The sequence below is a fragment of the Sceloporus occidentalis genome, unplaced genomic scaffold (genome assembly GCF_023333645.1).
Source record: "Sceloporus occidentalis isolate IW3139 unplaced genomic scaffold, rSceOcc1.0.p SCAF_17, whole genome shotgun sequence".
In the NCBI taxonomy this organism is placed as follows: Eukaryota; Metazoa; Chordata; class Lepidosauria; order Squamata; family Phrynosomatidae; genus Sceloporus; species Sceloporus occidentalis.
In genome coordinates this window covers 12,481,282-12,769,639 of record NW_028316997.1, presented here as the reverse complement: position 1 = coordinate 12,769,639, position 288,358 = coordinate 12,481,282, and the positions used below count along the sequence as shown (strand labels likewise).

At 36.5% G+C, this 288,358-nt stretch overlaps 1 protein-coding gene and 1 pseudogene across 1 annotated transcript; both read left to right on the top strand.

The window, feature by feature from the left end:
- Nucleotides 1-29,849: 29,849 nt before the first annotated feature.
- Nucleotides 29,850-29,907, top strand: LOC149302861 (U6 spliceosomal RNA; annotated as a pseudogene).
- Nucleotides 29,908-63,549: 33,642 nt separating this feature from the next.
- Nucleotides 63,550-253,210, top strand: LOC149302860 (chemokine-like protein TAFA-5). Its single transcript, XM_089482075.1, has 4 exons — nucleotides 63,550-63,640; nucleotides 164,736-164,885; nucleotides 251,799-251,926; nucleotides 253,202-253,210. Exons 1-4 carry the CDS (start codon nucleotides 63,550-63,552, stop codon nucleotides 253,208-253,210), a joined length of 378 nt encoding a protein of 125 aa, XP_089338201.1.
- The last annotated feature ends 35,148 nt before the right edge of the window (nucleotides 253,211-288,358 follow it).

Below are 288,358 nucleotides of genomic sequence, written 5' to 3'. Positions count from 1 at the left end.
GCTTGTTCTATTAGTCTTGCTAGTACTCATCCTGACATTTTAATTTGTGATCTTCACCTTGAGTTAGGTTAGCCTTTAGGTTTTGTTTGCTCTGAGAGTCCTGACTGCCTTGATACCTGGGGGCTCAACTAAGAGGGGAAATTACTTTTTCTACCAGATGTTCTTTAATCATCTCACCCCAATGAGTCTTTTTTGTCAGACTGTGTGTTTCATGCACCACATTGTATGGAAAAGTTGTTTCATATTGATGTCACTGTATCATTTTTTTTAAGTGGTCCCAGTCTAGAGTCAGTGACCACAGTTAAGTTTAGAGAAATGAATTGCTAACCCACCATAATTAACCCCTTAATGACAAAGCCCGTATTGTTTTCAATGGCTTTAGGGACCGCCCATTGTCCTTAAGGGGTTAATATCATTTAATGTTTAGAGGGGTCATGGAATCAAGACAGTTATGTCTTGCATTTGTACATTTTTTATGGGTGTCTGATATATGTAACTTACATAATATATACTGTATATGTAAGTTTTCTGTAATACCATTACATAGCTTTAGGTAGTGTACCAAATATAATGTGCGGGATGTGTATATTTATATTTATATATATATATATATATATATATATATATATATATATATATATATACGATGTCAAAAAATAGAGTATTGCAGAGTATGCGGTGATACCTTTTTTATTGGACTAACATAATATTAAAAAGACAAGCTTTCGAGAGTTATCCTCCCTTCATCAGGTCCGAAGCAATACTAATCAACATGATAGAGGTTACAACTTAAAACAAGTGATGGTATAAGAGAAGGGGGGGGTTGAGTGGGGTGGGGTGTCGTAAATAATAGGTCTGGAGGTGAGAAATGCAGAGAGGTAGAGAGATAACCAAGGGACAGAACAAATAAAATTAGGGAAACCAATAAACACAATAAAACATCAAAGATAATAACAGCAATTAGACACACATTGGATGTTTAGATGAAGTTCATATGAAGTTCTGGTAGTGTGTAAGGAAACCAGAATCCACATTAAGTCCCTCTTTTATGGTGTTAAAATGTGTAATCATTTTCATCTCAAATGTTTTTCTTTCCTGAGAGTCTCTGAAATTTCCTTTGAGTACTTTAATTTTTAGGTTTTGGATGGAGTGATTGTTCTGTGTGAAATGATGTCCTACCGGGGTGCAATATTTTTCTTCCTCATGGTTTTTGATGGAGCTTCTGTGCAGGTTCATTCTAAGGTGCAGTTAAACTGTCTACTGGACTAATATGGCTTCACCCTTTTACATTATGTAAATGTGTATTATGTATACACAAATACACATTGTGTATTATATATACACAAATTCCCTTCTCATCCCTATGGGTGGTACGTGTCTTCTTCAGCCTCAGATCCTATGACCACTGAGATCACTTTGGCGTTTTCTCTCCACATCTTCTCTAGTTCTCCAGTTCAGGCCCTGGTACTTCTCCAACTTTTCATACTACTTCTTTCTGATGTTGCTTGGCACTGCTACATCTATCACCACTGCAGTCTTCTAGTCCTTGTCTACTACCACAATGTTGCGTTGAATGGCCAGTACCTGCTTGTCCTTCTGGATCCTGAAGTCCTTCTGGATCTGGAAGTCCCATAGGATCTTGCTATTCTCCACACAATCTCTCATTTTGACTTGGGAGGGTTTAGCCCATACTAAGTACAGATATTCCTATACATAACGGCAGCTACTTGGTTCTTTCATTCAGTGTACACTGTTCCTGAGAGCATCTTACGCCCCACCATTATGTGTTGGACTGTCTCAGAAGCCTCCCTGCAAGGTCTCCACCTTTGGTCCTGTCTGGTGCGGTAGATGCTTGCCTCTATGGATCTGGTGCTTAGTGCCTGCTCTTGTGCTGCCATTATAAGTGCCTCAGTGCTGTCTTTGATATATACACATATACACAGTTATGTGTCAAAGTTTACGTGTTGTTAATGATTTAATTATTTTTATAATTTAACAAAATGCAAAGAGAGTGAGCAGAAGAAAAATCTAAGTCAATATTTGACGTGACCACCTTTGCCTTCAAAACAGCATTGATTCTTCTAGGTACATTTGCACACATTTATTTAAGGAATTCCACAGGTAGATTGTTCCAAACATCTTGGAGAATCTAACCACAGTTCTTCTGTGGATTTAGGCAGCCTCAGTTCCTTCTCCCTTCTCATGTAATCCAAGAAATACACGATAATGTTGAGATCTAGGCATCACTTCCACAACTTCTTGTTACTTTTTATGCTGAAGATAGTTCTTAATAACTTTGGCTGTCTGGTGTCTTTGTCATGCTGCAGAATAAATGTGGAGACAATCGGATGCCTTCTTAATGGCATTAGATGATGGATAAGTATCTGCCTGCAACACTCATTTTTGTACAGCTCTCTAACCCTTTGGCGAACAAACTGCCATCTGTTACAACCAAATACTTCAATTTTTCACTCATCTGTCCTGAGCACCTGCTGCCATTTTTCTGCGCCTCAGTTCCTGCGTTTTCGTGAATAGTTGAGTCGCTTGGCCTTGTTTGCATATCGGATGTATGGCTTTTTGGACACAAGTCTTTCATGAACACCACTTCTGACCAGACTTTTGACTTGATAAAGGAAAGACCTCCGAAAGCTTTTCATTACAAAGTGCTGTTAGTCCAATAAAAAAGATAGGAAAAAATTCTGTAAATGCACCAAAAATGATTTAGACGAGTTTTTGGGGTTTGTGAACGTGAGTTAGAGTTAAACCAAAATTCCCTAAATTTGCAATTGGTATTGGTACGGTTTCGATGAGCACCTTTATTTGTGAAAGTTTGAAAACTATTGTTTAACATCAGATAATACATGTTAATAATTGGGTTCTCTTATGATGTTCTTTTGGAATATTATTAATAAATTAATTAACCAAGAATGCGCAGATGGGTTCCTGACATGTTTGTCAAATTTTGTAACGTCATCGGAAATAATATTACCAAAGTTCTGCCATCCAAAAAAGTGTTTGTCCTAAATTGTTTTCAAGTTTGCAGCTATAGTTGTTTCAAGTGAAGTATAAAGTCTGCAATTATTCCCTACTTTAGTTGGAGCGTAAATAACTATGTTATCCATTGAAATGTTGACATCATTAGTATGTTCGAAAATGATATGTATAGTTTTGAGCTATAGAGCTGATGCTGAATCGGTATCAAGCAAATGAGCTATTGAAAACACATCATTATAAACATTCTTCTACGAGATCCTACTGCCAAAATCCATAAGAGGATAAAGTATGAAATTAAGAACTAAGCCATAATCTTATATCTGTTTAGAATTTTGATGTGCGTTATAGAGCTATATTAGGATTGTTGAAATGTGCATTGGGCCGTAGTATTACTAACCATTTTGTTTGCGCTATGAATAACGTTGAATGGCGTGTATACATTTTTGTATAGCGTTGTCTGCTAACTGCACTTCTGACTTTTGCTCTAAGGAAAGACAAACTATATTGCCCTATGCGAGATGTAAACTTGGTATTATTTGCCTCCTCAAATAGTTGGCATTCACCAGATGAATTTTATGATGTGTTGTGCTATGAATGATAGCAAATATAGAGGACCAGCATGTATGATTTACTTAGTGCTGTTCTATTTTTTTATTTTCCTTCAGCAATGAGGAAATAATCCATGGAATTAGAAAAGCATGTGTATTTAACCCCTTCATGATGGTGGATATTTTACAATGCTTGCACTTCAGGACCACAGCAGTTTTTGCTATGTGATTTCCCACTAACTCATTAAGTGCCACCCACAAGTAAATAATTTGTTTTTTTGCAGGACAAGTATATATATTTATTGAAAGAAATGTATTTAAGTATGTGACCTGATTTTGGAAACAACTGAAAACATAAAAAAATAATTTCACACTCAGCACAAGGATACCATATGTGCGGTATGTCAGCATTACATGATCACAAGAGACCCCCAAATCATAAGATTGCAAAGAGGTATCAAAATAACCCAACAAACTATATATTACCTTAAAATAACTACACCTGAGAACTTCAAAGAGAGGCTAAATGGGTGGGTTTATAGGATCCAACAGTGCCCAAAAATTATTTTATTTATATAGAATATGTGATAAGATAGGTCAAGATTAACATACTTACATTTGAAAGGCAATTTAGCAATGTACCTTCAGATCTCAAGAGGAGAATTACAAATGGATTTACAGACAAACACCATTTATTAGTTTTGGGGTTGTAGTCAAAAACAATTAGTGCTTTAAGATAAATGCCATATCTAATTTTGTCTTTAAACATACTTTATATTTTATTTGTACCCGTCTTGCATAAAACTGAGGTTAAAGAAACCACAACCAAGGTAACCAAAACCAAAAATAAATAATTTAAAAACGTGCTATATGTTTTTAAAATATAGTTGCTTGATAGGTATCTTAATTGTGTTTGATTGAGGGAGATGAACGATCTGTGATTGACACAGCAGCATGAGTCTTAAAAAGTAGGACTCAAATATATTTCTTCTTTAAAAAAAACTACTACAAGCTGACTTCACATATATTATGTGAAAAGTGAAAAAAAGTGAAAAAAGTTGAAGTAAGGATAAAAAATATATAAAATAACTATAGGAACATCCTCAGGGGTACTCTCTAGGTAAAAGGTCTATAAAGCACCTAAGGCAATCACTAGTTGAAAACAGTGCAATAAAATAAAACTTAATGAATGATAAAGTGGGGGGGAAAGTTTGAAAAAAAATCCCATATCTCAAAAAAACCCTTCACCATCCTTAAATATTATAGTGTAGCATGTAAGGCAGCATTTTGCCCCCTAAAACATAAAAAAATAGGTATGTTATAGATGCGGGATGTTACTTAACACAAGTTGCATGCAGAGGTTACATATTGTCATTTTTATCTTGGTGCCAATGTATTTTGTGTGTATGGGAAAATATTGTTTAAAAATCACCAAGATACGCTTTTGATAATCATACTAAACACAAAATGGAATTATGATTGAATAAGCATATAGGAAGTATAGCAAAAAATCTTGTGGGTATGAAAAAGCCATGTCATAGTCATGACAGGGGTTAACCAGTGCTTACTCTAATACTTTTACATTTTTAATCTTCTTTTCCTTTATGCTTCAGCCATTAATTAATCATTGGAATTCACTTGTCCTATGCCCATGCATGTAAGCTCCTTAAAATATGTTTCACTGCCAGTAAAACAACAACACCTATGGATACATCTATGCACACTCGCCCAAAAGAACATTTGTACGGTCAAGTACTGATATCTGATGAGGCTTGGCTCATAATTAGTATTCCAATTCATCCTAAAGGACTTCAGTGAAGTTAAGGTAAGGGCTCTATGCAGAGCCGGCCTTAGGTGTTCTGGCGCCCTATGCGGACTACACCTCTGGCGCCCCCCCATCCCAAAAGAAGAAAGGAATAAAAACGTGTAACAAAACTCCCCTTTCTCACTATCTATCCCCCTGTATCACTATCTACCACCTCTGCCCCTTCTCACTGACCCCCCCTCTTCTCACTGACCCCCCCCTCTGCCCCTTCCCCTTACTTACCTTGTTGAGTCCAGCGGTGGGAGCGGGAGGCGTCTGTCTTCCCGTGGTGCGCGCTTCACAGCTGAGCGCCGGAATATTCTGGTGCTCAGCATAAAACGCGGCACCGCGATGGTGAGAGAGAGGGGCGCCGAGTGGTTGCTGAAAACTTCACAAGCGTCCGCTCGGCGCCCCTGCCCGGGACATAAATGAAAACATTGGGGTTTTTTTGTTTGTTTTAACGTTATTTAACAACCTCCATGTTAAATAAAGTTAAAAAAAACTTTATTTAACATTGAGGATGTTAAATAAAGTAAAAAAAAAACCAAAACAAAACAAAAAAAACCCAAAATGTTTTAATTTAGGTGCAGAGGGGGCGGCAGTGGACCCAGCGGCGGCGCCCGCGGCGGCGCCCCCTGAAGTGTGGCGCCCTGTGCTGTCGCACAGGTCGCACATCCCAAAGGCCGGCCCTGGCTCTATGTAAGCCACTCGAGTTACTCCACATCAAACCTGTCAAACCATGTCTTTATGAAACTTGCTTTGTGCACAGGGGCACAGTCATACTGAACCTGAACAAGGACTTCTCCACGCTGGTGCCAAGTGGGAAGCATACAATTATTAACAATACCTGTCAATGGAACTAAGGGGCCTACTTCAAACCCTGAAAAACAGCCCCAGACTATTATACTTCACACAGTTGACACTATGCATTCCAGTAGCTAGAGTTCTCCTGGCATCCACCACACCCAGATTCGTCTATCAGACTTCCAGATGATTTGAAACATGATTTATCACTCCAGAGACTGTTTCCACTATAGTGAAAACAACAACAATCCCACGTGAGCAAGTAAATAGAAATAAATAAAAAATGGTTACATTCCCAAAGTACTGCTGCAGCCCAAAAAACACTTCTCTAGTGGTAAAACAGCATGGGGCGCATATACACACAAAAAAAGTATAATAGTGCAATATTGTATAGACCAAAAAAACAAAAAAATATATAGATTAATACCATGAAGTTTGAAGCAGGCTCATCAAGATATATACAGAAAATAATTCTTTAATATCTTTACTTGGCGAAACGCGTTGTGAGATCATCGAGACCATTGTGAAGATCGACTTACATTAATTCCTATGATGAGAAGTGGTACTCTACCTATGTTAATAAGTGTTTATGCATAACATATGTGTTGTGCCACTACGTCTTGTAAGTGTATTCTTATATATTCCACAGGCAGTTTGTATCTCTGTAGTGAGTGATGCTACAGATGACAGGTGATTTTTATGAGCTACGCCTATCAGCACTTGATGGCCCCTCAATGTGAGTTTGCATGGTCTACTGCTTCCTGAGCTCCTAGGTGCTTCCATTTACGGTTGATCGGGGCAGATCTAGCAAAGCAGAAATTTCACAAACTGACTTGTGGCAGAGGTGGCATCCTATGAGTTCTTTTACTGCCAATGTTTGTCTATGGAGATGGCTAAAACATGGTTTTTAACAGGGAAAAGAGTTTTTAAAAATAACCATTGTAAAGCTGACAATTGTATTTCTCACTTAACCCCCCTCCTTTTTTTAATAAGGGGGAGTCGTTTTTTGGTATTAATTATTATTACTACTACAATAAATTCGAGTACCTTGAGTCAGGCCACATTTTTTTGCTGTGGGAAGCCAGACCTATTTTCATGCTTTTGTTATTTTTATGGTTAATAAATATGGGAATGATCTTCACGATTATTTTCTCATATTTCCTCATAAACTTCAAACCTGCATGTAAAAGTAACAGAAACTAAACCATTTTCTTATTAGCCCCCCCCCAGTAAATTCACATAATAGATGTGGCTGTACATACATGTACATTGCACATGCAGACCATGTAGACAATAAGAAAGGTTTAAATTGCTTTAAACAATACTAAAGAAACACAAGTGTACCAAACTTTTTGGACCTCTGATGGACTCACCTTTTAGGGCTATAACTTCATTTACCCTCTAGACTAGGGTGATAGGAGCTATAGTCCACAAAAGTGCCTAGTATTATTATTTATTGTCTTATATAGCTGACAAATGTCAATAATATATATATATATATATGTATAATGTGATAGCAAAATAAATTATCTGAAAAACTGTGTGTTGTCTTTGATGGCTACTACTGCTAATTGAGACTTTTTCATGCATTTCCTGAAATAAAGTCAGTAGAATCCAACTTTCCTTGTTAAGTCTATTATATAATGATTATGTTCACATAGGAAACAAAGCAACATTTACTGTAAATCTGTTCCCCATGACATTCCGTACCTTACTGATTTTTGGGTTCTTTTATCTATGATCATTACTTGGTATCATGATTTAATCTAAGTAGACACTTTGGATGGTTCATGCTACACAAATAAGACAGTACTGTGGAGACCAATAACATTGTCCCAGGTCACATGATCACTATGATCTCTGTTTTCTTATCACAGCAATCACATCTGTCAATTTTCCTTTCCTTCTTTATTATGTAGTAAAAAACAAAATCCCCTCATAACTTGTGTTTTACCCCTAAAGGAAATCCAATCTGACTACAGTATATTCAGCAACTTATTCTGTCAGGCTTTCCCCTGGTGCAAGAGGTCCAATGGGTGGCAGTTCCTGCTGTAAATATGGGGGGCAGATATCCCTCTTGGGTGATCATGCCCCCTGGTGTACTGCTAAATGGGGCAGTTACAAGGGAGACCTCTAATTTCACCAACAGGCTAAGCCAGCACAAACCTCAATGAGACTTTAAGTCACAAAGCACAGTGATATGATGTCATATCCCAGTACACTGCAGTGAAGACAGTGGCTATGGAGTAAGAGGCTGTCAATGAAACAACACATTTCCTTGCCTAGGTCATTTATACCATGTGTTGGTTTCATCAAGATTTCCCTTTCCCCTTTTGATCCACCCACACAAGTTATATTTCGTATGACGCCATAGAAACAAGCAAAATAATAATAATAATGAGTGCTTGTATGTAAAACATCTATATTGCAAACGGACATTCCTTATGTAACAGTGTAAAGGTGTCCTTACACACAATCACCAATGCTAGACAGTCTGATCTCCAATATAGCATGACGTACAGATACGTCTTAAAGGTAATCTTGCAACATCTTATATGGACGTACCTGTACATCCAAAGGGTAATGAAGGGGTTAAAAAAAGAAAGTGCAGTTCCTGCCCTATAATATAATATAATAACATTATGATGAATTTTTACTTTGGGCAATATGTCCAATCCCTTTGATATGAAGTGGGGTTTAACAACTTTACGATGTAAAACAAATTGAAATATTTAGTTTAAATGCATTTTCTGAGCCAGCCTCATTAAAAAGAAAATAGCTGGTTAAAAAAAATATATATTTATATTAATATAGTTCCTATAGAACTGGTTACTTCTATTATATAAATGAGTTTGATCATATTGTGAAGTAATCATGATAGTTACTCATGTGTAATTTCAGTCAAGCTGTAATAACTAATTTATTCTAGTAAATTGTCTTTAACAAGAAGGGAACTTTGCATAGTAACAAAAGTGTTGTTTCTATGACAATCCACTATCATTCTGAAGACAGATTTTTTGTAGAACTATTGCCAAATCTAACCATAATACGAATTATTGAGCGTGTATCTTGTGTGATAGCAAGTCAGAGGTAAGGAGAGAAATGACTCCTCTTCACCTTATATAATCAGCTATCATCAAAGCTTCCATTCATGTGCAAAAATACATCCTTGCTCTAAAGTGGTGTATCAAATTCAATAATGAGAGTTGGGGTGTGAGAAAGTCAGTCTGCAGCAGACATGTTTTTTTGTGAATAAATCATTTTATTTTCTTAATTTAAAATAATTTAGGCAACATCTCCAGTTTATGGACAACAATAAATATTGGTGGCAAAATTAGGCAACTTAACTGTGCTTCTGCACGATGTGTTTTAGTTCTTGAAATACTGTTTCTGAGGAGAGTTTAAGTTGTATATTGGTGCATAAATGGTGAGATACAAGATGAAGATTTATTTTAATCTATTCTATGGTGAAGCATGGACTAAAACCACTACCAGTGCCACCACAACCACCACTAGTGCCACCACTACTCTAAGCATTGCCTGAACTCCCTAGTGCAAAGATGGGCAGGCACTCTCAGAAAAGAGGAACAGAATTATTTTTGGTCGAGAAGAAAAGGGAAAAAAATGGCACTTTGGTGGTGTGTGGGAAAACTTTATTTCATTTTGAGTACAATACAGTTGGTGTTAAAAAATTATTGATTATTTTTCTGTTTTCTCCCTCTTGTCTGTTTTTTTCATAATCTGCCTGAAAATGTGGATTTAAAATTTAACATCAGATAATGTTCTCTTTGTAAAGTTGTAAACAACAGAGGAATAAGGTCCAAATTGTCACACACTGGGCAAGCAGGTTAGCGAAGAGCCTCGGTGCAGGGTCTATTTGTACACTGTGATTAATGGTACAAGGTAGACAGGCACACAGCAGACAGAAAAGCAGGACTGGGAAGGCTGATGCCAGGCAGAGACCAAAGTCCTCTAGCAAGGCACACGACTGGAAGCCCTCTGGCAGGGCACATGGCTGGAACACAGCTGGAAGGCCTGGAAGGCCACAGACAGGACACACGGCTTGGAAGCCCTGAGACGGGGCACACGGCTTGGAAGTCCTCAGACAGTAAAAGAGTGAAAGGTTGTGAAAACCAGTCTCAGACCGTATATAAAGTGAGTGAATAAAATAGAAAAGGGGGATACTACCCTTCTTGGACTGGCTACACAGCTGCAACCCTGTAACACACTCTCCAGGTGTAGAAACTTCACAAAACAATCCAACGGATATAAATAAAACGGTACAAAAAAAAGAAAAAGAAAAAATGATAGAGGTATGTAGAGGTATAAACAATAGTACTGACTGATAGGTTTACTTTATGCACTCACAAAGTGTACATGTGCAAAGTGGGGTTCTCTTGAGGTCCGTGTATCCACTTGAACATGTAGACCAGGGGTTCTCAGACTGCGGCCCTCCAGCTGCTGCAGGACTACATCTCCCATACTCCTCAGCCAGCCCCTTAGCTGAAGGAGCATTATGGGAGATGTAGTCCTGCAGCAGCTGGAGGGCCGCAGTTTGAGAACCCCTGATGTAGACAAAACACAAAACCAAAGAACCATGGGATGGTATCGCTTAGGAAGGGAACACCGTGAGGTGATGGATGCACTTACTCTTATGTACAAAGTGTTCAGCGTGTAATGTTCCAAGGTATCTCCAGGTCAGTTCCTCTCTCGTGTGTGTCCGCAGTCCCATGATGGTCTCAGTGGATATTCTCCAATTGCTATCAGTGTTAGGAACCACTAAAAAAAATAAAAAAGAAAATTTATTTGAGGGCAGAGCCCTGTATATATTCCAGGTGAACTACAGGTACATGATTCCAAATAAATAAATAAATGTTGCATCAATAAATAGATAAATATTAAAAAATCCGTCCGTATAGTACAAATTCCTTAAAAATATGTATATAAAAAATGAATGAATAAAAACCAGTCTTATTATGACAATAAAGATACTGGAAAAAAGAAAAAGTCCTCTCTCTACGCGTTTTGCCTGCTAGGCTTCCTCAGGAGTAGTCTACACGTAGAGAGAGGACCTATCAGTCAGTACTATTGTTTATACCTCTACGCTATCATTTTTCTTTTTTTGTACCATTTTATTTCATCGGTTAACACGAGCGCACCTGGTTGGATTGTTTTGCGAAGTCCTCAGACAGGGCTGGACAGGTAGGTGAGTCTAGGACACCCTGGAGTACACAAAGCTGGAATGTGAGCATAGACAAGGCCATACACAGGAGATCAGAAAGAAGTATACAGAATATTAGCTGCAAACAGACTATCAGGAACCAAAGCCAAACACTGCAAAGGTCCCATTTGCCGGAAGCTACAGGCCTTTATACTGCAAGGCTGCAGGTAACAAGGCCAGGTGACAACAATTGGAGGAGAGCAGAAACAGAGCCAGGGCAGCCACTAAAGGCTGAACTAGGAATAGCCCAAAAACCTGAATGCACAATACAGGTGCCAGGAAACCAGGGTAGATTGTCACACAAATAATTAAATTTACCAGTGTAACTGCACATGATGTTGTTAATAACACAAGGTGATACATTCTCTCATAGAGGATAATAGTGGAGTTTGTGTTCAAAGACATATTTCTCACAGCCCGACTTCCTAGCTTTCTTGGAGGTCCATAAGATTAAAAGGCTGGGACATGACTACCAGTGGCGTCGGCAGGGGGGGCCAGAGGGGGCCATGGCCCCCCCTAAATCATGCTGTGCCCCCCGGTGTGCCCCCCCAATTGAAACGCCGTCTTTTTTTTTTTTTATATAGATCCGGAGGAGAGAGAGAGAGGCGCCGAGCGGTCGCTGAGGAATAAGTTCTCAGCGACCGTTCGGCGCCTCTCACTCTTCTCCGCGACCGCGAGGCCTCTGCCTTGGTCGCAGTGCCGGCATTTCAAGCCAAGCGCCAGTATATGATGTCATATCCGGCACTCAGCAATGAAGCCGCTCACACTGCGGCAGAACCAGGAAGACAGAGACCTCGCGATCCCGCCGCTGGACTTCTACAAGCCCAAGGTAAGTGAACTTCAAAGGAGGGGGGGGAGGGTAGAAAGTTAGGAGGGGGTTAGAGAGTGAAAAGAGGTAGATAGGAAGTGAGAAGAGGTAGATAGGGATAGATTGGGAGGGAGAGAGGGGTAGATAGGATAGATTGGGAGGGAGAGGGGGTAGTTAGGATAGATTGGGAGGGAGAGGGGATAGTTAGGATAGATTGGGAGGGAGAGGGGATAGATAGGATAGATTGGGAGGGAGAGGGGGTAGATAGGATAGATTGGGAGGGAGAGGGGATAGATAGGATAGATTGGGAGGGAGAGGGGATAGATAGGATAGATAGGGAGGGAGATGGAGATATTAACATATATTGGCAGCAGGGGCTAATATTAATATTTATTGGCAGCAGGGTCTAGTATTTATATTCATATTGGCAGCAGGGTCTAGTATTTATATATATATATCGGCAGCAGGGGCTAATATTAATATATATTGGCTGCAGGGGCTAATTTTATATATATTGGCTGCAGGGACTAATAATATATATTGGCAGTAGGGGCTAATATTAATATATACTGGTAGCAGGGTCAAATATTAATATATATCGGCAGCAGGGTATAATTTTTATGTATATCGGCAGCAGGGTATAATATAAGTATATATCCGCAGCAGGGGCTAATATCAATATATATCCGCAGCAGTGGTTAATATTAATATATATCAGAAGCAGGGTGTAATATTTCTATATATTGTCATCAGCAGGGGCTAATATTAAAGAATGAGAAATAACTGCCTAACGTGTGTGTATATATATATATATATATATATATAGTGTATATGTACCGTTTTATAATTGGCCCCCCTACTTTGGTCCCTGGCCCCCCATGTGCCCCCCCTAAATATGAAAGCTGGAGACGCCACTGATGACTACGATTAGTAGCAGAAGTAAATTGGCCAAAATAGGTGCAGTATTGACAAAAAAGTGAGGTTATTAAGAAGTAACTTTTGCTTTGTCTCTCACAGCAGCAGCAACAATATTGCACTCTTAGACAAATGTTAGAACTGCCAAGTAGAGGACTGCATTGGGATGCGGGTCAAAAGACTTGCGGGCATGGGCGGACTTGCGGGCGTGGTCGGACTTGCGGGCGGTCTTGCTGGTGTAGTGGGCAGGAGCGGGCACCCAGACACTGTACTTGCGGGTACCGGTAATCCTGCGCAGTCCTGCAAGGCTGCCTTCGCGCGGCTCCCTCACAGCATCTCTTCTCTTGCTCCACTGACTTCCCGTGACTCCGCTGTGTTCCTGGGCGGAACAAGAGAAGAGACGCTGTGAGGGAGCAACATGAAGGCAGCCTTGCGGGAAAATCTGCAGTTCAGGTAAGGAGGCGGGCCTGATTGACCACATGTTTGGCGGGAGCGGGCGGGATTGGACACACATGTTGCGGGAGCAGGCGGGAGTGGAACACACACACATTGCAGGAGCGGGCGAGATTGGGCAAGAAATCAGCGGGAGCGCGCTCTAACGCTCTAGAGAGGCTGAGTAATACACAATTCAGTGCTCTTTCTGTAACTGAAGCTCTAGTGGGTTGGAGCTTCATATTAAACAAAACAGTTTAAAACTAACAATTCCCCCTTTAGTGGATAAACCAAAAAAGTCACTGAACAGGCCTATGCAGAAAATTTGATCAAACGTTATGGGTAGAGGGAATATACTTCTTATGCTTTCTTTTTTTGTTCCTAAGTGATTATTTATGTGTACAACTAAAAAGAAGGAAGACATTATTACATGGACAAATTTATACAAATCCTATTCTAGCAAATTTAAGGGTATAAATCCAGCTATGAAGTGAAATTGAACTTTACTTAAAACACACATATCTATACATCTATATACATAAACTAGTGGAGAAAAAAAAAGAATAGCAATGTTACACATGAAAATATATTTCTTCAGTTTAAAGTAAAGCAGATGTTGTGCTCAGATAAAAACTTCCCTTGAATGGTTAGCCATTAAAAGGTACTAACCATGACACAGCAAGCTATATCCAGAGCAAGTTTCATTTCCATTAATTCTCATGCATTCTAAAGTATTTATTCTCAGTACATTACAAAGTCAAAAGCATTTTCATTTTAAAGTTTTCAGTTTCTGGGGTGCAAGCATACAATTGCAAATGGTTTTTAGGACCCTGACTGAGACAAATGTATTTCAATGCATTTTAATTCATACTTGGCTCCTATAAGTTATCACAAAGAGTGTTGTTAAAAATCGAATAGACATTAGCAGAACACCAAAGGTTCTCCATTAGAATGAATATTGTTTTAAAACTATGATTTATTATGTGTTATTATTGTACAACCATAAAGGGTGTTTTGTAGGTTGTAATTACTTTGATGAGCAAAACAACAATTCATGTTCGTGCATATTTGTGCATAACAATAACGAAATGTAGCTATGAGCTTGTGAATTAATTATTTTTTTCTAAATAATCCACAGCATTTATCCAGCATAATGAGTAGTAGAATGATTCTCCATTTTAAATGTGCTCCCTGTGAACACAGCAATTTCTCATTTATTCACTTGGAATCATTAGAATATGACGGATGCAGTTAATACTGAATAACATTAGTAAGTCTATAGATGCTTATGTTTCTCTAATCTTTATAATAAAATGTAATACTAAATACTCATAAAACTAAATACTATGATAGAAAGGTTTTTTAACCCTCTGTGACAATTGTAAGACTAACATACATAAGTAATTAATTGAACTAAACATATGCTATTTATTATATTATTATTGTTATTATATTCTTAACTTTACACTTTTATTTCTATATTATTGTGTGCATTTCTTGTCTTGTCTCAGGCTATGCAGAATATACTCTTCAAAATTCACAAAGCTTATTTAAAATGTGTAAAATAGCTTTCTGAAATATTTTTATGAATGTAATGTATCAAACACAAGGCAATCCTTAAGTAATCATTGCAATATACATGTTTTCTAAAGAAATAGGAAAATATTTTATGTAGAATCATGTGTATGATGCTTCTTAATATTAAACAACAAAAGCCAAAATTATGGAGAAACATTTGCTGCATTAATTACATTTAAACAAGTATGTTTGGCAACTCTTTTTTCCACTAAAATGGTGTAATATGCATTTACCCCTTTCATGATGCAGAGGGGCCTATAAAGATTATAGTATACATTATGTACTTTGGTGATTACACAGAGTCATAGTGAATACTGTATTTTCTTTGTTATAATATTATTATTTTATAGATATTTTAACCATAGTTTATATCATAGTTATTTATTTTTTTCAATAGAACAGCACTCCAATATTTCTGGTGCTCGAAGTGGGCTCCACCGGCGCCCAAAAATATCACAAATAAAGTCGCTCAGCACTCCAGTAGTTAGGTGAGGTGTGTTTAATACAACAACAAGGTCAATGGTCTTTGTCATGCCATGTTAATTTTTTTCTATATAGTTATTTTTCTAGGTGGATTGAGTAAACAGATTTGTTTTGTTGTTCTAGCTTACTGCATATTGTGTGCATTGGATTTTACATGAAAATGTATAAATCTATATTATATATATCAATTAGTAATAATTAACATTAACAGACACCAATTATTTAATGTATGTTAGTTTTTTTTCTTTTTGTCTCCCTTTTTTTCCTCTCCTTATAACCTTTCTTTAATTACAAAGTCAGTAACATGCTTAACTCAGGTATCCTATTAATACTGGGTACTAATAGGTACTGGGTATCCTATTACATGCATTCATTTTTAGTAAAAACATAATTCTATACTGCTGGATGGCTAAATCTATCCCAGAATTCATTTTAAAATGTGCCCCTTTCATAAAATGTAGTTGGCACAGTTGATAATCATGTGACACAAAAACAGGTATTAATAGGTTGCTGCGGTAAAAACTGAAAAGCTTCTTAAATGTGTCCATGTTTTATATGATCAACCCTTTGATTTCTAGGGGTAATGAATTTAGTAAGAACAACAAAAAGGAAACAAAGCTACAGTCCTGAGGGGTCAATCCAATGCTTGTAAGCATTTACTAATATTCACATGGAGCAAAGCACACCACAGCAGAAGAAGAAAAAGAAGATTGGCGCGTTTTGCACTTGTGTGCTTAATCATAAGCTAATCACCACATTGTACACATTGTAAGACATACTTTATATAATAAAACTATAATTATTAATCATTACTCCTCCCACATCTAGCAGGGAAACCAACTCTCTAAAACTTAGATAATTGGTATATATGATCTACTTACTAACTGGAAGGAAAACAATATAATAAATGAAATAAATAGGTAGTGATCAAAATGAGTATGTAATGTGTGAATAATGAATAAGAGTATTGTCCCAAACATAAATAAATTGAAAAAAATATATAAATTGTATTTATATTATGTGAAGTTCTGCTCTGTGATGTGTTTATATGTGTTTATATGAGTATATAATGAGTATATAATAAATACATATACCTAACGATATTGTATAGACATTAAGTTTAATATTATATAATAGTAAGTGAAAATAAATCAATGTTGGAGAGATCCCGGCAGTCTTGACGTACATGCAAGTGGTAGCAACTGGCACTAGGTCCGTCAGTCTCCTGCAGGAGGACCATGCTTACACCAATCAGCAAGAACAACAACAAAAAACTACGGAGTCCTGAAGTGTCAATCCAATGCTTGTAAGCATTTAATAATATTCACATGGAGCAAAACACACCACAGCAGAATAAAATGCGTTTTGCACTTAAGTAGAAGATGATGAAGATGCTAGAGAAGAAGCATAGCAGCGAGACATGGAAGCTGAGAAGGTCTGTGGAGAAGGTAGGGAGACATTTAGAAAGTGTGAGACAGAAAGTGAATGAGATTGGGAATGTGGGTATCAGACAACGAATTTGACAAAAACTAATTGAATTTTTTTTCTGAATCTTTTTTTGGCCCATTTGCACATGTCTATTGGGCAGCTTTCATAGCTGGCTTAGAGCTAGTTAGCATTTCCACATGGAAAAAACCTAGACTAGAAAACTAGAAAGGAATTCTTTGCAAGGAAGCAAGGCGCCAGGAATGAATTCTTTGTCTCCATTGTGACCTGGAATCTGAGGTTTCTCAGGCCCTGGCTTAAATGTTAATTACTTTGGGTTTCTGAAATCCCTCATGTTATTACCAACGTATAGAAAACCAAACATGCCCTGTCTATCAACCTCAGAAATAACACATTCCCTTTTCATGATGTCATGGTGTAACCTAATTCTGTCATGTTTACCATAACTGTGTAGAGCACATTGTCAACCCTTAGAACATATTCATCCTATATGTTTAGCATGAACCTCTATACATATTTTTGAAATTTTTTAACTATGAACATTGATTTGAATGGGAGGACTTTCCTTCAAACAGCCAATCAATAGCAAGAAATGTCAGATCACAAAGGAAGATTCCTTTATTTTTGAATAATGCATATTAACCCTTTGAGTCCCTTTAGCATATACTTGCATACCCCTAAAACTTGTGGCAAGAAGCACATTAGGACGTACAGGTACATCCTGACCTTGTTGCAGCAGCATGGGTCTCTTGCTGCTGCTATATGGGAAATCAGGCTGTCGATTGTTGGTGTCTAAAGGCACTCGTGGTACACTATCATTCAAGTAATGCTTAATCACATGATCGGGCATTCCCGTCCTGTATGTGTCACTGCTGGCACCCACCGCAAGAGCTCTTTAGGGTAGGAGGGCTTCAACTGGCTCTTTCTAGACCCTGCTGGGGTCTCCCATTGCTCCCTCTACTGGCTGATTGCAATTTTTGTAATCTTCAATACATGGCTATGGAGCCCTTCTTGCTGATCACATTGTAATCAGCACAAACAGATCAAGAGGAGGATAGAAAAAAATATATATAGTTTCTCTCTAAAATGAAAGGGAAAAATGAAATATATATACAGTATATACAATGTGTTTTTATATATATTAAGTTGTTTTCCTCCCTCTCATCTGATATGAAGGGATTAAAACCTATATATACTCTTTACACTAAATCTGATAAATGTAATAAAACAATGGGAAAATGATATAGGAATAAATGTAGCCCTTCAAGATTGGCGGTTAGCTTTTAAATGTTCACATAAAGCTCTTCAATGCTCCTCACATGCAGAATCCGCCTTTAAGACAGTATCCCGTTGGTACTATACTCCAGATAGGATAGCTAAAGCTTTCCCTAACTTCAAATAAATGTTGGAGAAAGTGTGGCCAGAAGGGAACCTTATACCATATCTTATGGAATTGCCCTCTTATACAAACATATTGGGTAGAATGTAAAAGCCTTCTTTCTACGTTATTAAACTGCCCTATAAATTGGTCGCCTCAATTGATTTTACTTTTTCTAGGGATACAAACTGTTTCCCCACAATATCGGGAATTATTCTGTATCATTTGCATTATTGCAAAAAACACTATTGCAAGCAAATGGAAAACTGTGGAGATTCCCTCTATTGATATAGTCATTTCCAAACTAAATACTACATATTCCTACAAAAAAATTCTAGCTAGAGGTTCAGGCAACACAAAAAAATTCTCTATCAGATGGAAACCATGGTATTCTTCATCCTATTGTATAGATATTTGAGGTTCTTTAGTATATTTAAGGATTCCAGACCTACTCTCTACAATTTAACAAATGCTATCTGTAACTACAGTCATCCTCACTGGTATGGTATGTCAACCATTAAAACTATTCACTATAAATTACTTGAGCAGATATACACTTTTTTTTAAAAAATTCACTCATGCATACTGTTCTGTTCCTCTTCCTTTACAGGGAAGTTTTCTTGTTTACGTTTTTTATTACCTTATAACGTTACAATGTAACTGAGATACGTGCTTATCAAGATGGTTTGAATTTTCAATGTAATGACAGCTGCGACTGTCTTGGTTTGATCATAACTGACAGCTGTGACTGTCTCCCATGTATTACTATTGGTGTTATTTGTACTTCTTATTTCTTTGAAAATTAATAAAAAACTATTGAAAGTAATTTGTTTTCCTCAGCACTATCCTTTTTAATTTGTTAATTTCAATGGCAATTTTTTAATCCAAACCACCATCTAAAGAGAGGCCCTTGCAAAAATCAAAAAGCTTTCCTGAAGAGCCCCAAGCGCTCTACAAACCATCATCTGAAGAGAGGCCCTTGTAAGAATCAAAAAGGTATTCAACTTCATTTGGACTTTGCCAGATCTGCAAGCAAGTATGTATTTTGGGGACCGTGTTTCTTTTTTGGCCAAATGTTGTTTATCTTTGGAAAGTAAATTCCTTTGTCTTGATCCCTTCCCCCTCTGGCCTCCTACAGACATAACACCACCCCTTTTCTAACCTAAGAAATATGCAAACCACCATCTGAAACCAACCAGTACCCCTCTGTTCATTTTATTTACACATCCCATTTTGCATCCTGAAAGCACTAAGTCCTATTTACTGCTACAAGACAGCTAATATTCCCTCATTAAATCCCCTCCTTTTGTTTGGTCCCCTCTATGACATCTAGGGCAGGATATCTGGTCCCCTTTCCTGCTTCGGAAATTGGTTTCACAATGGGGTCTGGCCAAGTTCCCATGACTCTTTATGAACTGTCATTTCTAAGATATTAAAATATCTAGGTAGACTGGCAAGATATGTTTTTAGCTTAACTATCAACATGACAACTGTGGATAATGATGCAGAAGATGAGGAATAGGGAACTGCAGGCAGCTAGGTTAAGAAAGAGTGACAGTATGAGAAATCTTGTTGTAGGTCAGACTCTGATATTTATTACTTCTTGTGTGGCTTGCCCTGCCCTTCTATATGTTTCTCTCTGCTATGTCATCCACTCTACTTGTACGAATATCAATTTGAATTGTAATAAAATTTGACAATTTCGTAAATTTGTATGAATCTCTGAAAACAAAGATGGACCTTCAAAGAAACAAACGAAAACGCAGCAAAGAACTCTGATGTATCCACAACAATCTCGGCAAAAAATGTGCTTCCTGTGGTGAATGCAAACCTCATCATTGTATCCTTCAGGACTAAACCAATATACAAAAAGAGGAAAAGTTGTCCCAATGCAAAGCTTCCAAAAAAAAATGAGTAAAAGCCACACTCAAACTTATGAAGAATATGAAAATCTTCTTTATTATTACATGTGAAAAGATGAAAGAATATTAAATGGAATGGAGGCAAATGTGATTCATGCTGGTATGTCACCTGACGCATCCAACCAGTGGACTTAGTCAATAAGTCAATAGGACAACAAGACATGGCCTCCTGGTAAAAAAAAGGGTAAAATGGCGAGAGTCTGTCCCCAGGCTCCTCCCTTTGGCAGAAGTCCACAGAGAGACCAGAATAAAGCAGAGAGATCCACTGAGAAAGAAAGGTGCAGAAATGCTTCTTTTTCCAAGCTAATCTCTCCATTATTCTGGGCTATCAGTTGACATTGGCAAAATGGCGTAGCCTCCAGGCACATCCTCTCCAGTTTTCTTACAAACAGGGAGCTCCATCCTTTTCCAAATTCTGTTTTCCTTCTGTTTGTTTGTAGCCTTGCCTAGAGAGAGAGTATGAAGCAATACATTTTTTTTAATCATTTCAGTGCGGAGTGTTACATTGCCAATTCTGGGGAGGGGCAGACCTGTGTGAACAACTAAGTTTTCTAGAAGACAGCTTATTTTTAAGAATGTATATATTTTGCTGTTAGCACCTGTAGTGATTTTCTAAGTGAAAAAAAGTCATCTAATCTCTGGACAGTCAGTCACTGCTGGTGTCTCATGGCTTTGCTATGTTTTACATATAGGTATTTATTTTAACAAGTACTTAATCATAGTGTTTTCATTTTTCTTGCTTAAGGTATTGGAGTGTGTTAGTACAATACATATTCTAATACAGGGAAATGATCTGTAGTAAGTGTCTTAATGGAGTTTGTATACTTCTGAATGTAATACTTCTGAATGAAAATTATTCCTAAACTGGATAGAGGTAGCGTATTAAAGTCCCTCTTTGGCTTTCAAGCGATGATCAGCAAAAGTTTCTGACTGTAGTATAGCATAGTATAGTATAGTATAGTATAGTAGGTCTGGCATCAATTGGCTGATGCCAGAGGAGGCCCCTGAAGGCGACCAATAGACTCGCGTGCATGGCCCTTTAACTCCTGATGGCGCTACTTGGCCTGGGGAGACCATGGTCTCCCCGCTCCGAGAGTTAAAGGTCCGTACGAGAGACTCTATTGGTCGTTGGACTGTATTGGTCGCCAGCAGGGGGCTCGTCTACCATCAACCAATGGCAGAGGAGCTCCCTGCCGCCGAACCAATAGAGTCGCTCGTACAGATCTTTAACTCTTGGAGTGGGGAGACGATGGTCTAGCCAGACTGTATTGGTCGCCAGCAGGGGGCTCGTCTACCATCAACCAATGGCAGAGGAGCTCCCTGCCGCCGAACCAATAGAGTCGCTCGTACAGATCTTTAACTCTTGGAGTGGGGAGACGATGGTCTAGCCAGACCAAGTTGCGCCATTAGGAGTTAAAGGGCCGTGCAAGCTACTCTATTGGTCGCCTGCAGGGGCCTCCTTTGGCATCAACCAATTGGCAAAACGGCAAAAAACACGAATATTCGCCCGAACCGAACACAGGAACGGACAAATATTCATGGAAGACAAACACGAAGACGAACACGAAGAGTTGGCCGGCGCCCAAGTCTAGTTAATATACTCCATACAGTAAACCATTTTATTTTATTTAACAGTAATTTTTGAATAGCATGCAGGCTGGGGAACTGATTGGGCTTGTATGATATAACTTGTGTAATTATTACAAGTTTAGTTACATCAGAATATTTAGGTTGAGAATGAGCAAGAGAGTACAACCAGTTGTGTGAAAAAGAAAGTACACCCGCTTTAAATTCTATGGTTTTACATATCCGGACATAATAATCATCTGCTTCTTTAGCAGGTCTAAAAATTATGTAAATACGAGAGACGTTCAAAAAGTTTTCACATGTTTTGTTTTTACTCTATTTTAAAACAAATTGCATTGAAATAAATGTTACATACATTTCTACATAGTCACCTTCCTTTGTGGTGCAATTTTTCCAACGTTGTACCAACTTTTTAATGCCATCAGCAAAAAAATCTTCTGTAGAAAATCATCACCTTCTTCACGATAACGGGCCATGTGTCTGGAACAAATGTATAAGCGCTTGCGCTTATGCTCCTCTATCAGCTGCCTAGGCACAGGGGCCGGGGGGCAGGGGGGCAATTGCCCCCTAGGCCGCCAGAATTCTAATCTAAACGGCCGCTGGGTGCTGATGCCGCCGGCCGGCGCTACTTTAATACTTTTTTTTAAAATGTAATATGGCAAGCCGGATCGGCTAAAAAAAGATGCGATGGCCACCAAGTGATGGGAGCAGCGTGAGGGGTGAAAGCTCCGCCCCCTCACACTCACCTTTCACCCCTCACACTGCTCACATCACTATGCGGCCATCAGATTGTTGGAAATCGAATCTAAACGGCCGCTGGGTGCTGATGCTGCCGGCCGGCGCTACTTTAATACTTTATTTTTAATATGGCAAGCAGATCCGGCATATTAAATAAATAAAAAAAAGAATTAAAGTAGCTCCGGCCGGTGGCATCAGCACCCAGCGGCCGTTTAGATAAGTTTTCCAGCAGTCTGATGGCCGCATAGTGATGGGAGCAGCGTGAGGGGTGAGTGCGAGGCGGCGGAGCCACTTCACTTGACTTGCCCCCAAGGCCTTAGGCTGCCAGCCCTCCCCTGCCTAGGCACCCACCTGGCACACACTTTACTGAACTGGCTGTCATCAATCAGGGCATACAAACAAAGAAAAGGAATCCCAGCACTCCAAACAGCTTTCAATCTTTAGGATACTTTATTTAGGAGAAATAAAAAAAAAGCAACATTTCGGCCAAACAGGGCCTTTTTTTTTTCTTTCTTTTTTATCAATCAACTTCTTCAACTGAGCACACATGCGAAGAAGAATATCTGCTCCCGGCACACCTTCTGCCTACAAAAAGGCAGAATGTATGACAGAATGCTGCTTCTCTTTGGTGCAATGTATACATTTCACAGCCATCTTCACCCCAGGGTGAAAACTCTTACTAAACTGCAAGGTCAGCTGGCTTGCCAGACAGAACTAGAAACATGACACTCTAAGAAATAACCAACTACTACTCCCACCTTCACTATTTCCAAGGAAAATATAAAAGTGCGGAAACTTCAGATGAACAATAACACTTTACAAGGTGTCATGATCTATTCAGCAAAAGTAAAGCCAAAATGGAGTAGACACCGTGTAATATGTCTTGTGGTGTTCATCTACAGTTGTATGTGCCTCATTTTTAGGACGGCTAAAGAATAGATGATTGTTATTATGTTCCATATATGTAAAACCATAGAATTCAGAGAGGGTGTACTTTCTTTTAAATATGACTGTAACACTGGATATTGGCACTGAAAAAGTAAAAGATGCCGATTCAGTGATCTCACTCAAAATTATCACAGCCCTATAAAACAAAAAATCCAAATATGAATTGTCTAGAGGCGTGTATTAAATAAGCCAGCGGTTTGTGGCTAACATAACTAACAATTATATGCAAGTTAGTTTTCTGCCTTTGGGGTTCTCAAAAAAGATTGTTGGTATTTTTTCAGCCTAGGAAGCAATCTTGCATCCATAACAATATATGATAAACCCAGGAAACACTAGCAGAAGGCAGAAGTGAAAGTTACTTATTAAAAATGTTGTTAAAGCATCACATCATAGGGTAAATTTCAAGATAAGCCATGATGCTTTTTTTACAGAAAAAACATATGATAGAAAAAAACATTAAAATTATATCCTGTTAGCTCAGTGAGCTGGAGATTGTTGGTTCAATTCCCAAGTTCGCTGGTTTAAAATGAAAGCCTGAGGCAGTGTGGAGTGCTCAGCTGCTGCAGAATCCTCTCAAGTCTTCTAATCCCAATGCATATAAATACTGTCAGAGTGACTCTCACAATGATCTATTATTCTGATGTCAGATTGATGGGAATAGAAATGTCAGTTTACCTTCCACGATAGAGAAACAGTAGTATTTCAGTAGTTTGGTCAGTGTCGGTGGAAGGAAAGAGATAATTACTGATACAGTGTAAAGAAGCAGTAGTGTAGCGGAATAAAATAAAACCTATATCTGTTTTTCTCCCTTCATTGCAATAAATGTCAGGGATATCTAACCAATACTAGTTTATGTTATATCTGGTCTTATTGTATACCATTGGGTATTTCAGATCAATACTCATCAAAAAGCACTTCCATATAAAGATAATAATTTTCTTTACTCTAGGAAAAACGTACTGTGTCACGTGTTAAATTTGTTCTTTTCCAGTTGCAATGGTATGTTTAGAATTATATACATATTTTTTACATATCTTTCAAGTAACAATAAAAGTGCACCTATATAGTTATTTTAATAAATTCTCCTTGGCCTCTCCTATAAATTACACACACTTACTCATGCACACTCCATCTCATCCCATCTCATCCATGCTCACACACAATTACTCATCCATGCCCACACACACACACAATTAAACATCCATGCTCACATACACAAGTACACACCCATGCTCACACATACAAGTACACATCCATGCTCACATACACAAGTACACACCCATGCTCACACATACAAGTACACATCCATGCTCACACACACATACATACATATATAGAAACACGTATAAATATGTCCCACCTCCCGCCCCCGCTTACCTCTCGCCACTCCTGCAGCTTTCTCTCTGGGTGCACACGCACCGTGTGCAAGCAACCTCGTTTTCACTGCGGGGTCATGTGACGTTTCCCCATGAGATGTGCAGTCCAGAATGAAAGTACCCTTTCTAAACTATTTGGAACTGACACAGGGAGACAGGAAGAAGGGGTCGCACCCGGCGCCCTAGATGCACAGGCCCTGTCACAGCTGTGACCGCTGAGAACCCTGCAGTTACGGGTGTATACTTATCTGGATGTTTGCATTACTTGACGTATGCGCACAACCTAAAATATGAAAAGTAAGTACACACATTTCAAGGCTGCAAACAATATAGTATATAATAAACTGCAAAGCTGAGTGCTTCTTGGCATCTGTTGAAAAGCTCTGCAGAAAATCTGTAAAATACTAAAAAAACAATAATAAATACAGTTTATTTAATCAGCTAACAATTTTGTTCAACAAAGAAGATCACTTTTACATGCACAAACATGGCATTTTCATAACATATTTTTAAATATTTGACTTGTTTTAACAACCATTTGTTTGCTATCTTGTTCTTAATCATCATCCATTGGAATATTCTTTTAAACACATTTTAACACTTTATGTTCCTTGATTGGTCTGCCAGTAATGGAAACATATGTGATGCTTTGTTGCACTGAAAGTTTTAAGGTTAGTTAGGAAACTAATTAAATTCCATCTTCAATGCTACTTTTAAAAAAGAATTGGTCTACTTTACAAGGCTCCTTATGAAATAACCTGATCCCTATAATAAAAAAATATTTTACTTCATCCAAAAATAGTAAAACCCCAAATCATTAAATCATTAGCTCCCAAAACAAATGCAATAATATATAAAAAACATATAAAAAAGGTCTGGTGTTAAAAACACTAGTTAGATTATACAATAAGTATTCGGAACAATTGAATGAACAATGTAAAAGAATGTGGATTTTTTGGTCAACCGTTAAACTGGACAATATTCTTCATGAATTAAATTTCCCATCCAAATGCCAAACTTTAATAAATAGTCAATCACACAGAAAAAAAACAGAAGGTACAATATAAACAAGAAAAAAATGATACACTCCTTATCTGAACTTTCTCATTTGATTCCTCCAATCCAACATACAAATACAAGAGAGAAGAAAACACCTTCAGATGTATTTTATACCAAAACAAACAATTTTTGGACTGGACATCTCCCAAGAGACACAGATTTATGTGTGGAGGAAAGGAGAAGAATACATCACATAACTTTGCAATAAAAGTTAAAAAGGTACCCCTTTATTAATATAAACTCAGTAATATACACAAAGTGCAGCTCTAATGCAAATAAAATATGGAAGCAGCTTACTGGCCATGTGCCCTCTGTGATGAAATCAATCTGGTTATTTCTCATCGAACAAAATATGAAATTGTGTAAAAAAAAAAAAAAGGGCTCTGGAAATAATTGTATGGATTTTGGCTTATAGACTGATAGTAGGGATCAAAATGTTATATAGATTCATCAAAATGTTGTAAACAAACTGCAGACAGCTATGATGCATTGCTCAAAGGAATTGTATGCGTCAAAACAACCAACTGTCAATCAGGCAAAGAAAAAAAATCCTTGTGATTCTAGTGATCCTTAGTTAAATATTTTTTGGTGCACATAATAGGTAGGCAAAAGTAGCTGCTTATGGTGGAAACCTGCTAGGTAACACCACCACAAAGTTATTTTTCCTATGACCAATCATACAGGCGGTGAATGGGAGCTGTCTGGGAGCAGAGTTCTAGAATAAACTAATCAGTCCTGCTAGGTTAGCATAAATGTGTCCAAAATGGGAGCTTTTTATTCTTTATTTCCATGTTCTGAATAAAAAGCCAGCAACACTCCATGGACATACACAGACTTTTTCTCCTGAGGAAGCCAATTGGCGAAACGCGTAGAGAATAAGTTTATTCAAACATTTTAATCTTTTTTAAATCTTTGTACCGGACCAGCAGTGGACTCTGTGAGGACCAATAGACATTTTGGAACTGTTCTACAGGGTTATTGCCTTTGCGCTTAACCCAAATTGTAAGTGCATTTCTTTATTGTGTCTCCTATTGCAGAGGTACTTTTACCGTTGCGCTCTGTTTCACCATTTTAGATTCCTGTGAAGAATAAAAGAACCTTTTAAAGAATCACTAGATGGGCCTGATATTTCTATTCAAAGTGTGAGTGTAACTTACACATTTTACACGTATAGTCACACATCTGACAATATCACACTATTTTGATTTTTCCTTTTTTCCTTTATATCGTTGCGCTCCCATTTTGGACACATTTACACCATTGCACTCTGAGGAAGAGTGAAATTCGGGAAGCAGCAGACTGTGGGAAGTACTATTATTATATTTTGCACTTTTTTATACGAGTCGGTGGGGATCACACCTTTTCTACCCTGCTAGGTTAGCACTCTGTGTATATTATTGTATTGATGTTAAAGATGAATATTACTTGTTAGTTCTACATTGGCAGTTCTCTTTTTTCTATGTAATGTGAAAAAAAGTATTTTTCTGACTTCTTTCAGATTTGATGTCATGTATAAAACGTTCAATACAACAACAACGAAAAATTGCAGTTGGTTTATGTTAATACAGCCATGGTATATTCTGAACTGGTTTACCTTTACATTATGGCTGTTTTATAGCTGTAGTTTGTTCTCTAATTGAATTCAATGTTTTCTAAAGTTCTTCGAGTATTGATCTTTATTTACTCTTCAGCTATATAAATTCTACTATAAAAAGATTGCAGTGAGCCACAAATTGTTGGATCACATTTTTTTTTTATTCTGTGCCCCTGGGAGTTAGCGTAGCTAAATGGACAGGGAGGATGTATGTGTGTGGATGAGTGCGTGCTTTTGATAAGGGTATTTTTGATTGAGGGATGTTAATGTGAGGAGCAGGAGTCCCTAGGGGATATAGGGTGCCCTCTGGGTGGCCCCCGGTCAGTGTCACTTTTGACAGAACGGCTGACAGACTTACCTACTTCTCACCCTCCCTCCCTAATTTTATGTTCTAACCTTTTCTTTTGTCACAGCAGGCGGGTAGTATGTCCTTGCTGGTCTAGTTTTGGTAATTTATGGAGTTCTGGATGCTGGTGAAAGAAGGCTCAATCCTCCCCTGACCTCTGGTGTTTTTATTGGACGTGCTTATGGTCGGCTGGTGGTTAATATTGGTTTTGGGACAGCGAAAGTTAGCTGTGGTGTTTTTTTGGACGTGAGGGGAGGTGAGTACCTGTGGTTTGGATTATATGGTGGTGAGCAGCCGGCAAGTACGGGGTTATTTTCAGTTGCTGTGTTGGATTTGTTTGATGTTTATCATGTTGTTGATATGTATATTTGTATATTGGTATTTATACTTTTGTTGATTGGTTGTTTATTGTGTGTTTAAGTTAATTTATGCTTGTGTTTTAAGGCCAACACAGTGTTGTTCTTGATGTTTTGTTAATACAAATGTGCTGTGGCCTGTTTTATCCAATTCAGTCTCTGTGTCCTTATTTGGTGGGTCTAGGTGGTGGTTGGGTGTTAGAGCACGGTAAACTACCTACATACATGTTTTACACATTCAGTTACATTGGTAAGGCTAGTTTTGTACAAGTTAACACCTCTGTACAATCTACTAGACCACATGGTTTCAACTACTAGGTCCTTCCTTCTACAGTATGAATTAATGTTGAAGCAATTTGTTCAAAGCAAAGGAGTACGTAGGCAAAGCAAATCTATTTTACTTTGAGATAAGCCTACTCCGTACATTCTACAATTCTTTTTTTATAAAGCAGAAAGTCAATTGTTTTCGATGATGTTAGGTCCTCTAAATATACAGTACCGTGAAAAATTATTTGTCCCTTGTCTGATATATACCGTATTTGCTCGATTATAAGACAAGGTTTTTCTGAAAAATATCGGGGTTGTCTTATAATCAGACCTCAAATAGGTCTGACTATGAGACTAAGATCCAGATCCCTCGCAGCGCTGCAGGGCACCTGGATCCTCCTGTTTATGCCCCCCATTTAACCCCCCCAAACTTACCGGTGCTTCTGACTCCCCGGTTATGTAGCCAGGGCAGCGTGTAGACGTCTACAACTTCCGCTGCAGCCGGAAGGAGGTGCGGTTAGCAGCGGGGGTTGTCTGCATCCATTCCCCGGTGCAGGGAATTCTCTCTGACAGTCGGAGGGTGTATACGCGATGGACGCAGACATCCCCCGCTGCTAACCGCACCTCCTTCCGACAGCAGCGGAAGTTGTCTACGCGAATTGCGTAGAGGGCTATACGCTGCCCGGACAACACACCGGGTCCGGGGAGTCAGAAGCAGCGAGAAGTTGGGGGGGGCGGGGGAGTGTTAAATGGGGGGCATAAGGCATTTCTGTAGGCAGAGTGCTCTATGAAATGCCTTTTAACCCCCTTAATGCCACGCTGCCTCCAGAAATGCCTTTTAACCCTCTATATGCCACTCTGCCTCCTGAAATGCCTTATATCTCCCTATATGCCACTCTGCCCCATAATATGCCTTTTAACCCCCTAAATGCCAGAGTGGCATATAGGGGTATAAGGCATTTCTGGAGGCAGAGTGGCACATAGGGGATCAAAAGGCATATCATGGGGCACAGTGGCATTTAGAGGGTTAAAAGGCATATCATGGGGCACAGTGGCATTTAGAGGGTTAAAAGGCATATCATGGGGCACAGTGGCATATAAGGGGTATAAGGCATTTCTGGGGCAGATGTGCATAACTGGGTGGGCAGTTTGGAAAATAAAAGGAAATAAAAACAAAACATTTTTCTCAATCATAGCTTTTATTACAAAAAAAATAGTTTGCATAGTTTACATGAATTAACATTTGTGCTCGCTTCAGCAGCACATATACTAAAATTGGAACGATACAGAGAAGATTAGCATGAATTAACATTTACTGGTAAAACTTTTTTCCTATAGGGTCATCTTATATACAGGTTTTTTCTTTTTTTCCTAAATTAATATTCAGATTTGGGGGGGTCGTCTTATAATCGAGCAAATAAGGTATATATCTTTCACATCGGGGTGGGATTGATAATAACGGGAGGACTACGTTTTTACTTTCATGTACTGTGTTGCAGGCATATTAGAAACATAGAAAGTGACGGCAGATAAGAACCAGTAGGCCCATCCAGTCTGCCCAACCTCCGAGTACTTTCCTTTAGTACTTGCCCTTATCCTATATCTAGCTTGGCCTTATGCCTATCCCATGCTTGCTTAAATGACCTTACTGTATTAACATCTACCACTTCTGCTGGGAGGCTATTCCATGCGTCCACTACCCTTTCCGTAAAGTAATATTTTCTGATGTTACCTTTGCCCCTCTAGTTTATGGTTGTGTCCTCTTGTTGTGGTAGTATTTCTCCTTTTAAATAAACTCTCTTCCTTTACCTTGTTGATTCCCTTTAAGTATTTAAATGTTTCTATCATATCCCCCGTCACGTCTTTTTTCCAGGCTATATAGGTTAAGATCCTTTAACCTGTCCTGGTAAGGTTTATCTTGTAATCCATAAACCATTTTAGTAGCCCTTCTCTGCACTTTCTCCAACATTTCTATATCCTTCTGGAGATACGGTCTCCAGTACGGTACACAATACTCCAAGTGAGGTCTCACCAGTGATCTGTACAACGGCATGAGCACTTCCCTCTTTCTACTGCTAATACCTCTTGCTATACAACCAAGCATTCTGCTAGTATTACCTGCTGCTCTACTGCATTGTCTGCCTACCTTTAAATCCTCAGAAATAATTACCCCTAAATCCCTTTCCTCACACGTTGAGGTTAAGACAGTATCAAATATTCTATACTCTGCCCTTGGGTTTTTATGCCCCAGGTGCATTACTTTGCATTTATCTACATTAAATGCCAATTGCCACACCTCTGACCATTTTTCCAGTTTACCTAGATCGTTTGCCATTTGGCTTCTTCCTCCAGGAACATCAACCCTGTTGCAAATTTTTGTATGGTCAGCAAATAAACATACCTTTCCATCAAGACCATCTGCAATATCACTAATAAAAATATTTAAGAGAATGGGTCCAAGTACAGATCCCTGAGATATCCCACTGGTAACAAGACCTTGTTCTGAATATACGCCATTGACTACAACCCTCTGTTGTCTGTCACTCAGCCACTCCTTAATCCATTCAACAACATTGGGATCTAAACCCAGAGATTGCAGTTTATTTATAAGTCTTCTATGTGGGACAGTGTCAAAGGCCTTACTGAAATCAAAATACGCATTGTCTACTGCACCAGCGCGATCAATTACTTTAGTCACCCAATCAAAGAAATCAATAAGATTTGTTTGGCATGATCTTCCTGAAGAAAACCCATGTTGTTTTTGATCTTGCAACCCATGTGACTTCAGATCTTCCACAATCCTTTCCTTTAACATTGTTTCCATTAATTTCCCCACTACAGATGTAAGACTAACTGGCCTGTAGTTGCCCTACTCCTCCCTACTGCCTTTTTTGTGAACAGACACAACATTCGCTACTTTCCAATCCCCAGGGACAACTCCCGTTACCAATGATTCGTTAAATATATCAGTTAACGGTTTTGCTAGTACAACCCCAAGCTCTTTTAATAACTTGGGGTGTATCCCATCAGGCCCTATCAACTTATTTGTCTTTACCTTAGACAGCTGAAGTAGAACCTCGGCCTCAATAAACTCACCTATTTCAAATGATTCAGTCTTTTTTCCTAACTGAGGTCCCATTCCCTCATTTTCATCTGTAAAAACTGAACAGAAATATTCATTGAGGCAGTCATCTAAACCTTTATCATCTTCTACATATATTCCTTTTGTTTTTAGTCTAACTAATCCTTGTTTAACTTTCCTTTTCTCATTTATATATCTAAAAAATGTTTTATCTCCATTTTTTACTGAGAGGGCAATTCGCTCTTCTGCATTTGATTTGGCAGCTCTTATAACTTTCTTTGCCTCTTTCTGCCTAATTTTATAGATCTGCCTATCTTCCTCACTTTGGGTATTTTTGGATCTACTAAAGGCTAACTTCTTGTCTTTTACGATTTTGGCCACTTCTGCGGAGTACCACAGCGGTTTCTTTAATTTTTTACTCTTACTGACCAGCCTAATACAATTTTCTGTTATCTTCAATAATACAGCTTTTACAAAATCCCATTTCTCCTGAACGCCATTTAAATTGTGCCAGTCTGATAATGACTCCTCTATACATATTCTCATTTTAGAAAAGTCAGCTTTTCTAAAATCTAAACCTTTTGTTTTTGTGTGGTGTGACTCAATCACTGTTCGTATATTAAACCACACAGACTGATGATCACTAGATCCCAAACTTTCACCTACAGAAATATCTGTTAACAAATCTCCATTTGTGAACACTAAATCCAAAATGGCCTCCTTACGAGTTGGTTCCTCAACTACCTGTTTTAAAGATAATCCCAGTAAGGAGTTTAGAATATTCGCACTCCGGGTACAACCAGCTACTTTCGTTTTCCAGTTCACATCAGGAAGATTAAAGTCACCCATTATTATAACATCCCCCTTCACTGTCATTTTAGCTATTTCCTCAACTAGTAGATTATCTAGTTCTTCTACTTGTCCTGGGGGTCTATAAATCACACCTATGCGACTTACTTTACTTTTGCCAAATTGTACTGTAACCCAAACCGACTCTAAGTTCTCCTCACCAACTTGTATTAAGTTATATTTTATGTTATTTTTCACATATAGGGCCACCCCTCCCCCTTTCTTGCCCTTTGTCTTTTCTATATAAAGAGTATCCCGGTATTGATATGTCCCAGTTATTTTTCTCATTATACCATGTCTCAGTAACAGCCACTATAGCAACATTCTCAGTTGCCACAACTGTTACAAGTTCATGGATCTTATTCCCTAAACTGCGAGCATTTGTAGACATGACCTTTAGCTTGTCATTTAACACCGATGCTGCAATCGCTTTCTGTCCTTGCTTTAGGTGGCAAAATATATGCTTCTCCCTATTATCTGTATAGACCAAGCCCCTAGATCCACCCACCTGGTTACTAAGTAAATCTCCTTCCATTTCTATACTGTCTAGCCCGGTATTTATTCCCCCCCCATTCCTAGTTTAAAATCTCCTCCAACGGTCTAGCCATTCTCTCCCCAAGCACATTGGACCCTCTTGCATTTAGGTGCAATCCATCACGACTATAGAGATTGTACCCCAAAGCAAAATCAGCCCAGTGCTCTAAAAACCCAAAGCCCTCCTTCTTACACCAAGACTTCAGCCATGCATTTAGCTGCCTAATCTCCCGCTGCCTTTCTGGTGTAGCGCATGGCACAGGTAGTATCTCTGAGAATACTACCTTGGAGGTCCTTTTCTTAATCTTACTACCTAAGTCCCTAAAATTACCTTTTAGGACACTCCATCTTCCTCTTACTATGTCATTGGTGCCAATGTGCACCAAGACAGCTGGATCCTCGCCAGCCCCTCCCAATAATCTATCTACTCTGTCCGCAACATGCCGAACCTGGGCACCCGGGAGACAGCAAACCATTCGGTTGCTGCGATCAGATCTACAGATTACCCTGTCTGTTTTCCTGATTATTGAATCCCCTACCACCACAACCTGCCTGGGCTTTCCTGCAGGATCCCCTGCACATTGGATGAGCTGCTCTCCCGGCTGTTAGAGAGAACAGCTTTTTCCGGAAAGCCTACCTCTGAGTCAGCCTCCCCAACATGCTCACTTAAAAGGGCAAATTTGTTGGGAGGGAGAGAGTCTGGGCTGGCTTGCCTCTTCCTCTTCCCTTCCCCACTGCAACTACGTCTTACTGTTACCCAGCTATGTGCCTGACTCCCTTCTGACTGATCTCCTCCCTCATTGCTAGGGGCTCCATCTAAACTTTGCTCAGTGAGCAAGAGACTCCTCTCAAGATTGTCAATCTCTCTCAGTGTTTCAATGTGCCTCTTCAGAGCACCAACCTCAGCTTCCAGAGAGACCAATTGATCACACTTATCACAGCGATATGGACCCAGGAACTGCTGTACCAAGCATGCATACATATGGCATAATATGCACTGAGTGAAATCTTCAAGCTTGCTCATACTTTATGAAGGGACATGAGCACTTACAGAATTGAAACAATTGCTTTATGTCACTTACCCTCCTTTCTCTTACACTCTTGTGTTGCACGAACTGCTTTGTATAGGGCAAAATGGCGCCATCTGGGTAACGTAATGTTACATGAGCCCACAGTAGTAGCACGGCTGCTCACATAGAGAATGGGAGTTGCGCTGACAGCAGGTTTCTGTGCAAGGTGAGAGGGAGGGAGACTAAACTCTTCTTCCTCCTCACCAATTTTCTTTTGGCACTCAACAGGAAGTTCATGCTCTCTAACGGCAACAACAGTGATTCTTATCAGCAAACCTAGGAAACATCAGACAGAGGTCTAATCATATCAACCAATCTCCCTTATGAACCAGGAAATTACCAAAATCATAGCAGGTTACAAAGTTTCTTTGTCTCACTGGTATTTGATTTTGTAAGGGGCTGGCACTCAGTGGTGAGCGTTTGCACAGTTCTTTCAGCAGTAGTAGCCTTTCAAACGTCACAGCCTGCTGACTCCAGAATCCTTCTTAGTTTAGACACTGAGAAGGCTTTTGATATCGTAAGGTGGACCAACTTAATACGTAAACTCTAATTCTGACATTTCAAACCTTGATTTCTAACACTCATCTGAAATTAATAGCAATTAATCAAACCAAACAAAGTAGAGAACACTTTCACAACAGTTTCCAATCGAGGGAGAGGACTTCACCAAATGCGCCAAAATATTGCCCTTAGTTCAAGTTAGGGCAAAATGATGACACTTTTGGTGACTGCAAGCGTCAACTATGCCAGAAAACATATAAAAATGTCTGTTCAGTACTGGAAATTTTTCTTTGGACAGATGAAATCTATAGATTAACCAATACCAAAAGATGAAAGAAAAAAGTATGAAGAAGGCAAGGAAATGGCTTCCTTGCCTTCACATCATCTGTGAAACATGGTAGAGGCAGTCTTAAAGCATGGGCACATATGGGTGCCAATGGAACTAGGTCATTAGTGTTTGTTGATAATATGACTACTGACTGAAGCAGCAGAATTATATCTGAAGTGTATAGGGCAAAGCTATCAGTTCAGATTCACCCAAATGCTACAAAACTAATAGCACATGGCTTCACGGTAAAGATAGACAATAACCCAAACATCACTTGACCTCAACACAATTGAACTTGTTTACAACAAAACTGAAGGCAGAAAGACTCACAAACAAGCAGCATCTTAAGACGGCTGCATTAAAGGCTCGGCAAAACATCACTAGGGAAGAACCCCATAATTGTTTATGGGTTCTGCCTTTAGGCAGTCATTCACTGCAAATGATTTTTTTAAACCAATTATTAAGAATAATTTTTTCATGATTATGTTAGTTTGTTCAATTACTTTTGAGCCCTTGGGAGGACTATATATATATAAAAATTGATCTAATTGATTCATACAATATTTTGTAAAACCCCTTGAATTAAAGCTGAAAGTCTACACTTCAATTACATCGTGATTGCTTCATTTAAAATCCATTGTGGTGGCGTACACAGCCAAAATTATTAAAATTGTATCACTGTTCAAATATTCAAGGACCTGACTGAATGTAACTTTGATTGCCAACACAACCCAGGAACAATACAAAAGTGACTTTGACCACAGAGACATACAGACGAAGGACCACTTGGACACACAGCACATGCACAGTACCTTGCTTTGGCCTGCTTATTAACTCACACAAATTCATTTTATGCTCTACTTAAATATGAGGCTTTGCTGGTAGTGTAAGTGTATTATTGAAACACAACTCATTAACAGTATTTGAAACAGCTGCTAATTTTAGAATTAAAGTCCTTAAATAATCAGTTATTAAATAAAAAAAAGCCTTCTGCTGCAGTCCCAGTAGGAAAATAAAATGAAAAAAAAATAGTAGTCTCAGCTGAGTCTAACACTAACAATATCACTGACTGTCTGACACTTCTAACACTGGCTGCTACTTCAGTGGCAAAAAAAGTAAGTGAACTCTTTGGAATTACCGGCATTTTTGTATAAATTTGTCTAAAAAATATATGATAATATATAGGTTACAATAACAAACAAATAAAATATTTTATTGCCTTGTCTATATTGAATACACCATTCAAACATTAACAGTGTGGGTATGTGAACCACCAAAGGCTAATCACTTCAATAAAAACTAATTGGAGTCAGAAGTTAGCAAACCTGGGGTTTAATCAGCGTGTATTAGAGCTACTTTGACAAACAATCAAACATTTTTGAGTTTTGAGTTTACCATCAAAACAAACATTTACCGTATTGGCTCAAATATAGGCCGCACTTTTTTCCCCCACTTTAAGTTTTTAAAGTGGGGGTGCGGCCTATATTCGGGGTCTATCGCCCGACGCCCGGGACATGCAGTCCCGGGCGCCGGGCAGGCAGCGGGGTTTGGATACAGATCCCCCGCAGCGGTGCAGGGGACCTGCATCCTACTCCCCGATACGCTCAGACAGCCTCCCCTGCCAGCACTTCCCACGGGGGGGTGCCGGCACGGGAGGTTGTTAAGTGCATTGTGCGGACCGTCCGCATGATGCGTTTTACCTCTGCACCCCCCCCGACTTACTGGAGCAGACTCCCGGGTGTCTTGCGGGGCCGGCACCGGAAGTTGTATACGCGTATTGCGTAGATGTCCCCTGCCGGCCCCGCAAGACACCCAGGAGTCTGATCCGGTAAGTGAGGAGGACAGTGGTAGCATATCTCGGGGAGGGAGGACAGTGGCAGCGTATCTCGGGGGGAGGGAGGACAGTGGTAGCATATCTCGGGCAGGGAGGAGGACAGTGGTAGCGTATCTCGGGGGGGCAGTGGTAGCATATCTCGGGCAGGGAGGAGGACAGTGGTAGCATATCTCGGGGAGGGAGGACAGTGGCAGCATATCTCGGGGGGGGGACAGAGTGGCAGCATGTTTTTTTGGTGCTTTTTTTAAAGAAAAAAACTTTTTCTTTAAAAAAGCACCAAACTTTTAGCGTGCGGCCTATATACGGGGGCGGCCTATATCCGAGCCAATACGGTACAATCAAGAATTGTTGATATGCATAAAGCTGGAAAGGGTTACAAGAGCTTGTTTTAGCTTATTGCTGCCAAAGGAGGTTCGACCAGTTTATTAGTCTAATGCCTCTCTCCACTAACCCTCTTACCTCGTTCTCGGCTTTATTACTAGGTGCTTGCACACTGGGCAACTTCGTTCTTACCGTGGGGTCATGTAACATCATGTGCACACATTCAAATAAAGGTTTGTATTATTTCCATATATGGTTATTTTGAATTATTCTATAAAAATACTACAGAAATATTTATAAATATTAAGCAATGTTCCAATACTTTAAATCAAAATATATTTACATACTTAGATATTTTTACAAAATAGATGAGTATTATAAAATATCAAATGCTGTGACCTGTTTCCAAAAAAATCCTGTGATTTTTTTTTTTTGATAATCAGTGGAGAAAAAATGTCAAGATTTTGATTGTAATTTGGCAAAAATATTCTACTACACTCAGATTACAGTACATTGTGAACCAACATAACATAACATTTGATTAAAAAATCTTTGAATTAAAATAATATCGTCAAGTAGAAAAATGAAAAAGAAAAGAGTCTGAAAAATGAAAGTAACATTCTAGTACCCATAAAAAATAAACACAAGGTTCAGTCTGAGATTCAAGTCCATTCAAGTGGCCATGGATAAAAAGTCAAAGATACATTAGGCTTGCGAAATACGTATAAATCACTATCCGGCCATTTCCCAAAAGAGCTTGCATAGAAAACCTGAGGTTACATGACCTGGCAGTGAAAGCAAGGCTGCTCACACAGTATGCAAGTAGCCAGAGGGAAAACCACCGGTGAGGTAAGTGGGATGTGAAAGGGTGCAAGTGAGTGGGTAAGAGAGGGAGTATGCATGAATCTATGTTTGTATGTACAGTGAAGTCCTCTCCAAGTCATTAAAGTTTCGAGGCTGATGTTTAGGAACTCGAACCTTCAGTTCCCTCCACAGATTTTCTATGTGATTTAGGTCTGGAGACTGGCTAGGCCACTCCAGGATCTTAATGTACATCTCATTGAACCACTCCTTTATTGCCTTGGCTGTGTGTTTTGCGTCATTGTCATGCTGGATTACCCATCCACGACCCATTTTCAATGCCCTGGCTAAGGGAAGGAGGTTCTCATCCAAGATTTGATGGTACATGGCCCCATCCATCATCCCTTTGATGCAATGAAGTTGTTCTGTCCCCTTAGCAGAAAAACACCCCCAAAGCATAATGTTTCCACCTCCATGTTTGACGGTAGTGATGGTGTTCTTGGGGCATAGGCAGGATTTCTCCTCCTCCAAACACGGCAAATTGAGTTGATGCCAAATAGCTCGATTTTGGTCTCATCTGACCACAACACTTTCACCCAATTGTCCTCTGAACCATTTAGATGTTCATTGTTCATTGGCGCGCCTGTACATGTGCTTTCTTGAGCAGAGGTGCTGCAGGATTTCAGTCCTTCATAGCATAGTGTGTTACCATTTGTTTTCTTGGTAACTATGGCCCCAGCTGCCTTGAGTGTAGTTCTGGACTGATTCCTCACTGTTCTCATGATCATTGAAACTCCATGAGGCGAGATCTCGCATGGAGCCCCAGACCGATGGAGATTGACAGTTATTTTGTGTTTCTTCCATTTGCTTGATTGCTTCTGTGGACAGGTGTCTTTTATACAGGTAACAAACTGAGATTAGGAGCACTCCCATTAAGAGAGTGCTCCTAATCTCAGCCTGTTACCTGTATAAAAGACATCTGGGAGCCAGACACCTTGCTGATTGATAGGGGATCAAATACTTATTTCACTTAGTAAAATTTATAATTTATTTGAAATGCATTATTCTGGATTTTTTTTTGTTATTCTGTAAACCTACCATTAAAATTATAGACTGATCATGTCTTTCTCAGTGGGCAAACGTACAAAATCAGCAGGGGATCAATTTTTTTTTTCCTTCACTGTATGTATGATAGAATAAGAATGTGTGTATAAGTTTGTGTGTGTTAACATGAATTAATAATTGTATGTAAGCATGAATGTGTATATGTAAGTGTTTGTGCATTAGCATAGATATGTATGTGTAAGTTGGATGTGAAAGGGTGCAAGTGAGAGGGAATACATGCGTTAGTAAGTAAGTGTATGTTAGTGTAAGAATCTGTATGTGTCTTAGTGTGGGTGTGCGTATATTGATGGGTCATTTAGCTTTACTTGTCTGCCCGGGCCAGAAGGTGCCAACCCTCCCTTGCGCAGGGGGCTGTTGTCAGACCTCCCCTGCCTAATCAGCTGCATAGTATATACTAAATGTGAGTACAGAGTATGTGAAGACTATTTGCAAGATTATATATATAGTTTGGTTAGGTTGAAGGATTTCATCCTGATTTTATATTTATATAACCAGTGTATAGATGTGAGTTTCCTACCAAGAAAAATGGTATTCTTAATCCATAATTGTAGACTTCAGTCTACTAATAAGCAAATTATCATAACTGCAGATTTCAGCACTGGCATGAAAAACCTCTTTGATTCTAAATATCAATAGTAGACTGTAATGCCATATATAATTAGACATATTTCTAATTCATAGCCTTTTCCAGCTTCTATTGCTTGGTTCCAAATTTTACCTATATATGTTACTTATTATTATGCACTGTCATATAACCTGGTGTTGAACTGAATGTATTCCTATAGCATCTAATAAATCTAACAAATATTAATATATTTTTTAATTTTTTTTTTTATTGAATATTATAAAAAAAAAATTATTGGCAGTTTTAACTTAGTCTTGGTTTAGTGATCCCTATGCCATTTAGTGCCTGGATGTCAATATTTCATTAAATAATTTGAAATCATTCTACCAAAAAATAATTAAATAGAAAATATATTTATTTATAAATATGCACCAATAAAAACTGATATTCTAGTCCAGTGGAAAGTGTTAGGTTATACTTTAAGACATATTTAGAAAGTCACACCTTGTCAGTGTGGTCCAAAGTGGTTCCTAAAAGTGTGGTCCTAAGTGGTTCCTAAGAAACCATGTCTCCAGAACTAAACAGTATTGAACATCTGTGGGGCATCCTCAAATGCAAGGTGGGGTAGCACAAGGTCTCTAACATCCACCAGCTCCCGGGATATTGTCATGGAGGAGTGGAAGAGGACTCCAGTGGCAACCTGTGAAACTCCATGCCCAAGAGTGTTAAGGCAGTGCTGGAAAATAATGGTGACCACACAAAATATTGACACTTTGGGCCCAATTTGGACATTTCCACTCAGGGGCGTACTCACTTTTGTTGCCAAGGTGTTAGACATTAATGGTTGTGTCTTGCGTTATTTTGAGGGGACAGCAAATTGACACTTTTATACAGGCTGTACACTCACTACTTTACATTGTAGCAGAGTATAATTTCTTCAGTGTATATAATAAAATATTTTAAAAAATGTGAGGGGTGTAAGAATACACTTACATCCATACCTCACCACCCTGACTATATGTCAGTAAATATTAGTAAGTAAATCATTTTTTAGGAACTAGAAACCTCTAGCATTGTGTTCTGTCATTATTGACCCACAAACTGAGCATTTGCCTTAATATTGCATTGTACATGCTGTCACGTCTATAGTATACATATGGACATCTGCATCTCTAAAGCATCTGTACAACGTGTATTTAAATTGCATTAGTTGCATACAGTAACATTTTTTATTTTACCATCCATTTTTAGGGTTAATACAGTACTAACCTTAGATAATTGGACAAAAAACAATTGGACAAACTTTTAGTTTAGTTTTTGGTCAATGCGTTTTCGGAGAACAGATTTTTTTCTTTTTTGGAGGGCTTTTTATACTCAAAAACTTCTTATCCTCATTCAATCTCTCATGCTCTTTCATGCTCTCTCTCACACTCTCATTCATCTTTTCTCACACTCTCATTCACTATCCCTCCCGATCTCTCTGAATATCTCCCTACCTGCTTCTCTGACTGCTTCCCTGTCCCTGCCTCCTCCTTGCAGCTCCACTTCTTCTCTTGCCTCTTCCTGTCCTTCTGTCTACTGTTTTCTTTTTACGTCCACTTGTTCGTATGTTTGAACCTGGCCTCCTGGTAAACTTTGGATTTGTGGAATGGGGCAGAGGCTGTCCCTGTGGCTCTGCCCTTTTGCGAAAGTGCACTGAGAGACCAGAATAACAGATCCACTGAGAAAGAGAGGTGCAGAAACACTTTTCTTTCCCCACGAATCTGTCTTCATAATTCTAGCCTTCTGGTGAAGTTCTGTAAAAGAGCACAGCCTCTGGGAATACCCTCTCCCCCATTCCTCCATTCTGGGTGTACCTGGTTTTTAGGGCAAATATAGCGGTTGTTTGAAAGACATGCAATAGGGTCAATGAAGTTTTCATTATTCATGTGTATGTTGCAGATGTAAAATGTACATTTCTTGATGTAAATAATAATTAAGATTAGTGTTTACACCTCTCTTTCTCCACAAATCTACCTGAATCACCATGTACAATACTAGTTAATACTCTCTTCACATAATTCCCAGTTACTTTAGAAACTTTTATAAAACATAACAAGGTTTTTCGTAAAACTAGTTAAAAAAAAGAATTTACCCCTAGATAGATGTTGTTTTTAATTACCTCCTAATCTATGAAAGACCTTTGAACAGTTCTTGTCTTCTTAGCATTAACATTATAAGAACAGATTTTTTTCCCAAAGACATTTCTGATTTGGTGTTTTCATTCCACTGAACAAATTAAGACACTGGGAAATGTTCATTCCATCAGGCACATTGCCAATTAATGGCTTGGCAGGTCACTGTCACTCAGTTTGTCTTCCAAATCCCACGTTGAGGACCATCCATCAAAATGATCCTATTCATGTATGACACACGTAATGATGAAAAGTCCTAGGGAGCTAAATTTTAGACAAAATAAGTGATTCTACAATGCAGAACAAATGTTTTAATCTTTTCTTTAAGTAGCAGTATAGGACTTAAATTGGCACAGGGCTGCTATATGTTTTCTGAGATGTTTTCCGAAAATTATGTATAGTTTTAACACTCACATAAGCATTTATTAGGGTGCTGTTATTTTCATTCTATAATGTTTTATTATTGGCTAATGCCTTACTTTTGCATTATTTATAGAACAACATAGATTTAGTCAAAGTTGGTCCATATTCATACCCACTCATTATACTGTTTTCTAATTCAAGTAAACACATCTCTTTATCAAGGATTCTGAGCAAGTTCTTTATCACACGTACAAAGATATAAGCTTGTTGGGTATATGCCCTGTTCCCCATATTTAGCAGCAGGAGATTTTACAGAAAAAGTTTAAGGGTTGTGGTAGTGTTCTGTGATTTTCCATCTATTGTTGGAGACCGAATGGCCAAGCTGATCTTACTGGACAGTTCTGTCCCAATTATTTGAGAATCAGAGGAAAACACTGAGAACACTTTTTTCTTTAACCCCTTAACGACAATTGCCGGTCCTGGCACGACACGGAAAAGCATGTGCTTTACGACAATTGACGTGCCAGGACCGGCACGTCTTTAAACGATCTGTTTTCGCTTTCTGCACCCAAAAAATGTTGCTGAATGCCTCGACCTCGAGGCATTCAGCAACGCCACGATCGGAACGAAGGGGCCATCTCTGGCCCCTCCACGGGGCGTCAACATCCGCCATACTTTGTATGGCGGCGGACGCCCGTTTTAAAAGCGTTTAGGAGACGATCGACGATCGCCTCCTAAACTTAAATGGTGTCGCTGGAATGCCTCGATCAGGAGGCATCCAGCGACACCAAACACTTACCTTTCGATGGGCTGTGACCGCTCCGGAGAGCGGTCACAGCCGCAGCTGCCGATGATCTTCGCCATCAAGCAAGATGGCCGCTGCCCTGTAACAGGAACCAACAAATTTTAAAAGTTCGCTAGATGGTCCAGACCATCTAGAGAACTTTGGCTCCACTTGCAAGTCAATGGAGCCCAGCTTTCTAATCACAGTGTGATTAGTAAAAATAAATTAAAAAATAAAATAAAATTAATAATAATTAGAAAAAAAATAGTAAAAAACTAGTAAAATGTAAAAATCATTTCCCACTGATGTCACTATCAGGGGAACCTCCAAGTTGAAAAAAAATGTTAAAATTTTTTTTTAAAAAAGACAAAAAATATATATATATATATAAAAAATATATTTTTGTGAGCAAGTCCTAAAATTAGCATATTAGCTTAAAACAATTCTCGCATGGAAAGAGTTAAAATACTGGCATATTAAATGCCCGTGGGTTGTCTACTTTTAAAAAAGGTATGATTTGATGGGGTAAATTGAATTGGCCAGGTTCAACAACGTCCCAATTAACACCGGGGGAAGGATGGCCACACACCTAATTTCCAATTAGAAAAATGCACACGTACCAAATGTGGCCTTTTAGTTCCCACAAAAATGACACACCCATGCATGTGGGATATCACTGCACTCCGGAGATGTTGCTGAACACATTATGGGGTGTCGTGTGACAGCGGCATATACCAGGAGCTGTAAATTCATACATAAAGTAGGTGTGTGTGGGAAAAATACACACACAAAAATACTACTGCAAACTTTGAAAACATGCTGGTGGTAAAATGTGTGCATGCAAAGAGTTAAAATACCAGCATTTAAAATACCCTGTGGTGTCTAGTTTTGAAAAATATATGGTTTTGTTGGGCACACTGAAATGGCCCGGCTCAAAGATGTACCAAATAGGGCATGGGCAGTGGATCCCCAAATGCCAAAGTTCAACATTGAAAAATGCGCATGCCCCAAATGTGGCCCTTTTGCCCCCAAACGGCCAGGCAAAATCATTCATGTGAGGTATCACTGTACTCAGGAGATGTTGCTGAACACATATTGGGGTGTTTTGTGATAGTGACATATACGAGAACTTTTTAATTCATACCTGAAGTAAAATGTGTGTGGAAAACCAAATGCAAAAAAATGACTACCACAAAGTTTGACAAAGACTGGTGGTAGATATGGTGCATGGAAAGAGTTAAAATACTAGCATTTGAAATACCCTGCGGTGTCTAGTTTTCAAAAATATATGGGTTTATTGGGCACACTGAAATGGCCCGGCTCAAAGATGTACCAAATAGGGCATAGGCAGTGGATCCCCAAATGCCAAAGTTCAACATTGAAAAATGCGCATGCCCCAAATGTGGCCCTTTTGCCCCCAAACAGCCAGGCAAAATCATTCATGTGAGGTATCGCTGTACTCAGGAGATGTTGCTGAACACATATTGGGGTGTTTTGTGATAGTGACATAAACGAGAACCTTTTAATTCATACCTGAAGTAAAATGTGTGTGACAAAACAAATGCAAAAAAATGACTACCACAAAGTTTGACAAAAACTGGTGGTAGATATGGTGCATGGAAATAGTTAAAATACTAGCATTTGGAATACCCTGGGCTGTCTAGTTTTCAAAATTATATGACTTGATGGGGTAAATTGCATTGGCCAGGTTCAAAGATACCCGAAATGGCACATGGGGGGAAGAATTACCAGATTTGGAAAAAATGGCTTTGAAATAGCAAAACGCTACCTGTACTTATTGCCCCATAATGGGTAGAAAAAAAGCAAAAAAACATAAAAACATTGGGTATTTCTAAACTCAGGACAAATAGTAGAATCCATTTAGCAGGTTTTTTCATTACCTTTTATAGATGAGTAAAAGATTTTTCAACTAAAAGTTAGAAACAGTCATTTTTTTCTAAATTTTTCACCATATTTTATACTTTTTTTAGTAGTAAATAATATGATACAATCAAAACAATGTCATCTAAAGAAAGCCCTTCTTGACCTGAAAAAAACAATATCTAATGTGTGTGGGTTCAGTAAACGGGAAAGAAGAAAATTACAGCTAAACACAAGCAGCACAGAAATGTTAAAAAGGCCATTGTCACGAAGGGTACAAAAAGTAAAATCAGCCTTTGTCACGAAGGGGTTAAATCAGCAACAAGATGTTTCTGGACCTCATCTGGTATTCTTAAAAGTAGCTTTTCCTAAGCCACAGTGTCATTAATCATTAATATGTTATTCAGGAATGCAATTGTAACTAGTGATAATTAATAGGGACACTAAAAATGTATGTAAAAACCACTGTGCCCTGATTATCCTGATTGTATAGTCAGTGTTCTTGACAGGCAATAATTTAACTGTATAACAGCAAGAGGTATGCTTTTCTGTCTAATATATTAATTGTTGTGGTTAAATATTAAAAAATGCTAACAGGGAAAAGAAAAACTGTCAGTGCGCTAAGCTAGTCTCAGGCTCAAAAAATACAAATGTATAATATGAGGCCTACCAAAGAGGTGTAAGCTGTATTGGCTGTACAATTTATACAAAACACAAACTGTCTCCACTTCTCACTTTAATGAAGTTGGCAAGAAATATATAAACATAATATAAATGAGATGTTTTTGGTTATATGAATTGGCTAAAGTATAATTAAGCTCACCCGCCACGTCAAGGCACACTATCAATAGGGTGAGAACCTACTCCCACCTCCTACATAGTGGGCACACAAAGCAGTTTATACTACTACCAAAACTTATTAATGTGTTGGGGGAGGTGCAATTAACCTCCTCACAATTAACCCCTGGACACATTTTGTTTCTGCCATTCAGGGACACACTATGAAGTGCATGAGATCACACACACACAGAGCCGGCCTTAGGTGTTCTGGCGCCCTGTGCGGACTACTCCTCTGGCCCTTCTCACTGCCTTCCTCCACTCTGCCCCTTCTCACTATCTACCACCTCTGCCCCTTCTCACTATCTACCACCTCTGCCCCTTCTCACTGCCCCCCTCTGCCCCATCTCACTGCTCCCCCTCTGCCCCATCTCACTGCCCCCCCTGCCCCATCTCACTGCCCCTTCTCACGCCCCCCCTCTGCTCCTTTTCACTGCCTCCCCCCCTCCCTACTTCTCATTATCCTCGCTTACCTTGTTGAGTCCTGCGGTGGGAGCGAGAGGCGGCCTGCCGCGGTGCGTGCTTCATAGCTGAGCGCCGGAATGTGACTTCATAATTCGGTGCTCAGCATGAAACGTCGGCACCGCATTGGTGTCACGGAGAGTGAGGGGCGCCGAGAGGTTGCTGAAAACTTCACGAGCGACCGCTCGGCGCCCCTGCCCGGGACTTAAATTAAAACATTGATTTTTTTTTTGTTTTAACTTTATTTAACATCCTCCATGGAGGATGTTAAATAAAGTTTTAAAAAAACAAAACAAAAAAAACCCGATGTTTTTATTTAAGTCCTGGGCAGGAGCCCCTGTTGCCATGGAGCCCTGTGCAGCCGCACAGGTCGCACACCCCTAAGGCCCGCCCTGCACACACACACAGGTATATAACACCTCCCAACATTTCAAAATGTGAAAGAGGGACACTTTTTTTTAAAGAAAAATCTCTCGGAACTCACCAATACAAGCAATTGCACTTTAAAATTCCTATGATTCTCAGCCAGCCAGGTGTCCACCATAATGTTCGCTGAGCATCATTTAAAAAAGGCTAATGTTAGCCTCCCTCCTTTGATTTTGGAATCAAAACATTTGCTACTGCAAACATCTTTAGATGAAAAAGTTCCATTTTATTAAGTGGAACAAAACAGCGATCACATAATTCTTCACGATATTCTTGTAAGAAACTTTTATTTCTTTATTAATTCATGTAAACTATTTTTTCATATTTAATAAAAGCTATGATTGAGAAATGTTTGTTTTTTATTTTCTTTTATTTGCCAACCCGCCCCCCCAGTTATGCACATCTGCCCCCAGGCTTGCCACTCTGCCCCCAGAAATGCCTTATACCCCCCATATGCCACTCTGCCTCCCTGATATGCTTTATACCCTCCTATATGCCCAACACATATTGGGTTGTTTGACAGTGGCATGTATCAGAAGCTGTAAATTCACACCTGAAGTACACTTTGTGTGATAAATAATACAAAAAAAATACTACCACAAACTTTGGCAAAGGCTGGTGGTAGAATCTCATGCATGGAAAGGGTTAAAATACTTGCATTTGAAATACCTTGGGGTGTCTAGTTTTCAAAAATATATGGTTTGATGGGGTAAATTGAATTAGCCGGCTTCAAAGATTGCCCTATTAGGACATGAGGGCAGTAGGACGAGATGTAAAAGTTCCAAGTTAAAAAATGTACACTTCCTAAATGTGGCATTTTACCTCCCATCAACCCAACAAACCCATGAATGGTTTGATGGAGTAAATTAGAGTTAGGGCATAGGCACAAACTGACCAATGCATGGTGCTCGGGAGATGACCAGATTTGGAAATAAATTGATTTTGAAATAGCAAAACGCTACTTGTACTTATTGCCCAATAACTTGCAGAAAAAAGGTATTTCTAAACTCAGGACAAATAGTAGCATCTATTGAGCAGATTTTTTCATTAGCTTAGAAAGATTTTTCAAATAAAAGTGAGAAAAATATATTTTTTTAAATTTTCATCATACTTTTTTTTTTATATAGGAAGTTACATAATATGATCAAAAAAATCTTGTCTTGAAAAAAAAAACAATATATAACTTGTGTGGGTACAGTAAATGGGTGAGGAGAAAATTACATATAAACACGAGCACCGCAAAAGTGTTAAAACAGCCTCGGTCCCAAAGGGTACAAAAAGTAAAAACCAGCCTGGCCCTTAAGGGGTTAAATTTGAAGTACATCACGCATTAACCCTGAGTACAATGAGAGCGCTAGAATAACTCCATATGACAAGCAGCAAGATGTTTTGTTTGGTTATCCACATATTTTTTTTAATACATAGTATCTTTTCTTTAAAAAACAAAGTGTGCGTATGTTATGACAAGTGAAGCACTAATACAAACTGATGTAAGTGCAAATTGAATGCAAATTATATGTAAATTAGGCAATTTCATAAGCATAAACAATACAAAATGCATTTTTGAGATTAGCACAGCTCAAGGATAAATTGTTAGATACTGTAAGTCTTATGTTAACTTGGCATTAGGAGTTACAGTCATGTGAAAAAAAGTACACCCTCTTTGAGTTCTATTGTTTAACATATCAGCACATAATAACAATCATCTATTCCTTAGCAGGTCCAAAAATTAGGTAAATACAACTTCAGATGAACAACAACACATGACATATTACACTGTGTCATGATTTATTCAACAAAAATATACCCAAAATGGAGAAGCCGTGTGCCTAAAAACTAAGTACACCCTCTGATTCAATAAGTTGTAGAACTACCTTTAGCAGCAACGACTTGAAGTAATCTTTTTCTATATGAATTGTCAGTCTTTCACATAATTGTGGGGGAATTTGGGCCCACTCAGCTTTACAATGTTGCTTCAGTTCATTGAGGTTGACGCTGTGCATTGTGGCCAAACATCTCCACTTTCGTCTGGTCTGGACATTGTTCTGGGAGTCTTGTGGTTTGTTCAGATACAACTTTGCAAACCTAAGCTGTGTGGACATGTTTTGTTTTGAGAGAAGAGACTCCTGGCAAGCCTTCCAAACAAACCAATATTTGTGCAGTCTTTTTCTAATTGTACTGTCATGAAATTTAACATTTAACATGCTAACTGAGGCCTGTAGAGTCTGAGATGTAACTCTTGTTTTTTTTGCAATTCAACTGAGCATTACACGGTCTGACCTTAGGGTGAATTTGCTGAGACATTAACTCTTGGGAAGATTGGCAACTGTCTTGAATGTTTTCCACTTTTGAAACTTTTCAAAAAGCAGCAACAGTTGCTCCTCTAACTTCTTTGCTGATGTCTTACCTCCTTGGCATTGTATTAACATTTTAATGCTCCAGACCAGCAAACTGCTTTTATAGAGGCTTTTATAGAGGTGGTCACAGTTGCTGATAACTAATTAATCAAGGCCATTTGATTAGCAGCATCTATGGAAGTAAGGCTGTACTTATTTTTTCACACTTGGTTTCTCCATTTTGGCTTTATTTTTGTTGAATAAATCATGACACAATGTAATATTGTGTTGTTCATCTGAGATTGTATTTACCTATTTTCTAGGCCTGCTAAGGAACAGATGATTGTTATTATGTCTTGATATGTAAAACCATAGAATTAGGGTGTACTTGCTTTTTCACATGACTGTATAGTTCACTTTTTTAAAGACACAGAGATTTTTAAACTCAGTGTGACCAACAAAATCCCATGGCAGAAAAACATATATAATATAATAGTTATTTAGATACAAATTAATGTCTCACACAGAAGGAGTATGAGGGCCCAATATTCAGATTTCTGGCAGCCCTTTTTTGTCACAACTATCATTTTTGGCTGACAGGATACGGTCAACAAGTATAGCTTTCTTACAGTTTGAGACTATTATATGTTTTATTAAGGTTTTCTATTTTTTGCAATGTATTTTGCCATACCATACATACAATGCTACCTCAGATTATCCCTTTAGTTTTAATGCATACATTAAAAGTAAGGTTTTACTTACTTACCTTTGTTTAAAAGCATTTTTATGAACTGCTTAAATAAGATAAATAAATAAAACATTGCGGTTCAGAGAATGCACAAAAACACAATGTTTATGTTTTGATTCTTTCATGTGCCTGATTTTATATTCACAAGGAGTGAGTTTGTTAACAAGAACATTTAAGGAATTCTATATTTGTGAAAGTTTCTATTTTTTTACTATTTAGTCCCTTTTCTATGCGATTCTGCCTTTCATAGAAAGGAAACCTTACTTTTTTATGTTATACACTTTTATGTTCTGTCTACTCATACCAACTTCATTAATATATGGATGAGATCTTGAAAAGAGAATTGCATCTTAAAATGTATGAATAATGTAAACTCAAAGGAGATGATGTTTAGAGACATTTTGTTTACATATAAATAATAAAAATGATTGCTATTTTAGGGAAAGTCACTGATGTGTTAATGTTGAAACAAATAAAGAAATCAGATTCCTTATGTAATGTGACCATCAAATGGCTACAGTAGGTGGGCAGTCAGTTCAAGGTGGGCACAGGTGGCATTTCAATGTTATGTGGTACATGGTATTATAACATTGTTATTACGTCCTCAAGAGATGATTTGATAGGTCTACAAGATGAAAATGAATGGGAAATGTAAGTTATGTGGTTAGCACTCAATTCCTAATAATCTTGAATGCAATTTTATAATCTGTTACTTTAGTTGTAGATATATAATATGCATTATATTATCAGACTTTATTATGCCTTAATACCAGATCACAGTTATGACAAAACCTTTTTGAATTGTGATGACTGTAACAACTGAAAAATACAAAATTGATATGGTTTTGGAATGGTATGCGCTGAATTCTGGCTTTGTTTTGTGTACTTACTGATCATTATTATCCTAGCAGAAATCCAGGAATCTAAATGTGTATGCCTTTTCTGCTTGTTAGTTTGTGCTCTCCCCTTTCTGCATATTTTTTTGCTGTGCATACTTGCAGGATGTGTCCAAACATTAACTATGTGAGCATACAAACGCAATGTGCAGCCTTTCATATCTAGCCATCGGCCTTGCTATGGTCATTAGGTGGCTACTCGCTCTAAAGTGCCAGGCCTCCTTGTTATCCCCAGTCTGACCCTGAAACATATATTGACTTTGTGTTCACAAGCTATTGGTGACTACTGCTTCCGACCCACTTCAGTGGTACCTGTTTTGTTTTTTTCAGGATGAGGTGAAGAGAAATAAAAATAAGATCAAGACTGGAAATTAATTTATATGCTAAATCTGACAACTTTTGACACAGATGTTTGCTTCCATAAGGTGAAATACAATTTCTTTTAAACCGAGTATCTCGAAAACAAAAAGCACAAGCTATATTTTGGTACATTAATTTAGGTATGCTGACGGTGACAGTTCCTCTTCACTACAAGAAGACATTTGCATGATTTCTCACTGAAAATCACAGCGAGTTTTAATACTATTAAAAGTTATCCAATTGCTGTCATTCTTAACTCTTGTCTTTAGTTTTTGTTTTTTGTATTAGGGAAGTTATCTGTACAGGTTTTTTATTTTAACATTTGGAATATAAAATGTCATACTCCAATGATTATCTTCAATATAACAAAACAGCTTTATCTACAGCTACAGTGCGTGAAAGCAAGCTCATCAGATAGAAAATAAACTGATTACATATTCCCATACTGTTCCGTGGTTTGTTTTTCTTTAATAAATGACCATGTCAGTGGTGTTTACTTTCGTGCAGATATTAATTTAAATGCTAATCATAAAAATAATAGCCTTTTTATTTCTAGGAAAGTCAAGACAATAATTGAATCAATAGAAAGGTAACATGTATGTTTTATATAGCAAGTTATCCACAGGAACTAATAAATATATCATATTTTCCTGTTATCAAAATCTATTATAATAAGAAAAATAAACTCAAGTATGAAACAATAGAATAACTTTTCCATGATTATGTGTTGCAGTCCGAGTAATTTGGCTAATATGACTGAATATTTCAAAGGAAAGCAGAGAAAAGCAAATTAGAATCCGTTAGTGGAGGATACACAAGAGTTTATTCTATTATAGAGGTTTACCAATCCTCAAAGAAGAAAGTTTAGTTTAAAGTTTATTTCCCTCACATAAATAATTTGACTCTCTAATGGCATTACAAGGTCCAATTACACTACAATACTCTACAATGCAACTCTGGCAAACCTTAATGTACTTAATATGCTTGTTACACAAGGTCTCTGAACTTTAGGACTGAACAATGATTCCAGACATACTTGTAGTTATGTTGTCAATTATTTCCATGCATAGTTTCTAATATGGTATTATTACTATAGTAAACAATATAATATTAACATAGAATGTGTCAGCAGATAAGAATCATCCGACCCATCTAGTCTGCGCAATATTCCTGATTCCCTTTGACTGGTAGGTATGACAATCAGTTTTTATACTTAACCTGCATGATATGATAGTAGTATAACACAGAGATTCTTGCAGGGACTGTCTATGAACACAGTCTAGAGTGGTTTGGACCTCACAGGCATCTTGTAAATGTGCTACCTATTCTATATGATTACATTGCATTACATTACATGTCATTTATATAGAGACAGCTGATTCTATAGTAGTATCGCAAATGGGAGACAGAAAATTAACAATAACATTAAAACTGGAGAATATACAATGTGGCAATAAGATGCTAAGGCATACTGGTACCAAAGAGTAGGACCCTGATCTTGCAATATTATCATCTGGGATATTATATTTAGGGTAAAATAGAGATTTAATAGGAAGCAGTTGAACCATGGTTGCTTGCTTGTGCCTATCTGAGTAAAAAATTACCAGTGTTTAAATCCCAGTACATATATACCACATGGCAGCAGGCATAAAACAAAAATTGTACTCTGGATGTATTCACTATAGAGTAAACTCTAATCCATGTGGTAAAACATTTCATATAATCAAATTAACTAAGCATTAAAAGGCAAAATCCCTGTGAGTTTGTCTAGCAGGGAAGTGTGAAATGGATTGGTGCAATGTATAGTTAATCTTGTTAGATTAAAGATGTCAGTACACTGCACACAAACCAACACCAAAATGAGTCTATGCTATAGAATACATAATTCCCTTTCCTAATTCCCTTTAATTGTAACTTTTATACTTCAAAAAATAATAAATACTGTTAAAGCATGAACTTTAAGGGTCTTTTTATATAATTGAATAACTAAGCAAATTATGATTTTAAAGTTAACATGCTGGTGTCTGCTGTGTTCAGTTCCAACTACTAGTTCTATGTAACAAGCTTAATTCACTGGCCTTCCCGCGTAAGTACATACTACAAAATCTAATAGAAATACTCTACACAACCCATGGTTATCTAACACCTTCAGCATATGATGACTCCAAGTAAAATTATTTTCTAATTTTAAGTGAAGCACAATTTAGGTGTACTGTGCTGCCTTTCATTAGTTTTCTTAATGGGCATGTATTAAATATTCAATTACTCACTAGTAGTGTTAAAATATTTGACACACCCCAGTTTTAAATCTGTAAAAGTAATACAATTTATATATTTAATTTTATATTTAAAACCATGTTTTGCATAATACCTTTGCACAACCAAAAGGTATTTGAATATAAGTATACATAAACACTGCTAAATATTATATACTGACTTAAACTGTATATTCCACAAATGTTTGATGAAAACTGATTTTTAACATGACAGTTTGCATGTGTTGCTTTCTGACACAGCTTTCTAAACTAGAAAAAGGTTATTATTACTAATAAAATAATGAAAACTGGACACCAGATGAAAAAAAATTAAGGAAATCTTTTCACAAGTTCTGGTCACCGGGCAAAAATACCAATTGTCAATTATTAATCTAATGATTCGAAAACAAAATAATACTTTGAGGCCCTACCTCGAAAAGGTTTATACCAAGCTGCACTCAACTTGAGCTCTATTGCCAATTAAATAAATGTATGAGATTGTTTTCTTAAATTACATAATATTAAGAAAGCTTTTGATGTGCAACAACATTAGCATTCTTTTTTTTTTATCTTAATACAAACAACTGGGGCAGTCTCAACGTTATGCTTTCTATGAAACATTCTGCAGCACAGAAAACTTGAATAATAACTGTTCCCTAGGTATTTGCACTGATCTTTTATGTGATTTATGTTAGGCTCATTTTATGATGTCACTTCTTTATAAACACATAATATGTTATCAACTGTACAGTTGGGTAAATGTAATTTCTTCATTTTATTCAGTTTTCTTTTGATTACAGACTGTTACAAAATAAGCACACTTTCATCAATCAAAACGAATCTATTAATTTAAAGATACAATTATTACATACAGTGGCGTGAAAAAGAAAGTACACCCTCTTTGAATTCTATGGTTTTACATATGAGGACATAATAACAATCATCTGTTCCTTAGTACATCTAAAAATTAGGTACAAACAACCTCATATAAACAGCTACACATGACATATTACACTGTCATAATTTAAACAACAAAAAAAAGCCAAAATGGAGAAGCCTTGTGAGAAAAACTAAGTACATCCTTTCTGCTTCCTTAGGAATTAAGATCTTAAATAGCAGACATGTGCTGGTAATTAAATGCCCTTGATTAATTGATCATCAGCATGTGGCCAACTCTATAAAAGCCTAAGTTTTAGCAGTTGCTTGTCTGGTGCATTCAGGTGTGTTGACACAATGCCAAGGAGTAAAGACATCAACAACAATCTTATCCAGAGTTAGATATTTTGTCATTATTACAAAAACTCAGGCCTTATTTTATAAACATTCACTGAGATTATGGTAATTCTACCACCCCTTCTGTCAACAATACCTGACATCTCTGTCAATGTTGACAACTCTCCAATCCACCTAACAGGCCAAGTTCACTGGCTTGGTGTTATATTCAACTCTCTGATTCATTCCTCAAATCCAGTTGCTTTAACCTGAGAAACATCTCCAGAATTTGTACTTTACTCACACAAGAAGCAACCAAAATACAAATCCTCTCCCTTGTGATGTCCTGTCTGGATTATTGCAACTCCCAACCAACTGATCTCCCATTTTCAAACCCTTTACCACTACAATCCATTTTGAACCCTGCATCCAGATTAATTTTCTTTCCCCACTGCTCTTAATCTGCTGCCCCAGAATGCCAATAGCCTCCAAACTGGCAGAGGTTAATACAGTGAGGGAATATACACACCTATGGGATAGGCATTAAGCTATTTTGAACCTAAAGGCACATCCAAGGAATGATTAAGGTCTGAGTCTTTACACCAGCAATCTCCTGTCAACGCAAAGTTCTCCATATTACCCTTGTTTCAATCAAATTATCCTCACCCTGGCAGTCCTCTCTTATGGTCTCACTTCATTCTTAACTACCAAGAGCAGTGCCCTCTTCTACAGTATGTTTTAATGTATGTAAAAAATTGTCAATTATTTTCACTGTCCCATATTGTAACGGCATTAGAGAATCTGCTGGCGCTATATAAATATATGTAATAGAACCGTGGAAGTGGCATAACATTTATTATTTCATTATGCAGAATGTAGCTCTTTTATTTATTTAATATACTTCACCAATGATTTATTGAACCACCATTTAAACTACATACTAGGATAGTTAAAATCCTTAATGTGGAACTACATTCCACATTATATACTACATAGATATGAATTTCAATATGCTTATAAGATTTAAAAGCATCAATGTCATTAGTTTTAAAAACATACAATAGAAAGTATTTAATGGGATCGAACCTATTCTACTAACACCCTCTGTTGCAACTACAGTATACACCTATATCTGCACTGAAAAAAATCACGAATGCGACCCGTTTGTACAATACTTTTTGTACTGGTGCAGTAAATCCAATGTTAGCACAGATGTTCTCATTGTTATATTGTGTTGTCAATTGCCTTAACCGCATAGTTGAAATTATTTCAACATGATCTCTGGTTTCTGGCAAGTGAATGTTTGCATGAAGACTGACAATATACAAGGTTTCTTGCCAGTTTTGCCAAACTGTTACATTGAAATACCATTATGTGCTCAATGTGCAACAATGTAAATTGTTAGCTAGTAAATGACTCAATGTTTATATAATCCTTATACCTGTTTCTCCCCACTTGACCCTTGACCAGGTTGATACCTACATTTTATTGAAGAGACACAATTTAGGCAACAGATTTGGCTACAGATTAAATTGTGTGATAGCAAAATATTTTATTGGTTGCCTGAAAAATGTCCACATATATTTAAAGTGCTGTAAACACTGTTAAAATGTGGCTTGGAAAGTGGTGTGATGCTTGGGTATTTACAAGAACAAGGGATTGATAAACTTAATACTAAACATGTCTTTACGTATAAGCATAAACAACTCATAGAACCTTTTAATCTTCCGTTTCCTAAGATTTTTAATAGTTTTCTGCATCAGATCCCTAGTAGTACTAGTAGTAGTTTGTGAATTACTGCAAAATCTAAACATTTTAGACTGAAAAACAAACACAATTTAACTTTGTTGACCAACCAGACTATTTCAACTGAAGGTATGACTAGCATTTGGAAATATGTGTGGTTATCTCAATGTGATAATGGGTTTTATGTATATGTGTTTAAAAAAGGAACTATATAATAGCCAGGTTTAAGCATATTTTAAAGAGCTCACCTATGTCCCTTTGCCAAATAAATTGAATTAAAGAGAGGTTACCGGTTATGTTATCTATGGTCTTCCTTCATAGTAAATTTTTATTTTTTTGTAGGCATATGCTGCTTCTTAGGTGTTAACTATATTGTACACGAATACATAATTAATCTTACTTTTACTTGATAGATGTATGACTACGATGGGCACATTAGTATATAACTGGATTGGGATTATACCCTAAAAGGCTATAGGTGTGTATTCACTTAAATCTTTACAGGTGAGTATTTTTAAAGCTGTGCTTTCACAATGTACTATTGAAGACCAACTCACCCTTCCTACAGCAAACAGAGTTGCACTAGACAACATGTAATCAATGTGAGAAGAGTTTTTAAAAGCCATCTCACAAATGTAACTATAAATTATTCAAGGCTAGCCCTCCTAGCATGATAAGCTCCTCGGAGTTGGGCATTCATAATACAGAATGCTATCAGGAAATATTAATAATCAATTTCCCTGAAAACTTTAGGTTTAGTGAAACACTCTAAAGTTGGTATTAATGGTAATATATAATCAAATCATATATGATTTATGTATGTATATTTACTAATTACACATGAGCTATTATTAAAACTGCAATACTCTGTTGCATTCATGTGCCACACACACATCAAATGAAACATAACATTCTGCAGGTAATCCATCGGACAGACTGCAAACATAATAGATTCTGTTTAGAAAGAACCTATTTAATCCTAATATGGCAATTGGTTTTCCCAAATACTGGTATCATTTACCATATGGATGGGCTGCTTCTTTCAAGCTACCTGTCTGAGCAAACAAAAAACAACACACTTTGATATTTAGTGAATATATAAATGCATTTTTCCTTAAATAAATTTTTAATATGAGGCTAATAATGTTATCCATTTCTGCGGCCTTTTAAATAAAATATGTACATAATTTATGATGTTTCTTCATACAAGGTATTTTATGTTATATTGCTCTAGTAATTATTAGTTTTTTGTCTAAAGTTTCACACAAACCCCATCAGTAGCTATGCATAACAAATTAGAAACTTTATACAGTCTTTTTCACACACCATGCATTTGCTAATACTCTTAGAATCTTGGAAATATAAACAAATAAAATTATAATTTGGGCTAATTACATTTTGGTAGAATGAGAGTGCTGATTTCATCCAATACCCATAAGCACCATTGTTTTCCATGGCATCTCTGCAGGACTGATGCCAGCCGTACATGCCTGCATCAGCAGAACAGGTTGTCCATGACTAATTTCATCACTAACCTTAACTGTCAGGCAATATCTGTAACAGCTAATTAATCATGGCATGTCAATGCTATCTAATGCTTCAGAGTACTACCTAATGTGACTGTGAATACACAAATAATTGCTTCTAGTCGTCAGTGTGATGATCATAAGACTATTCCAAATACTTTCTTTTTTTATTAGTAATCTTATTCACAGGGTTAACCTTACAATTTCCAGATTTAGAGCAAAGCATATTAATTCCAACTGGAATACAGATAATGTTAATGAGTCTGTTGGACTTATAACTAGCCCACTTGAAGAATTTCCTTATCGAAGAAGGCTTTCTAATATCATCTTTGCAGCCAGGTGTCAGTTATGCAGTTAAAATAAATTAAAAAGAATTATTCACCAAAGTCTTTTTGGTGTAAAGGAGCAAAAAAATGCAAATTCAGCAAGAAAAATGAATGTATGTCGTCTGTTATGATGAATCAGCCAATGCCTTGAGCAAGTTTCTGATCTGCCCCAGTGAGGCTTTAATACACTGCCTTCATTCCTGCTGTGCCGTTTGCAGTGAGATGTCCACGTCTGCTGTTTTCTCAGTACATCCACTCGCTGTTCATGAATCCGACCTTTGGTGGCACTAGAGATTTAGGATTTCCTGAGCAGCGATGGATACTACAGAGGCATTCTTGCACATGTCTAAGAAGCTACATCGTAGACACAAATGTTAACACTAGAGAAACATAGTTTCTAAACGTTGTGTCTTTCCATATGGATATCTGTATTAAGCCGTATGCAAATTATATAGATAACTATTTGGAGACCATGATCACTTATTCTTCTCCAAGAAGGTATTGCAAATTGCCTCATTATTGTTGAGCGCCACAAAGAGGAAAATATTGGCATTTTTTATATATAATTTGATTTGAGTTAAATCAGTAACATTTCTCCAAAATGTTCTCACCCATTGAATTACGGGTTATACAGGGTCAGTCCTTCCTACTAAAGAAGCTTGCTAGCATGGGCTCTTCACAATGAATAGTGAGAGAGTTAAAACCACAACTCCATGTAACTCTCTTGACAACTGCCCCTTTAGTAAATAAACCCCATTTGATTTATTTTCTGGCAATTAACCAGTTAAATATTGTAAGTGGAATTGCAGAGCTTATACAGTATTCCAACATTGTATTTCAAGCGTTACTAACATCTGAAGCTTCAGCTATTGTAGGGTAGGATCAACAGGCTTGCTGGGAGTTATGGGAGTTGCAGTCCAGCCACTGATCTGTAAGAGGGATTGGTTAGACAACTATGTAGCCCCCGGCTCTGTCCTGGACAAGCATGTGCCCTTTTGTATTGTAGGGCATATTAGATTAAGTTGCTGTTGCCTAAAATGCCCAAGAGAGCCCAAGCCTTTTAAAATGCAACCTTAAAGAAGTTGTTTTCACTCACATTACCTCCGCCCCGATGGCATGATATTTTTCCACTTATTTGTATATCTTGTGTATTCCCTTGTTGCGTGATCGCTATACATTTTTAAACGAATGTTATATCCAGAGCAAATGTTCAAAAGTGACAGGAAATGTATTACAGGCCTTTTATGTAGCAAAATCCCTTGTATGTGCTGTCATAGGGGACTGTGCCATTTATAGCAGCCATGGTAGCTTGTAGTCGCGTCTTAAGAAACTGTAAATAATGACGAGAAGCATTGCATTTTAATACATTATCCTACATACAGAGGCCCTGTAAGTGTCACCGATTTCATCCGATAACTGGACAGACAGCGGAGAAATTTTGTAAAAAAAAAAAATAAGAATAATAAAATATATATATATATATATATATATGTTTTAATTCAGATCCCCACATAGAAATAATATTGTCTGTTGTTTGTAACCATCGATTGTTACTTGGAGATAACAGATAAAGTAACACTGTTCAGTCGTAACATTCTAAGAATGGATACATTAAAAGAACGTGACTTAGTAGGGAACCAAATTGTACAGATGTATTTTTTCATTGCTTTGAACTTATTGCAGTTTTAACTATAGTTTAACTAATGATATTAAGCTGGAAACCAGATAGATGTCGGGAAAGAACAGATTACTTTTACTCTTCATTTAAACCTTTAACTATCAGACAGGACGGTACCTAACGCAAAGCAAAATAATTTAGTTGGGAAAACTCCAGCTAATCAAGCGTTTAAATACTAAACTGTAGGAATTGAACATGTTGATTAAATTATGGGTATATAAATATATATAACATAATTTAATGTATATATATATATATATATATATATATATATATATATATATATATATATTAGTAAAAAGCTTTTTTGCGCAGATTCCTGCGTTCTAACCCACTAACAGGGCAGCAACTGAAGCAATACAATGCACGCATGCAAAATAACCATTTTACAGTCATAGGTTTAACCAGCATTGAGAGTTGCTAATTTAACCCTTTCAGTAGCAGTGTACTATCCACGATGCTATAAGAGGGTTAAGTCTGAAACACACAGCTGGCGCTGCAACAGTTAACCATTGTCACCAACCTTAACCCTGTTACTAATGGAAAATGAACAACCAGTTTTGTGCCCATTCCTCTTCAAATACATATATTGTCCATTAAGGGTTAACGTGTGATGACTGTACCAACCAAATCTGTTATGCAGGCGCAGGCAATCGGGTAATTATTGTTGGAATCAAACTGGAAAAAAACATCCCAGTCTTCAATTAAAAACCATTAAAACCATGCGCACACTGGCAACCCTGACCTCTGTAAAATGCAATATTGCTCACATTGAACCCCTCTGACAGAGGATTGGTTAAAGTACAAATAAATTCATGTTTGCTAAGGCTTTACCCTTTGCATGTAAATGTGCTGATGTGTTAAGACAAAGAGAATGCGATGAACGGAAAGCAATTCATTGTTGAATCTGCCCACAGCAGGGCATTTCACAGTTACAGTGCACTCCATTTAAATTCTTCTTCTGCCTGCTGCTTCATTGAAACCTCCAGTTTTCCCGATGCAATGTGTTTGTTTCTGCTATTAGTGTTGCTTTTTTAACATCTTCACAGTTATTGTAGTTAGGGGTGTAAATGATTACACGCAAATGTGCTCATTGATTCTCTGTTGTAGCTGTAAGGGCCAACATGCAGTTGTAAGACTGGCACGTTTAAGTCAGTGCTTCACAATAAATGAACGATTGCAGTAAAACATCAGTGTTTAGGGATGATGGGACTTGGAGTCAGCACTGGTAGTTGCCGGAGCTGCGTGGGGGAGAATGGTGCGCTTCACTTGCTTAGAGTGAATGAGTTCATAGGGCATTGTAGTCTGCTGTCTATACTTGGACAATAAAGTCCCTGGACAGGACAAGTGCATGCTTGTAGCACCAGCTTGAATGGTCAGCTCCTCCTCCAAAAGTAAAGGTCTGCAATGGCTACTCCCTCAATTCACAAAGCAGCCAGTGCCAAGCGTGGGAAGAGTTTCATTGAAATTCAGCGTTTTCCTTCTGTGGACATCCCAACCAACCACATAAGTGACAAGATTTAGTGTGTGTGTGTGTGTGTATGTGCAATCGCAATATGGTTTACTTCCATGACCCCAAGGCTCAATAAACAAGAAAGTGTTAACTTCCAATACTTGAATGTTTTGAACTAATGTACTTGAACCTGACATTAAAGAGTTTATGGAGCAGATGCCGGGGTAAAGTGAGGGCTCCTATACCCCCAGCAAATATTAACATTACTATATGAAGTTAGGTATAATAGTCATTAAATAGAGTCAGGAGAGGCTCATTGATTTTCATTATGAAGATCCAAACCCCACTGAGCTTCTGTTGTAAAATGTATTTACTTGAGAAACTTGCCAGTGCTGTGCCTTAATGATGAAAGGGGGCGTTGAATCCACTAACATTTAGCGAATAAACCCCAATAATAATAGTGGTGGCAGCAGACCCAACATGTGTAGACACTGACTTAGAGTTCTAGAGCATCTGGTTCTGAAAATATACATGATTTCCCAGGACAGACCCATCCTGATGATGTGGCCAGAAGTGAGAAGGGCCACAAGCAGCTGTGAGGAGCTACAGGTTGGATAACAGACAATCGGTACTGTCGGGTGTCTCGGGCTTCACTTGGAGTGTGAAGAATGGAAGAGCGCACTCCTCCTGCCAAGAGGAACTTAAGTGTTTGTTAAACAAAGACTTCCTACTACTTGTGTCCGAGACAACCAGAGAATATGTGTATATAATACATTCTAAGGGCTCCTCTGGATAAAAATAAATGCAAAGCAACAAAACAAGGATAGGCTGCCCTATGAATAAAGGGGGCGGGGGGGGTGATACAGGATGGTGGGTTTTGCTCATTAAGGGATCTGAGTGGATCTTAGAAAGAACATTCATTTGGAAAGAAGACGAAACCAGGATCCGACCTCTTCTGCAACCGATTGCTTTCCTGCAAAGAGTTTCGATGCATCCAGAGATATTGCACGTGATCATTTCGCATCGGATTGGGTTTCCATAGCATCACTTGTCTGATCTATGTATATGTTTATATGGCACACTAGGACCGATAAAGTCCTCTGTAGCGGTACATCATCACCTTCCTGCTGGGAACCATCGCAACGATTTTATTGAGACGCTCCTTCCCTCCCTCTCCTCCTTAGCGATATTATCTTTGATCTGGAAAACACAGCAGAAGTGGGGAACAATCCCGACTACCCAGAGTGGGAGAGAGACTGCCGGGTTTCGAGATTGGGGTGGAAAGAAGGAAGGGGGGTATATATATATATATATATATATATATATATATATATGTGGCGTGACGTCACGAGTGGAGCGGAGGGAAAGTTGCGCCGAGCTCTGGCAGTGTTTAAATAAGGAAGGGAGCGGGCAGTGGCACTGAGCCTCCGGCGCTGTACGAAGCCTGACATCCATACACCTCTGTTAGCATCCAGCTCGGAGTACCCGCGCATTGAGGCCAGCACGATCAACGTTTTTTCCTCCCCGAAAATAGAAGGGAAAGGAAGGAGAGCATCCTCCGCAATCAGCACCAGAGCAGGGATCCTGCACAGCTGCGGCTGCAGCATCACGGACCGTGGATGTCTATCTGCTGCCAGGGAGCCAGCCCTTCCCTGGATCATTGCATCGGAATGAGCCCCGGGGCTGGCGTGTCCCTCGGCTAAGCCAATCAATCCCAGGGAATAGGACAATCCTTGGCAAAGCGCAGGAGGCGGACGTGGGAGAGAGAAACCAAGTCCCGTTGTTTTGGTGGAGTAACATTCCATTCTACCGCGGAAGGACAGACACTTGGAGAAGGATTTGAAAACGGGCAGGGAGCCTCCTTCACTCCCGGCTGAGCACCATAGCGCTGCAGCTATTGCCCAGCAACACGTAAAAGAGGGGAGAAAAAAAAGCCCCCCTCCTAGACGTGCACAGACACATAGCAGCCTGCTGCATGAGAAGGGGTCTTACCGCCAGCCTTCGAGAAGTTGCAGCAAAGAGGGGGGGAGGACGTGCTGGGAGAAGAGGAAGGAGGGGAGAGCCCAAAGCGACTGGAAGTATAAGAGACAGAACACCGTGCAGCCCCCCAAGAAAGATTACAACAAAAAAAAGGGGGGAGGGGGGCTTGAGAAAAGCCTGGACTGGGTGATCACTGAGCAACAAGAAGGCGATCATTGATGGCTTCAGTGTATTGCGCAATCCGTCGGAGTCCCTCGGCCAACTCAGAGGAACAGATAGCTGATTCATGGATCGTTTCGAGCTTCCTGTTTCCATCACTCGAGCAGAGAATGGTGCCTGAGACTTTAGTGTGAGCCAGCGGCCGCTACTGCGAGTGGGAGCTCTTTCTGCTTTGCACAGCCAGCCTGGCTGATCGGGAGCCCTTGATGCATTGCTGTGGCGTAGGGGATCCACTGTGTTACTTTCTGGCTATTTGTTGAGTTGGAAAGCGACATGCAGCTCTTGAAAGCTTTATGGGCATTAGCAGGAGCCGCTATCTGCTGTTTTCTTATATTTGTTATACACTCCCAGTTCCTTAAAGAAGGTAAATATAATTCCCCTTTCTTTGATTTGTTTTTTTTTTTTATGTCACTATGCATTGGGATGCTTTAATGTCTGTGTAGAACTGCCTGGTCCATTTGGGTAGCAGAGCTGTCATTGCTTGTTAGGCACTGTAATTGTGGATGCGGTAAGATGAAAGCGATTTTATGTACAAAGGCATGGTGGTAATAGAAGGCTTTCCGCAGTTTTTACATTTAGGAGCAATTAACACTAGAGAGAGCCTTGGAGATGCACATCGTGTACAGAAAAAGAGATGCTCTTATGCAGGTGGAAGGACTCTCAGCCTAGCCTAGGATGAGAGAAAGAGAAAAAAAATCACGTTGAGTAATTGGCTTGTTTGGAATCCAGATCAATAGGTGCCCTGATCCCCTTTTATTCAGCAAGTTTTCAATAGATGGCACTAAAGTTCTATGGAAAGGGCAGAGGAGTGCAAACACAACGCTCCAAACCCGAAGCTCTACCCTCTGCAGCTCAGCTTCAGGCTATAGTCTTCCCTTTAATGCTCCAAACAACCTCATTGACTGCATTTTGGGTGGCAATTTCCTATTAACCACCCCGGTGGAAATACTGTGTGCGAAAGGTTAATGGAAAGAGACATTCCCCTATTTGCAGACACAGTTGTATTTTTACCCTTCTCTATGCAAACATTTGCAAATGCATGTACTGCACTATGGCTTTGTGATCAGTACTCACTATATATATATAGTCTGCTTGGAACATACCTATTATATTATACATATAAGGCTCCATCAAACTAATCTTTTTCAGCTGTTAATCCTTCTTCCATTACCCGAGTAAACTTTGTGGGGTTTATTAAATACAACAGAGACCAAACTTAAGTGTATTTAAGTCTAAAAGTGCATAATACTTAAAAAATAATATAATTATTTCCTGCCGAGCTTCTGATACAGTATACCAGTTATTTAATTTTCAGATGACAACACTGGGTTATTCTGTTGCAAATCTAGAAAGCAAAGCAACATTGTTACAAGATCTACAGCAGCTATAATTTGCCTGTCAATATAACCCAGGCGTTGGGGGGTATTGATTATGCCTTTGAGCCCAATGTGGCAAGGTGAGATCCCTTTAGGGTTTACTTAAGCCCATTCTGCCATCAAGGGGTTAAATCAGATTTCTCAGAAGATAGTTTCCGCCACAGAAATAACAAAGATCTCATCTGTTGCTATAGAATTTATTATTGCCATGTACATAGACATATAACTGGGCTTTCTGCTATGTTCTAAGCAAACATCACATGAATGTATGTATTCTTATCATTCTCATGATCATCATCCTTATAACTGATTGCTACCAAAGTGAAGCTTTACTAAAATGTATTGGGAATTTATTTTTCCTTAAATGAAGAGGCAAAATAAATGTTGTTTGCGTAGCTATTTTTATTATTTAAGAAGGATAGAGTCATTTGTCAATATGTGACAGTTAATGTGTATGTGGCCAGTTATCTATCTATCTATCTATCTATCTATCTATCTATCTATCTATCTATCTATCTATCTATCTATCTATCTACCTATCTATCTATCTATCTATCTATCTATCTATCTCTTTCTTTCTCTTTCTTTCTTTCTTTCTTTCTTTCTTTCTTTCTGTCTGTAGTAAGTTAGAATTACTATAGAAGCATCAAGCACCCTAAAGAAGCATCAATTTTTTAAATGTCAAGATGAACCTGCCAGGTAGAGGTCTCCTGTAGTGTAGAAATTTGCTCTCTAAAGACAAGTACCTTAGAAGTTAACAAGGAGTGTTAATGAATTGATCTCATGCCCAGATTTTTTTTCTGTTTGAAGGGGTCATTTTCTGTTTTCATTTTGAATGTTGTGAAACTTAATGTTAAATGGAATTTATTATATGAAAATATTTATTTTTTTTGCCAGAGAATGGAATTTTGAGACACTTTTAGCTTTGTTTCCACTCTTTTAAGAAGCCATCAAATTGTTTTCATACTGTAAGCATTACAAACCATCAGAGTTTATATGATTACTGGAATCAAATGTTGCCATGTGACTCCCTTGTGTAATGTGGGTGTCTTTGTTCATTACTATTATGCTTGTGTAGTTACAGTAGTAACAGGAACAATTATTTCATGAAGGTATAAATAGCTTTTAACTTACTATGCTGCCAATAAATATAAAGTAATGCCATGCTTGATCACCGGCTTATAACATAGCATACAATGGCTATGCTTATGTTTCATATATGGAATCCATGGCATCATAAAATTCATCTTCTAAGAACTTCAATACACAAAACAAAAAATGTATAAATAAAGCCACTACAGTTAGCTCTTTTTGAGTCCTGTGAGAAATATGTTTGTTTTCTAATATATTTTAGTCTAATAAGCATTGCATACAATAATTCTAGATAGTTCAACAATGCCTTTCTCGTTTTAATGCTTTTATTGTGATATATTTACTGTATAAAATCAGGCCCGATTCCCATAGGTGTATCACATTATGTTATGTTTTGTACCCAATTGTCATTTTCACAGGCTATAAATGTACACCTAAATAGTATTAAATGTTATATAAACCCTAATTGTATGGCTATGCTGTATGATAAAAAGATGCTCAAGCTAGGGAAAAATATATGATCATCAGGACAGGGACCAATGCTTTACAAGCCTCATCCTTTGAGGTTGGAGGGGGTTAAATTCATAGTCTAACATTTAAAACTACAGTTGGTATATACCTTTTATACCATGGTGATATACTCATTTTTGTATCTTTATCGTACTGTATCTTGCATAAAATCTAGCAAAGGGTCACCTGAAAATCTGATATATTATACTATATATAAGGTGGTGATGTTTCTCTAATGAAGTTGACTTGATAGCAACACTTACTTGATGTGAGCATTGGGAACAATCTGTGCTTGTTCTGAAGTGAGTGGGAAAAAGCTGTTTAAATGTCCATTTTCATGAAAATGTTTTTTCCAGAAAGTATAGAATGGGTGACATGGGGCGCTATTTTCCACACTTAGGCTTTTGTTCAGAAATACAGGTCGTCCTGTGGCTAATCCGTTCCCTAATGTCCAATCTGTCTCTCAATGTTTCAAGAAGATGAATGGAACTGTGAACTAAGGAAAGGGCATTGTAATTTATAATTGCAGTCCCATGCCTGTCTAATCTTTGCAGAAAGAACTGTAACCACATTTTAGACTTTTACAGACTTCAAGAAAGCAAAGTAAATAAAGGACATTAAATAAGACACACACACATATATATCTATATCTATATACCGTATAGCTATATATATATCTATATATAGATATATATAGATATAAAAAAGTGGTATCTTTACAATAGCATTATGTTTTATTATTTGGAGTCATCCTACATTGGTCAATCCGGTTGTGGACCCTTGCTAGTGTATATGTGGATTTATGATGGGCTTGTATATGATGATTATGAAAATATCAAATAAAATATGAAAAGATTATGACTTTTGAATGCCAGAGAGTAGATTAATATTAATAGGAAATCAAGATAAATGTGATGGGCTGAGTATTGAGCACCAGATGGGTTTTAAAAATGTTGCCATGCAAAGTTCCTAAAAACCATTACTAGAAAGAATCTCTATCTCTTAACTAGTTTGCACTACAGACCCTATAATTTGATGCTAGAAAATATTTAATTATTTTATGCTGGTTGAAGAGAGCTTTATTAATATAAAAAGGGAATGAAAGTGTGAAACATTATGTGTACCGCTTTCCCTATGCTTGACATGTAACACTTGAATGCTTGTCGGTCAGTATATGATGTCTGGTTAATTACTTGCAGAATACAGAATGCATGAATTCTATCAGAGTGCAACCTCTTAAAAACTGTGTATCCATAAACTATCAATGTATATAGAAGCAAAGTACTATCCCAACATCACTACACACCTTGGTTTACAGATGTAATCCTGTTTTTCTTTGTTGTTTGGTTAACCTAGTGTCAAGCTAGGAGCTTTGCATTGCAGCCTCATCTACACCTAGGGACTGCATGTATTAGAAGCTTCTTGAACATCAAACACCAACAGTAGCAAAAAAGTACAAAATAGTGATGTCACATCACAAGGGATAACATCATTTGCAGTATGCTGATGTACAGTTTAATGTAAAGTCCAAAGGAATTAACAGAAGGGATAAAGAACTACATATATACATTTAGAAATACACTTGATAAGTGAGGATTCAGAATAATTTGGTAATATTATTGCCTTTTAATCTAAAGCACACAATAAACCTTTCCAGAAGATTGTTAATTATGTTTGAATCCCAGTTTTTGATGCCATGACATGAAGATAGTGGAAATGAAACCTCAACTATGATGGTCAATGGAAATTCAGATCAAAAAGTATAAATAAATAAAAAATGATCTAAAGCTGCATTAAGACATAGTAAAAGACAATTCATGGGATTTTGGTCACATATTTTACCCCACTTTGTGGTAAATCTACAATATACTGCCACAACCATATGAGAAAGTAATTTATAAAGGTAGCAAAGCTCTATGGTATCTCAGAACCATAGTTAACAATAGATGATATTCTAGCTGTAAATCACACATGCCAGAGCATGAGGAAGCTTTCTGAAAATTACAATGACTATTTACTAAAGCAATAGTTGACAGAATAGTTGCAGTTCCATCTTCCTGACTTCCCTTGACATTACCAAGGCCAAGCCCAGTACCATTTTGCTCCAAGAATAGCTTGATTGCTGCATATAAGGCGTATTTAAAATAGTGAAATTTTTCACTAATTGAACTATGAATTATGCAATGCCAGACTAGCCAATAATATAGAGAAATTTACTGGGAGTGAGTCTTTATAATGTATCAATTCATGGATTTGAATCTACAACTCTCAATTCTGTAAAACTTACCTACCAACTCCATTTTAGTTGGTTTCATGAACCGTAACTGATTTTACACACACAGCTGTGTTGCTATATATATAAATATCTATCTATCTAAATATCTATCTATCTATCTATATATCTATATATATATATATATATATATATATATATATATATATATATATCGCTGGGCTATAATCTTTTAATTTAATATTCCTTTTAAAGCAAATGCAATTGAGGGATGGCTGGTGAGTTAGCCAAGATTTATGACAAGCATAAATAAATCTGTAAGTAGGTCTGAATATTTTACCTTAGATTACTGTTTTATTTCTGTGGTGTAATTTATTAATGAAAAGAACACGTGTTATTAAGTGCATTATCATGTGTTGGTTCAAATCATTATAGACTTTCTACCATTAATATGGAAGAAAGATTTGAGGTTATATTGCTTTGTGCATATGCTAGGATGATACAAACATCTTTTGAACATAATGAGTAGAACTCTAGAATATCTCCAACAGAAAATTTGGAAATTATTACATTTTCAATCCAATATATCCAGCAGTATTACAAGATTTAAGTATTAATTTAAGTATTGATTAAATATGGCTAAAAGTGTCCTGCAAAAGATAACATGAATAAATTAACCTTATACATCATAGTGATGTGCCTATTTATTGAGGGCATCTTATGTGACAGGACTGTGCGTTATTTTCTGAAAGATGTGCAGCCGTTTCTAAACATAACGATCATATTGGTTTATACACAGCAGTTTTTGGTTTGTCTGTGAAGTATATCAATAACCATCAACATTTAAAGTTCTTGAGGAGTGGTGTAAAATTCCAGTCCCGTGGCATAGAAGTTTATATATTTTTTTCATTACATATATATTAGTTTTTCATTACATTTTTGTTGTCCTTTGCAGTATACTCTTTTTTTTTTGCAGATTAGGTCACTTCTGAAACTTTACATATTTGTATTTGTTCTATTTGGAACTTGTAGCATTTATATTAATAAAAAAATAAAAAATATTGATGCAGCATTTATATTACTAAAATAAAAAATTCATAGGAATGCAGCATCTGTATGAAACCAAAAAACACTGTGAATATGTGATTACCCCACTTTTTACTAGACTTGGGCACCAGGGAGATCTTCGTGTTCGTCTTTGTGCTCGTCTTCGGGGGAAAAAAATCTTCGTATTCCGCGAATATTCACCTGTTCCTGTCTTCTCTTCGGGCGAATATTTATGGACATTTTCTGTGTTCGTTTTTTCTTCGTTTTTCCGGTTAAGGGGTTAATACGGGGTTAACGCATACCGCAGCAGCTCTGGCGCCAGGAGTTTAAATGTCCGTATGAGCAACTCTATTGGTCGTCAGCAGGGGGCTCGTCTGCGAATGGTTGATGGCAGACGAGCCCCCTGCTGGCCACCAATAGGGTCGCTCATACAGACTTTTAAACTCCTGGTGCCATAACTTGTCCGGTAGATACCATTGGTCTCCCTGTTCTATCATTTAACTGATAGAACAGGGAGACCAGTGGGATCTGCCGGACAAGTTGCTGCATTAGGGTTTTAAAAGTCTGTACGAGCGACTCTGTAGGTCGCTCGTACAGACTTTTAGGCTCCTGGTGTTGTAATTTCTCCGACATTTGCCACTGGTCTCCCTGTTCTATCAGTTAAATGTCCGTACGAACGACCAATAAAGTCGCTTGTACGGACATTTAAAGGATAGAACAGGGAGACCAGTGGGATCTGCCGGACAAGTTGCTTCATTAGGGGTTAACTTTTTAAAGTCTGTACACGCGACTCTGTTGGTCGCTCGTACAGACTTTTAGGCTCCTGGTGCCGTAACTTGCTGCACCTTAAGGGGTTAAGGGGCCGTGCGAGTGAGCCTATTGGTCACCTGCAGGGTCTTCCTCTGGCATCAGCCAATTGGTTGATGCCAGAGGAGGTCCCTGTAGGCGACCAATAGGCTCATTCGCACTGCCCTGTTACCCCTGACGGCGAACCTACGGATTTCCGCTTCCGTGAACTGCCGCGATGCCACGAAGATAAGGTAAGTTAGATGGGGAAGGGACCGGGGAGATTAGTAGGCGAAGACGATCACGAAGATCTTCGTGGTGTGTGTCTTCGTCTTCGCCTACGTTTTACCGCCGCTGTCTTCTCTTGGGTGTGTCTTCGGAACAAACACGAAAACACACTGTTCGTGTTCGTTTTCATGTTCGCCCGAAGACGAATGCACAAGTCTACTTTTTACATGCTTCTAATGCTGCAGAGTTGTGTGATTTTGTTTATATATATATATGTATATATATATATACATATCATTAGGGGGATAGAGTGTTAAATGGATGTAGCTTGGTAACGCATCAAATATGCTGTGGAAATTAACTGGAAAATGGCTAATGCTAATGATATTTCCCTTTTGTGCCATAATGGTTGCAACCCATGTCTTTGATAAATACTGAGCAGTATCTAAATAGACTCATGGGGACCACTCTGCATGACAGTTGCAAAAATAATTTTTGTAGGAAATTTTTTAAGGAATTTATGGTTGTCTTAAAGATTTCTCTAATTGACAGAAATATCATAGCACCAAGAGATCAAACAACTCTCTAACTTGGTTCAGTTCTAAATTTTGTGTTGGACCAGGTTCTCTTTCATCCATGTTCGTCCAGGGGAATTTCAAACATGTACTCAAGCTCCCATGACGCTCAGTCAATCTGGCATGTTAAGTATCATGGGAAATGAGTACAATTGTTGTGTCAAAGCTTAGTTTTTCTATCATTATGGATTTGCACTACAGCTGCTGTGGAATGAACATCTCATGATTCTCAGCCATCCATTTGGTTGGCTAAACATCATGACAAAACAGTACTTTGAGTGTCAAATGTTACTACAACTTCTGGAAAGCTACGGGGTGTCCTATTTTGGTTACAAGTCTTTATGTTGTTGTTTTCTTTTACTCAGAAGGAATAGTAGCTAGTAACTGTAGATTGGTCGCAAACTCATGTTGACTGCATCTAGTTGTGGCTAACCTTTACCACCCTAGCTATTGTAAACACAAGTTCTTATGTTGTGCAGGTTCATGATGGTCTGTTAGCTACTACTACCATAGTTAATCGGTAACTGACATTTGTCCCCCACCAGGAAACCATTCTCTTGAGCCAACAAAGTTAGGCAATAGGAATGAGGTAAGAAAGTACTGTGGAGGAAGAGGGAAAGATGCAGAGATATCCTCCCCCTGGAAAAAATCCCATGCTTTCAAGTAATTGTTTTGAATTAAGTTGATTATAGATACAGTTGATATGAAAAGTCTACTCACCCCTGTTCTGCCAGGTTCTTGTGATGTTAAAGAATGAGACAAAGATAAATCATGTCAGAACTTTTTCTACCTTTAATGTGACCTATAACGTGAACAATTAAATTGCAAAACAAACTGCAATATTTGAGGGGGACTCACCATAACCTGGTTGCATAAGTGTGCACGCCCTCTGGGGCAGTGGCTGTGTTCAGAAATAACCAATCACATTCAAACTCATGTTAAATAGAAGTCATTACACACCTGCCATTATTTAAAATGACTGATTAATCACAAATAAAGTTCAGTTGTTCTAGTAGGATTTACCTGACATTTGCTTAGTTGCATCTCAGAGCTAAAGCCATGGTCCGCAGAGAGCTTCCAAAGCATCAGAGGGATCTCATTGTTGAAAGATATCAGTCAGGAGAAGGGTACAAAAGAATTTCCAAAGCATTAGAAATACCATGGAACACAGTGAAGACAGTCATCATCAAGTGGAGACAATATGGCACAACAGAGACATTACCAAGGACTGGACGTCCCTCCAAAATTGATGAAAAGACGAGAAGAAAACTGGTCAGGGAGGCTTACAAGAGGCCTACTGCAACATTAAATAAAATGCAGGAATTTCTGGCAAGTACTGGCTTTGGGCTACATGTGACAACAATCACCCTTATTCTTGATATGAATGGGCTATGGGGTAGGATGGCAAGACAGAAGCCTTTTCTTATAAAGAAAAACATCCAAGCCCGGCTGAAGTTTGCAAACACAAACATCAAGTCCCCCAAAAGCACGTGGAAAAATCTGTTATGGTCTGATGAAACCAAGGTTGAACTTTTTGGCCATCATTCCAAAAGGTATGTTTAGTGCAAAAACAACACTGCAAATCACACAAAGAACACCATACCCACAGTGAAGCATGGTGGTGGCAGCATCATGCTTTTGGGCTGTTGTTCTTCAGCTGGAACCGGGGCCTTAGTCAGGGTGGAGGGAATTATGAACAGTTCCAAATTCCAGGCAATTTTGGCACAAAACTTTCAGGCGTCCGTTAGGAAGCTGAAGATGAAGAGGAAGTTCACCTTTCAGCATGACAATGACCCAAAGCACAAATTCAAATCCACAAAGGCATGGCTTCACCAGAAGAAGATTAAAGTTTTGGAATGGCCCAGCCAGAACCCAACCTGAATCCAATTGACCATCTGTGGGGTGATCTGAAGAGGGCTGTGCACAGGAGATGTCCTCGCAATTTGACAGATTTGGAGCGCTTTTGCAAAGAAGAGTGGGCAAATATTGCCATGTCAAGATGTGCCATGCTAATAGACTCCTACCCAAAAAGACTGATTGCTGTAATACAATCAAAATGTGCTTCAACAAAGTATTAGTTTAAGGGTGTCCACACTTATGCAACTGGGTTATTGTGAGTTTAGTTTTTCCCCTCAAAGATTTCAGTTTGTTTTGCAATTGAATTGTTCACGTTATAGGTCACATTAAAGGTGGAAAAAGTTCTGACATGATTTATCTTTGTCTCATTCTTTAAAATCACAAGAACCTGGCATTTTAACAGGAGTGTGTGTAGACTTTTTATATCCACTGTATTTTAGCATACAAGATTTTTATATTTTCTTTAGAGACTAATCAAAACTGTTTGAAACAACTACCATGTTGGATGTTAAAACCCCATTCACATGCCAGAAGTCTCTCTACTTATTGTAGAGACATATGGTCTCATGCTTTGTATGTCTATAAAGCAGTTGTTTATGATAAAAAATATGTTTTACTTCTAGCACCCAGATTTGGATAGTGTTATCTTTCAGTGGCATTATATATAATGACAACTGATATCGGCAAATCCCATATCCTGTAAGAAACTGGAGAAAGAGATTCCAGTCACTGCTAAACCCATTTATACTTTCAGGATTAGGATTTTGATGTACATAGTCTATTTGTGGAAGAAAAGAAGCATAAGGATTACTTACGTTGTATTTTTCTTTCCCCTATTTCAGTGCCAAAGAGGTAAATAATATGATTGGCCAAGATGACTGAGGCTGAGGCTGAGGCTAAGACCAGACTTGAGCCAGATGCCTGGCTTGACTCACTGTTCTGAGAATTAAACACAATAGGACTGGAAAATTGGGAAATTTGACTTCTACCTCTAGCAAACTGTGCCTATTGTGTCATCCAAGATCCATGCAGAGAGACCTATTTGGGCAAAGGTTGTTTAGTTATTGTAAACCTCTTTTTACTGGCTTAAGCAGCTCTAGCAAACACCCACTAATTCTGTCCACCCAAATATCAAGGGGCCCAAGCTTTATTGGTTTTATAATCCATAGCTGCCATAATATCACATATTCTTCTGTAGCAGATATGATGATTTGCTGGTATTCAAAAGGTAATGGTGTATTTTGGACTCGGTTTGATTAACTGTTGTCTTAAACCTATTGGATACTATTAAAAACATGTCGTTACAGCAGTGTTAAAGTGCAGAGTACATAATGAAGTGTGATCCAAGAGAATCTGTTAACAAGAAATCACTATCCTCTATTAGTTCAGCAAATGGGGTGTAGAAAAAGAACTTGGCACTAACTTTCCACCTTACAAATGTTCCATTACATTCAAATGAATGGAAAAAAAGCATCATATGGATCATATTACTGAAAGACTTTCTATAACAAAACCAGTCTGTCATGTTTAAGCAATTCTTTTTCCAAGCAGCACACTTACCTATTTTATAAGATATAGGTATTAAAATAAATGTGAAATGTCAAACATACATTTTAAGCTTCTATTGTTATATTTCCACTTTTTTAGTGTTAGTTTGACAATTACATGGTTTTACCAGCTTGTAATTACTATTAATCACACCTGACAATTTGAAAAATAAAATACCTAAAATATATTGCAAACAGGGCTTTGTTTTATATTACTCTGCAGATAAAAATAGAATGTCTATATAAGTCTATAGATATGTATGTTAAAATTATTTATTATAATTTTATAATTTATTTATAATTGAATATACTGTATTTAAATGTATATACAATCAAAATGTTTTGTGGCAGCAAAAAATATTTTATGCCTCCAAATTAATAATTAAGTCAACTTTTTCATCATGTACCCAGATTGCTTTACATGACCTTTAATTAGCTATGTATACTACTGTTTTGTTTACATAGTACATATAGGATACTGTTCATTTTATCATACTGATTTGGATTGGTTGTCTCTCTCCAAAGTATTTGTACTTTGTATATTGGCAATATTCAATAAACTGAATATTAGATAATACCATACAACGGGTGGAAGCAGGGCCGACCCGACAATGGAGCCGAGTGGGGCAACCGTTCCAGGCGGCACTTTTGAAGGCGCGGCATTTTGCCGCCCCAAGCCCTTTTTTTTTTAAAGCTCTGCGGCGAGTCTCCCTGTTCGGTCTCGGTGCCGGCTTGTAATGCTGAGTGCCGGAAGATTACCTCATTTCTAATGAGGTAATTGTATCTCATTTTATTACTACATGTTTCCTTGTTGTGGATAGATTTACAATAAAGTATTCATATTCTAACCAGTTGGAATATTTCTATATTGTTTTTGCCAAAGCACTGGTTAATGAATCAGTGATTTACAATATGCTTCTATTTGTGAAAATATATCTAGAAAAGTTTGTAATGGTATGTTTAGTGTGCTTTGTGTTTTAAATTTACTAATTATGTTCTTCTAAGATGAGCTATTTAACACATTTTGTGGGTCACTTCATGTTTCATTGACAAACTGGGGTCATAGGGGTTAGTTACTATTCTTATTACTTTGAAACTACTTTATGGTTCTTTAAACTATTTGCCCTGCACCTGCATTATTGCGTTACTCCAGAAATAAGATAAATTAATACAAGATTGATGACCAAAGAAATTGAAGCTGTCAGCAGGGAAGGTAGAGAGATATTGAGAGAGAGTGTGAGAGACTAAGTGAGAATGTGAGTAAGAGTGAGTGAGTATGTGATTGAAAGTGTGAGAGAGCATGAGCGAGAGTGTGAGATAGTCAGTGGGAGTATAACATAGCTTAAGAGTGAGTGAGAACATGAGAGAGTATAAGAGTGAGTGAGTGTGAGAGGCCATAACTAAGAGTTTATAAACTACATACGCATAAATAATATTGCATACATGTATTTCCTAATATTTATATATAATTTTTGTAACAAAATGTGCATGTCGTGCGGCTCTCAGACATGTAAAGTTTATCGTATGTGGTTCTTATGTTAAGCAAGTTTGGCCAACCCTGTAATTAGACCAAGCTCCCATTGTGGTCTTTTGCACTCATACATTTTAAGGGTTAGGAACAAAAACATGCATTGGCTTTCTACATATACAAGATTTAGAATATTTTGTTTCTGAGTGATATAATTGTGAGAGGCCATAACTAATTTATTTTTAATAAATAATAGACCTATAAGTGAAGGCTAATCCTTTATAAAACACTTCCCTAGAAGCAGTATCTGCACATTCTCTACTATCCAGAATATAGACCCTGTCATTATAATAAAAATCATATGCAAGTGGTTTGCATATGATATGCAAGTACTGCAAAGTAGCCTCAGTGCTGAAAGACTGAATTTGATATAGGATTTTCTGCAGCAATTAACCTTGTGCAGAATCAATATCTCATGCCTGTGTTATTGATACCATTCCATAATACCATTCAGTAAAGTAAAACACATTTTAACCCACAACTTTCAACACCTTCCTCTTCTACAAACACAATAGTTTAGCATGCAATATTTTAATTGATGATTGTATCAACCACGATGATTAATGGGAAGCATTTACTTTTGACCTAAAGCATACAAAATCTTGTTTCCTAGTTTAAAAAAATGTCAGAAAGACATACAGAGCTGAAAAGAAAACAGCAACTGGGCCATTTTCAGCTGCAGCTTGATGGTAACATTGAATAAACTGCTTGCCAACTAGGTCAGCCAAATGTCGGACTGCAAGTTTCTATTTTGTGACATTTTACAAAGAAGGACGTATGTTTTTTGTGTTTTCTTTAAAGAAAATGTACACTTTTAGGGAAATATTTTATATAATATTTTTATATGTTCATACCTTCGACTAGAAAAATATCTCTCTTGTGGTTGGGAATTATAAAATAAATTCCAATCTTGTCTATAATTGAGAGACTAGTGGCTAAGCTGTAAATTGCAGTGAGATGACAATCTCTATTCATTAACTATGTATTATTAAGTTTGGGAAGTTTCTGCTGAATGGAGGCTGGGTTGGCATGGTTCATAGTTAAGTTGGCAACCTACAATCCCTGTTCAGATAATGATTACAGTATCCAATTTCCAACTGTAAAGTTGTGCATTGGACAAAACATTGAAAGGAAAACCATTACTTTTACAGATAAGCATGATTAAAGATATTTTTTTTGTACTTGTACTTTTTTTAAACAGTGAGACTGCATTGGAAGTGTTTAGGTTAAGGGAGTATTTTACCCCAAGGAAGCTGAGAGAATTGGCAAAATTGTGGCACAGAAAGCATATTAATGTTAAGATTGCAAAAGGGATCAATAACTTAACAAATGGGAGAGGAAAAAAGAAGAAATCATCCAAATTTGAGAACAAGAACTTGGCTGCTCTCATGATATATCACTTATTGAGTAACAAAAGTATTATTTAGAAAGACACAGATATACCGAAACATATTTTGAAAAGTAGCAAATGTGCTTTGATATTTGGACAATGTCAATGCTGTTTTAGAATCTTTTACTCTGAATTTGTAGCTAAATACTTCATGTATATTCTGTAATGATTTGCCTTTTCTAGCACTCTGATTAAGTTTGATTGCTGCTATTAAGATTTGTGATTATCTGGGGTATTTAGCATATATTGGCACCTGTTCCTTCACATGTAAATTGATTTGTTGCATTGATGCTGAAAATCTTAAAATTTTAGTCTACATTTTTTTTAGGTTTTAAAAATAAGATAATTATACAATTGTTTTGAACAAATAATATAAATCAGAAAATTATTTTAAAAAAATACAATATGTGACCATTACAACATATTTGCATATGTATTTATGCCAGCAATCACATGATCATGGACATCATTATTGGTTCCCATGAGTCTCAGTTGGAATATGTTCCCTGCACCAGTAAATTGCTGGTAGCTGCCCACAGGGAAGTATGATTTTCCACATTGTCATGATGGGATCAGTATGGTGGTCTGAAAATCGGTATAGCAAGGAGGGTCATGATAAACTGTAAAGGGGTTAAGCATTGTTGGTCATTAAGCATAATCTGTCTGCAATCCATATGCACCATTGCCCAGCAATGTTTGAGTGGCAGGTTTATTTTACGTTACCTCTGTATGGAAATACCCCCAAAATATATAATTTTTCCACTACAAGTAGCATGTACGTAATATCTGATGGTATTAATAAAAGTAAGGTCAGCTTGTGGTAAGTGATAAATTCAACTAACATTACAAGTTTAGTAGTGATTTTCAAGACCTTGGTTATCTGAAACAGAACAACAGATTCATTAAAACAACAATTACGAAGCAAAATGCTTCTCATTTATACAAAAACAGGCTCTATATTTGTTTTACTATCCCTGAACAATCCAACGTGTTGAATACTAGTGTGGCTGGTCCATTCCTAACAACAGCACACCCTTATTCCCTCTAGATTGTAAACTCGTTTGAACAGGAGCCTTCTCACATGTTATTTCTGTATGTCATCTTGTTATGTTATATACTTGTTATGTCCTGTCTACCATTTGTATAGCACTGCAGAATCTGATGGTGCTATATAAGATAATAAATAATAATAATAAAAAAATATATAAATTATATAACACATCATCTTCAAAATCTTAATGGCCCACAACGCTCTAGTCTTCCAAGAGGCCATTCAGCCATCTGCTTTCATTGCTCCTAGAATATCAAATTTTGATATATATATTTAGTAGGGATAATTTCTGAAATTATATATTTTAAATATGCTACTCAAGATGATGGATTTAGGAAGGTTTTTGTACAAGAAAGCCAATTTCCGTGACTAAGATCTTTGGTGCCTAAATGGTATTTACTCAAATCTCCTCCTGCCAACCAGCGTTTGGACAATATGACTACAATAGTATGGGCTTCTGCTAAATATTTTACTAGAGCTGACTTTTACCATTGGTATGTCTTCTACACAATTGTTTTTTATAACACTGCATTTCAGGTCCTCTTGTTTTCTCTTTTCCCTTTGATCTTGTTAAAAATGAATAAAAATGTAAGGTGGGAAACAAATGATAAAATGTGTAATTCCTGCAGGTGTTTTTATTGTACTTTTTTGTTCCAGCGATTTGGAAATCATCCATCCAAAACGCTGCCTTTGTAGTCTCATCTACTTATAAATTATCCGTAGTAGCATGCGTCTCATATTTACCTGTGTAACACCTGATAATTATACATATCTTATTGCAAGCCCCATAATTAATCACATTCTGCAGAGAACAGGATCGTTAATCATCTAGTGGATTAAGTCAGTTCAAACTATTGAGATCATTGACTCTTGTTACAAAAATAAAATGCATGTTTTGCATCTTAATACATGCATTATATGTTCCCTTACCGATATTAAAAATATATTTTTTGTAAGGCAGATGGAAGCGTAATTCTTCCTAAAATCTATTCTGTTTTTTTCATTTGAGTAGCGTCCTTATTTAGATGTGCATGGTTATTGTAATATGCTTAAAAGCAAGACGACTTTTGTGTTTTAGATATTACAAAACCAATTGTCATGATCTGTGTTTAGTCCCATACTGGCCCTCAGTAAACAGAGCAATTTGAAGTGGTTGCTCAGGCGATCGATCGAACTAAAATACATATTTAGCTTAAGGATGGCCCAGTCTTCACATCCGTTTTGTTGTTTAAAGAGCGCAGTCCAATAATCCTACATGAATGAGGTGGACTTACTGTATTCTTTTTTTTATGTTCAAAACAGCTGTAGGGGCCTTTGAGGTTAATACAGAAGATTCAGAATGCTAGAAAATATTCTGATGAAATACTATAGAGTTCCACATATCTGCTTTTAGGATAGCCCAATCACAGCATCAATTTTATTGCTTAAAGTAGGTAGTCATGGCTTTTTCTAACTAATGGATCATGGTGAACATATTCAACATTGGTTTAATGTTTCTGATTATTTATCTGGCCCCAAATGTAGAAAATATTATGCAAGGTAAGGAGCCCCTTGGCTTCCCTGTGCTGGGAAGCTAGGACTTGCATATTACTTGCTCTTTGAATAAACATAATTCTTCGAAGTGAAGTGAGAATCTTTCTTTAAAATAGGCAATGCTAAAATGCAAAATTATCAGACACACACACATTAAGTCCCAACCCCAAATTATTTTACATTTTTATATGAAATGTATATTTTTTAGAGTGAATTTCATTGAACCACGCCTCAGACTACAGTTAATTAATTTAGTACAAATTAAAATGTATGGTGAATTATATCTTTGTTTAAACTTTAATAAAATGTCAAAATTATTATTGCTAATCAGGTTTTTTTGTACAATTTGTTATAGGACAGCTGTTATCTGAGGAAAAGTATATGAGGAAAGTCATGCTTTGTGGCATTAGTGTAAAAATCAATTTTACCTATGCTTGCATGCATTTGGAAATTATACTTGTACAATTAGTTTTTTTTGCACTTATTTAACATCTGTATACATTATTATTAATAATATTATTACTATTATTATTATTATTCATGCATAAATGCATAAAATATTAGCAGTAATGTTATATACCAGCTAAACTGCAAATTTATACATGCAGTTTTATGTTTTACATATGACGGTATTCTTGTGAGTAGTATGAGTACCACTGGAATAGAGATGCTAGAGAAAATCAAACTCATATGATGTTAATATACTTTTCATGTGACTGTTGGTGTAGTAATGTTCCAACAGGCACCAATACGGTTTAAAGAATAACCTATAAGCTCTCCCTTGACCGTTGTTTAATGTTTCTTCATGTACACATCACCTGCTAGTAACGGACCTAATTTTATGTTGAAAAAACATTGAGTCTGACCTTTTAAAATAGGTAAGTTAGTTACAGCTGTTTGTATTGTTCATGGGTTCTTGAGTACATTATTAATAAGAGACTCAGATATTCAGACACGTGTTACATTTTTTATAGGAATATAATTATAGTGTGTGCTGAAATTGATGACCATTAACTTCAAGGCATTTTTATACTCTAACAATAACTGTAAGTGAAACAGCATGTAATTTGTCTCAGGTTATTTAATTAATTTCTGCAATAATATGGACTTTGAATTCTCATTTGGCTTTTTAAATATTAGCATAAACCTTTCTATCTTCATTCGTAGCTACATTTCTAAAAATATATGTGAAAAGTATTATGGGAATACCAAATACCGCTTGAAACCTAATTTTTAAATGTATGGATTTATATGGGTGTTCACTGTGCATCAATGTAGTAAAGAAAAAGCACTATTAATATCCGATGAAACCGCTGAATGGTCATTACGGTTATTTGCAAAGTTGTGATATATCACTGGGTAATGTAGATATTTGTAAATACATTCATGAATCTTCTGTAGTAGAAGGAATTTTTTACTTTTTACCCAACTGTATTAACTATTTCTATACTATAATAATTATTATATTTATTTACATTTATGTCTTTGTAGTCCACATAAATGTAACATTTTATGGGACAGTTTATTGGGGTGAAATAGGTCTCAAGCTTTTCATAGGAAAATGCCCATAAAGGGAACAATTCTTTTTAGCTGCATCTTTTGAAAATACTAAGAGGTTATTATTATTTTATATGAGTTTTTGTTACCCACAAATATACAAAATAAATTATCTTTGACAGGATAAATACTGATAATAATGATGAGAGACAGGCACATCCTTTAAATTATTCTGTCAGTCAAATGTAATTTGATTGTGACCTTTTGTGGTAGTTTAATATTGGTTGCTGAAGCTGTGATTTTCTACCAAGAATAACACTATTTGGCAATTTTGATTCTATTACAGTTCATCTTCAGTAATATTCAGTTGCTTCCAACTTATTTGTTAAGTGACACTCTAATGAGGCATAGTCTAGTCTACCAATAACCATATTAGATATAATAGAAACTATACTTTTTAAGACTAGGTACACTTGCACAAAGTCAGGGAATTTGTAGGCATATAGTTAGACATAGGATTACACAGTTATACCAACAGGTGCTGATGTAATGTCCCAGTAAGTAGATCCTAGTTAATTGCAGGCCAAAATACAGAGTAGCACAGACCTGAGAATAGAGGCATAAAACAGAGTGGATAGAGGTACTCACAGGAGGCAGGCAGCTGATAAAAAGAACAGCAGGTAAAAAGATGACCTCCTGTGAACTTCCGCAAAAATGGCAGCGCTTTCCATGATGTCCTCTCCCCCTGATTGGTGGATTACGGAGAGGACATCACCAGAAACTCTGCAATTTTTCTGTAAGATCACCTAGAGTGAACAAAAATGGTGGAGCTTCTGGTGGTGTCCTCTTTTCCAATTGGAGAATAAGGGAGATGGCGTCTCCAGAAACGCCACCATTTTGCAATACGATAACCTTGTGTGAACTTCCACTAAAACGGCAGAGCTTCTGGTGACATCCTCTCCCCAGATTGGAAGAGGTGACAGGAGATGAAGTCCCGGAAAGCTCCGCCATTTTCGTGAAAGGTCACCAGGAGGTTATGTCCACAAAGATGCAGAGAAAGAGAGAAGAAAGAAGAGAGCAAGGAGAAGAAAAGCTACAGGATATATTGTTTCAATAGTATTAACCTTAACATTAATATATTCCATTTATTTGTACCCCAACTCAATTTGTACCCTGTACTTGATAGAACAAGGGATTTATTGGTTTTAGCACGCAAGTCTAGAGAAACAAAGTGTTAGTATTGGGACAAACATCAGTGAGTAGAACATTAGAAGATGTAATTTTGTTGTTGTAAAGTATTAAAGATACTTGTTTAGGTAGGGTCAAATTCCAATAGGACTTTCTTTTAAGAATCTCCTCACAAGAGTTATTTTGACTGTTGCATTTTTTTTTTTTTAGAAATAGTTACTCTAAGGGGTAAAAAATCCTCCTTGATAAGCTTAATGAAACTAACTTTGGTTTATGACTTTTAATCTGGTTAGAGTTTTTAATGTATCTTAATTTGCTTAATATAATCTTGGCTTGCTTCCATTTCATAAAAAGCCTTTGGAGCTTTCAATTATCTTACTTATCAAAACAGAATAATCAATGTCTGCCTCAAGTTCAATGAGTAGCAAAAGTGAAAAATACAACCAGCTTCTTTTTTGTTACTTTGAGAAAAGTAAGCTATCCCTTAAGCTATCCCTTACAAAATAGAATTTATACATATGTTTTGGAAATGGCGAGATTTTGGAATTATGTATCCCATATGTTTTTTCTTGCTAAGATTTAAGAGTATAGGTTCTCTTTTTATGTGCTAATAATACATTGTTGAAAACTATTTAATCCCTATGAGTATAACATGGTCTATGGTTCAACAGTAATGCAATCAATGCATATTATATGGTGAATTCTACACAGCAGAAATGTAAACGGTTTATGTTGTATTAAAACAATTTACTAAATCAGCTCAAGGAGGCTGCACAATTTACCCCAGTGTTATTATATCCCAATATATTTAGAACACTGGTTTATTCACGCTAGCCTAGAAACACGACCACCACATCCAGTAATATTTATTTTTATTTTTCAAAGAGCAGGCACACATATAGAAGTAGCTAAGAGTGTAGTAGATCTAGATTCCAGTCTTCTATGTATAATGATGTTTGTTTGACCTAAGTGGACACTAGGTAGAGAAGTAGAGAAGGTAGTATAAAAGGTTCTACTTTAAACTAACATCCTATTTTTTCTGTTCATTCATCCTTTTAACTCTGCCCTTTCTCATTCAGAATTAGCCATCTAAACTTAATGTTTCAGCATTTAAACCTCTTCACTAAGAGTGGACTCTTAGAAATATTGTTTTAAGGAAACATAGGTATATAAAGGTAAAAACCTGAACCTATATGAAAAAGATTGTTTAAGATTATTTTTTTAAGAATTTACAGTTTTTTTTTCTTTTCTATTGTACTCCAGAGACAGTGCTGGAAAGGAAGTTAATACCATTAAAAAATAGAAATCCTTTTCTTGGGCAAAAAGTTGATCGTACAATCTATCAAATGCTTCTAATGGGTCATAAGTGCCTTTTTAATTCCTAGATAATCTCTAGTATATTAAGGGTAGGGAGTTTGGACATATATTACCACTTGGACACATGTTATTAGAACATGACCTCTAATAAAGATTGATAGGGAATAATGGTGGCAGGGAACACTAGAAGACGGGGTTGGGAACAAGCAGGAGCAGGATGTGAATGGAAGCTAAAGAGAGACCATCAAAAATGTTTGAGAAATGGTAACATATATAATTTAATATAGAATTAAAAACAACACAACCATTTGATCTACATTTTTTGCTTAGGTCTTTTAATATCGGATTTCTTTTTATTCCATAGTGTGAGTTTTTGTATTTATTTTATGGAGCTATTAAGGTTCCCTTTTACAGCTAACACATTATAGTGCATTTAGTACATTTAAATAATCAAAAATTGTATATTTAAGTCTTTGGTACACAAAACAGAGCTAGTAAATATGCAATGAGGTGTTATTAGAGCTTTTGTTAACGTTCTTTTTGTATAGTTTCTTAATGCTTATTTCATATTCAGTTCACTGAAATACTTTTTTTTCTTGGTCCCTGCAAAAACTACTGATTATGACTAACGTTGACTCTTAGCTCTAATGCCTCCTACATGAGATACTTCACTGAAGTTGCCTGCAGGATATGTTGAGAACATTCTCAAGAGCTGCATTGTTGGTAAATCACTGGAGATTTTTTTTTCTTTAGAGTGTAACCTTATTAAATTTCAAATCAGAACACCACAGTAAAACTCTGAATAATCCTGTTGATTGTCTTGTTATGCAGAAGTGCCTATTTTTTAATAAGTTAAAATATTTTAGCTCCGGCACTCTTCAACTTTATTTTAGGTAGATTTCTTTTTTTAAACTAATAATTTTTACACAGACAGTTTTACCATTTTACAGTCGAGTTAAAATATTGTGCTTTTCCCATCTCATTACATACACTGCTTGCAGGGGAAACCATTCGAGAGTAGTGGACAATAGTTTATTTCTTAGTGTGTCTGCATACATGTATAAATAAAAGCAAGCTCTGATGATTATACACAAATGCCTTTGAATGTTAATGGGTCATTGTATTTTGCTTACAGCATCTAGATAGTTGTATGCCCAAAGGACAGTATTTTTTCCACTTATGTATAATTAACTTACTTGTTACCTATTTTAAGCTGACTTAAATACACAAATCATTTTTCTTATGGTGTCCAGCCGACCCACAAGAGCTATTAGTCTACTTGCACAACTTGTAATAAACCTTTTAGGATACGGTATTTTATTTCTTGAGATTATAAACTACAAAAGAAAGAAGTAGCGCATATCTTAATTATGCACCTTCTCAGATTCACTGTTATCCTGTTAGTATGAAACATTTCCATATACACCAGATCTATGGTTGTGCATGTTATAGAGAAGTCAATTAATTAAACATATCTATAGCTTATGCTTGCCAACCTGTGTAATCGTTTTGGAGATATTTAGTTTAAATGTGTCTCGAACTAGTAGAACCAGTGTTATCTGAGCATTTTTTTCGCCCTAAAGTTCTCACTTATCTTCACCCTGACTTAGAAACTTAACAATAGGAAATGTATAATATAAAGGGGATGAATGTGGATTCTCAGAAAAGGAAGCTAACATAGCTTTCCATATAATAACCAAAAATAGTAAGTTATAATATATATATGGCATTTTTAATATGTAAACACAGTCTCATCTGCTTGTTACACATTGCAGATGATTGTGTTTTTGTAGCTATACAGGTATTGTGTTTTATTTCACACTTAAGACATAGATCTTAGATGTAGATCAATGCCATACTTAAAATGAAACAGGTAATACCACAAGCAAATATTGAGGATCAGGTCACCTTATCCCTTCATGCAAGAGAAGCTCAGCTGGGTTGTAACTTCATACTGTATAGTTAATGATCAATATACCCTAACAATATATTAATGTTGGTATTATTGACCCTTTTTAAATTTTACATATGTGAAATGCTTTATGCAAATAATGCATTTTTGTTATTGTATGCACCTATAGTTAGTTTTAAAATGAAGCATCTAATGTGTCATTATCAACCCCCAAAAATGGGCATCAGGAGTGACATTTACATTTAAAACGAGTATAGAACTCACATCAAACTCATTTTCAGATGCACAGTTTGTCAAAACAATGGCGTGTGTATGCCAATCCCTTTAAATCATCTGTAGAATTGTATGGATACTTACAGTTACAGATGTTTTAGGTAAGTTTGTCATTAAAATATCTGCTGGCTGCAACCTATTTTTATGAAATAATATGGAAGTTCTTTAGAATTTAAGGTAAGTTGTTTAGCATTTTAAATGTTCAAATCCTAGTGCTAGTTTTTGGAAACATAAAGCAGAAGATTCTGAAATCAACGGGAGTGCCAGAAAGAAGGCTTACAAAATAATTTTATTTTTGATAATAGCTATTGTATCTTAAAATTAGTAGCGTATTTCCTGAAGGATTTGAAGCTTTTACCTGCTGCAGTCTTTGCCAGTTAACCAGCATTTATATAGCATATTTCTTTCATGCGTTTCTTTCCCACCTACAGTTTCTAGCAATCAGTTTGCATTAAGCAGTAGTAACATCAAACAGAACTAGAACTATAATCGAGGCAAAGTAGTACCTGCTCAGTGAATCACATATGCACATTATTATACCTATCCCCTAAAGCTCAATTGTAAGAGAGAGGAAAGGAGGATTAAATAGAGCATGTATAACAATCAAGGCAAACCTAACTAGCTATACATTATCAATCTTGATATAAAATACACACAAGAGGATTTTATACAGCATTCTAAAGCTTTATATTTAAATAGTTACATTTGTAATTTTGTGATATCAAGCAATTTTAACCCAGTATCACTTGCAATGGTCCTTCAACGTAAGAACAAATCAAAATGCAACATTCTAATGACAATTATAATTAATATTATCCAACAGATAAAAAAGTTAAAATTTGCATAAATTGCCAAATGTCCTATTTATAAGATATTTAAACTCTCGGTGGGCTGCAATGTTTAGCACTGAAACTCACTGCAAAGTATGAGGTGCATGATAGCATCACAACACTGCTTCATAATGAATATGGGGTACGATGCAATATCACAACCCACTAACAAAGTAGAATATTGTCAGCTGTGTAATAATTTATCAACCATAACATTAAAAAAGAAAAAGTCAGAATTGTATTGCAAATTAAGTGCATCAGATATGAACTCCCTGAAAATAGAGAGTCATTGGGTAGGCCCTGTTACAAAGTACTTCAATATGCATTCTTCATTAATGGGCCTGCAGAGGAATCTGATTGACTATTTAACCCCTTAAGGACAATGGGTGGTCCCTAAACCCATTGAAAACAATGCATTTTGAGTCAGTACATGTACAGGCTTTGTCAAGGGGTTAAATATTTTTTTATTCTAGAGTGTTTTTAGAATGTTATAAACTGACTATGAATGATAAACTCTCAGCATGATGCATTCTAATCTTCAATAAACTTCCTAATACACATGTATTTAAATACAAATGAATCTTAACCTTTATCATGATTCTCTAGGATCTGTTGGATGCCCGTATTTGTATTACATGATGTTTTTATTATACTAGGAACTAGTTTATTTTCAGCGGTTCATGCTGTGTGCGGTAACTTGCTGTTGTAAATCAAACCAGAACTTAAAATATGTAATGATAATGCAGGCAGAGAAGGTGATTTATGAAACATGCTATGGCACTTTATCAACATCCCATGTAAAGCAAGAAATGTTCCTTTTGAAAAGAAAACGTAACAATCATTAAGTAGTAGCCAACAAGGCATTCAGTTACTTTATGGTTTGTTAAGGAGTATGCACTGTATTGTGCAGTCGGTTTAATTGTAATGTATATACTGTTACCTGAATTTAGTCTGACCTTGATTACTGTATGTTTAAATATGAAGCATTTGGACCAAAAATAGAGTTAACATTGAAAGCGATGACTTACCTCCTCTGATGGCTTTAACACTTTTGTAACTAAATGCAGCATTAGAAATATTATCCCTAATACAGTTGAATGCTTAAAAAGGCCTTTTTTGGACATAGAAAAAAGATGTAAACTCGACCCCTGAGGTTGATTTATATGAAAAACCTTTGTATATGGAGGGTAAGATGAGATCCCCCCAAGGGAAGACATACACGCAAGTCTTCTGTAAAGCTTTTTTTTAAGTGTTTAAGGACAAATTAACATTAAACATTAAACCGTTTATTTATCAAATAACAACTGTGTAGCATTTTCTTTTTCTTTTAACATGTCAATCCAGTCCATTCTAAAAGCACGTAACTTCAAGAATGAGTTATATTCATGGTGGAAGCAGGGGTTACATCCATTGTGAAAGGTGGGTATTTTTGCATGAGATTGGGTGTGACCTTGATGGTATTTATATGACATGCAAGGAACAGTAGTAAAACATGGGTTCCTTATTTCTCCCTTTAAAAAGAACTGATATTCTGCAGTATCCTGTTTTAAAAAGGTATTGTTGTTAACGCTAAAACACAAACATGAGACATTAGGATGCTAAAACTGTTTATTTTTATACAATCCACACTTTTTCCTATCTCTAACGCTTTCAAGAGTTTAATTGTTATTGATTGTATGACAGTCGGATGTAATATTTCAGTGATGCAAATAGAAACACAGTTAATGAATTTTTCTAGGGAAAATGTAAATGAGATTCTATTTTTCATCCGTTGGCTAATGCGCTGCAAACAATATCTGTATTACCTTTTGCAGAAAATAACCCTTTCAAGAAAAAAGCTTTTTATAGAGAAGGTTCCAGAGGTTCATTTTGGAGGGAAATAGAGTGATGGAGGAGATTTCTCATAGATGCAAGACACCCCTCAGTACACAGTATATACTCAGTATATACAGTACACCCCTCACATTTTTGTAAATATTTTATGATATCTTCTCATGTGACAACACTGAAGAAATTACACTCTGCTACAATGTAAAATAGTGAGTGTACAGCCTGTATAACAGTGTAAATTTTCTATTCCCTTAAAAATAACTCAACACACAGCCATTACTCTCTAAACCTTGGCAACAAAAGTGAGTACACCCCTAAGTGGAAATGCCTAAATTGGGCCAAATTAGCCATTTCCCCTCCCCGGTGTCATGTGACTTGTTAGTGTTACAAGTTCTCAGGCAGGGGAGGGCTGGCAGCCTAAGGCCTGGGGGGCAAGTCAAGTGAAGTGGCTCCGCCCCCTCGCACTCACCTTTCACCCCTCACGCTGCTCCCATCACTATGCGGCCATCAGACTGCTGGAAAACTTATCTAAACGGTCGCTGGGTGCTGATGCCACCGGCTGGAGCTACTTTAATCCTTTTTTTTATTTATTTAATATGCCGGATCTGCTTGCCATATTAAAAATAAATAAATAAAGTATTAAAGTAGCGCCAGCTGGCAGCATCAGCACCCAGCGGCCATTTAGATTCGATTTCCAACAATCTGATGGCCGCATAGTGATGGGAGCAGCGTGAGGGGTGAAAGGTGAGTGTGAGGAGCTTTCACCCCTCACGCTGCTCCCATCACTTGGCGGCCATCGCATACGGCCGCTGGGTGCTGATGCCGCCGGCCGGCGCTGCTTTAATACTATTTTTTTTCATTTAATAGCCGATCCGGCTTGCCATATTACATTTTAAAAAAAAGTATTATAGTAGCGCCGGCCGGCGGCATCAGCACCCAGCAGCCGTTTAGATTAGATGGTCTCAGGTGTGAATGGGGAGCAGGTGTGTTAAATTTGGTGTTATCGCTCTCACACTCTCTCATACTGGTCAATGGAAGTTCAACATGGAAACTCATGGCAAAGAACTCTCTGAGGGTCTGAAAAAAAGAATTGTTGCTCTACATAAAGATGGCCTAGGTTATAAGAAGATTGCCAAGACCCTGAAACTGAGCTGCAGCACGGTGGGCAAGACCATACAGCGGTTTCACAGGATAGTTTCCACTCCGAACAGGTCTCGCCATGGTCGACCAAAGAAGTTGAGTGCAGGTGCTCAGCATCATATCCAGAGGTTGTCTTTGGGAATTAGACATATGAGTGCTGCCAGCATTGCTGCAGAGGTTGAAGGGGTGGGGGGTCAGCCTGTCAGTGCTCAGACCATATGCCAAGGATTAGACATTAATGGCTGTGTGTTGAGTTAGTTTGAGGGGACAGCAAATTTACACTATTATACAGGCTGTATACTCACTACTTTACATTGTAGCAGAGCGCCATTTCTTCAGTGTTGTCACATGAAAATATAAAATATTTACAAAAATGTGAGGGGTGTACTCACTTTTGTGAGATACTGCATATATATATATATATATATATATATATATATATATATAAAATATTTAAATATGGTCTCTGTGGTTGTTACAGGGGGAGGGAGGAATGTAACAAGCATTTTATAAACAAAATGTAATACAAACTTGTACTGTAAAATTTTTTGTGGACATATTGTTTTTCTACCTTTATAGAACTTTGTTTTTGAACACGAGAAATTAATAAAAATAAAATTTAAAAAAGTAAAACAAATTTTACAGGTCTATTTATGCTATGGAGACTTTGCCATCTCAGCACTGCCTCCATGGGCTTCATCAAAAGGCGCATCACGCAGAGATATATCATACTGTGGTGCTCCATTTTAAAGGTGCACAATGCCTTTTATTGTACTGGTGACTGGAAGGGACAGGGGGCACCACCACCCTATGTAGGGTCTGGAGTGGCCTCAAAGTTAAATACACACTGATTTTAATGTAGTTCATAAAAGGTTGGCTGCTGGTTGTATAGAATCATCAATGATTTTGAAACGGGTGAAGACTAAGAAACATTGGTCTAGGCTAAACCTAAATATATTTTCTTGTTGGGTAAGTTTCATGTATGTTTATCATGCAATATGAGTATTGATGCTACACATAATAGCAATTCCAAATGCCTTTCCCACATGAAAATATTGATTAATATTAATAAAGCACCATTACCTAAACTGTGTTAAAAATGCATTAAAAAGAATATACATTGGTTTAGCATCAATGCAAGTGAAAATGGATAAGTCAAGTGAGGGTTTGGCACATGATCTTCTTCTCTAACAAAAGTGCAAATTATGTGATAAAAACTGTGGCATTTTTAATTGATTTTATAGATTTGCTTAAATTGTTGCTAGCACAATAAATGCATTGAGTTTTAAGATCTACACTTTAATTCTTAACCTTATGCGCGAGCCCGTTTTTATTATTCTGCTCCATACACATACATACATGTATACTGTATTAACCTCATCAGATGAATAGCTGACTTAAATGCACTTCACAGCTTGTGTGTGTCGATGTTCCATGACCACATTAGAAGATTTTATGGAGATTACATACTGGCATCTTCCCAGTTTAATACTGCTCTCGGCTGCAACATAACAGCGAAGGCAAATAGTCGCAGACACACAATACGGCTCATTTGATTAACTGCAGGAATGGAAGGCATTTGGCAGGTTGCAGTCTATTTTTTTCTTTATCACTGTGATTAAATGTGCTACTTAAAGATTGGGATTAAAAAATGAACGTTTTATTATTGATCCCTCAAACCAAACAATGCCTTTTAATTAAAATAAAAAGTGCTATCCTGTTCACTTTGAAAGTCTTACAGATCTAGCGGTTTCAGAAGAAAAATCACCCTAAAACGCAAGTGCAGACATAACATGGTACAGCAAATCCTGCAATAATAAGACTCTGAAGCTGCCTACGAGATAGCATAAGCCATTTTCTTATGATTGCAGAACAAACCAGCTTTGAAATAAAGAAATTCAAAGCATTTGCTCATACTATTAAACCTGAAGAGTCCCCATCATGTTTTAGTTTTCAGTGTTTATTTTTCAGAAAAGGAAGACACCATTTTGTATTGAATGGTAATTAGTTATCAGTACCCCAAATAATGCAATTAATATGCATATTTTTAACTGTAAGAATAAGGGTACAGCAGACCTTGGTTTTCTTTCTTGGAGAATGGAATACATTTGCATGCCCTCTAGTGGACGAAGGGTTTTAGATAGAAGAACCTAATATCTCGCATCCCTTGAATATCATACTGATACATTTGTTTTTCTGCTTGTTGCAATGGATCAGTCACAGACTGAATGTAAATGTTTTACTTACATAATAAAATGTTGCGTGAGATGTCATGTGGCAATATAAACCATAAATGGAATTTTCCCAGATATGCAGACATCAGGTAAATGAGCAAGTCAAATGCTAGAAATGTCTTTGCTTAGATTCTATACTGTATGGATAATACATCCCTTTTCATAATGCCTGTACAGGTATAATTACTCAACTAAGTACATGTCGCCTTTATTGTACTATAAAGCGTAAAGTACCCTAGTTGAAACGAAATACTAAAATATACATACAAATTTTTTTTTTTTTCTTGAGAAGACACTCTAACATAGAGTTTGTTTGCAAAATGTATTACTGACCATTAGATTTTATATCATAGTCTTGCTGTAGGAACATGTGTCAAAACATTTGGATATCAGAAATTGGTGTTTTTTGCCTAGATTACGCATAGCAAACTATACCCAGAAGAAATATTGGTACTGCAAAATAGCTATTTTTAAATGTGCTTCTTATAAAAGCACAAGTTGGCCACTGGTTGGATACGCACAGCCACATGCAGTCCCATGTATCCAACCGGTTCCCGTAAACTGCATCATCCACCACTGTTGCATCAGTATTGGTAAGTGTGTGTCCCTATATGAGAAAAAGATAATTACGCAATAAAAAAGTATAGCTTCCTTTGTATTCTCCAACTATTACTCAAAATGACTCAATTTTATTTATATATACTTGTATATATATATATATATATATATATATATATATATATATATATATATATATATATATATATATATATATATATATATATATATATATATATATATATATATATATATATATATACTTGTATATATGCATATGATCTGGTGTCTCCTGTCCTTAAAGGGAAATTCTAGCCATCTAATGCATATGTCCTTTACATTTTTGTGTGGTCTGTTTTGCAGATGCATGGGGGAATTTTGCATAATCCCCCTAAATGCATTTGCCCCTTTCCTTACCCCTCGGCTAAATGCCCTGCAGGAGATACATCCGCATCTCCCTCCATGTGTTGTTTCCGTCTCCAGTCAGTTCCAGCACTGTCTCTGCCAAACTCTGCATGGAGGGATCTGTGTAGACCCCAGTGCACATGTGTAACACCTTCCCCCTTTATTTCAATGGGAGCACTTTCCTGCCACTGATAGGCTGCTTAAGCTGTCAATCAATGAAATAACTACATTGTACATTAATGGAAGTACTTTACTGCTACTGATTGACAGCCAATAAGTGGCAAGAAATTTTGGATCATGGACGAAGGAAGAAGATTTTGCAGCACAGCTATAACTTTTATGTCAGGTATGTGTTTTGTTTTATTTGATTTTTTGTTTTGGAAGAATGTGTATTAAAGTTTTCTCTTTTATAGACATTAGTGCCCTGTAGCCATCACAAATGAAAAATACATGCTAAAGTTATAACAAAGTTAGCTTATCACAAAGTTTGTATTCAAACAGTCTTCTTTTTTTAGCTTGAATCAGTGTGATGTTTCTAGGGAATAAAAAAGTATGAATCACTGCAGATGACAGGCGTGTGAGGGACATGACTGAATTGTTGATTAGGAGCTGATTACTTGTGATAATTAATACAAATCTGTCAACCATGGAATTAAATGCCAATATTGTTGCCATAATGCACTCTATTATTTGGTTTCAAAAGAAGTTGCAGATAAAAAGGTCACATGGCAGAATACAAGGGCAACAACCCTTTGAGATACCCTTATTGATAAGTTGGCATATTTAGCAAACAATGTTTTAGGTAGCAACAAAAAGCATCCGGTGATCGAGACAAATGGTAAACACATCCCTAGAATTTTAATGAATTACTACAAAATTAAAGCAAAAAGAATAAGAATAGCTTTTGTAAAGGTGGTGTTCCACTCAGGGCCGTACTGGCGATCAGGACATGTCTTTGAGACTTTAGGTCCAGCGGCCACCTGATTACTTAGGTGCGGCCAACAGATGGATATGTGTGGCTGCACCCAACGTTTTTTTGCTCATATAGCGGGCAAATCTAGCTGCTGATGGCCAGTAGTCTACCAGGCATTTTCCCAGTGTACCAGATTGCCAGTCCGGCCTGGTTCCACTAATGCAAAACATCAATTGCACTCTCTAGTATATTAAGCAAATAAACTTTAGCACTTTTTTCTTCTTTCATGTGAAGATGAAGTAGCAAAAGATGTTTAAGAGACATTTCTACGGCAACAGTACCTGCTTTTGTATTGCAGGACAATTAAGTTGCCCAGACAAAAATTATGAATTATGTAAAATTTGTTGTAAACAGTATTTCTGAAACAGATTTGGGCATTCAATGTTACTAGGATTTTTTTCTAATGCATTCGGTCAAACAACTGCTACATCAAACAGATCAGGTGGAACAACATTATTAATTGGAATAAGCAGCGTGCCTTATCTTCAGAGATTGTAAGGGGCAGTGCATGATTTAGCATTTTAAAAAAGCTTACTTTTTCAAGTTGGATCCACCAACGGCATGTTTCAGGAAGATGAATGAGAGCTTGCATCTGTATATGCTCTTTTTGATGAAATGACTAATAACAGAATTTTTCACACCAAATACTGAACCTGAACTTGTTATAAAATTTCATTAAGGACAAGCCATGGAAGGTGTAGTTGTAATATGGAAATGAGGGCTGTACTTGACTTGGAGAATAATTAATCTCTTTTACTTTGAAGCAATCTGTCTACACTATACCTCTAGATACTCATCTAAATGATATCATGAAATTAAATATGATGATAGTAAATGGGCAGTAAGACAAAATTTCTAGCAAAAATTTTAACTAACAACGCATCTTAATAATTGATGTGAACAATTCAAAATGGTGGCATCATGGCTCATGTTTGTCTAATCATGCAATGAAGTACCTTTCTGGCAACTATCAAGAGCATGGATCGAGAGTTACATTATTTTACCCCACCAGCATTACTTTAGTCTCAAACCATTGACCGTGTTACATGAATCATGTAGAGTATTGATCTCAACATGATATAACAGTAACAATTTAGGGAGGCTGCAGTTTTCAAAATTACAATAAAATACTTTTGTTATTTGGAATATTGGAGATGTTACTGTGTGTAAACCTAATCCTGTTTTTCGGGCTTCCGGGTCTCTCTGTATGATGATTTACATTTTCACACTAAAACTGATTGTTTTCTGAAAATGTGTTTAGATCTACTGAGATATTTCACTAATACTTTATGTCACGCTTTAGGCTAGATTCAGCTTCTGTCACTGCTTGTGACAACACTTGTCAAATGCATCTTCTGTAGTGTGATTGTATGCAAACCTATAACATTATTTGCTATTAATGTTTTTATATTTTAAGCAACATTTGAGATGTTTTTACGTCTTAAAGTCTTAAGGAATTTTATCAACTTATAATTTTCATTTACATTTTGTAAACAAAGGAGAGCTCCAATTCCTGAGTAAGCTTCATATCCTACATCACATAAGAGGGCTTTGTTAAGTTTATTATGGTATGTTCTTCATCTTACTAGAAGTAAACCAGAGATTTCCAACAGATTAGGCTGGTCTCTCTAGAGTGGTAGTAGGGATTTTTTTTTTCTGTCATGCAAATGTCATAGTGTCCCACCATGGAAAGGTTGACAGTGTCTTGCTTTGGACCTCTGTGGAGCATATACTGTATAATGTATTAATATTCATGTAGTACTGTGACATGGGTCTTTAATGGGTGTCCACAAATCAGCCCTCAGTTGTGGGAGATACTTCAATAATTTTATTAATGTTTCAATCAATATTTTTTCTTACTTTTAAAGTATTATCTTTATGCAGGCCAAAGCTGCAGTGGGAAAAGCAGCTACACTGCTGTGTTACAGGTTCACTCTAGCTATCATATGATAGCTGAGATGTTCCTTTTAATTTACCATTTGTGTAGAAAGCTCAATCAGTCAATCAGTGGCAAGAATCAGACTACAAAGAAGAGCGGGAGCTGCAGTTCTGTAGCTGAAGCATCTAACGCAAATAAATACCTATATTGGTGAGATTGTCAAGGACATTATACTGTTCCATTAATTGCATGTTCCACTTCAAAAACAATTCATAAACATAGCGTGTATAAATGCCTTTTTTATATTAGAATGCTTTCAACTTTGTTAATTTGACCTCTTGTGCAAATATTGTGGATATGGTTAAACACAAAACAAGCAAAATGGGCGATTGTCTGGTACTGTATCCCTCCACCTTGTCATTTCATTATTTAACACATGTGCTGCTTTTCTAACGCCTGCAACCTAAATGTTTAGTGTTGTTGGTTTTTTTTTGTGCTTCTGCAGTTTATACCCATAGTTTTCCTTAATTATAAAAAGTGCATAGTACTGATTATTTTGAGATGGAAACTTTTCAATCTGAGTGGTATATTTATAGTAAAGTCAATAAAAATAAATAGTAAATGGAAAGGTCAGGTATTAAAGGCTGAATGATTTAGCATGGATAAGTATTTCTTTCCAGATACACAATATATATATATATATATATATATATATATATATATATATATATATATATATATTTTATTATTATTATTATTTTTTTTTATTATTATAATTTTTTTTGGGGGGGATTATATATATATTTTGGATTCACAATGGTTTAAGATGGTTTTTATGGTTTAAAGCACTTTTGATCAGGTGCAAAGTAAATTTAAAAAAAGATAAAAATATGTAACTGAAACAATAAATAGTAAATAAATACATACATACATCAGAGCTGTTAGGCCTAAACTCAGACAAAACATAATTTTAGAAAATACATTTGTATATAAGTCCACAAACAGATCTTCCCTGTTCCGCACAGGCTAAGTTGAAGAAAAGGCTGAATGATTTAGCATGGATAAGTATTTCTTTCCAGATACACAATATATATATATATATATATATATATATTTTATTTTTTTTTATTTTTTTTTATTTTTTTTTATTATTATAATTTTTTTTGGGGGGGGGATTATATATATATTTTGGATTCACAATGGTTTAAGATGGTTTTTATGGTTTAAAGCACTTTTGATCAGGTGCAAAGTAAATTTAAAAAAAGATAAAAATATGTAACTGAAACAATAAATAGTAAATAAATACATACATACATCAGAGCTGTTAGGCCTAAACTCAGACAAAACATAATTTTAGAAAATACATTTGTATATAAGTCCACAAACAGATCTTCCCTGTTCCGCACAGGCTAAGTTGAAGAAAAGGTTTTCCTTAAATGCACGTGGGATTCATGTTGTCAATTGATGAATGGTGCCACAGAATTTTGCAGATCATCTAATTGTACAACATCACAGCCTATATCTGGATTAGTTTTTAAAGCTGTGATTTGCTTAGGAATTTGTCATTTCTTGAGCTATTTATGTGCTAATGTTTCTAGTCTCATTTGGGAAATCAGTACAGCTAACATGTAAGCTTCAGTCCCTTGGCCAAATTGAAACTGCAGCGGAGGTGATTTATCAAACTCAGTTAAAGGTTAGCATGACCACATTGGCCTTAACACCCATTGACTTGAATAAGATTTGTGACCAGTATGACCTAAGTGACCCTATTGTCAAAGCTCTCTTTTTTTTCTAGCTCTTCAGTAAGTAAACATTTTGCTTTTGACTCACCCCCCAGTTAGAAAATGAATGCTGCAGATTGCATTATATCTGATACACATCATTGTTTTCATACATGTCTCTCAATGATCACAAAATATTAATGTGCTTATCAAGTATGTACCGTCAATGCATGGCATGGAAGAAAGCTAGCTAAATCAGAGCACCTTGTAGGATTATTAATAGATACGCAGATACGCTGAAAAACAAGCACATCAACAAATAAGCAATTACAAAATAAATACATGATTTTCATTAAATAATATTTAATAATTGATATTTATATTGCAATAAATACAATTTTGAATTTGAAGTAAGAAAGAAGAAAATGAGTCGTGGAAGCAAGGCTTTACCCCTTAAGTTCACAGGTATAATTAGGGATTAATCTAGCCTCGGTGCAGCATTAATCTAAATTTTATTAAAGACAGGAGGCGAGTATTTTGCATAACCTTCTTTACTGAATAACCTCCAGCAGCAAAGGAGTTAACAACCATCATAAAAAGAACCAATCAACACAGACAGGACCCTATATCAGTCCCAACATCCAGCAACTCCTCCTCTTTCTTTGCGGTGACGCCGAACAGGAAAGGCAAGCCACCAAACAACCGGAGACAGGAACAGAACCTTCAGAATCGACAGGAAACCCGCCGGTAAACAGGACCATGGATCCAGAAACACTCAAAGAGTCGCAGAAAGGCCTGGAAAAGAGAAGCAAAATGACAATACCAGGCACACAAAATAGACATCCCTAAACAAGACCTTAAATCACAACGGAACAGGGACAACTCAAGACATTCCCCCCATAACTTTAAAATAGGGAGGGCATAGAAAAGGGGGGGGAAATACTCGCCTCCTGTCTTTAATAAAATTTAGATTAATGCTGCACCGAGGCTAGATTAATCCCTAATTTTACAGCAAGACAGGAGGCTTCATATTTTGCAATTTTAACGCCGCAACAGAGCGCAGGAAAGTAGACTCCCGGGACCAATCTGCAGCCGAAAGGACATCGGACAGGGAACTCCCGAGAGACAAAGCCGCCGAGGCAGCAGCACCCCGAATCGAATGAGCCCCAAACGAAGGCTCAACCCCAGCCAGGCCAAGGATCCATCTAATCCACCTGGCCAAAGTCGGAGCAGAGACAGGACGGAACGGACGGACATAGGAAATAAAGAGAGGACCCGAGGAAGAGCTACGGAAGGGCCGAGACGCGCAGACTTAACAGACTGAGCTACGCAAAGCCTAGGTCTATCAGGGAAGTAAGGGTACGACACAGAAACCGAATTAGACTTAGTCCGATGCGAAACCCCAACCGGCGAAAAGGAAAAAGAATCGACGTCAAACGCACGAACATCCGATACCCGACGAAAGGAAACTAGACATAAACAGCAGAGTGGTCTTAGTCGAAAGCTGACGGAAAGACAGGCGGATATTATCCGGCCATGCCTCGAGAAAGTCCAGTACTCGCGAGACATCCCAAAAAGCAGAATAACGCGCCGAAGGGGGACGAGAAATACGGATCCCCCGGAGCAGGCGACACAACGAGGGATCCTTACCGACGCCTAGACCAGCAACAAGAACGTGGGCGGCAGAGATAGCCGACCGGAACAAATTAATGGACCGGTAAGACTTACCCTGGGAATAAAGGTGCGCAAAAAAGTTAAGCACAGCTACAACAGGAGCCGTAACTGGATCGAAATCGTGTTCCAAACACCAGCGACACCACACACCCCAGGCCAGGAGATAGGACTTCCGAGTTCCAGGGGCCCAGGAGCCCCAAAGCAATTCCCTAGCCGCTGCCGATAGGCCCGGCACATTCCAGGATCCCCTGAAACCAGCCAAGCCACTAGCGCCAGGTGGTCCTGAAGAATCAGGGGATGAGGGTTCCCCTCTGGGTCCAGGAGCAGGTCCGGAGAGGAGGGGAGGAGAAGAGGGTCCTCGCAGGACAACTCCAGCAGCAACGGGAACCATGGCTGAGTCCTCCAAAACGGAGTGATCACGAGAACCGTAACTCTCTGCCTGGAGAGGTAGTAGAGCGTGCGCAGAATCATGGAGAATGGAGGGAAGGCATAGGCGCCCAGAGGGGGCCAGGTCTGGAGGAAGGCATCCGCCACCAGGGAGAGAGGGTCCGGAAGCCAGCTGAAGAAGTCTTCCGTCTGGCGGTTCATCCTGGAGGCAAAGAGGTCCAGGTGAAAAGGCCCCCGGGAGTGATCCAGAGACAGAAACACCCCCCGAAGAAGACGCCAGTCGCTGGTATCCCTCCAGTGGCGAGAGAACCAATCCGCCACTAAATTGTCTTTGCCGGGCAGGTACTCCGCCCGAACGGACAGGTGATTGTCCAGACAATACTGATAGAGCTCTTTGGTGAGCTCCGTCAGGAGTCGCGACCTCGTGCCTCCAAGCCGGTTGATGTACCGAACCGCGGACACATTGTCCATGCGGAGGACAAGGGAACAATGAGTGACCGCCTTGGTAAAACTGCGGACGGCAAAAGAAAACGAAAGACACGCGGCGGGTTTTCCAAGAAGGAAAAACCGCAGCGTGAACCAGCAAAGGTAAGAGCGGCGAGGTGAGCGGCAGGGAAGAAAAGCACGCGAACTGCCGCGGCCCTCTGCAGCCGCTGCAGAGAACTACGCAGCAGAGAACGGAACCGCGGCAGCCAAACGAAAACGCCGTAAGTAAAACACAATAGGTGAAAAACGAATAAATAAATAAAGAGAATAAAATACGGGTAACAGGCCTAGTCCTTAAAGAAAAACAGCACTAGAATGACAAAACAAGAGGATAAACAGAAAGTTAAATAAATGGAAGGTATAGAAAAGATCCAAAGGAAAAAAGCCAACCCAGAGAAATAATATATACACGAGTAATATATAATAAATATCTTGAAGATAAGATAAAGACTGTAATTGGAAATTGCTCACCTGGAGGTCAAGCAGCAAAGAAAGAGGAGGAGTTGCTGGATGTTGGGACTGATATAGGGTCCTGTCTGTGTTGATTGGTTCTTTTTATGATGATTGTTAACTCCTTTGCTGCTGGAGGTTATTCAGTAAAGAAGGTTATGCAAAATATGAAGCCTCCTGTCTTGCTGTAAAATTATAGTAATTGCACCACTTTGCTATCTTGCACCATAATAGTTCTTAATACACAACTCTCATAGCGTCTTTATTTTTTTATAAATACGCTAAAACTGTTGCATTTAATTATTTTAAATGAAAACGGATGTGGGAAACTGTACCTTAAAACACTGATAGTACATATTCTCAATATAATTTAAAAATTGAGTTGTAATAATACTGAAGTAATTGTTTGCCAGATAATACAGTATTTTGGTGGAATGACATTCCATCCACTTCTTTCAAAATTTAGAGCTGACTTTGGGAACAATATCCATAATGCTAACCAAAATGTAAAACAAAATATACAGTTAGAGACACATGGGGTTTTATATGTATTAATCAATGGTCGGGTGCAATGTGAGTTAAATTTAACAGAGCAACATGTTAGAAAAGCAAAACAGAATATACATACAATCTATTTGGACAATTTCAGCATTGTCTCTTGCTGAACGAATTATTTAACCTCAGGTGAGACTTTGGCAAAAATGTATAGTTACAAAAGAAACTGTGCTCTACAAGAATAAAAATATTCTCTGGAAGAGAATGATGTATTAGTTCAGATACCTAGACATATTACACAATCATGTGATCAGTAGGCCATAGAAGCAATGACCTGTTTGCTCATGTATGTCTATGTGTCTCTCCAATGAACACATACCCAAATCTTAAAGGATTTAACAAAGTACAGGAGGAAAGTTTATTTCAAATGAGTAACACATGAGTAACACAAGAACAAGAGGTTATAGTCTTAAACCAGATGGTCAGAGGTATTCAATTTTTTTTTTTACCAAGAGGGTGGTAGATAAATAAAACAGCCTCCTATGAGAAGGTTTAGAGCTAATTCAGGGAATTTAAACGTGCATTGGGTAGACATAAACGCATCCTGAGTCTTTACATCAGGAAATAATTGGCAGACCAGATGGGTCAAATGGTTCTTATCTGCCATCATGTTTTTACGTAAGCATAGCAGATTTTCCGATGAGTGGTAGTCTGCTATTTACCACTGACAAACGAAAAAATAAATAGTTGTCAAGCAAATTGGCTCCTAATTAATCTGAAGAAAAAAACAAGAATCTAATAGTTCTGAAAAATGTGTTATGATTTCACTCTTTCATTGATGGAGGGGCAATATTACTGTTTTTGTGTTAAATTAGTAAATATTTGCTTTATGACATTGTGCTATGAATTATTATGATTGCACAACATATTTGCATATATACTTTTTCAAATTTTCACATTCTAAAATAATTGTATTTAAACTATTGTGTGAGTGTGTGTATATATATATATATAATGAATCATATATCAGACGTTACATTACAGTTCTGGAAGAGGGGTCCCTAGAGAAATGCCATAGCTAGTATAAAACATATCTATGAGAGACTGTGAATTGCTTTGACATATTATGTGACATTAGACTGAAATGTCATTAATTTCCATTACGCTTCATTAACCACTTATGAGCTTTAATCTTCAATATTATATTTCAGAAAGTTTTGCATTTAACCTTATTTTTTACATTAAGGTATCAATACAGCCAACATTATTTTAGCACATTAAACCTATAGATTAAGTATGAATTGAAAAGAGTCTTTGGTCTGCAGATTTAGAAGTTGACAGCAGAATTAGAAATTTGCTTATATACACAATACATGTTACTCGTTTAAATGTTGTTGGTTTGAACGCTATATCCAATTGGCAACATTATACTCACATTGGTGATATCTTGCAGCAAAGGAGAAAGAGATGCCATTAAGGCATGATCAGTGCCTTCATTGTACAGTGATAATCTTTTCCATTAAATAAGCTTGTCTTGTCTTGTCATGGGCTCTCCTCATGCACTTCGAATGGGCTCTCCTCATGTACTTTTTCTAATTTAAAAGGGAATTTACACACCATTGGCTAGATACGGGTACGACATATTTCCTGCTATAACAATAGAGACATATGGGCACTTTGAGTTGAGAAGCTCCAGACTGCAAGCAGCCATACTTTTATTTTTCTAACAAATTCTTCCAATTTTGAAGCGTTTAAGTAAGCCACAGTGCAAAATTACCAGCTCTTTACTGTATTACATAATGGAACAAAAAAATTAAATTTACATCTTTCAACAAAGCCATGAGCATAAGCGCACAGCAGTAGTTACACCCAGTTGTTCCTGTGCATATAGAATAATGTAGTTTATGCTTAGCTATGTTGTTTTTTTTTTTATCACACAATGCAGTATTCCATTAATGCTGAACACAGCACCTAAGTCAAAATGTAGGTCCATAGCCACTCTTTTCATAAATTGATATCCTAGGGTAGAACTGGGAGACAATCCTTTTGGACTTCTCACTATATGAAACCTAAGCTATAGTTAACATTATTGAGATTTCTGGAGGACCTGAAATCAACCAATGATTAATACAACCCTGGATGTAATCAGATCTATTATGATTCTGTGAATAATAAAAAGATAAGAAAAGATAAAAGTACATATGTGGGTGTCTAATAATAACAAGACAAATGTTGCTGCTGCTGCTGCTGCTTCTGGTAATTCTAGTGCAACCTTTTTTTCTCAATTATCTGGAATCACAGATTTAAAGGCTAGAAACCACACATACAAAGTTCCTCATTGTTTAATAAGACTGCCCAGTTTGTGTGATTACTGCATTTGTATATGTGGGTAATGGTGACATCACAAATGTGACCCCAGGCATTCAAACTGTAAGAAACCGTTTGAGATATGAAATTCCAACAAGGAAAATATTTAAATAATGCAGCTAAATTCATAAATTGCAAACAGCCATCCATCTGCATTAATGTTTTTGCACAGCTTGATAGCCCTATTACAAATGCAGTTAAAATAATAAAAACCTCTTACTGTAGAATGTTCAACTTTTCTTTCCCACTGGACAAGCTGAGATTGAAATGTAATTTGTGGAAAAATGATGCAGCCTTGCCCTTGGATTGAATGGTTTCTATTGTTGCTAAAACACATCAATGAAATTGCCCTTTCTTACATGTAGAGAAACATTCAATATGTTTTTAATTATGTAACTAAGTCTATCCTGGTTTGATAGAGCTACCATACCAACCATACAATGAACAAGCATATTTTATTTTCAAAGAAGTATTTGTATGAAACTGTCAGAGTATGTTGCTCTAAATTACTGATGGTTCAGTTGGCTGCCTAATCAGTCTTAACCGACAGCCTACAAGATAAAAAAAATCACTTCTCTGTTAGCATAGTAGCATTTGGTTGCCATATTGTTCCTTTAGGCCAGATTGTATATAAGAAGCAACAAGATAACATATTATTCTAGGAGGGCACATATGAAAGCATGCCTCGATACTATGTTTTTTCTTGTTTTTAAAGACTGTAATTCTTTTTCAGTGTACCATTTAAGGTATGCATGTGTACATCCATGCTTGTTATCTCTGTTCTGCGTGACTGTGTAATTTAATTATTTCAATTTAAAGTCCAGAAGTTAAACACACATTTTTTTATTATTATTATTTTTATAGCCTATGCATATATGTATTTTCCTGTGAAGGTATATCCTAAATGGCTTATTGTACATAAATGAACATGTTTAATATAATTTGTATATTCATTTTCAGACAATGGTGATAAATAGCATAACTTAGTAAATGGCTCCTTGTGTTTTGATATGATCAACAAATCCTACATATTCAGAGTTAATTTGTGTTTTTACATGATGCCAGTTGCTTAGCAACATTGTATTAGAAGAAAAATATCACAAGTAGCAACTTATACGTTCCCTTCTCTATGGATAGAAGAGAAATGTTTCATTTGGGAACACTGCCAATCTGGAATATTACAGGAGCAATTTGAGGAATCCTTTAATTAATGTTGATAACTGAAATTACATGAGATCCCATAATAATATCCAGTTAAGATCTGTGTAGGTTAATCCTCCAGGTAAAATTACCTTTTTTATGGTTGGCTTGGGTGCATATATTTTATTTATAAATCGGTGGTTCTTATATGTGCATGTGTACAATTCTTTATGTTGACTGAATGAGTTTATTAATACATTCAAATTTTAAAAATATGTTTTGGATCAGTGTCTTTCCAAGAGGTTTATTCTCTAAACAGTAAAGCATATGAGACAAAAATGAAATCTCACCGTTTATGCTAGCTTTACCTGTAATAAGCTTCATCTGCAAGAAGAGAAGACACAGTGCCTCATTTTGCATAGAAAATGATTTGATGGTACAAGTCATCACAACTCTTAAAGGGACAGTTTAATGTATCTGGGAGCATTATGAAAGAGTAATGCATATCAAAGTACTTTCTGTATACTTTCACATGCATTATTGAAAAAATTATATGCATGCACTCTAGGGGGTACACTGGCCGTTAGTAAATCACGTGTTTGGCGTTACACATCTCTTTTGCATGGATAATCGCTAGGGGCTAAGCAATTCTGCAGAAAGCCCCCTGAATTTACATGGGGTCACCATGTATGTTTAAAGGAACCTGTCAGGTACTGTATGCATTAAAATTAATATGATGGCTGGAGTGTCCCTTGAAATTACAATATGGGTATGGTTAGAAAAACAAAGGACCCATAGAGTGGTCAAGAAGAAAAAAAATAGAGATTGGGTTTAAATGCATAAAGAAGAGATAACAAAGCAATGCTTTTCAGATCACTAAACGCCCATTTGCCCAGGGTTCTCTCCTATAAATTGGGTGTATATAGCAAAAAGGTAAAGTATCAGAAAATGTAAACATCAACCAGTAATATTAGCATATTTAAGCGTTATTTATATAGTAGTGTAAGGTTATGTAAAGCCTTTTAGAACAAGAACTACATTTTCCAAGTTTAGATATAGACAAAAAATGTAATTCCACTATCTTCCTATATGAGTGCCTAAATTAATGTGTGAAATGTATTTGTACTGCACTTGAAGTGTATTTAACCACTAATAAGCATTTCCTAAAAACAGGCATATGTTTACACTTTCTATTGATAATAAAAGATATTTCTTGAATACTAAAACAATCATCTAATACTGTACGGGTTGGTTTGTTATAAAATCTTAACTGTCCTATTTTTTATATATCTGATATAGTGTTAAACTAGCAGAAGAATTCTAAACTTGTAAAACCTGTGACCAGTTGTTTTATGATATCACACAGAGAGTTACAGCACATTTAGATTACATTTTCCAAGGATGTAGCAATTGTCCTTTTTGTGTTTGACAGTTGTTGTTTTGTGATGTAATGGGATGTAGTATAGTATAGCTGTTAATAATTTAACAGTAAAACGAAAAACTAAAAACACCCAAAAAACACGTGTAAGGTGATGGTAAAAGAATAGGAACCAAAAATTACTTCTCTAATGTATCACTGCCGCAGCCCAACCAGAACGCTCCTCTCGGCGTTCAAACACGTAACCAGCAAAATTCGGGGCGCATGTGTACATAGAAAAAAGAAATAATCTTATAGTGTAATATTGTCAAGAACAAGAAGCTATGTAAAAGGTGTGAAATGCACTCACAAACAGTGCCAGCACAACAGGCTCGTCTGAGGTATGAAGACTGTTCTTTATTCTTTAAAATCTCTAAGAGCATAAAATAAAGAAAACAACCATATGGTGCAGTATCTTCCTTAATAGTATATGCGCAAGTTTAAAAAAAGCACTTACAGGATGGTTGAATTCAAGTCGCTATTCAAACTAAATGTCCATTGTAGTGGATCAGGAACATGCAGATTAAAAAACTTCTCAACGCGTTTCGCCGCTCACTGGGCTTCCTCAGGAGAAATAAATATCAATTGATGTCATCCGCTATGATAATCCGCAATCGTGGTGAGTAAACACACCTTTTACATAGCTTCTTGTTCTTGACAATATTACACTATAAGATTATTTCTTTTTTCTATGTACACATGCGCCCCGAATTTTGCTGGTTAATAATTTAACAGTGAATGTTCCTCATATGTGCCTCCTTTTAAAATGAAAACCACTGACATTTAGTTTGTTTCAATTAATTTGATTAGTCAATTATGTTATTTAAGGGATTGTTCCGGTCTCTGCCATGGCGGCTTATTTAGAATATTTATCTCTTAATTTTCCTTTAGCTATTTGACTGTAAAGACCCATAAGATTTGTTATGTGAGGTATGGTTGAAGTTATCCCATACTCACAAAACACTAATTGTACTCTATAGTATTTAAAAAAATATAGGTAACTCAATAAACCTTAACAGATATGTAATTTTATTATTTCTTTTGAAAGTTTAAAGCTCTTTTCAGAAGTGTTTTCTTTTTTTGTGGCAACCTACCTGCTTTTGTGTCACATGACAAGAGAGTAACAAGGCAAAACTTTATATGAATAAAACATATTTCTATTAAGGTTTCGGGCATTTGGCAGTAGGAATGATGTTTTAATACTGCATTTAATTAGAAATGTATTCTATGTTGTACACTCGGCATAACAGCTTCTTTAAGAATAGATTTATGAGAACAATATCCACCTTTTCCTGACCTAGGAACAAGGTGCACCGGAACAAGGGCACTTTCAGGAGTCTTGTTACACATTTTCATGTCCAACTGTTCACCATAGCTTGAATACTACATGTTGAATATAGTTGGTCATTACTAATGCAAATGTGCAAATTTGACTAGGAAACGGACGCCACAGAATCTGCTGGCACTATATAAATAATAGTAATGTTATGTCTTGCATATTTCCTCAGTTGTAGGTTTTTTGTCACATACTCTCATACACGCATTCATAGTTCATGAACATAGATTAGGACAGCAGCAAAGTTCTGTTTTATTCATGAGCGAAACAACTTCTAAAGTGTGCAGTGGTAGTTAAAGTACTCAGTAATCACAAATTCTTTGGTTATGTGTGTCACGGGCAGGGCTATCGGCCGAGCCGCGACGTGGGAGTATGGGTGTACCAAGGGTTAAACGCCAACCAGACTTCCGGCGCGTTTGGTCACTTTCCCCGCAGGGCACCAAGCAACCACCACCAACCCCAACCAGTCACCCCAAAACTCCCAGTGTAAACCACGCTTCCACCACCAAGAACTTTAAAACCGGGCGTCTTAGGTTACCCAAAAACAATCAGACCGCGATAACTACACAATCCCCAAACTGATATCTATATAGTTAACCGCTTAGTAACGTGACGTATTTATATGTATACAAAAGGCTATCTCCAGGCTGAATTCGATTAGAGAACAAAGACAGAACTGATTAAAAATGTTTAATCTGAGTATAAAATGGGTCACAGTGCTGTTACATAAAAATGCATATAAAAAGAGACATAGACTTAGATAGTACAAAACAGTGTAAAATAAAAGGGATAAAACAGAGTATCATACCATACTTCCTTGGAGCCTTGATGTTGTCTCTGTGATGGTAAAAACAGGCTCTCTCCTCATTACCAATTGCCCACCTTTTTATCCCCCCCCCAAGAACGCCCTTTTCCTGTTACCTGAGCAAGGGGATGGGAGTAGGGGGTTCAGAACTATGACCTTCTGAAGGCGGGGTTATATCTTCTCATCTTTGGTCTGGGATCACAAAATATGTAATATGACGCTGGCTGAGCTTGGCATAATTATGACACCAGGATCATCATAATTCTCTGGTCCTAGTGATCATTTTCATACCAAACTCCACACCTGTATCAGTTGGCACACGGACACGTTCGCATAACACTTGTTATGGTCATGCCTGCATGGCGTGTTTGGTCTCAATGAAACCAGCACGTCGCAGGCATAAGGATGCAATGTACGATGGGGCCCAAAAGTTATGTACCCATCATATTTTGGACATTATACATTTAATAATTTTACCCTGTGTCTATTGATACCCTGTCTCCACACCCCAGGGAGATGCTGCCAGGATGTCTGGCCTTTTACTCTTCCACAGGAATCCCTCCCTGTCCAAGGTGACAATACCCAGCATGGGGTAATCAAGTTTTATTTTGGGTTCTGGCTCCAAAAGGAAAGGTGTGAACAAATGTTACTGGACTTAGCATCAGTCAAATGCCTTAACCCATTCAGTGCCAAGCTCCAGTTACTCATGCCGTGGCATGACAATGTGTGGTTACTATGGATACCTACCAGGGGACTAGAAATATCTAATTGTGAGTTGAAATAAAAAAGCAGCTTCCATTTACAGTTCAGGTTTGAAAAAAATGAATCATTTTCTATAAATGTTGCCCCACTTTCTCTTAGTGGTTTGATTTGGAAAGTATCGGCATAAAGGATTGGGATAAATATAGCATCTGGAGAGTACATTTTACTAGCTCTATAATGTCAATGGAAAATGTGATGGTTTTTTTTTTAACGTAGAAGAACATTTAAACTTCTACTTACGACACATAGATAACGGCTAATATAGCTACAAATAATTGTTAAATAATATATATAATTTTAAGTCATTAAGTTTAATAAAATATATAACCACAATATTTATGACTACTGCTTTCAAATTATTGTTTAGATATGTGCAATGCTGTTAATAAAATCGCTGACGTATTATGAAATCCACAGACATTGTATTTAACATATACTTATTCAAAGTATTATTATTTAAAAAACAAAAAGAAATATAGCATGGTCATGGCCCAGTGTAGTGTCAACTATAGATGGATTGTTAATAGTATTTAGTTGAGAAGAAATATAAATGTGTAAATAATAAGGCTCGGAGAACTTTTGTGGTCAGTTCTGATACATATTGTTTATTTAGGGCAGTAAGAATGGTTCCGAGAATGGAAGGAACCACTGAATATACCAAACTGTTATGTTGATAGATGTCTATGAAACAATGTTACCCTGAGTGAGATTCGTTGGGTAAGAAAGAAAGTAAGGAAGCCCCATAGCAAGATGTTTAAGAAGATTGCAAGATTGATATAGAAGGCAGAATGATAACTAAAAGATGGAAAGAGTCACAGAGAAGCGTAGCACATTGTATGGATTGGAAAGGAAATAGTTGCTGTAAATGACATTGCACAGGTTAAACATAACCCATTTATCAGATATTTCATAAAGGAGATTGTTATAGTACAGCATAGCTTGGCATGTTGAATTTGAGGGCATATGTTTGATAATATTTAGTTAGGAGAATGAATGTGTGCTTAACAGGCAAGAAACCATAATGGGGCAATAAGAGATTGAATGTGTATTTCATTGCGAACTGGAAATTAAAAAAGGAAAGCGTCAACATCAGAGGTGACATTTCAAAGATTAGCCATAGGTGTGTGAAAATAAGATTCTGCGTGTCAGAGCAGTGTATAAGTAGGCATTGCTGTAGAACTTGGTAGGCATAATAAAGTTAGTATAAAAGTAAACAAAAATAGTAATATGGCAATTGAGGTTATTTATAAGAGTATGCCCATCACATACAGATTATCACACATACCAATCTGCAAAAGTTGAAAAAGGAATGGAACAGAGAAAATATAGGAGCTCCTATAACGCAGCATACAATTAGAAATATAAATGCAAATACATTCTGATTAAATTGGAAAGAAAATATTAATAATATTAATTAAGAAAAAATTGAATATAAAATATATTGTATGTATATCTTAAATTTTCATAGGAACAATCTAGTCAAAACTGTATTTTTTATTTCTTAATACATCTTGGACTCCATTTTAAATGGACTCCAATGCATTTTCGATATGCAAACAGGAAAATTCAATTCTTTAGTTACTGGAGTTAGAAAATTAGAATTTTGTCTTATTTACGTTCCCCTTGACTGCCTCCACTAAAAGCAGGAACCGCTAGTATATAAACTATGTGCACATGCTCAATAGCACCGCTACTGAGGTCACTTAAGGAGCAGCCACTCGCATTATGTTAGCCAAATACTGACTACAGTGGGAGTACTACTAAGCATGTACATGAAGCATGCCGCAATGTGCTCCTTGCTTTCAGTAGAGACAGCAGGGGCAGAAGTTAAATGGGACAAAATAAAATCAATAACTAATCACTGTACCTGTTTGTATTTAGCAATGGAGTCCAATGCATTTAACCTGAAAAAAATCTACATACTGTACTTTAATATTGCATAGTGCCTTACATATTACATTCATTGAATAATCTTACTGATTTCTTTTTGTAATTAACTTAGTGTATCTGTTTGTGTGTGACATAACAATTCTAAACATTAATTGCACATTCTTTTTGTGAATAGTTACCAGGCTGCTGTGCAGCCTGTGACTCCACACCACCTTCTGAAGAATTGTTCTACATTCTCTATCCTGTAGGTACCTGAGGGTATGATCTTTGCGCTGCATAGATTTTACTCCACTAGACTGGGTTAATCATTGCTTGGTGCTGGCTGTCTCACACAGTATACGAGAGCTCTGGCAGAGATACGTTTCTGCTGTGCATATCTCCCTTGATGACGCACATTAGGATCTCTATAAAGGCAGCCAAAATAATAGCCATCAGTTTACTGATAAAATATACAGTTTGGTTATAAATTATAAACAATACTTAAAATATATCCTGAAGCGCTTTTAGTTACACATTTAATACACAATTGAGAATTTTCGTTATTTGAGTTTAAACAGATTTGTTTATAAGAGTTTATCAAATGCAATAGAGAATATTATATGTGTAATGCATGGTGCATCTTTAGACTTATTTATATGTTACCCAATAATTGACTTAGATATTGACTACTAGACAAAAAAATGTACTACAGCTTTTTTATTGACTCTTCATTGCATTGAAATATATGGATTAGATTGTTGATAATGATACTTATAAATATTTACAAGTAGCAACAACAAACAGCATCTAGGTAGTCTAGATGGTAGTAATGATATATTTTCCTGAAATTCTAGGATGACATGTTACCCCCAACCTTGCCTTTATTGACTATAAAGGATATCAACAACTTCTGGGGGGAAATGCATTATTGACTATAGAGTAACTCAAACTCTTTTGAGAGATTTCATGTTTATGATTTCATATGATACAGTCTCTATCCATTTAGAGTTTCATGCAAACTAATCTATTTTTTGAGTCAATAATAACTTATAATGGCTTGAATTTTAGGGACAATTTATCCAAAATAGTAATAGAGCTGAAATAGAGTGAGATGTAGCATTACTATTGATAACCTGGTTCTATTAGGGACACTCCATGAAAGTCTGCAGTTCAGAGACATTACTGTCTTTCCCTAAAGCCCAGTTTAGGATTCACATGTTGGTATACATGAGACCTCAGCAGACAAGCAGGAAAACCATAGCCTTGGCCGTGCTAAGTGATGGTCCCAAATCAGATGGTGCCAATTTTTCCTGATGCCTTTTTGTTTAAAAAAATCATAAGGTATGGAAGAGGACTATCATTTATTAGCAGCAGTTGTAGCCTCCCTTCTTATTTTGCTCTTCTGGGTTTAACTGGACAATAGGACCATTAAAACGAAGTTCTTAGGAAATGGCATATAAAATGACATGGGTGCCAGAAAAGTATTCATTAAATCTAATACCCATATTGGGAAACATTTGAAACAATATAGTAAAAATATTTAATAAGCAGTGGTATTTATCTCCTGCAAACGTATACCTGTGTTTCTAAGTATGGAGAAAGAACATCATCTTATGTGGTACATTATTACTGATAGGAATGAGGTCTGTAAAAATAAGAGCTGAATAGAAATGCCAATATAGAGCTTTTCCAAAATGATTGTTAAATAGAATACATAAATAGACTAGGATTATGTATACTAAAGATCAAAAGGAAGAAAGGCCATCTTCAGGAAGCGTCATGGAAAGTTTGATTGCCCACATTACAATTTTTTCTGTTATCAAAATAATATGGCAAGGGCACACATAAAATGGGCATTATATTTAATATTGGTTTTTGGTGAAATTAATATAGGTATATTACATTACTGGATTTTATGCTGATCAGCAATTTCACTTAAATAAACCAACTTTTCCTACAGGACATTTCATGTAATTTTTTCAGTATTCCTATTAACATTTTTACATGTTTCTTTACTTCCCAGGTTTTTGTTTTTTTAATTATTTTGTCCATTTGGATAAGCCATCGGTGATCTTAAAATATATTTGAATGCCTTGATTTGAGTGCCAGATATATATTCAGTACATAAAATAAATTTGCAACAATGCAATACATTTAAAAAATATATGTATTTCAAAAGGCTTTATATATGCATTTAAATATGAATGACTAATAAATAGGATGACATTGGTAATACTGACATTTACCCATTTATTAAGCATTCTGTCATCCAGCTGCATCACCTAGTATATTTTTAGTTCAGTTATTTTTATGTTACATGCTTTTATATTAAATAGCTTAGAGTATCAGGTATAAAAATTCATTTTATGATAACACTTTTTTCTAGCAGCAGGTATACTTTGTAGCTTTTATAGAACAAAGGACCAAAGCAGTTAGACATGGGAGGTGTTATCTTAAAGACATTTCTTTCATGTCCTTTATTGTCTGTACAGAGAGCTTTTTTGCCTGAAAACACTCATTGCAGAGTTATAATGAGCTATTTTGCTGCTACATCTACATAATCTTATATTCTTGTAATTAAATATTGCAAGGGTCATTTCAGAGTCATAGCACTTGCCAGTTTGTTTCTCATGAATAATAAAAAAAATAATAATAATACAAAAGACAATAACATAAAACAAGAATTAATTTCAAACTATACTATGCAATAGACAAAGATTTAAACTAAAGCCAACATATACACATTGGGCTGGATGCAATGCTGCAGGTAACCCCATCAGCAGTCACTGAATACCAAAAGCTTAGGTGACAATACAAAAAACCATCAAAGCAGAGATAAATTGGCCCCGATTCATTAATTGATGTAAAATGTATCATGGTTTCATTTTTCTTTTTCAATCGATGCAAGAGTCCTTATTCATTTAATTTTAATATATTTATCGCTGATATTTCATGTATCCCCTTGTATAAATAAGTTGTAGGTAAATAACTCTTGTATATTAATAGGAATGTAGAAACTTCATTACTTTTACATAACACTATCATAAAGCATCTGCACCTTCTATTAATGTGATGGTCATTACTTGATATTTGTACACCTTTGCACAAACCTAAATTAACAATAGCCTTTCTCATTTAGACATAGAAATTGAATATATGTTTGCAACGTATTATGAACAAATGAACGTGTGTTTTTTAAAATAAGGGCTAATTACATTTTGCTTTTTCATTTTCCCCAGTTCCCAAAAGCACCATTACTTTGAATTCCATTGAACTGTAGAATTATAATTGTAGAAATATCATTCTTCTGTTATCAATGCCATTTGTCAGATGTACCCCTATTTTCTTCCCTTAAAGTGATAAACTCTTTGTGTAGCCATTTAGTAATACAGTTCCCTTTAATTTTCTTTTTTTCCTGACAATTTATGTATTATTATTTGTTTTATAGAACCATCAGGTTTTGCAGCACTGTACAATGATGGATTATACATTTTAATGACAGAATAGCCAAATTCCCCAAGTTTTTACCCTATCTTTCCTTTATCTCCACAACGCCCCCTCATGCTGACATGCACATTCATTTTATTTTCTCTAATTTAAGGTAGGTAGACAGAAATTCCTGAATGGAGGTATCCCTCTATATTTTTAGAACCAGCTCTTTCCCTTTTTTGTGAGCAACTCTAAGAGGAACACATTGTTATGCTGCTATATTGTTTTACAACATTATAACACACTATAGGAGCTTCAGACCACAACCTGGCAGGATTGAATGTAAAAGGTTTTATTTTAAAGAAAGAATAAAAGTTATATTTTATGTATATTAAACCCTTTCCTGTTTAGTTAAGTGTTTCATTTTAATGTTAGGGACATGTCATAGGAAGAAACCTGCTCACCAGAATGTATAATCTATAGGTTATAAAGTAAAACTGTAAGCATGTTAATCGGGATACTAATAAGATTTATCACCAATTCTATTCTCTATTCTCTATATTTTGATAGCATTTGCCCCTTCAATTCATGTCATATTTCCCTTCTATTTGCATGTTAGAGCAATTATTTTTTAAATAGATGTTGACATTATTCTCCAGCCATCAACATTCCACTAAAGAACAGTACACACACTATCACATAGTCCTAGAACTACCAATAACTAAAGTTATGGTAGCTAAAGGTGATGGAAAACCATAGTCCTTGAACAACAGACTAGTCATGTCAGCTAATCCACCCACACATCATATTGCTTATGTGCAGCTTTTGCAAGATGTTCTTGAAGTGCACTGTTAATGTGCTCTGTAGTAATGTTTTAAATGGACAGCCAGCCACAAAAATAGAAATGCTTGTTTGATAATGGTATTTGAAACAAAAACCAAAAAAAAATTAATTTGTCATATGTTTATGTTAGGAACATACAAAGTGCTATTTTACCCAGATTCTGTCTCTGTGTCATTTGTATTGGCAGGATATATCGCTGCAATGCCCTATATGTGAGTTACGGCCAGATATACACTATATGGACAAAAGTATTGGGACACCTGACCATTACACCAACAGGGACTTTTATGACATTTCATTCTAAATACATAGACATTCATTTGTGGTCGCTCCCACCTTTGAAGCTATACAGCTTCTAAGTTGGAAACATTGCATTATCCAAAATATCCAAAATTGGTATGTCCCCTTCAGTATACCAAGCTATTTTGGACAGTGCTATGGTTTGAATCTTGTGGGAACAGTTTTGGGAAGCTGCAAAGGGGGGACCAGCTGCATATTAATCTATTTAGTCAACAAATTTCCTGTTGGTGTAATGGTCAGGTGTCCCAATACTTTTGTCCATATAGTGTATACACATTATTGGATATATAATTGGATATGGTATGTAAAGCCTACCACCAGTTCCTAAGAGGCTGCGCTATCCAGAAAGTCCATCACATGTTTATTGAATTACTCACTGTGAAGAAAAGTAAAGTATCCATGAGAAAGCTACAGTGCAGGTAGAATGGACAAGCAATGCTAATCTCCACATGGAATCGAATAAGGATCCATTAAGCCTGCCCCCATCTTATCACAGATATTCACTTGGTCTGGAAGTCAACAATTATTATACAACAGCAAACAAATACTGTTATTCTTACATCCTGTGTTTTGATATAGCAAGTGAGATTGGCAGGGCCTGCCCAAGACTTAGTGCCGCCTGGGGCAAAGTTTGAAATGCCTCCCGCCCCCCCCTGCCGACGCCACTGCTCATTATCTACCCTTCCTATCCCTACCTTCTCATTATCTACCCTTCCTCTCCCTCCCTATTATCTACTCCATCTCTCCCTACCTTTGTACTTCACTTACCTTCCAACAGTCCTGCGGCGAGAGTCTCCCTGCTCTGCCGCGGTGCACGCTACTTCACTGCTGAGAGCTGGAAATTACGTCATATTCCGGCGCTCAGCATTACAAGCCGAGACCGAGACCAACCTAGAGGGCTCGCAGAGGAGAGAGGGGCGCCAAGCGGGTACTGAAAACTTGATAAGCGAAAACCACTTGGCGCCCATCTCACTCCTCCGCTTCAACAAAAAAAAAGGCGCTTGGAGCAGCAAAGTACTACCTCTTCAAAAGTGCCACTCTGCTCCATGGCAGGGCCAGCCCTGTATATATGTAACATTACTACATTTGGAAATATCCAAGTTTTGTAATAAACGTGTATCACTTTATTTTATGTGTAGCTGTATCTAGTGATAAGTAAAAGCTAAGATTAAGGTTTAGAATTTTTAATATCTAACAATTTGGAACATTTAGTTTTAGGCAGTGTTCTAAAACAGATATATCCTTATGAAAAAAATAAAAGATTAAGAGATGTAGTTCTTAGTGGGTGATTTATTAGTTGTAAAAGTATGTCAGGTTTTTCACTTAGATATGATATTATTATCTGCCATTGAAAGGCTTAGGTATGACTGGGGAACAAAAGAAGTACAATTTCCTTTATTTAACAACAATACAGATACATTTGTAGTTATGTGGGATATATCCCATAATCAGTCCTATAATCTTTAAAATATCCAACCACTAGCACCAAGTGTTGGTGCTATAAGAGTACATAATTAAAAGTATTACTGTATTTGCTCGATTATAAGACGAGGTTTTTTCCAGAGCAAATGCTCTGAAAACTACCCCTCGTCTTATAATCGAGGTCGTCTTCTAATCAGACCTCATTCTGCTGGGGCCAGGCTGCTTACCGGGCTTTGATCGCGAGCAGCGTCTCTGCTATTAGCAGAAGGAGAACAGGAAAGTACAAGAGTCCTCACATAACTCTACCTCCCCCCTCCTTCCTCTGGGGGCGGGGCCAGAGAAGTTGCTCGCACAGCTGGCCTTGGCTTGATAGGAGTGTGATTGCTGTTAGCAGTATATATATATATATATATATATCTCCAGAAATGCATTTTAACCCCCTATATGCCACTCAGCCCCATGATATGCCTTTTAACCCCCTATATGCCACTCTGGCATATAGGGGGTTAAAAGGCATATCATGGGGCTGAGTGGCATATAGGGGGTTAAAATGCATATCATGGGGCACAGTGGCATATAGGAGGGTATAAGACATTTCTGGAGGCAGAGTGGCATATAGAGGGTTAAAAGGCACATCATGGGGCAGAGTGGCAAATAGGGGGGTATAAGGCATTTCTGGGGGCAGAGTGGCAAGCCTGGGGGCAGATGTGCATAACTGGGGGGGGCAGGTTGGCAAATAAAAGGAAATAAAAAATATATTTTTCTCAATCATAGCTTTTATTAAATATGAAAATTAGTTTACATGAATTAATATTTACTAGTAAAACTTTTTTCCTATAGGGTAGTCTTATATTCAGGCTTTTTGTTTTTTTCCTAAATTAATATTTTGATTTGGGGGGGTCGTCTTATAATCAGGGTCGTCTTATAATCGAGCGGTATATAAAAGGGAAAGGTTTACCTATCTAATACCTTTTAAGCCACCATGAGTCTTTTAGAATAAGCCAAATAACCCATAACTGTACTTCCTTTTATGTTATTCTTCTATTTTCTCTTTAGATTCACTTACCTGCAATAGCACTTAATCAAAAGAATCTTCTTCCTTTTACTATAGGACGGTTATTGATCTACAATTACATTTTCATGTCACAGTCTAGCTATAGAACATAATTTGCATACCATAGACAGACTGCTACATGAATCATATTTGGCAACATCATTACAAAAGACCCCTGAGATCATACCCCATAATTTGCTGATTCCAGAAACATATCACTATTTAATTGTGGAGCTGAGGCATTTTTACGACATTTGTTGACAAAGCTCAGAATCAATTGATTATATTTTATAATTTATAATGCTATTTTTCAGTGTACTTCATCCCAAACAGTATGCTTGTGTTCACCACATGGGGATGTATGAAAAGTTAATAGTATCCCAAAGGTATCTTTTTGTGGTGTAAAATAATTCAGAGTATGTCAAACATGCCACAATCCAAACACAAATAATCCCAAATCTGCTTTTCTATGTGAAATGGAAATATTCCATAAATTTATGTTACTTACAAGGCAATACATAGTGTGCACATTGTGGAAAAGTAGAACCATACTGAATTCATAATAACTGCAGAATTCACATCGAAATATAATATAAAAATACAGAAACTGTGTCGGTTTAGTAAATTATTTTAATTACCCTGCATTAGTGCAATCATTGATTGCAGTTTCTAGATGGACTGTCCAGAGAGACAGATAATAACATAAATTAAAATACTACCAGGTTCATATTAGTGGCTGAGGAAGTCAAATTGTCTACTATGAATAAAATGGGAAAAAATGGTCAGGGAAATAGCAGCTGTTACTAAGCAACTACAGCACACATTTGTTTCACAGAATCCGGAAATAGGTGTCATGATGGGTGTTAGATAAGATGAAGTGTGAAGATGTTAGACAGCTATTGCTTACCTTAAGAATAATTTTAAGACAGAAGTTTAACTCTATTGTGGCTGGAGGCGAATGTCTTACTTTATGGTTTGAAGGAAAAGTGTCACCTTCAAAGCTTTTCTGAATGATTAAAAGGACTTACCTACCTACCTTCCTACCTCTTCTCATCATCACAAAACAATCTGTTACCAACAAAGGATAGTCTCATCTCACAAAAAGGTGCAATAAACTCATCTAGCGGTATGCACACAAAGTGGGTTTCTAATATGTGCAAGTGTTTTTTTAGGATCTGTTAACACTAAAATATAGGACTATTTAGTAAACTGCACAATAAAGCAGTGAAAAAAGGATAGATCCACTTAAAGCTTACACATGCCTTCATCTTTGCATATGGTCACAACCAACTCATTGGCTACTTTCATTCCATGCTGAGAAAAGCCAACTGTCCAATATGGTTTTATATTAACAGAGGAATTCATTCAACTCTGTTAAAACAGTTATCAATTTTTTTTTATTTGTACACAACATTATATTTTCAATATATGGTAATATGTTGTATTTTTGTCATACATTAGTGTCACAAGGTTTTTGCTTACATCCTTTATAAGGTTATTTGTTCACACTTATTTTGGAAGTCCATTCATTTCAGATATTGACTAGAAAAAACACATACTGGTCAAAGCCACAGTGGGATTACGTTGCCAAAAAGATGCCTATTATCATGCCTGGGAACTTTCCAGGACATGGCTACCTGGAGATTTTTCTGTTCGGGGAGGGAGGCTTCTATAAGAGACTTGGTAGACCCACTTAGCCTTTAGTGAGTAGAAAATGGGTTTAAAATATGCAGAAATTGATTTGTATATTGTGGGCATGTTTTGCAGTTATACAATGAGCAAGAATTACATAGTCTTTCCTTCAAAACTGTTCTTAAAGGATTTTTTGAAGGACTGGAGACAAGGATTTCTAGTATACAAGGAAGTACTTATAACCTAGCATGAAATTCAAAATGAACAATTGAATATTATCAGTATGTCATATTTTAACAATTTAGTACAGGTTGTTTTGTTAGTACTTATAAGTTATCTGAAGATTCTCTTTAATTAACAGCTTTACGTCTATCACCTTGGTTCTGTGGAAAAAAGTTAATTTCCTATTCATTTTATAAAGTGTAATTTGCAGGGGAGGGCTGTAAACATACAGTCCCAGGGGCAAGTTCAGCCATGTAGGAATCTTTCCAAATGCCTACTCTATATTTCTTTGTATATACAACATATTTTATTTATTTTTCTGCAGTTTTTGCCGTATGGTTATGTCTACCTTGGATGTTTATTTTTCCATAACAGCTTTTGTTTTCGTTATTATTGTCTCCTTATTTGCATGTATTTACACATATTTCCAACTCAGGGGTTTGTTTGTTATAGTATCACTTACATATTGTTTTGTCTACTCCTTTGCATCAATTATATTTCCCTGACATACTTTATCCACTTCTTTTTTTTAACTTGTTATTGTTAATTCCTAGAACTCTTGGTTATACCCTGGTCCAGCTTGTCAAGCCACATAAGCCAAGTCAAATGCTATCACTTAATGCCTTGTAAAATTTGGTCAAACCGCTAAAAGCGGCTGACTATAAATATGTGCATATAGCATTTTCTGGTCTTATATAAAGCAACATATATGAGTGCAATATTCATTTTAATGCCAGGAGATGGTTTTAAATAGTCTTAATGGTAAAGTGTTTTTGGGATCAATTTTATAAGTATTGAATTTAAGAACAGGGCTTCAAGTGTTAATGGCACTCCCTTGGTTACGATGTATCAATACCTCTTCATTCAACTTTTCCTTATATGTTTTCCATATAATATAGCCACAAAATTCCTATGATTAGTGAAGTATTGGATAATGCAGATTTACAGTACATTCTGTGCAGAATAATTGCTTTCTTTTCATTAACAGAATTATCTTTCTATGTTATGTAGCTTCAGCATTAAAGCTGAAAAATCAGTGGAGAAAAATGCCTACTGGCAGTTCTGATAATAGCGCACTATAAAGTTTGTTGTTTCCACTCATTGAACTGTTCATTGGAGAAAAGGGGAAAACACTGGAACTCAACTGATTAAATTCTACACTCTAAAGCACAAAATATTGCGAAACATAAGGGATACCAGAAATATTCATCTTGCCTACAAAGGGCACTTTCAAGTGACTTACTTTATTGGCAACAAACCACTCAAATAAACCATAAAAATGCTTGAAAGATGATCATTTTTAAATTCAAAATAGCTGGTTTTTTTGCTAGACCTTTTTTGTGCCCAAAAAGGTAAAATATATTTGCATTTTTTATAAATCTTATTCCTTTTCTATTGAAAAAAAATAATAATTTAGTAACTGAAACAGGTACAGCAATAAAGAAACCAAATAAAAAACAAGACATCAAGAGATACAAAAATAAGACAATATTTCAAAACGGTATATTTATGTGGATTAGATGGATTTTCTTAAAATTACATTGTAGAATATAGCTTAAAGAATATAGATTGGAAGGTAGAATTGATGATAATTTATGTAAGGTTAGGACACCTATTTTTGGATTTATGTGGAAAGCAGTGGTATAGCTAGGATTCTAGGACAGTAGTGAAATCTGTAGTTGTTTTACTTTAAAAAGTATTATGTACTCGGCACAGCTATGCAGTTAAAATACAGGCATTGCTTTATTAAGAAAATTCATAAAAACTACACAGTAGGTAACATTCCACTTCTCCCATATGGCCAAATGATATAAAGTAGCGAGGTAGCTATAGGTTGTAAGTTGAAATGGGGATGTATACAAACTATAAGCACAGAATTATAAGTTAGATAAAATAGAGCTATAAAGAGATACAATGGAAGTGATGCTCTCAATATTGATTATTGTCCATGGTGAGCTCATCCCACAGCTGCAATGTCTGAAAATCTATTGCCTGAAATACCTAGGTTTTTACTGTCCTAAATGTATATACATTCAGTTACTGTGGCTATAGTACAGTAAGCAGCAAGAATGTCTTTCTTGAGTCAAATCATGCAACTGAATCGATTAAAAAAAAAAATACAAACCAATTTTAAATTTGTATTTCACTTTGCTTTATTGTTTGCCAAAATAAGCTTTCTTTACAATAGTCATCGAACTCATAAAACATATCAGCTTTTTATAATTTACAGAATATTTTTGCTCTTATTGATGTTATCCTTTCCCCAAGTCTTCTGCTGATTCTGATACATTGGTATTCTTTTCTCAGAATGTCACCAGTTCAGCAAACTGCATTGTTTTACAATGTTTAAGAATAGTCAATTGTCCCAATTGTGTCTGAACAGTCATGCCTCATGAATGATGTCCCAATGACCTTCTTAGTGTATGTGCCTATCCAATTTAGTTGCCAACTTTGCACATGCACAATGTGGATGCAGGATGTGTATCTTGTATGACACCCCAACTATTTTTTTGTCTCTTTACCAAATATAAATACATACGATAAGATGTGCATGTATCTATGCACTGTCAAAGCTGTATTTCTTTTAGTACATGACCTAAACGAGAAGGATTTGGTAAATCATATCAGCCCACTGGTTATGTTATTAAATTATGCTGACAAATGTACCCAGGTCCATCGGATGTTTGCCCACTATGCCCAATGACCAGGACTGGTTTGATCATGTTGACGCAATACTAGTATGAAAAAAATAAAACAATGTGACATTTTTTATCTGTAATTTAGGGCAAACATAAAATATACTAAATCAGGTTACAGACTCACGACAACTTGACAATTAAAGATGTACAATATGTATTTAATCCTGTAGTGCTGAAGGGACAAGCCACATATTGCAAAGCAATAAACTGTAGCCCTTGCAGCCTTGAAACTTTTAATAAAGCAATGTAGATCCTTTGCTACGAACCATTCTGCTGTGTCTTAGCGAGGCACATTGAGGTATGGGTTCATTAGAGAATCAGGCCTCGAGGTTTCAAGATCTATATCCTTTAAAGCCAAGAACTTTTAAGAATAGCTACATTAAAAGTTCAGCTTTTGACTTTTACTTTGCTCCAAATGTAAATCTTTTGCTTCTAAGACTTTGTCCATTGCCAGCTATGCTTAGAAATATGAAAGGCTTCTTACTATATGTTTTAGTCTTGCCCTTCAAACACTCCTTTGGGAACAGTGACCCAACTGCAACGCTACACTTGTCTCAATTCAAACACATAGGGTCAAGCGGAGTGTTTAGACAGCAAAGGAGAGTTTAAGACTTTAATCCGTATCAGTCTTTAATTCAACATGAAATCCAGTAACCTTAATATGTGTCAGTACCTTTCGGATGGCATACATTTTATATGCCTTTCTTACTGTATTTTGAGGAAAACTGGGGCTATTAAACCAGCGGGCATCTTCTAATTTACACATCCTATTCATTTCCTAAAGATATTTTGTATGGAAAAAATGTTCAGTTGTACTATAGAAGACATAAATAAAACATTAATGGGATGTGCAGCTTCTGCTGTTTCAGTTTGCTTTTCTGGATTGGACCATGGAAGTCTGCAGAATTTTTTCTAGGGGTAGCAAAATATCCTCCTCACCCCAATACCTCATCCACATTGCCTACCTTTGTTGGATCAGGAGAATGAACATTTTAGTTACCCATTAATAGGAAAAACATTATATGACCAGGGTAGTAGTAGCTAACAGACCAGCATGTACCTGTGCAACATGAGAACTTTTGTTTGATATAGCTGGGGTGGTACAGATTAGCCACAACTACCTCAGTCTTCATTCTCAGTCTTAAACTCACAAGTGCAGGACCATTTTCCCATTTTGTACTAGGTTGTAATTGTGTGTGATTTTCAATTATTTTTCTGACTTTGTTGTAACAGCTCTACTGAATCTGATGGCACTATATAAATATATGTAATGCAATAGTTCCAATAAAGTTCTGCCAGCAATACAGCTGCTAGATATTATTGTAGATTCAGTCAACAAAAGTCAGTGTTTGTACTGTAAACTTATTGTAGCCCCCTCCCTAAACACCAATCTACAGCTACTATGTCTACTATTACTGGCTCAACATAATTGGAGCTGCAGTCAAGAAAATTTAATGTTGTATTGTATAGTGTAGCATTCTAAGGTACTACAAAAAAGAGGGTAGTTAGAGGGGAGTAAAAGAGGGAGATAAATGCTTGGAACCAACATAGCACACTTGGTAGTTTTCTAGCAGTCGTAGTAACATTTGGCACTCAAAGTGCTGTTATTACACATGTCATGATGTTCAGCCAACTAAATGGATGGCTAAGAATCATGAGATGTGTATTTTACAATGATATAATGATATCAAAACTAGCGTTTGATACTCCAGTTTTACTCATTTCCCATGATGCTTAACATACCAGACTGGCTGAGGGTCATGGGATCTACAGCTTTAAATAATCCTAGCTGCAATACATGTTTGAAAGAAAACTACCTTCTGTCTGCAGGTTTTGGGGAGGTAATTTAAATAATCCTAGCTGCAATACATGTTTGAAAGAAAACTACCTTCTGTCTGCAGCCAGCAAACTGTGTCTCTGTCTAGGTGGGGACTTCCTGTCTATGAGAAGCAGTTACTAGTGTAAAGGAGGATACTAGCTAGAAGAACAGAGAGAGCAGACCAAACCACTCTGGCAGCAGAGAGGTATACAGAATTAAATAAAAGCTTTTTTTGCTAAAGGAAATTGTGACCTTAGACTCAAGTGCAGTTGGTTTATGCAGTAGGACAATGATCCGACGAAAACAAGTAAGTCCACCTCAAAATAAACAAAGTGACAGATTTGGAGTGACTGACTTGAATCCAATTTTAGATTATGGCATGACCTTAAACAGGCAAAATTCCTCCACAGTGATGTAAAAGACTCATTGCCAGTGATCGAAATTGTTTGAAGGGTGGTACAACCAGCTATTAGGTTTTGGGGAGGTAATTTAAATAATCCTAGCTGCAATACATGTTTGAAAGAAAACTACCTTCTGTCTGCAGCCAGCAAACTGTGTCTCTGTCTAGGTGGGGACTTCCTGTCTATGAGAAGCAGTTACTAGTGTAAAGGAGGATACTAGCTAGAAGAACAGAGAGAGCAGACCAAACCACTCTGGCAGCAGAGAGGTATACAGAATTAAATAAAAGCTTTTTTTGCTGACGACAGGTGTTTTTTTCTGCCACTATGTCTAATTTTAGCCTAGCCATTATCTACAATTGGAGAAAACTTGGAACAGTAGTGAACCTTCCCAGGACCAAAATTCCAAGAGCGCATAGACGACTTATCCAGAGTTCACAAGAATAACTCAGACGTGCATGTAAAGAACTTCAGGCTTCACTTGCATCACTTTACGGAAATGGCATCCATGGGAGAGTTGCAAGGTGACCACTGCTGGCTACAAAGAACACAAAGGCTCAGCTCAAAATTACATAGCATTCCATAATAAGAACATCATACCAACAGTCAAACATGGTGCTGGTAGTGTGGTGGTCTGGGACTGCTTTGCTGGAACCATGAATTCTCCTCTCTACCAAAAAATCCTAAAGGAAATTGTGACCTTAGACTCAAGTGCAGTTGGTTTATGCAGTAGGACAATGATCCGACGAAAACAAGTAAGTCCACCTCAAAATAAACAAAGTGACAGATTTGGAGTGACTGACTTGAATCCAATTTTAGATTATGGCATGACCTTAAACAGGCAAAATTCCTCCACAGTGATGTAAAAGACTCATTGCCAGTGATCGAAATTGTTTGAAGGGTGGTACAACCAGCTATTAGGTTTTGGGGAGGTAATTACCTTTTCACATAATTGGTATAGATTTTGACTAACTCTTTACCTTTGATAAATGATCATTTAAAATCTGCATTTTGTGTTTATTCACATTGTCTTATATTAAAATTAGTTAGACGATCTGAAACATTTAAATGTGACAAATGAGCAAAAATAGTAGAAATCATGAAGAGCAAATACTTTTTCCCAATGCTGTATTTTGTGATGATCTGCTTATTAATGAAATTGCTCAAGTATTTGCTCGTATGCCAAGTGTTTATGAAATAAAAACTGATCATCTATAAAGGATAAATTGGCATGTCAAGGTTGATTTGTCCACTCGGATGTTTTAATAAGTCTCAGATGTAACTGTATTTTGTGTGCCACTTTCTGAATTCAGTGGCAGACACTAGCAAATTGCAATGATCTAATGAATCTTCTGTGCAACTTAAAGTACTTTATCACATTATTGAGTTTCTCAGATGAAGATTTGAAAAGACATCTGCAGTGTTGTGCTATTTGAAAATAAATTGGTAATCTTAATGCATTGTATCTTTCTGACAGCTCTGATTATCAGAGTTAGAGTTTATGGATGGCTAGTCTTGCCGTGTCAATTAGTGAGGTGATATTTAACACAGCAATAGTTGCTTAAACAGCCAATTATCACAAAAATAAACCACATCAGGAAAGTGCTTGCCTCATACTATTTTCCTTGTGGTGCTTATTATTTTTAATCATTTTAAATTTATAATAATTTTGTATATTAATATGTATACTTCTTATAGTAATGTATTAATTGTTTATGCTGTGTTATATTATCTGCTGTTCTTATAATAATGTTCACTATATAACTCTGATGACATGGGAACTCTTCGAGTGAAGCCCTGCTTCTTCGAGTAGCCTGCTCAGTTTCAAAACATCTACTTCCTATCTAGTCTCTTTCTACTTCCATCTTGCTCCCTACTCATGAAAGGCTTTGTGGAGCTGTCTCCACCTCAGCACAAAGTTTCCAGGTATGCCAATTATACACAGTGTCTGATTAGATCTCGGAAATCATTACATTGACAGCCAGACAGTGAGACATTGGTAATGCTTGCAGGACCATCCCTTCCAAAATAGACCAATTTGTGCCTATACATTGTGATTGTGGTTTTAAATCTTAAATGTATTATTTAGGGAGTAGTTTTCAAAAACTTTTGCCTTTATATTGAAATACTGCATACTTTTTCTGTCATGAGACCTCTCTCTCTCTCTCTCTTCTTTCTATAATCCCTTATGATAGTTTGGACCTTCTATGTACTATTCTTTACACTTGGAGCTAAGAGTTAGAGATGTTTCTTGTGGCATAGAAGTAAATATTTGAAGTGCCTGTGAACCCTTTGGAAGTGATACTATTATCTGTAGAGACAGCACTGCTGCATGGATTACAATATAACTGTACAGCTATGTGCTCTTCATCTGCAAAGTATGATTCAATAGAATATAGTAGATTTATCTGCCACCTTTCTGGCTGCAAAATTTCTTCCATTCAGAGTCATTATGTACAAAACACTTTTAGCTATTTGGACTCAGGGCCGGCCTTAGGGGTGTGCGACCTGTGCGACCGCACAGGGCGCCATGGTTGCAGGGGCGCCTGACCGGGACTTAGATTAAAGCATCAGTTTTTTTTTTGTGTTTTTTTTTTTAAACTTTATTTAACATCATTCATGTTAAATAAAGTTTAAAAAAAAAACGATGCTTAAATCTAAGTCCCGGTCAGGGGCGCCGAGCGGTTGCTCGTGAAGTTCTCGGCAACCGCTCGGCGCCCCTTACTCTCCGTGACTCCGTCGCTGTGCCGGCATCTCATGTTGAGCGCCGGACTATTCCGGCTCTCAACATGAAATGCCGGCACCGCAGCAGAGCGAGAAGACGGATGCCTCCCGCTCTCACCGCAGGACTCCGGCAACAAGGTAAGTGGGGGGGGTGTAGTTTGAAGGGGCAGAGGGGGGGTGTAGTTTGAAGGGGCAGAGGGGGGGTGTAGTTTGAAGGGGCAGAGGGGGGGTGTAGTTTGAAGGGGCAGAGGGAGGGGGGTGTAGTTTGAAGGGGCAGAGGGAGGGGGTGTAGTTTGAAGGGGCAGAGGGAGGGGGGTGTAGTTTGAAGGGGCAGAGGGAGGGGGGTGTAGTTTGAAGGGGCAGAGGGGGGTGTAGTTTGAAGGGGCAGAGGGGGGGTGTAGTTTGAATGGGCAGGGGGGGTAGTTTGAGGGGCGGTAGTTTGAAGGGGCATGGGGGGGTAGTTTGAAGGGGCAGAGAGGGCGGGTAGTTTGAAGGGGGGGCGCCAGAGGAGTAGTCCGCACAGGGCGCCACAACGCCTAAGGCCGGCTCTGTTTGGACTCACTGGCCTATATCTTTATACCAGTCTTTGTACAATGTATCATTGAGTCCCTGGATTGCTCATTCTACACTGTAAGCAGTCTTGCATTTGTCTTAACTATGTGAACATCTTCATAAAGCTTCCTTTATAAATTCACATAAATTGTATTCTTTCTGGGAAGCTTTATTTTTTATACATACATGTGCTACGGGGAAGGTTTTTTTTCTAGGAAGGGAACACACATTTAGCAGATCAATAAACCTTGACTTTATTAATTATATTTGTGTCATATATCAATTTTTCCACTTATCTTTAAATGTAAATATTCACCATACAGCTTCTAAAAGATATGCTTTTCTTATCCGAAGGCTATTCATCCAACATAGCATTAATATTCAAATTTTGGGGAGTAGACTTATAAGCAGGGTCATCCTCTAATCGACCAAATACGGTACAATTTGTTTGAATGCACAACTCTACTAATAATACTTAAATATATCCCTTTATAATTGTGTATTCTGAATTCCTTAGATTATAGCACAAAGAATTATAATGGAAATCCAAGATACAGATCAGAATTTTATTGTGAAATATTCAATTAAACAATAAAGGAGACGGTTTTATCTCAGAGCAGCTAGGATCTGTCTGGACACAACCTATGGACAAATTATTGGGAGACCTGACCATGAGACCAACAGGGATGTTGGTATATATATAACTTTGTATTCTAAATACATAGATATTAAAATGTAGGTGGTCCCCCTTTGTCAGCTATAACAGCTTCCACTCTTCTGGGAAGGCTTTCCACAAGATTGTGGAGTGTTTCTGTGGGAATTTTTGCCCATTCATCCAGTAAAGCATTTGTGAGGCCAGGCAATGATGTTGGACGAGGCTCAAAATCTTGGTTCCAATTCATCCCAAAGGTGTTCCATGGGGTTGTAATCAGGGCTCTGTGTGGACCAGTCAAGTTCTTCCACACCAAACCCATCCAACCATGTCTTTATGGACCTTGTTTTGTGCACTGTGGCACAGTCATGCTTGAATAGAAAAGGGCCTTTTTCAAACTGCTCCCACAAAGTTGGAAGCATAGCATTGTCCAAAATGTCTTGGTATGTCCCCTTCAGTTAATAGTGAACAGAAGAGAAATCTACATTAAAGCAATATTTGGTGTCACTATCCTCTGCCTTTAGAACAGTATACATTCTTCTAGGTACTATTGCACATACTTTTTAAGGAACTCAACAGGTAGGTTGTTCCCAACATCAGTTGCTCCTCTCTTTTCATGTAATCCCAGGAAGACCTCATGATGCTGAGATCAGGGCTCTTTGTGGCCATATTATCACTTCCAGCACTTTTTATACTGAAGGTTCTTCTTTACACTGAAGATCGTTCTTAATGACTTTGGCTGCATGTTTAGCGTCGTTGTCACAAATTTAAGGCAAATTAGACACCTCCCTGATGGTATTGCATTATATATACTTTTTATTTTTCCTGCTGATCTACTCATCAGTAAATGGTCTTTAAGCAATGCTTAAAAAAATAAAGGACTGGATATCATAAAGGAAGGAATATTGTCCTGACAATAATGAAAGGTTAACGCACCAAAATGTACACTAAACACATGGGCATGCCATTATAATGATTTTTAGTTGATGTATTGTGCCTCCCAGAACAGCAGTGCTTTGCTCTTTTCTGTATCAATCAATGTTTCTGGTAAACACTCTCATGTAGACAAACTGATTCATTTAGGGGGTCTCACATAACCTCTGTGGTTTTCAAGTGTGCACATGGAATTTATGAGATTATCCTTGAGTATGAGTAACTATAGTTAGGTGCTATAATTGACTATATATTTCATGTGTTCCTATCTGTTCCTGAAAACTACATGAGTATTATACAATATGGACTCAAAGGTTTGTAAATTTCTTTCATTTTCAAAAGAACAATTTAATGTCCCTGACACATTGTGAGTACTTTCATCTGTATGCTTCAAAACCAAAAAAATAAATGGTTACCTGACCTAGGTTACCTGTGTGTGTGAGCATTGATGTGTAATTGATGTGTAATTGTGTAAGCGGTGGATTGTGTGTTTGTATGAGTAAGTGTGTATCATTTGTGTGTGTTTACATATGTTGTTTGTTGGAAGGGGGGGCAAAGAAAGTACAGACCAGTTGTGGGGGGGGCAATGATGGCGCAGACCAGTTGATAAAGGTTTCAATGTGTGATTATGTGTATATATATATATATATATGTGTGTGTGTGTGTGTGTGTGTTAACATACCACATGTTTTCAATTCAGAGGGTACAAAAAGCAAGAGGTACATAGATCTTGTTTTCATAGAATCATAATTGGATAGTAGTAAGATATACATTTCTCCCCCTCATTTCAGATATTTTATGTTCAGTGTAAAAATACGTTTATTGAGGCTTCGTTACATTTCATTGGGTTTAGATTTTAAATTAGCTGCTTAAGTTTCATATTTCCTCAAGGTCTATAATTACAAGCTGAATCCACTCATATAAGGTGCCTTTTACAACAGTTGAAACAGGTTTTGTGTTTATTAAACCTTAAATCTGTTTTCTTTTGTTACTGAGCCAACCTATTATTAAATGGATACAAACTCACATCTGTAAAATAGACTGCTTTAGCCTACGGCCAGTACAAAGAGCAAGGATGGATATATGATCAATTTACAAAATAATTTGTTTTTTATAAAACAATTTTAAATACTAGGTACCATTTTATAAAAGGTTACCTAGTATTTAAAGTTGTTTTATTAAAAACAAATTCTTTATTTCAGTTTGGGATATCATTTTAAAAAAGAATACCTCAATGTTTTTGAGCAAATGCTGAATTTTCCATTTGTAATGTATCTTACACTAATTATTTCTGGGTGATATAAACAAAAAATAAAGGTAATTGAGAAATATCATCTGTTATTTATTTGACATTGTTAACTTTTTTTATTTATATGTAAGATCAGAACTTGAAAGAATTTGCAGGTTCACCTAATCAAAGATTGGTCTCCAAAGAAATCATTAATGAAAATGACCTTTGTTCAAATGCCTTGTAGTGGAATATGAAAGTGTATAAAGCTGTAATGAGCTTTTGAAAATTGAAATAGCTTTTCTTAAAGATGTATACTATTTTAAGACACATTTTAGACTACTAGCTACTTTCAGCACCAGTGTGAACTGCCTAGAGTACTTTCCACATGCTCCCAGCAGATTGTAATTATTATTATTATTTTAATGACTTGGTGTTTATTTCCCATTCACTCCCCTCATTCCTAACTAAATTGAAACATAATCTAATGCTATTTCTGTAAAATAAAATGCATTATTATATACCTATCTGTGGGTAAGAAGCTACACAAGTTTTGGCAGAGGTCTCTTCCAGACATATCTCTAATTATATCCCAAAAACAAGTGTCCCTGTTTGGTCATTCCAAATTGTGAGTGCTATGCAAATAGTTCTAATATCATTAATAACATAATATAATATAAAATAGCATTATTTACCTAGAAATCTAAAAGAAGACATCCAAGTATGTTAGTTGTTAGCACATAGAAAATGAAAATTAGAATATTACACTTACAAAGAATGCATACAAAATGGGCTGCACAAATCAGCTTATTGTAATGGAAATAAGTCATCATTGCCTTTATTATTCACTATGAAGAATACATTTCCATCCTTCACTTATTAACAAATTATATACATACAACAAACTATGTTTAACTTAGGTATTGCATTTCATAAACCCTACCATGACCTACCAATCTTTTTCTTAATGACAGTAAGAAAAGGGGCACAGACCAAAATTACCTATCACATTACATGTATTTCCAAGGTTAATGGGTTCATAAATTGATAACTTGGTGAAAACATATCATAGCCAGTGGATGGCATTGTTTACCTAGAAAAATCTGTTCTTACAACACTACCTTACAACAAGTATTTTCCTTTTAGGTGATATTCACATACTGTTTTGGTTAGTCACTTGTATGATTTAATTAATAAGAACCAGTGAAACTCTAGAGACAAGAAGTGCTGTAATAAGATAGATATACAATTTTGGTGAGTCCTATATAATTTTACATTCCTCTATTGCTTACCAAGGCACTGAATCTGTGGAACTGCACTGCCTTTTAACCCACTGAGATTCTTATGCAATTTAAAGCCTTCTCTTGACACTATTAATAAGGCACCTGTGTGACAGGTTGGGTGCTTAAACCTAACCTTAACCTTGGTTAAAACCTGCTAATATGCACAAAGAATACAGGAAAATGCCTCAAATGCTTGTAAGTAGTATTGCTCGTTGCGTACTGATCTGTTGCTTTGTTGTGCATGTGCTTTTTTGTAATCAATTATAGGTCACATAATGTATAGTTAAAATAATGATTTTTCAAACAAATATGTTTAATGCTAGTTGTAACTAGACTTGTGCATTCGTCTTCGGAAGAGTGCGTTTTCGTGTTCGTTCCGAAGACACCCCCCGAAGAGAAGACAGCGGCAGTAAAACGTAGACGAAGACACACACCACGAAGATCTTCATGATCATCTTCGTCTTCGTCTACCACTCTACCTGGTCCCTTCCCCTTCTAACTTACCTTGGCATCGCGGCAGTTCACGGAAGTGGAAATCCGCAGGTTCGCCGTCACGGGTTACAGGGCAGTGCGAATGAGCCTATTGGTTGCCTACAGGGACCTCCTCTGGCATCAACCAATTGGTTGATGCCAGAGGAAGACCCTGCAGGTGACCAATAGGCTCACTCGCACGGCATTTGTAACCCCTGACAGCGAACCTATGGATTTCCGCTCCCGTTAACCCCTTCGATGCTGCGTTAGATAATGGGAGCGGAAATCCATAGGTTAAAGGGCCGTGCAAGCAACCAATAGGCTCACTCGCACGGCCCCTTAACCCCTTTAGGTGCAACAAGTGCACCAGGAGCCTAAAAGTCTGTACGAGCGACCAACAGAGTATACGGTGCTATTGCATACAGTTAATAATCATAACAGGAATCTGAAAAAGATGACTAAATATCACAAACATATACCATGTAAGTAATTCCACTAGAATCTGATATCATAGCATACATCTTATACCAGTTATGAGACAACTGTAGCATCAGAACACTATAGTAATTATATGATAACACAGCATACATCTTATAATTGTTTAGCTGTGACTAAATTAAGCAAATTACTTTTAATACAGCTAATTGTCCTAGGAGACACTTTAATGGAATATTCTACATATAGAAATTAAACATTTCATTTAGTATAAATTCAAAATATGGTGCACATGTATACCCCATTTTAATACATTCAACATTCAGTGTAATTTGTTTAGCTGTATTTTCTAATTAGAAAACTTTCATTATTATCGCAATACACAAGAAGCAACTGCTCACTTCATGCAACTTACCAGGGTAAATACAACCAGTTTAATTTAACTTTATGGTATGTGCTCCATTTCCAGTATATAAATATAATAATTTAATTGGAGTATTTATCTACAGAAGCACCAGCATAATCTAGTTATAATTTAATACAATAGGTGACAATTTTCTTCAGTTTTTATTATAGCGAGAATCATACATAAGGTTTAATAAGTACAGCTGACATCGATGTAAATAATTGTTGTCAATTAGACTTGGGCATTCTGATTCATATAAACTTGTTTTTTGGGGGGGGTTTTTACGAAAAGTTTCGTACATTTGTATGAATCTCGTAAAACAATGGCGGACCCGAAGAAACTAACAAATGTGAATTTCAAAACCAACAAAGTTTCATTAAATCTGTTCATTTGTTTGCCCGTTATAGAATAGTTTGTCAACAATTACAAAATGTTGCCTTATCAGGGGTCATACAGGCTTAAACAAGCACCACTCCCAGAAAATGTGGTTATGGTTCAAAGTGGGTACATGTGTTAAGCATTTAAGGCCCAATCAATCAAACAGGTGCTTATTAAGTATTAGCAAATGCAAACAACACAGGAAACAATCAAGGGCAGGGGGAAAAAGGTTACCTTCGGCAAAAGAAAAAAAGGTTATAGTTAACCGTCGCAGTGCCAAAGACTGGAAAAAATCCTTTCGCAGATCACTCTAAAATTAAACTTTTAATAATATCTTTCAAAATCTCAATCAAAGCACCAACTTATATTAGAGGGGTGCAGAGATCAAGAAAAGAAAAATAAAGATCTCAGAGGTTCTGTGTTGAGACATTTAAAAGAGAGAATATTGAAGCACTGTGGTGTCCCAACATTTTGTGGAGAGCCATCATGGAGAAGGAAGGGACTTAAAAGCTTGGTGGGTCAAAAAACCCAAGGTGGAATAAGTGAGGAAGAGAAAGAATCACTGGACCTCTACAATTAAAGAACCGCTAGATACTTGGCTTGTAGAGGCTCTCTCCTCTTGGAATGAGTTAGGAAATCAAATTAGGCTGCTTCCTTTAAATATGTGAACATTTGGAAAGGCTGAAATTTGGAAAATAACCCTTGTGATACTGTTTATAAAAGTAGATTCTGCACCCTTGGTTTCTTGATTTGTTTTAAAACGTATTTTGTTTCTTTTTAACAATATATTGATGTGTTGATATGTCTTCTCCTCAGCAAATTGTATTGCAGTAACTGTTGCTGGACCTTTATTTGATCATGTTCACCAATGCTTTAGGAGAGGAGTGCTATTAAAGTAGTCTATTTGCAGACTAACTTTAACCCATATTAAGTAGTTTGTGATGTAAACTTACAAAATCTTCTGTGTCTAAATGCTGTGTTAAGGGAATGGAGATATTGCAACATTGTAGCAGCTATGTATTGAGAGATGCATTGAGGAATAAACTGACTATATTTTGGAGGTCCTGAATTAGCTCCGAGAGGATTATGCAACAATGCCTACTCAACATAACCCGTGGCTAAGAACAGCATGGATGGTGCACTTATTGAACAGAGCAACATATATCTATACAAATTAGCTCCTACGATATTTAAGTGAGTGTTACCGTTTATTAACCCTCGTGTGAAAGGATTCTCTATGTGGATGCCTTTGGGGAATTTTGGTAACCTCTAGTAGGACAGGACTCAGCATTGGATTTATCAGTGGCTATTATTTATGATCATTTGAATGGAAGCTACAGGACAGTTAGTACGCCACAACCATATTTGCTTTAGCAATATAATAACACCATGAATACACAGTGCTTGCTTTTAATGATTTTGCTGTACCTTTCATTTCATATTGTCATTTAATAAATATTTGGGTCTGTTTAATGAGGATTCTCTTCACATGGAGAGGGTATATGTTTATATACGTGAGGGTGGCTTGGGGATACCCTTGGATCACCTGGGAGACCTTTATATATTTGTATATTTCAATTACGACAAAATGTGTATTTTTAGCTTTGTACATTGCTTAAGTGTAGTTTGCTGGAGTTCACCATTTTTTCGTCTTTTTTTATGTTATGCAGATTTCAGAGCACCCCTTTTAATAAGGACAGGAAAACTTTGAGATATGCTACTATTGTTTGTTTTATTCCAATTTACTGCCTAGAGCAGCCTTTACTGCCTAGAGCAGCTAAGTATTCATCATTATTGACCTAAGCTTCAGATTTACCCAATTCATTTATTGACAAGTGGGCAATATGGATGTATTTTATGAAACAACATGCTTTTTATATGAATATATGAAAAAGGGAAGTTGTCTTTTACATTTGAAGACTGAGTGTCTCATTTTACATAAAAGATAAAACAACTTCAGTTATAAATAAAGCAATCAGGTCTGAACAAAGGATTTTTCTGCAAAGTCAGCCATTATATTATGAAACCTGTAGCTCATAGAAAGGATAATACCATGTCATTATCGTATCATTATGTGATACACACATAAAAATGTGTATGCTTTTAATGTATACATTTTAAATTAAATAACGACATAGAATTTCAGCAGATCCATGCAATAGCAGCATTGATGTACCCCTATATGGTCCTTTTGGTAGATCATGGGTAATAACAATCATTTATCAACTTTATGCATTGACATTTGTTTTAATTACATTACATTTGTGTGCATTTGGGGCCTCAGATTAATCACTTAAACACTGTAACACTATACATTACAGCTTTCAATCCTAGATGTTCTGCATCTGTGCTGAAAATCAGGTTAAACTTTCATTGTGTGGAAGTTGAAATGTATAATGTACGCTGGGATATTAAGTTAATATTTCTTATGCTCAGATTATAATGACAATACACATTTTAATAAACACATCATTTCTTTGTTTTATTAAAGAAGGAATTATGTTTTTAAGAATAATTGGGTTGGAAAAAAATGTATAAGCAGCAGTTTTTACTGAATAGATGGGACTCATGGAAAAAACTTCCCGTGACTCCGCCTTGTTCCTAGGCAGAGCAAGAGAAGAAACGCTGTGAGGGAGCAGCGAGAAGGCAGCCTTGCGGGACTGGGCCTGCTCCAGGAGTTAAAGGTCTATACGAGTGACCAATAGAGTCGCTCGTACGGACCTTTAACTCCTGATGGCGGAACTCCGCCAATAGAGTTGCTCATACCGACCTATAACTCCTGATGCGGAAACTTGGCCTGGGGAGGGAACAGGAGTTAAACGTCCATAAGGGCGACTCTATTGGTCGCCGCCAGGGGCCTCCTCTAGCATCAACCAATTGGTTGATGCCAGGGGAGGCCCCTGCTGGCCACCAATAGAGTCGCTCGCACGGACCTTTAACTCCTTGCACGAACCTAATGATTTCTGCTCCCGTTAACCCCTGTGATGCTGCGTATAATAAGGTAGGCTAGATGGGGAAGGTGTCACGGTCAGGACTACTTGCCAAGCCGTGAAGGTGTGGAGGGCACGGACATGAAGGGGTTAATAGCACCAGGCCTCTGTATTTACTAACTTCACCCCTTAACAAGGCATACATTACACCAAATTAAACACCAAATCCTGCCTGTATCCCCCCAGGTAGTCTGCCACCACTCACGATTTTCATACCAGATGCGTGAGATATCCAAATTAAAATATCTCTCTATATAAATATCAACCCACCCCGGGCAAAACAACATATATATATATATATCCTCTAGAAATAAGTAACATGTTATCCTCTCTTAGGGTTTGTGGATATCAATACTAGAGTCCAAAGACAGATTTGGAATATGAATATTTTAATTAAAAAAAGACAAATGTTACACAGTGCGGCAATTACAAAAATAGCAAACAGTTCTTAAAAACAATGGGACTTAAACACAGGACCCTCACTCACAAGTCTGCATGCTGCCCTGACCACCACCCACCGCTTACATTCACAAAGTCCTCCATAGTGGTTTTTTTTGGATGCAAGGGAAATCAAGCTTGAGAAAGACCTGTGTGTCGATACGTTGCCTGCGTGAAATAAACTCACCTTATCATTTGAGTGCTGAGCCTCTGCTTCTTTATATTGGATTTATTGAAGGACTTGGTGGTACCCTGGCTCGTGCACCATCTCACTGCTGAGTGCCGCATTCCAACCTTTTTTTCTGTGAATGATTCACCGTAGGCTGTAGAATAAATATACTTGCTTTTGATATTCTATCAATTTGTGCTTTTTCCTCTTGAAAATAGAATTTAGTTTTATAGTATATTTTTGTAACAAATGTAACAAATGTAACATTTTAAAAAATCCTTACTAGTTCACCTTTATTATTATGGTTAATTTAATGTGTCTTTTTTATGCAGTGTACATCTCATGAATAAGTATATACCATTACAGGAAAATCAAGTTGTTTTGGTAAAATGTGGACAATTTAATCATGTTCAGCTGCTGGTAATAAACATATTATAATTATCTATAATTTTAGGGCAAATAAAAGTAGTTTCAACAGTTTAAATTAGCTGAAGTGAGCCAGATCTGACAACTTTGATTACAGGTCAAGGACTTCACTTCAACAAGAAATATAATATTTTCTGGCAGCTCACAGGTCCCATTGTTATAGTCCATGGACACTGAGACTTGAGCAATTCTACTCTATAAACAATTTGAGAAGTTATTTTTAAACTATTCTACTATCAAAAATGTGCAACATACAAAAAAGTGTGGCTAAATTAGTAGCCTGGTACAAGAAAGAATAAAAGAGGGGTGGGAAAATAGTATTCTGCCAGCTGTTCTTATATAGTTAAATTAAAGTGACTGCTTTGGATAAATATGAAATTTAATGACCCATGAAATCAATTGTTCTGTCAGTATATGGAAGAGATAAATATAGATGAATATTGAACCTATAATCTCCGAGAATATTAGCACAGAGAAGCATATTTCTCTATCACTAACTTCTATTGGCTGGATTCAATCATCCATCTTAAATCTAGACTTTGCCAGACAATGAAGAATGCAAGTTAAAAACAATCTCACAAATTTGTGATTCAACTCCAGCAACACAAATCAAAGAAAGATCACTAATTGCTGAAATAGTCCTTCACATTTAAGGAGCAAATTTCACACTCACGACGGATTATGTGCTTATTCTGAACTACTGTGTGTGAGGCAACATTAAAGAAAACTTCTAATTGATGTTAGCAGAGGTTGTCGCCACAGCTGAAGCACATTGCAGACAATAGGCCATTACTTTCAGCAGTTATAGTTTTGACGCCTCTGCTAAATAAATATATTCATTCAAAAAAGTGATTCCAACCAATATAGTTAATCTAACCCTGATCCAATCATATGTTTTACTTTCATCATGCTATTTTACACATAATGGTAATTATGTTATCACTAGACTTGGGCACCAGGGGGCTCTTCGTGTTCGTCTTCGTGCTCGTCTTCGTGAAAAAAAAAATCTTCGTATTCTGCGAATATTCGCCTGTTCCTGTCTTCTCTTCGGGCGAATATTCGTGGACATTCTTCGTGTTCGGTTTTTCTTCGTTTTTTCCGGTTAAGGGGTTAATACGGGGTTAACGCGTACCGCAGGAGCTCTGGCGCCAGGAGTTTAAATGTCCATATGAGCAACTCTATTGGTCGTCAGCAGGGGGCTGCTCGTACAGACTTTTAGGCTCCTGGTGCTGCAACTTACCCTGCAGATCCCACTGGTCTCCCTGTTCTATCAGTTAATAAATGATAGAACAGGGAGACCAGTGGGATCTGCCGGACAAGTTGCTTCATTAGGGGTTAACTCTGTTGGTCGCTCGTACAGACTTTTAGGCTCCTGGTGCACTTGTTGCACCTTAAGGGGTTAAGAGGCCGTGCGAGTGAGCCTATTGGTTGCTTGCATGGCCCTTTAACCTATGGATTTCCGCTCCCGTTATCTAACGCAGCATCGAAGGGGTTAACGGGAGCGGAAATCCATAGGTTCGCTGTCAGGGGTTACAAAGGCCGTGCGAGTGAGCCTATTGGTCAACTGCAGGGTCTTCCTCTGGCATCAACCAGAGGCGACCAATAGGCTCATTCGCACTGCCCTGTAACCCGTGATGGCGAACCTGCGGATTTCCACTTCTGTGAACTTCCGCGATGCCGCGATGCCAAGGTAAGTTAGAAGGGGGGGAGAGTGGTAGACGAAGATGATCACGAAGATCTTCGTGGTGTGTGTCTTCGTCTTCGCCTACGTTTTACTGCCGCTGTCTTCTCTTCGGCGTGTCTTCGGAACGAACACGAAAACGCACTCTTCGTGTTCATTTTCATGTTCGCCCGAAGACGAATGCACAAGTCTAGTTATCACTGATATACTTTGTTTTTGCTTGTGTATGTGTAAAGTGTTCATTTAAGTTTTTTTGTGGTGTGTTAAAGGAACACTCCAGCCATAGTATGTAAATTAATGCATGTTATAGCTGAATGTCACCTTTAAATTGCACTCCTTTTGGAGTACTTCTGCAAAATGGCGGAGTCACAGTGCTCCCCGTGGGACAGCCTCTCCAAAATTCCTCCAATAGGGAAAGGGGTGTTTTATCACATCGTGCCTTTACTCAGCACAAGATGTAAAATGAGACTTGTTATTAGGGTTAATGAGCCTCATGTATAGATGTATAGATAAATATAGTTTAAATGTATATGTCATATACTGAAAAAAAGCAAATCACTTAGGCATTTTATCTTGATTACATATTAATTGTTAAATTTATAGTAAATGGAATCAGAGTCTATTTGCTGGTAGTATATTTTTAATTGAATAAGTGCTGATTAGATTTCATAACTATCACAGGCAAAAATGTTAGTTTTATGGCCAGCAAACATGAAATTATGAGAAATAAATTGGAAAGGGAATATTAGATTTGTATTATTCTTGCACATGTGCTGTTTGAGTTTTGCTTCACTGTTCATTGCTACAGGCAATAATAATAACAACTAAACAATAAATTCAAATGTAACAAAAATGTTTGTTTCTATGACTAAAGCCCATCAGGGTTCTACTGAAGCTCAATTATAAATATATTAACATAACAATTGTGTTTATGGTACCCCCAATTCATGCTCTATTTAAATACCTTATGTGTCTTAAGATAAGAAGAAATGTTACTCTTGCTAAAGTTTTCATACACTTACATAAACTATGTTGAGTGTATGCCGTATTTTCATGCTTCTGTACAAAATTACTAACAAGACTATAGCCAGTTTTTTTCAGCAGCATCTACAACTAGATGTTTACTAATACCATTAATATCATTATTTCACAAAATGTTACATGTTGTGTTAACAATACTACTAAATACCAAAATCTCTTTATAATATTTTCTGAAGATTTATTTTCAGGTAAATTTAGTCCAGCAATATTTTGAAATACTTTATCTCTCCAATGTTACTATGCATCATGAAGGGTAAACTAGAGACAGCTGCTGGATAGATCATAATGTGCCGAACACATTTGCATTTGTTCCTCAATATCCACCAAAGGGAAACATTTTATTTTTCTATGTTGTTTGATATTAATACCTCCCACAGCTAATGGTTTGACAATTGTTGTTAATACATTTTCAAAATTTTTAAACATGAAGACTATAAAAATCTATATATAGTTATAAAATTGCTAATGAGATGTTTGATGTGACTAGTTCCACTTACATGTTTATTAGCTAAATATCAAATGAAGTTGATTCTTTAAGACAGAAATAGTTTCACTATTGAATAATAGGTCAATTAAATGTGATTCCTATGATATGAAATTGACAGGAATATAGGTGCCAACTTATACCTACTAAGTTGGACTTAACTGGTGATATGTCTCAGTTTTGCCAAGCTCCACATTCATTAAAGAGTAATTTTACATGCTTCTTCTGACCCAATTAAATCAATTTTAATTGACACTGTTTAGCTAGTAAACAGGAAAATATTTAAATAAACAACCAAACTGATAAGCAAGGTTTTTAGACTATGGTAAACATACCTGACTATCTTAACTTATTTAGCTTGTTCTTATTATAGGTTTACTACAGATATAATAAACGATTAGTAAAGAATGATTGTTATATACTCTATCTCTTTTCCAACATAAGAGAACACTCAATGGTTCAAGAAGAGATACAAATAATAATTTCAGTCTTTTCAAGATTGTTGAAACACCAGAACCTTTGATACACACTCTACCAATGAGAGGTTTTAAGAACATTTTCATAGCTGATTAAATCATAAGGACGGGATACACACAAGCGTATGGGCTGAAGGACTTAAAGTAGATCTGTCATTTTTTCAAAATTCTACATTTTATAATCATGTACAAACATTCCAGGTAACCATGTCTACAGATTACAAAACATGATCTGCAGTACCCACAGAATGTGTATTTATAGAATAGTTATTTTAAGTTCCAGGATCTGTATGATTCCTGCTCATTAATTTATCTATCTGATCTTGTTGATGATTGGTTCAGATGCTCTTTGTAAGTGGACTAAACAAGAAGGGAGAACATTTTGGGACAAGAAATGATACGGTTGAGGTTAACTGTACCATTCAGATTTGAGCTTCCAGTTAACATTTCTCCAAAGCAAGTACTCCAATTGGTAATAGAAAAATACATTATAAAGGCAATGTAATTAATTGAATAATGCTTAATGCTATAATTACATATTAAAGGCTGTTTCATTATGTCCAGGTCACCATATCATACTTAAAGGTGTGTAAAGCCTCTCAGCCATTTTGAGGTAGCAAGAAATGAGGAAAAGTGTTTTCATTGATAATTAAATACTCTGGGTTAAATTTGTTCATCTGTGTGAGTTTTTTTTCTGTCTGTGGTTAAAATTTACATATACACCTATTGGCTTTGTTCTATATTCATACATGCACTCTATGCAATAAGTTAACAACAGGCATGGAACAGTCATGAGATTCCATACTAGGGTGGAAAAGATAGAAGGTTGGATTGTTTATTATACAGCTGTGCCAAAAGTAAAAGCTGAATGAATGAGATGGAGATTAAAGCCAGTAGTCTGAGCCTGTATTCAATCATTGCAGTCACTATGTTTGTCTGCTGCATGCTGATGAGGTGTCATGAATGGTCCCATGTACTTTTATTCCAGTGTATTTCGGGCTGTAGTGATTATTGCTTGTACTCGGCTAACACTTGAGACAAATTGTAAAGGCTTGCTTAGTAACAAAATGCCTACTTGAAGATCTCCAGAGGATACTACAATGTAAATGTAGCAAATTATATCAGACAAATAAATACATTTTACTGATTGTGTGTTACCTGTATGTATAACAGATGTATAATGTGAAGACAGAATCAACAAGAATACATTTTTAATATACATTATTTAGTTATTCATTGTGCATTACAAAATCAAATATATCATTTACATCAGGTGAAAACATAAAATGTATTTGTCCTTTTCAGTGAGTTGGATCAGTAAGCATGTGGATGACAAAGTTTGCTGCAAGCAAAGTTCAATATTTTACATATATATTATGCTAGCAGCATTGCTTTCAAATGTATGTACAAGTTAAAAATAATGTATATTTTCTTTCAGTTAAAGAAACAAAGAATACACATAAAAGTGCTTTGAAAGTACTTAAGTATGCGTTCTTTTCTTGTAAGAAAAAAAGATGCAGCATACTACCCATTCATAGTCCTAATTTGGCTTCACTTTTGAATCCATGGAGGGTCTCGGTAGACTGCTGGTGGAGCTTGCTGGTGGAGAGTGTACAGAAGCACTGTGACTTCATTTTCTACATATTAGTGGTGTTTAAATGTGTTATCTATTTCAATAGAATAGAATAGCAGTTCTTCATTTTTAGAAAATGAATGGGCTGATTTGGTGAGCATTACTGCCATGCTCTTTGTTTGTATGTATTTTTAAGATATTTGTTTTGAAAATATTGTTTTTTACAACTATGGTGTTTCCTTGGCAAAGATATAACTGAATGGCAATGATACCTGTAACTATATAATTCTAGAATTATATTACCAATTAATTCAATTATTGTTGCTGTGAAGTATAGCTCCATCATACAACTGGAGTTAAAAAAAACAAATTATTTTTATCATATTTATTATTATTTATTGTTTTATATAGCGCCATCAAATTCCATAGGGCTGTACAGTGTGTGGACAGGACACAACAAGTAGTATGTAACATAACAATTTGACTTACAGAGACAACAGGTGAGGAGGGCCCTGCTCAACGAGCTTACAGTCTAGAGGGATTTAGGGTGTGTTACACAATATATAATTCTTACTTATGATAGATGTCCTTTTGATATTTACAAAAATTCAGCATTCTGTATAACCCATGTTGATCTTTCCACATGAAGTGACTGGTATATGTAGATGAAATCAGTGTGGGTTGAAAGAAAACTAACCAATGGTGCTGTAATATAACCATGAATCACTGTTGGCTCAACAGATTGTCCATCTTACCTGTGTTGGTAATGCCTGATCTCATCAATAGAAATCCTGTGCTTTCATAGCTTTGTTTTTTATCATGCCTAATGGTCATCACTTTGGTACAAGATGAATGATTGTGAGGTTTCTAATTATTGATTACCTTAGAAATGAAATCTCCTGCTTATCCAAAGTAAATAGTTAACATAAAGACAAGAGAGGTGTAAAAATCATAGTAAACATTTTAGGCATCTACTGAGAAACACTACTGAGGAATACAAGATTGTGTTTTCTCGATCAGTGCCCATCTTTTTAAAATTTTAATATACAAGCATCTGCATTTAAAATTTTGGTCTTGTAATAAGGAATTATATTTTTGTATTTTTCTAAAACTATTTTACTAATTAATCTGTTTATCAAACACATTCCACAATCAGGTTTGCTACTAAAGGTCTTCGTCTACATACATACATAATAATGAACACATTTATTGAAAGCAAAGTGTTTTTATTATTTTTATTTTGCGTCTCTGATTTTGCATTGCAAGACAATTACAATAGATCAACCTTGCAAAACGTTTTTGAGTTGCCACTTTATGAACATTATATGGTATCTAAATATAGTAGGAGAGACAATAAGTTCCATTGAGTCCAGCAATACATACATATAGATATCTGTACTAATTATATAGTGCAATATTCCAATGTTTAGAGACAAAATATTTGTTCAGAACATGCTGGCCCTTTTGCTGTTCTTCTTCTGTCTTGCTAGATTATGGTAAATGAAGAAGTAATGCATTCCACTATAATTATGCATCATAGTGATTGAGATAGCTGTAGAGGAGATACCAGGAAGGTGTGAAGAGCACATGATTACATGGAAAGTCAATCTATGCAAATGTAGTCCTCACAATGCTATCTACAGCTGTCTATCAAGAATCCCAGGGGGCTGTTTGAATGTAAACATAATGAATTTTTTTTTCATTATTTTCATGACCCTGATACATCGTTTGAAAGAGACTAATACATCTAGAGGGACATTGGTGAACTTTCACCTTTTTGTCATGCTAATTAAATATCAGCGTTACACCTGTCATCATAAGGTAAATGTCTGGTCATGCAATTTCATTTTAAACTGTAAGTTTTTCCATATGTTTGCCTGAATATACCATACAGAGGTGTACTTGCTTACATTAGATCTCTTTTTATTGTTTAAATACATAGTATGCAACAAATACACATTCTTTTTGTCAACCTTAGTGTTCATGGTCTGTAGGTCTGTAGCTGTGCTAGATTTTTAGGATTTCTCTAATGACCAGTTAGTGTTGCATATAATATTAGTTAGTACTATTGCCTGTTTTAATCAGAAAACCTTAGTATGTCGCAAAACATGTATGGAATAGTTTTAAATTGTTTATTTGCATCATATAACATAGTAAACATTAGACTTGGGCACCAGCGTTTGTCTTCGTGATAGTCTTAGGGGGGCAAAATCTACGTATTCTAGGAGTATATTCGCTCATTACTGTGTTAGTTTCGGGTGAATAGTTATATATCTTCTTCGTATTCGTTTTTCTCTTCATTTTATGTCAGTTTTCTAGCAGTGGTTAATACAAGGTTAACACTGTAACAGTTAACAGCAGCTTTGGTGCCAGGATTTTAAAGTTCCGTAAAAGGGGCTCTATTGGTCGTCAGTAGGGGGATCCTCTGGCATCAACCAATAAAGGCCAGCTGCTCTTCATTGGTTGATGCCAGACGAGCCTTCTGCTAGCGACAAATAGAGTTGCTCTTGCGGACCCTTAAAATAGCCTAGGCCTAGTTAAGGGCAGCACCACGATCAAATCCTCTCAGTTCACTGAGTACATTAACCCCTTAATGACCTTTGCCGGTTCAGGGCCGTCACGGAAAAACGGTCACTTAACAACCTTTGACGGTCCTGAACCGTCAAAAAATTAAGATGATATGATCAAAACATATGGTATCTGAAGAAAGCCAATCTTGCCCTGAAAAATACAATATATAACATCTGTGGGTACACTAAATGGGTGAGGAGAGAATTACAGCTGAACACAAGCACCGCAAAAGTGTTAAAACAGCCTCGGTCCCACAGGGTACAAAAAGAAAAAATTAGCCCGGTCCTTAAGAGGTTAAAATGTGTATCTATATTTATATATTGTCACAAAACAAGGCCCCAGGAAACCAAGTGTAAAGGTGCCACAAGTTCAAGACCTTGGTATAAGCATCCCAATGTAAATCTTGTAGAGTGATAGCAATTGAGAAGAGTCAGCCTTTGTTGGACAGACCTTTGGGATAGCCCTGAGATGTGAGGTGATAGCATTATGCTTATCGTTCCCCAATAAAGCAGACAAGCTTAATTAAACAATACTATCCTCTTTTAAATAACGAGAAAATCTATGACTCTTTATTTTGTTTGGACATTTGAAATCCGAGATTGTTAAAGTGTCTAAAACACAGCTTATTGCCAAATATCTTTTTCTTGAGAGCTTTTTGTTATGTGATATGGGAATCAACACTTCAATCAGTATGCATCTGTGAATTTTAATGGACATAAAATTTTGAAATCAGCTGCATGTTTGAAGAATACTACAATCCTCCCACAGTGTGGTTCTCAATAGAAAGACCAATTATTATCCATTAAATAAGGTACAGCGACTGCTTTCATTTAAAATGGTCAAAACAAGCAGTAGTAAACAAATCTCAAAATTCACTGCTTGTCATTCATGAGTCATGGTCATAAAATGTAAGCTTTGGAGACTTGTCAATTGAATATAAGGTCTTATCAATGCAGTTAATTGAAAGTGAATGTCATTTAGGCAATGTAAACTGTAATCAATTTAGGACCAATAAATAGGTCAACGCAATGTTTTGTTGAACTACTGAACCTGAGACCCTTCCTAAATTAATCACAGAATGATTAACAGTCTACAAAGAAACAAAGAGGGAAAAAATGTGTGCTTTCCTTCAGTAAATGCAGGTAAACATGATATCTAGGTGACAAAAATGAGTGTATGTTCATTATAAAGACCATTAGTATGACTTGGCTGAGTTATAAAGAATCAGATCAAAATGCATCTAGTTAAATATATTGTTTTTTAAATATATATTTGCCTAATGGTATTTTAAATACAAAGTACTTGATTTATCAAGAATTGTATATGATGCATAAATGAAGTCATTGCTTGCCGACAATATAAAATTAGATAAGATATGTGTTCCACAAATCTGGATTTTAAGATGATCATCCAAACCATTAAAATCACTAGACTGACAACTTAATAAACTGGAACATCAACAAAATGCAAAATAATATATAATACCCACACCTTGTTAACATGTTTCTGCCTTCTTCCAGACACATCTCAATAGAAACTGGTAATTTTTTCCCACTTTAATTGATATTTTTTATTTAGTAAAATTCATACAGTTTCCTCATACCCCAAATTGTGTAGCACAGCTGTACCAAAGGTATAATAATAACTATACAGTATTTTTTTTTATTTTTGCCATATGGTGTCTATGACAGTCTAATACAGACCTGGGCAAAGCACGGCCCGCGGGCCACATCCGGCCCGCTGAATAGCTCGGACCGGCCCGCAAAGAGTGTCCTGGTGACTCACCAATGAGTCCGGTGTCCCCCCCCGCCCCCGCCCCCGCCCCGGTCACTTACCTTAAACTCCTGTGTTGGAAGCGTTTGTCTCGGGTGCCGGCGCTTTACGCTGGGCGCCGGCATATGACGTCAGACGCCGGCGATCAGCAGTGAAGCGCCGGCACCCGAGACAAACGCCTCACGCTTCCAACACAGGAGTTTAAGGTAAGTGACCGGGGCGGGGGGGGAGATCCTGAGAAGGGGGGGTTAGGGAGTTAGAGGGGAGATCCTGAGAAGGGGGGGTTAGGGAGTTAGAGGGGAGATACTGAGAAGGGGGGTTAGGGAGGGAGGTCTTACTGTGTGTGTGTGTGTCTTACTGTGTTTGTGTGTGTGTGTCTTACTGTGTGTGTGTGTATCTTACTGTGTCTGTGTGTGTCTCACTGTGTCTGTGTGTGTCTTACTGTGTCTGTGTGTGTCTTACTGTGTCTGTGTGTGTCTCACTGTGTCTGTGTGTGTCTTACTGTGTCTGTGTGTGTCTTACTGTGTCTGTGTGTGTCTCACTGTGTCTGTGTGTGTCTTACTGTGTCTGTGTGTGTCTTACTGTGTCTGTGTGTGTCTCACTGTGTCTGTGTGTGTCTCACTGTGTCTGTGTGTGTCTTACTGTGTCTGTGTGTGTCTTACTGTGTCTGTGTGTGTCTCACTGTGTCTGTGTGTGTCTTACTGTGTCTGTGTGTGTCTTACTGTGTCTGTGTGTGTCTCACTGTGTCTGTGTGTATCTTACTGTGTCTGTGTGTGTCTCACTGTGTCTGTGTGTGTCTTACTGTGTCTGTGTGTGTCTTACTGTGTCTGTGTGTGTCTCACTGTGTCTGTGTGTGTCTTACTGTGTCTGTGTGTGTCTTACTGTGTCTGTGTGTGTCTTACTGCGTGTGTCTTACTGTGTTCATAGCTTATTCAGTTATTGTAATAAATATTTTAGCCCATTTTTTAGCTCAAAATATTTTTTCCTTTTTTTTCTCCTCTAAAATCTAGGTGCGTCTTATCAGCAGGTGCGTCTTATAGAGCGAAAAATACGGTATGCACTCCGAAGCCTTGTTCATTTTGTTCACTTCTGTGCTGTGCTAATAGTTATTCAGGCCTTACTTATTCAAGCACCTCTACCAATGACGTAGGCTTGAATAACTTTATTAAACAGCACATAAGTTAACAAAATGGACAAGGCTTCGGAGTTTGTAGTTTGTAGAGGTCTGGCCCTCTAAAACCATTCCAATTTCTCATGTGGCCCCATGGGAAAATTAATTGCCCACCCCTGGTCTAATAGGTAGGTTTGTGCAGGTCTTGGATGATGTGAGAACATGACAGCACTGCCTTCGTATTTCTTGAAATGTAGAGTTTATTAGAAATATATCATATACATTCATTGTAAAAATATAAAACGACAATGCTATGGAAGATGTTTTAATTGACATAAGATTAGGAGACTTTGGTGGATAATACACTGGCAACTGTCTACTAAATATAAAGAAAATAAGTTTATTTCTGATGGGTGTATTTGTTCCTTCTCAAATGAATAGTCCTGTTTTTTGTGCAGTGGAATGTTTTACAGATACACATTTTTTTTAATTATATTTCATCTGCAATGAGGAATTTAATTATTTCAGCATTACGTCTTTAAAGATAAAATATGTAAAATGTTATTTCATTCACCACTGTAATGCAAGGTGGGGTGTGAGACCTCAAAGCTCCTCTCTTAAGGCATCCTGGCCGCTGAAGGTAAACCAGTAATGAAACACTGAAGAGGGAGGGGTCTGTTGATACTGCCATTTGGGACCCCCACTGGACAGTTACCCCCCCCATGCTGGAGCTACAGAGGCCCCCATTAAACTAGTGGATTTTCTATTCTACCAGGGTACTAGGGTACATTTATTGACAGTCTAAGTGACATTCTTAGTTGGAGGGTTTTGTTTTTTAACATATATCTTAAATGCGAATTCAAATTTCTACACAAAGAAAGGACAACCTGATAATTCTAATATGGCATTAACTTTTTTTCTAGTAAGAATATAATTAAAAAAAAAAAATTGCTCCTGAGCACTGACATTTCTGTTCAGGAGCTTTCACAAAATAAAACATTGCATGATTACCTTAGTTTTTAGCATTCAGTGCATGTACTCCTAAATCCAGCACTGCTGGTGAATATGTTTTATCTATTTACTTTTGTGAGATAGCTAAAAAGAAAGAAAAAAAAGAAGCAGAAAAGCTAAATCATGCCAATCAGTGCAGTTTCCCTGTTAATTAAACTGATCTAAAATGCAGTCTTCAAGTTTTAAAACATGCTTAACATTTAAAAAAAACAAAATTAAATTCAATTGTTTAGTGTGCCTGTGTAAGGAGAAAAAGGTTTGTGTGTGATGAAAAGCATCATTGATTGAAGGAATATGAACCTATGTTGCATTTAATGACTGTGGTTTCATAAACAAGACCACATCTGAACAATGAGTACTTTGGTATGTCAAACAAAAAGGCAGTAACAACAACAATTTAATAGAATCTCCATGAAAAAGGCCTGCAAATAATAAGCCGCCACCGCCAAGGGCCTCCACTGGTTATTGAAATAAATAAGCAATACTTGTGTTTTCTTAAAATTGTTACTCTTACGCAGCATGCTCATTTATAGAAACAATATCTGTTTCAAAGTGAATGACAACAAAGCAAAAAGCAAAAAAATGTCTGAAATGTTGCAGGCCCTTTCACTAACATTTAGAGGGTGTGAGAGAGTGAACGAGTATGAGAGTGAATGAGCGTAAATATGGGCACCAGCAACAAATTTTGTTCATGAATTAAAAATACCCCACCCTAGTTTTGCCTGAAAACGAATGGGCCAAAAATGAACCATACAATTTTGAATAGTTTTTGGATCATTTGCACATATCTAATAGTTCTGAACATCCCAGGGTAGGCTACCCAGAGAATTCTTTCTCCTGAGCAAGTAGCAGGTGAAGAGGTAGGGCTAGACATGTGTGGTGGTAGGCTAATGGAACTAGGCATGGAGCAGAGAAAGAGTGGGCTTTAAGTAAGTGGAATGTGGGTATGGAGTCATGTGATAAAACACTGCTCCTCTACGTATATAAATAAGAAACTGACCTGGAGATACAGGGAAGCAGGCTTTCACTCAGAGGTTGTGGGTCAAACCCAGAGAGTTCACAGGTATGTGCATCCGTCGATTACATCATGTGAGTTCTGACAGGAACACAGTAAGTGACAATGCAAATGTCAATTTCAATTCTTTAGATTAAACAAGCATGGCCATATTTAAAATATAAACAAATCAAATATTATATTAACCATATCTGTGGTGTGGGTTATAGGACATAGAAAAAGAGAATCTGCCTTGAGGAGTACTGGCGTAGAATCAGTGTTGTGTGTAACATCTACCAGATGGAATTGATTTCCTGCCTGTTATTTATTGGTGCAAACACTGATCATTTTAGAAAGCTGGCATGTAAACATAGGGCCTTCCATTTTATTGTTAAGCAAAAATACTAATTCTGGCATTTGCATTGTTGATTCATAGCTGTGGAATAATAAATGTAAAATGCTGAACATTATAGATACCTGTTAAAATAAGTGAAATTAAAATAATGCCAAAGTAAGATACTATACAAGATAATTTTATGATTAATCTTTTTTTAGTTTTCTATTTTTTTATTTTATATTAGTCGGGTGCAAATTTTTTTTATCTGATTTCTATCCATCATTCTCTTAATAGTATGTAATATTTTGTTATTATGAATAAGACACAAGTTGTTTTCGAAATGGAAAATTGATTTTATTTCTATAAAATGTTACATCTGAGGCAACAATGTAGATCATTCTATTTTTTTATTTCATTTTTTTTTTATTTCCGGGCATGAAAAAAACATTTTGTGCCAAGAGTTCATATTGCAATTTTGTCCTCATAACTGAGGCCAAGTGAATGCTAGCAGAATTGTCCTTTCATAGCTTTGATTATGGTTAGTTTTCAATGCAGTGCTACCATGAGCACTCTCATGAGAGAGACTACCAATAGTAGCATGTGTTTTATTATTTGTGCACAATTAAATAATAAACAACTGTCTTGGCCTGCCATTTTTCAAAGGCAAAGTCACTTACTGTCAGCAGTAAAAGACCATTTAGGGTTCATTATTTCATCCGAGGACCATTATTGTAATGCTAATATAATATTTACTTTTTAATATTATGAGACAGAATGGAAGGGCAAACCTATTTCATAAACCTCTAATGATAAATTAAAAACTCCACTGTGGCTAAGTCACACAACAAAGTCTTTCCAGTAATTCTCAATTGTTAAAAAGCAAACAAGACAAAAGCAAAAAATGGCTCATTGTAAAAATGTGGAAGTTTGTATCAGCCAGTATGTGAGAAGAAGAAGAATATGAACTGATATATAAAATGGGGCTTTGAGAAATCTAGGTGCCACTTTAAAATCAGCGATTGGGGCCAGCAGCCACCTAATAAAATAACTACAGCCGACAGCTGGATATGACAGGCTACATGTTACGTTTTTATGCTCATGTAGCATGTGGCAACAGAAGCATGTGACAAGGATTTAATTAAATACTGTTACACTGTTACTCTGGTTGTGTGTTTAAAAATGCATGTAGCCTTGCTCTAAATCATCTGGACCTCTCTCTCTCTCTCTCTCTCTCTCTCTCTCTCTCTCTCTCTATGTATATATATATATATATATATATAACATAGGTTCCAGCTTAGCATGTAACTTACCTGAGCTCATCAGAAGCAACTTCAGAACCCTGAACCTTTTTATGCTCTCTTAAGGCAACTAAAGCCAAGCTGTCTAAAGGCTGTTAGAAACACTTAACACCTGTCAGGACTTAGAGAACACCCAAGATGTAAACTATTTAAAGTTATTATTCAGTGGATCTAAACATTATTTATATATTGACTTATAAAGAGTCATTGTTCTGAAACTTGTTTCATTTGAGTTGCATACTCTTACGTATTGAATATCAATATCAAGTCTGCTGAAAACACTTTATAATTATTCTTACCTAGTGCCCATTTTATATGTTGTGATGCAGTACAAAAGACATCTATTTTGGCTCTTTGTTAACAGACACAGGGAATATTTTTCTATTGCATTTGACACTTAATTAATATACATTGAAGTAGTGAATCTAATTAAAAGATTCATTTTTAGTGCTATAAAATATTTGCTACTTCTAGGGAGGTTCTGTTAAGTTGTGAATATTTTCACATGTATTTGTGAATGTTGCAAAATAATTTTTTTTTAAATGAAATATTTGAATGTAAAGCACATGTAAATCCCCAATTTTAGCAACACTCTATGAGTCTGAAACTGTATGAGTCTCCGAGGAAAATTATAATTTATTCAATATTTTCCAAATGGCTGCATATTGAGGCAATAACCATCTGCACATAAATATATTGAGCCAAATAAGGGTTATGCATGAAAAATATTTGTGTTATCTAGATAAATCTATGAATACATGTTTTTATAGACTAAATATGATGTTGGGATTAGTATGTAATACGCATAGGTGTGATAACAGTAGGTATTTGTGTATAGTAAATCAAAATGTTCCATGTTCTTCAGAACACGCTTTCATGCAATAGTTTTAGGGTTTTGCTTACTAATTTGTTCTTCTAGTAGCTTACTTTTTGAAAGCTTCGGGTTTCATTTAAATCCTTCTGTGTGAATGCATTCTTATTTTTTGCATCCAATATCTGACTTTCCCGAAAGTTTTTTTGCTAACCTACGTTCATGATTATGGGTTCTTTTTTAATCTAAAATGGTATTCATTAAAAAGTGTTATCAAAGGGTAACACAGAGCCTCTGCAATTAATGCGGTATAATGCCTAGGTAATGGTACCCAAAACTATAAACTCATACTCTGCCCATTTTTCTCCTCTATGCCGCCAACAGTGTGGGGATGTTAAAAATATTTTTGCACTTTTGGATGAATGATCTGAAGATGCCATCTCTAAAGCTTCAAAAATGTTCCAATCTTCTTTTATGTTGGCCAAATAAAAGTTATCAACTAAATTCACAAAGAGTGGCAGCGTCTAGTAATATTAACACGTTTAACCTTAAGCATAAGTCCTTTTTCTTGTGTTTCTTGTGTTATCTTCAGCTTTAAAGTATAAAAGTCAAATGGAATTTAAGGATGTTTAGGAAAAATATTAACATACACATTGTTGCAATTAAAAAATATTTCCATTTTTAATAAGACTTGCTTGTAGTCAATAATCTCAAATGTAGCAGAAACAAACCAGAATTTGAATCACACTAATTTTTTTTCCTTTTATCTCTTGCATACATCTTTTAGCACAAAGAACAATTTCTTTCCTTACCTACATACCAATTATTATAACAAGCTCTGCTTTTGTCTCCCTCCCGTGCTCCCTCTAGAGAAGTATAATAGATAGAATAACTCTCTGTGGCTTTTTGTACCATATTAAATCTAGTAAAAAATACAGGTTTTTGAATTTTTAATTTGCAGTAGAACATAAGTGCAAGACCTTAATGTAAAGAAACCATTATATAAGAATATTAGTTTAGAATATTCTTCTATATAACACTGAAAAGAAAAAATGTCGGTGCACTAAGCTAGTCTCAGGCTCAAATAATACAAATGTATAATATGAGGCCTACCAAACAGTGTGAGCATGCTGCAAATACAGTGTGTTGGCTGTACAATGTATACAAAAAACATAATATAAATGTTATTATGTTTATATATTTGTTGCCAACTTTATTAGGTTGAGAAGCGCAGACAGTATTTTGTTTTTTGTTCTATATAACACTGTTTAAGGAAACTTTTGTACATATATCATTGCATGATTAATGTATATTTATTTATTTTGCATATATTAGCATATAAAAACATATCTTTGTAGTAGATCGCAGTTTTGTAGACTGCAATTATGTGTTATTATTTTGATCCCATAAATAGAAGGTACAGAAAATGAGGTGGAGAAAGTGTTTATTAAAAAAGGTTCTTTTTAAATGTATCAACCAACAAGTTACAAAGTGTATTCTACATGGTAAGCACTAAGACAAGAGTATGTCACAAAAGATAAACTGGCCAAGGCATTTACAGCAAGCACCTGAAATGTTAGGTGTTTCCTAGACATGTGCACGGCAAGCAAAATCACTTCAGACAACATTTTTGTTTTTGCCGCATTCGGCTTTGGGCAACAAATTTAGTTTCCTGGCCATTAGGCTCAGATTTGGAGGGCTTTTTTGATTCAGAATGACATTCAGGAGGGCATCCCCAAAGGGGGAGGTCCCTGACACCTTCAAGACTCGCCTTTCTTTATAGAATTTATTTTTTAAATGTTCCCCCAGAGTTAGGATGGTCAAATAGGTGCAGCAGCAGCAGCAGTAGTAAAAGAGCACTTGGCTGGGCCAGGCAGACACTGGCAGATAATAGGAACATGCACTCCTGTGGAGCAGGACAGAATTTCCCCAATATTATATATTATACATATTATATTGTCATACATATTTATTGTCACCAATATTCATCAATGAAGAACAATAGATCATATGATAGAAAGATAGCATAAATGGGCAACAGTCTTAATTAACTAGACTCTACGCAGGAACAGGGGAAAAATGTCTGCTGCAGTCCCTGTAATACACTACAGTAGTCACTACACTTCCCCAATCCACCCTACAACAGTATATTTTTTGAACCAGAATAAACTAATTAATTAACTTGCAGTATGGTAGGTGAGCAATGAGCATTAATCTCAGCTTCTACTAAACTGTTACTGTCTCGCATTCCAACACTCATCAGTCTGCAACTGCTGCTACTGACAAGTTAAAATGGCGTCAGCACACTTATATACCTATTGCTTGTCCTCTCCCCTTGTAAATGCTGATTGGCCAGAGTGAAAATCGTAAGGAAAAACTCCCACAGGTTGTTGGACCCATCAATCACAACCATTACCATCAATAAGACTGCTCTGCTTTTTATTTGGCTTCTTCAGTTATTAATATGTAGCCTCATGAACACAGTCTCTTCCCACTTTACCTCATCGGCGACGGCATGGCATACACATTCGTCGCCATGTGTACCGGCTACACATGGCGACGAATGGACAAATCATGAAGAATATTCTACACGTTGAAGGCACTCGTTTTCACTGATTCGTACAAATGGACGAAACAGGCAGTTTTGGTTAAAAGTTTGTACAAAAATGAATGCACAGGTCTAATGTTTATATGCTTGGACACCCTGGACCAGTGATCCATTAGGCATTTGCCCTAATTGCCCTATGGCCAGTCCAGGACTGGATCATGAGATTTTGTGGTTACTGAAGTTATTGAAATATACTTTACTTGGCATTACAGCTAGAAGAGGATGTTTAAATTTCAGCACCTGTGTGAGAATACATATATGTATGAATGCTGATTTATTTCCGATGCAATCCCAAAATATTTTGAATGCAAATGTTTGCAAGTACGTTCCCAAGTTCCCAGCTACTGAAATCAAAATAATTTTTAAAATCCACAAGCAAGATACTAACGTTGATGGAAACTTTTATGCAAATGTATTTAAGTGGTTGAACAAAAGCATACTCATTAAAAAAAAAATTCAACACTTTTAATGTGCTGTTTTTCTTCGGCTCACAAAAAAATGACATTGTTGTACATGTTATACGCATACATCATAAAAGACTCATTAATTGAATATCAGTTAGGAATTAATCTGTTTAATAGTGTTTTGTGAAACTGTTATAACAAGTTGGACAGAAAAAAACCACAGTATATCATCTTTTTACTAACACTATGAAGCATCTTTGATTTTCATGAACTCCAACAGAGACAGCTGCACTTTACATAGCAGATCCTGTTCAATTCAATAGACTTACCAAACTTTGTACAGTAAAGATATATTTTCTGGAATATGCTTTTTGTAGATATATCACAAATTAATTTCATTGCTGCTGCTGGAATATCTTGAACTTCCAGACTTCATTCTAAAATGTAACTGTGGGTACCTGGTTGGTATTATTCTGGAGTGCAGTCGACAATCTTTATACTGAACTAGCACCAGAGTGAAACTCTTTTGTCTGGGTGTTAGTTCTGACCAGTATAATAAAATAGAATGTGAAATTGAAGTTTGTTTAGAAATAAAAGAACAGTTTATCTACTTAATAGAGCGGTGCCATTTGGACAACGTACATCATCAGCTGCATCTCACATGGATCATAGTCTAACCAAATAGACGATAGCACAAGATACACTGAGCTTCATAGAACGATACAGATTGAAGCCCAGATTGGAGTAATGACATATATGTACACTGATGCATACAATAGCATTGCAGACATAGCATTTATGCTTGATAGTTTGGGCCATGCAGTAATCATGTGATGATCCGTTCACACATCAAGTAAGTTAGGGCTAGCATTGTATGTTCGTAGACTATAGAATAGCGAAGCTCACAAAAGAATATTTCTGAAACTTGCTGTTCACTTACCATGCAAGTGGAAAGCTAAACCCTCTCAACAATATTAGAATTTAGTGAGAGCCAAATTAGGGAATTGCAGATTATGTTTAGCAGCATAAATAATATAATATACATCAGAGCAAAAATGATATTTAGTAAATGATGGGTGCCACCCAGAAAGTAACAGTGTTACCAATTCACTGACTTATGAACAGCTGGATCAGTGTGAGTGTCAAAGAGTGTCAAAATCATCTGATCCTCCTCGAACATCTCTGTAAAAATGTAATGCAATCCAGTACATCACAGATGCCATGCATTTTTGCTTCAAGTAGAAAACCTGATAGTTTCTCATGTACCATAGGGCTTATGGGTAGTGACATGCAAGCAAGACACTAAATTATGTAACAATATTCAAGGAAACAGAAAGTGACATACTATGTGTCCTTATTGGTATAGTTCACCTTATTAGAATTCTCTACACTTCCCTTTTTTCGAGGATCTTTCTGTCGTATTCTGGTGTGGTGTAGTACCTCCACAATAGGACAGAGAACAGGCTGTCCCTGTGGTATACCCCGAAGCTCTGCATTGTTGCGAAAGTACAACACAAGTCTCCACCAGACAAGGCAGAAAGAAGAAATAGAGAACGAGACGCAGTAGAGTTTTCAGGAGAGTTGTGGCTTTACTGCTACAGAAGCTCACTCGGTTGGACAGTCATAATATATAGTGAAGTCAAGAGTGTAAAACCACAACTCTCCAGACAACTCTCCTTTTAGTGAATAAACCCCAGATGTATAACTTACAAAGGGAATGAAAACTACAGTATATCCATTTAAACATATCTATATTACTGAATTCCGCTTCCCCCTTGAAGTAGTGTTACATATATGGACCTTGTAGACTACAGGCAACACCTGGGCTCTTCAGCGTCTTTTAACACCACCCAATGATGTTGTATAGGGCATAAAGTACTGGATTGGGACACAATTCTGATCTAGAGTCCCACATTTCATTAAAGATTTCATTATCTTTATTTTATAAGAAAACCAAAACAAACGTATACCAATCTACACGTCTAAAGATCTTGTTTGAGTATAAACATGCAAAGTTCCTAAGAGTTGTCTGGAGAGTTGTGGTTTTACACTCTTGACTTCACTATATATTATGACTGTCCAACTGAGTGAGCTTCTGTAGCAGTAAAACCACAACTCTCCTGAAAACTCTACTGACAACACTCTCTTTAGTGTATACATCCATGCAAAGTAAGAAAAATTTATATTTAATGTATATTTAATCTCACCTACGTAGGACCCTCCCACTTAAAGTTGCTAGAACTTTCTCCTTCATAGTACATCCCCAGTGTCTTTACCTTTCAGATATACAATATATGGGCACCCTCGCCTCAGACCCATATCTAGCTCTTGTTAGATACTTGAGGCCAATATTTCTATATTACTATATTCACAGAGATCTTTATATTCCTTACATTCAGCAGATCTTTTACAGATTTTATTTTTCTTCCTGCTTCTTTCCACACTTTGTTTCCTTACTGGCTAAGGTATGTGTTAACACTTAACACATGGCAGACTCTGGTAAAAACAAACAAAAAAAAACATGATTTTATAGTATAGACAATCTAGAAATTCTTACTATTAAAAAAATAGAACACAATTTCCTTCTGCTTTATATACGCATTGTATTTTTAAATTGTTCTAGTATCCCTCTCTACATGAATGTAGTAGCGTCCAGTTTCGGTACCTCTTTACAAAATAAAACAAGAGACACTTCTTTATTTTACAAGCTTTATTAAACGTCAGATATGGAATTATTTGTCCGCGGTGCAGACTTGAAATAACTTCAGCACCGCGACACTCAACCTTTATTAACATGTTACAAAGTGTCAAATATTATTACCATAACCAATTTGACACAATATATATAAATAACATAACCAATTGTAAACATTTTAATAACCACTTAATAACCAACTTAATAACCAAATAAGTAACCTGCTGGTATGGGCGTGTCCACCTGTATCCCTGCTGAAACTGCCGGCGTCCCCTAGCGCGGCAGTCACATGACCTTACGATTCACAGAGGCGCATGCCCCTGGAGTGTCCTGCACTTACACCTCTGTGCACCACAAGTAACCATACCTAGATGGTTAACTCCTGCACCGTACCAGCTTAAAACCAGAGTACCCGGCAAAATTGCCAAAATCAGGGGAGGGACGGGCGGGAAAATTTTCTTTAAAATGGTTGCCCCTATAGGCCACGACCCTTCCTTATATACCCCTAAGGGAGGGTAATTACCCCCTCCCTTCTGCCCCTGCACGTGCCACTAACTTAACACTTTCAGTGCCAAAATTTTCCTTAGTCATGCCTTAACCCCTTCAACAGGCCTGACCATGGGTACCTTGTCCGCACTAAATTCATGTGGCCCCTCTGTCCAATTTCTTTCCCTCCGGGGCTGTTCTTATTCTTGGTAAACCAGAAACTAAATCTTGTAGTGCTTGGAAAAACCTATTAGCAAAAGATTGTGTGAAAATGTCATGCAAATGATTTGCTGTATTTGAATACTTTTATTGGAACAAGCATGACAAATTCTTTTATTTTTATCACCATAGTACTGTAGTTATCTATTAGCCTTTGTTTGACAATCTACTATAGCAAAATTATTAGGCAGCAACTGCTTTTCGCTCTGCAATTTGGCCTTCTGATTTCTCTATTTTTCAAAGATGTGCATCAGGCACTGAGTGATTATCCCTTTCTTGTTGTGAAGATTATAATTTTCTGCATGTCTAGTATAGCTAGTCGGCATAAAAGGATGTGTTCAAATCCATTTAAACGGAGAAAAAATTCACAGGAAAGTCGATTGTATGGAAATAAACAATGAGGAGATACATCTTAGCTTTTTTCTCACAACTGTGAATAGATGACTAAAAATCTTCTTTGTGCCAGTGTGAATTAGCAAGTGGGGATTTTTAAATGGGGATTTCTTCTTCATTAAATAGTCTTATAGCCGGGAAAGTAGATGCATTTTAGCAGCCATTTAAAGAATGTACATTCAGTAAATGTGATTTTTTACGGGGCATGTGAAGACTTCTTTAACATTTCATTTTTATTTACCTCTTTAATGAGATGTTACCTGTTTAAAGCATTTATTTAAAGAAGGATGTTAATTGTATTGCCATCCTTACACAAAGTTAGAAAGGCCTCTAGACTACACAGAAAGAAAACAATTATCAGTGACAATAAAAGGCCTTCCCAACATCCTAAAGGCAACTTTAGACTTCATGCTCTAGAACTCTTTAGCATAACAGGTCCTGGAGGTAGAAAATTAAGGCTTCTGTTCAATTAGCAGTTAAGAGGCCTTCACCTAGCTTAGTGAGTCTTATCTCTTCAGGGACCGTGCTTTAGGGGTTTGCATAACCACTACATAATAGATATTTGTGATCAATTTAAGTGCCCCACATGAAATGATAATTATATGTTCTGTTATATATACAAAATTATATATATATATATATATATATATATATATATATATATAAACTTTAACTGCATTAGGCATGGAGGCCACTTAATAGGATGAATTGGTAGCATGTACTGGCTACTCTTAGTGATGGCACCACGGCCAGAACAGGGACTAAGACTTCATAAGGCCTGGGTGTTCTCTGGGGTTATAGTAATCTTTTTTGACAGTACTGTTTTACCGTTGATGAGCCTTGAGTTGAACAGGTGTACCTAATGGTGAGCCTTGAATCGAACAGGTGTACCTAATGATGAGCCTTTAATTGAACAGGTATACCTTATGGCCAGTGAGTGTATATTCCTTATAAATGTTAGTGCATACCTAATAATGTAAAAGTGATTAATAGAATTATTGAGTACATTGTCCCTTTTATATTCAGTAAACTATTGTATTTTAATTATTATTAGTAATCCGAAAATGTATGTAAGACAAAATAATCAAGCCAAAAAGGTGCTAGATTTAAATAGGTAATTAAACACTTGTGAATATTAACGATACCTTACTTTTACAAGCTTTTTTTTTTTAGAACTTGAGGAGTTCAAGCACTTATCTTGTAACACTTTCATTTTTAATTTGTAATTTATCAGCTTTGCAAATGTAAGCGCAAATCCGTAAATGAGAAGCACAACAAGAAAGCTAATGAAATGTAAACTATATGCAGGTTTACTTATATGACCTACTTAAAGTTGTAGCCAGATATTCTATAATCAGTGAGTTAACAGTTTGTATAATGTAGTGACACCAAAAAAGCTAATACATATTGGTAGCAAAACAATGTGTTATATGCCAGTGCTTCACAAACAGAACCCGTAAGAATAAGTCATGAATATTATATGAATTTGTGCTTTGTACTTTAAACTGGATATTTTTCTTATCAAGGCTAAGCAACAACATGCTTAGTGGTGGCCGTTTCCAAATGTCCCATAGGCATCAGTGATTTGTACAAGCCTTGTCACAGACACTTTGCCTCACTACCTCAGTAATTTAACATTTCAAATTATTTCACTTTGTTCCTTAACTCTGTAACCTCCATTAGAACTAACTCAGCATTTGCCAGCTTAATTTTAGACATTTTTTTTTTTAACTATCTGATCAGACCAGGTCACTTCTTCCATTGCTCCGTGGTCCAGTTCTTATGCTCACGTGCTCATTGTAGATGCTTTCGGCAGTGAGCTGAGGTCAGCATGGGTACACTGACTGGTCTGTGGCTACCCAGCCTCATATACAACAAACTGCAATGCACTGTGCATTCTGACACCTTTCTATTAGAACCAGCATTAACTTTTTCAGCAATTTGAGCTACAGTATCTCGTCTGTTGGATTTGACCACACGTGCCAGCCTTCGCCCCCATGTGCATCAATGAGCCTTGGCCGCCACTGATCCTGTGGCCGGTTCATCGCTTTTCCTTCCTTGGACCACTTTTGCAGGTACTGACCACTGTAGACCTAGAACACCACACAAGAGCTGCAGTTTTGGAGATGCTCTGACCTAGTCGTCTAGCCATCACACTTTGGCCCTTGTCAAAGTCGCCCAGATCCTTACATTTTTTCTGCTTTTAACACATCAACTTTGAGGATGAAATGCTCATTTGCTGCCTAATATATCCCACCCACTGACAGGTGCCATGATAACGAGGTTATCAGTTTTTTTCACTTCACCATAATGTTATGGCTGATCGGTGTATATATATGTACAGCTCCAGGCAGATGTTTTCTGCAGATTCTATGTACAAATGATGTTTTATTTGTGTGTATGAGTCCCTAATGTCCTCTACCCGAACATTTGGAGAGCAGGACAGGCCAATGCTCCAACTCAAGTGTTGCAACAGACTTTATGTCTATGTGCAGGAACTGGATATTTGAACTCCCTGAATGCTCACAATCAGAAAGTCTGTTGGGGTGAGAGTAAGTTCCTCAGTGCTCCCAGGGCAAGGAGAGGCCCAGAAGAGAGTCAAGTGCGTCACTACCTGCCTGGACCTGTGCATTTTGACTTGGAGAGATTTTTCAGAACTTGGTTAACTGGGTCTAGTGAGGTGCTTATGCAAATATGAAAAAAGAAAACAACAACAGTAGTCTGGCATGCCAAACACAGCAGTATTTTTATTATGTGTGTTTATTACATTTTATTCTTTGTTGAATGCAATGGATATTTATATAGAAAATCAGTAAAATCAGAAAAAATATAGATAACATTCCAGATAATAAGCTTCTGATTTAAAACACATCGTTTATCATAAAGTTCTGAATAGATAATCATACCAAAATGTTTTAAAGTCTCACAGAGAAAGACTAAGGCACCCCCCTCTAAAGACACCTAACATGTGTTTTGCCTCAGACAGCCTTGTTCTGATCTAAAGCATGTATACTAGGCTTGAAGCACAGTTGTTGTACATCTTCCGTAAAATAATAGCAGTTGCTTCATTAACAACCGTTTTTCACCTTCATTAGATACTGCATAATTTATAAATTTCACACCTGGGAAGATAATAATTCACAATTACAATGGTGTTTGAAGATATAGTCAGTAGATGTTAAGGCAAGATCCATGCAGAAGAAAAAAAGGCCAAGGTTCTAGAACAGAAGTCTTTCTGTGCTTTGTTGTATTATTTCTGTATCTTATACTCAATTATATTTCAACAAATATCAATAAACAGACTGTAGGGAAAGAAAAGCATACTAGCTAAAAGATAATTAATTTCTCCACCCATGTGCACCTTATTATCATGTTTTGTTTTCTTGTTCAGTTATGTAATATAAAAGTACTTATAAAAAATAACCTTTTATTTTCTGTTGTACTATATGTGGGTGTGGTGGTTGTGATGCTGCTTGTTTTACACTGATATGTGATTTACAGAGGGACTATAAACTAATCAGTGTTTACAAACACATGTGGCAGGTGAGCTTCCACTTTAACCCCTTCGTGACAAAGGCTGATTTAACTTTTTGTACCCTTCGTGACAATGGCCGTTTTAACATTTCTGCGCTGCTCGTGTTTAGCTGTAATTTTCTTCTTTCCCATTTACTGAACCCACACAAGTTATATATTGTTTTTTTCAGGACAAGAAGGGCTTTCTTTAGATGAACGTAGATCGCTTTCTGCACCCGTTTTAAGACATGATGGTCCTGTCACGTCAATTGCCGTAAACGACTTGTTTTTCCGTGATGTGCCAGAACGGTCAATTGTCATCAAGGGGTTAAATGGGCTTTGGGGTGAAACTAACACCCTCCAATTGTCTTAATAAGCATAGGGATTTGGGATAGTGCGCAGGTAAAAAAAAAATTGGTGTTTATTCTAATGAGAATTTACTACTACTACTAGTCCAGGAATCATGTTTCAACTTCATGCTTGGGATTACAGAACAATATCAATGCTGAAGGGGGGCCATGGGAAAATGGGCAACAAATACCTTGGCTACATTGGGCCCCCTGACCCACATAGCCTCTAACATCTGCTCTGATATGCTGTTGCACAAAGACCCACAAACATTCAATCCTAGCAGCATGCTGATGTTGTGTATGCACATAATGGCAGATGGGTGTAGAAATGTCAGTTTCTGTAGGCAATTAAGGTAATTTGGGCCTAGGGCAGCTGTCATATTCCCCTGTGTAAAGATGATCCTGCCTTTGGTAATACAACACATTAAATATCATAATAGTAAAATATTATAGTACAAATTATTAATGATTTTCATTTCGGAATTCAGTTATGATTTCATCTCGGTTGTGACAGTTCCCTTTTAAGGTGTTGTATCGCACATCTCTCTGGTGCTCACATGGTTAAAAAAAATAAAAAATAATATATTCAAGAGGAATACACAAAGTGCAAAAGAAGCCGAGTTTGCTTATACACATCTCTCTGGTGCTCACATGGTTAAATAAAAATATAAAATATATATATATATATTTTTTATATCAAGAGGAATACACAAAGTGCAAAAGAAGCCGAGTTTGCTTATACACGTCTACTAAACTACATCAAAGCAACTTTGACCTTATTGACCGATTTCTCCTTCTCTAAGCCAATAACAATTTACTTGACAGCGTCGGTTTGTTGGGTTTTGATATGTCCAGCTCAAAGAAAAATTATATGTCATCCCTGTTCTATTACATCCTCCAGCTCATTTCCCATTAGTGGCAAAGTGCCTTTTACAGCCTAGGCCCTCACTCCCTCGCCCCATTTGCCTGTAATTGATTGCTTGTAGTGCACACAGTGACATTGGTACCTGTTGCTGACTCTTTTTCCAGGTCAACTGGCTGCAGGTACCTGTGAGGTTGTTACATACGACAGAGACAGCAGTCAGCCACGAAGGACCATAGCCCGACAAACAGCTCGCTGTGCATGTAAAAAAGGACAGATTGCTGGCACGACAAGAGCAAGGCCAGCCTGCGTAGACGGTAAGATTTTTGCACCATTTTTAAATATTCAGTGTTCTTGTGAATGTGTGTGTGGTTACAAATTTATACAGCTCCGAATATAACAATTACATTTACGAAGCTAGATGATCCTTTAATAAATGCATGCAAAAAATCTAGTTTTTCATTTATTAATTGAATAATAAATATTTACTTTTCTATTTATTTACTCTATAATTTGGCTTTCCTTCCCATGTAATGGTATTGTTAGGCTGGTATAATAAACCATACTTTCAATGGTGCATACTAATGATCTTTGAGTTCTCAGTAGTCCAACTAAAATAAGACATTTTAATGATCCAAAAGGAAATATTCCATTTCTGAAATGTACCCACTGCTACCCGATCAGTAGATTACAAAAATGCATTTGCTCCAATTGAGATTCAAAGGTTTAATGCCTCCCTTAGGCAAATGTGACTGCTCCTGCGTGAAAGTTAATGTTGTAGAAAAAAAAGCACTTGCAGCATTGTTACAAACCTATTTCTCATTTTCTTTTTATTTCTACTATTTTGAGTCTCATTAAAATTATTACTGCATATGACTCACTGCCAAAACCATAGCAGCTTGCATCTTGTTCAAATGAAAATCCAGATACTAAGGATATTTGTGTTTGAATCTGTGCACTTATTGTGTAACACAAGCCATATTTACATTGTATGTTGCTCAAATGCTAATATATATAATGCTAATATATAAAATGCTATATATTTAAATATAATCAAGCACCATCTTATTTACTTGGCCTCTATTAGCTAATGATCAGTCTAGGTTGACAGTGGAAGATATCACCAGCGCATAATTCATCCAGTGTGCACTATAAATGGAGCATGGTTTTGCAGTAGGGAGGCGTGTAAGTATTATTTTCTTTTAGTTACACCTCTTGTTCATTGGTATTCATAAGAACCAATGATCCGATCAACATTTAACATAAGGATAATAATAATAATAATAATAGTAGGGCATGATATTACCTGGTCACTCCCTTAGACCCAAAAGAAGGTCAATATAAAAGTGATTAAAAATATTTACCTTAATGAAATAGCAGATAACAACCAAGGGCAAATTATTTTAAATTACTGTTCATATTGACCTAAAAAAAAATAAAAATTGAAGGAGTGCCACAACTAGTTGAGATTGTGCCCAGGAAAACCTACCCAAATAACTTGAACCAAGTCAAATTATTAAACCAAAACATAAAAAACCACCGTACTAGGCAATAATCCCCAACTATCCCTATCAGGGTTACTTTCCGAACAGCACGGAACTCGTGCTTAAACAGGTAGTGGACCCTCGGTCTTGTCCGCAGCCAGCGGAACACCAAACGACCCGGTCACCCACTCCCGCATCCGTAACAAGTACCCACACTCTCCCGAGCCGCAAGGGCCCACACAAAGAAAGTCATCCAGATAGTGTACCAAAAACCGACTCCCTGCCTCCATCTTGACCACCCATTCAATGAACGAACTGAACTTCTCAAAATAAGAACAAGAGATGGAACAACCCATAGGGAGACACAAGTCGACAAAATACTGACCTTCAAAAGAACAACCCAACAAATGATGACAATCAGGGTGAATCGGTAACAAACGAAAAGCCGATTCAATATCCGCCTTAGCCATAAGGGCGTTCGGGGCCCGCCTTCCTAACCAACTCGACAGCCTGGTCGAATGATGCATAGGAAACGGAAAACACAGCACTTTGTCAATGTCATCATTCACCGATAAACCTTTCGGGTACGACAGGTGATGAATCAACCTGTACTTCCCAATTTCCTTCTTAGGTACCACCCCCAATGATGACAAACGTAAATTATCCAGAGGGGGAGCAGAAAAAGGACCCGCCATCCTGCCCAAAGAAACCTCCTTTGCCAACTTGTCCCTCACCACCTCTGGAAACTCCAAAACCGATTTCAAATTCCGACTACAACTTCGAAACTGCCGAACAGAAAAAGAACTCCCTCTGCACTGGAAGGAGATAAAAGCCGAGGCACAGACAGAGATTCCCCACGAGATGACGAACTCCGCCGAACAGGAATCCGGGACCGAAAGCCACTAACCTCCCTGTCCCTCCCTGGGCTGCTACTGGGGACCTAGATCTAATAGAGGCCCTACTCAAACCTCTACCTAAACCACCAGACGAAACCAAAGCATCAACATCATCACGAAGAAAACCAGCATCCTGAGACTGGCTCCCAAAATCAGAAGTGCAGCCAACGCGACCCACCTGCCCACCACTAGCCTCCTCAAAAAACCCAGCATCCTACGAAGTGGCCGTAAATCCGGAGACGGCACCACGGGACCGCCCGTGACCCATCACATAACTCCCTTCGGCCTCAGCCAGCTGCGCCGTCGCAGAAACGGCATCTTCCCCGGCCCGAAGAGAACGCTCGGGGGCTGCCACTAACCCTCACCGCTGCAGAAGCCGATCCCTCTTCTTCCGACGTGATTAGAAAAGCAGTTAAGTGACCGTTTACAAAATGGTTGCCACTCATATACCTTGATAATAACCCCAACCATAACAACTTTGAACCAATTAAATTAAATCACTCCTTATGCACACCACCTAGCTCTGTCAAGGCCCACTCCACCTAAGCTGCGCTGTTCCATGGGCTTCAGTATCAAGTCCACAAATATAACAGTGGTACAAGTTCATTAGCTTAAAGCATTAATATCCATAAGTAAATGTGTGCATAAGTATGAAATACTTAATATCATATCTTCATATTAAGGTTTCAGTGTTCTAACTTAGAACATTTATTAATATTCTACTACACAATACACTGGTAATACTAGTACAGTGACAGTAGTTGGGCTGTCCTGTAGGACTTGGGTGAGCATTTGGAAGCTCTCCTGGAACACATACTTCTCTTGGCTCTTTCAGTCTCTTCCTCATAATGTTCCTTTAATAGCCTTCTCTCCTATATATAAATTCTGGCAATTTAAGTATATAGTGATTGATAATAGCTAATATTAAAAATACATTTTGTATTTGCCTAACACCAACATTGATAATGCATTGCAAATGCAGTACCTATTGTTTTTCTGCTTTCTAGCTACATTTATTCACAGCAAAAATAAACACTATTTGACTCAGGTACTCAGAGTTCTGTCACTTTGAGTAAATACACCAAAATCCTTGACAATTTATGTTGAACTCATTGATCCCGTTTTGGTGAAATTTCTACCACGTTCATTGGCACTATTTTCATAACCAGTACCTGAACATCCACTGCAGGTCCCCGCTCTTGCTCTCTCCACCCAGGTTTCCAAATGAGTTCTGAACAGTTTATCAGTCAAGGGCTGAGTTTTCAAAGTTAATCTTAATCACCAAGTTAATCGTAGGCTCTTAATATAATACACACCAAAGTCGATTCTTTATGGATTTACCATAGGAGTTGTTTAGTGGCCCATATACCTGTATGTTAGCTATCTTCCAGCCTTTGTCCTTTGCTATATAGTGAGTTTTTATTCCCCATTTCAAGAGCAAAATAAATCAGTAGGAAATAAAAGGTGATACAGTTTAATCATATCACACATCTACTGTATTTACTGTTCAGTTGTTATTTATAATTATTCTAATCATGTTTAAGTTTTTTGTTGTTTTTAAATTTTATAATGGTGATGTGTATTGTCCAGTACATTTTTGATTTCACGTTTAACTTTGTTGAATTGCTGAGAACTGTAAAAATTTAATGGACCATAAGTCTTATTTTATGTTATTTGTTAATACTTGAATACACTAATTCATTTACCATTAGCAAATACTAGCCTCTAGAGTCACAGTTCTAATTTACTCTCTATACCCATGACTCTATATTACCATTTTGTTCGGTGACTTATTGGGTATGTATAATATATGCTTCATTGATTGTTGCTGTCACATAAGAAGAAAGGCAATGCAGTACCTGGTTGCAGAAAATCCAAGGCATGCATTATTACACAGCTTTAAGCCTGTTCAGCAGAAAGGTGGCGTTAATGTTTTTGGATCCGTCCTTTGTTGCCTATTCCATGTCTATTGTATTAATCATAATACATATGTGGTGGATGAGCATGTAATATTGCCTTTTATGTTACTGCAGATTAATATCTTGCAGTATAATTATGTGTTGAGATCAAATCAGTCTAGACCACTGTTTAGGGCAAATAACCATGTAAATTTGGGCCCATTTTAGCCATATGAGATTGCTTCAATGTTCCTGCTTCTTTGTGGCCTATAGTCAGAGTTTAGTATAGAGAGGATGAGTCAAGGGGCAGGTCACCATATTAACGATCAAGCTCCCTTGTGCACAGCTGCTTAATGGGTCGGTTGCAAGAAAGATCTGTGGTCTAACCAACCCATTTATGCTATGTTAGGGTCTGTGTATTGAGTAAAGCCTCCATAGCTCTTGTAGTGCTTGCAAGAAGGACAAAAGGGTTATTCATCGTGGAATGAAGGCATGTTGGTATCAGGCTTAATATATTGTTTTTGGGTTATTCTCTGTTAAAAGTATAACAATGTTCTAGTTTGGGTAGACATAGTTGAATATGTCCTGAAAGCTGGGAGCTTGAGAACCCAGACTGACAGGATAGGGAGTACAGCGTGTTTTTATTAACCACAGAATCTTATAAATAATAGTTATTGAGGATGATCGCATAGACAGCTATTTACATAGAATTATATGTATTAATAAAAGGTATAAAAGTGGGCCCCTTCCAGCAATGACAAAACTTTGCCACGGACTAGTATATGGTGCCTGGTGCTGACGCACTGTTGAGGGTCTCCCAGAGCAGGAAGGGACATAAGCATAATCTATTTCATTCCGTTTTCATTGCTGATTGTTATGCATATATTTTGATTTGGTTAATGAACTAAATGCATGATTTCATACATTGAGTAAAAGTGTAATTTCTGTATCCTCAAACCTGTTAACTCCTGCCTATCCACGCAAGTGTGTGCAGGCTTGGATTAAAACAGCACTGTACTTTGCACCACGTGTTCACAAGGCAGCTCAATTATATATTACATCACATGCTGGAGCTGAGCAGTAAAAATCCTGGCCATGGATGGAATGGCTCACTGGGAGCGCTGTCCTGGGCTTGTTCTAGGGCAGTACTCATCATGAATACGTTGATGGTGTGCCCTGAGCAAACTACTGTACTTCTTGAGTGCCTTTTCATGCATGGATTTGTTTTCCAACACAGGGAAAAATCTGCAGGTGGCAGGTGTGTATGTTGTGGTGCTGGCCTTCCTTGTATGGTTGCTTTACCAGAGGATTGGCGGCTTCTGCAAGTGATTGGCTTGTTGTAGTGCCAATGTAGACAAGACTGCAATAACACCAGGATATTTATGCTCAGAAGGAATAACTGGTACAAAGGATTCACTTACAGGTGGATACTTCTGGTGCTCCACGCAGGTGATGCTGTATATCCAATCAACGAATACACTGTGAAGCAAGCAGTCTTTTGAATTGATAATCTCCTATTTTTGTAGGATAGCATGATTTAGTTTTTTTAGTCATTATAATTTATTGTTATTTTAGGAAAGTTAATATACACCATCATTTCGTAATTTTTTAATTAGCTAGATATTGTGTTCTGTGAGAGCACTAACACAAATTGTAGTTGAATTGAATCACATAAAAATACCTGGTTGCATCTCTGTACATGTACTAAATCCAGAGTAGTGGTAATTAAAAAATGCTAAGATATATGATTAAAAGCTTGCATATTAAAGCAGTCGCCAAAATGCAGTCTGCTCTTTGTCTGGTTTCAGGCTTGTTATTTATTACTGTTTAGTTTCTGTACAAAAACCATAGGTAACTGAATCCATTAGTGTTACTCAACATGTAATGAATATATTGCATTTTTTACCAGAGTTTCCTTACAACATCTTCTTTTGTTAAGAGAGTGAATGGAGTATTGCACTTTAAATTCATTATTATTATTATTATCATCAGTTAATTGGTCTTAATATGTTACATATTTAGTTCCAATACATAATGCATAGCTTTAACCCCTTCGCGACCTTTGCCGGTTCAGGACCGTCATAACAAGAAGGTCACTAAATGACCTTTGACGGTCCTGAACCGTCAAAAAATTAAATAAGCTTAGAAAGTGATCAAGGATCACTTTCTTCGCTTAAACGGCCTTGCTGCAATGCCTCGATGTCGAGGCATTCAGCAAGGCCGTGATCGGCATCGGGGGCCATGTCTGGCCCCTCCCCGGGGCGTCAACAGCCGCCATACATTGTATGGCGGCGGACGCCCGTTTTAAAAGCGTTTAGGAGGCGATCAACGATCGCCTCCTAAACTTAAATGGTGTCGCTGGAATGCCTCGATCAGGAGGCATCCAGCGACACCAAACACTTACCTCTCCGGAGAGCGGTCACAGCCGCCGCTGCCGGTGATCTTCGCCATCAAGCAAGATGGCGGCGGCCCGGGAAATAAAACAATAAAGACGAAAAAGTTCGCTAGAGGGTCTCCAGACCCTCTAGAGAACTGGCTCCACTTGCTGGTTGAATACAGGTACTGCATTCAACCATGCAAGTCAATGGAGCCCAGCTTTCTAATCACTATGTGATTAGTAAAATATTCAAAAAAAATAAAAATAAATAAAAAAATGTAAAAAAAAATGTAAAAAAAATGTGCTAACATTTAAAAATAATTATGCAGTGATGTCACTAGATGAACCATCCAGTACCAGCAAAATGTGTAAAAAAAAATATAAAAAAAGTATTAAAAAAATAAAATAAAATTAAAAAATAAAGTTTATTATTTTGAGCAAGTGCTAAAATTTCTCAAAAATCTCAACAAAGAGTTAAAATAAAAGCACTTCAAATACCCAAGGGGTGTCTAATATATAAAAAAATGGCTGATGGGGTAAATTGGAGTGGCCTAGCTCAAAGATAGGGCATAGGTACAGACTGACCAAAATGGAGAAAAAAAGCGCACTTCCCAAATGTGGCATTTTAAATCTGAAACAACCCGACAAACCCATGCATGTCGGGTATCACTGCACTCAGGAGATGTTCCTGAACACACATTGGCGTGTTGTTTGACAGTGGCATATACCAGAACCTGTATATCTATAACTAAAGTACAATTTGTGTGAAAAAAAAATAAAAAAAATTACTATTACAAAGTTTGACAAAGTGTAGTTGTATAATTGGTGCATGGAAAGGGTTAAAATAACAGCATTTGGAATACCCTGGGGTGTCTAGTTTTCAAAAATATATGGTTTGAATGGGTTAAATTGAGTTAACCGGCTTCAAAGATATTCCAAAGAGGAGAGGGAGGCACAATGACCAAATGACCACCTGGATTACGCATGCCCCAAAAGTAGCCTTTTACCAGCCAAACAATCTGACAAACCCATGCATGTCGGGTATCACTGCACTCAGGAGATGTTCCTGAACACACATTGGGGGGTTGTTTGACAGTGACATATACCAGCACCTGTATATCTATAACTAAAGTACAATTTGTGTGGAAAAAAAAATAAAAAAAATTACTATTACAAAGTTTGACAAAGTGTAGTTGTATAATTGGTGCATGGAAAGGGTTAAAATAACAGCATTTGGAATACCCTGGGGTGTCTAGTTTTCAAAAATATATGGTTTGAATGGGTTAAATTGAGTTAACCGGCTTCAAAGATGTTCCAAAGAGGAGATGGAGGCAGACTGACCAGATTTGTTAAAAAAGATTTGGAAATCATAAAACGCTGCTTGTACTTATTGCCCTATAACTTACAAAAAACAGCAAAAAAACATAAAAACATTGGGTATTTCTAAACTCAGGACAAGTAGTAGAATCTATTTAGCTAGTTTTTTTACTTGCTTTTTTAGGTGAGTAAAAGATTTTTCAAATAAAAGTCATAAAATGTGTTTTTTTTTCAATTTTGCACCATGTTTTTTTTATTTTTTTTATAGTAAATAAGATGATACGATCAAAATAATGGTATCTGAAGAAAGCCCATCTTGTCCTGAAAAAAACAATATATAACTTATGTGGGTACACTAAATGGGTGAGGAGAAAATTACAGCTGAACACAAGCACCACAAAAGTGTCAAAACAGCCTCGGTCCCACAGGGTACAAAACGAAAAATGAGCCCGGTCCTTAAGGGGTTAATGCAGGGTAAGACTGGGGATAACAGTAAAATAAGTCCTATCATTCATTCATTTTATTGAAGTGCTGTGTGGTAATATTGATTTTTGTGTAGGACGACAATGTCAGTGAGCTAAGCTAGTCCCAGGCTCAAATAATACAAATGTATAAAATGAGGCCTACCAAACAGGTGGGAGCATGCTGCAAATACAGTGTATTGGCTGTACAATGTATACAAAAAAAACAAAATCTGTCTGCGATTCTCACCCTAATAAAGTTGGCAACAAATATATAACATAAATGAGAGGTTTTGGTTATATGAATTGGCCAAAGCATAATTAAGCTCACCCGACAATACCTACCTATTGATAGTGATGTTTTCTGTTTCATTTCTTTTTTAAATATTGTTGGCACTCCCAATGCATTCTCCTTTAGTCATAGGGTTTAGAATTGAGCCTTGCCACAAACCGGGAATTTGTGCCAGGTTAACATGCTATATAACTGAACAGGGCAGGGTTCCACCAAAAACACAAAACCACTATGCAGATCATATGAGTACAGGGAAGGAGATAATTTTTAGAATAAAGGAAAATACAAATATGTTGCGGTAGACACCAAAGGGATACAACAAGGAACTACACACCATGAGGAAGCCCCAAACATAACATTAAGGTAAAAAAAAGAATTCTTCTTTTATTTTTGTATTAATTTCAGATATCCGTTTTAGTAACGAAAACATGCTAGTGAAATGATGTGGATAGTTTTCACTCTTAATGAAAAGATGGCTTTCAATTATATTTACATAGATTTTAACTCTACTATCAATGTAACAATCAGAAATGTGCATTTCCAAATAGAATACATAATGATGACTTTTCTTAAACACTAAAAACTACTTTTTCTTTCAACTGGCAGGCAGAATAAAAAAATATTGGACTTTAATAATTATAAATAACACATTTATTTAGTCCAGCATCTGTAATTAGCAGTAAACTAATTATTAAATACGCCGCAAAAAAGGAACATAATATTTATCTAAAATTAACACCATAATTAACTTAGTCGGCAATTGTAAGCAAACTACAACAAATACTTGGCTCACATTTTATTAGGTAGAAAATTGTATTTTAGAAAAAACGGTCCTGTTATTTAGTTAACATAAATAACAAAAGGAAAACTAAAGTATCAGTAATGCTAACAACCCTTTCGGAACAAGAGAGAAATACAACTGGTAGTGAATATAAACTGTCCATCCTTCAAGTACTCATATGGTTAAGAAATATATTCTACAGGAAATTTCACATCTGGTTTAATGTATCCACTTAATATACGAGGGGTAAGGTATGATAATCCTTGACACTGTTGTACCTAAGCAGTGATTGTGAGTCAACTCTACTGATTAGTGAAGATCAAGAAGAATTTATGACACATTTCCATGAAAGTATGAAATTACTATATTTTAAAAGAACTAAAGCAGTGATATATATGCAGCCAATATCCATAGTAAAATATACATGAAAATGACATTTGTCATTGCATCAGATTGTAATCAAATTTATTTTAAGTATCAGCAATAACATTTCAGTTAATTGCATTTCAAAACCAATAAAGCTGTCTTTCAGGCATAGCCTAAAGCAGGAAAGCATATTTTCATCTTCCACAAGAGTACAATATTATAAGAATATAATAAAATATAATAAAAAAATAAACAATTTTAATAATCTATTAAAAATAAATGTTTAAGGATACTGGTGGGTTTCTTATTTCCAATAAATTGACTATCACTTATTTTAAAACATCAAAATTTTAAAATGTATGCATACTTTAAAAGTTTAGCATAAACAAAACATAAAAGACATAAAGTTAATTTGGTTTTGGGTCTCAGTCCCCTATTGGGGGAGTTGGTTTGTAAGCAGCATAGATATGCATTAACAAGCTACACCATCAAAAAAGGTGGTTTTTGATCAGAAAATGTTTCTAGGAAGCTGATGCTATCTTGTAATATTTATATTAGCTCTTATAACTCTTATAGCTCTTATTTAAATTATAGAGGACTACTTCTGCGTCAGAGTAGATTAAGTTATTTCACCATTTCAGGGGCAACTCAGAAATTAGAAACTGTAATGTTCTATGTTCTTAACTTTGACAGATGTTCAGTTGCCAACTTCGATCAATTAAGAAAGTAATTTTCTTAATATTAATAGAAATGTTGTCTTAATGAATATTTAAAGTTTCCAGTTCCTTTTCTGACATCTCATGCTTAGAAGTGGTGAATATTCTGTGCAGTTGATACAAATGCTTTAGTGTAATTCATAGATGAAAGCATAAACTATAGTTGAGACTTCCTTCCTACTGTGCTTTCATAGTTTGTACGCAAAGAAACCTGTATTGTTTGTTAAACAAACTGTGCGTGAACATGTTAGCCATTATAAGCCTGGACTGTCCAATAATTAGGAATCATTGAAATAGAAGATGTCAGAACTTGTAAAGGTTACATTTATAGAAACAATCTGTAAGACAGATATAGATTGCCTTGGGTTGCAGGAAAGAAGTGAATGATAGGTAGATATGTCAATTTTCAATCCTAGCTAACCCTTTCACAGACAGGCTTTCGGTTGACATGCTATTGCAGTATTGTAATGTTTAGAATCTAGGAAATAAGGGCATCAAAGGGGAAGGATGAGCAGAGAAATTAAGGTCTCTAAAAAGGCACACTTGGGAGGTATAAGATAGGAGAGGGAATAGAGAAATACCAGTATCATTTTGAAATAGGCTTCTCTGAATCCAAAACAGGCTGGCCGGGGGGCAATTGTCAGGCAAAGATATTAGTAGGGTTACTCAATGCTTGTAAGGTTTAGTACTAGAGAGTGACTGAGCTTTGAAGCCACATATATAATAAGCTCTTTGATTCACATAATGATTACAAATAATACTTTAAAAGGCAGCGTGGGAGAGATAAATCATTTAATTCACATGTCTGCATTTTGAAAGCAATAACATGTCACTTGGAATTCTAGGTTGAACGTTCTTAGTTTTCAAGTATCTGTACCAATGCTGCCTTTTATTATTTGGTGTTTTTCACAGAAAACACTTAACACAGGTAATGCTTGATAAAATATATACAGGCATTATGGCAATTTTCATGATATTTACTATGTCTTCGTGTGCAATAAAAATACCTATGCTAAATGTAATGAATGACAAAATAATTTGTAAAGTTCTTACTTAGTAAAATATGAATAAGTTAGCTTTATGGAGCCTATTTAACTCACTTCATGTTATTGTTTATGATTTAAACAGTGGAATGATGCAGTGAGATCATTATCGCTAGATAATCTTTACCTGCCTGGGTCAAGCTGACTCAGGACCCTATGCCTTAATGTTGTATGCAAATAGACATGGGTTGTTAAGTCAACAATTTTCAACTATGCATCTAGAATTTCTAATTGCAACCTGGGGGGGGGGTTATTTTACATATTAAATATTTAAACAGACATACATCACGATGGTAAACCTGCATCTCATTCTTTCAGCAATTCTCTGTAAGTTGGTGTGGCCTCCCAGAGATATGCGCTAGAATCTACATATATATTACAAACTTATGTGAATTATGTGCCTTGATGATTCTCCTTATCCAATCTTATTCATCATGCTGTCAACTCTTCATCTATTAGCTCCATACCATTTATCATTTCATCATACCCTAAAACTCTCATTAAGCTGCCTGCTGGCTTTGCACAAGATTTTTTTTACTCACTGATATTTACTTTTCTTTTTATTGTGTTTATTTAAAAAAAAATCAAATTATGTTTTTAATTGAAATTCCTTTGTTATAATAATTGTATCTCAATTCCACTTTTAACAGACGGTTACTAGCATTACATTACTAGCTTATGTGTTCATCATTTAAATGATGTGCACGCATATTTTTTATTTATTCTTCTCTCTCTCTCTCCTTCCTTTTCTTATCTCTCTCTCTCTCTCTTTCTCTCTCTCTCTCTCTCTCATGTCTTCTTTTTCTCTCTTTCATCATCATCTTTTCAGACAGCCCATAACTCTGCTCCTCTACACACAACAATATCCAGCAGCCCCTCACACACTCTCTGCACACAACACTATCTGGTAGCCCAACCTCCCACGCACAACATTGGACAGGCAGCCCCTCAAACCAACCTCAGTCTGCACACAATTCAAAAGTCCAATTAGACTCTGCATTTTGATTGCATCTTTGCCTGAAGCCCCACCCAGCATGACACTCTGTTAATGTCAATGCAAGCTATATAGATTTTAAATGGGCATGGTGTTTTATTGGATGCCAAGATAAAAAGAAATCTACTTTTAGTGGTTTTTGTCAGTCAAGAGATGTGGATATTCAAGCCAATTAGAGAGAGGTTACAAAAAAGTTACTGAAAATTGAAGACATATTTAAAGTATATGTATTTTATATCCGGAATTTTGACAGATACATTTGTTATCCAAATGTCCAAGACCTTTTTTTCTAACGAGCTGTTTTAACAGCACAAATCTAAAAGTGAGGTTATTGACATCTTCAGTGTCTTTTTTGATAAGAATGAAAGTGTGAAAATGGGTGGTACACAAGTGGTTATTGTATGACAAACACCTTCTGCCTCGTTTCCAAGCTTTGTTGCCTCAAAAGACATGAAAGACCAAGAACCAGATGGCTATATATCATGAACAAGGACCCCTGAGACAAGGACCATAATGTTGTGAGAACAGAACATCTGGCATGAGACAGAAAATGATTTAAACAGGAATAAAATAACATTAAAAGAGTAAAAAGTATAGAGTACAAAAATATTGTAAGGTAGACTATTTAGCAAATTCTGAGGGAAATATATCCTGTTTTCATAAGTGTTATGATAGGATTTAAAGCATACTTTTTCCTTTGTACTGCTAATATGTAATTTTTTATAATTAAAAGGACATTTACTTTGTAACACATTAATAATGTAATTGATAATCTCTATTTACTTTTACTGTTTTTCAGTAGAGCTGAGCAACGTTTCTCACCTATGCATTCAAATGACTTTTGAAATATTTTGCTTAGCACTCCTCTTCAATATATATTGATATGGGCAAAGTCAATAGTGTATGATTAACTGGGGAAAAAAAGGAATTTTGTGTTTTAAAAGGAAAAACAGTTAAGCAAAAAATAGTGCCTTTTTTTACTGTAATCAGTGCAGTATCAACAAATAACTGCAAATAATATTATCTAGTGATTTTTAATGCTACATTTTGATTTTTGTTTCATTTTTCTGTAATTTGATCTGCACAGCGATAGGCTGGATTCAAGGGGTAATGGGAAAATGCAAGTAAAACAATATAACATTTTATACCAGTTAATGAATCTGGATTATTTTTCCTTTATATCTTTATTTTTACATTGAAGTCTATGGGAGGATTCCCATTCATGACTGTGGTAGTGCCAATATTGTTGGCCCACTCACTCCACCATTAGAAATAACACATACAACAAGGATATTGAAAATTGGTTCTTTATTAACAGTCAACTATGGATAAATATGGTCAAGGTGCAGTTAGCCTTGCATTCTGCACCGTGACAGAAACAGCAATGTCACTTATTTTATGATGTCATAAACAAGTGAAACACGTTAACATATTCATAAAACCCTAACACCGAAAATTGCTTTAAGCCAAAGCATTGAACTGTTTGTAAACACCACCAACCTTAACTTAACACGTGTTTAACAGTGGACCCTGGGAGTCAACCAAGCCCTGATTGACAACCATTACATTAAAAGTGGGCTGCCTGCTGTCCCCTGAGATGCAGTGCTCCTCAGTCCAATTCTTTTCCCCTGGGGCTGTTCTTTCCAGTATTGAATCATGTTAAATTCAGCAAATTATTAATACATGTGCTTATATTAAAGAGAATATTGAAAAGATATTATTGTTTACTATTATGTGCACAAAAGAGATAAAGTCACCAGGTAGATTGCAAGTGGCTATTATATTTCATATATAAATTCACCCTATATGATATTGTTTAATTTAATATGTGCTGATTCATAGTGACATCATATTTCATAGTAATACAAAGTACAATGAGTGAACAGGACATGGGAATAAGCAGTGCAGTCCATTAAAAAATGGTTAATTTTGAAAGCATATTAACCACTTAAACGGACAGTGTAATATATATTTTAAAAAACTGTTATAAAAATAATATTGAAAACAATGTTTAAAAATGAAAAATACTTACTTTACCTCTGTCTTCTGGTGATTCACTCCACTGATTGGCTATGAGAACCAAGCAATCATCGGCAGGATAGCACTTCCATTGATATCTCTTTTCCTGTATCAGTGCTGGGGCTAACTGGTAGTAAATAATACTTCTCATATCATATATGCTATGCTATCATATGAATCAAAATTATGCAACTAAATTCTTTACTAATTGTATATACTAAAGTAATTTAAACAAGGGGACTGTATCAAATACATATATGCATGATGAAGGCCTAGCAAACATCTCCTGCATGAAAAGCTGAGCTGGCAAGCAGGTGATGTGCTCTGTCTCCTGAAAGTAGCTGGGTGGCAAGAAAAGAGGTAAAAAAACATGGCAGGGGTTCGCCTGAATCCCTTCATGTTCTTAGCTATCATGTTTTAAAGCGTACATAATAGCTGGACCGTCCCTTTAAAGAATATCATCGATGTACGCAGGCCAACCAAGCTATGCATGCAGGCCAACCAAGCTATTCTTGCAGGAGAATCATACTGGAGTTGGCCTTTCATAGCACAAAGAGTTGAAACTGTAAATTTCTGCAAATGGTTTTTAGTACTTAAACCCCATATAGTATTTTTTATCAACCATTTATAGCAGGAATACATGAATCTGCACTGAAAATATGCATATTTGAGAAATACATTTCAATAGAGTTCAACAGTTTGTTGAACATTTATTGCTGGTGATATTTTTCCAATTTTCTGACACAGTCACATTTACCAGGTAAATATTCATTTACTAAAAATATTAGTTAATAAAGCAAAGGCATCTGGAGATTATTCTCACTCTGTTTCATTTTAGCAACATTAGATAGACGTTTTAAATTGCTAGCAACAAACATTTGCTAAGTGTGTGATGATTAATTCACAAATCGGTGAATGTTTCTGTTATTCTCTGAATATATCTGCAAAACAAATATTCAGTAATGCTCTCATGTTTTATGGAGATAACTAGGCTCATAAATGTTGATAACTACTATAGGAGATGTTAGTATTTACAACATTGAAATATGTTGAAATGTTAATAGTGTTTATATTTAAACGTATATTTGCATTTTTAGAAGGCATGTGGCCAGAATTAAAAAAGGTTAAAAAAATAAATAAATTAAAAAAAAAGATGATGGTAGGGGCAGCGTAGTTAGCTTAAAGGTAGAGACAGGGTCTGAAGATGGTGGCAGCATTACAAGGGCCTTTGTACCCTGGCCCCATTGAGGAATAATACCAATAACACTGTCAAGAAAATCAGGATCTTGAAACAAGAGGTAGAGAAATTTGTTACATATGTGCTTCCATCTTCTCATGAAGGAATGTTTACATTCTCCTTTAAGAATACTCTGCGGCTCCACTACAACACATACCTCTTTACATTATATAGCTCTAACTTTCCACTGTTAAAAGTTTCCTCCATATTGCTGTGATGTGTAGGACCACTCCAATGAGGTATGGTTAAGAGATAAAGGTAATGTACAGGAGGCGAGAAATGTGGTGCAGTGGTTGGTATTCTGCAGAGGAATCAATGCTCTTGTTTCTTACAAATACAAAAAAAAAGAGATTGCCGCTAGGTTAACCCTTTATGCACAGTAACATGCCATTTGTTTTACCATTGTAGGTCTCTCATTTACTTTATTAAGGTCAAATGTTTCTTGCCTAGGAATAGCTTTACATTAGTAGGTCACTGACCATTGTATAGTCCTGCCAAAGTTAAAATATTGTGTTAACATTCTCTGTGAAGCCAGATATTTTGCAGTAGAAAACAAAAGAATTCAATAAATAGACACACAAAACATAAAAAATATAGCAATATAGAATCTATGATAAATGACAATTTGGCTCAGTGTAGTCTACCCATTTTTCCTGATGTAAAAACCTTGGTCAATCCTCAGTCCTGCCTAAATGATATTTCCATTTTTATCCACTTTTAATTCACTTAATAAATACAGGACTTCCAGACTTTCATTGGTCTTTGACTTTTATACACTTCACACTTATTATATTAGGTATGTTTTTCATTGTTATTAAAGAAATTTCAGGTAGCTGCTGAAAAAACAGACACTCAATTACATAGGTTTTCATTTAAAAAAAACATAGTGCTCATGGTCATTTTAATATACAGCAATTATTAACTTCTACACTCCATTTTATCCACTTCAGAATTATTTAGTAAAGTAATAAAACACATTGGTAGAACCACCATTATGTAAAATTGAATTGATTTTGTCATAATTGTTGTGGAATTAAGCAACACGTGTTAATGTCTTAGGTTTTTTTCATTAGTTAAATTAAATTATTATTGTTTGAAATGGAGGGTGACATTATTTCCATAACTTCAAAATTGATGATGTTTTCATCAAGACATACTGAATAATGTTATGGTTAAGGCTAAAATGTCTAAAAATGTGGGTATACCCATAATGTTCAGTAAATTACAGGCACTCCAACAAACTGCTAAGGGCAAGATGAGCTTATTCTAGCAACAATGTGTATGTGATCCTCCCATCCAAAATGTAGGGGGAAAATACTCATGGTAAGATGACTGATAATTTTAAGCAAAAATTTAATGTTTCTGTGCTTTAGATATTTTTTTGTCTTTAAATTAAAAAACTAGGGTATCCAATATAGTACTTTAATAATAAAAGTTGAAGTTAATCATTAACTTCTTGCACATCCAGAAATGTTCTAGTGCTCCAGGCATTTTGGAAACAAAAATACTCAGTAGCAATTTTAATATAGTATATCTACCCCAAGTACAGCTGTGTAGTAAGTTAATTGCTTCTATATATATTATTCATTGATTTATAATTGCACATCTGAATCTTACTGTGATAAACCAATGCAACTGGGATAATGCATCATCCCACAGGTCTCATACATTAGATAAAATCCTGTTAGCTGAGATTTTTTTCTAAGCTATGATTGATTTAAATAAAACGTAATAGTATTATAAACTGTATAATAAAAGCGTGGTCTTTGGCATATTCTAAAAACATATATTATTCACATTATAGTTTCTGGTATTTTGTGAGTTAGTGCAGAAAGATTTAGGCTGATCATGAGATTATGTTGGAATATTCTGATTTTTGTAACCTCTGATTTTGAGATATAGGGTACCAAAGATTTAAAGTCTTAATTTTAGATGGCTGGTTGCATCTAGTTCTTTCTAGCTCTTGTTGAAACTGATAGAACTCAGTCTGTTCTATCTTCCAGTGTAAATTAGTAACACATAGAGGTTTAGGACATGAAAAAGTGATACAGGTGGAAACTGAGGAACTTCTCCGAATATTATTTTCTGGAAACATTGACTTTGTGCTAACAAATGTAAAATGTTCACTGCTGTACAGAGTTGAAAATAAAGTAAATTGCTACAATGAAAGGTTGGACATCTGTAGATCTTTCGCAGTAATAAGAATTAGCATTACATATAGAATTATAAAAGGATTTTGTACACCCAAAAGGATGCAGTGCAGATGTACATATGTATAGCATGGGAATAATGTACAGATAAACCCTAGTTAATATCTGTTGCCTTGTGGTAGGCATGACACAATTGCCATTCTTTGAATTCGTTGAATGTTGTTATTGTCAAGGAAACATTTACTTACATATGTTTTGGTTAAACAACATCAATAATGTAGGCTCTTATACACACACATGTGTATATATTTTGTGTATGTTTTACTTTTCTAAGGCTGGTTAGGAAATGCATACAATGCAGGGGCAAAAGTTGGATTCAAAGCCAATAAATATATGACTACACGTAATGATCTATAAGTAACTTGATAGCAACTCTCCTATAGACTACACATGAAAAATAGGATAAACACATATGCTAATCTTATATGAAATGATGATTCAGGCCAGTATACCTCTTTTTATTTAATTTGTGGGGTTTTTGTGGGGGAGTTGATGTTCAGTTACTTAAAATACCCCCTGGCACATTTTGAAAAGTTTTGCAGCAGCAAATCCGAACCAGCCCATCTCCTCTCAAAGATTTATGCTCCTCACCCCCAATTGGCTATGAGAACCACCCTCTCACCCCCAAAATGTAACCAAACCCTATTATTTTAGTTTGTGGGAAAGGAATTTGAAATGCTCCTTTTCCAATGCAGACTGGCAGAAAATGTTACTGGCGACGCACAAGTGTGGGATCTCAAGTAAGATTCAAGAATGTTCCTTTAAGTTACTTACAAGATGGTATAAGGTTCCATCAGAAATTCATCATTACTTGCTCCAGGCTTCCCTGTTATGGAGATGTGGTTTGGAAGAGGGCTGTTACCTACATATTTGGTGGTCATTTGGTGGTATTCGGCCTTTCTGGGAGAAGGTGATATGGGTGATAAGGGAGGTAGATGACCCGGATTTCACACCCTCTCCGGAGGCACTATTGCTTCATCTCTCCCATCTTTCATTTGCCAGATGTAAAAGAACTTTGTCAATCCATTTAATTAAAGCTGCTAATGGTATAATTCCTAGATTTCGGAAATCACCTAATCCGCCACCTATTCAGGCATGGCTCTCTAAGGTCAATATGATCTCTCAGATGGAAGACCTGGTTGCCTCTTCCAGGGGATTCACTTATAAGAACAGGCTTAAATGGCTACTCTGGGCTTCTTTCGTAACATCCCCTAACTTTAGGAAGATCTGTCATTTATTATAGGTCTGCCTTGTGTGGGCCACTGCTTCCTTATTTACATGACATTCCCTAAATGCCACCCTATCTCTCCCTATAAGACTTTGTTTGGATTGTAATCACTCATACCTTTTTGTATGTTTACTTTGTTTATGAATGTGCAAGTCGGACAGCACCTTGGAGCATGTGCGTTCTAGTTTTGTTCTTGTTTGGTTTCTTATCTATGTAACTTCTCATTTGAGTTTTTCTTTTAACCGTGTTATTTTATCTCTGACACATTTTGTTCATGCCGGCATTACTGTTATATGTAAACTAAATGTAGATTTTGCTATTGTGTCAATCTTGCGTACATTGAACTTTGCACATATGATGTCTTCTTTCTGTATTCTGTACCATATTGTTTGAACATTGTGCTGTGCTGTATACTACTGCTAAATAAACAGAGAATTGATTCAGTTACTAAAAATACATTTGCCTCCAACATTGCAATATATTTACCTTCAAAGGCATCAAACTATATTAAGATTTCACATTTTCATTGTATACAATGATTACGGTTTCACTCTTTAACTGATACAATATATACAATGCATGGTTTTAACTTTTTTTGTGATGAGTATATATATATATATATATATATATATATAATGTATATATATATATAAATATATATATATATATTATGTATGTATGTATGTGTGTATATATCTATCTATCTATCTATCTATCTATATATATATATATATATATATATATATACAGGCCCGGACTGGGACAAAAAATAGGCCCGGGCATTTAAGACTGAGCAGCCCATTTTTATTTATTTATTTATTGTTAAAGCCCACCCTTCATGTACCATCTTTGCATTTCCCCAAAATAACTTAAACATTCATGATAGACACAAACACTTACTCACAAATCATTAACACATATTCATTAATGCAGTCTCACAAATCATTCAAGCAATTCATTGTCACGAGAGCCGCCGCGGCACTTACCTCGCGTGCTCGCGGCAGCTCCCTCCGTCCTGCCGCTGATGGCGCGCGGTCACGTCAGGATCACGGCTCCGCCCCCGCCGCGACCCGATGTCGGCTGGGCGTCACGCGCGCCGCCGCGGCGCGCACGCCAGGGGATCCCGGCGGCGCGCCCGTCGATGCCGCCGACGCCGTACGGTCGTGGCGAGGTCGCCGCTTCACCGCCACCGCAACCGGACGCCGGCAGGGAGGTCCTGCCTCCACGTCACTCGGGCTTGCGCCTGCTCGCCAGGGACGTGCAGGCGCGTCACCACCTCCCCCCAACGGGATCGCGGATCGGAAGACTGCGGCCTCATTGTGAGTAGGCATTTCCCTATTTAAAGGCCATTTGTTTTATCTTCTGTACCCGTTCAAAGTTTATTGCTTTTTGGGGTGTGCTGTTCCTTGTGACATTACCTTGCCTTGTGTGCCTTGCCTGCTCTTTTGACTACGATTCTGATCTGCCTGCCTCGACCTCGGACCTGTTATACCGTTTTGCCTCTTATCTGCCTGCCTCGACCTCGGACCTGTTACACCGTTTTGCCTCTTATCTGCCTGCCTCGACCTCGGATACGTTTTGACCTCGCTGTTTGCCGTTGCTCTTTTCACTGGACTACGCTACGTCCATATAGCTGCATAGTTGGATCCTCCCCTGCTACCTGACCCCGTGACATTCATCCACACATGAATTCATTAATTCTCATTTGCATTCACACAATTCATCCACACATTTATTCATTCATTCTTGTACGCATTCACACTACCCCCTCTCCCCATCCCCTTCTTATCTGCCCCCTCTAACTATGTTCCCCCTTATCACTATGTACCCCCTTCCCCATTTCTCAATATGTACCCCCTCTCACTATCTATCCCCTCTACCCCTTTCTATCTAACCCCTCTCCCCCCTCTGCCCCTTCTCACTGCACCCCCTTCCCTACTTACCTTGTTGCCGGAGTAAGCAGCAACTGCGACCGGGCCCGCCACTCTAGGGGGCCGGGCAGCCCCCACCAGGGCCGGCCTTAGGGGTGGTAGGCCGCACAGGGCTTAAATTAAAACATCGGGGTTTTTTTGTTGTTTTTTTTTTTACTTTATTTAACATCCTCCATGTTAAATAAAGTTAAACAAACTTTTGAAGGATGTTAAATAAAGTAAACAAACCCCCCCCCCCCGATGTTTTAATTTAAGCCCTGTGCGGCCGCGCACCCCTAAGGCTGGCCCTGGTGGGGGCTGCCCGGCCCCCTAGAGTGGCGGACCCGGTCGCAGTTGCTGAGGGCTTAAGGGGCAGGTCGCATAGGCCGCATAGGCCCAATCAGTCTGGTCCTGACTGAGCCTATTTTAAGGTAGGGGCCTGGAGCTGCAGCTCCATCAGCCCCTACGTCAATCCGGCCCTGGAAAATGCCCGGTGTGCCCGATGGCCAGTCCGGGCCTGTATATATATATATATATATATATATATATATATAATTATTATTATTATTTTTTTATATGTACTTTAACATATACAATGCATGGATTTAACTTTTTTTGTGATGAGAATATATATATATACATGATATATATATATATATATATATCATGTATATGTATGTATGTGTATATATATATATATATTATGTATGTATGTGTATATATATATATATATATCTGTGCATTGTAAATGTTAAAGTACATATAAAGAAGTGTGTTAGGTCTAGAAGGGATAACATTTTATGAATCATACCTCCGGTCATACGTTGCTGACACATTTAGTGCTTTTTAATGAAAAGCTTTCATATGCGATAGATGTTATAAAGTGACACACTATTTTATGTTCATTATTTTGGTTGTTCTTTCACTGGAAAAAAAAACAACTGACTCATACAGAGCTTTGTTAATCTATTAAAAAATGAACTCTATACAAAATTGGATATTTTATTTAACTTTTCATAGAATTAAACACAATACTCTGGAAAGGGCATAAAAGCAATAAACACCAGGGCACAGTGTAGCAGGTTGAGTGATCATTTGGAGGCATCGACATGTTGCTTAGTGTTGGGTTGAAGTTCTTTTAAGGTAGAAATGGTTGTATGGTTATGTAGGCAGTAGTGAGCTATTGGTTTGCACTGCCTATGTTGGATATAGGTTTACTTAATCTCCTTGGATCATTATCCTTTATGTATAACATCAAGTAAATATTGTGTTGGGCTGAATTCAATGCCAGATATAAATTTATCATACATAATTAAATAGCAAACTTGGTTAAATTGCAATGGAAACAAGTAGATAAAAAGACATATTGACTCATTAACTGAAATAAACCGAAATTTCATATTTCTATCTACTTCTTCTATTGCAGTCTATGTGAGGATGTATTGAATTATTTGTTGTAGATTTATCTCTGGCATTGAATCCCCCCTTTTTGAAATGATTTCCATCTATACATGCTACTTGCTAAACTAATACTGTTAGAGTGTAAGTATACATGTATGTTTTTTTGTCATGACTTTTGTAGTAAAGTTGATTTTGTGGATTTTATGAAAAATTTTGTCTTAGTGTTTATTTCCTGATAAAGATTAATATATTGTTAATAAACCCAATTAATTACAGAAGTGTAATAACATCTAAGGTCTGTTTATTTTAAAAGTAATATTGAGGCAAAATAGATCGATTTATACATATAATAGCTTATTAACACATTGAATTTTTAAATAAGTAAACCCTTTAATAGAAATGCTCTAGAGATTCCCCTACTATCGCATCAGAGGAGATGAATAGGTAACCTTAGGTATTTGTTCTGTGTATTGTTGGAGACAAAGGGAAGCTTTTTGCAGCAGGGTTCCCATTTTATCTATAAGCGAGTAAATTATTGTTCAGTGGCTGCAAAGGCAGCAGAAAGAACATGCAACTCCCTGGAGCAGTGTCTGCATTTATAATGGTATTGTTATTTGCTTGTCTTATAACCATTATCTGTTTTAAAATTTTAACCTTGGTGAAGAGATAAGAATTGCAGTAATGTAGCTAGCTTTATCTCCCAGGCCTGACATATCTATGTAATTTCAGCACATGATCACATACTTTATTAAGTGCTATTAGTTTCAAGATTTGAAGCTAAAAATAAAAAAGAGCTAGGAGTATGTTAACACTAACTGTATATACAGTATTGGCTCGGATATAGGCCGCACCCGAATATAGGCCGCACCCTAAAAGTTAGGTGCTTTTTTAAAGAAAAAAATTTCTTAGTAAAAAAAAACCAGTGGAACAGATATGCTGCCACTCTGCCCCCGCGAGATATGCTGCCACTCTGCCCTCCCCAGACATGCTGCCACTCTGCCCTCCCTAGGTATGCTGCCACTCTGCCCCTCCCCAGACATGCTGCCACTCTGCCCTCCCCAGATATGCTGCCACTCTGCCCCTCCAAGATATGTTGCCATTCTATCCCCCCCCTGAGATATGCACTCTGCCCCCGAGATGTGCCCCCCACCCCTGAGATATGCTGCCACTCTATCCCCCCCTGAGATATGCTGCCACTCTGCCCCCAAGAGGTGTCCCCCCCTAGACTTACCGGTGCAGACTCCCCGGGGTCTTGCAGGGCGGGTGGGGGACAGATACGCAGTACGCGTATTCAACTTCCGGTGCTGGCACTTCCGCCGTGGGAAGTGCCGGCAAGGAAGATTGTTAGCGTACATCGCGCAGACGTTTACCGGCTGCGGCGATGTAAGCGTTAACAACCTCTCACTGCTGGCATGTCTGCACGATGAACTTTACCAATCTCCCTTGCCGGGACTCCCCCCCGTGGGAATTCCCGGGAAGGGAGATTGTTAAAGCACATCGTGCAGATGTGCCGGCAGTGGGGGCTGTTTACGCGCATCGCCGCTGCCGGTGAACATCTGCGCGATGCGCTTAGACAATCTCCCGTGCCGGCACTCCCCCCATTGAAAGTGCTGGCTGGGGAGGCTGTCTCAGCGTATCGGAGAGTAGGATGCAGGTCCCCTGCACCGCTGCGGGGGATCTGTATCCTAACCCTGCTGCCTGCCCCCCGCTAGACCCTGGATATAGGCCACACCCCCACTTTAAAGACTTAAAGTGTGGGGGGGGAAGTGCGGCCTATATTCGAGCCAATACGGTATGTAGCCCTGTATCAGTAGAGATTGTTTTTCCTACATACTAAGCAGGCAGGATTTTCAGTAATTTTTTTTCCTGGCTTATTACATGAAGTGTGATTTTATATATTGTCAGTAGATTTGAATGTCAGGCACCATGTTTGAGCTGGTTAACAAAGCATGTATATATTCCTTTGAGAAATGGTTTGCCAATGTATGTTCTTACTAAGTACATGTGGCCACAAATGTCGCCAGCAAACATAGCCAGGCTGGTTTGTAAATAATTATGATTGTTAGCCAGAATATAAAAAATATAATAGAGAATACTGTATAAGCAAAATGTAAGGGTAGTGCTTTGCGTACTCAAGAGACCATGTCCCAGCATTGCTCAAAATGCTTATTTACTGAATAGGTAAAAAAAAAAAAAGCACTTGCACTCAATATTCTTTTCTAGAGTTACTGGCGTGAATTCAGTGCTGGATACAAGTCTATAATGGGTGAGTTAAATACCAATCACCCTTTAGACTGCAGTGGGAAAATATGAGAAATAAACAGAGGTATATTGCTGCATAGTCAATATGTGAGATAAAATAGATCACTGATTTGTATCTAAATTTCTCCACCTTATTTAATTTCCTGTAATATATGACTGGTATTGAATTTTCCCCAATATGTATAAAGTTAGTATTTTAATTTCCAAGAAACTCATTAACATTTTTTTCTATTATGTTATTGGTTTGGATAGGTTATGTGTCAGTAAACAAAGCAAAATCCAGTATCAGGACGGAATCCAGTATGCTTTTTAGTGCACAGCTGTATTAGTATACATAAATTTAGATTTATAACCAACATAAGTCCATAGTCCTATATTGTGTTGAATGCTCTTTTGTACACAAACTTAATTTGTACTTTGTGTTCTGTGTTGCCAGGTGACAAATGGTTTAATTCAAAGACAGTTCGTGTCTCGTCTTACTCTGTCTAGCACAATCAAGTATAACATAATATATATATGAACCTCTAGATCCCACTACCTTAAATATAGCTTTTTCTTATTTTGTTATTTATATTCTCCCTCCTGATAACATGAGAAATAGCTTTAGTAACCCATAATAACATTTGTCTCCAAAGCCATTTCCAGCCAATGGTACTCTTCTAGATTGTGCCTTATTTTTTCTCATTTGTGTCAACATTGATTAAAATTGGCACATGTAAAAGAAATGCTAAATTTCCAGTCTTCCAATTAAGAGGCAGTTTGTGTTTAGGTGTAATCACTCTACTGAGACATCAGTAACACAAGTACCATATAACCTTGTAATTATGCTCTGGGGTGATACCCTGTTTATTCTGCTGAACTTTCAGCATGCTTGTGACACTGATAATCATTCTTCCCTCCCCTTAATCAATCTCTAGGTCATCAATTACTCAGGGCTGTATATTTCCCATTGTTGATCACCTGTTTTACTGATTGTCCCCCTGGTATTTTATTTGCTAATAACAATACTTTCTCATTTCCTTTAAATTTCATTACGCTATATTGAACATGTTCTATTCCACTTTGTATATTCTGGGATTATAAAGAAAACTCTTAAATATAAAATATGTGATATATTTCCAGTGTTTCACTAAATCTCTTTTTTTTTTTATCAGATTTTCATTTGTAAGCAATATGATCATCCAAAATATTTTAACCAGAGTGTGGGAATAAGGCCTATCTTAATGTTTAAAATACATATTGTTATAGTAAGCTACTTATAATATTATATCATTGATCATCATGGCAGAATAACAATTGAGTTAGAACAAATAAAGCACTAAAACCCACCAAGGTGAATCTACGTATTCTATCTCTTAATATAATGTTTATGGAGGATAAGTCTGCTTTAGCATAGTGTAGATTCATCTAATATACTGAAGCAATAATTATGCTAATTATGATTAGGTTGGAGTATTTATAACTGCATGGTATTAAGGATACTGGGTATGAATCTGATAATAATCAGTAAAAAAATATTTGGATTACACAATTGTAAAATATTCTTGTACAGCTGTCTTTAGTATCTTATTTCTAAATGCTATGTCAGTTTGTTATAGTAGTGAGTACTCCATGCTGTGGTATAACATTTTATACGTACGTATAAATAAAGGGCAAGTCAATATTAAGACCAAGGGCATCACTAAGTAATTGATGACCAAAATTTGAATAGTCAATACCTTTCCCTGTTGTCTCTCTAGCTCTCGTCCCTTTCTAATATTTCCAGATTGCTACATTTTGTACCACAACTCTTTCAGATAGTCTATAAATAACACTTTAACTATACATAAATAGATTCAAAGAACATTTTAATGGGGTTAATAAGCCCTGGCACTAGAACTGGGTTGTTGGTATTTTTATGTGAGAGAAGTAAAATATTTGGTGTATTTGGAACATGCATGTACTTCATCACACATGTAAAACCCTGCTTTAATATCTAAATTGGAAGAGCCAATAGTAACATTAGGGTTTAGGGTTTTCTTCAGGTACTGAGAAAGCAGTAGGTTCTCACCAATTGGATGAAGGAGTGGCACAACAACCTTAAATTTAAATGAATACATTGTAATATATTATGCATTGTATTTACATTATACATTATATTGTTAAATAATAATAATAATAATAAAACATTTAGAGAATATGTATTTTCCTTTCTTTAAACAACAGATGCCAGGATAGTATTAGAAAATGGCAATATACAAAGATCCTTTTTGGAAATATTGACATAATTTTAGTATGTATATCCAGATGGTCTCTTTTGGTGCTAAGCTTTTTGAGCCCCTTCCTTGATAAGATACGTACTTTCATTAGATACATTGTTAATAACATTTACATCTTCTTTATTTAATTACAGTTTATTAATTTTGTATTTCTGTGTCACTGTGTAGTTGCCTTTGAAAACAGTTATGTAAAGAATTATTCATTTTTACATTTAAATATGAGTCAAAAAGACTTGATGCATATATATCTTATTTATTAAATATTTCAATTTGCAATACTTTTATATTACTGACCAACAAATTTATTTTCTGCGTGGTTTGTGCTTGTACATAATTAGAACATTTGCGGGCCCTTGAAAGATTTTCTCAATTTTCCACTGTTGACCAAATTGTTCATCAGAGGATAACTTTCTTCATCAGTATAGAAAACTCCAAACTGCAATCCATAAGCATAAGTTGCTGTTTTTTTTCTTCTATTAACTCTTTGAGGGCTTGATGGGCGTGTTAATACATTATAAGACAGTTTAATGGAAACCATTGGTACACACTTGGTGAATTTACCTTTATAGGTTCTCAACAAGAGAGAACTTGAGTATTGACTTTCCAGGATTAATCAAGAAGAGAAAACGATTTGTCCAAATGTACATTGATTCACCTCCAAAACACGTAAACTGAGAATCCTTTGTAAAGGCCAGAAAATGTAGATTTATTAGAAAGTAAAAACCAAACTGATTTCATTCTTTAAAAAAGAAAAAGCTCTGCTGCCTGATTAGCGGCTCAGACCCTATTTCTAAACCAATTTGATGTAGTCCTCTAGAAAAAGTCACTTTACTAAGGGCAGATTTTATCAAACCTTTCACAATTGCTTCCCAGATTAGCACTTAGAGCTAAGTAGATTCATTACATCATTAACATATCAATATCAAACATAAGTACAATGCTCAGCATAATTGACATTCTTGTGTCATTGTCTCTTTGCTCCTTCCTGCTTTGCATCTTCAGGAATATGCATTACAGCTTTGTCTATACAGTATTAACCACTGAATGCCATAAGGTGTTAGTAATGTATTCAAGGAACTTAAAGTAAAATGATTTTGTGAAAAACATTGTCAGGGCCGGCCCAACAATGGAGCCGAGTGGGGCAACCGCTCCAGGCGGCACTTTTGAAGAGGCGGCCCTTTTGAAGGGTCTTTTTTTATTTTTTTTTAAAGCGAAAGAGAGAGAAAGGGGCACCGAGTGGTTTTCGCTTACCAAGCTGTCAGTACCCGCTCGGCGCCCCTCTCTCTCTCCTCTGCGGCGAGTCTTCCTGTTCGGTCTCGGTGCCGGCTTGTAATGCTGAGTGCCAGAAGATTTCCGGCACTCAGCATTACAAGCCGGCACCGAGACCGAACAGGGAGACTCGCCGCAGGACTGCTGAAAGGTAAGTACGCGGGGGGGGAAGGGATGGAGGGAGAGGAAGGGTAGATAAGGGGGGGGCGGCATTTTAAAATTCGCCCCAGGTGGCATTTTGCCTTGGGCCGGCCCTGAACATTGTTGAAACATTTTTTTTCATATTTGTAAATTAGAAAATGCCTGAATTATGGTTTGGACTGAGGTCTGTGTGTTTATGGTATGATACAGAGAGTGTTTGTTCTGAATTTTATTAATCTGTGGTTGATACATTTCAATAAGTACAATATTTAAAGTGCAATCCAAAAATGTAGATCTAGCTAAAGGGGTTGCCATGAATCAATATAAATTGCTTAAAATGTAAAAAGAAGAATCCATTTTATTTACACAATTTCATTATATATTAACTGCTCTTTATATACACATTTTGTGTGACTGTGAGGTTACTTACCTACTAAATATGATACAGTCAAAGACTTATTATGTTTATTATTCACATGTAAGGTCTAATATTTAATTACAACACGTATTAATTGATGGATCAGATGGTACTGTAATTGGTCATATTTATACTGTACTGATTGTTCAGTAATAGCAATCCAATGTTATTTGCCTTTTTATTAGGCAAACAAAACTGCCAAGGAGTTGAACAATTAATACTACTCTGACTGTAATGGTAAATAATGTGATAGGAACAAAAAAACTTTACAGCAGTAAAAAAGTCTGCAAACACCTCTAATTGTATACTTTCTTACTTGTATTTCTTCTCTTTGTGATTCAGTAATAATATGAATCAAGCCTACTTTTATTTGGCTTTATAGTATCTGCAATTTAATTGAGGAGTTTTGAAGTGCTGTAACTGTATTAATATATGTTTATTTTAATTACATAGCTGAAACATATAATTATTGTTATATATAGGGCTTATTCACTAAAGTGGGAACCATATATTAGGGACACTAGGGGGAGCTCTGGAGTCCTCTGGTTTCTGCTGCTACATCATCACCTGCTACATAGCAGTAGGTGCATAATGTTAATGTATGTAGGAGGCAGGCACTCATCGGGGCATTATACCTTGGCTATGTGTACTTAAAAGAGTTATTGAAAGTCACCTCATGCCAGGGCTGGTCTTTCATAATCTGGAAAATGAATGAATCTGGAAAATGGAGGTCAGAACGTCTTTAACCCCACTTTAGTGTGGTTTGTATTGTATTGTTTTGTATTGTTTGTATTGGTATGTTTTTACTGCTGGTCATTACATCAGCAAACCTTGCACAGTGGCATTTTATTTGTGGTTTCTGGTTTATGACATGGCCTTTTATTGACTTTTGCATGTTAAACAGGAAGAAAATATAGATAACTAGCAAAATTAAACGTTATTTAGTCCATACAGGACGTGCTTCTCCTAACAAATTGCCCAGATATCTTATTTTTCCTGGTTTAAGAAGAAAAAAATCATTTTAGTGACAAGTTCGCTTTAAACCAGCGAGTTTACATTTACTTCAGTTCGAATAAAAAACAGTAAAAAATTTAACTTAATGATGTAGACATTTTGCTATATCATCATAAAAATGAATGTGCATCTTTTACCTTCTCCTAATGGCATGTTATATCAGAGCAAGGGGCCCATCTCACTGCTAAAGGGTAATTTAATTTCATGGAAGTTAACTTTCACAACAACCTCAAAGCAATGTGCTGTCATAGAAATGGATTCCCTTTGCTGGTTTTGTGTAGATACAAAATGTTAAACATAATGGAGTTTCTAAACCTTGTGAATGTAGTTGTCAGTTTGAATCTATATAATTTTTAACACCCTCAATCTAAAAATGGATTGTTGCTAACAAAGTAGTAATACAGTAAATAATTATTAAGATAATTATTATTACACAAAAAATATTATACAGAAACACATTTATAATCCTCATTAATTGAGTTTGAGAGTCATTTTCATTCACCTTTTCCTTAAAATAAGAACATATTTTCACATTTCATTTATAATCAAAATTGTGCTATAACTGAAGGTTATTCACCATCACCAAACCTTGTTCTTTTGTGGCTATTTTGAATTTAAATGGTTAGGATGAGTATGCCAAAAGCAAAAGATATTAAATTCAAGTGGACATAACATAAAAACCCTTGACAATAATTAGTAGTGGATAGAAATGCTTCCCATACATTATATTAACATTTTTTTTCCAACATTGCATTTTTTACGATACTTTATTATCCTATATCTTTTAGATGGAAGATGATGCAGGCAAACTTGACCTTGTTGATTATTTGCATATATAGAAACTATAAAAGGGATTGTGGAAGTTTGTACATACTTCTAAAACAAGCAAGTATATCATTCTCAAACAATATCTTACATTCTGGGTGCATTTCTGACATTCCCAAAGAATGATACGCTATTTAGACTATATTATACAATAATTATATATTATGCGCTAATATCTACAAGAAATGTGTAGGAATATTTTTAAAAATGATCTTTAATAGCGTGGACCCTGCAGAGTTGTGAAGATGTCTGTACTTAAGTTACCGTATTTTCCGGCGTCTAAGACGACTTTTTAAGCCGTGAAAATCTAATCAAAAGTTGGGGGTCATCTTATACGCCGGGTATACTTACTGAGCCGGACCGGAATCTCTAGGGGAGGGGCGAGCGGAGAAGCCGCCTCCCCTGGGCCGGTCTTCAGGGCCGCGCCGAGGTAGTTGCAAGATCGTGATCTCCCCAGCTAGCCCTGATTAGCGGGCGCCCAATGAGCAGGGCTGGTTGGGGAGATCACGACATCCCTCTAACTAGCCCAACATTAGGGAGCTCGAGGTCTGGCACTTCAGACCTCGGCTTCCGTGCTCCCTAATCAGTACGTGTCGGCTATTGATGCCAAGCGCGGGGATGACGTCACGTCCCGGCGCTCGGCATCAATTGCCGGCGCGTAGTGATGAGGGAGCAGTAAAGCAGAGGTCTGAAATGACAGACCTCACGCTCCCACAACTGGATGGAAGATAGAAGATGAGAAAGGTAAGAGATGGTGAAAAAGGGGCAGTGTATGTGTCTATATGTTGGTGTGAGATGATCAGTGTATGTGTATGGTCAGGTGTGTGTAAGAGCAGTGTATGTGTATATGTGTGTTTGTAAGCTGGTGTGTACGTGTATATGTGTGTAAAGGAAGGGGTGTGTGAGGGCAGTGTATGTCTATACATGTGTGTGTGTGTGGACAGGCATATGTTAGGGAGAGCTGACCCACCCTATCCAAGCAGGCTTTGTATACAACAACCAGCCAATCACCGGTAAGGTACATCACTTGCCGTGATTGGCTGGTTGTTGTATACTGGGTAGAGGGGTAGTCTCAGACATTTACAGACATTTAACTGATAGAACAGGGAGACCAGTGGGATCTGCAGGGTACGTTGCAGCATTGGGGTTTTAAAAGTCTGTACGAGCGACTCTGTTGGTCGCTCGTACAGACTTTTAGGCTCCTGGTGCACTTGTTGCACCTTAAGGGGTTAAGGGGCTGTGCGAGTGAGCCTATTGGTTGATTCCAGAGGAGGTCCCTGTAGGTGACCAATAGGCTCATTCGCACTGCCCTGTAACCTGTGACGGCGAACCTACGGATTTCCACTTCCGTGAACTGCCGCGATGCCAAGGTAAGTTAGAAGGGGGGGAGAGTGGTAGACGAAGATGATCACGAAGATCTTCGTGATGTGTGTCTTCGTCTTCACCTACGTTTTACCGCCGCTGTCTTCTCTAAGGCGTGTCTTCGGAACGAACACGAAAACGCACTCTTCGTGTTCGTTTTCATGTTCGCCAGAAGACGAATGCACAGGTCTACTGGTTACTTTGAGAGTGGGGTATAAATACTGATCCAGACATGTTACTGTTACGTGCATAAGAAAGTTGCACCACCTACTTATATAGTCTATTAAAGAAATCAATACCATTCCAAAACTGTGTTTTAACACACATAGTTGTAGTAAAATGTATATTCCATATTGGATATAATTATTCAATTAAATACATATTTAACGTTATTTTATAACGTTACTATGAGCTTCCTCTGTATTCTGATGGTGGGCATTTATTTTTTTGGAAAAGTTGGAAAACAACACACAAACTTGTCACAGTTACTGTTAGCTAAAATTCTTTTTGTAGCTAATTTATTGCACAGTGAAAAAATGAACAGCAGGAGACAATTCATCTGCACCTGCATCATTGTGCGTTTTCAATATTTCAGTTTACTGTGATTCTTTGACCACAGTTTTTAGTTGTATATGTGCAAAAGAAAGTACTTCAAGCTGCATGGTAATTCTTATGTCAGCCAATAAAAAAAGTCTCGGCCTTACTCCACATTGTTAAAAACCTCTTAAATGAACTGATAAAGCATTTCATTTTTTGAACATGAATAACCAAATACAATTTTTGTTTGCCTTTCAAAAAAAACCTCTGTTGATTTAGAATGCCCATTTGTAGTCTGAAGAATTATTTTTTTCTGTCTCTGATTGAAAATAAATTGGTCATCTGCATAGTAAAATTATTTCTGGAACATTGGAGTAGGTTTACTGAATGACAAGAACATATTGCTGAATATCCTTTGTAAACCAAAAATTGACATTGTTGGAAACACACTAAATACATGTTTTGAATATGAATCAACAAGGTGCCAAACAAGCTTCTACTTATTTTTTTCTTTCAAACAAAACCAATTGCCTATTTTTAGCTAAAACATTTCAAGGGATAAAAATGGCAGGAAATCTCACTCATTTAAAAGCTTTTAAATATCTTGTGTGTGTGCACAAAACAGTATAAAATAAATGTACTTTTCCTCGAGAAACGTGTTAATGGTGCATAAGGGAGATACAAACACAGTGCTGCAATGGTGATTAATCATAAACACATATTTACCTACTGTCTCAAAACATAATTCAAGCATGGTCTCATATAATCAAATACTGCTTTATGTAAGCAATGATTTATCTAAATTTTGAATAAATTTAAAGCTGGACATTACTTATTAAGAATAATAATTACAAGAATTAGTTGATCACATCCAAAGTAGGACAATATCACAAATAGGACATTCTTGCTCTAGATCCTTTTTAAGGCCACTACGTCAAAGTACCTCAAAGTACCTATATTGCTTTCCAAGGACCTGAATCACTGGAATGTCACTGCAATCTAACCCACTTAGTGCTTAAGTCCTTAACCCTAAGGTTTAGTCAGAACCTCCTGAAAAGGCTTTAAATTAATCTCTGTTTTGTTGTGCCCTTTTTTTTAGCAGCATCACAGAATCTGAATGTGTATACTTTTTAGGCTATGCTTCCATTTCTGTATTTCTTGTGCATATACATTATCTGTGCCCAGGAATCTTAACAAAATTGTGTTGCCATATCCCTGACAATAGAAAAGAGGGGCAACATAGTGTGTAGTAACCCACAAAAATCCTTTAAAGTTACTACTAAAATAAGTACAGCTACAAGCACTCTCATAAATAAATATATACAACATCCTAGCTCAGGGGCGTCCAACGTGCGGCCCTCCAGCTGCTGCAGGACTACATCTCCCATAATGCTCTTTCAGCTAAGGGGCTGGCTGAGGAGTATGGGAGATGTAGTCCTGCAGCAGCTGGAGGGCCGCACGTTGGACGCCCCTGTCCTAGCTCTAAGTCCTGCCTACTGAATTACTAAAGCTGAAACTAAACATTAAATCTAAACGCAGAACAGAGATAAAACATACTTGTAGACTGCAGACTTAGACAAACATATGGGTGGGGAACACCTTATAAAGGAAACAGGAATGGATTACAGCAAGACAGGGGAACTGTAGCGAGACAGGGGAACTGTAGCAAGACAGGGGAACTGTAGCGAGACAGGAGAAACTAGAGATATTGTACCACAGTACAATACGGAAGAGTAAGACATTGTTTAAAGTAAATCAGGTGGACTTTGTGGCTCCTGTGGTCAGCACTAGCCAAACAGATATGTGCAGTGTTTTATAGATTTGCCATTTTTTAAAGTCCAAGTTTATTGTATCGACCTTGCAACACATTTTGCAAGATTGCATTTGTTTATGCATTGATGTTTTACTTCCATGTTAATGATATTACATACTGCAAAGTATAATTTAATTACATGGTAAGTGGGAATGATGCCTCGAAAAGTTATTGTAATGTACTTCATACTTTACTGATAGTTATTGGCAGTGTCTGTTAATGGATTTACCATTGTATTACTAGTGAGTGCCACGTAGAATATTCTAGAACCAAAGAGCAACTGTAATCTACTAATGTGCTCCTCTTACATCAGAAAATAAAATCTATATCACTGTGCATTGTCTTGTATAAGTCAATGAGACAGAGACTTTCTGGGTAGCATTAATTTTGCTTATTGATTTATGGAAACAATATATTTAGCTGAGTTTACAATAATGTCTTCTTGTCATTAAAACATAAAGACTAAGGTAATTTTAAAGCTATTTCATATTACTGGATTGACTGGAGTTCAGAAAAACAAAGCTTCTCTCTCTCTCTAAATGTAGTGTATGCAGTCTTAAATCCACTAAAAATGTTTATGATATATATATATATATATATATATATATATAAGATTTCTATTATATGCTATATACACTATATTCAATATCAGAATATTTCTCTACCACTTATGTTTGTGCTCATAAGGTAGATATGAAAACCTCTAACCTTTTAACATTTATTTTACAGCTCAGGTATGAAGGCATGTTATGGTCTATCCAGTAGATAATTCCAAGTGAAAAGAGTTGTGTATTGACAACCAGACCAAATTTCCAGATTTAACAGATATCTAAACCGTTAGTGGCCATCCTAGTTTATTATCCTAGGGATAAAACCTTCTTGGATTCAAAGTATGTATAATCCCATCTAGAATTGTTTGATTAAATGTCATACTTTAATTATATAGTATTGAACAGGGATCGTTTAAGGATGGTTTTATGAAATTCCAGATTTGGGATCAAGAGCTTAAACATTTTGCTACAATCTGGAAAGTGTTAACCGGATACCCACTGAACTTATCTCTATACCATAACTACATTTTGAAAAATGCAAGTTACTAAATGGCATTCTGCATACCACTGATTGTCATTGCACCTTGAAAGGGGGTTGTTTTGTAAGTCTTATATTTCTAAGTATGATCTGCACATTTATATTGATTCACTGTGTTCTGTTGGTATTAAAATAATTACTCAATTGAGCTGTCTTGCGCTATTGATTGTGTTTATTGTTTGCTATATGTATCAGAAATCCATATTTGTTGAATGATTAAGAGGATCTAATTAAGCTTTTTGGACAAAGTATTGTTCCCTTAGGATCCCATTAGTCACATTGTTTGATGTTTTTCTACTATAACTTAAAAACAAAGGGTTAGTAAAAGAGTTTTTATGGTTATCGTAGTATATATCACCTATGTTATTTTTAAGGGGAGTATCCAATAAAATAAATTATCTGGTGTAGATTTGTATAGTACCATTGACTATGGAAATACCTTTAGTGGCATTCATAGCAAAAATATATAATTTTGATGAATAATGTGATATATAATTTATCTTTAGTCTTAAGAGAGTTTGAGGGACAAATAAAAACGGGATAAAAATCTCAATCAGGGGACTGTCCCCTAACAACAGATATCTGGTCACCCTATACTACTTTAGTATATACTCCATGCAATTCAGATGAAACTTTGCATGTTCCAGGGTACTGTGGGGTTTATGTTTATAAAGCAGTTAGGATGCAAAATTAATATGCTATCACCATAGCAACCAAGGTAAGGGGAAATGTAAATAAGTGAGAGGAAATAAAGAAGACTGGAAATGTGGTGACGAAGATTTGGTTGCCCCCTCCCAAATAAGAATAGTTATTGTTTAGAGATAATTTGATAATAAATATAAAGAAAGCAGAAACTACTGTGGACAGTATTACAGTAATTGCTACTCACTAGTAAATCCTAGTGAGTGTTCCAGGAGATGAGGCCTGACTGAGGCACTTTATCCCAAAAGAGGTACTCCAAATAAGTAACCCACTAAATCTCTAAAAACTAACAAATTAAAAAAATGGTAGAGGAGCAAAAGTATTATTGACAAACCAAAGCAGGCACAACTGACAAAAAAGCCCCAAAAATCCAGAGAATATCATGATCAGGACCACATGAGCACATTATCACTTTAGAAGAGGCTAAACTATAACCGAGCCAGAGCATACCAACAGGAAGGCATTTAAAGCCCACAAATAAATTACAACTGCTTCTAATGTAGAGTAGAATAGGATGTGCCTCCTCGCAGCAACAGACCAGCAATTCCTTCAAGACATGGCTTTACGTAATACTTGAGACAAGCCTAAAAGATAGAGGACTGCCTTCCATAAGCCTTTAAAACATCAAGTTAAATAAATCCCAGCCGGGAAGTATATTTTCAAAGTATTATATAAAGTTTCTAATTCTAAATTAGAAACTCAACTCACTTAATAATTAAAGCATCCATCTCTTTGTTGGTAAAATGCATCTTTTGTTTTAGAAGATAAACTAAAATGATGCCTACCCATGGTCAGTCACAACAATGGTAAAGTAAATCATGAAATGTTTAGTTTACACTAATATTTTCAAGATGTTTAATAGGGATATACACATATGTCTAGGTTTTCTGAATGCCTTTGAAATTGCTTAATTAACGTTTTACATTTATTGCTTCACTACCATCTGTTAACAAGCTAGGCATACATTAATAATAATCTTAAAATTGTATTCCTGTGTAAATAATGTATGTAGAGTAAATATCTACAGACATATAACATAGTGCTGATGGTTGTAACGATGACGTATGAAGCACATTGTACTCTGTCTCTGTTTGTTATTCATAGCTCCATAATCTTATGCATGTTTATTTCACAAACCTCTTTCTTACAAGTATAATTATTTGTATTAAACATGCAGATTTTTTACAGGGACGTAACTAGAGGCATTTCACAGCTGTGAAAATAAACCAAAGACAAAGGATATCAATGCATTTTGCATTGGGTTTACCATATTTTCATAATCCATCTGATTCAATAAAAATAATTTTTCATTTTCACAGCAATTTTGTTCTCCAATAGAAGAAAAAAAGCTTAATTTGTATTCATGCATATTTGCCAATATAATTGCTAGATAACATATTGTATTTTTATTTATTTATTGTTTTTAGTTTAATACAAGGAATTGTGTCATGGAAATATTTTAAACAGTTCCTTTCTGCAAAGCATTCCTATTTTGGCGTGACCCTCCAAGTGGCAGTAGTGCCCCTCTCAGCATCCCAATTACAATAGGCTATGCGGCTTTAAGAAATGGAGCACAGGGATATGATGTCATGTCATGCTGTGTCTTAAAGGCACACAGAACCTTTTAATAAAGTTTCAAGAGATCTTGGCCACACCTCTTTTGACCATTCCTATGTATAAATGTATTCTATAATTAGTTTACCAAAATATGTTAAACATTGAGAGAACTTAAAAACTATTACAAGAGTTAATATTACATTTTATTATTACAACAGGAAACTGCACCAATGTACCAATAAATCACAGTTGTCCAGAAACAACACACAATTAAATTAATTTGTTAAACGCACAGATAAACAAACATACATTTTCTCCGCTATTTAGAGATTTTTCATTCTCCAGATTCAAATATGTAAATGCTTCCTATATCGTAAAGATTATAACAAAATGTGTGCCCTACACACTAGTCTTCCGAGGAACGTCAGTTCTTTTGTAACTCATTAGTCAATAAATATATCCATACATTAATTATTGCTTTGCAATCAGTTTGTTGACTGTTCCTCTCAAGGGTACATGTTTCTTCAAGGAGAAAAACCTAATAAGAAAGCTTGCTCAATGAAATATGTTGATATATTCATAGTGATGTCAGGTATCAGAGGAAAATTACTCAGAGTGTAAATAATAAACTGCTGTGTCTTAATTCTAATTTGATTACATAAATCTCTTGTGATTCACATTGTTCATTTGGAACTGTGTTCATGCATGCTATGTACCTTTTCATCAATTAAGTATGTTTAAGATGTCTGGACAGGCATGTTATAAATCAATTTAATCATTCTACCACATGGTCATCCTAAAATTAATAAATGCTCGCATTAACAAGGTAAAGGTGAAATAACAAATTACTATGTGTATCTTCTATAAATGTTAAACTCTCACTCAGTTTATCATTGAGTGAAATTAACCAAAATTTGAATTAATTACCTTTTTTTCATTTACATATCATTATTTTTAAAAATATGGAAATAATGTGTTATTTTATGTAACATTATTGTCTTGTCTATAGGCAAAACTTTTTTTTTGTTCCTGTGACATCTTACATTTTTTTATAATTCAGACAACAAACATACGCAACATTACAAACGATGTCATATACCCTATGTTTTTGATTAGTAAAACAGGATAAGAGAAGATAATTACCAAAAAAGATGATGTTGGAAATAAACAAAAGTGACAGGATAAGTAAAAGCAGAAAATAGGAAAAAGAGGACATTGCTGACACATTTAATGGCCAATACTAGCAGGTTTCTCCTGCAAGGAGCTTCATAATGTATAATGAAGTCAAGGAGCTGAAGCTTTAGAGGAAAGATACCTTTCTGTGGGAGTTTCCCTGGGACGAAAAGTACACATTTTTGGAGCTGGTTAGTTATTTGTCTAACTCTGTTAAGTACTATTTTTAACGGGCATTGTAATGGATACACCCTGAAGTTTCTTAAGGGAAACCAGGAAATGGCATAGAGAATATTGTTTAGTGATATTGACCTTTAAGTATATTCTAGCCCTGTGGTGTACAGCTATTTTTTGTGGTGGAATTTCTTTTTTTTACCTTAACTAAATGCCTTGCGGAGTGGTTTTAGGAAGTTATGTCAGCTTTTACAGATTGTCTGTTATGGGAATGTTTTCCAAGCATCCAGGGACCTGATTCTACACCAACTCTGGAATGTCTTTCTGCCCATTGTAGAGCATTAAATTAAATTTTTAGTATAAAGTTTAGTATATAGGCATAGTTTAAATATTGGAGATAATTGATGCTTGGATGTTTAGTGCTGAGATGCATGCAGTAGAGTCTGGGGAAGGTGGTGAAATGTCTATGTTGGTTTGTCGTTGGCTGTATAGTGGCTGTAGGGCAGCAAAAGTGTTTTCTAACTGTTAACCCTTATTGATGATACCTTCATATGTTAGACTTCATACCGTGGGTATTATTCTAATGCAATATGATGTTTGAACACAACCTCTTGTTTTTTTGGACCTACATGTTAGATTATAAGCACTGCTACCACAAATCCAAACACTAACTTATCTAAATTATGTATAATCACGTTTACATGTAAATTAATCATAAGATACTGAATCACTGCTACAAAAAAACCATTGTAAACAAACCTCTGTTACTAGGTTATGATGTGAAACATAATAAAATGTAGCATGTTACTTACTGTGGTGAAAGTGATTACTTATTTGATGAATATTGTATGAATCATTTTTGTGGATGCATTTTCTTTGTTTATCCCCATTTTAAAGAAGCTCTTAGCTTTTCTGCCAGTGTTTGAGACCTTAATACTTAACGTTGTATAAATCATCCATCAGTTTCTTTTAATGTTCACAACGGCAACTGTCCAGCAATGATTTGATGATTGACATTAATGGTAACTGCCACTGCAATATTTGTTCTTCCTTGTTCAAATAAGCATTCAATTGTAAAATATAGAAAAGAAAAATAGTTTAGTCTAAAATGAACATATGTGTATGATAAAAGGAGGAAACCTTTTAAATCATTTAGGAAAAATATAGATTACATTTGGTGCCACATTCATAAAGAAACCTGCCCAATCTGTAGCAACTGACTATTCTGTATTATAGCCAAAAACAGGCATTGTAGGCAAAAAAATTATGCAGTCAACAGTGAACATAAAAATGCAGAATCAACCATTTACTAATCATACCATTCACTTTCTATAAACCTTGGTTTATGGCCTCAGGTTCGGTTAGTCATTTTAGGATCCATTATGCTTTTTTTGTTCACAATTCTAAAGATATCTATATTGTGTAGTACCTTATCCCCTTTGCCGTAGGCTAAACATGTTCGATAAAATGGTTGTTCAGATGATTGGGTTCTATGGAGAAATATCTATTTAGGCAACAAAAGTAGCTAGTAGCTTGTGGCAGCATAATTATTTGGTATCAGCTTTAGTAATGTTAAACATTCACTGACAGTTTTCTCTTAAAATTGTTACTTACCCCAAACAAAAATATCCAAATGTTATTGTATATAAAAGTTAAAGAAAACACACAACCTTTAACAAAATACTAGCAATATGATAGTTAAAGGGGACCCTTTATAATGTTATAATAGTGTTTAAACATATTGGGTGGTCTAGTTTTGTGCAGGTCTAGTTTCTGTATAATGTTTTCAGACAGCAGCTTATTGGTCATTTTTTATGTTGTGTTAGCCCAATCTACTAGACAAACACTCTGACTCCTTTTCATACTGCCTCTGGTAATCAAGAGAATGGCTCAGTCTTGGTCATCCAGACAGGCACGCTTATTAATGCAAATCTGTGAATAAAAGCATTTCACTGTATAAGCAGGACTTCATTAGCATTGCCATAAAGAATCAGCTCAGATGCCATAAAGAATCAGCTCAGAGTGGTGTTTGAGCAGGTAGGGAAACCCAAAATATCACATGACTTACAACAATGGCAACCTCTAGAACTGCCATTACAGGCAGTTTATTGGAGCAAAATTAAATAAAGAAGAAAATTAAAGGTGTAAGTCTGTATTTTGCATTATGCACAACTGTATGTGTCTTTCCTTTTTGACATTATATTAGCCCTAAACATGTCTACCATTAATGTTTTATAGTACAGCTTGATTAATTGCTAACTTATTGTAAACAGCCACATCTGAGTAGGGCTAAGCTCACAACAAAGCATTGCCTAAGTCCTATTGACAACTATCAAATGTTACATATAAATAGCAAGATCTATTCTTCTTCTTGTACACAATTTATACAGGAGGAGTGCATTATAAATGTTTTTTTTATTTTATAGTTATGTAAACTGTAACAGTAAATTATGCTTCATTTTGATTAGTTTGGTTTACACAGCTGTTATCAAACATCTGTATTTTGAAAGGCTACATGTCAACAAATAGGCATAACTATGTTCCAGTGTGTAGTATTTAAAAAAATGCTCTGATGTCACTGATGGATTTTGGATACATGTATATGTGCAAAACTAACTTTTTATTTAATATTTCCAAAATCTAGATTTTAAGTTAAAAAAGTCAAGAATGTTTCATAAATCCATATATCGGTTAAAAGGTGCAACATAAAAATACAATTAGATTCTTTCCAAGATGATAGTGTTTTATGATTTACATTGGGAAATTTCTTTCTGTTCATTATTAGGTGTTCAGAGACAAAACACAGTTACAGGATGCATCTATAGCTCCCACTACCATGCATGCAATTACTTAGATTTAGATTAGTCTGGAAGGTCTAATCAAGCCAGAGATAGAAACATATATCATGGGATATTGCAAGGTGTAGTATATTTAAGAAAGAAAATTTTTTTTATAAAATCTGAGTGAAAAGACAACCATGAAAAATTATGCAGCACAGCAATTGACATCTATGAAGAATTCAAGGATGCATTGTTACTGTCACCACACTCCAATAAAGAGAAAAAGTCAGATGCAAATCTTTATTGTAAAAGAGGAAAGAGCAGTTTTAAACTTTTTAAAGCCTTTTCTTACATAACTGTCACTAGAATTAACACAAATTACTCACTAACCATGTGACCACAGCTTTGCATACTGAGGTCATTAAGATCCATATTTTGGATTTATACTTTGGCCCATGTTCTTCAAATGTGTTCCTGCAAGTGTTTTCATTGAAAAATATAAAAGTCACTAGGTATTCATAAATACTTCCATGTGAGACACCCAGAAATTTTGGCCAGCCCTACTTTTGACTTAATTGAGTTAGCATTACTTAACCATGAGGTTTAGAAGGCAAGATGATCATTTGTAATAATCTTTTTTGGTGTTACACCCAAGTTTATTTTTACTTATTTAGAAAGAGCCTGAATATAAGACTACCCTATAGGGAAAAAGTTTTACTAGTAAATATGAATTCATGTTAGCTATTTTTTCATATTTAATAAAAGCTATGATTGAGAAAAATATTTTTGGTTTTTATTTCCTTTTGCAAATAAAAGGAAATAAAAACAAACTTGCCCCCCCCCCCAGTTACACATATCTGCCCCCAGGCTTGCCACTCTGCCCGCAGAAATGTCTTATACCCTCCTATATGCCACTGTGCCCTATGATATGCCTTTTAACCCCCTATTATTTAATCTTTTATGGGTGACACTGAGGAATACATGAAAATATAACTGTATATGTAGCTTGAGATAGCCATGCTATCCCAGTGAAAATTGAAAACAATGATTATTACAATATAAAGCAATACCTTTTTATAGGACTAACATTCCATTTTAAGGACAAGCTTTCAAAAGTATAAATCTCCCTTTGACAAGTCAAAAGCAAAAAGTATTTTTAAAAATGTATCTTACAGTATATTTTTTTTCTTAAGTTTGTACATTTAACAATAGATTGCTACATTACTAATAGTAGAAACATAGGTTTTTATTGTATTTTATTTTGCTGAACTCACAAAAAACACATGACCTAGATGTTAAAAACAGTTTTCCTTAGGTTATCATACTGGAATTGAATATATTAATATAAAATAGTAGCTGGATTTCTACTAAGTATGTCACTTAATCCTTATTTTAACTCATCAGAGTAATAACTTTGTGCTTGCTAAAATATTACTTATTACTATTCTTGATTCTTATAATTATCGTTTTCTATTAATAGCAGTATGTAATATGAAAACATATTTAGCATTTACAGGGGATTCTAAGAAGATCTTTCACCTATTGAGAATGTCACTTTTCTGTTTATCGCAAATTTGCTGTCTTCCCCTGTATCTGTCACAGTCTTTCATTTTAAGCCCCAAAGTGGTGTTTCTGTAATGTTACAATAGCAAACAAAGTTTATATAGTTTAAAATTGTTTTTGTTATTGATATTTGTCTTTGAGTAGTAATTGGCTGAAATGTGCATTTGCTGTGAAAGTAGTGCTTACGTGTTTAGTTGCATTATGATTGTCAGGGGCGTACCTAAAGTATTTGGAACCAGAGACAGATCCTATATTTGGCACCCACACCACCCAAACTTACTCTTACTCAAGCTCTCTCATATTCACACTTTCACTAACTCTTACTCAAGCTCTCTTACACACTCTCAATGTCTCCCTACCGTCTCAGCTGACCCCTTCCGTGCCATTGTTTTCTTTACCAAAGCTTCTGGGAGAGTTGGGACCTCTGTGTGGCACCCACCTGATGAGCGACACTTGGGGCTCATCGCCCCTTTTCCTCATAGGTTCATGTACCAAAGTAACTTGAATTAGCTGTCATTTGTATATTTGCAGCCTAGCTTTGTGTTAAATGTTGATTCCTTTAGTTGGGAAAAATATCTAAACTGCTGTTTCAATTTATTCTTAGAAGCCTTTCTGAAAAAAATGATTGCTCGTTCTGGGACAGTATTCTTATTGCTACTCTTAAATGTATGTCAAAATCGTTTTTTAAATTGTTACACTGCAGTGAGCTATGGCGAAAATAAATACCAAACTTAGCGTATGTGATATGCTATATAAATATAGCCTTAGATTTATCCATGGCAACAGATTGAAGCTTTTTTTTATACTTATGTTTATTTTATAATATTTTTTCATTAAAGGGTCTGATCCACCTACTCTACTGAATAATATTGCTAAATATAGCATTAAACACTCTTATTTTTTACCTTTGAATGCAGATATCTCCCCATTTCATGTCAAATTTCACACCAACAATTGGTGCTAGTATTTACACAAGAGGAGGGTACGTGGAAACAGAATAATATTTGCTGAGGTGATAAACAGGAAAACTGATGTCTTATTGTTTTGTTTTTTTCTGGTTTGATGTATTTAATTATTTTCATATGATTGATAAGGACTGTCTAATGTTCCCGACACTCCTACTTTAGAAGAATACATGTTAAATATTCTGTGGGTACATTCTTTCAAAATGAAAAATAATAAAAAAAATTAAAGCACTTCACTGACACAGAATTTGAAGCCATGCTGCAAAACCTATATTCTTCCTTCATGATCTGGCATGTCTTGCTTCTGCTGGTAGTAGTGGTAGGGATCACCGTCCTGTCACTGATTGACAGCCTAAACAGCCCATTAGTAGTAGGAAAGTGCTCCCATTGAAATCAATCACACTACGTTTAGCAGAGGAAGTCCTGGCGCTGAGTAGATTGGCCAAATGCCTTTGGATGCCTATATCTCCAGTAGGGAATTTAGCTGGGGCCTAGGGAAAGGGGGAACTGCATTTGGAGGGATTCTGTAGAATCCCCCATTCATTTGCAAAACCAATCACACAAATATTTAAAGGGGCCGCACATCTATCACATGCATTAATGTAACTATATATTCTAAACTTACTAGAGTATCTTGTTTCATATTCTTGTAGAGAGAATATCAAGCTGGGTTATCTTTAACTGAGGGGAAAATGGGATGCTGCCCAGGGTCCCAGGCTTATCTTATGATCCATGGGAGTTGTCCCTGGGGTTGCTTAATTGTCATCATACCAATCAGAGTGCAGTTAGGTGCAACAACTGTCCCAGATCTCTTCACAAGCACCTCATTGTGGCTGCACTACCAGCTGGTGGGGTGGGGTGGGATATGAAGTCATATTCCGGTGCCCAACAAGCAGGTGTCACATTGAGAAAAAGGAAATATCTGTGCCTGACACTGCATAGATTCTTTTGTACAAGGATGGTCCTGAGGCTGAGCAAAGAAATACAAAACTTAAATTTAGGGTATGTGATGGTAGAATTAATAATAGCAAGCCTTGATTTTTTACTAATTTAGATAAATACAATTTCTAACCATAAGACAGTTTATTTTTGGGCATATGCTTATTAGTCAAATAATTTAAAGTGGGTGCCAAGGTTGTCAGACACACTTTTTTCCAGATGGATTTAGATCATTTCTGCATTTGATGTGTGTTTTGATGAATATTGACTGAGTCGCATTTATGAGAGATTTATTAACTATTAATATTGATATTTCAAAGATATTTTATTTTCCCTAGCCCAATGTTTCTACCTGTAAAGTTGATGCATTATTGTCTCTTCATATTTATGGATCCTGATTAATAGTTAATCACATGTGATTTGGAAGAAGTCATAAGGCACTGAGGAATAAGCATGTGGGAAGAGTTACAGTAAACAATGGTCTTTTTCAAAATCATTGTTTCTCAAAGGCAAAGCTAAAGAGCTTACAGTTGTGCAATAAGACTGGTGTTTGTTCAAAGAATGTCCAAGGAAATGAGTCTAAGTGAGAATTATTCAAGTATGTTTCCTCATTCCCTATTGATTTAAAATTTGATCCAGTGGTCTTTGTGGCTAGGGGTACTTGGATTATAAATCTAGGCCCGTTCTCTCCTCTTTGGTAATGTGCAATCATTTTGAAGATGGAAGTAAAATGTTCATCCTCTGTAACTAATACTCTGCTGTTGAAAATAAATCCACTTGCATTATGTGGCGTCGGTGCCCCATAAAATGCAAGTTACACCTCATTTCTCGTTAGTTAAGTGGGACTGAGATTTTAACCTTATACCAATTGTAACTTACGTGCTCTGGCTCTCTTTTTTGTTATTTTGTTCTCTGTAGTATATAAAACAATAAATGAGTAATAACATAAATTTGATTTCACAGTTCTATAGTTAAGCTATCTTCACTTTACATCTTAATGCATCATTTTATTAAGTTGATGGCATTTTGCTGAGTGTGCTACCTAATTGATGCATATTTCCATTAAGAGCACTTCACAGTGTATGTATTTTACATTAATACTCCATGCAAAAGACTGGGCTAATGTGCCCAAAAGGCAGAATATTAGAGGCATGTGAAATTAGTAATTTTTTTATATACCTTCTCTATATACATCAAATTTATATTTTTAGTTTTAATATATTTATTTTAATGTTTATTAATTATTCAGTAAGAATACAATATATTCCTTTTCTACCAACCAATTGAATTATTGCTATGGAAAAGGGCTATTCCATTTTACGGCCACCTGCATTTTATCTTTTGTCATAGTAAAGTTCTAACCACAGTATGTACGAAGATCATAATTTGCAGATGCCATCAAATGAAAATATACAAATGTACGTACGACTAAACTGCAAGTTGAGTCACTCTCCTGAAATTTTAATCTCTTGGGTCCAATTCTAGACTTTTCTTAGTAAATGAAGATTGCACCTTAAACTAATACTTACAGGGAGGCAATTCCAATATTGATGCACAAAAGGATTGCCAACCCAAAGGTTTCTTTAACCCCTTGATGACAATTGCCGGTCCGGGCACGTCACCAAAATTCAAGTCGTTAACGACAATTGATGTGCCAGGACCGGCACGTCTTTAAACGGGTGCAGAAAGCGATCTATTTTCGCTTTCTGCACCGAAACGGCGTTGCTGTAATGCCTCGACCTCGAGGCATTCAGCAATGCCATGATCGGCACAAAGGGGCCATCTCTGACCCCTCCCTGGGGCGTCAACATCCGCCATACTTTGTATGGCGGCAGACGCCCGTTTTAAAAGCATTTAGGAGGCGATCAACGATCGCCTCCTAAACTTAAATGGTGTCGCTGGAATGCCTCAATCAGGAGGCATCCAGCGACACCAAACACTTACCTTGGGATGGACTGTTACCGCTCCGGAGAGCGGTCACAGCCGCAGCTGCCGGTGATCTTCGCCATCAGCAAGATGGCGGCGGCCCGGGAAAAAAAATAATAAAGACGAAAAAGTTCGCTAGATGGTCTCCAGACCCTCTAGAGAACTCTGGCTCCACTTGCAGGTTGAATACAGGTACTGCATTCAACCATGCAAGTCAATGGAGCTCAGCTTTCTAATCACAGTGTGATTAGTAAAAATAAATTTAAACTAAAATAAAATTAATAATAATTTGAAAAAAATTGTAAAAAACCAGTAAAATGTAAAAATAATTTCCCACTGATGTCACTATCAGGGGAACCTTCAAGTTGAAAAAAAATGTTAAAAAAAAATTAAAAAAAAGGCAAAAAAAAAAAAATATATATATATAAAAAATATATTTTTGTGAGCAAGTCCTAAAATTAGCATATTAGCTTAAAACAATTCTCGCATGGAAAGAGTTAAAATACTGGCATATTAAATGCCCATGGGGTGTCTACGTTTAAAAAATGTATGGGGTAAATTGAATTGGCCGGGTTCAACAAGGTCCCAATTAACACGGGGGGAAGGGTGGCCACACATCTAATTTCCAATTAGAAAAATGCACACGTACCAAATGTGGCCTTTTAGTTCCCCCAAAAAATGACAAACCCATGCATGTGGGGTATCACTGTACTCAGGAGATGTTGCTGAACACATATTGGGGTGTCGTGTGACAGCGGCATATACCAGGAGCTGTAAATTCATACATAAAGTAGGTGTGTGTGGGAAAAATACACACACAAAAATACTACTGCAAACTTTGAAAAAATGCTGGTGGTAAAATGTGTGCATGCAGAGTTAAAATACCAGCATTTAAAATACCCTGTGGTGTCTAGTTTTCAAAAATATATGGCTTTATTGGGCATACTGAAATGGCCCGGCTCAAAGATGTACCAAATAGGGCATGGGCAGTGGATCCCCAAATGCCAAAGTTCAACATTGAACCCTTTTGCCCCCAAACAGCCAAGCAAAATCATTCATGTGAGGTATCGCTGTACTCAGGAGATGTTGCTAAACACATATTGGGGTGTTTTATGATAGTGACATATACCAGAACCTGTTTATTCATACCTGAAGTAAAATGTGTGTGAAAAAACAAATGCAAAAAAATTACTACCATAAAGTTTGACAAAGGCTGATAGTAGAATAAGTGCTTGGAAAGGGTTAAAATACTAGCATTTGGAATACCCTGGGCTGTCTAGTTTTCAAAAATATATGACTTGATGGGGTAAATTGCATTGGCCGGGTTCAAAGATACCCGAAATGGCACATGGGGGGAAGAATTACCAGATTTGGAAAAAATGGCTTTGAAATAGCAAAACGCTACCTGTACTTATTGCCCCATAATGTGTAGAAAAAAGCAAAAAAATATAAAAACATTGGGTATTTCTAAACTCAGGACAAATAGTAGAATCTATTTACCAGGTTTTTTTATTACCTTTTATAGATGAGTAAAAGATTTTTCAACTAAAAGTTAGAAACAGTCATTTTTTTCTAAATGTTTCACCATATTTTATACTTTTTTTAATAGTAAATAATATGATACAATCAAAACAATGTCATCTAAAGAAAGCCCGTCTTGTCCTGAAAAAAAACAATATCTAATGTGTGTGGGTTCAGTAAACGGGAAAGAAGAAAATTACAGCTAAACACGAGCAGCGCAGAAATGTTAAAACGGTCATTGTCACGAAGGGTACAAAAAGTAAAATCAGCCTTTGTCACGAAGGGGTTAATAAACCTCACCCACCTCCCTAGGGGGCATAAATGTGAAGGGTACCTGAGGATTTTAAAATTAGGAGAAGGATGGGGATAGGGGAAGAAACCCTGAGTGGAGCCCACATGCCTCCAAAGGATTGTTTTTATTTTAAATATATTAACATATCTTACCCCGGTGGGCAGTGGTTGGGGAAATAGCATCCCAAGCTTTTTTTATTTTATTGTTAACATCCATTCCCACCAGTAGTATAGAGCATGTTCCTCCCATAGCTATTTTATTATTAAATGTGTAACAACAGGAGTTGTACATGGGCCTATACCCCCTCAAGGCTTACCTTTTATGAAGAGGAGTCTACTTGCTTCCCTCTTCCTTTGTTATGGTGGGGTCAAGGGGATCCTGGTTTCTTGTTTTATAATTTTAGTATCCATCTTCTTTTCAGGTGACTTATAGACAAATACCTGCAACTCTTAACATTCAAAGCAGCAGACATATTAGTGAATTAGTTCTAAACAACTTGCATATTAGTTATTTTGCTTGTATTTGCATATAAAGGCATGCAACATTCAGTCAAGACTGGTCACTTGTGTTCACAATTAACTTGCCTAACCACGCTACTTTTTAGTGAATAGGCCCAAATGCATATTATTTACTTTTTAAGCTTCCCTTATTAGTTTATCTTCATAACACTGCAGAATAATCTAGGTACGTAGCTGGTGTAGCTTAGCAACATTTATGTTGCTAAGCATTGCATAGATTCTAATAGTAAACCACCAAAATGATTTTTAGCATATATTGTATATGCATATAGTAAAATGCCTGGCTCGCATTTTGCATTCCAATTAATTTCAAAGGTGTTCCGTAGTTTCAAAAGTGTTAAGCGAGGCCATGTGCAGGCCACACAAGTTCCTCCACACCAAACTCATCAAACCATGTTTTAATGGACCTTGCTTAGTGCACAGGGGCACAGTCATGCTGGAACAGAAGACAGTCTTCCCCAAACTGATGCCACATAGTTAAAAATACACAATTGTCTAAAATGTCTTTGCATGCTGTAGCATTAACATTACCATTCACTTGAACTAGGGGCCTAACCCAAACCTGGAAAAAAATCTGATATATAGATGCTCCCAATCCTTAAACAAAGCAGGAAACTGGGCAAGCAATTGCCATTTCAATACATTCAATGTAAAGAAAAACTAAAAAGGACCAGAAGACCTGAGAGTATCTCTGATTCTCTTCAGGAGTTACATGGGGAATGCTTGAGTTTATTTTTATATTTGTTGACTTTCAGGGAACTTTACTCTTTTTTGTTTGTCCAGTATTTTCTTAATGGTGGCTATGACCTGTGTAATAGATATTCACTATAAATGATGACTTTTCTCTTGGGCTAATATGTTAATATCAATTTTTTAAGACAACTATTCCAATCTAACAACTTTTCTTTCCTTGATGTTAACAAATTTACATTTCTTGCTATAAGTGTTACAGAGAAAAAGGGGAAACATGACATTGTAGAACCAGTCAGTTTACATCTGATTTTCCACTTATTAAAAAACTACTCATATTTACATAAATGCATTGTGATACATGCATAAATTATGGATTCACAGCTAAGATTAACAAAAAATGAATACAACCCAGCAGCCCAGGATGAAAGGAAGTCATACAGCATGATGAGATTATTAAAGCAGCATCAACATAGTTGTTATAAATACCAGACCTCTGTTAGTGGTGGTAAACAGCTGATCGATAGACTGGAAATAACCATTTAGTCCAAAGAACATATCCAGAATTATGAGAGTATTTGGTCATTGGGCAGCTGTCTATTGTATAGCCTGCAAAATGATTGGAGGAGTGGAGAAGCAAACAAGTACTTTTCTATATCTAACAGACATTGCATAATGTCCATGAACTCTGCTAATAATCATGGAAATCTTCTTTAGTTTACGTTCATAGTTAAAAGAGACACAGAGCCAGAAACACAAGCTTATGAATAAGCACCTAGTTAAGCATGGCAAGCATGCCTTGCTCTGTGTCTCTTTTAGCTATGAACGTAAACTAATTTTTCATCATCATAGCAGAGTTCATGGAACTCTTTTGATGGGAGTTGAGTGCCGCTTATCTTTGCTGTTTTTATATAATCATTTGGAGGTCTGAATCTGGCCCCTGGTCAGAGCACCAATTGTTTCTCCTCAGAAGTGGGTAGCTTATTTGGAGACAAACAAAGACTAACAGCATTTGCGCAAGTGGACCAAAAACAATTTTAAGGAATTTTTCATTTTATTTTTGGACCATTTGGTTTTGGCACAAAACACTCATTATTCTGGCCTCCTAGTAATTGTCTGCAAAAAGGCAAATCATCTGGAAACACGCTCTCCCCCTTCCTCCAATCAGGGGAGTGGGTGTGCCTGGAGTCTCTGTCAATTGCGAAAGCATAGGTTTTTTTACATACTAGCACTCACAACTATTATGTTTTTGCATGTTTCTGTGGATTCAAAGGAAAGCCCCATTTCCTTCAGGAAAAATGTATAGTTTGTGTGGCTACGTCAAACATGGAAAATGGTAATCTTAATTAAATATACGATAAAAATGGCAAAAAATGGTATGGAAGGGGTTAAGATTCAATAACGTAGCACTGTCTGACTCCTTTTTTCACATTTTCCATCTTTTCCTTCCTTTTGGGTAATACAGTCCCTAACAGGCCGCTTGCTAACATTACAGGGTAAACTGTAACACATGGGTAATTTGAAACACATGGGTAATTATCTATTTACATGCTTGTAGCCATATATGGTGAATAATCTTCCTCTCCTGCAGTTCTGCTCTGATGCAGAAATAAATATATATAATCATTATCATTCTAGAGCGTTCCAATTGAGTAGTTTTTGCTTAAAAACTTATAATTAAAGAATTAGAAGAGTTTACCTCTAATGGACCGCCTGTGGTCTCTCACTATAGGTACTTTTTTCTGACTAAGCTACAATCCAATTTGCATGATGGTCCATTACACTCATTATAAACTGAGAAAGCTGCTTATGTTTACTTGGGGAAAACTAGATGAAATGTAACGCAGGTATACTGTGTGTGAGGCAGGTCTGTGTTTTGCTGTGCAAGATGCTGCTTATTTCTATTTAGTTAATGCAATAGCTTGTAAATTACACTTTGACTTCTTCTGCCATGATGATCGTCACCCTTTTTAGCTGCTTACCATGGTAGCTGGAAGGTCAGGAGCATATGGCTGTGTGCTGGAAGGACTACAATACCACACTGATGACAAAAATAAGAATCGTTAGCCCAGATTCTGAGCCAGATCTCTGTGCCGCAACACAGCTTGACTTATAGGCCTCTGTGTTCCTGGAATGCGCTCCTGTGAGATAAACATTCTTCTTCACTGCTTGCTAAATAATTATAAGCAACAACAGTTGCTCGTTTTTGGCTGCTTTCTTGGATTACAGTTAAGTTTACAAGCTTTTTGGCCTTATCCTATTGTTAAAAACGTATTTGCTCTTGATGTAATTCATTGGGATGATTAATTAACATTAACAGTAGTGTTAATACGTTGGTGTCCTGGAGTTATTTTCCTCTCTAGTAGTCCCAAAAAATGTATGTAATGCTTCTTGTAAGTTCAGCTCTATCTACAGACAATTGTTAGTATAGCTATGAAATGCTACATAGCATGTAGGTGAGATGACAGCTACTGTCAACGTAAGAGTATTTGGTAGCATTGTCACCAATCACTTGACAGGAGCTGGCAGGAACTTACAGTGTTCTAGGCATTTATATGAGAGAACTTTGTGTAGATACATGCAACATTTACATCCTTGCTGTCACTAGCAAAAGAAATCTCTAATGGTAGGGAAGGTCACAAGACTTGCATTTCTATTGACCTTAAATATACTTGTATACAGCAACCCAATCTTTTCATTTCCACTCTTGTGCTCCTGTGAATAAATGAAATGTAGACATTATTTTCAGTACACGTAGTTTACATGCCCCCCAACTGTCCCGATTTGGGCAGGACAGTCCCGATTTTGGGTCTTTGTCCCTCTGTCCCGCTTAAGCAGGACAAAGGTAGGGTGAGGAGAAAGCTGTTCTCACCTCAGGTTCAGCTGTGGGGGGGGGGGGGGTTACTTGCACCTCCACCACCACATTAATAAGGTTTTGGTGGCAGTACTGTTTTATGTGCCCACTATGTAGGAGGTGAGAGTAGGTTCTCACCCTATTAAGATCATGCCTTGATGTGGCAGGTGAGCTTAATTATGCTGTGGCCAATTTATATAACCAAAACCCCTCATTTATATTATGTTTATATATTTGTAGCCAAATTTATTAGGCTGAGACTGCAAAGTGTGTGAGTTTTAAGAAGAATGTGATGAGGTCACTGGTCTGGCAAATGCATTTTTTTAATAATATCCAACAGTTATAACTATTTAAGGATACAATAGATAGAATTTTTAACAGGACCATTAACTTCCTCAAGAGTCATAAAAAATAAAAATATAAATGAATTATATGGCACAAAACTTTAGACAGTATATTCTAGATTCCTGTCAGTGTACAGTCCTGACTGCTATATATCGCAAATTAAGATCTGTATTTTGTGGAGATTTCTCTGTGTAACTCCATAAAAACCCACATTAAAATAAATCAGGAGTATTAGCTGTAAAGAACATTACCTGTAAACAGCAGATGGTGGACTCTAGATATCTTATTGCTCTATCAAACTAGGTTTTATGGATACCCCTTTTCAAATGCGGGCAGTTCATTTAAGGAATAGGTTATTTTTAATTTATTTCAGCTCAGGATCATATTTTTATTTTCATGTCTGTTAAATAGTCATTCTATGTAAATGTCTTTGCTCAGAAAACATTGGCTCATGTACAGTGTTTTGATGTTTCAGATAGCAAGTGTAATGTATTTTGTAAGCTAAGAGATCCCTGAAAATATTTAAATGGGAGTGTCAAAAATTATTTGGGACCTTTCCTGAAAAAAAGTTGCTATAAAACATTTAGTACCACCAAACATCACAATTGGCCATTATTAGTAATATAATTGTTCTGTATTTATAAGCTCTAAATTATTCTGCAGTGCTGTACAATTTAAATATGGGGTAGTTAATAAGGAATAAACATTTAAAAATGAAGCATTTATAGACACAAGAGTTGAAGAGACTGCATGTGAATCTGCAATCTAGTGATATGATTCTAGTTTCTAGCTAAAAGATAAACTGAAGAGGGCATCACACATGAGCTTACATTCTAAGCAGGGGTGCAACTAGAAACCACATGGCCCCTGTGTGAAAATTGCCCCATAGACCCAAACTTCACTAAGCAACATATCCCACAGTGCCACCTTTGTCCCAAACAGCCACCTTTTCCTCAGCAGGTTATCATTGCCATTCTAACCCCCAAACACTCTGTATTTGCAATGTTTGCCATCAAACAGCTTGTTTGTGCCATCACTGCCCCCAAACAACTTTGTGCCATAATTGCCCCCAGCTTTTCTTTGCCCTTTGCAACATACACTCTGGCACACATATGTAAACACAAGTTTACACATGCTAACACACATACACATGTTTACACATACACTAACTCATACTCACTTACACACGCCTACACACACTAACCTCTCTCACAACTTATATATACACATTTATGCTTACACACAAACACTTACTCTTACACTCATGCTAACACATACTCCATCCCCACTTATACACCACTTATACATACACAGCTTTGCTCAAACATCTATGCTAACACACAAGCACTTTCATGCTCGTACATACAAATGCTTAGACATACAGATGTATGTTAACATACACATATACAGTGGGGCAAAAAAGTATTTAGTCAGCCACCAATTGTGCAAGTTCTCCCACTTACAAAGGTGAGAGAGGCCTGTAATTTTCACCATAGGTACACTTCAACTATGAGAGACAGAATGAGACAACAAAGTCCATAAAGCACACTGTCTGATTTTTAAAAGTTTATTTGCAAATTATGGTGGAAAATAAGTATTTGGTCAATAGCAAAAGTTCATATCAATACTTTGTTATATACCCTTTGTTGGCAATGACAGAGGTCAAACGTTTTCTGTAAGTCTTCACAAGGTTTTCACACACTGTTGCTGGTATTTTAGACCATTCCTCCATGCAGATCTCCTCTAGGGCAGTGATGTTTTGGGGCTGTCGCTGGGCAACATGGACTTTCAACTCCCTCCAAAGGTTTTCTATGGGGTTAAGATCTGGAGACTGGCTAGGCCGCTCCAGGACCTTGAAACGCTTCTTACAAAGCCACTCCTTTGTTGCCCGGGCGGTGTGTTTGGGATCATTGTCATGCTGAAAGACCCAGCCACGTTTCATCTTCAATTCCCTTGCTGATGGAAGGAGGTTTTCACTCAAAATCTCACGATACATGGCCCCATTCTTTCCTTTACACGGATCAGTCGTCCTGGTCCCTTTACAGAAAAACAGCCCCATTTTGTTTACACCCCCATGCTTCACCGTAGGTATGGTGTTCTTTGGATGCAACTCAGCATTCTTTCTCCTCCACGACGAGTTGAGTTTCTACCAAAAAGTTCTACCTTGGTTTCATCTGACTATATGACATTCGCCCAATCCTCTTCTGGATCATCCAAATGCTCTCTAGCAAATTTCAAACGGGCCCGGACATGTACTGGCTTAAGCAGGGGGACACGTCTGGCACTGCATGATTTGAGTCCCTGGCGGTGTAGCGTGTTACTGATGGTAGCCTTTGTTACTTTGGTCCCAGCTCTCTACGGGTCATTCACTAGGTCCCCCCGTGTGGTTCTGGGATTTTTGCTCACCGTTCTTGTGATCATTTTGACACCACAGGGTGAGATCTTGCATGGAGTCCCAGATCAAGGGAGATTATCAGTGGTCCTGTATGTCGTGCATTTTCGAATAATTGCTCCCACAGTTGATTTCTTCACACCAAGCTGCTTGCCTATTGCAGATTCAGTCTTCCCAGCCTGGTGCAGGTCTATAATTTTGTTTCTGGTGTCCTCTTTGGTCTTGGCCATAGTGGAGTTTGGAGTGTGACTGTTTGAGGTTGTGGACAGGTGCCTTTTATACTGATAACAAGTTCAAACAGGTGCCATTAATACAGGTAACGAGTGGAGGAAAGAGGAGACTCTTAAAGAAGATGTTACAGGCCTGTGAGAGCCAGATATCTTGCTTGTTTGTAGGTGACCAAATACTTATTTTACAGAGGAATTTACCAATGAATTCATTAGGAATGTAATTTCCTGTATTCTTTCCCCCCATTCTGTCTCTCATAGTTGAAGTGTACCTATGGTGAAAATTGCAGGCCTCTCATCTTTTTAAGTGGGAGAACTTGCACAATTGGTGGCTGACTAAATACTTTTTTGCCTCACTGTATATATAGACATCCATGCTCACACACACATATACATACACATTAAGGCTGACATACATACAAACGTACATGCCCCCTATATTTTGTTAGCAGTTGTACCTATATTATGGAAGAAATCCAAGGCAAGAATGATATTTTAAAAAAAAATTGTTGCATTTTTATATTTTAGTGATAGAAAAATATATTGGTTTTGTGAAACCCAGCAAAGGGTGATCATGGCCGAACAAACATATAATAGCAGTGAATGGCTTGAGTCTTTATGAGTCTTTATGATATATAATAAGCATTATTTATTTATACACCTTTGGGCCCCTTAAAAAAAATCGGGACTATGATAATCATTGTGTTAGCTTGATTGAGACTTTGTATCAAAGTGTCCAACTAATCTATTTTCGCGCTTAATATGTTTCCAAAATAAATGCATCCAAACATCTCATCTGAAATTGGTACAAAGTTTGTGTTTGATTTTCAGTAATGGGATAATGACATAACCATATAATATAGGGTATATATATATATATATATATACACACACTACAAATTCCATTGTGCTGTAAGAAAATGCAAATACAGTACACGTGAAACAAGTTGACTGTATAATATCTGATTTATTATGGGTTATGGGCTCTGAGTTTCTCATGCAAAGAACAAGTCATTTTTGCCCTGGGAGAATGTTGCAATTTATCAGATATGCGCCATTTTGTGAGAGATTGCAGATCTCTGTGAACTTATTATAATGTTCAAATGAGATGTGTAATGTATTCATCTAAAGTTGTAAATGGAGTTATGATAATCCATCCTGCACTAATATGCTGAAAAGATTCCTAAAGCTTCTCATTGTTTGGGTTCATTAGCGACAGACTGAATAGACTGCATTTACAATGCTATAATCTCCATGCTGAAGTTAAGTCAAACAGAAGCCGTCAGGTATAATGTGTATCTATTTACAAAACAATGACATATGTTTGCTAAATGGTTCATTTTTAAAATGTTTATTTCAAGGTCGCAAAGGTTCTAATATGGTGTAATATTGGATTAGTTAAGCCACAACAGAGTGTTACTTCAAAACACACGTTACATTTTTGCTTCTAAATTAAAATTAATTGTGTGCTGTGCTGCATACGCTGGATGGTACAATTGAAAGTTGTAATACTATTTGGCAGTGAATGATCACAGTGGGGTTCAATCCTGCTAAGTGAAAGCATTGGGAGAATTCCAATGGGTGCCAACAACGCACATCTACTTATAAATGCACATCTATGCCCACACAGTACTGCACACCTAGATGTTCTGTCTGTCAGGAGTTGAGCAGCAAACGCTCGAAATTGAAATAATTGTTGTTTCGTAGTGAACTCTACTCATTTACTGAGGAAACAGGGGTGAGTAAACACTGTTTACTAAGCTGATCTTTGTGGAAGAAAATGTTTAGAGTGAAATTTTGTTTTGGTGATTCACACTGTGTACAGTACTGGGCACCAGTGTACAAGAAAGGTATAGTGGAGCTGGAGAGGGTTCAAAGACGGGCAACCAGAGTAATAAGGGGAATGGGAGGACTACAGTACCCAGAAAGATTATCAGAATTAGGGTTATTTAGTTTGGAAAAAAGACGGCTTAGGGGGGATTTAATAACTATGTATAAATATATAAGGGGACAGTACAGAGATCACTCCCAGGACCTATTTATACCCAGGACTGTATCTATAACAAGGGGACATCCTCTACGGCTGGAGGAAAGAAGTTTTCTACGCCAGCACAGACGGGGGTTCTTTACAGTAAGAGCGGTGAGATTATGGAACTCTCTGCCAGAGGAAGTGGTAATGGTAAACTCAATAAAAGAGTTCAAAAGGAGCCTGGACGTGTTTCTTGAAAGCAATAATATTACAAGTTATGGATATTAGATTAATAGGGACAGAACGTTGATCCAGGGATTTATTCGGATTGCCATATTTGGAGTCGGGAAGGAATTTTCCCCCTGGTATGGGGCAATTGGCATCTGCTTCATAAGGGTTTTTTTGCCTTCCTCTGGATCAACACAGTAGGGACACAATATGTATATAGGTTGAACTTGATGGACTTTGGTCTTTTTTCAACCTTATGAACTATGTTACTATGTTACCCAAATGAGAAGGACCTGCTGTTGGGTGTGTGATAGAGAATTGAGTTTACAACCTTAACGTTAATGACCATCTTTTAAGAAACAAAGTATTTAACAATAATCAGAGCGATATTACACATTATTACTCTGATATAGTCATTTTTTGTTATCCCTTGCATCTTAACTAAAATGTTCATCATAAAATGGCACAGCTGCTAATTCGAAATGACTGTAGCAATGTTTTTTATCCCTGTGGTTTAGGAGATATTTTGTGCTGCATATTTCTTAAAGAAAAATCACTATTAAAGTAAAGATGATGAGCAAGTGTTTTAAAAACCCTCCCTGCATTGACGTTTTTTTTCAAAATTGCATTTGTACTTTCAAGGGAAACTATTTTTTCTTTGTATATACACGCTAGAGAAAGATTTAAATAGTTCCTAATCAATGTCTACCTATATTCCAGTTTGCTGGAAGACAGAATATGCAATTTTAAATAGCTTGGCTTATCTGAATTTACTGGTACAGATGCATTTGCATATATATTAATTAACCATGTGAATGCTGTCCTTGTCTCTTTCTGACACTCATATTTTAACCACACATAAAGGATCACATTTGTCACATAGAAAAAAATTGTGAGTTTCAGTTAAATGACTTACAGTATATTGATCAAAATTTGCCTACAATAATATTGCTGATGTGGAAAGATTAATGACAGTCTTACCGTGATTGGTTGATGGGATTGTCCATAATGCCATTTAACTTCAGACCAAATAAGTGCATACCCAAGTAACATTGCAGTACACCAGTTCTTCCAAGTACTTCGTAGAGTGACCACATTAGGCACTGAGATCTCTAGCTAGTGTTCTGGATTATAGGCAATACCAATGGGCAGATTTCAGGTAATGCATGATTATTAATGGTTTTGGGGTGAAGGACAAATCTTTCAAAGCTGTAAACAAAAACACCCAAAATAGACTGGATTTACCATGTCAAAATCCATTTTTTGTTTTCTCCCCAGTTAGTTACTGAATGGATGAAATGATAGCCCTTCACGTGAAAAGTTAATTGGAACCACCAATTAATTAGCTCAACACTAAAAAGAAAATACCATAATGTTTAATATGCCTAAAATTAGTACCATTTTTGTTAATTGTCTACAATAATTTATATGAACTGTTCAGGATGCACAAACAATGCACCAGATACTTTTCCAGTAACCGTTTATATTTATATCACAAAAGGAAATACTGGCGATGTTATTCTGAAATATGCCCAGAAAGGACTAGACATATTAAAGAACATTCACTATAGCGAAGCTGCAGATAATATCTTGATAGGTTGTATAGATTTTTTATGAATACGTAAAATCTTTTGGATATCTAATTTTGCAAAAAAAGTTGCATATAATATCATATCTGAAAGCACTTAGCCTTGCTCATTTTTAATTAAAGTTTTATGAAGCATAAAGGTTTGTACTCAGCAGTACCAAGAATTGCCTTATTCCACTTTGCATAACATTGAGGTAATGGAAATCTTCAGCTTTTGTTAGCATGATCTTGTTCTGCAAATCATTTATATTCTGTACTTTTGAGCTTGTGTCCCGACAGAGACATGTTTTATGGCACGCAAATTCCCATCGAGTATAGCTGTATTATCAATTAAATTTATTTAACTGAATTATTTTTGGATAATTACTGAGAAAAAGGCTTGCAAGTAATAGATAAAGAAGTACCATCATAAGTTCCTAACCTACAAATTAATCTATTAATGTATCTAAGGTATCAAGTTCCATTTGCTTGGTTTTAATGTCTAAAATGTATAACACATTAAGAGAAGTCAAAATATCTCCGATAACATTATTAAATATCCATCTGTTCTATGCTGCTATAAAGTGTATTTGAGATACCATTGCGTCCTTGTCCCTGTGTTCTCATTGCCATAGCTTGTCTGACAAGCTTCCATACACAGTAACCCAGGTCCCCTGACTTGCTGGTTTCATTTAGTGAATCAATGACATCAGCAGGGCACAAAGAGATAAGTGTTTCTTACTGTGAACTTGCTATGGAATGACTAGATATACATGAGCCTGGGCATTCCACCTACACAGTGCTTTTTCAAACACATTAGATCTTATCATTGCAGTATAGGACCAATATGGCTCATGCAAATGAATCTTGAATGACATATAGCCATTGATTATGTGTGCTTATGCAGAGTCAAGCAATATATATATATGTATATATATATATATATATATATATATATATATATATATATATATATATATATATATATATATATATATATATACACATATATCGATGTGGTATGATATATGGTTGTTTCTTCATGAAATGAAGAAATATTTTTCTTGCAGCCAGAAACCAAACAATTAAGACTATCAATTAAAAGACTGTGTCTTAAACTCTGGGTGAAAGGCATAGGAAAAGTGACTCACAGATATAGTTCAGTATGATAGTTCACATAGATAAATGTTCTCTAACATGTAGCTAATATTCTAAAAGTTTATCCAAGGGCAGCTTGGTCAGAGACCTCAGGGACCCATCTTAGTGTTCAGTTCCAGAAATCAGACTTTAAAAATCTTTATAGAAAAATGTAATCAAGTATGTGGATTATTTGCATTGGTGGATGCAATTGGATTATTGGCAAAGTGTTATTAATTTAGGACTGCCACATCAATTAACGGGCATAAAAGAGAGAGTTAACACAAGAGTGTTCAGTAGAGTTGTATATAAGCTCTTATACATTATGTAGGCTCATCCCCAGTGAGGTTCTACTGCAGGAAGAGCTTGGCTGGTCCTGTAAAATGTATAGAAATTAGTGACATTTCTTCAATAACTTCTAATTTACAAAATTATACATTATGCAGTGGCAGCTCAGCCATTCTAGCAGGAGAAATGATATCACTCTTGCACACTCACCTGCCAGCTCTCCCTTTAGTAAATAGATTGCTAAGGAAGGTTTTTAATTGTGGTATTATTTTTTCATAAACATATTTTATAAAATGGGAAGTAGTATTTTATAACATGGGAAGTAGTTGAAGTCCATTTATTACAAAAAAAAAAGAAAATATATTTTTATACTTCTCATGCATTCAGTTATTACTTATTGGCAGTGACTGCTTAATAATAATAATAATAATAATAACAATAACTATGTAAATTCTTTAAATATATATGGACATGTTCAGAGATAAAATAGATAAAAAAACTAAAAATCATCTGATAAGCACCAATCTTGGTAAAGCAAACCTAGGGAAATACTTGAGCCATCTTCTAAAAAAGCCTGAGTTATTACAAAAAAGTGGCAATGATTTTAGGAAAACACCTGTTTAGAAGTTAAAGCTGATTTCTGTTTAGGACTGGCACTGTCTGCTGAGAGTGTTCCTCTTGTTATAAGCCCATCACTGCTCCTACAGTGAGCAAACCAGTTTGTAGCTAGGTCTAAAAGGGGATCTTAACTTGAAATCATCTACTAACTTTGATAAAAAATGAGAGCTTTTTGCAAGAGGGCCCATTTCACTTCTACTCAGAATTGAGGGACTGAATCACAGACTTTCAGAAAGCAAGTTATGTGTCTTAGATATATCATAGTTTCTGAAAACTCCTACAGAGCAAAATGACTTGAGTTGCCTGCATAAAAGCCAAGACTTATATTTAAACTTTAATAATGCTTTAACGCTTTTTGCTTTTATTCGGAAAAAAAATCCATTGTCAGTCTTAATCTCTCATGCTCTCTCTCAATGTCTCTCTGCAGGGGAGGGCTGGCAGCCTAAGGCCTGGGGGGCAAGTCTAGTCAACTGGCCCATTGCACCATCAAAGCGGCTGCGAGCGACATTGAAAGCGGCCGTCGTGCGGCAGTCACATCACCAGCGCCTAATGAAATTAAAGTGGCCGGCGTGCACGCACCGCATGCCTCAGCTCTTCATCACACCCCTTTTAAGACGTGGGAAGAGGAGCTGAGGCATGGCCGTTGGGTCTGACTGCCGCATGATGCAGGGGCCTACCTAGAGTATTTGGCACCTGTGGCAGACCCTGTATGTGGCACCCCCACACACACACACACTTTAAAACTGCATAGTTTCTATGGTTAGGCAAACATTGACAGGGGTACAGCATATTTGTTATCATTATATGCTTAGGGATTATGCAGTACCACCGTCAATGTGTGCCTATACATTGAGCCAGACACTGACAACCCCTATCACTATATACTAAGCCAAACATTGATGTGGTGTAGGCTTACCACTTTAGTGACTGGCATAGTATATAGTAGGGATGCACCGAAATGAAAATTCTGGACTGAAACTAAAAATTCAGCATTCACTTGGCCAAAACTGAAAAAAAAACAAAAAAAACTTTAAAATACTTTATTAAAAGTAACACCAAAATTAGACAAAAAAATCAACAACAATATTAACATATATATATATATATATACACATATATATAACAACAATCACAATCCTATCATGCCCAGGTTCTAGCATGTGCTGGCTGACTTAGTATGATAGGAGTGTGATTGCTGTTTGCAATTATATATATATATATATATATATATATATATTAATACTGTCATTGAATTATTCTGTCCAATAAAAGTGTTAACACACCGAAGTTGGACCAAAAAATAATTTATAACAGCAATCACACTCCTATCATGCCTAGGCAGCTACTACATGCTGGAATCTGGGCATGAAAGGAATGTGATTACGGACTCCCTATGCCAAGCTATCCCCCAACACGTACACATCCATGCTATCTGGAACCCTCATTCACAAACATTCAGCATAACACCCATCACTCTCACACACTTACATTCAGCATAACACCCATCACTCTCACACACTTACTAATCCACTCTCTCCTACCTTTTCTTCTTTCACTCTCACTTTTCCTCCTCCTCCTCTTCTTCTTCTTCTACTTCTTCTTTTTCCTGTCCTTCCGGTGTACTGAGTGCGGCAGACGGTGGGCGTGGCTTCAGTGTTGTGCGCCGGAATTTGACATCAAGTCCCGGCGCACAGCCACAGTTGCCGCGCGCATCGTTTCTGGAGGCGTGCCGGCATGGTGGCACCCCTCAGATGAGCGGCAGCCGGGGAGGACCGCCCACCTCCCCCCCCCCCCCGCCAGGTACGCATGACGGCCGCATTCAATCCTGCTCGCGGCCGCTTAGTTTTTAACTTTGCGGCCGCAGCCGCATTGAATGCTAGTCTGCCGGTCGTCCGTCCGGCCCACCGGCCCGGATTTAGGGCGGCCTGGGGGGCAATTGCCCCCCTGCCCCCGGCCCAGCCCACCCCTGTCTCCCTGCCTTCTCTGTCACCCACTTCCGTGTCCCCGCCTCCTTTTCCACAGCTGCACTTCTTGTTTTGCCTCTTCTTGTTCTTCTGTCTTCTTGGTCCGCTTCTCCCCACTATCCAATTCTCTTACATCACAGATCTGTTTGCATTATTCTTGCCTCTTGGAATACTTTTACAAAAAGAAGGAGCCACAGTATACCCCATGAGGACAGCCTGTGCATGGAGGCTCTGCCATTTTGCGGAAGTGCTCCGGGAGGGCAGGTTTACAGAGTGTGTAGTGGGAAGAAGCGGACCAAGAAAGAAGAAATACGGAAGACAGAAAAACAGAAGATGTAAGACAAGAATGGGGAGCTGTGGAAAAGGTAATGGGGACACAGAAGCAGTTGGTGGAGAAGGTAGGGTGTAACTGAGAGAGTATATTTTAGTTTGTTCTGTTGGAAGTCCCTCCTTGTTTTCTGTCATTTATATGAATTAATGAAGTTGTCAAGTTTCATTAAAATTTAAATTTGTAAGTAAAATGTAAGTAAAATAAGTAAATAATGTATAGATTAAACAACAAGAATAAAGAAGGTTGTAATCCCTGTGGAAAACATAAAGCAGACTGTTAAATTACTCTGCTACCATTAAGTAATACATTACCATAAGTACTCTTGCAACTAAATCCACATACTCTCATGTAGATGAACTATGCTTGGTCCCCAAGCTCTATATATAGTGTGCAAAGTTTTTCCCAAAGCAAATTAAAACAGACATGTGATTTTCATGTTGTATCATTTAGCACATATTGATGCAGACCAAATTGGGAATGACAAGTTCAACTACATTATTTTCATAAATTGCTATATGCGTTTAAAAAAAGTATGTTGATTATTGGTTTACACATACCTAAATGCTGCAGAAAACATAAATGTTGTTTTGGCCCAATAGTCTAAAATTATTTTAACATTTACTGACGACCTGGCTCATATTTTTCTTATGTATATATTTTTACTAGCCAATGAAGCATGAATGCATATTTACAATCATTGTGTTAAATTAATTATGTGAGTTTATATAATTACACATCGTTAAAGCATCAGATTTCTCCATTGACATTAACATAGCCTTATTATTTACTTTATGCTTTTAGCCTGCTCATCCAACATCTGGAGTATGGCAAGCTTTAAGAGAATTTCAATGGCTGCTACTACACACACTACTTACACATCTCTCCTCCTAAATTACAAAATTTTCCTGACTTGAGGACCACTCTTATAATTGAGGCTTCAGCACCTTTAAAGCTCTACCTCACAATATCTTCATATGTGACAACTTTTTTGCTCACGCGGGCCGCACGTTGGGTGCCCCTGACCTAGGCGCCAGGACAAAATTTTCAGTTGCCATGGCAACCTGGCGCCTGGGATTTGTCGAGCCCTGGTATATGTACAAGTCATAAGTTTTAAAAAGAAGACTACTTTAAATATAGGAACCTTGTTCCTCTAAACTTTTAAAACTAAACAATCATCATCACTTGACCATTTGGTTCAATTATACATTGAAGGAAATTGAGGAATGGAAATATCATGGTTTATTTTTCTATGTACAGACTGGATGGTAATAAATATTCTGTGAATGTAAATTAATTGCACACGACTCATTAAACTCTTTTATGCTTAATGGCTTTGTATCTTCAGTAATCATCAGATGAAACAAATAATAAACATTGCCTTATTCCTAGTGTAACAGAGTAATGTGGATGCCAGATTTACCAATGCAGGAACTTTATTAAAGGCACTGTATAATTAAAACAGAAGTAGCATCTAAGTATTTAATCATGTAGCTTCAGCGTCCTTATTATATTTTACACAGCCTTATCTTGTTTTAAAAAAGCCGAAGTTATTTTAAGTTATGTATCATTTTAAGCAGCAGATCTAGAATCCCTTAAGCTTCACCTGGCAATTACCACTCATCCCTAATGAAAATATTTATCTTTGGCACTGTTCTAGGCCTGACCAATGGTAGTGCCATCCATTACCACCCCATGCCATAATCTCTCCTCTGAGCACCTGGATATGATGTCATATCCCACACTTCGCCTTTTATGAACGTGTGGCACCAGCCAAAAGTAAACTATGAAGGACTGCGTCAGCACTGCAGTGTTAATGGGCCAGTTTGGGAAATTAATGATTCCACTTTGAACCAGCCCATTGAGCAGAGCTGCTGCAATGAACTTGATGATTGGTTTCCTGTTACGTGGCAGAGGAGCTACTGCCCCCCTGGTCCTGCCTCCCTAGGCCTAATTGTTTTTTTCCAGGCTATGCCACTGTGCATAGTACCATAAAACTCCATCTCATCATTCAGACAACACGCAGAACACAAACCAAACATATGCGCCAACCAACACTGGAAAACACAAGAGGATACATTGTGTAAAGTAGGTAAAGGTAAAGTAAACAAAATAGATTTATTGCGTTCCTAGGACTGGATAAAAACAATAAGACACAGCAACTTAAAGTGCAGGAAGAAATGCTCTATGCTAGGCGCGCTTGGCAATAAACCTGCTTATTCATTAGCAGCCTACCATGCTATACAAATGGAATACATATATAGCATTCAACTCCCATTAAAAACACATGCAACTAATTAATCGATTTAATTAGTCGCATGTGTTTTTAACGGGTATCTATCTATCCTTAAATTAGAATAACACTTGATATCTTACCCCCAACCCTACAAACCTGCTACATTTCTAAAAGATTCATAAATATGCAAGCAAAGGATAAAATAATTAGTAAATTGAGAACATGATTCACATACATACAGCAAATATGGTATAATAAATATAAATACACAACCAAGATAAATTTAACAAATAAATAAATATATCCGCTAATAAAACAAGAAACATCATACTGTGAATTGAGTCACATTGTCACCCCTTGAATCTTTACATATTTTTTCTGTGCCACAAAAAGAGAACTGATGACGATCATCCCCATTGCAATTATAAAGATGTCTGCCTATAGGTAGGTATTCACCCCATCTTCAACATTATTGGGGTGTTTTAAAATACGAGATTTTAATTGACGGGTAGTGCGGCCAACATATTGAATGCCACACTTCCAACATTTTATTAAATAAATAACATTATCAGTTGTACGATGAATATATGCTTTTATTGGGAATACTTTCCACAAGACTAGATGTAAATTGGTTGCATTTAGTTACATATTTGCAACATTTAAACATTTTTATGACAATAGGAATGCATACTTGCTAGGTGTAACCAAGTCCTACTAGTCTCTACTTTACGTAACTGACTAGAGGAAAGCATATTGCCCAAACTGCAAAGCCTTTTGGGAAGAAAATAGACTGGCTGTTTGATGAATTCAGAAAAAAAACGTCTGTAATATGAGAAAATGCTTTAAAAGTATAGATGGGATCTGATTAATTTCCCTAGTGTAAGAAGTAATAATAGTAACTTTATCCATCCTTGGTGTGGGGGGCTTTATTACATGCTCCGAGCATGTACTACTAATATTATAAAATCAAATCACACTGCTATATAACATGATAATGTATAGATAAAATTAAAAGCTAGTCAATTATTAGGTATTTACACATACATATGATTCATATAATTAGTGACATGCTGTCTTCTGGAATTTCCTTATGTGAAAGGAGTGGAATTAAACAGGTATCTGTGTAAGGTTTCTCGATGTATTCATAGAAAACAGTTGCTGGTTCACTTAACTATTAATCTATATGCCTGCCCTATTAACATTAAAGGACAAACAAAGTGGTTTAACTGGTCGAAGATTTATAGCCTGTAACCTTCATTACCATATGTATAAGAATAAGGATCAGACAATATTATAAATTTAAAGAGCATATTATATCTCCTGAGTCATTTTTAAAGAATAGACATGCTACACATTTGTATTTTAGGCATTGTCTATTGTACATGCACCAGTATCGTATCATAGACCAGGTTTTTACTGCTTCCACATTGCCTAACCAAAAGAGTGATTTCTATGCAAATACATTTCCAGCATACTTATTTTTCACATAGCAAGATCACAGAATCTGTGTCTGCTACACACATACTGTATATATAGCCTTCAGTACCAACTTTAACATTTGGGATATATTTACAATATTCAGAATACAGTGGGAAGGCAAATTGCCCCCTCGTTCACCCACTGCCCATAATAGGTTCTCAGAATGGATTATTTTGAATGATAAATGCACACACAGCTTTGCTTGAAAAGTAATCACTTGTTGAGTTGTAAGTGCCATGTTAATACCAGAAACATTTTGCTCTGTTCTGCTTTCTGAATTCTGAAGCCTGTTTAATATGTGGTCAGTTATATTGACAGCTTTGCTTTATGCTTCCTCGTTTCAGACACTGGCTTCTTTAACTACCACAGTATTTCAACTCTATGTCTCTGTGTGGATTCACACTGATGTTTAGGCTTGATATATAGCTTCTGAGCCAAACAGTGTTCATGTATCTGGAATTGTTTTAGTGAGGTGATAGAACACATTTCTAGACAGGTGTATGCAGTCTTCTGCATACCTTCAATTAACTGGGATAAAAACAGGAATAGGCAAAGCGTCCGTGGCAAGGTTTGTGAAGGCCTATAGAACATCATTAAATTGTCCACCACAGACATCAGTAAATGTCCACCATGAGAAATGTTGGTGCGTACCCCTGTAAAAAAAACATCAATAAACTTTTGCCATGACCCTACTCCTAATAAGTACCGTATTAAAGGAGGGGAACGTATGGCTAGCTGTATGGTGAATGTCTAGCCATGATTGGGAGGCAAAGGGGTAAAAAGAACAGAGAGTGGGTGAAATCAGATAGGAGGGGGCAGAGCTAAATCTATTTCTCCGATATTAAATGATAGCTTGTGTGCAAAAATGAAATTGTGTATGTTAAATATGGAAAGATATCTTATGTAGCCTTGCCTTAATGGGCCATGTTCTTTTGAACATGATATAAGCATACTTAGGCATACCTACTTAATACATTTGGATTACTAAGCAAGTATTTTGAAAGGTCGTTTTAAAATAATATGTATTATATGTATGAGAGTATACATTATGATATTAAACATTCTATTTTAACCTAAAATAGATTCAGTAATATTACAGAGCTCCTAGTAAAGCCATTAATAGTAGTTATCGGTAATGCTTCCATTATGTGATTAATATACAAGCTCGAGCTAATGATTAATATGCGGAAGAATTGTTTGTCAGCTAAATTGTGAAATAACACACTATTAAAAAGGAACTGGCAAATGGTTACCTGCAGTGACACTAAACAAAATGCAGAGATAGTGTCCTTGAGGTTCAATCACTAATCAAAGTGATGCTTGCATATGTTAGTAGAGAGAAGGCAGAACATACATCATTAACCCTCATCATCCATCTAACCACAAAGACCATTTAAGCATACAGAAAGTGTTCAGCCTTCCTCATTGTTACCAAATGCAATTTTTATTAAGCACTATCACAGGGCATCCACAAGCAGGAGAAATTCATTTTGCTGTCAAACAGCATGTGTAAGTGAAGTTGCATTTTCTTCTAAAGATTACCGCAAATTGATATAAATTAAGGTCTAGTTTCTGTGGAGGGGGAAGTTAATCGAAGCGGGATTAAAGCTATGGGTTGCTTTCATTCTGTGGAGGTGCTTCACTGATTTGTTAAATAATGGATTATTTGATGTACTGTACTGGGACTTATGTAGGTCACTTTCAGCTAAAAGTACTTCAGACATAAGGAGAGAGAAAATATTGATATATTACTTAGTGTATATAATGAGCTATCCTGTCTATATTTAAAAAAAAAAAAAGGCTTTATTATTTTTCAAAAGTTTCAGTCTTAAAAGTATTTTAGATTTGTTTTTGTTTTAAACACAATTTTCAGTTATTTCTGCGAGAAAATTACATTTTATTTGGAGTGAAAACAAATGCACATTGTTCACAATGCTTTTCATTTTACTTTGGAGAATAGTTATCAGCATTTGTGTTTGTACCAGCACCGTTGTCACTTGATCAGAAGAAGAAACATTGTTCCAAAGTGTATCAACAACATATTTTCTGCACTATACTAATATTATAAATATGAGTGAAACATCTTTAATATCTACTGTGTTGTCTCTTCTTGGTGGTATAATTTACCTATTACACTGAAGAATTGCTAGCAAGACACAGAGCTGATCTATAGTTTAGCACCAACTAATCTATTATTGAGAAGAATCTTACCAATGAGTTTAAGACAGATAATCAATTTATGACTTATTTCTGCCTGGGACACCATAGATGCATAAAGGGGATGACTAATATATCATTTTAAATTGTGCAAGTTGCGGGAAATGTTTCCAAGTGGTTGTTGATTGTGTGAATAATTATAATTATTATAGGATTATAATATTCCTATCTCTTTGGATTTATTTGAGTGATTCAGTTTTATAATGTTTATATTCTGGTTTTAGATGTGGTTTACACTTTTGACATCATAAGCAACTGGACTATTGCCATTCATTTATTTTTACTATGTACCACCTTACTTTTTGGTTGTTTGGGAAAAAGAATCTCTGTTTAAGCAACGCTCAGAGGTCAAGAAAGCAATTAAGGGTTCTCAGTCAGAGAAGTGATAAAAGGAAGGACAAAGTATTAGGCATCAGTATTGCTTGTTGACTTGCTAAGGACTAAAGTGTAATTTCTTCTGTAAAACCATTAGATGACTGCAGGAATGGGTCCCAGTGTAGATGATGCACTGTACAGACAAAAGGCAGTAAAAATGACCTTACATATTGATGGGTTACTGGTTACTGTCACTAAAACCAGTATTACATTTGTAGTTACCAGTGATCGGATAACTGCTAAAGACTGTGTGTGGGGTGGGGGTTCAACTGGTAGTTGAAGTTTATGGGAATACTTTCACTAATTGCACTTTGGACTGAATTTACAACAACTAGAGTTAGGAGATGCTCAGTAAAATCACTACCACTTGTGAGTTGCTGGGTTTAATGAGCCCTCCTTATGTTTTATGTTTGGGTTTTTAAAACAAATTAAGGGTATCTGGAACAGGGGTAATATTAAGTTACACAGATAAATATACATTTATGCAAGAGTCATGTACTGTGTTCTTCACACCCATTTAAGACTACACTGTACTGCTATAATATATTAATTAATTCCTGTGTATATAGTTTTGTGTAACAACAAGCAGCTAATTTCTAATGTTTCATGATTATTGATACATTTATAGCATCTAGATGAGTGCTTAAATGAGACCCCATAGTCAAATAGTTCAATATACAGGAGACACAATGAGCAGATGGACAAAATATAAAAATAAAAAAAGTTAAAACAGTATAACATAATGTAACTGATATTAAAGGCACATCATTTACCATTTATTGGTAAAATCTAAGATTCTGCTGGCAGAAAATCAGGGCACATTCATATAAATTAATTATGAGTGCTATTATGTATTTTTCTCCTGATATAATGGACTTTTTATGAATCTGGGTCAATGTACTATATGCTTTTATTTTCAAGGTGATGCACATTCTAGTAAAGGATTTTTCTCATATTATACAGAATGGTACTATACTACGGTGATCTGTCATTTACTTGTAATGGCATTACTAAATGTGAAGTTATTTTCTCATGTTTCACTGCCTGTATTTAACTAAAATGAAAATACGTATTACTCAACAATCATTAATGATGTGGTTACTCAAGTAAGTAGCAAGTAGATTGAGAAGTATCCTTAATACTTTTAATGAGGCAAATAAATATACTAGTTTTTCCCAGATCCTTTTAGATAACTGAACCTGTTCTCAGTATAATATATTTTCCTGCCACTGAGGTTATTTATAATTCCTTTCTCCCTATGTTCACTCTTAAACAGCCCTAATTTGCTATACACTTTTCTCTCCTACATCATATCCTATGTCTCTCCCTGCTTCACTGCCACACTTTGTGACATCAGCCTGCCTTTTCTACATCCACCATCTGAGCCATTGGACATTGCATTACTCTCTTTAATATTTCCTGTAAATTCCAGTTCATATATCTCATTATTAATTTATGGCTTATATGCCACAGCTTTTGTCTACACAGGGCTGCCGTTATTTCTAAAAAAGGCAAATTTCACTAGCTGTTCATGTTACAGAGATAAAAGTAATACCTGAACGCATGTATATATCTACAGTTACAGTATATTCATGTGTGTCTATATACAAACTTCTTACATAAAAATTTATAAGATAAGGCCCATCTGGCCCATCTATTCTGCTCATTTTTCCTGATGTAAGACTAAATCAGTCCTTGAACTTGTCTTCAGGATAACTTTATGGTAATCGCACTTCTGTTTAAATTCTGTCAATATATTAGCTTCCACCACTCCTGATGGGAGGCTATTCTATTTATCTACCACCCTCTTAGTAAAGTAAAACTTCTTTACATAACATCTACAAAACTATTGACCCCCTAGTTTTAGATGATCTCTAACAATTCTCATCTTATGAGCAAATGGCCTGTCTAAGCAAGAGGTAAACATTCAAACTATTAAGGGAACAACCTCTCCAGCAGATTATGTCCTTGCAGGTCCCTAAATGAGCTGAAAAGTGTCTAGTCATCATTTAGTAAAATGACTAATAAACAGTCAACAACATGGAAGCAGTCAGCTGAGAAGGTAAGGAGGCATCGAGAGAGACAATGTGTGTAAGAGAGTGAATGAGGGTGAGTGACATTGAATTCAGTTTCTGAATTGAAGAAGCCCTCCAAATGTTGTCCAAACCAAAAAAGCAGGAAACAAAATGTGTAATGGACCAAAAACAAAACAAAAAATGTGTTTGAATCGTCTTTGGTCCATTTGCACATATCTAATCTTGATCTAATCAATAGTGCCTTCTAAGCCAACTTTAAGGTAACTCAGACTTATCTTAACATCTTACATCATGACACTTTCCTGGATAAATATATGATTACTTACAGGAGTCCTAAATTGGTAAAAACTAAATTACAAAAAGCTGAAAAGAATTTATAAGTAAAACAAGTTACATACAATTTCTGTTATTTTCCCCTGGTCACTACAATGCGGTCTTTTTGTCCTCAAATGGCATAGGATTTTATAAAATTCCATGATCATGACTAAAAACATAAATGCCTGCCTCGGACTGAATTTATTTTAAGTTTAAAAAAAACCATTGTAATTAGGTTTATTCTCAATTCAAAAAATATAATGATTTAATATTTTCTTAATGCTTCATTCATTGAAAATGATTTTAAATTCTCAAGTAAGTAGGAAAAAAAGTAAATTTTGTTAGTATATTTAGTACAAGTTTTTTATATGCTAGTGAAATAAATTCCTATGGAGGCTTTACCTCTGATGGGACATTAAAAGAAATAAGATATTGCTGATAAAATGAGTTAAGTTTGGCTTCTATAGCATGTGTGATTTAGTACCCCATTGGGAGCTTGTTAAAATTCCAATAAAGCAGTCATTTGCTTATGAACTAGAGATTTGTTTTCTCATTAATGACCCTACACAAAACATGAAGGTGATTACTGAATACTTTTGTAGATTTGTGTACTGACTATAAAGAATTTAGTGCACAGATGAAAGCATGTATATTTTTTGTATAGACCTTTAATTATTAAGTGGATGAAACACACGGACAACCATCTTTTATACAGCAGAGAAACACAATACAGACCTAATGAGCAGTAAACCATTTCATAGCACGGTTGTATTTCCTAATTAATTGATATTTTTTATTTATAGATGTGTTTTCTGTAGGTTTTGGTCTGTTTTCAAAAACAAAAAAAACTGATGTGTTAAGAAAATGTTTAAAATTATAGAGTAGAAATGATTGCTTAAATATAGTGACATCATAGGTACATATTAATGTTTTTTTTGTATTTGGGTAAAAGTGTGCCCTGTATAGATCAAGCTACTTTTTGATACAATATACAATATCCATGAACTTTACAAATTTGTAAACCTTACTTTAGTGGTACCTGCAATTATCAATTTCTTACAATGTAAACTATGCCTGAATTGCACAGTGCTTTGGAATTTGATGGGGCCTATAAATCAGTAAATAATTATATTAGCAATAATTCAAACATTTACCGTTAAGGTTCCTTTTCCAATGAAACATATCAGGCCTTTGTATCATTTGCACCAAACTTTTTTTTTTCTATTTCTCTCTTTATTTTGTTTCCAGTGATCAACACAAACTTTAGGATTATGGAGCTGCCTCAAAAATGGAAATGATTATTAGTTTATTAACCATCCAAGTCAAACCAAAAAATAGTTATTCATTGTTTGTTCCAGTTTTTGTATCGATTAGTGGTGTGTTTATGTGTTGGTGAACTAGCTTCCAGCATAAGGAAGATGGCAAGGCTGTCTGCTTGGTGCCACTTATGAAGCAGCCAAGATATACATTCCTGTGGTGCATATCTTTGGTGTACGTTTGTTCTCTTGCATCACTGCATTATGCAGAGCATCACATGGTTGGATACTTCCCAATATCATTCAGCTGCTCAAGGGATCAAGCCATGTGCTGGAGTACTTATGAGGGGATAAGTGGTAAATTAGTATGTGCTTGGGGGTGTCTTTTAGTATATCAGTAACGTATCCTAGCAATATTATCAGGTATTATCTTAATTATTGCACTCTAACACAAAGACAAAATGGATGATTGTAAGCATTGACAATTTAGATATAAATAATCCTAACAAGATGGCATACATATGCATATTCCAAAACCCTGCAGGTTTTTTTTTTAATACAGCACAATAACACTTCTGCTTTTTCATTTTCTTTAAAATTCAAGTGGAGTAACAGTTTACCCTGCAGGACACATTTTAAGGTGGTAATAAAATTCTCTCAGGCTCATTCTCCAATACAAATCTTGGCATATTAACTAGTGCAGAGAGATACATTTAAAGTGCATTAACATTCCGGTTGAGAGACAACATTATTAATATTTTAAAGAAAAACAAAAATTATGTATGTAAAATGACAAAAAAAAAGGTTAATATATTTTTTAACTACAAGATACTATACTAAATAATGGGATTATTTATAAAATAAAAGATTGTTACTTTCATACTAATGTAATACAGAGTAAAGGAAAAATATCAGCAATATATTGGCATGTTGATTTACCTAATGGAAAAGAGGTGCTACAAACATTGAATTGCACATCAAAGAAAGGGAATTGTACTTTATCCATTGACAAGAATATAAAGGGGTTTAATAATCTCATGTTTTGATGTAGGCACTGTGCAGGCAAAATTTTAAAAAAAGAAGTCAATGAAACCCAATGGCTTATGACTAGATCGTAAGCTCGTTTGAGCAGGGCCCTCCTCACTTGTTGTTTCTGTCAAATTGTTATGTTATATACTACTTGTTATGTCCTGTCTACCCATTGTACAGCTCTGCAGAATATGATGGCTCTATATAAAACAATAAATATTAATAATAATAATAATAATATGACACAATACTAATTATGTATAAAAATGAATATTGGTGCAAGGTTTGATAAATTGTATTCTCATCATATCAACCACAAGAATATTTCTGCTGATTGGATGATTCTAGAAGTAGCTGTAGTGATTAAATTACTATTCCAGCTTTCTGCCAGAATCATTTTTTGTCTATGAGCCCTGTGACTTGCTCATGCCACACCTAATGGTGGGCATCTAAAAAAAGAGAGACACCTTAGGTCCTGAAATCTAACCTAACATATGTTTATATGGACCAACAAAAGATATCGACTTTGACTAAATGATTAACAATAAGGTAAAGCTACCAACATATAATCTTCTAGCAATGGAATTGAGATGTAAGTCAGACGCTGTCATGTAACATAGCATAGTAACATAGTAACTGGAAAAAAAGACAAATGTCGATCAAGTTCAACCTTGCTGTTGATCCAGAGGAAGGCAAAAGTCCATATTAAAGAGGTTTCCAATTGTGCCTTAAAAAGGGAAAAAGTTCCTCCTAGACTCCAAAATCAGATTTTTCACTGGATAACCAAGCTATAACTAGTCCTGTTCTTATAACCAATTAAATGTCTGTATATTCTTCTTTGCTAAAAAAATAATTCACCCATATTTAAAGGCAGCTATTTAATTTGATACCAAATTAGCAAATTCCTTACCTGTAAAGAACACCTTTCGCTTGCCCATCACATGTCTTAAGTCTAGTAAGGTACACATGTGAACTGGCTAGGTGAGCCAGGGGTCTACCTGGCCTCTGGCTCTACATTTGCCAAATGGCAGCTCATCCACATTTATTTGTATAGAATCTCTTTTTTTACATTTGAAAATATATAGAATAAATATCTTAATAGGCACACATTCTCCAGTAATCCAATAAATGTGTCCTATTGGGAAAACCAGATGAGCTAAATGGTTATAGTCCTGTACATTTTATGCACAATCAGCATACTAATAACTAAGCACATACAGCTTTGATCCCAAGAAATTGATCAGCATTCAACAACAAAAGAATTAACATTTATACATCTGTTTTTATTTAGAAATATAAATTAGACAAATGTATTTATAATATCAAATTCCAAGCAGTAGCACTAAGGAGTTTATTCACTATGAGTTTTGTCAGCCAGAAAAGACACCATGAAAATTTATGTCAGGATCAATCAGGGCAACTTTAGTGTGATGGGTATGGCTGACAAGATGCAGACATTCACAGACAAAATGTTACTCAGGATGCTTGTGTTCATCCCTGCAGAATGTCTAATTTACTCAATTTAGTGGTCACTTTGTCTGCTGTGATCACTCCTTTGACAAGAGTGGGAGGTTAAACTGTTAATGTGTTCTGTGATTATAATAATTATTGTTTTATCAGGGGGTCAGAGTGGCACATCAGGGGGCATAAAGCATATCTGGGGGGCAGAGTGGCATATCTATAAGTAAGATGCATTATGAATTTAAGGGGGACTTAAAATGGCTATTGGTTTTCCAAATGTCTGTTTGTATATAACCTATGCTGACTAACTGCGTAATAGATACCAAAAATGATAAAATACGTATATTACTGCTCATTGGATAAAACACTGTTTTACCATTCTACTAGTGTGAATTTTTTATTTAAAAATATTTTTTTCTTTAAAATAGCACCAAACTTTAAGGGTGCAGCCTATAATCGGGTGCGGCCTATAATCGAGCCAATACGGTAATTGTTCGTTTCCATTGTGTCTCACATCTGTTTTCCCCTTTATAAAGTTTCACCTGGTTATAAAAAGGGATTCATTGAAAAAGATTTGTAGCTCCTCCAGCTCCAGAAAGCCAAGAAACCTCTCTAAAAGTGGGAGTGTTCAACGTGGATCATAGCAGATAGTCCCCAAAAGGTTCTGGTACAAGCTCCTGGTACTCATCACATTGATGAAGTTGATTTGCTAATGAGAAATCTAATGATCACTCTCCTAGACAATTAAACCTAGCTCACAGACTATAATTCAGTTCCAGTATGTCTACACTCAGGGCTAAACATGATGAGTTACTTTGTAATCTTGGCCCCCAGTGAGTTTAATGCAAAGTGTATCCATGGAAAATCTACAGGCAATTTGTAACACAAAGTCAGGGAAACTTCAAAGTGCTTTTGTCACCACACCAGTACTAATAAAACAATTTAAATCACAAAAGATCTAAATAATATGATTCAATGTAAGCAAAAGCCTCACACATTTGCAAGGACCAAAATACTACTACTACTACCATTACTTCACATACTAGGTCAAACCAGACATTGGATTCCAGCCCATGCCAGCTAACCCAGTTGCAATCCTGCTCTAAGATGTACTGGAGGAGCAAATAAGTAAAGAAGTTACTGTACTATTTATTTCCCATTATTAATTCATCAGTCTTGAAACTCGGCTACTCTATCAATCCTACAATAAGGTCATGACATTTTTTTCTGCAAGTATATTTGTTTAGTCTAAATGAAGTCGATTACGTGAATTTCAATTATAGTAATTCCGTAAAATGCTGCTTAGACTGTGAACATATTAGATGCTCAGTCATTTCAATATTTTATTTCAATTGTACAAGAGTCTGATCCATGGACTTATTCATGCTCCCTGCTGTGATTATTTGAAAGTGTACATGAACAGTATACGAATTCCCAGCAGGATGAAGTACCTTGGACCATGCTTTTTAAGACAGAGAATACAGACCCCCCTCTAGTTGGCAAAGTGCAGAATAAAAACCTCCACTGGATCACAGACTTACAAAAGTAGAACTAATTAATAAGAGGAATTGTCTGTTGAAAGAGATATTTCAAATGATAGTGATGCTATGCCGTTTCAAACATAATTTATGTGTAAGTATTATTTCAAATGCATGGATTTCTATGCCCAATTTAAAGTGCAGCAAATATATACAGTCACGGTTGCCTTTATACAGTTTAGTGAGATTATAATATGTTATTTTAGACATATTTTCTATATTACATTTATTTTGTTGCATTAGGGGTGACCTCTGCTATTACAGGCAGTGGACTGGAGAACTCTTGGTGGCGAGGTCATCTGTCAAAAGGGGTGATAAATTTTGTATCAATGAAGCCACTAGTGATATGTCACATTTGATTTATATAGCACTTGGCATTGTGTGTGAATGCAATATATCAAGATTATTAGATTATAGATAATTTAAAAGGCTGAAAGGACATTTAGAAAATTTACAATAAGTACAGTTATGAACCGCACCATTGCCTGTGATGACATAGCGTTCTAGGTGAAATATGACATGGCGGGCAGGTACTTTGTTAATAAGATACAGACCTGTATTTCTGGTTAATCTTGGCGATCTCAGAGATATTAGTGCATAATATTGGCATTCTCACATTTGTAAAATGTGTCTATAAGAAAGATCCTTGGCACAGATGATTAATAGGCATATTTTTGGTGTTCTGGAAGCCTGGTTGGATCAGGTAAAATCCTTACGGAAAGCAATTTTGATTTTGCCATATATTATCCTTCTGATGGATTTGCAGTGTATAATGTAGAATATAATCATAAATCACTATGTCTGATCTTTCATAGCTGTGTCTATTACTCTCAGTCTCTACATTTACATTATAAACTGCGTCTCATTCAGAAACTGCAAATTTATACCTACTGTTCCATGCTGAAAATCAGTACTTTGAAAGTTATTTTATGTTAAATTGTAATCACTCTCATTCAGCTTCTGATATATAGCACAATTAATCTTACATACTCAACCACATTCACATGGTTAAAGTTATCTTTTGTGTAGATTTGTTCCCATTTTAAATAGTATGTATGTTGCAAGAGTCTAACATGTTGAAAAAAATATCCTTTTAACTGTACTGGGATGTAATGCATATAGAAATGTAAAAAATAAATACAAATCTTTTGGTGTACTCTGAAGGGGCAGGGCCAGAGAGTGAAGTGGAGAGGTGTACCACATAGCCATCCACTCACCTTACCAAAAGAGCCACCATGGGACACTCATGAGTGGGGTATGAGGCCGCTGCACCATATCAGCAAAATCGTCCATTGATTGTACAGCTCCCTGGAACAAACATTTTTGGTATCTATTATGCAGTTAGTCAACATATGTTACATAGAAACAGAATACCAATAGCCATTTTAATGCACCTTACTTATAGATGCCCCTTTGCCCCCAGATATGCCACTCTGCCCACCCCAGATATGCTGCCACTTTGCCCACCCCAGATATGCTGCAACTCTGCCCCCCGAGATCTGCTGCCACTCTGCCCCCCCACGAGATCTGCTGCCACTCTGCCCCCCCCTAGACTTACCAATGCAGACTCCCTGGTGTCTAGTGGGGCCGGCTGGGGACATCTGCGCGATACGCGTAGACAACTTCTGGTGGAGATTGTTAAAGCACATCACGTAGACGTTCACCGGCTGCGGCGATGCAAGCTTAAACCTCTGCTGCCGGCACGTATGCACGATGTGCTTTAACAATCTCCCTTGCCGGCACTCCCCCAGTGGGAAGTGCTGGCAGGGGAGTCTGTCTCAGCGCATCGCGTAGACGTCCACGGCTGTCGGAGAGTAGGATCCAGGTCCCCTGCAGCGCTGTGAGGAATCTGGATCCTAACCCTGCTGCCTGCCCGGCACCCGGAACTGTCCCGGGCGTCAGGCAATACGAATGGCGCATTCCTGCCCTAAACCCCTGCGCTATTCAGGCAAATATGGTATATATAAATATCTTTAGCAATAAGCAAGTATATATTAAAACAGATAGCTTTTTGTTGTACAAAATACATAGTATAAGTGGATATAGAGTAAATAGGTGAGGCAATAAGCAGGAACAAAAAAATTTACTTAGGAGTTGTCCTATATACAAATGGCCTCCTCTAACACAATGTAGTACTTTTTCCAATAATAGGATGCACCTTCCATTTGGCTGCAATATAAATTGATATTTAAATGTGTTGCTGTTTTTGTATAGATAAGCTCAGCAAATAATGCCATGTCAAATATTCACCTTGTGTTTACTAATATGAATCACTTTCAGCCTCTCCCTTCTTTTATATTAAAATATAAAATTATTTCATGGCCTTATCTAGAATTAAGACAAACAGTTAAAAATATTGAGTCCTCCATTTCAAGTTTCACATTCAAGAAAGCAAATAATAATAAATCATCTGGCCTGAAGACGCACTAGTATTTACAGTATTTATGACTTTGAAATGTAATTTTTGGGTCATGTTTTGCAGTGTTACAGGTGAAGATCATTAAGTGTTCTTTATCAAACAATCACAAAGCTAAAATAACTACTTGGCATACTAATTTGTATATTCAGAACAAGACTTTCCAGCAGGAACATATTTTGAATGTCTATGTTTAGCCAACAAAAAAATTCCCAATTTTACTTCTGGAAAATGGTGAAACCACTAGGAGAGTCTCTACCCCGTTGCTCCAATTGGGGGAGAGGGTGTGCCTGGAGGCTCCACCCTTTTGCGGAAGTGCCCCAGGAGGCCTGGTTCATGGAATAAAGAGACAAGGCAAAGAGATAAACAAATAAAGATAGAAGATAGAAGAAAGAAGGAAGAAGCAGAGCTACGGGGTAAGGAGACAGGGACACGGAAGTGTTGACATTGAGAAAGAGTATGAGTGAAGCAGAGTGTGAGAGAACATGAATGAGAGTGTGAGGAGCGTTAGAGTGTGAGAAAGTAAATGAGGGTGAATGACAACAAATTTTGTTTCTGAATTTAAAAAGATCTTTGAATTTCATTTGAACCAAAATGACAGGAAACATAATTTGTTGTCTGAAAACTAGACTTGGGCACCAGGGGGCTCTTCGTGTTCGTCTTCGTGCTCGTCTTCGGGGGGAAAAAAATCTTTGTATTCCACAAATATTCGCCTGTTCCTGTCTTCTCTTCGGGCGAATATTCATGGACATTCTTCGTGTTCGGGTTTTCTTTGTTTTTTCCGGTTAAGGGGTTAATACGGGGTTAACGCGTACCTCCCTGTTCTATCAGTTAAATGTCCGTACGAACGACCAATCAAGTCGCTCGTACGGACATTTAACTGATAGAACAGGGAGACCAGTGGGATCTGCAGGGTAAGTTGCAGCATTGGGGTTTTAAAAGTCTGTACGCGCTCGTACAGACTTTTAGGCCCCTGGTGCACTTGTTGCACCTTAAGGGGTTAAGGGGCCATGCGAGTGAGCCTATTGGTCGCTTGCACGGCCCTTTAACCTACGGATTTCCGCTCCCGTTATCTAGCGCAGTATCAAAGGGGTTAACGGGAGCGGAAATCCATAGGTTCACTGTCAGGGGTTACAAAGGCCGTGCGAGTGAGCCTATTGGTCACCTGCAGGGTCTTCCTGGTCTTCATTGGTTGATGCCAGAGGTGGTCCCTGTAGGCAACCAATAGGCTCATTCGCACTGCCCTGTAACCCGTGACGGCGAACCTGCGGATTTCCACTTCCGTGAACTGCCGCGATGCCAAGGTAAGTTAGAAGGGGGAGAGAGTGGTAGCCTACGTTTTACCGCCGCTGTCTTCTCTTCGGCGTGTCTTCGGAACGAACATGAAAACGCACTCTTCGTGTTCGTTTTCATGTTCGCCCGAAGACGAATGTACAAGTCTACTGAAAACAAAGCACAAGCCTGCTATCTAATAACTACATTTACTTATTAAAGGTACCTGCTCATAGAAAGAAACATTGATTAATTTGTGCCGTTTTAGAATTCCCTCTAGAAGTAGTAAGGTAAATGTGATATATATTTAAACCAAAGAGACTTATAGTTTTTTTTTCTTTATATTTTAACAGCTGTCCACGATCCTACATTATATCACAAAATCTGAGCTGTCAGTGATTGTAGAATAATAACTTACAATCTCATCTTAACTTGTTGCTGAGATATGGGAAGTAGGATTTCAGAAGATTTTTTTTGTGTGCGTATTTTAATCATTCCTATCTTACTAGACGGATAAGTCTGTTCAAATTTACGGCTGTCGGACAAGGTTTATCTCACTTTTTTCGCTGTCAAAAAATATGCTGTATTCCATTTGGGAGATTTAGCATAGATCCGGCAGTTGGTGACTGTATGAATGAATGATCAGCAAATGCGGTGTTCAAAGCAATCCAAACATACATATTTTGACAACACCAGTTTAAGAAGAAAGCAAGATGGTAAAAGGACTCAAGTGAAATCTAGTACCATATGGAATATTGTTCAGCTTTAAAAAACATATAATGTCATATTTAACTAGTTCATTTTTACTAATGGTGACAACTAATAGTGGATTGTCTTGTTAAAGTAAATAAATTATAAGAAAAACTAAAGAAACTCATTGTTATTATTTGATTTAGCAATCATAACAATTTATCAAAAGTCAGTACATATTAAAATTCTATTAAAATATTTTAGATGTCTTGAAGGGTTAAGACTATTTTATGAAAAAATAATAGGTTAATGTTCTATAACAAAACAGTCCTGTAAGTATTATTAAGAAATCTTCATGTATTTACTATTTGACAGCTTGTTTAAAAAACATAAGAAGTTCTCAAGCCAACCATGTCTATATAAGTGTGATTATCAATCTTTATGAAAGCAATTAATCTTCTGTTGATAGAAGAACCATTCTTTAGGGTAGGTTGATTGAACATACAATAACAACTTTTCCTAATTATATATCACAGTGACACTTAAATATGTTTTGAGACAATGACAAACCATGCAATTCTGCATGTCCCTTCCCATAAGATGGAAATCAGTGGCTAGTAAAGGCTTTTAAAGAAGAACTGTCAGCGTTTACACCTTTAGCATAACTAAATACATTCATTAACTATAGCTTCTATAACATTAATTTGCTTGGAGAAGTTGATTGAAAAGAATGGGATTATTTTATGTAAGGAAATCTGAGCTCTATGGCAAATTTTGCAAAAACTATCATATTAATTACATTCCTGTACAGTGTAGTTTTATATAAGGTTGGGGATGGATTTGTAAAAAGTGTTACATTTAAATGTTTGTCTGAAAAGTAACTACTTTAGGTCTAAACATTTACAAATACATACACAAAAGGCACACTCCAGTCTCTAGTGTCCACTGATCAATCAATGCACATGAAAGTACTTTGCAAGTACTTTGGTATACATTGTTCAAAATTTAAAAGAAAATATTTACCTACCGTAAGGAGAAGCTGCAGCGCTGCATCTTCCCATCCCATCCATGGTCTGACATTTTATCTTGAAATAGCCAATCAGTTGAAGGGAAGCACTCCTATTGTAATTAACAGGAGTGCTTTCAGGATATGTACACAAGGTCTCACAATGTGTTCCTCAAACCATTCCTGAACCATTTCTGCTTTGTGGCAGGCACATTATCCTCAGCGAGCAAGGGGGACTTTAACCCCTTAAGGACCGGGCTCATTTTTCGTTTTGTACCCTGTGGGACCGAGGCTGTTTTAATACTTTTGTGGTGCTTGTGTTCAGCTGTAATTTTCTCCTCACCCATTTAGTGTACCCACATAAGTTATATATTGTTTTTTTCAGGACAAGATGGGCTTTCTTCAGATACCATTATTTTGATCGTATCATCTTATTTACTATAAAAAAATAAAAAAAAACATGGTGAAAAATTGAAAAAAAACACATTTTATGACTTTTATTTGAAAAATCTTTTACTCACCTAAAAAAGCAAGAAAAAAAACTAGCTAAATAGATTCTACTACTTGTCCTGAGTTTAGAAATACCCAATGTTTTTATGTTTTTTTGCTGTTTTTTGTAAGTTATAGGGCAATAAGTACAAGCAGCGTTTTATGATTTCCAAATCTTTTTTAACAAATCTGGTCAGTCTGCCTCCATCTCCTCTTTGGAATATATTTGAAGCTGGTTAACTCAATTTAACCCATTCAAACCATATATTTTTGAAAACTAGACACCCCAGGGTATTCCAAATGCTGTTATTTTAACCCTTTCCATGCACCAATTATAGAACTACACTTTGTCGAACTTTGTAATAGTAATTTTTTTAATTTTTTTTTCACACAAATTGTACTTTAGTTATAGATATACAGGTCCTGGTATATGTCACTGTCAAACAACCCCCCAATATGTGTTGAGGAACATCTCCTGAGTACAGCGATACCCCACATGCATGGGTTTGTCAGATTGTTTGGCTGGTAAAGGGCTACTTTTGGGGCATGCGTAATCCAGGTGGTCATTTGGTCAGTCTGCCTCCATCTCCTCTTTGGAATACCTTTGAAGCGGGTTAACTCAATTTAACCCATTCAAACCATATATTTTTGAAAACTAGACACCCCAGGGTATTCCAAATGCTGTTATTTTAACCCTTTCCATGCACCAATTATAGAACTACACTTTGTCAAACTTTGTAATAGTTTTTTTTTCACACAAATTGTACTTTAGTTATAGATATACAGGTTCTGGTATATGTCACTGTCAAACAACACCCCAATGTGTGTTCAGGAACATCTCCTGAGTGCAGTGATACCCGACATGCATGGGTTTGTCGGGTTGTTTGAGATTTAAAATGCCACATTTGGGAAGTGCGCTTTTTTTCTCCATTTTGGTCAGTCTGTACCTATGCCCTATCTTTGAGCTCGGCCACTCCAATTTACCCCATCAGCCATTTTTTTTAAATATTAGACACCCCTTGGGTATTTTGCTGGTACTGGATGGTTCATCAAGTGACATCACTGCATAATTATTTTTAAATGTTAGCACATTTTTTTTCCATTTTTTTTTTTTTTTGGAATATTTTACTAATCACATAGTGATTAGAAAGCTGGGTTCCATTGACTTGCTTGGTTGAATGCAGTACCTGTATTCAACCTGCAAGTGGAGCCAGAGTTCTCTAGAGGGTCAGGAGACCGTCTAGCGAACTCTTTCTTCTTTATTGTTTTTTTTCCCGGGCCGCCGCCATCTTGCTTGATGGCGAAGATCACCGGCAGCTGCGGCTGTGACCGCTCTCCGGAGCGGTCACAGCCCACCCAGAGGTAAGTGTTTGGTGTCGCTGGATGCCTCCTGATCGAGGCATTCCAGCGACACCATTTAAGTTTTGGAGGCGATCGTTGATCGCCTCCTAAACGCTTTTAAAACGGGCGTCCGCCGCCATACAATGTATGGCGGCTGTTGACGCCCCGGGGAGGGGCCAGACATGGCCCTCGATGCCGATCTCGGCGTTACTGTAACGCCGTTTAAGCGAAGAAAGTGATCGTTGATCACTTTCTAAGCTTATTTAATTTTTTGACGGTTCAGGACCGTCAAAGGTCATTTAGTGACCTTCTTGTCATGACGGTCCTGAACCGGCAAAGGTCGCGAAGGGGTTAAAGTGCACATTATAGCTGGAGTGTCCCTTTATGTTCATGGGTATTGTAAAAGACTGAATCAAATATTATATGTTTATAGTTTGCTCATATCAAAGAAAAATAATTAACTATATCACAGAAATGCCAGATTAGATTTGTTTTGCACTTCAGAATACATATTTAGAAATATACTAAACAATACAATGGAGACATATGAGTCTTAGTGTCTCCTATATATATATATCACATTAGTCAGGTGCTCCATATGAAGCCCATGGAGCAGCGCAGCTTAGGCGGAGTGGGCCTTGACAGAGCTAGGTGGTGTGCAAAAAGGAAGGATTTAATTTAATTGGTTTAGAATTGTTATGGGTGGGGTTATTAGTAAGGTATATAAGTGGCAACCATTTTGTAAACTGTCACTTAACTGCTTATCCAAATCCTGGTTGTCCCACCCTCCCTCCCTTTAAGGTGGGTTGTGGGGGGTGACTGCCCCGTTTTGTCACAGCGGCGGGGTTAGTTGGGGATTATTGCCTAATACGGTGTTTTGTTATGTTTTTGGTTAATAATTTGACTTGGTTCAAGTTATTGGTGTAGGTTTCGAGCTGGTCTGTGGCTCAGAACCTGGGGTGGTGTAGGGGTGTCTCGGTATGCCCCTGCATTGGTGTGTGGTTAAATTGGTGGTGTGGGGGTGTCTCGGTATGCCCCTGCAGTGGTAATTTGGTTAAATCGGTGGTGTAGGGGTGTCTCGGTATGCCCCTACATAGTTATAATTTGGTTAAACGGTCTGGTAGGGGTGTCTCGGTACATCCCTATTGTGGTCAATATGTTAATATGTTAATGTGGAGGCACCTGGTATGTGTTGGTGCCATTATATGGTTAATTTATTGGTTATGTGAGGTCATTGTCAGTGTTAATAAGATTTGAGCTGTTAATAATGTTAACCGGGGTGGCTGGGTTGACAATGACCTCTAAATATTGTATATATGTTAATAAAGCTGTGGACAAAATATTTTGCACCCAAGTAAAGTGTCAGAGTCATTATTTGGGTATGGGGGTATGAGCTTCCTGGGGCACAAACTCAACTATGCGCTTGTCATGTAGACTAAAGCTTTCAAGTTAAAGCATGTGAGAATGTGTGACAAAAGGCCCACAGTTAGAAAATTACAAATAATAAATAAAATAATTGTATGAAACTATAAATGTATATTATATTTTGCCTGCTAGCATGTTTCTAGATGTAGTTTTATACGTAAGATGTAATATTCGATTAAGTTCTCATGTTATATGCCTTTCCACAGTTTAAATGAGCCTACATTCTGCTAATTCGGTCCCACTCTAATTATATCAGGTGGAACTAACTCCGGTAACAAATATTTTCATTATGCTTCTTTTATCTCTCTCAACAGCACGTATCATAAAAACAAAACAGTGGTGTGAAATGCTTCCATGTTTAGAAGGAGAAGGCTGTGATTTATTAATCAATAAATCTGGTTGGACCTGTACGCAGCCAGGTGGACGAATAAAGACGACTACGGTAAGTGTTAAAACAAGACCACTATCCCCAAGGCAAAACATGACACCTATGCAGCCATTGGCAGCATATTTTTTACTATGTAGCTTCTCTGGCCAGTTTGGCTGCATATGTACCTTCAGACAGTGCTAATCAGTGCAAATGTTTCTGCTTGCTCTTTGGAGCTACTGTGCACCCTTCTTCCTGTAACCCCTTCTTATGTACCATCATGAAAATAGTGTCCTTAAAACCTATAGTGACGACATGGTACGTCATGAAATAATCTGCCACCAATGGTTAACAATTCAGAAAAATACCTCACACGTGGAGCAGTTTGCATGAACCGAGGCTGAGTCCCCTTACTTGCTGAGAATGCTTGTAACTTTGGAAGCCTCTAGCTTATACTAAATGCCAATCAATGACTGGTCAGTGACTGATCAGCAGTTTTTTACCACTGAAAATAGCTTAAAGAACATCTGATCACTGCTTAAAGGCAGACTAATATGGATGCTTACTACTATTCAAGCTGGCTGGCATGCAAGAAAAACTGCATGATCCCTGTAAGCATTCAAAGGATCATACATTGTGTTATAACGCAGTTCAAAGTGTCACTTAGATGCCATGTGAGATCTGCAATGAAAGTCTGTGCTGCTACAACAACATATACATTTTATAGTTCTCTAGGCCAGTCAGGGGTGATCTGAGGAGATCCCTAACTGGTCCATGATCCCCATTACCCACAAAAGTGGGACAGCTATATGTGACTATGGCACTGTGCCTTTAAATCTTGTACAGTATTGTTCTGGCTACTTGAAGCCAAATCATTGGCAAGAAAGGGTTCTCATTGAAATCTGTTTTGTTAGACCCCTTGAAATTCTAACTCTGAGTATACCACGCATGCGTATTGATAAGCAGGCGTTACGAATGAGTAAAATTATTATTTGACTGGTTTATCAACAGATAGTGTATCCTAATACATATACTAAAGATATATCCACTAAAACATGTTGTATAGAATATACATTTTTAATACCATAACTGGTTTCTGTACCCCTCCCAACATTAAACAAATTTCCTTTCTACTTAATGATGCTACATTGGTTTTACGAGCAATCATATTCTCTCCGCAGTGCAATTAATACAAAATAAATGGACCTTTAATATCTATTTTTTTAGCATTATCAAGTGAAATACACCACAGTGTTAAGCAAGAAAGATTAATATTATCATCAAACTATATATATTTTGCCAATGATCCATTGCTGCCTTAATTTTAACTTAATGAATTCCTTCTTTTAGATGGCTTGATCCTATTGATTTGAGCACTAAAAAGAACAAGCATGCACCACCTTCCCAATAGCTAACATTCCCAAATCTCTCCTTTATTAGTGCTAAATTAACTGAAGTGGGAAATTAAAAAGTATGAAAGAAGGTAAAAGAAAAAGGCACAATGGATAAAAGGAGTAATTTCTCTGACACTCTATTTCTTGTTTATCTAGTAAAATATAGCTACAATCAAGATTAGACAAGGGATGTGACTTTCCTAATAGACTTTATTTACAGGCAAAGTAACTGTGGGCTACATCTCATCCTAATTGTAACTAAGTAATTGTCTCTACTAGTTAAATTACATGCTATTTTCCTTAGAAATTACATTAGTTTTACCCAGAGATTAGGTGCAATTTTAGAAGTAAACATTAATTTACATAGAATTTGATATGTGTTTGTTTATATATATATATATATATATATATATATAAACATTTTGTATAATGTGAATTTTTGTATATGAACAATAGATAAACTGATCCCCCCCCACACACACTATGTATTTCTATAAAACAAAATAGTTGTGTGATACATGTATTATGCCCTGCTTATTCATCATACAGTACTATGGGAAATAATGGTGGTATATCAATCAATAAATAATTTTATAGACTGTTTGAATTTTACCGATCGCACCGCTGTACTGTAGATCATTATTGTGTTGAGCATATGAAAGAAAGATGTCTTGTTAATCTTCGGTTTTTACAATGAAAAAATGATATAGAATTCTGACTTTGTTGCTTTAAGCCAGACTTACAAAGCTGCATTTGGCCATATGGACTAACCTGACTCTAAAACATAATTTGCATCTAAATAGTTGGATTAGTCTTTAAATCCAAGCAAAATGATTGCAATAATCCATGTGGAGAAATAGCCATGAAACACTGGAAATAGCCTAATTGGCATATTGAGCAATGGATTTCCATCAGTTTCTAAACATTATTGCGGAAATTTCAAGACTACAAGTTCTCAGGAAAGGATTTTTTTCAGCATGAAAAAAATATAATGTAGTCACAAATGTACTGTAACACTGCAGACTGATTTCCGTGGTACTATCAGTTATAGTTTTTCAGAAGTTTTCCCCTAAAAATGGAAATTTTTATGCACCTGCAATCTGAACGAAATGTGGTATGTAATACCTAAATAGCTAGGAAAACAACACTTTGATTGACTAGGGGAAAAATAGATACATTGGACACTCACTGGAAGCTCAACACTTCTTTCTTTTTGATTTTGTATTTTAGTTTGTCATATGATAATTAGATACCTTTCCACATGGCCAGCATTTGCATTTCTCCAGATTAGCATAAAGCATGTGCTGATTGAGATGTTCCTTCTCAATATGATTTTTTACCACAGTTTTTTCTTTAACTACTATTAAACTGATATATATCTCTTTAAACATGGTGTTAGTGAATAGAATATCATTAACATGGGTAGGTATGCCAAAAAACTTCCGCCGGAGATTCTAAGACGGAGCACCGGCGTCACATGACCTTCCGCTGTCCCCACCAGACACCAGGGAGTCAGAAGCACTGGTAAATCGGGGGGAGTGTTATATGGGGGGCATACATCTTTTCTGGAGGCAGAGTGCCCCATGATATGCCTTTTAACCCCCTTTATGCCACTGTGCCTCCAGAAATGCCTTTAACCCCCTATATGCCACTCTGTCTCCAGAAATGCCTTTTAACCCCTATATGCCACTCTGCCTCTAGAAATGTATTATACCCCCTATATGCCACTCTGTCCCATGATATGCCCCTGGTATATAGGAGTATAAGACATTTCTGGAGGCAGAGTGGCATATAGGGGGTATAAGGCATTTCTGGAGGCAGAGTGGCATATAGGGGGTTAAAAGGTATATCATGGGGCAGAGTGGCATATAGAAGGGTATATACACAAAATTATATTAATATTAGATGGCATGTACATATAATAATGTACAATCTCTCCATTGTATCTCTTAACAAGAGTTTTATTCTATAAACATGCTTAGCATATGTGTTATTGAAATATAGCTACCGGTGGTGCCAGATGTGCATCTTTTACAAAATAATAAATCTTGTTCAATCAGTCATAATATTCATTAGTGAATAAAATAATAGCAATGCAATATACTCGCATCAGGCTAATGGCAATGGCAGGCTGTGGAAAACTCATTAAAGAGTTATCCAGGCTTGCCATGCATTTAACATATTACATTGGATGAGATATATATATATATATATATATATATATATATATATATATATATATATATATATATTTATATATGTATTTTAGTTTGTTTTAATAAGAAAATTAGTTCTTGGAAGGGTTTAAGAGTATCAGGAATGATGTTTCTAATGCTGCATTTAGTTACAAAATTGACATAGTCAGCAGAGTAGATATAACAGCACATATTAATACTCAAACATTGAAGTAGTTCAATTTGTTATACCTATATAATTGCATTATAAGGTAACAGTGGAGTTACAAAATAATGAAACATATAATATCATCCAGTTGTGAAAACATATCAGGTTTTTTATTTTTGCTTTCGTTCTCAGAACAACTGTGTAACACACTATATGTATTGATGCAGAACTGGAGTCTTTCTCAATTTTAAACAAATGCAGCTACCCTTCATGTAATATTTCCTATTAATGTACAATTTGTTGTATATTATCATTCTTTCTCAGTAATTACAAGAGCATCTGAATCCTGTTATTGAATGGAGAAATCCTGAAAATGTGAGGTGTTTATGTAGAAGGAGATAAGGAGTAGGCACAAGTGTACTATTTGGATGAGGCTGTTTTAAACATATTTCATATATACATTTTGAGTATGGAAACAGAATTGTATGGATGTTATATAAAAAAAAAAATTTTTAGTTGTGTCATTTAAATAATACAAATTAAGATAAAGGTTATTTTCAAGAAGATTTTTCTTTTTTTATTTTGGATCGCTTTTTAAAGGTTTACCAAAATATGGTAAAATTTACAAAAGCAACTGTTATTGTTTTTTTTTTTAGTTTGTAAACATTTATTTAACCTATTTAGTAATAAGTAGCCATTCAGTACTTCTCATCTCATTATGTTCCTGATATATATATCTTCATTGCTATTTTACATCCCATAATTACACGTGTTTATGAAATATTGAATGAAGCATAGACAGAAAGAAATCTGTTTGACTAATTTAAGAAAATAATGCATTCCATCTCATTTAAAGGGATGCTTCATATCCTTGCTGCCATGCAGTCTAATGTTCTGTAAATTACATAAATTAATTGTATGGATAAAAATTATAATTAGTCTGGTGTGTATCCGCTTATTTTGATATATATGCCCCATTATGCAATCAAAAACACACTCCCAAATATAACAAGGCTCATTATATAGTTATTAAGAGTTGTAGAATGTGCATTATGACTACAGTATACTTTAAAGTTACACATAGATCCTTTGCATAAAAAAACACACTTTACATCCATTTTACATTTATACTGACATACTATTTTTATTTAAATATAAGTCTTTGTTTTAATGAGTGTGATAGGATTTAGAACATAAATAATGATATTCTACTTGCCAAAGATGCTACTTGTGCATGGCATGTATTTTATCCAAAAATAACGAGTGTATTATAAAGCAAGAAATACGTGGTGTGGACAGATAAAGATAAGGGGAAGGACTATACACATTCTTATGCTTACACAATTTCAACATATCCCTTAATTATCCACTTTCCACATCCAAATTCATATCTTTACCATCCTCCTCTGATCTCGCATGATGGTTACTTTCTTGAATTGACTTTTACTTTACTTTATTTAGCATGTCATTTCTGTGATATATCCAAAACCCTTTCAAAGATCACCTGTTGTCCATGGCTTCTCTTGTGTACTCTCATCACCAGAATTTTGTACTCCCTTCATTTTTTCTATACTTTATTCCTTTAATCTTTTTAATCACCCACCCATCATAAAGTTCTATTATGATTTGTATTTTATGCAGCTAAGAAAGTTTCAGTGTTTCCGTCGCTTTACCTTCTCACCACACCCTACCTCTCAACATACTTGACAATGAACTATTCACATTAAACCACACTCCACTCATCTTGTGGAAAGTTGTACCTTACTCCACGTGTCTCCTGACTTTAAACATTAAAGCATTCACTGAAAACATCTTTTCAGATAAACCAGACACATTACTATTAGTAAGTCTCAACTTACCTTGTACCAGGTTTTCACCACCCTGTAAATTGTATACCTGTATCTGTTCCTGAATGTTATTATGTGTATAAGACTACTGTATAACACTGGTGAACCTGCTGATGCTATATAAATAAAATAACAAAAAAATAATGAATTGCATAAGTATGATGAACACTTTCTTTCATTTTTACACGTTATTAGCCTACCAATTAGGATATGTTTGCATTCTTTTTTTCCTTGAACAGGTTTAAACAATCCATAGGCTTTCTTGCTTCATTTTAGTGGCAATTTCCATAGTTCCTATAACTTTTATCAAGTGTTTGTATAGTCAGACATCAAAGTTGAAGGGTGATCAGCTCGAAGTCATGTTGAACACGTGTGCGAACCAAGTTTTATATATCTGGATAGTTCTAGTTTTAAGTATTGTTTAAAAGTAATCAACTGTCTTAACCAACGTTGTTTGTAACTTGTTTTATCTTTAATTGTTGGATTAAATGCAACTACCTCCATATCCCCTAACTATCTAGATCTGCTAGATCAGGGGCGTCCAACATGCGGCCCGCGGAGCCTCGAGGTGCGGCCCGCGTGAGATCGGCAGCCAGGATCACAAGAGCCCTGCTGCTTACTTGTGGGAGGGTCTATTCTCTGCTCCTGCCTCCTCTGTGGGGAGAACGAGGGAGGCAGCCCCCCTGGCTGAAGTCTGTGAGCGGCATTGAGAGCTGTAGAGCAGGCAAGGGGGTGGGGTAGGTTGTGTGAATGAGTATGTCTGATTGAGGGAATGAATCTATGAACAGGGCCGGCCTTAGGGGTGTGCGACCTGTGCGACCGCACAGGGCGCCATGGTTGCAGGGGCGCCTGACCGGGACTTAGATTAAAGCATCAGTTTTTTTTTTGTGTTTTTTTTTTTAAACTTTATTTAACATCATTCATGTTAAATAAAGTTTAAAAAAAAAACGATGCTTAAATCTAAGTCCCGGTCAGGGGCGCCGAGCGGTTGCTCGTGAAGTTCTCGGCAACCGCTCGGCGCCCCTTACTCTCCGTGACTCCGTCGCTGTGCCGGCATCTCATGTTGAGCGCCGGACTATTCCGGCTCTCAACATGAAATGCCGGCACCGCAGCAGAGCGAGAAGACGGATGCCTCCCGCTCTCACCGCAGGACTCCGGCAACAAGGTAAGTGGGGGGGGTGTAGTTTGAAGGGGCAGAGGGGGGGTGTAGTTTGAAGGGGCAGAGGGGGGGTGTAGTTTGAAGGGGCAGAGGGGGGGTGTAGTTTGAAGGGGCAGAGGGAGGGGGGTGTAGTTTGAAGGGGCAGAGGGAGGGGGTGTAGTTTGAAGGGGCAGAGGGAGGGGGTGTAGTTTGAAGGGGCAGAGGGAGGGGGGTGTAGTTTGAAGGGGCAGAGGGGGGTGTAGTTTGAAGGGGCAGAGGGGGGGTGTAGTTTGAATGGGCAGGGGGGGTAGTTTGAGGGGCGGTAGTTTGAAGGGGCATGGGGGGGTAGTTTGAAGGGGCAGAGAGGGCGGGTAGTTTGAAGGGGGGGCGCCAGAGGAGTAGTCCGCACAGGGCGCCACAACGCCTAAGGCCGGCTCTGTCTATGAATGAATGAATTTGTGTGTATGTGATAGCATGGATGTGTAAGTGCTGGAACCTAGGCATGATGGGACTGTTATTGCTGTTAGCAATCACACTCCTATCATGCCAAGTCAGCCAGTACATGCTGAAACCTGGCTAGCTGCCCCCCTTGTGTACTGATGCTGCCAGCAGTATGGGGTCTGCACTTACAGGCACCCTGTACCAGCATGTATTGGCTGACTTGGGATGATAGGAGTGTGATTGCTAACAGCTAACAGCAATCTGCTAACAGCAATCACAGTCCCATCATGCCTAGGTTCCAGCATTTACTGGTTGCCTGGCTATGAAAGTAGTGTGTTTGCTGTTAGCAATCACACTCCTATCATGCCAAGTCATATTGTTGATTTTTTTTGTCCAATTGTGGTGTGTTACTTTTAATAAAAGTGTGGTTACACACTAAAATTGGACAAAAAATACAATGCCCAGCCAACCAGTACATGCTGAAATCTGGGTATGCCTGAGATTGCTGTTAACAATCATGATATATAATTTTTTTGTACGATTTTGGTGTGTAACTTACTTTTATGAAAAGAGTGTGTGTGGGGGGGGTCACTTTCGGTTTCGGCTAAGTGAACCTTGAATTTTCGGTTTTGGTCCAGAATTTTCATTTTAGTGCATCCCTAAAATAAACAGAACTATTTTATTTTTACTTATCCAGAATCCTGAATTTGAAGGCTTTGTGTCATTTACTTTATTTTAATCTGCATATTTTATTAAAGGCCATATTTTCTCTAAGTGAAAAATGAGTGCGGCCCTCGCACGTATACAATTCTGATGAAGTGGCCCATTGCAGAAAAAACTTGGACACCCCTGTGCTAGATCCATCCATAGCTAATGCAATTGTTAATAAAAACCCTAATATATGTGGCATTTCACAATTAATTACATTCTATTCATAGTACAAGATTGTAACTTGATATAGGATTTTTATCCTGTTGATAATTGGTTAAACTGGTTCCTGTCTTACAACCATGGATTACAGATATGACACAAATCAATATCCAGTTTTATAATTATATTATAAACATGTCTTTTTTTTCACTCTAATGGCTTTTCTTTCAATATATGTCAATAAAAACAGAAAACAGCCAATTATCATCTTTTCTTACCACATAGTTTGTCTTGTAAAATAATAGATTTCTACAAATGTTTCTATAAATACACTTAACTGTAATTTTGAGAATATTATTGCTACCTGTCTAATATTGTTGACAGGTGCTTTGTGTGGAGTTGATTGTAAGAGAATCCATTTTACATGGTATTTTTAGTTTGTGTATATGAAGACTTATTGCATGTCTACCAGTCCTTACCTTCTTTACATCATCTGACAAGTGACAGTACAAGGTTTTAGCAGGATAGCTACTTAACATTTCATTTTAAGGTGACAACCATTAGTTATGCTTAACATATTTTTCTATACATTTTGTTAAACTGGATGGCTTTCTAACTTTTCCTAGAAGAAAAGTGACCAAAGATAGTTGTTAAAATGTTAAATTAATATTGTAATTTTCACTTTTTCCACTTTTCAATACTATATTTCTTTATAGTTTCTAGAATTTTTTGGACTAGCATATACACTATATGGACAAAAGTATTGGGACGCCTGACCATTACACCAACAGGGACTTTTATGACATTGCATTCTAAATACATAAACATTAATATGTAGTTGGTCCCCCTTTGGAGCTTTAACCGTGTCCACTCATCCCAAAGGTGCTCAATGGTGTTGAGGTCAGGGCTCTGTGCATGCCAGTCAAGATCTTCTACACCAAACTCATCCAACCATGTCTTTATGGACCTTGCTTTGTGTCCTGGGGACACAGTCATGCTGGAAGAGAAAAGGGCCTTCTCCAAACTGTTCCCACTTAGTTGGAAGCATTGCATTGTCCAAAATGTACTTGGTATGATAAAAGGGATATACCAAGACATTTTGGTCCATAAAGACATGGTTGGATGAGTTTTGTATGGAAGAACTTTACTGGCCCACACATAGCCTTGCCCTTCACACCATCGAACACCTTTGGGATGAACTGGAACGCCAGACCATCTCCAACATCAGTGCCTGACCTCACAAATCCTCTACTGAATGAAAAGGCAAAACACTACAAAATCTTGTGGAAAGCCTTCTCTGAAGAGTAAAACCTGTTATGGCTAAAAAGGGAGGACAACTACATATTGATGTATATGTATTTAGAATGCAATGTCATAAAAATCCCTGTTGGTGTAATGGTCAGGGTGTCCCGATATGTGTGTATATTCAGACTTATTTTTACCATTGTTTTTAAAGATTTTTTAATAATAATAGGTGCTATTTAAAAAAAATAAGAATGAAATAATGTGATATTTAAGCATTGTCGAAATGGTTTAATCTTTCATTTAATTACTATGATTTTCTTATGTATTTCTTATTGTATCCATTGACTAATAATAGTTAAAAACATGTATATTTGAAGAAAAATCTTTTGAGCACATCTACTACTAATGTCTGTTTATGTTAATTAATAAAATAATGTATTATGTTATGTGAATGCTCTGGGATTAGAGCTGAAACACTCTGCAGTCTGGTAGTTAATTGGATTTGATATTCATTTTGGGCCTGATATGTAAACTAGAGAATCTGAAGGACAATTTGTGTAGATTTTATAAGCATTAACACATGAAAAGTTTGCCTGGCATGAGCACAGTGATAAACTTCTAACCATCTTATCTCTACCACCCAGTATACAGACGCGGGTACAGAACCACACATTCTAGGGCACATGCCATATCTCCTTTAACCAATGAAGTTAACAACTTAATTTTTTTAATCACAGTTGCTCCACAGAAATATCTCAAAGTAACATCCCTCCTATCCATTACTTTTTTGCGTACTACTTTTGGCCCTTAGCCTAATCTTTACAAGCCCTATAATTTAATACTTACGACCAGAGAACATGCAGACCAAGTGGACAGCCTTTGTCCCTGGTATAGTCCAAATTCTTCCGACAGGTCCAATCCAAGATGGGCTGGCCTGCTTGTGGAGGTTGGATCATGGTGGGGTCACATAATATTGCATTACATAACCACGTGGTAGTAGTGTGACAGCTATCACAATGTGCTAGCAGCTGTGAAGAGGCATGCTCCAAACAAGGGAAGGGTGTGTTAGGGTGTATGCATGATAGAGTTAATTTATGTGTAAGGGTATGCTAGTATGCATGTGTTAGTTATGGAGAGAGAGACAGGGACTAGGGGGAAGTAAACTTGCATAATGCTCACTTCAGTGCTACTCATTTTTCTGAGTTAGGAGCATAGCTCATTATACTTTATCAAGTTACGTTTTAATTATAAGCTCACTAGTAAATGTACTTTCAACCTTGTTTGCTAGAGGAAAATAAATAAACAGTTAAACAGTGTTTCTATGGTATCTTGGACTCTGTCCCAACATCTGCTCCTTCTCTTGCCTCCTGTCATGTTTGAGTGTTTGTATACACAACATATGTTAAAATTTTCTTTGCTTAACTTTAATTGAAGCCATAAATGTTTTTTACACAAACTCTAATAATTTTTTTCATATGATCAACATTTGTAAAATGAAGAGTTATACCGTGCAATACGAAATAATTACATATGTTATAATAATTTTTTAGATCAATTAATATATAAAAAGATAGTATATTAGTATATAAAAGTATAACTTTTTAACAATTATTTCAAATGTCTCTTTGGTACACTAGTTATATTTCCTAAAATTATCTGGTGTAATAAATAACTCTAGATAAATGAAATATTATACATTATAAATATGTATAAAACTAAAAAGCACGACTTAACATTATGACAAAAGTATGCGTGCATTGAATCAAACTTAAATTAAATTAAAATTATGCATTTATACATTTGGGAATAGTCAGCAACTACAGTATCTCACAAAAGTGAGTACGCCCCTCACATTTTTGTAAATATTTGATTACCGTATTAGCTCGAATATAGGCCGCACTTTTTCCCCCCACTTTAAGTCTTTAAAGTGGGGGTGCGGCCTATATTCGGGGTCTAGCGCCCGACGCCCGGGACAGTTCCGGGCGCGGGGCAGGCAGCAGGGTTAGGATACAGATCCCCCGCAGCGGTGCAGGGGACCCGTATCCTACTCTCTGATACGCTCAGACAGCCTCCCCTGCCAGCACTTCCCACGGGAAGATTGTCTAAGCGCATCGTGCAGACGTTCACCGACAGCGGTGAACGTCCGCACGATGCGTTTTACCTCTGCCCCCAAGACTTACCAGAGCAGACTCCCGGGTGTCTTGCGGGGCCGGCGGGGGACACCTACGCAATACACGTAGTATTGCGTAGATGTCCCCCGCCGGCCCAGCAAGACACCCGGGAGTCTGCTCTGGTAAGTCGGGGGGGGGGCAGATTGGCAGCATATCTCGGGGGGGAGGAGGAGGAGGATTGTGGCAGCATATCTCGGGGGGAGGACAGTGGCAGCATATCTCAGGGGGGAGGACAGTGGCAGCATATCTTGGGGGCGGCCTATACACGGGGCGGCCTATATCCGAGCCAATACGGTATATCTTTTCATGTGACAGCACTGAAGGAATGACACTCTGCTACAAAGTAGTGAGTGTACAGCCTGTATAACAGTGTAAATTTGCTGTCCCCTCAAAATAACTCAACACACAGCCATTAATGTCTAAATCTTGGCAACAAAAGTGAGTATACCCCTAAGTGGAAATGTCCAAATTGGGCCCAAAGTGTCAATATTTTGTGTAGCCACCATTATTTTCCAGCACTGCCTTAACCCTCTTGGGCATGGAGTTCACCAGAGCTTCACAGGTTGCCACTGGAGTCCTCTTCCACTCCTCCATGATGACATCACGGAGCTGGTGGATGTTAGAGACCTTGCGCTCGCCCACCTTCCGTTTGAGGATGCCCCACAGATCCTCAATAGGGTTTAGGTCTGGAGACATTCTTGGCCAGTCCATCACCTTAACATTCAGCTTCTTTAGCAAAGCAGTGGTCATCTTGGAGGTGTGTTTGGGGACGTTATCATGTTGGAATACTGCCCTGTGGCCCAGTCTTCAAAGGGAGGGGATCATGCTCAGCTTCAGTATGTCACAGTACATGTTGGAGCTAAACTGTAGCTCCCCAGTGCCGACAGCACTCATGCAGGCCCAGACCATGCCACTCCCACCACCATGCTTGACAGTAGGCAAGACACACTTGTCTTTGTACTCCTCACCTAGTTGCCGCCACACACACTTGACACCATCTGAACCAAATAAGTTTATCTTGGTCTCATCGGACCACAGGACATGGTTCCAGTAATCCATGTCCTTAGTCTGCTTCTCTTCAGCAAACTGTTTGCGGGCTTTCTTGTGCATCATCTTTAGAAGAGGCTTCCTTCTGGGATGACAGCCATGCAGACCAATTTGATGCAGTGTGCGGCGCATGGTCTGAGCACTGACAGGCTAACCCCCCCCCCCATAGCTTTAACCTCTGCAGCAATGCTGGCAGCACTCATATGTCTATTTCTCAAAGACAACCTCTGAGCACGTAAACGCAACTTCTGAGTGGAACCTGTCCTATGAAACCGCTGTATGGTCTTGCCCACCATGCTGCAGCTCAGTTTCAGGGTCTTGGCAATCTTGTAGCCTAGGCCATCTTTATGTAGAGCAACAATTTTTTTTTTCAGATCCTCAGACACCAGATTTAACACACCTGCTTCACACCTGAGACCTTGTAACACTAACAAGCCACATGACACCGGTGAGGGGAAAGGGCTAAATGTACACTGTTATACAGGCTGTACACTCACTACTTTTCATTGTAGCAGAGTGTCATTTCTTCAGTGTTGTCACATGAAAAGATATAATAAAATATTTACAATATATTTATTTACAAAATATTTAAAATGTGAGGGGTGTACTCAGTTTTATGAGATACTGTATGTCAGTGACAAGGTTTTATTTTATGTATTACTGTTATTAAAGCCTACAATGTACAGCCCTATATGCTAAATAAACCCTTAGGATCTGAATTATTAATACTCCCAATTAACTTATTGTTGCCATATTGTTAAACTGATGGTTATTCTCCATTGGTTAGACCATCTTCTGTCAGATTATGGTTAGGACAAATAGGAAGAAGACTAAGTAAGGAACAATAAAGTGCCACATGCTGCCGCCAGCCTCAGCTTCCACAATTTGAATTTTAAAACTAAATAACTAAAATAATTGCACCGATTGGCAAACAAATGCACAAGCTGTATGTAATTTTAATAACTGAAAAACTTTGATGGTAACAGTACCCATTTAAAGAAATGTAATTTATTTTGAGGGAAACTCTTGTAATGGAATTCTTGTAATTTTTCAAAAAAATCTATTATTTTTTAAGGTTACATAAATTATAAATTTAATAATGTAATGTTAAGCAGTATTGTGTTCAAATGCCCTGTGCATTGCTTCCTACCCAACTCTCATGAAATGACAGCTACCTTGAAAGAGCAGTGTCTCTTTACAAACCGTTGATTAGGTTACGGTATTCAAGAAGCATTTCACAGCAGCAGGAATCAGATTTTATGAGTGACAGTATTTCAACATGATAATAAAAAAATGAAAGGGAATGATATTGTTTTTGTGATTTTTCCATACCATTCATTTTTTATGTGGGATGATAAGGAAAATGCACGGTGAAACACTTGCAATTAGTTTTGATATGTTTTTGCAAGCCTGGGTCTTTCATAGGTGAGCTTGAGGACTTCAGTTTGGCCAGTGCATGTTTGCATATGACCATTTATGATCCAAATTAGCCTTTCTTAACTATACAAATAATTTGTCTTACTCTGGGTAGTTGTGAAGATGTTTACCTAGATATTTGTCATAAAGAGTCTGTCCAGCTCAGAGTTACCTATAATATAATAACTATAAAACATTCTTTTTATCACATAATTTGTATTAAAATGCCAGAAAGCAAAAGTGTTAAAAGGCCCTAATAAATTAAATACATTACACATAATGGGATCAAAACATTTGCTACTGCAAACATTTTTAGATGAAAACGTTCCGTTATATTCAGTGGAACAAAACAGTGATCACATTATTCTTCACGATATTCTTGTAAGAAACTTTCGGCTATTAATACCACCATAACTGTTCTAGCACTGCATCATCCAATGAATACCTCATCCCAGATATATTTTTTATAAATCCACACAGTTCATGGTGCAAAGTGGTCTGCCAGTATGTTTATATAAAAGGTCCTCTCTTAAGGGGGAAGGACTGTAAAACCAAAGGGAATAATGAAATCAGTTCTTACAACTAAATTGGGTTTCGCTCTGAAGATCCCAACCACCCATTCAAGTTTCTGCAATTAATCCTTTGTGATAAGATATGCAGATTGCAATAGAGTAAATAACACAATACCTTTACTTTTCCTCTCAGTGATTTCTGGACCTAGAAAGTTTTGTCCTCTGAAGTGACTATAAATTCAGGAGGGTGTTTTATCGCTGGATAAGTAAACATTAAGTAAATCAGTTTATTACTACAGTAAGTACAGTGCACACACCGACACTCAGACATACACACCAGAACAGCCTCTGCCACACCGACACCCAGACACACAAACCAGGACAGGCTCTGCCACATCGACTCCCCGAGACACACACCAGGACAGGCTCTGCACACCAACACCCAAACACACACGTCTCTACCACACAGACACACCCAAACACACACCAGGACAGGCTCTGCCACACCGACACCCAGACACACACCAGGACAGGCTCTGCCACACCGACACCAAAACACACACACCAGGACAAGCTCTGCCACACAGAATGTGAATGTTGGTCTGGCGGCTGCCTGGCACACCAGTATCCCGGTGGGCCAGTCCGGCCCTGAACACAGATACATTAAATGAGTAGCTATATTCATATTATTTATGTAACAAATGTAGGTGCCTCAATCTCTGTACACTGGGAGAAAATAGGTACATCTTCATTAATTATTTCATAGAGAAACACTCTGCAGGGCTGCTAAGCTGCTCTTCTTGCAAACGTATATTAGTTGGTTTAATACTGAATGCAAGCAATTAGAGATAATGCATTAGGCATGTCCTTTTTATTTTTTGTTAATTGTAAATTGTTACAGCAGCAGTGGGAAAACATTATCTAACAAGTAATATTTTGATGTTAATTATTTTGCCTTTTAAGAAATATACCTAAATACTAGTTTATGGTTGCCTTAGAACACTCCATAAAAACGACACAGTAACATATTTAAATAACACCAACAGTGAATGTGCCCAAATAATACACTTGAAAACAGATAAGGAGTTTGAGCATGCTTTTTTATTCTAATTATTGTCTCAACGTGTGAGAGAGCATTTTAATATTTAAATAGTCACACCTGTACTCACAGGACTATTTATCAAAGGACACAAATTACCTAATGTGTTTCTTATTTCTCTAGGCAAATATCAAATAAAGAATTCATAAGCAGTAAAATAAGACCATTATAGTAAAGACATATAATGTTTAATTGATTTGTTTATAGAAAAATATTCTTACAAACAAATTGGCAATACATTACAAGGGCTTTTTTGCACATTTTTTTATTCAAAAACATGTATTCTTTTCATTACATTAAAGGCATATACATCATTATGTCTTTATATTTATAGAATATCTGTTTTAATACAGTAAAAGGACTTTTATTCAAAGGGTGAATTCTACACTTTAACTTTTCTAACTTTATTTTTTTTTCCATGACATAAATGCCAAGGAGTTAAAGGGGATCCTGCAGTGCAGGGTGCCAGTATCAGCGCAAGTAGTAGCAGTAGTTCAATGTAGCACTGTCGGGTTGAAAGGCTTCTAAAATAGGATGTATTTTCTGTTATGACTGCATTAATGCTATTTATGGGATCAAAACCTATTTCCATTTTTTTTTTACCAAACCAGGCGAGTATTTTTACCAGTTTGGATAAATCATTCAATAATCAAACCACTTCCATACTGTCAGAGGTGAGAAATCATTGAAATACTATCCCATTTTTCCTCTACAGATTTTATTTTTTAAAGAGTTTCTCACTACACTGGAGTAATTTACAGATTTGTATGTTAGTAAAAATATTCCCAGTTGCCATGAGACAAAATGTTATATAGCCAGAATAAGATATACTAGTATTTTGTTTTACACAAATCTGCTTCAAGTAGAGTTTAAAATGAGTAAGCCATCATTTGTGCTTTGTGATATTTCTGAAGAACAAAGTCTATAAAAATTGATTATTTTCCATCCCTTGTGGTTTAGCTGTTGGCAGGTCAGCTTGCTAATTGATCATTAACCGTGCATAATAAGAAAATTCTTGTTAAGCATCAGTGGTTTATACATCACATAGGAACATTTAAACAGGATATGTAGAGTGATGTTACAGTTCATGCTGTGTTCAAATAGAAGGTGTTAAAACAATGTTATTAATTTGCTTTGTTACATACTGTGTATACAGTATAGAAAGATAGATATAGATATATATAGATATCTTTTCAAAATAGACATGATAATAGTTCATTTTTCTCACTTAACAAAATTCAAAGTGAGTGAACAGAAGAAAAGTCTAAATCAAATTAATATTGAACTTGCACAAAGTCTGGGATTTTGTATGCAAGAGGTGCTAATAATAATCAATTTATGTAGATTGAAACACAAACATTAACTGAAAAAGAAACAGCTTGTAGGAGGAATGAAACTGGGTGAGGAACAGCCCAACTTAGTATCAAGGTGAAGTTGCTGAAGACGGTTTAATGTCAAAAGCTATATACTATGGCAAGACTGAGCACAGCAACAAGACACAACGTAGTGCCAACTCAGCATTTGGCAGAAAACAGTGGGGCCCCGGTACACCCGTCTGGAAATAAATGGCCTTCATCGGAAAAAGAAGAGGTACCATTGATGTGGAAACAAGGGCAAGTGGAACATACATGGATTGGGGTGTAGATGGCAGCACGAGTCAAAATCTTAAATATTTGGCTGTAGCAGTAAGCAGTTTATTTACAAAAGGGCTGGAGAGGGGTACAAGAATGAATGTTTGGCATCGCTAGCCACAAACACATTAAAATTGTAAGGGGTAGTAAGGGAAATGGGTGGGGAGTGGCAAATGCCTAAACGTTGCTCCTGTGTCCCAGTAATTTTGTGCAGTGACCTGGAGAGTTCCCAGGTATGGTTGTATGCAAAATGGACCAAAAAAGATATGGATACATTTTCTTGTGTATTCGTTTTCAGACAAGGAATTTGGTTTCCTGCCCTTTTGTTCACACAAACTTCCCAGGGCTTTTTACATTTGGTAAAGAAATTTCTTGCTACCCACCCTCAGTCACTCTCTCATGCTTTTTCATGCTCTCTCACACTGTGATTAATGTTCTCTCATACTCTAATTCACTCTCTGGTGGAGCCTCTGGGTACACCTTCTCCCATGATTGACAGAAGGGGAAGAGTCTGTCCCTGTGGTTCCGCTCTTTTGCAGGTGCACAGAGAGGCCAGAATAATTCAGATAAATTCAAACTTCTTCATTATTCTGGCCTCCTGGCGAACTTCTGCAAAATGGTGGAGACCCCAGGCATACCCTCTAGATTAACAGGATGTGCCAATAGGCTCCACAGAAGTTTACCGGGAGGCTATGTTCTAAAGCCTATGGCCGAAGAAAGAAGACACGGGGAGCAGTACACGAGTACAAAAGACAGAACAAGAAAATACAAGGAGACAGGGACAGTCAAAGGGTGAAAAAATCATACTGATTTAACTATACATTATACAAGGCCAGCCAAGTCTTTGTTAAAGAGTATTAAATTAAACATTTTATAGCACCTATATATTAAACATTGTATAGCACCTATATAGCACTGTATACTCATATTTTGTAAAGTTCAGAAACCGTATGAACAGGTTGGGACAAGTATTGCTACAAATTAGTAGGCAGAGTAGTAACTAACTATGGTGGAAATGAGAGATTAGCACCAAGGTCCTGATCAGTAAAAAAATTTTGCACATAATTATGTCAGTGGGTATATATTCCACTGTGAGTAGGCACAACTTTTTAGATTACTTATTTTGCAACCCAGTATTGCTTTAAATGCTGCGCATTCTGTATTTAAATCTAATGATTAAACATTTATGTTTAATTAATTTTGCAATTTAATTAAAATATGCTGTTGCTATCTGTTTCGTTTAAATGTAGCCATTTAAATTTTGTCATGAAATACAGATATAAAAACGACCACAGGGAGTTTAATAATATTAATAACAATTACCAGTTATCAAATAATTCAGCTTTAGTACAATTATTTAATTCCCAAAAAAACTAGCTAAAAGTTGAAAGAAAGACATACTTTGTTTAATTTATCATGATACATACTTGTTTGACTCAATTTAGCTGCCATAGTAACTGAAATTGAAAGGTGTGGAATGGAAATGCAAACAGGGAAAAGAAAAAATGTCGGTGACTGTGACTAGCTTAGCGCACCGACATTTTTTCTTTTCCCTGTTTGCACATATTTGAGGTTGTTGGCTCCTCATCAGTCTGGTTGCAGCTTGCTGTCCAGGGGTTAATGGGGAGGAGGTTTAATTGCACCTCCCCCAACACATTAATAAGGTTTTGGTAGCGTTATAAACTGCTTTGTGTGCCCACTATGTAGGAGGTGAGAGTAGGTTCTCACCCTATTGAGAGTGTGCCTTGACGTGGCGGGTGAGCTTAATTATGCTTTGGCCAATTCATATAACCAAAACCTCTCATTTATATTATGTTTATATATTTGTTGCCAACTTTATTAGGGTAAGAAGCGCAGACAGTTTTTGTCATTAGCCAAGTAACCTGAATTCACTGATTAACTATGACTTTCCATTTGTGACAAAGGTAGGCTACCTTTCCAACTTTATAAAAAGGAAAATAATTTAAAACAATCAGAAGGCTTACATGCAAAAAAGTATGATTACACTGCATTGGTGGTGGAGGCATAGAATAGCCTTCCAGTAAAAGTTGTTCCAGAAATAATAACACACATATGTAGATACGTGTATCTGTTTTTTTATTACCCGTACTAGACTTTGTTATATTCCAACAGCAGAAATTAATTAATGTACCTGCATTGCTTCTAATTTAACATTTAAATCAGCAAATATATATATATATATATATATATATATATATATATATATATATATATGTGAAAAAATTGTTTTACTAAGTGATTGATAAAACTCTCTATAAGGTCCCCGCAGTATTACACTTACTTTGAGGTGGGTTTTACATGCACTGTTGCTTTAATATAAAGTGCTGCAAAGAAGATTAAAACTATAATCCCAATAATTATCTTCTCAGTACAGTATCTCTTCATTAGCACAAAGCAAGCACTCAGCATGCACCATGTAATCCGATAAAATTATAAAATGCGAGATTTTCTGAGTGCCTCATGTTCAAATAGCAATTTAGTCTTCATTATTTACGTACTTTGGGTATGTAATAAAACATTTTAGGTTAATCATGGCATACATTTCATTATTTGTCACAAGTTATGATAAAACGTTATCGTGAGTATTCTGTTTTCTAAGGTATGTAAAAGTGATTTTAACCCTAAAATGGGTAGGGATTGAATCCTACTTTAGTAAAGAGTGTGGAGCATAATTTAACCCTTTGAGTGCCAATTGAACGTTATACTGCTGGATATTTTCCCAAAATACTATTTGCACTATTTTTTACCACTACGTACAACTTCATTAAGATATTGTTTGTTTACTTTGCAGGCTTCAGTCTTAAGCCACGTAGTTTAACAGACAAATCAGGATATTATAAATACAGATTACTGACAAAGTTACCACAGTTGTATTTTTAGTGCAAACCTAGGCATATTGGATTAATAAAAGTGGTAGTATTTAGCTAGTGATAAATGTTTATAATAAGTTATTGTAACTTGGAAAATCTCATGGTAGACTACCTTGAGCTCTGCCTCTTCTGGGGAGTTTTGTTAAGGGGTGGGGCTAGCAGTATTTGGGGGTGGGGCTAGCCCCCAGACAGCTTTTAATAGGTGAGAACTGAGTGGGGAGCAGGCGGAAGTAGGCAGGAGTAAGCTGTACATAACACGGACAGAGAGGGGTCATGGCCAAATGCCACTTAAGACCCAGGGAAACAGCACTTTATCCAGCTTCGGAGCTTCGGATAAAGCTCAGTAAGTTTCCCGGGTATCAAGTGCATTACTCTAAAAATAACATAATTGAAATCACATTATAGTAGTATAGTAGTAGGTTGAAAAAAGACTTCGGTCCATCAAGTTCAACCTTTCACACATACCTAGTTCTAAAGCATGAAAAACCAACATATTCAAAAACCTGCTACAAATATTTGTGAACTTGTGAACATCGTTATTTACGTTTTTTGCCTATTCATGTTGTAAAGAGTAAATATAATAGGATGTGTTTTAGAATATTCTTTTCAAAATAAATGGTAGACCCCCAAATACCAAAATAGTTTGTACTTACATGCATGTTTTCCTTGCGGACCTTAAGGTTTAGAATGCCTAAGAACGAACGTATTTTATGCAGATATCATCATACTAAAATATACTGCACACAAGAGAAAACAGCATGAGGAAAGGTAATCTCTCTTAGTCAATGTAGAAAAGCACTTTGCATCGATTTTTCCCAGTCTATGAGCAATTTGGAGAATGTCAGTTGGAGTTTGAATGTTGTTTCTTTTGAGACCCATATAAACAACAAAAATGCATTGAAACAGCTACACAGATTAACTCTCTGGAGTTTTTTTTTTTTTGCCTACTTCCCATGTATGAGCTGTTTCGAGGCTTTTTCAGTGAAATATACAACAAATCAAATAAGAAAAATGAAAACAGTACGTTTGCATCATACTGAATATATTCCTAAGAGAAAATGTCTCAAACAAAATGGTTTTTGAGATAAGTTGGGAAATGTTTTCCATATTCTGTCAGACTGATCAGTGACAAATGATTAGATTGCTTAGAGTTTTATTTTTTGTCGGAACATTTTCTGGGCCCTGTGTGTAACGAAGGTGACAACAAAGGAAAAATCCAATGGCAACAAAAAAAAAATGACTAATTCCAGCAGCTGCATTGGATAAAGCTGGAATTGAAAGCATTGCCAAAGGCTATTTACAGTGATTATAGCACATTAGTCTCAATTTTCCTTTGCGGAGTATTTCATGAAACCATTTTAAATATATGCACATCAAATAATTGAAATAAATGGAGGATTTAAAAACTGTTCGTTTTGTTACTATCACCTTATTTGCCTGAAATGTTTATATATATATATATATATATATATATATATATATATAATTTATTTATTTATTGGACTGAATCAGTTTAGATATTCAGGTGATTTATAACCATCCTTAGGTGGTTAAAAAAGGAAGTGCAATAGTGAAATATTTTTGCATAGCTAAATTTGTTCATTTAAACCACCTATGGTGTTTGATTTTTGCATGTCAGTCATTGTAATTGTTTTAGAGATATTTATATTAAAAGTTCACATTATTAAGTTCATCACTAATGCTAACACCTGACCTTAAGTGATAACATAAAATCTAGGACGAGAGACAGGGATAACTCGCTGAAAACAGGATGTAGCCCCTTTCTAACAGGCCTATTTATACACTTTCATTTTAATACTGGTTCCGTGTGGGTTGTTCGAGCCCAACAAACAAGCACCTTTTATTTTTGTTTGCTGCTCCCAGGCTCAGTCTTGTCTCCTTTATGCTTAATCAGCTTCATAGGAGGCTCTTTCAAAGGTAATTGAAAACAATTATATTTTGTCTATTGTACTGAAAAGAAAATACAAATATGGTTTAAAAGAGCAAACAGCTCAGATTAAGGCTACAAAATACCCTTGGTCATTAAATGCATAATTGTATTGCACTATTTATTTTTATAGAACTGTAAAAAAGGGGAAGAAAGTTGCAAATTGGTTTTACTAAAAAAAAAATGAGAACCTGAGTAGGCAATTAAGTAATGTTTGGACTCCAAATTAAAGTACCTCTATGCTGAGATGTTGAGTATATATTACAAAGTGTTTGGTGCTTATTAGTTCCCATGTACATTTCAGAGATTAAATTTAAAAACAGTAAATGCTTGAAATTCTTTGGATATTATTGTGACTTTATCTAGCACTGCATGCTTTGGTTTTTAACATATGGTCTTGCATGCAGATTGATTGGTAGATTTTAATATTAATTTATCAGGATGCATCATTATAGTCTAATGGAAGTTAAGGGTTATTAATAGTATTTTTTATGTGCCTAAGGTTTATACGCTACAATTGCGTATATCCATGAGTGAGATCACTTGGGTGAAATCCCATGTTAATAAAAATGGTGATCTAATTAGCTGACATGCTTACATGTCATAGATTAACCATTTGTGGGGAAAAAAAAGTGTGTACATGTTGTTATAATTTGGGATCTCTTTAATTACAGGGTAGAGGAAGTCCCACAGTGATGTATACAGAATTGTTGGTTAGCATTGAAAAAAATGGCTTTCTTTTATTTTGCTCCAAAACCTAGAGGCTGGCGTTATTGTCAGTCATGTGATATTTTTGGGTGACTCCTTCTGCTCAAATACCACACTGAGCTGATTTCTTAAGGCAATGCCAATGAAGGCTTCCTTGTAAAATGAAATCCTTTCTTTAGTCAGACAGTGAAGTTGGGTTATTGAGACTGAACCATTCTATTATTTACGACAAGACAGTATGATAAGGTATTGTTTTGGTGGGCATTTCATTTAGCAATTGCTATCACGCATATAGGCTTCTTTGTACACTATTAAAGGAAGAATGTTACTTTCTGTCCACAATTATTCTTCTTCTTATTATCATGTCATTTTAAGAAGCTATATTAAAAAGTGGTGTGATATGAGAATAGCTACATTGGTTTTATTAAAGTTAAGCAGATATTACTAATATGGCTGATTAAATGTTGGATATCCATAGATTTATGTAAATTATGTGAATTATGACCTCTTTTCAACATAAAAATTGTTCTGTGTTTTAAGGTGTACCTATTTTAGGTAACCTATGACCTATGAACATCTTACATTGTTAAAATTTAGATTACATTTAAATGATCAGTTGTAGGTGTTGCAAGTGACAGGAAACACATCCCCCTTTACCTTTGGTGGCAGTGTAATAGTTTGTTGTCTGGATTATCAAAATAGCCAAGAACTTGCATAGAACGTACTACTTACATCCAAAAGGAGTAAAGTGTCTTTATCGTGCATGCTAACTAGGCAGCCTAGATGCAGAGTGTATATATGCAGTCATTAGATATGCAGAATGTCATCTAGTAATTTGAAAATGGCTTACCACGGATCATTACACCTGGATCTAGTACTAGTCGCTACTCATTTAAATAGCAGCTGACACTTGATCAGAGCCAGTTTGCCATTTTGTATTTTCTCAATGATTGTCATATGTTGTTTAGCTGACAACATTCAAGTCAATCTTGACACACAGTACTATAGGATATATCAAACAGAATCATGACTGCTGGTCATGTCAGAGTTTTACCTTCTATTCGGCCAAAATATAAAAAGAGTCACAAACTTCCAGGACCTGTAATTTTACAACTGTACTGGCCCAATAAAAGGAATCAACTTTGTCTAAAGATTTTCTATTAGGCACTATACATAAAGCACAAAAACACCAAACTAAAGTATATATTAATAACATTATAATATAATCTAAAGCTTAAAATCAACTGTACACATGATTATAGAAATGTACTAATACACAACCAAGATGTATTGTTCCCTAATACCATGGTATACCTGTGTCAGTTTTAATCCAGATTTTATTGAGAAATGGCTTCATTAATGCTAATACAAAATATTGAATTAAAATGCATGTCAGATTGATTATAGACAGCAAAGAGTGTGTCAGCTTCCAAATGTAAAACTATTGTTAAAGCATAAATGAACACTGCTTTTTTGCAAGCATTTTATCTAATTACAGGTTTTTACAAGAATAATTGTTTGCAGCAAAAATACTTCAGAGAAAAAATCTATATAACACAAAGCTGTTTTCTTTGTTAAATATGGAAGACCCATAATAATAATTTTAATCAGGACTATTTTAAAGATAGGTTCAGGTCAACAAATGCAAGAATCAGCAAGCAGTACAGTATCTAAAAGGTTACCCAATTCAAGGGTTGTCAGCAGAAAAAAAAGAGTCTGAAAGTCAGATTTCTGTAAGCAGAAAAAGTAGGCCGTTAACTGGAAAAAACATAAGCAAATGTGAATGTGCTTTTCCTTTGAAAACTCACTACAATCTAACCCAGTACAGGATATTCAGTTTAAGGAGACATTTTAATGTCTCTGACAGCCCCTATGTAAATATATTTTTCCTATTCTTCAAAAATGGAAAAAAAATGTAACTGATGTAAAAGCTACCGTGGGCCAGCTTGTATAGTCCACAGCTTTTTGCCTGGTAAACTGAGAGAGGCCTTGTGCAAATTTATGAAAACCCCAAAGAACTCCATCTCATGTGAGGAAAAGAGGATGATTTTCTCCCAATTGATCATGAAACCCAGGTAAAAAAAAGTAGATTGATGTTCCACTGTTTGTGTGTGTTTAGTCAGGTGAAGCGCCCTGACCAATGAGTAAAATATCATCTAGATCGATGATTACCCTAACACCTCTACTCCTCAACCAGGTGGTCACTGGTTTCATGAGCTTCATGAAGCACCAAGGGCCTAAGGGGAGGCAGGTGAACTTCCATTTCTTGTTCCACAAAAATTGCAGAAACAGTTGGCGGGAGAGCACCATGGGAATAGTCAATATTGCTGACACGGCCTCTGCCTTGGTTTGATCATGGAGAGCATGATCGACTCCTCTGGGGAAAAATGGTCCAGTGAATCTAGTACAGAGAGAAACCTATGCGAGAGAATCTTGCGGGTGTCTTTCTGCCCTTCAGTCTTCAAATAATTAATTAGGTTAAAATATTGTAAAAAAGCTGCAGGAGATCAGTTGGGCCTAACACACCTAGTGCAAGCAAAGTAGCTAGAGGATGAGGAAATGCACAAGGGGGATTCCGCAGTATCTTTACATGCATTTCCCAGGTGTGTGTGGGGTAATTATTTAAAAGTACTACTCAAAATGATACCTATGTTTCTATAGTTTACTATGATTTAATGAAAATATTTTAATATTGCTGCTCCTATTTAGTTGAATAAACAGTGTATTGGAGTTAATATACAGAGTTGACAAAAATAGAACTCTGCACATATCTTATTCTGTAAAAAACATTTTGGTGACTTTATAATTGTTATCAGTGACATTAAATATGTCCTGATTACAATTTGACATTTCACAAGTGGCATGCTTTCCCTTATGTATATCTGTATGCTAATTAAGAAATTGAGATGATTAAAACTGTTAGTGTGCTTTTCTGTCTTTGAAGCTCATTACATAAAATTAATAATTTGTTAAGTAATTGTTAACTGGGGATTGTTGACCTTCCTGAAATTGTGACAATCCTTTATTCTTCCAGTAACGTTCAGTTGTGTTTATCCTATTTTGCCCTTTTAGCAACTATAATGATGGTGACCTCAGAACATTTTGACATCAAATCAATTGCAAATGACACCAATTATAATTTCTATCTCACTCAGCATTCAAGGGTGACATCTTTTTTGGTAAAAGGTTGAAAGAGAATGTTCCATTCTGATTTTCTCAATATCATTTGGAATGACTCAATTTGATTGTCATTATTAAATCACCTAAGTATTATACTAAAATAGGCTTTTGTTTATTTCTATATAATATAGACAGGAGACAGCTATATAAATGGAAACTAACATTTAGAATACCTTGTCCATCCCTCTGTAACACATTTCATTTAAATGTTGTTTTTTTTTATTTGTTTTTTTATAATTTGTTATTAAGATGTATTAGTAGTAGTTTATATTGTGTATTATAGAATACGCTTTTTGGGTACCTAATATTAACTAGCTCCCCAGTGAGTGTTAAAATGTAATTTGAATTTATTTGTATATATGAGCATACAGTAATATGCACAGTACCTAATGAGAATTACATTTATAATTATAATGTACTCCAAATGTGCTATTTATTGTATGAACAGTATCAATTCACTGTATTAAATTTTAAAAGTGTGAACTTAGATCTTTTGCTACCTTTTCCAGGCCATATCTACTGACCCAGTATTAGGACGGGATAGCAGCAATTTCATATCTCTTTGAGTTTACATTCAGTTGTGTGTTGTTCTGGCATTTCCTATTGGCAGGTACGTTACAGAGTACTGATCCATTTTATAATTTCTTCATGTGTGCTTGCTAAAGTAAAAAAGAAAGCCACACTTCCTGCTCCAACTACTTTTATTATAATTTATATACACAGAATAATCCATTGCTCTCTGGCTTGCTACATTCTAAACTTAGAATATGCAAGTTGTAACATGAGTCAAAAAAAATAAATATATATACCGGTGTGTATATATATATATATATATATATATATATATATATATATATATATATATATATATAGCAGTGAAGAGAACACAGAAAAGAGGTTGCTTTCATTTTGGTGCATGGGACTGTTGCTTTCCAAAATATGTTTAATGATAATATTGACTGACCAGGTTCAGGAACAATTTTAGAGAAACATGCTGTTTTATCATTCAAAATTAGATTTATTTTTTTTCTCAACAGGGCATGTTGATTGAATAAAAGGTGCTACAAAAATCCTGGTATTAGTTACAATACCTAATGTAATTCTACACTATTTCTTCTTCTAAGACTGTAAGATCCTTAGCAAATGAAATGTGCTTAAAATAAGATTATTGTGTGTAATGCTATTTGCTGCAGAATGGCAAAACAGAAGTAGCATTCTAATTAACTGCTCTGTGTGTATTATCTTTGGCTATTCTACCAATGCTTTTAAAATTATTATTTTGGTTGCTGTCTCTCAAAAAAAAAAGAAAACATAACAGAAAATTATATGCTCATGTTTGCTTGTATTTACATATTTCTAGTTGAAATAGCAAAAACAAGTAACATGCACATACAGGTAGCTCTGTAGAAATTTACAAGCAGATTTCAGTGAAGAGGAACCACATAAATTGAAAAAGGAGAATAGAATGTTTGTCAAAACCAATTTTATTTATGCAACATCTGTAAACCCATTTGTACTGATTATGAGATAAAATGTGTTTGTACCATTTAATAAAAAATATAAATACACTTATGCAAAACTGTCCACTAAAATATATAAAAAAAAACAACTAACCAGCTAAGATCATATGAGCCCATTCTACACTCATTCTACATGCTTCATTAACACTTTTAACAAATGAGTTGCTAGATATTGACCTGAGATCAAATGTGCATTTTCCCAGGTTTTCTGTAGAATTCTGTAGAATATTTAAAATGTATTCAATTATCGGTGAAAGCAACTAACAATTTACTTCTGGGAAGAGTTTGATCATTCAGCAGCACTAAGAATGTAGTGTGTAAGTATTAAATGAAGCAGTAGGTGGAAGAGCAACATTAAACCTGGCTTGAACTCAATGGTCTTATTAGTGTTTTATCCAATGTTGACAAGTTGCTTTCTTGACTAGTCATTATACCTTTTTATCAGCATGTAACATGGCTAATGAGGTACACCAAGAAGTTTGTCTAGGGTAAGGGTCTTACCTAGAATAAAAATATAAACAAAGTATTTTTTATTTCTGAAAACTATATCGCTGAAATAAAAGGGACACTTGAAAGCTTTGACACTTTAACTTACTTTTACATTCACTAATGGCCATCTAAGTAGATCCAGCATATCTGTTCTTCTTGAAAGCAAAAATCGGTTTATAGGTTTAATGTAGTCATAAAGTAGTAAATTCCTAAAAAAAATAAACTTTTTCATAATATTCTAGTCTAATCTTCTAATAGGAGTCAAGTGTATCAAATCCTAAATATAAAAAAAAAAAAATCCCATGGCTAGAAAACTTTCTTCAAGAAAGTATTCATCACATATAGATAATTTTGCTTATTCATCATAAATATCCATAAAAATGAAAATTAAGTTTTCTTTTGCTAAGCTTGGTTGAATTGTTGTGTTCATAATGCAGACTGCGTCTCTGTAATCTTGGCTGCAATCCTAGTGCATGGCATTCTTAGAAGCGAGTGAGGCATTAACCCTTAGGGACTGAGGGGTTGAATCATAACATTTATGCTTAATTATTGCTCTGCTTGGTTAAAGAGAATACCAAGACTAAGATCCCTTAGTCTTTATTATTTACTTTATTACTTTATTATTAGTGGTGTATCAATTGGCAAGCAGCCCTATTAATTTAGTCATCACTATGCAAACCCTATTCATGTATGGACTGGCTAGTGAAAAAAAAAGTTAATAAGCTATAAGGAAAGAATAAAATAAGAGGAAAATAATAGTTCACAAAGTGTAAAACTTTACCTTATTTGTGTGACTAAGTATAACATAAGAAATAAATATTAATTTTAAAGGCTATGCTAAGTCAAAGTGAATGTACAGATTTGCATGCTAACAATCTGAGTTTGTACAGCTTAAAACATTTGCATTAAATTTGACCACTATCATATGATGTTTCAAAACTGTCCTTAACACTGTCCCAGGGGTTTTTGGTACCTCAAAGCCCGGAACAATTTTGCCATTTTTGGGGTATGTCGGTTCAGTGATTATTCCCCTCTCCTGCGAATAGTGTACCCACATAAACTATATATTGTTTTTTCAGGATGAGATAGAGCTTTCTTTTGGTACCATAGTTAGATAATTAGCTAAAAATTTAGGATGATACATTTAGTAAAATAGAATGAGTGACAACTTTTGTATACAAATCAAAAAGGCTCTCCGAATTTCATCTGAACTGAAGGCACAGGAAACTAAATTTGTTGTCCGGTGGACAAGAAATGGACCACATAAATTTGCCTGAATCGTTTTTGGCTCATTGACTCAAGTCTACTCTTCAGTGCAACCCATTCAATGTTTGTCTATGAAGTTGGCTTGTCTATGTGCCTGGTCTTATATTCCATGGGCATGGCTGAAACACCTAAACTTAATAATTAGAAGGGGCGTCCACTTACTTTTGATCATATTGTGTATATGTGACATATTGATTAGTGATGCATAGTGTTGATGATTTCATCTAGAGCTCAGTCTTTCTAATACAATCCTCATGTACATCCCCAAACACTTTTTAATAAAACTTTTTTGGTCAATTGCTAGATGACCTAGTCTAGACATTTCCATTATGGTAATGAGTCATTTAATCTTCTCATCACTTAGTTCAGCTTTTAGGAGAAAAACATTTAATATTTCCAAGATCCAGCACTTAATGAAACAAAAAGCAGGTGGATCCGCAGTTTGTTTACTGTAATTTTCTAATCTATCTAACCTCTCAGCATCAATTTCTCCACTGTGGTGATGGTGCATATACCTCATCTCTTACCCACAAATGTATCCACATGCCAGATTTGTTCTGTCTCTGGCCATCAACTGTCTTCACAACCTTTGTTTAGTTATCATTCTCTTTATGTGAATTTCTATTACTTAAGGTTTGAGTCTTTACAGCAAAAATAATAGATTACATGGGCCGAATGGTTTTTATCTGCCACCCAAGTCTGTTTCTTTAATAGCGTATAACTGATTTGGTTTTACCAAAATTAAATTTCCTAATATTTGCTAAACTGTGAATAATGAAATGTTGTGTTTGTTACAATGAAATCTCTCAGTAGACTGAAGGCATATTTACTAAGTCCCAATGGAGGTCTTAAGTATTCTGAATTATTTAAAGATTCACATTTAATTAAAACACGTGTTTCATGCTATAAAAAATGCAAATGTGGAACATATTTGTTCGAAGTATCATTGTGTTACCCAGAGTCTCCCTGAAGATTATGTATAATTTATTCTCTCCTTTTTTATTTAATAAAATAGGTTTAAGTAGAGGTTGAGACATTTATATATTTTTGGTTATTATTACAAATGTGGTATTTTACATTTATAGAGATTAAAAAAACATATTTATTATTTAAATTGGCAATTAATACATTAATTGCATTAATATATTCTGAAGTTGTCAAATAACATCGCAGGTCCTATTCAGGCACATTTTAATCGGTCATATTTCCCAACTGCCCTATTTTGGTTGGCTTGCTTTCAAGCTTGGTCAGCTGAGGTCTGGTCTAGCTACCAAACTTCCAGGTGTGGCTCAGAAGCAGGGACCAACAAGAAAAGAAAAAAAGATTTAGCACACCATGAAACCAAAAGTGTTGGAATCAAAAAATCCAATCCTGTGGTGTACTGGTTATAATATGTAATGTTAAAACATTAATACATGGTTTCCTACAAACCATACCTATATGAATAACAATAAAAATATATTGCCCTAACACTACCCATATTGTGTTGTATCAGAATTATTGCACTTATGGGAGAAAATAAGTAAATGCCGGAATATTTTTCATTTACAACTAGATTTGCTAAAACACCAAAGCACCTTCCGGTGTCCAAGAACTTTCCAAGAACTGCACTCTTTAATCTGTAAGCAAAAAGCCTCTTACCAGTGCTCACTTTGTGCTTTTTTTCTCCTGAAGTAGCCAAGAGTGACAGGAAAGCGCCCACATTGAAATTAACTGGAGTGCTTTCTGTGCAAGGGGGTCTTCTTAGACCCCCCCCAGAACCCAAGCCAGTCTTGGAGCTGACTGGAGGCTAGTATATCATGTGGGTGAAGGCAACAGGACATGTGTTTAATCAAACATATCTCCTGCAAGCCAAGGAGATAGGGGTCCCCGAAAGAAGCAAAAGCAAATGGGTGATTCTGCAGAATCCCTCCATGTATTTGCATTAACTTTTCCCTTTAGTTACAAACAGGTACCCCTAAAGATGTAAACACATCTTTTTTACGAAGGGACTTCGCAGTTAAACACATTTGAAAATATTTTTACCTTATCAATTTGTCTCGGTCCATTTAAGTTCATCATACAATACCTATATAATATATAATAATTAAATAATAAAAGTAAAAGAGAAAATCACAGAACATGACTTAATATATGATAATTAAATATAACATTTGGAAATTACAGCCACATTCAATAATGAAAAACTAGAAAAGTGCTAAAATATGAACCAGCAGTGAGAATCATCCCTAGAAATCATTTCTTAAATTTGAAACATCTGGCAGGAACATTTCTCCTGGCTCCTGAAAGTTTTAACTAGTGGCATGTAGTGTAAAAGATCAAGGGGCCAGTGGCTTATTGACCTGAGTTTATTGTATAATTCATATTAATGACATAAACTGTTTCATATAATTGGAAGATGGATATCGTTCTTTCTTGCAATCTTCATTGCAACCAGCAGATGTCAGTTTTGTCTATCAACTGAAAATAATATTCTGGAAAAAGACATCAAAGCCGCTCACAAGCATAAGGTTGAAATAGTCCACAGAGGATTTTGATGTCCTTCTTCTATAGTATATCCTTCTTGTGACCGTTTTTCAAAGTAACATTTCAATTGATGCCAGACCAAATCACTCTTCTTCAGGAAATCTCATGTGGTTAAACATAAGAAAAACATTTCTTAACAAATGTCTGATTGGGTGTCAGGGATTGGTGTACAGTATGAAATGTTGCCATTATAATTAATATTTTCAGAGTTTAGCAATGAAATGTATGTCAGCCTATCATTTGGTGGCATATTTTATAGAGCTGAATCATTGTTTTATTTGTTATGCTAGGGCAGACCTGGGCAAAGCACGGCCCGCGGGCCACATCCGGCCCGCTGAATAGCTCGGACCGGCCCGCAAAGAGTGTCCTGGTGACTCACCAATGAGTCCGGTGTCAGCAACGGGAAGCAGCGAAACTATGCACTCCGAAGCCTTGTTCATTTTGTTCACTTCTGTGCTGTGCTAATAGTTATTCAGGCCTTACTTATTCAAGCACCTCTACCAATGACGTAGGCTTGAATAACTTTATTAAACAGCACATAAGTTAACAAAATGGACAAGGCTTCGGAGTTTGTAGTTTCACTGCTTCCCGATGCTGAGTAAGTGATGCCACTGTAACTTCTGAGTGCCAGGATGCTCGTTGCGGACCTTGGGGAGTGCCAGGACAATCGTTCCACGCTCGTCATTTACCATTTTTTTAAGAAGGGATAGTATATGTATGCAGTATACAGGTATTGGTAGAATGAAGTTAAGGGCTCATGCACACTGCTGTAGTTTCGCCCGGGCCGTAACCCAGGCGAAACTACGGCGTGCTGCTGCGGAGAGGAGATGGGAGTGCTCCTTACCGCTCCCCTCTCCATTGGCAGACACGGGGGCCGCGCCGTAAAACGGGGTGAAACACCGGTTGCTCACCGCGCCGTATTACAGCGCCATTCATTTTCAATGGCGGCCGTATTCTGGCCGCAAATCGGGCGGCTGGAATACGGCCCCATTACGGCAATGTGCATGGAGCCTTCGTATGTTGGTCTGGCCCTCTAAAACCATTCCAATTTCTCATGTGGCCCCATGGGAAAATTAATTGCCCACCCCTGTGCTAGGGGAACTGAAAAAATCTCTTGATTTTAATACTTTCACTTTCACAGTAGAACTTAATTGTATCTATGCTTAGAAACCATTGATGATCTTAATGGCATACAAAAAATTGATCAAGTCAATCTAAAGATGGAAATCATGCACATATAATGGATGCTAAGAGCCAAACTAAAGTGTGCTTAAGCACTGTAAAGATCATATGTGCTGTGATTTTTCACTGACAAATAATAGTAGCAATAATACAAATCCAGCAGTCATTATTGATGCACTTTCACTGATCCTTTAAAAAGTTCCGGATGAAATGTTTTCTGTACACTATTCAAACTCACAAGTGGATTACGTTAATGATGTAGTGCAAAAGAACTTAGTTTATCATGCTGGCAACACTAAAATTAGCATGTGAAGGGTATATCTTGGCTGCAAGCCAGTAGCTGGAGATGTATGTTTTATATGTCATAAAAAAATGCTACTTTTCCACACATTGCCCAAGGTTCATGCTATTGTGTTTTGTGGTGAAGTATCCTTCCACATAATCTTGTCTGTGATATACCTATTTTTGTAAAATTATTATTATTATTATTGTTTTATATAGTGCCATCAAATTCTGTAGCGCTGTACAATGGGTGGACAGGACATAACAAGTAGTATGTAACATAACAAATTGACTTACAGAGGAAACAGGTGAGGAGGGACTTGATCAAACGAGCTTACAATCTAGAGGGTAAAATAATAAAAGTAAAAAGTATGAAAACTATTAGTATCAAGGTCATTCATAAACTATCCATGTTCACTAATGCTAACTTGTATTCCAGTAATATAGTTGTGCTGCTTTGGAGAGGTTTATTTTTTATTTAAAAAATAAAAAATAAACATTAAGTCTTAACTGAGGGTAGGGGGTTAAGCTGAATAGGAAAACTGTTTGGTAAACATAGTGCCTTGAGGACATTTGTCCTTATCACAGAATCTCTATAAAATTTGGCATCTTTCAACACAAATGTCAGTTTCTGATCAGGGAATCCGTAGAGTGGAACAGTATTATTAATGTAGGTCAGAGCTGAGGAGCACTGTCAGAGCTGTGAAAAATAGCTTAAACCATACGAGCAATAAATGTTTTTTACTGTAATAACATTAAATTGTACTAAATGTATTCTTATTTAAAATGTAGATGTATAAATCCATGTAAAAGTTATATCTGTAAGAAATGCAGAGATGCAACGTTTTATATGAAATATACTTTTCCTTAATTACCGTATTAGAATATTTATATTTATCTGTCAATTTAGAATGAACTCTTGGCAATGCATACTTTTTATTAATGATACATCTAGTGGTTATATATTCAAAACACTGAAAATTTAAAATACATTGAAAACACCATTCCTAGTAAGCTTCTTCTGCAAAGCGTTAGTTGGACTGTGGGCACTGTCTCTTAAACAGCATAACATTAACATAAGGATAGGGGTTACAGAGAGTGCTTTTGCAATCAAGCTCTGAGTGCCGGGGCTCTCAGTTCTACTGCATTCCTTCCAATCCTAATTAATTTACAGAAGGGCTTCCTGTGGCACAACTATCTTATCTACTTCCATATGTGCTCCTTGTGATGCTTGGATTCAGAAAGCACCAATTTAAGATATTCGAATCATGGCATCGAAGAAGGAAAAGGAAACCTGTCTTGGTGGATGCGCAGGTCTTCCTGCTCTCCACTAGGCATTAGGTAACTGATATGTCCTGGACCCTACTCCTCTGTTCTCTTAGAACTAGCTGTACCCCTCTCCCACATTGTTACTTTGCTGCTCATAGAATTCCTGAATCTTTCCCAAGACCCCAACTTCATTTCAGCAATTTTCAAGCTGACTTTGTGTTATAATAATGCTGTTTAAAATGTTAACAATACCTTACCATCTGTAAGTATTAACCAACAGGCTGTGTTCAAGAGGAAGATGTCAGAGTTTTTTAATTTCATACAATGCAAATATTTTACCATTTAAAATTAGGATAAGCAATGATCCAGAACTTAAAACCTGAAATAAAATAATTGTAGACAACTCTTAATAATGTTCTAAAGTATACATTCAAATGTAACTGGGGTAAATATAATTTTAGGTATGACATATTTTATACTATTAAATGTTTGATGGTTATTGTAATACCATAACAGGAATATCTTAAACATCCACAATCTTTGAAGTCTATAAGATTGACACAAGTTTGTTAAATTGACGGTTTATTCTGAAATGCATTCTGGCAAAATACCATATTTAAATAGAATTTTCATAAAGGTTTCCAATTACCTTGTCTGCTGACAGTTTATAATGCTGCTTGGCTCTGTCATATCAAACCAATATAAAGGACTTCAACTCATAATATATTCACCCCTTTGACATAAAAATCAATTTTCAAGTCCCCTCCTGCCAGCAGTCTAAATTCCTTTTCTTGACAGAAAGGCATTATAATGTGTTTTTTTTCCTATGTAAATATACTGTACATATTTAATCTCTTATAACAATGGAATTGTGGTTTAATTGAGTCAATTTTTTTTGTGTTTTCTAAGCATATTGGTTATAAAAAATATTCTAGAAAGTATTATTATTTTTTTAGCACCATCATATTTCACAGTTCTTTACAATGAGCAAAATGTTCCAAACAAGAAATGAAGTCACATAACAAAAATATGAGGCTAGCTCTGCTCAAACAAGCTTACACTCTAGAAAAATAATATTGATTAATAACACTGAGCTTAGTCTAAAGAAAGTTAAATTAAAAGAAAAGTAAATTATATTAGGCATATTCTACATAAAGCCAAAAACTAAAGAGTGACAAGGTAAGAAATTGAAGAAGGGAGGCTTTATAAATTATTTTAAGCACTTCAGTCCCAAGGTTTCTGGTACCTCACTTCCCAGAGCTATTTTTACCAAATAGGGGTTTAATTGAGATTCCCCTTTTCAGTGTTTGATGTACCCACACAAATTACACCTTTTTTTTTTTTTTCAGAACAAATAGGGCTTTCATTTGAAAACATAGAAACATGCAAACACATTGTGAATGCTAGTATGTATAAAAACATATTTTGTTATGTTGGGCAACATCCCCTGATTACAGAAATATATATAAATATATATATTTTTTATAAACAGATCCTGCAGGGGATATCCTGTACTCCTGTAACCTTCCGGTTGACGTTATTAACGCAATGGGATATTCTTTAGGTAACGCCTTACCAGCGCTTGCCCCAGGAGCCATTACAGGCTAGCGGTCAGCAGGAACCCAGTGATGCTGGCTTCTGCTGACAGTGGGGGAGTCCAGGCTGTCAAAATAGAGATGTCTCCGATCTAAAAATAGCTAGCCCTTTAGTAAGAGATATCCTAAAGATAAAACCCAAAGTTGAGAAAAAATATGGCCTATTAGCAAGTATATCTGATTTGACACCTATAGAAACCCTGTGTATTTATATTAAAGATTTAAACCAAATAAAGAACTTTTTACGTACCTACGTAATATATATATATATATATATATATATATATATATATATATATATATATATATATATATATATTAGAAGAACTTTATTTAGAAATTCCTCAACTGAATATAATCTTGAGGGTATCAAAAACATTAACAAATCTGTTACCTCAGGAAAAATCCAAAACACTCTCCCTATGGGAAAGGGATCTCCAAAAAGAGTTTCAGCTGCAAGAGTGGTATAAAGCATGGCTGTACACCAGAAAAGCAGA

Coding starts and splice junctions, on each gene's coding strand:
- LOC149302860 (XM_089482075.1), top strand. CDS start 63,550: ATGCAGCTCTTGAAAGCTTTATGGGCATTAGCAGGAGCCGCTATCTGC. Junction 63,641..164,735: donor CTCCCAGTTCCTTAAAGAAG/GTAAATATAATT, acceptor CTCTTTTTCCAG/GTCAACTGGCTGCAGGTACC. Junction 164,886..251,798: donor AAGGCCAGCCTGCGTAGACG/GTAAGATTTTTG, acceptor CTCTCTCAACAG/CACGTATCATAAAAACAAAA.